This window comes from Stegostoma tigrinum, chromosome 1, assembly GCF_030684315.1.
Source record: "Stegostoma tigrinum isolate sSteTig4 chromosome 1, sSteTig4.hap1, whole genome shotgun sequence".
Classification (NCBI taxonomy): Eukaryota; Metazoa; Chordata; class Chondrichthyes; order Orectolobiformes; family Stegostomatidae; genus Stegostoma; species Stegostoma tigrinum.
The window spans coordinates 52405336-52633668 of NC_081354.1; the positions used below are offsets into that span (position 1 = coordinate 52405336).

The 228333-nt window shown below is 40.7% G+C and overlaps 1 protein-coding gene across 12 annotated transcripts; it reads left to right on the forward strand.

The window, feature by feature from the left end:
- Nucleotides 1–804: 804 nt before the first annotated feature.
- arfip1 (ADP-ribosylation factor interacting protein 1 (arfaptin 1)) lies at nt 805–181658 on the forward strand. Of its 12 annotated transcripts, none has more exons than XM_048534872.2 (11): nt 820–925; nt 17721–17881; nt 36898–37007; nt 80234–80332; nt 125666–125774; nt 140313–140408; nt 144109–144224; nt 151499–151720; nt 164751–164908; nt 171872–172046; nt 180348–181658. In XM_048534872.2, the coding sequence occupies exons 3-11, from the start codon at nt 36900–36902 to the stop codon at nt 180501–180503; spliced, it is 1239 nt and encodes a 412-aa protein (XP_048390829.1). In that variant the 5' UTR covers nt 820–925; nt 17721–17881; nt 36898–36899; the 3' UTR covers nt 180504–181658. The 12 variants fall into 12 exon arrangements, with proteins under 12 accessions (XP_048390816.1, XP_048390861.1, XP_048390808.1 ...); XM_048534868.2 differs by having other exon boundaries at nt 843–929; XM_048534859.2 differs by lacking the exon at nt 17721–17881 and having other exon boundaries at nt 805–929.
- The last annotated feature ends 46675 nt before the right edge of the window (nt 181659–228333 follow it).

The window sequence follows — 228333 nt, forward strand, 5'->3', positions numbered from 1 at the left end:
AATTGTACACTTGACCACACAAGAAGAAAGAAAACGGGAAATCCCAGAAATACTTGTCATGTCAGGCAGCATCTATGAAATGAGAAACAAAACTGATACGTTAGAAGAGGTTATTGGGAGAGATGTGCAAATATTTAGTTAAGGAATACTCTTTGGGAGGACAGACAGTGACAGCATTGTTCTTTCTCAGTTGTATTAGTCAGGAATGTGTCAAACAAGGAACAACTAGAACGTACTAGAACAAAGATTTTCACACATACAGGTGGATTTCAATTGTAAGGGGATCTCACTCCACAACAAAGCTGCGCACAGACAACAAAGGTTCTGAGGAAGGGTCACCGGACCCAAAAAGTTAACTCTGATTTGCTTCTTCAGATGCTGCCAGACCTGCTGAGCTTTTCCAGCAACTTCTGTTTTTGTTGCAGAAATTATAAGAAACAAGGTTATTCAAATAAGTTTGTGAATAGAATTCCTTAGCTCAGGGCCGGGAAATTTAAAAGGCATGCGACCAAATCACAGCAATCAACATGGCCCATTTAGAGGTTAGAGCCTAATACTGTGCTCAGAGTATTAATATTGTGGGCTTCTACAGATGCAAGTTGATCCAAATGAGACGTGTGGGGGGCTGGGATGGTGCCACTGCCTTGTTTGTGTGGGATAGAGGTTGGGGCCAGTGCCTGTCCGGAGGGAAAAGCCTGCAGACAGACCCCTAACACCTGTAAATGAACTCTGTGCTCAGAGTGCACCTCCATGTTAAAGTGCACAAAGACAATGGTCCCAGGTACGTGTCAGTGTGGGTGACCCGGATGTTGGTGGGTGTGGGTGACCCGGATGTTGTTTTCTCTCCGGCTTCCAGGAGCAGTTTCAATGACCGCCAGGGACCGGTCGGTGACTTAAACGGCGAAAAAAAAGCTCAGGAGAAGCGGTAGGTAAGAACGGGGCAGAGACGTCGTCGTCGGCGGGTGGCGGCCCGGTTCCTCGCTTTCCGGGTGTTGGGCCGTCAGTGGTCAGCATTGACGGGCGTGGGGAAGGGGAAGTAGGGGTTGACAGGATGAGCCGACCCCCGGGGGCTCCTGGCCGGGGACGTCCCCCTTGTCCGGGGCCTGGACCGAGCTGCCAGGGAGCTGCTGCCGCCGCTGTCTCCGGTCCTCGGGCCCCTGCCTACGTGTCCAGGGTGCAGGAACTGTTGGCTGTCGGCCTGAGCACTGCCTCCGTGCAGGAAAACGTCCGCCTGAAAGGAGTTTAATGAGAATCGCGTTAATTGTCTTATGACTCCCTTTGGCTAACGTTTGAGTTCGGTGTTATTAGCTCCTGTGGTGCACTTCGGAACTTTCCCAAGTTTTATGTAATTGTAGCTTAGCCTGTTTTTTTTGTTGTGCTGAGAACCTGTGGCATTTGCATTGCAGATCTTTCTGAGAACTCGTGGCTGAGGCCGACAGGGAGGGCTAGAACTGTTCGGTTTTCAAAAGTGACGTTCAATCAAACTTTTTTTTATTGAGGTGGGAAAAGCCAAATTCAGTACTTGGTTAGTTGGCTTTCAAATTCTGGAGTCAGGGCTTGTCTGGATGCAACATATGTGAAAAATCGGAAAATGTGTGTTTAAAAAGAAGCTTAACAGAGCATTCCCCCCTGGGAGGATGATACTGGTAAATTAATGTAACACAAGCAAGTAATAGATGCGTTGATGGAGAAGCCCTCAAAAAACGAGACACTTAAAAAGTCTCGAATAGTAGAAGTGCAGATTGCTGGAGGAAAAGAGGAACTCTTAAACAGTCTTTGTCTGGAAACATAATGAAGAAAACCTATGTGATTAACTGCTGGTAAGTGCCCTTGACTTGAAGAAAATAAGCAATTGTGAAGAAAGTGGGTGCATTGGTTGTAATCTTCTAAAATTGTCTAGATCCTAGACTGGCCAAAGTAGATTGGAAAACTGCAAAGTTAATGCCTTGTCAAGAATGCAGGAAGATAGAAAACACATTTGTAGACCAGTTAACCCAACATCTGTCTTTGGGGAAAATGCTAAAGTTGATCAAGCAGCTATTAGCTGAACGTGGAAATAAATCATTGTACAATCAAGCACAGTCAGTGTGGTTTTGTGAAAGAGAAGCTATGTATGACATTTATTAGAATTTTTTGGATGTGAGTTTGCTTGCTGAGCTGGAAGGTTTGTTTTCAGACGTTTCATCACCATTCTAGGTAACATCATCAGCGAGCCTCTGGTGAAGCGCTGGTGTTATGTCCCGCTTTCTATTTATCTGTTTGGGTTTCCTTGGGTTGGTGATGTCATTTCCTGTTCTTTTTCTCAGATCATGGTAGATTGATTTGGAGCCATGTGTTTGTTGATGGAGTTCCGGTTGGAATGCCATGATTCTAGGAATTCTCGTGCGTGTCTCTGTTTGGCTTGTCCTAGGATGAATGTGTTGTCCCAATCAAAGTGGTGTCCTTCCTCATCTGTATGTTAGGATACTAGTGATAGTGGATCATGTCTTTTTGTGGCTAGTTGATGTTCATGTATCCTGGTGGCTAGCTTTCTGCCTGTTTGTCCAATGTAGTGTTTGTCGCAGTTCTTGCAAGGTATTTTGTAAATGACGTTTGTTTTGCTTGTTGCCTGTATGGGGTCTTTTAAGTTCATTAGCTGCTGTTTTAGTGTGTTGGTAGGTTTGTGGGCTATCGTGATGCCAAGAGGTCTAAGTAGTCTGGCAGTCATTTCCGAAATGTCTTTGATGTAGGGGACAGTGGTTATGGTTTCTGGGCACGTTTTGTCTGTTTGTTTGGGTTTGGAATTTTTTGAGCGAGGTAAGAGCAGAGTGGATACAGGAGACATTGGTGTATTTGGGTTTTCAAAAGGAATTTGATAAAGTGCCATAAAAAAATTACTTCACAAGAGGTTCATAGTGTTAGAGTGATCTATGATTAGAGGACGAACAGGAAATAAAGAGTGAGGATAAATAGGTAGATTTCAAGTTGGCAAACTAACCAGTGGTGTGCCGTTGGCATCAGTGCTGGGGTCTCAACTATTGCCTGAAGGAAACATTTTTTTCTGGCCAGATTTTCTGTTGATGTGGAGATGGGTACTGAAGCAAAATGTGACGGGGTTACAAACAGTGTAAAAGGATGTAGAAAGGAAAATAAAGTGTAAAAATTTGATAAATGCAGTATAATTCATAGAAATGTAAGGTTGTCCACTTTGGCAGGAAGAATAGAAAAGCAAAATATTATCTGAACAGAAAGATTTAACAGAATGCTGCAGTACAAAATGATCTGGGTTTTCTTGTGTCATACTTAAAACACAAAGCCAGCATGCAGGTATTGAAGGAAGTTATGGAAGAAAATGAAATGTTGCCTTTTATTGCAAAATATGTGGACTATTAAAGTAGTCAAGTCTTTCTACACAAGAAGACATTGGTGAGACCACACCTACAGTACTGTGCACAGATTTGATCATCTAAATTTTAGTAAGGTATATAATTGTGTTGGAAGCAGGTCAAAGGAAGGTTGATTAGACTGATTTCTGAGACAAAAGTAATGTCTTCTAAATAAACGTTGAATAGGTTCGGCCTGTCGTAATCACCGTTCAGAGAAATGAGAAACTTAGAAGCAAAGTTCTGAGGGTGCTTGACAGAGTAGATCCTAAGAGGGTGCCTCCTCAGGAGGGATGAGGAATCTAAAATTGGGGGCACAGTTAAAAGTACAAACATTACCATTTAATACAGATGAGAAATTTCTTAAGAGCTATTGATTTTTGGAGTTCTCTTCCACAGAGAAGTGGAGACTAGTTTGTTGTTAGCCTAGTCTTGCAAATATTTGGAGTTTTGATCTCCAAGGAGTTGAAAGTTTTGTGGATCAGGTAGGAACGTGGAGTTGAGGCCACAGTCAGATCGACCTTTGACTGATGGAATGGTGAAGCAGTTTTGATGGGCTGCATGGTCTGCACATTGTCCCAATAATGTAGAATTGGCTTGTGCTTTCAGTATCCCCATACATTTCTATTTATCAAGAATGCTCCACTATCTCCTGGAATTCTACAGGGAGAGAAGTGTTCAGAAATCTGATACTGCGTCAGCCAAGTTACTGAGGTTAGGATATGAAAATTATTCTATTTCCTGTTTAAAATATGCTAGTTAGGCTTTTCATAATTCATTTTCTGAATGTTGTTTGTTCCATTGAGAAATACAACATTCATCTTGCTCATGGAACAGTGCAAAAATGCTTTGAACCAAATGAAAGAAAAAAACATTGTATTAACTTAAGGAAATGTGTCTCCTGCAAAGCCAGCAATTATTGCCCGTCATAATTGCTGATGAGAAACTGCAGTTGGGGTTCATTTAAGTTTTCTGAGAATTTTTTTCATTTAGTGGAGGGGCTTTTCAGGCCTTTTTAGGAAGGAGTGAAGATTAAGTCATGTAATTTATAGTAATCAATTGGTTCAAAGTAATAGCAGCTGTGGGATATTTTGATAGATGATCAGGACTCCTTGCAGTGCTTCTACACTTTGGAGGTCACCATCTATAAGTTATTAGCTCCTGATCAAAGGGGTTGAGGTGTAAAACTTCTTGAAAAGAGTGATTTGTCCCATTATGGAATAAAACTGGTGTAATGTCAATATAAGTTTAATGGATGATTCATTGGTCAGTTCGAGTGGCCAGAAATGATATAAACTCACCCTAAGCTGATTTCAAGGCACACATTTTTAGCAAGTAACTGACTATGTACTGCAATGACTGATTCTGATCAATTATTACACTATACTTAGGAATCAGAAGAGTTGAGATTTCGGCTGATCTGTTGGATTTAAAGGTACCAGCACTTTTCTTCCGTGCTATCGGACGCATGGCTTTCAGTTTCAGATCTACTGTTAAGTAATTTTGCACATGAATTTAAATTAGCATTGTCCTTGCTGACAGACTTATTTTCTTTTAACAATAACTGATCTTTGGACATACACATCCTAGAAACAGTATCTTGTATCTACACACAGTTGAGTAGTTCTGATGGTGGAAATCTCGGCTTAACCTTCTTGTAACTTTTTAAGATTAAAAATCTGGAGACAGATGAGCATTTTATTAACTTATTTTCTGATGGGGCCTTCAAGCTCAAACTGCCTAGAATTTAGTGGTAAGTTATAATAATGGCAGTGATGTTGTGTTGATGTAGCAACTGTGCCAAAATTGCCATGGGTCACTGTCTTTATTTCCTTATTATCCATGATGCTTTATTGATGGTATATTTAGCATATTTGTATTGTGATTTTGAATTCAAACCAGCACAGTACAAAGAAATCCATTGTTTATTGATCACAAACTGGTTCAGACTCTGTCCATGTGAATTTAATCTTGACCGAACACTTCAATGCTCAGAGTTGACTTTTTGATTGTTTCACATCATCCCTTCGCTACTGTCAGTTCATGATCACTAAATGTCTTGTTTATTCTCTGTTATGCCTATTTTGGCTTAATATTCTTTGCATCTGGATGCAGTTTGATTGCTGCACTGGACCCGAACTTGTCACTAGTTTGATTATTGCTTGATTCTTTTCAGCCCTTCCTAATATTAATTCCCCATGACCAGCATTAACTTTCTCCTCAATTGTTATCTTGAAGCCTGTTCTTGGCTTTTTCACGCTTTCTCCATTTTTGCCTTTAGTAATCTTTTCTCCTGGCAATGTTCCACGTTTGAATTTCCGCTTTGCAAAGCCGTCAGCAACACATTGTCCCTGAGCATTTTCAAACAGGCTCATTATTTTCTGTTAATTGATCTTACATTCTACTTTGTGAGCAACAGAACAAAGGAGCTTTGTGATTCTTGTGAAAGCTGGAAGTGATTCTCAGTTTTCAAACTCCACCATCCTTGCAAAGCTATTTTGTTGTTCCTCGTCTGGTCGTGTGAAGAAGGTATTTGATTAAAATGAATTCATATAAACAACTGGTGTTAGATTACTGTTTATTTGCACGACAAAAATGTGGGAGTAAACCAAAATGCTGGAAGCGCTTGGTGGACCAGATAGCCAATATTTTGAGAAAGCAGGTGAATTAGTCTTCAGGTAAGATCCAATATTAAAATGGGAAGATATTGCATTAATGGCATTGAGAAAGTAAAGGACGATTGACGATTTGCATAGGTCAAATATGCATGACAGAAGAAATAGACCAATTTGTAAAGTGAAACAAAGAGTTACTGAAATGACAAGCCTATTTTTTTTAACATAAAATAGACGTTATAGAGCATGAGGTGTAAGAGCAGAATTAGGCTATTTGGCCCATCGAGTCTGTTCCACTATGGCTGATAAGTTTCTCAACTCCATTCTCCAGCTTTCTCGCAGTAACCCTTGATCCCCTTACTAACCAAGAACCTGTCTATGTCTTAAATATGCTCAATGACTTGGCCTCCGCGACTGTCTGCAACAGTGTGTTCCTTGGATTCACAATTCTCTGGCTGAAGAAGTTCCTCTGCATCTCAGTTCTCAATGGTCGTCCCTTCATTCTTGACTGTGCACTCGGTTCCTTGACTCTTGTACTAGTGGAAACCTCATTTCTAGTTCCGCTGTATCCAGGTCTCTCGGTATTCTGTAAGTTTGATTTTCCCTCCATCCTTTTAAACTTTGAAAACAGACTGAGAGTTCACAACTGCTCCTCAAATGGTAAGCCCTTTGTCCGCAGCACCATTCTTATAAACCTTCTCTGGACTCTCTCCAATGTTAGCACATCCTTTCAGAGAACATATAGAACATAGAACATTACAGCACAGTACAGGCCCTTCAGCCCTCGATGTTGTGCCGACCTGTCATACCGATCTGAAGCCCATCTAACCTACACTATTCCATGTACGTCCATATGCTTATCTAATGATGACTTAAATGTACCTAAAGTTGGTGAATCTACTACCGTTGCAGGCAAAGCGTTCCATTCCCTTACCACTCTGAGTAAAGAAACTATCTCTGATGTCTGTCTTATATCTTTCACCCCTCAATTTAAAGCTATGCCCCCTCATGCTCGCCGTCACCATCCTAGGAAAAAGGCTCTCCCTATCCACCCTATCTAACCCTCTGATTATTTTATATGTTTCAATTAAGTCACCTCTCAACCTTCTTCTCGCTAATGAAAACAGCCTCAAGTCCCTCAGCCATCCCTCCATACCAGGCAACATCCTAGTAAATCTCCTCTGCACCCTTTCCAAAGCTTCCACATCCTTCTTATAATGCGGTGACCAGAACTGTACGCAATACCCCAAATGCGGCCGCACCAGAGTTTTGTACAGCTGCAGCATGACCTCTTGGTTCCAGAACTCGATCCCTCTATTAATAAAAGTTAAAACACTGTATATCTCCTTAACATCCCTGTCAACCTGGGTGGCAACTTTCAAGGATCTGTGTACATGGACACCGAGATCTCTCTGCTCATCTACACTACTAAGAATCTTACCATTAGCCCAGTACTTTGCCTTCCGGTTACTCCTACCAAAGTGCATCACGTCACACTTGTCTGCATTAAACTCCATTTGCCACTTCTCAGCTCAGCTCTGCAGCTTATCTATGTCTCTCTTCAACCTACAGCATCCTTCATCACTATCCACAACTCCACCGACCTTAGTGTCGTCTGAAAATTTATTAACCCATCCTTCTACGCCCTCATCCAGGTCATTTATAAAAATGACAAACAGCAGTGGACCCAACACCGACCCTTGCGATACACCACTAGTAACTTAGATAAGGAGCCCAAAACTGCTCTCAGTATTTTGAATGTGATCTCTCCAGAGTCTTAAACAGCCTGAGCAATACATCTCTGCATTTTAGCCCTCTTGAAATGAATGCAAACATTGCATTTGCCTTCCTAATTGCCAAATGAACCTACATATGACCTTAAGAGAATCCTAAACGAGGACTTCCAAGTCTCTTTTTTGCCTCAGATTTCTAAAGAACATAGCAAATAGTCCATGTCTCTATTCTTCCTACCAAAGCGCATAACCTCACTTTCTCACATTGTATCCCATCTGCCACTTCTTTACTCACTCTCCTACCCTGTCCAAGTCTTCTGCAACCTCCCTGCATCTTCAATACTACCTGTCCCTCTACCTAACTTTGTGTCATCTGCAAACTTAGTAACACTGCTCAATAGCAGAAGTTTCTGCCAACTTTTCATGTCCCCGATCTTTGTCAAATTGCAGTGGGCTTCAGGATTTCGAGAGGAGAGACATAAGAAATGGGACTTGATGGTGACCACATGTCCCCTACAGTCTGCTCTGCCATTCAGTATGGTAGTGTTAAACTGCTTCAACACGACTTTCCTGCCTACTGCCCATATGCCTTGTTTTCCTGAGAGATCTTGCCCTGAAAAGTACTCAACAATGTAACATTCACAACTGTGCAGTCTAGATAATTAGAAAGATTCATGACTGAGTGAAGAGGCAACTCCTCATCTCAGCCCCAGATGGCTTAAGTAACCTCTTTATCTTAAGACTTTGCCCTTGTTCCAGATTCCCTAGCTAGAGGAAATGACCTCTGAGGCAACTGTTCAGCTTCCTAAGATTGCTAGCAACAAAAGTAAATTACTGTGGATGCTATGAATCTGAAACAAAAATCAAAAGTGCTGGAGAAATTCAGCAGGTCTGACAGCATCACTGGAGAGAGAGAAAGATTTACAAGTTCAAGTCTAATATGACCTCCTCAGGACCGAAGGGGGCCAGCAAAGTGCTGGGTTTACTGTAGGAAAAGGTGGAGAGGAGCAGGTGCAAGAGGGTGACAGAAATGAGAGATTATAGATATCACAACCAAAAGACAAAGTAAGGGTGTTGAGAAATGAGTTCCAGAGCAGTCGCTATTGGCAGAATATAGGTCAGCTATGCCAAAAGCGAAACTAAAATAAACTACACTGGTGGGAATAGAAAGCTGGAGGAAGCAAAATGGAAGGCATAGTTCATGTTCTAAGTTGTTCAACTCAGTATAGAGTTCAGAAGGCTGTAAAGAGCTTACATGCAAAACGAGGTGTTATTGTTCTAACTTGGGTAGCAGAGCTGAAACAGAAATGTGAGAAAGTGAGTAACATGATGTATTAAAATGACAAGTGGCCGGAAGCTCATGATCAGCTTGAGGTTCTGTCCACCACATGGGTGAAAAATCTCAGGTAAGATGAAAGGAAGACATGTTGGAAGGACCACTGCGCAAGATTTGCAACAGGTGTGGCAGAGACAGAAAAAACTGGACAATGCAATGGAGCCCTTGCAGGAATGGGATGTAAGCAAGTAGAATCGAGGTTTGCTTTTGGAGTCAATTAATTTGTAATGATAGCCTATTCCTGGAAATGGACACAAATCTTGAGAAAAGGAAGATTGAAAATGATAGGGGGAAATTGGATGCAGAATTGATGAGATTTCTTGCTTTGGATGACAGCAGAAAGCAACATTGATGACATCTATATACTGGAGAGAGAATTGTAGGATGGAACCTGAGTAGGATTGTAGCAAGAAATATTTCACAAACCTCAGTAAAGGACAGGCAAAGCCAGGTACAAGCATCATGGCCACACCAATTATAAGGAGGACGTGAGAAGTTAAAGGAGAAATTGTTAAGTGAGAGAGTAAGTTCAGCCAGGCAGAGGAGAGTAGTGATGAGTGAGGACTGTTTCTGCTTCTGTTCAAGGAGCAAGCAGAAACTCCTCAGACAGTCCTGTAGGGAGATTCATGTATAATGGATTTAATGTCCATCGTGATGGTAGAAACTGGGAAGTGGTTGCAATACCATTGGGTGTCAGAAGAGCGCCAGTGTAGGTGGGAACAGATTGGACAAGGGAAGAAAAGTACACTTGTGAACAGAAGAAGAAAGATCAGTCAGCAGGAAGATGATGCAACAGGTGAGTCTGCAGGGAAGCCCTGACTTTGGATTTTAGGAAGAAGGTAGAAATGGGCTTTATGGAGTTGGGGAAATGTAAGGGAGGAAGTTGTGGAGGGAGATCTTCAGAGGGACTGAGGTCAGTGACAGTCTTGACATCAGTGACTCAATCAGTAATGGTGTCATGGTCTGGGGGAGATAGGAAGATGTATCTAAGAGTTGGCACTCAAAGGTAGAGTTCAGTATGCTAGATGACAACAGCACCACTTGTGTCGACAGGTTTGATAATAAAGTCAAGGTTAGACCTGAATGAATGGAATGCAGCAAATTCAGAGTAAGGCAGGTTAGAGTGTGAGATGAGTAGAAAAATTCAGGCCAATGCTGTGTTGACAGTTCTTAATGGTAAGATTCAAAAGTAAATAAGAGACCAGACAAAGGGGTTCAAACGGAAGGAGCATCTTGGAGATGGGTGAAAGGGTCTGTTGAGGGGGAGAATTCTGCTTGAAGAGTACAGTTTTCTATCGAGGAAGGACAAAGAGACCTGAGCTCTTTGCTGAGCACAGATAATTTCTGGTCAGAATGGAAGATCAGAGGGGAGAATGAATACACGATGAGAGGCAGAATTAGAGGATGAGGTTGAACTCTAAGGAGACAGACTGGGAGGAATGATTTGGAGTGGCACTGGCACTTGTATCATTTTAAGAGATGCAAGCTTCAATATTATTGCCTAAAAGTATTTGTAACAGGGGTCCTCTTCTCATTTTGCATTCTTCAGTCTTAGCATTTGATGGATATTTTTGCACTGATCCCAGAAGTAAATGCACCATTCCTCTCCTCTTCTCCCCCTTGTGTTCAGCGCACCCATTCCTTTCCTAAGCATGGGCTCACACTGGCACTGTTATTAAACCCTCTTCGTTTTATTAGCTTCTTTTGTGCGTTTAACATGTGTCCCTTAACCTCCAGATATTTTATGTCCTAAGCACACTTTGAGTCAAGAAACAGTTTACATCAGTTTTGTTCAACCTCGTTGTCCACATTTTCTCATGATCATTTTAAATTTGGTGAATGAAATGCAGTGGAGATGAACATTTTGCTGACCATATTTTCACTCCACAAGTGCAACGCATACCTCTCTTGCACCATTTAATGACTTCCCCACTCTCACTTTTCCTTCGGTGGCTTTCAGCATAGCGTACACGAGCCTGAGAGGTTTTTTCTAATCGCCGTGTTGAGAGAAGTTAGGGACACTACCAATGCACTTCAAGAGCCCCAAACAATAGTGTTGGCTACTGGGCTGTCCGTTTCCTTTTTAGCTGACAGTATTTGTGATGTGGGGTTGGTGTGCTGCTAGTATTTTGAATCAGGAGAAACAAATTGCTCTTGGGTTGTGAGCCTCTGCATGCAGTCGGCACAGTCATATTGACCTGTTTTTTATTTGTTATTATTCAGATTTTGTTTATGGAACCTGTTGCAGTTTTTCTACTTTAATTTATATCTTTGTTACAGACCCACACCATTTCACTTATTTATGCCTTTTCTCTTTTGTAAGTTTCTCATTATGTTTTTTGATTATTTCATGAATATCACTTTACACATTTAACGATCTCATGTTTCCCACTTAAACACTTTGGTCATTCTCTCTCTTCATCTACCTGTGTCTCTGTTTTCAGCCATCTCGTATCTGTTCATTTTTTAATCGTTTAGTAATGGTATCTTATGGCTTTGATAGTCTATACTTGAGCCATCAACTTGTCCGTATCTGTGACTCTCCTGCTGAACGTTTTTGAGTTTGATTTTGTTTTGAATTTCCATCTGTAGTTTTCTCTCATTTTTATGATTGTGGAATAACCAATTCCGAGCATCGTGTTCTATGTTTGTCCCACTATAGGGAATGAATCTGTATATAGCCATATTTATTACACAAGCATAATTCTTGTGCAGTTCCCTCCTTCCTTTTTAGAATTTCCATTTGGGATATTGCTTTTGGATTTTATTTACCTTGTGGAGAAAACCTTATGTAAGTCTTCATTAGTTCTGCTTAGAATTTTGTTAGTACGGTTTAAGACAGTTTCCAGCCACTGGTGATTGAGAGTTCTGATCATTTAGGCTACATTTACATGAAAAGTTGAGAGTTGGTGCTAATAACTTTGGTTTTGTATTTGTCCTTAGCTTGCCTTTTGAATCTGTAGTCCAATGTATAGCTTGATATGAGCCCGGACTGCAGTGCAGCAAAGCTCCTTGGCTGTGGATTTTGCTATTGCTTTGCTTTATCAAATAGCATGTACTCTAAGATGTTAGACTTGGAGTACACAGCTGTCAGGATTCATTTGATTTCCTGTAATTTGCACAGCTACCTTGTCTGAATTTGAATATATAGTAAGTTGGGATGCTTCCCCCACACGTTATAAAAATGTAAGTATGGACACGGAACTCTGCTCATCCTCCTATCCAGTCTTGTGCAAGGCAATTCTACTCCAGGCAAACAGGAATTAGTCACTATCAGTGGTTTGGAGTCTGCTTTTGGGATAAAGGCAACTGAAGCATAACAGATGTCAGATTTATTATTGAAGTGTATTAAGTCTGATATCTTTAATGTACACGATACTATTGTGTTTAATGTACAAAGCCCAGTGTAATTTTGAAATACTTGCAAATGTTTTTGCAGTTACTTTCCATATATTTTTGTCATTTATTGTCTAGTGCCATTCCCAGATTTTGGTCTCCCATTGAGGAATAGTTTCAGATGTGATAGCTTCTGGTGAAGGATGTATTCCTTGGTGCAGGGATATTGTTCTTCCTGGAGACATGTGTTGAGTTATATGCTGTTAAAATGTATTTGGTGTATGTGACTACCACCTCCTTGATATTGATGCCAATGTAGTAAGTGCAACTAATGATGACTCATTCACTTTTTTTTTGCTCACCCGTTATTTTTGTGAGGAAGGTGGAGAGATGATTAGACAGATTTTTGGTAAGAGAATGCAAGCAACTGCGAAGAAAAATCAAGACAGAATTTTGGCAAACTCTTACATCTTCCTCAGTGCTACAAATTATATCTCTTATAGTGTGTTTCGTAGGTGTGTGAAAACAGGCCCAAGTTTCTGAATTGGGGGAGAAACTGATCCAGCTATGATTGCGATTTTAGAAAGTATTTTAGTCTTGCCTTAAATGCCCCCCCCCCTCCCCCGCCAACACTTCCTTGTGCTTTGGCGAGTGGACGTAGAGATTGTCGAAAGTAACCCGTGATTTCTCTGCACTGGAAAGAGAGGAATGTATTCCAATTCTGAAAAATAATTTTTCAGATCTTCCACATTTGTCACCTCCCTGAATAATTTCTATTTTTTGTCTGTCTGCAATTGGTCTATGAAAAGCAGGTAAAGTGTCCAAGGCGACTATTAAAGCCAACACTTTGCGCTCAGGCAATATGCATGATTTCAGTAGGAACAGAAAGTATAAACCTGACCTACTAATTACCAACCCACTGAAAATTTCTGTTCCACCTACATTGTTGCATCCTAACATCAGTGGTCTGATTAAAACTGCAACAATTCATTTTTCTGTTTTTCTTTCCACCAGATAATAGCCCTCAATATGCTTTGAGAATAAGGACAGATGAACAGCATGTCGCACTTGATTGGGCCTTGTAATTTTAGGTTAGAAACCACAGAATGCATAGGACTGTACTGTGAAATTACTAGGCTCAGGGAACGAATTAGTTGCACGGATTGCCAAGTGCAAGAGATTATGGTTAGTAGTGTAGGTACTGGCAATTAGGCAACACAAAGACACATTGAGAAGTTATAGCTTTATTCTTTAATGTAATAACACGATTGGATTTGTTGGAAGTTCCTAACTTCTGCCTTGGTAACTGGAAATCATATTATCTGAAATTTAGAGGTATCCAGTTTAATTGTGAAACCTGGAAGCAATTTTTCCACAAGATTGGAGTAGGAATCCAGAGGTGTCTTCCCCAGAAGGCCAAGTGTGATGTAAACTGAAAATTTCAAGATTGTGGCTGATGGATTATAGTTAGATATTTGAGTTAAGGGGCATGGAATGATGGTGGGAAAGAGAGATGAGCTACATACCAGCCGTGATCTAACTGAATTGATGTAAATAACATAGAGCTTCTGGTATGTTTAGGCTGCACGTGAGTACAAGTTCAGCCTATGTTCCTATTAGATAGTGTGAGAGAAGTTGAAGCTCAGATTTTTCAATTCAGCCAAAATATTCTTTTCTTTTTACTGTCATCGAAGAGATTTCCAAAACCGTAAACCCAAGAAGAAACAAGTGCAAGTACAAAAATGGAACATAGGAAAACCATTAAAGCAACAAGTGCAGTTGCTAATGGGAATCTATTTTTCAATCAGTGAGAAGCTTAGCCATAGCACAGCTGACTAAAATACTGCCAAATGTGTGAAAGAAAAATTTAGTACTTTTCACAGGGTATTGTTCCAGAGAATGAACAAATTCAGTTGATTTGATTGGGATATTAAAAGAACAGAAACTTAATCATTTCTTCACAACAGGTATATAAACTTTAACTCTTGTGCGATTATACAAAAGATTTGGAGGAAAGAAGCCTATAGAATGAACTAGTTGAATTTCCTTAACACCATCTCTGAAGACATGGTTTACAGTCATCTCAGATAACCGTGAATGGGAAACATTAGCTGCTGGATAATGCAGTCCCAGAACTGCTGTCAGAAAGATAGAAGTTAATTATTGAGCTAACCAAGTAAAGAGGCTGATCTTTTAAAAACAAAATACAAATTGAGCCAGACATTAGTCCTTGAATCTTTCATCTGATAAGAGGAACTATTGCTACTCTCAAGATTTTCTTGGGTGCTGCTTTTCACCTTGGGGCTACTTTTTATTCTCATTAAATGCTTTATTTGCTGATTGTCATGTAGTCACAAAACCTTTCATATTTGAGTTGACGCATAGGGCATTTGTACTCTGGGAAGCAAAATTAGAATAATTCATCAATCTCCTCAAATATCAGCTCTCCATTAAACCTAAAACCATGACTTTACAAGAAAAGCAGTAATTTCCTAGGCACTTTTTTTTTGTCTATTCATTTGTGGGATGTGGGTGTCACTGGCTGGCCAGAATTTCTTGCCCATCCCTAGTTGCCCTTGAGAAGGTGCTGGTGAGCTACCTTCTTGAACCGCTGCAGTCCTCCTGCTGTGGGTTGACCCACAATGTATTAGGGAGGGAATTCCAGGATTTTGACCCAGCAATTTTTGAACAGCAACATGCAAACAGGTGTAAGTTTAGCAACAGAAGTTTCTTCTGAAATTAATTGACACACACTTCTGCATAAAAACCCATCAGTTCTAAACAAGATTGTGAAGGGCACAGCTACTGTGTTTCCATTGCATCTGCACATTAGCTATTCAGTTCCAACCTCTCTATTACATCATGAATCTCAATCTTAGGCTTAAATGTAGCAATTGATTCAGCATTCATTACAATAGCATACAGTACATGTTTCCACATACAGCAGCTCCTGAATGTATGCAACCTTAAACTAGAGCTTCCAAGTATATTTGCAAGGCACTCATTAATCATTTTATTTGAAGTTATCTTCGTTCCCAGTTAGCTGCGTATTCCTTTGTTGACAGGCTGAAAACTAATTTGCTGTCTTTTGCATCCTCTCACTGTCCACCCCGACTCCTTCTGCCCTACTTTGCAATCTGCTTCTCCATCCACATCCCTGCCCCCCACTGCCCTACCTTTAGGCATGGAGAATGGAATAAATTACTTAGCATAATACTAGGTATTAGACCATAGTTTTCATTTAACCTAATTTATCTACATCATACAAAGCCAAATATGACAGTTTATTTCTAAAGGGATAAATTGAGAAGTTCTGTTAAGCTAGTATAGAACTTTGGTTAGACAATGGTTCAAATGGTTTCTGCAGTTCTAGTTGCCATATTGAGAGATACTGGAGAGTGTGCAGAAATAATTAACAAGGGTGATATTGGAAATGAGAAGTTGTGTCTGTTGGACAAAGATTGACAGGCTTTGTCTCATTTTCTCTTGAAAAGAGATTCTTGAGGGGCTAATCTAATGGAAATCTTTATTATGGAAGTATTCGATAGACGTAAAGGACCATTCCCATTTATGGGGAAGAGCAGAATTAGTGGCCATCGATATGAAACACTAAAGAACCAAAAGGAGAATTCAGAGGAAATTGCTGGGGAGTAACGAGAATATGGAGCTTGCTACCATAGGGTATAATTGAGGTGACTCATTTGGATGCATCTGAGGGGATATTAGATAAGCATATGAGGGAGAAAGGAATAAAGGTTCTGCTGATGTTGAATGAGAAAGCACGGGAGGAAGCTTGATGAAGTAGAAATCGACTGTCTGGGTCCTGTTGGCTGTTTCTGTGCTTTATCTACCGAGTAATTCACTGTCATATACATGGGCCAAATAAAGGGGAAGCATAATTAAATTCAATATTGAGGAGTAATAGTTTTCACGACAGTGATTTGTGAGAACAAGGGTCAAAGTGAGACACATAAATTAGATCATTAATATTGAGAAGGAAAAATTCTTAAAATATTGATAATATTGTACATTTGTAGATGGTTTATGTAAGGTTGAATTAGGCAGTGTAGTTATTATCAATCTTTTTCTTCCCTTTCCAGGCTCAGGCAGCTATTGATAAACTTAAACAGAAGCGATTATTTGAAATCAAAAATTAGCTTGTGTCCTCTTCAGTAGCTTGAATCATTGCAGTTATTCTTAACAGCAAACCACAGATTGGAGGTGTGCAATTTTCTAATATATGCTTTGACATGTTTTTGGAATGCAGAAGCAGCAAATTTGTTTTAAATGATTAAGGAAAGTAAATGCAGGAATCCCTCGCTAATGGGGAAAAATATCAATGGCTGCAGAATGGCCTGTGATGAGGATAAAGAAGTGGGTTGTTCATCAGAACATACATGAATCTTCATACGGGGGGGGGGGGGGGGGGGGGGCGGGGGGGGGGGGGGGGGCAACAGCTGGCCATTGTAGTCTGTCTCTCTCAGTGCCGATGCCTTGTGTATCACAATACAGACACTGACTACTTGCCTAGAGACATGCAGTCTCCTGGTTGAGGTAAAAATAACTAGACAGAACTCTATGCTAATTAGGAAGAAATACCTGGCAAACTACTCATTCGATACTTTACTCTACTCTATGGGGATTAAGCTAACGAGGAATGAATATACACTAGAAAAGCCATAACCTGTTCCCCATCTGCTGTCTCAGAAGAACAACTAACTGCTCAATATTGTTACCTGAGCAAATTCTAAATTGGACTAATTTATGACAATAAAATGTTTGCTTTTATAATTAATTATCTCAGAAATCCTAATGCATTTGCCATTGTTAATATTTGACTTATTGGAGAACTTGATTATCCAGCATAATTGACATTAAATGTATGCTAAATAGCTGAAACAGCAAAATTCTACAGACCTAAAAGTCAATCATTAAGTAGATACCACAAATTATTTTATCTGGTGATGAGTGCTGCTTGTTACAAAATGGCTTTTTGTAATTTTCTTGAATTTTTTCCAAAAGTTGCATAATTTCAGTATCATTAGATGTAGCATATGGTGTTTTTCTATATCCTTTGAATATAACAATTTAAAATTGCATTTTAATTTTATAATGTAACTTCAATTGGAATTAACAAGCTACAAACAATTATGCTGGGGAAACCTGTACTCTTTTGCTTGTAATAACATAAAATTAAAATTTAGCAAATGGCTCTCAATCTCAAAAGAAAACCCAGCCAAGATGGCGGCAGGGTAGGTTGCTCCATTCAGAGCTTCACTCTCCTCGCCAGTTCCTTTCTCTTTTTCTTCCTTTTTCTTCTTCTCTCTCCTTTCTGCAGTAATTTTATTCTCCACCTGCCCTTTTAACTATTGGCTACCTACCAAAGAAGTTGGGTCGTGACTTGGAACCGTGTACCGGGAGCCGAATGCGCAGGCAGTGTCCTGCAGCAACGGTGGATCAAGAGTGGCCTGGTTCAGCGGTGAGAGCCGGGCCGGTGAGGTGGGTTGGTTCAGCGGTGAGAGCCGGGCCGGTGAGGTGGGTTGGTTCAGCGGTGACAGCCGGGCCGGTGAGGTGGGTTGGTTCAGCGGTAAGGCGGTGGCCAGCGGTGGCAAGAGCGGGTCCACGAGGTGACAGCAATGAGCTGCAGCCTCCTGGCTGTCCAGCGATTTTGGAGCAGCACCTGTACCATTGTGGGATGGGACTTGGATCTCTGAGAGCTGGGCTTTTTTTTTAAACTTTTGGCTCTGTTAAATCTTTTAATTCTGTTTTTTGGAACCAAGTGGGCGCCAGTGAGTGGTGACATTGCGCACTTTTTGCTGTACTTGTGTATTCCTATACTTAGTGCGTGACAAATAAAAGAAACCTGAAAAAACTAATAACTCATAAAATGCTTATTTGTTTAATATAGTTGCAACTAAACTGCCTTTCAGATGAGTCTGCTTTTTGATTCATTATCAATGGGTCGTTTTTTTAAAAAAAGTCATAATCAATCTGTTTAGACAAATTATAACACTTCCATGGCAAGTAGGACTTGAACCTGGATCCTCTGACCCAGAGGTAGGGACAGTACCAGTAATTCATAAGGTCTCTTTATCAAATCTAGAATAATTATTTCAACTGGTAGGGCTTTAGGCACAAATTCACAGATTAAGATGAAAGCTTTCTGTTTACCCTAACACTTTGCAGGAGAGTATTCAAGCACAACTATTTCAGCCAGAAAAGAGACAACACTGAACATGTCAAAAGGAAGAACTTTAAAATTAAATAAACTAATGCAAATAAATAATGGCTTTTAAGGTGACCAAGTGTGGGGCTGGATGAACACAGCAGGCCAAGCAGCGTCTTAGGAGCACAAAAGCTGACGTTTCGGGCCTAGACCCTTCATCAGAAAAGGGGGGTGGAGAGATGGTTCTGAAATAGGGGGAGGTGGACTGAAGATAGATAGAGGAGAAGATCGGTGCAGAAGAGAGTATAGGTAGGGAGGGGATAGGTCAGTCTGGGGAGGACGGACAGGTCAAGTGGGCGGGATGAATTTCGAAGGTAGGAAATGGAGGTGCGGTTTGAGGTGGGTGGAGGGGATAGGTGAGAGGAAGAACAGGCGAGGCAGGAGGGACGAGCTGGGCTCGTTTTGGGATGCAGTGGGGGGAGGGGAGATTTTGAAGCTGGCGGTCCCCTCCTCCCACCTCAAGCCGCACCTACATTTCCTACCCACTAAACTCATCCCGCCCCCTTAACCTGTCCGTCCTCCCTGGACTGACCTATCCCCTCCCTACCTCCCCACCCATACTCTCCTCTGCATCTATCTTCAGTCTGCCTCCCCCTCTCTCTCCCTATTTATTTCAGAATCCTCTTCCCCCTCCCCCTTTTCTGATGAAGGGTCTCAGCCCGAAACGTCAGCTTTTGTGCTCCTGAGATGCTGCTTGGCCTGCTGTGTTCATCCAGCCCCACACTTTGTTATCTTGGATTCTCCAGCATCTGCAGTTCCCATTATCTCTGGCTTTTAAGGTCCTCTGGTAACACTGTTAGTCTCCCAACCTCTGTGCCAGAAGTTCAGTTATTCAGTCCACCCTGCCATGAACATATGTAATAACATGTTGGAATAGATTGTTTTTCCTTTTTTTTTTCAGAAAAACAGCCTTTTACTTTTTAACAGACATAAGCAATTGCCCATCTTAAGGATGGATATACATGGTAATGGGGAGTATACCATGTTTGCCTTGACTAAAGTTTCTTGACACGAGTCCTGAACTAATTTAGACATTGTTGGACTATATCATTCAATTTTTTTTGATTTTGATTCATTTCAATTATCGTCGGTTACTGTTAGTTGTATTTATATACAGTATTAGACTTTGCCAAATGCAGAAATTGCGCTTTGCTAATTTAAACATAAATAGCTGAACATGTGGTGCATTCCATCAACATCAAAGCTAGTAGCCTCCATTGTAAATAGCTTTGCATTATCTTCAAGCTTATTGCTAATTCTTGCACGTTTCCATCAAAGTTATTACTGAAGATATTTCAGCAGTTTTGTTGCAGGATGTAACATTTAGAAATGACAGAGAGGATGCTCAGGGATCTAGAGTAGATGCACTTATCCTGAATAAGTAACAGTGGATGTTCCTTTACTGATTCAGAATAAGGACAGGGATCCACTTTTACCAAGGCACAAATAGAGTACAAATGGCTACAAATTAAAGATAGTGCAATTGATTCTTGACCATCACTTGTAATCGCCTAGTGATGGGATGAAGTGAAAAAAGAAAGGTAGATAAATTAGTCAGTAATCATGGGGAGTCCAACTGCACTGATCTTGTTTAGACAAAAGAAATAGGTCAAGGTTTTCTCATCCAATGTATGAAAAAGCCGGATAAGGAATATTAGTCTGGATCTATCCACGGGGAATAATCAGAACAGTCAATATTGTGTATGTGGCAGCAGTCCCTAAAGTAGATTAATTACCTCATTAAGTGGTCAAAATGGGTGAAGGCATGTGCACATCACATCCTGTAAATATATCACCCACCTGTCAGTGTTTCAACACTAATTGCTGTCTGCTCGAGCACACTGAGTGTTAGGACACAGGTTGTAGGGAGTAGACAGGATAGTGCATTTAATCACATTGAATGCCAAAGGAGGTTAGAGGGGATTCAATGGCCTACTCCTCTTCCTGCTCCTAATTCTGAGTGATGTTCAGACTTCTCCCTTGCAGATGGTGGTTGAATAGAGCAGCAGTAGGCGAAGGTGACCATAAAAGAAGGGGAACTTTCAGGCAGTCAGGAGGCTGGAAGAACACCGCTAGCCAGGCAGCAACTACTCTTTTCCTCCAGATGCTGCCTGGCTTGCTGTGTTCTTCCAGCCTTCTGATTGTCTACCATGGATTCCCAGCATCTACAGTTTTTTAATCTCTAACCTTCAGGCAATAATGACCATGATAGAATACATTATGATTGTGGAAGAGATGAATATATGTATAACGCACAATAAATTAATAGATTGGAGGAAGGATGATTGAGGGATTGAGAATATAATTTAGTGAAAATAAAAGGGGACAACAATGTAATACAACATTGAGAAATATTTAAAACTGTTCAACCAAGTGCAGAGACAATTCATTCTTTGAACAGGAAAGAATAAACTGAACAATAGTGAGACTTGATGAATAAAGATCTCAGGGAACAATTGAGGATTGAGACAGTGGCAGGCATTAATAATATAAACATCAGAGGTGTGCATGATAAGAGAATACAAAGAGATTAGGCAAGATGTTACAAAAAAACTGGGGAAAAAGAGGAACAATAAAATTAAGTTAGCAAGGAATTTTGAAAATAATGAATAATTTTGTAGGCTGATTATTTTAAAACTGTAATGTGAACTGGGCCATTAAACAACAGGAGAACAGTCAGTTAACTGACAAATATTAAAGAATAAAACAAAATAATGATTTAATGAGTTAGTACATTTTAACATTGTATAATTACATTTAAAATATTAAAACTGAAGGGAATGTGTTGAATGAACTACTCGCCCTCAGAGGATAAACCCTCTGGATGGATTATATTAATTTCTTTATTGAAAGAATCTGAGGAGAGCATGAAGGCGTTACTAGCTGTTTATTTAATACATTAGGAAAAGGTGTAGTGCCAGGGGACTGTCAGATAGGAATTACACAAGCTATATTTAAAATAGGTGTCAAACAGGAACTTAGAGACTAGTCAACTTGTTATTGGTAGTGGGGAAAATAACGCTATCCCTATTTAAGAGAGAGAATTAAAGAACATCTAGAAAGAAAATAACCGGCAGCACAGACTTCTAAAGGGAAAATCTTGCTAGACTGTCCTGATTTTGTCGTGAGGAAAAAATCAGAGTTAAAGCTTTGGATCCGGTGACCCTTCCTCAGAACTCCTGACCCGAAACGTTAACTCTGATTTTTTTGTCTTCAGATGCTGCCTGACTTGAGCTTTTCCAGCAACTTGTAACGTATAAAGGCAGAGAATGTGGAGTCACAAAATGGATTGCCTTTAAGCAACAAGCAATGTGGAGAGTCCGATTTAAGGGTAATTTTTCAGAGTAGCAGAAGGTGGGACCTGGCGTTCCATAAGTATTGAGACAGTGATCACTGTTCACAATTTAAACTAATAATTTTGATTGTGGAATCAAATTAGGTTGTGGGGCCCGGGGTAATATTTAGGTAACTGTCAGGTGGACGCTGACAGTTTTCCTGTTGTTAGAACTGCATCATTTCTGTAATTCCATGTAACTTTGTGAGAAACCAAAAAGACCAGTCTGAAAGGTGTAGAAAAATCTGAGAAATTTCTGTCTGACCCTGTGGGTATTCAAAACTAGTTCAGGCAATCACTCTGGCCCTGAATTCCATGCAGTGCCCAACTGCTGTTAGAAATGATGTTTTATCCACACTGTTAATTTACCTTTTATAACCAAATTGTTTTGTACTGTGAATTTGTATATAGCCATCATCTAAATCCTTTCAAAACCGCTATCACCCATCATGTAGGAAACTAAAACTGAACACTAGTGGATTAAGATCTCCAACATGAGAGAGTCCAGCTATCATTCCTTGACATCCTAAGCCATTACTGTCACTGAATCCCACACCTTCGACATCTAGGAGACTATCATAAACCTAACTTAACAACAACCTTCAAACCCAGGTAGAAGGTAAATGTACGAGAGCATCAGTACCACCTGCGAATTCGTTCTCAAAGAATAACCCACGTAAGAATTAGTAACTGGTCCCAAACACTTCTCGCCTAAAATTGACCATATGAGCTGTCAGATAAAAAGTTGGGCATTGGTTCCTGTGGAACTATTTCCTGCAATTCTCAACTGAATAGGTAGATGGTTATCTAATGAACCCAGGACACACTATTTGACTTTTAGCCTCAGTTTTGAATGGTGTGTGAATGACAATATTAAAGTCTTTAGTTGTTGTGGTGACTTAAATCACAAGTCTCACATCATTTTAAAAGTAACATTTTTAATATAAATCATACATTTTGAATTTCTTCCCAAAGCATACTACTAATACTGTTCAAATCCATTATATTTGACTTGCTAGAAAGATCAATACAGCTTAACAATAAAATAACCCACCAGTGTTGTATTCAACAATGTGAACTGTGTTGCAGCAAACAGAAGGATACATTCTCAGTTTAACTAGGACAAATTTAAGTGCTGAAGTGAATTTACCATGTTATTTGTAAGGAGAGTGCTTGTTGCAGTGTTTAATAAGTTAAAAACCACGGCTTTTGGAGTGGTGTTTCTGTAAAGGCAACTGATTAAAGTTGTGATCGAGTTGCTTTTGTAATTTGTGTGCATATTTTAAATGCATCGTACTTTATGAAAAATGCTTTGTGAACTACAAGGGGGCTTAATCATTTTTCCAAATTAGGTTGAAAGATTGGTGACTGGAATGGATTCAACATTAATGTAATTTTGATACTATTAAAAAGTTGATGGCAGGATAAAACAAACAAGTTGTTGTACAGTTGTCAATTATAGAGTGATTAAAAATAGGTAAGAGGAGTTGGAGATGCACAAGGACAGGGAGCAAAAGAAGGATAGAAACAGGAAATGAGAAGTAAAACTCTGTTTTTCAGTGAAATCTTAAAACAAAATCTCCAAAAATATTAGAATCTGATATCAGTAGCAGTGGCCATTTTCATCCTTTTCCTTCCTTCCTTGGCCTACCCTTAGAACTTGTATCACCTCCCATCTCCCTTCCAAACTCATTTTGTCCATAGAAATCGTCCCCTGTTCTTACACCGGCTAACTGCCATTTCAAAATTCTGGAATGTAGATCATCGGGTCCCAGGCATTTGTCAGCTTTCAGTTGCGCTAATTTATCCACTTCTACTTTTCTATTGCAAGTAATGTCTTTCACTTGCTCATTTTGATTAGCCTCTTGGATCTCTACTCTTTCTGGGGAGAGTTCTTGTGTCTTCCATGAAGACAGACACACAATCATTTTTTAGCTTCTCTGCCATTTCCATAATTCCTATTATAAGTTCATCTGTCTCTGCTTTTGATAGCCCATGTTTGTCATTGTTAATTTTGCTTTGACAAGCCTAAAGAAGTTTTTATTAGTCTGTTTGTATGCTTCCTGCTTGTTTAGATTTCATATTCTGTTCTCCCTTTGTTGATTGCTTGGCTGTCCTTCTCTGTATTCTAAGTGCATTGAATCCTCAGGCCAAGTGATTTTTCATTTTTTTTAAAGCTTCAGCCTTTGCTTTTAATTTTTAATTTCCTTTGCTAGTCATGGTTGACTCTGTTTTTCTATTGATTTTCTGCACCTTAAAGGACTGTATGATTTTTGTCAACTGTCTTTTTTTTAAAAGATTAGTCCTTGTCTGCCCACCAGCATACTTTTTTTGAAAGTATGTTCCTAGTTTACCAGAGCCTACTTGTCCCTGGTCCTTCATAATTTCCTTTTTGTTTATATTGAACTACATAAATTTCAAACTTAATTGAAAATTACACTTTTATGATTGTTCTTCACTCAGGGTTCTTTTGCAAAAAGTTTATTAATTAGCTCTTTCTCATTGAACAGGATGAGATCCAAGAAACCCTCTTGCGTTCTTCAACATTTTGTATGAGAAAACTATCTCTGTTTCTCTGTAGTTTCAAGTTACTCATGACTACTTGCATTACCCAATGTACACATTTAATTCTTTGGTGCCCTATCGTTCCACTAATATTTGGGGTGGCTTATGAATGACTCTTACCAGTCTTTGTATGCCTAGTTGCGATTTCTTATCTCCACCCAACAGATTCTATATTTCAATTTTCCACTTTGAGATCCTCTCATTGATATACCAATCCCACTTCTCTTCCACAATTCCACCTTTTTCCTGTTTGCCTGTCCTTTTGATGATCAAGGACCTTAAATATTTGGTTGCCATTGGGTCAACCTGCAATTGTACCTCTGTAATGACAATTATTATCACACCTGTTTACTTCTATTTGTGAAATCCAATTTACCTCTCTTGTGACCCTGTGTGAAATGACTTTCAAAGCTGCTCGTGTTTTGCATCTCTTTGTCCAAGCTTTTGCTCACAGTGAAAATTCAGGAGAGAGTGGGAACAATTTTAACAAAATGGCTTTTAAATGCCCTGGCACTTCTGAACTATCAAGGTTTGCATTTCCACGGCATTAGACCTTGAACGGGAACCCAACGCCATGAAAAGGAAATTGCAAGGAAGAGACCACAACCCGGAGATCAGGGACTGGGGAAAGAGGGCACAACTTAGAGGTCAGGGAGAGAAATGCTGCAGCTTGGATGGCTGAGGAGTAGAGAGGGTCTCCATCAGGAAGATCAAGAAAGAGAATCACTGGCAAATAGGCAAATAAGTAGTATGTTACATTGTTCTTTCACTTTTAATATTTTAAAAGTTTCTTCATACACTGTTATAAGGAATTGGCAGTGTAAAATATTTCAACTTGGAGGATATAATTTTTTAGTTTTGCTTGTGCGAAAATGAGAATCCTACAAAACCTGACTGCAGTTTTGACATTGGTTCCCAGAGGGAGTTTCCATTGTTTCACTTAATTTGTGATTTTCATGAATGCAACTTTAATTTTAATTGAGGACTTGCAGACTATTATTTTCACATCAAAACATGCTTAAAATTAAATGTTACATCCATTCACACCCCTCTCCCATCATTCTGCTTCCTGTTGTGATAGCTTTTGGCCAAAGTTTTAGGTCAGTTCTTGGAAATATGAACTGTATTTTGTGGGGAAAAATAAAATTATTTTTCAATAGCTTCCTGTCACAGTCTTGCTAATAGTCCAAAACTAGGTCATTTGTTGTAATGACCATGTGCTTCCTCTTCTGCATCGGACATTCTTGAAATAGGCTGCAGGTTTCTATCACAACTATTTTGCGTCAGTGTTCTGTATTGTGAAAATCCACTTGTCATTGATTCTCCAACTTAATAAAATTTATCTTTCTTACCAGATTAAAATTTCTCATAATTTAAAAAGATCGGTTAAACCTCCTCTTGGCCGTCTATGATCCATTAATAATGGTCCATGTATTTCAAATCTCCAGTAATTGCAATTTTTCATCTCTTGTATCCTCTTGATGAATCTACTGTATGTACCTTCACTAATTTTCATGCTGTTTCTGAATGGTGTACCTGAAACCGAACACGCATTCTAATTCTGACCTAACCAGTACTGGTGCCAGTTTATATTGCATCCTCAGTGTAACAAGTGTCGCAAGGCATCTCACAGCGTAATAACTCAATTAGTCTCCGAGTCAGCCAAGGTTTAATAGGACAAAATTTTGATCAAAGAGATTTAATATTCTCTAAAATGGAGGAGAGGCAGTTTCGGTAGTGAATTTCAGGGCTTAGGGTCTGGGCAGCTGGGTACCGTCACTAATGGTGGAATGGCATCGTCGAGTGCAGAATTAGATGAAAATGAGTATTTGGAGAGTACTGTGGAGTTGGAGCAAATTACTGAGACGAGCCAGTGAATGTTTTCTTATAGTTTACAGAAATTTAAAGTTGAGGCTACCAGAAGCCAGTGTAGGTCAACCAGCAGGGGTAGGGAGTGCTCAGACAATTGCTTTTAGTTGTCCTATTATTTAATTGGAGGATATTTCTGCTTAACCAAATCCAATAATGTTGTGATAATGGGAACTGCAGATGCTGGAGAATCCAAGATAATGAAGTGAGGAGCTGGATGAACACCGCAGGCCAAGCAGCATCTCAGGAGCACCAAAGCTGACGTTTCGGGCCTAGACCCTTCATCAGAGAGGGTCTGATGAAGGGTCTATGCCCGAAACATCAGCTTTTGTGCTCGTGAGATGCTGCTTGTCCTGCTGTGTTCATCCAGCTCCACACTTTGTTGTCCAACAATGCTGTGTTTATATTTCTCATAATTTATTTACTCTCATATTCTTGGCCTTCTGCTGACACAACTTAGTGCTTTTGATTTTTATTATAATTTTATCTGTGGGCTGTTGCCCATGTGAGTTATGTATTTGCATTATAATGGCTCTGTGTACACCCTTCAGCTTCTTTCTGTACAGGTTACTGCCCTGTTGCTTGTTTCTCCTTCAAATCTATTGCTTTATTTGTCAAGACTAAATTATATCTGCTGCCTGTTCCATGAATTGGCCAGTCCTGATATGTTTTATTTTCTATTTCACCGTTTTCCAAACCATCTACTTTTATGTTGAAAACTTTTATTTTATTCTTGTGCTCTGTAATTTGAGTCCCAAATTGTCTCTATACAACAGGAGCAAAAGTGAATCCAGAACCTGCTCCTAGGGCTCGATTTTCTTGGAATCTAAGAAATATGAATTAGTACGAATAGTTTTGCTTTCCCAAGAGGCAATAAATCTCTGGTCCATGCCATGCCATTTCTTATATTGTGTGTCTGAAATCTTCTTGATGTTTTGTCTTTGTTGAATATCAATTGAAAATTTGCATCAGCTGCAATCCCTTTGTATGTAATTAAGTGTATCCTCAAATTAGTAACTCTGTAAATGTGTCAAATATAATCTTGTTTTTAAGATATACATGCTGACACGTCTTGACTACCTCACGTGTCTCTAAATCACGAACGTTGTCACAAATTGTGGATTCTAAAAGTTAGTCCACAGCAACTATTTAACCAGTTGACCACCATTTATCCAATTCATTTTCTTTTCCATTCTAAATTGAAATCTTAAAGTAAAAAGTTTCACATCTAAGAAGAATTGGAAAGTTATCATTTGAGCATGTGTAAATGTTCCCCATGGCTTCATGATATCATGATGTGGTGACTTAGCACTTTGTAAGTGCTGGTACTTTTTTTCAGAACCAACCTTTACTGTAGCAACCTCCTAGAAAATGTTTCAATTCTCACATAGTACAATTATTCTAATTTAGTTTGAAACATCCCTTTTCCAAATGAGTGAATAATCACTGTGCTCCCATCTACATAATATGAGACAACACTGGAGCAAATCTCTAATCTATTACCGTTTTTTGAGCTTGAATAACATGTACTACTTAGACATTTAAGTGACTCTCCTCTTTTGAACAAGGCTGAACTCACTTCACTAATTTTCCGTCTAATAGTGCAATTGGGAATGTGCCATACCGGAAATACACAAGCTTGCACAAGCTAGGTTCCCTTTGAAATGTGTACATGTACAATAGCATGATAATCTTTGAGACCATACAGTGCATTGTGCCTGTATCCTATAGGCCAGGAACATTTTTAGCAAATTTTTAGGGAGGTTACACAAAGTACATAAACTATAAAGTAGAGACAATGGGGGTTATTAATTACCTTAATATAGACTGGGATAGTATTAACTTAAACGGCAGACCACAACAATGTAGGAGGCTTTGGTGGATCTGGTCCTGGAGAACGAGTAGATCGAGTCAGTAGAGCAATGTTTGGGAACCCTCTTCTTATAAAGTATAGTTGACTATGGCAAACAAGTACGGTGGAGACACAATCCTAAAGGCAATTGGATAAACACTTTAAGGAAGTAGATTGCACAGCTGTGGGAGAAAAGGTGGAAGAGTGGGACTAACTGACGTGCACTTGTCATAGAATTCCTACAGTATGGATGCAGGTCATTTGGCCTCTTGAGTCCATACTGACCCTCTGAAGAGTATCCCACCCTGACCTAACCCCTACCCTATCCCTATAACCCTGCATTTCCCACAGCTAATACACCAAATGTACACATCCCTGGACACTTTAGTATTGCCAGTCTACCTAAACTGCACGTCTTTGGCCTGTGGGAGAAAACCGGAACACCCAGAAGAAACCCGCACAAACACAGGGAGAATGTGCAAACTTCACATAGACAGTTGCTTGAGGCTGAAATTGAGCCCAGATCCCTGGTGCCATGGGACAGCAGTGCTAACTACTGAGCCACTGTGCTGCCCTCTAAGCCACTGTGCCACACCTTACACAGAGTTGTAGTGAGAACAGTAGAATTCCAAAGAGGAAGTAATTTTAACGTTGAACAAAGCATGAGTAAAATAGTAATCCCAAAATGTTGGATACGTGGACAACAGTGAACTGATTTTTGTAGGTGAAGCCAAACTTTAAAACAAAGCACTTTGATTATACATCTAAAATTTTGAAAAAGTATAAATTGGATGGTTTTTCTACTCTGCCTGAAAGGGGCCATAGAAATTTGTGAAGTATCCTTCATCACGGGTGTAATCTATGGAATATTTTGATACTCATACAGTTGGTGCATACTGATGTACTACCTGCTTTTAAAGGGGAAATGAAAGAGATGTGGGTGATTCTTCAGTCTTGAAATTGATTCACAGTACAACTTACAAAGTACCAATTGGTGCGGATTCAGAGGTGAAGGCATTGCTTAAACCAAGTCCTCAAGTCTGATTGTGATAATCCTAAATGACGTTTTTAAGAATTCACTGTAAAGATACTGTTAATTAACCTCAAAGTTGTAGTCACCCTTCAGCATGCATAAGAATTTGACGAGAAAAAACTGAACTGGTGAAACATGTACACAAGATTCAGTGTTTGGTAGCACTGTTTTCAATGTATATCATTGGGATGGAGTGAGATTAAGGATGTGCAGAGATATACTAGTAGATTGATTTGGATGCAGCTCAAAATCCAATGTTGGAAAAGTAGGTAAATGAAAAGAATAGTATCAGATCAGAGATCGAATGAAGTATTGCACTTACAAAGTCAAAATTAGTGGCAAATATATTCCATGCATGCTTTTAAGATGACAAGGATTCCAGGAGTTCTGTGTAAATAGACACTGAACATTTCTGACCAGTTCAGAACAGCAGTTGCCTGGGGATACAGCTCATGAGCCAGGCCTTACAGGAACGAAGTTAAGTACTTCTGCTACAGGCTAAGTGTAGTAAAAAACTGAAACATATTTCTTCGGATGGCAAATGAGGCTACGTAAATTATTGCTCTTCAATCTGGATGACATATTTTTGCTTACCAAAAGGTTAAAGTAAATGAGGCAAAGGCAGATACCTGCTCACACTGAGTGATCTAAATGATCTACTACTATTCTTATTTTCCTGCAGTCAATATTTTGACTTTTTTACTGCAGTAAAATTGAATTGTGTTATAATAGCCTAAACTTCACTTGACTTTTAGCCCACTTCAATTTTAATTTCTTCACCCGTGGCCAGTTGTGTTCCATGTGACATTTAAAATTTGGTACTGGAAAAAAAGTGTGTAATTTTATGTGCTCATTTCATGTAAAATTATTGGACTCCTTTCCTCCCTTTGAATTGTTGTTGTGGTTATAAAAACATGTGAAACAAAGGAGAGGTAGGCCATTCGGAGCTTCAAGCCTGCCCAGCCACTAAATAAGGTCCTGGCTGAGCTGCCCCATGCCTCAGCGGCATTTTCGTACCAGCTTCCCATAGCCTTCTTTAAATACTTTAAATGATCTATCCTTCATTGGTGCTGAGATTTCCAGACGTTCAGAGAAGAAATTAAAACGTGTCTCCTTATTCTGCAATCATATACCCTAGTACGACGTTCCACCGCAAGAGGAAACATCATCTCAACATCTACCCTGTCATAGCCCCTCAGAATCTTGTATGGTTCAATAAGATCATCCCTTTTTCTTCTAAACTCTGATGAATCAAGGAAATTCTTAATAAGTCAAACTCCTCATCTCAGTAAATCTCTTGAGCTGTCTCCAATGCCAGTATATCCTTTCTCAAATACAGGAGCCAAAACTCTACTCAGTACTTCAAGAATGGCCTCATTGATGTCCATTACTGTTGGAATAAGAATTTCCTGTTGGCAAAGTGTGGCTCCCAGCAATAAAGGCCAAAATTTTATTTGTATTCTTAATCACTTGCTGCATGTGCAGACTCACTTTTTATGATTGATGCACAAGAACAGCCAGATTTGTCTATGATCCACTTATGGAGCATCTCTCTCCTTTGAATTAATAGTATTTCTTATGATTTATCCAAGCAAAATGGTAGCTCACACCCTTGTACATTAAACTCTATCTGTAAAGTTTTTGCACACTCATTCAACCTGTCTAGGTCAGTTTGCCAGTGGCATTCTCATGTTTCTTGCTTGTATGTTCAAGGCATGCTGTAAGTCTCTACTGATGACCTCCAAACTAGAATTGCCTCCTAGCCAACGTGTCACGAATCACAAGGAAATTAACAAGAAAGAACTTTAACTTATCTAGAAACTCATACATTGCCATAATGCCTGCAAGTGCTTCACAGCTAGCTCGCAAAACTGTGACGTTGTTATGGTGCAGAAGGAAGCAATTCTTTCAGCTTTTGCAATATAGGCACAGTTGTCCAAGAGGAAACGTCAGGGAGTGCACGTCCAGAGGGTCCATGAGAGCTCTTGTACATGAATTGCAGCAATTTGACATGCAGTAGAGAATTTTAGCCTTGACTACAAAGGAAGTTGAGTCCAAGAAAAAGCAGTCTGATTACAATTATATGGGACTTTAATGAGACCACACCTAGAGTATTGCCTACAGTTTCAGACTCCTGAGGAAGGATATACTTCGAGCAAGAGTGTAATAAAAGTTCATAAGGCTGATTCATGGGATCTAAACGGTGGCACGATGGCTCTCAGTGGCTAGCACTGTAGCCTCACAGTGCCAGGGACTCGGGTTCGATTCCAGCCTCGGGCATCTGTCTGTGTGGAGTTTGCACATTCTCCCTGTGTCTGCGTGGGTTTCCTCCGGGTGCTCCGGTTTCCTCCCACTGTCCAAAGATGTGCAGACTAGGTGGATTGGCCATGCTAAATTGCCCATAGTGCGCAGGGGTGTGTGGGTTATAGGGGGATGGGCCTGGGTGGGATGCTTCAAGGGGAGGTGTGGACTTGTTGGGCTGAAGGGCCTGTTTCCATACTGTAGGGAATCTATTCTAATCTAAACGTTTGCAATTCAATGCCTCAGAGAGCTGTTTTGCCCCAGTTTAATACCTTTTCTGTAACAAGGGATTTGGGAAGGTGAAGTAGAGATCAAAGATTAGTTATAGTCCTGCTGAATAGCAGACAGGCTCCCAAGGCAATTGGCCCACACCTCATATTTGTGATATTCTAAACAGCCAGTTTGTGTACAGGAAGACTCGACAAACATCAACAAGGATGAATGACAATTAGTATCTGAATTCGTGTGAATGCTTTCCTAAGTCAAGTGTCTCAAAGAACAGAAAACAGTATAGAACAGGAACAGGCCCTTCAGCCCATCAAGACCATACTGATTTGCCTCTGCACTGTCAGCAAGCAATTGCTTGTGCTTAAAACTAAACGTGAAATGGTGGAAATTCTTACCTGCTAGTTTCTGAACATTAATGGAATTAACTGAACTGCAGAACTATCTTTTAATGTATTCAATATTGGAATATAAACATTCATTCATTGAATATATATATGGCTTCTTGTCAAAAGAATATTTTCTTTGCATTGCAAAGTTCAGCTTATTATGGACTGATTATACAGATTCTTAAAACTACCACTTTTAAGATGGTCTGCATTGCGGTTGGTTTTCCAACAGTACTAGTTTGACATGTGCCAGTATAAATGATTGGTAAACTTATAATTGAATCCCACAATTAGGTGGAGGTGTGTTTCAGTAGCTTGAACTTTGTAACAAACTACTTACAATGGTTGCAAAATGACCAAAGTAAGAACTAACAATAGTAACCAACCCTTTTTCAAATAAAAGAAATGTGATAAGATGAAAGGAGCTTCACAATATCCTGTTTAAAATCGTATGGTTATATATGTGTTTTCAGGATCTCTGAACTAAAAGTGGTAAACCGCACCATCTTGTGGCCGTTTGGAAAAGTACATTTTGGAATATTAATTTGCACTAACTCCATACTTGCTTTTAGATGTTGATTTGCTATGTGTTTTGTACATCAAAACAATTACATTAACTTTCCTTTGATTCTTTAGTTCTTTCATTTCATGCACAACTTAAATCATTCTTTTGTAGTTTCTCCCTGCACCTGATGTAAATGAAGGAACTGGTGCAAATCTAGAACTGGAGGAATGTGAGTACAGTGCAAGAAACTGATGTAAAATATAGTTGATGCCTGCTGAGCAAAAAGGAATAACTTCAATAACAGCTGCTGAAATAGAGAGTTATAAAAGAAAAACCAAGTTAGTAATTGAGTAAAAGAGCGGTAACATTTTTGATTGTTAATCAGAGAAAACAACATCAATTTGTATATAAATATATTCAGAATTATATTATGTGGTGAAGGTTATCCAAGTATCTCTGCTTCATTATATTTTAAGTATATCTGTTAATAAAAGTCAAGCAAAAGACTATTGCTTTTCAAAATTCTAACTTTCTGTTGTGATGAATTTTGCGAAACACTTTTTTTATGCCAACATTTCTAATGTGGAAAGACTATGAAAAATATGTTGACTCCTTGTTTTTAATGAGGGAGTGTGGTTGAAAGTAATTTTCAATAGCTGGCTGTGCACTGAGTTGTGGGTAGTATTTGTCAACCAAGAAACTAGGTGTAGGCTCTGAGTCTGCTCTATCATTCATAGATTCGTCGCCATTCCTATTTCCCAATGTCTTATTTTCGCTTTCTCCCTTTTTCCCTGATTTCTTTAAAATTGAGAAATTTATATCTCTCTCTTAAATATATTCAGTGACTTAGCTTTCACAGCCTTCTGTGGCAGAGAATTCCACAAATTCACTCCAGTTGAACGAATCTGTCTTCATTGAACCGCCCTGCCCCACCCCCAGAATCATCCGCATGAACCTTTGATGCATTCTTCCATGGCTACGGAGAGACCAAAACTACATGTAATAGCTTAGGGGGCTCATCAAGACCCTGTACAATTGCAGTGAGATATTCCCATTTTTGAACTCAATCCTGTTACAATGAACGCTAACGTATCATTTGTCTTCCTAATTGCTTGCTGCATCTGCCAGTCTAATTGACTGGTGACTAAAGGCACGCTAGATCCCTTTGCACACTTCCCAACATAACCATGTTTAAATAATACTCCTCTGCTTTTCTCACTGAAGTGTACAGCATCACGTTTAGCCAAGTTGTACTGAATCTGCCATGTCTTTGCCCACTCATTTGTCGAAATCACCTTGAAACCTTGCATTTCCTCACAACTTTCACTCCCACTGAATTTTGTCTTTACTGATCTTAAAAATATTGCATGTGGTTCTCTCATCTAGGCCATTTGTATATATTGTGAATAGCTGGGTCTTGAGCACTGATCCTTGCAGTACCCCACCACACTCACTGCCTTCCACTTGAAAGAAAACCATTTTTCCCTACTCTGTTTCCTGTCTGGCAACCAACTCTCGACCTGTTTTAATATATAACCCCTAGCCAATGTGCTTTAACTTTGCCCACTAACCTCTAATGAGGGACAGTTTCTCTCTATCTACTGCATTGAGACGCCTCATGATTTTGAACACACAAGCCTCTCCTCAATCTTTGCTCAAGGGAAAACAGCTCCAATTTCCCCAGTCTGTCCAAGCAACTGAAATTCCTTATCCTTAGAAATGTTCTCGTGAATCTTTTCTGAAGCTTTTCTATTGCGTTGGAGAAGGGGGAGGAACCTTAACGAGTTTTCTGTCAGCAGGAAGTATGACCAGCCCGATTGAAACCTAGATAAGCACAAAATATTTTTACAATGTACTTAAATTTGAGTTCGCATTTACTTGATTTTTATATATTGATGTATAATATGTGAACTTTGATAGTTGTGCACTAAAGGTTTCCATGCTTTATTGCTCATTTTTGGTTAGTGTTTGCAGGCATGGTAATTTTCAAACATTAAAATGGGTCACATTAGAAAGTAGTTTGGGAGACCCTGTTTTGGAAAGATTCTGCTGCTAAAGTGGATGATGAAGGTGGTACTGACACTGTTAAAATTTATGGTGATGTTGAGAGAAATGGTGACAGAGTGGAGGCACTTCAAGAACAATTTCAGGACAGCAAACAGTATTTTGAAGCTTCCCTACATTTAAAAAACTTTTAATATACCAGTAGCTGCTTGATCATTTCTTTCAGAAATTAATTTTGTAAAATACTAATTAAGCCAAAAACGCATTTTGATTTTGTACTGTGTATAAAATGCGCTCACCAATGCAGGTGTGTGTTTTCCCTAAGAACGGTATTGGTTTCTGAAAAATTGCAGTACTTCTGTTATATTTGTGGAGTGTGTGTGTTGCAAGCTGACTGGCGTTGCTGTGAGTGTTATCCCCAATTTCCCTTGAGAATGGAATACTGGGCTGTCACCTTGTGCTGCTGTAATCCATCTTGTATACCTATATTGCCATTTCAAAGGGAGTTCCAAGACATTTTAGCCAGTGACAGTGAAGAAATGTTAATTTAGTTCCAAAACAGGATGATGTGTACTTAGTGGGGAACTTGCAGGCCACAAGGTGTTCCTATTTATGGACCACTTTTGTCTAGGTTGTGAGTTTGCTGGTTTGAAAGCTATTATCAGTGGAGTTTTGGAGTGTACCTCCAGAGCACCTTGTAGATGGTGCATGTAGGTGCCTCTGTGTAATAGTATTGAAGGAAACAAATATTTCAGTCACTTGATGGCATTCAAGCAGTTCTTGGGTTTCGATTGGATTCCGTTCCTGAATCCATTCACAAGTCAACTTGTACAGAAGTTGGAGCACAATGCAGGACAAAGCCATTTATAAGTACAGGGTATGTATTGTTCACATATCACATATTTAAAACTAGACCCCTGTAAGGGATTGCTTTTGTAAGTTGGACGTTGGTAAATCAGAGACCCTCAATTAAGTGGGTCACAATGTTCTAAACGTCTTGTGTATTTTTAGAGCAGCACTCTTCCAGGCAAATAGGCAGTATTCCATCACACAGAGATAACACTGTGGAGCTTCAGAGAAGGGTCCCGACTGAAACATCAACTTCCCTGCTCCTCTGCTCCCTGGCTTGCTGTGTTCCTCGAGCTCCACGCTGTGTTATCCCAGTATTCCATCATACACCTGACATCAACCTTCTAGATGGTGAACAAGCTTTGGGCTGTAAAATTCCCAGCCCAAATATGGCTTGTAGAGTTAGCTTTCTAGACTGTGGTCACTCCAGGGATTTTGATTTGGGATTTGGTGATGGTAACGTTATTGAATGGCAAGGGGCAATGATTAACTATTGTCCAGTTGTAGATGGTCAATTCTCTGATGTAAATTTAACAATGTATGGCACAGACAATGTCCTCCTTATACAAAACAAAAACAGAAAGTTGGGACCAAATTGGAATGTGGAATCTGAAATACAGATAATCCGCCATGATCTTACTGTGTGGCAGAGCCAGCTCAGATAACTGACTGTTTCTGCTTCTACATGTGTGAGTAAAGTGCTAGAAATTCTTGGGTCTGGAATTGATGAAAGTTCATTGATCTGAAATGATAAAGCATCTTCGATCTCAGCAGATGCTGTCAGACCTGTTGTGCATTTCAGTCAATTCCTGTTTCCTTTTCAGAATTCCAGTATCCTCAGTATTTTACCTATGTGTTAATGTATTCCTTGTAACTGTGCTGTGAATATGTTGTCACTCGCTTTTCTTACGGCAGCTGGTGAAACAATTGTTCATTTAAAAATAATGTGTTGTTTCCACTGAACAGACAGAGGATTGGCCACTGCTGATTCAGTCACTACTTCCAGCTAATGGTTGGCTGTAAACAGTAGAATTTTGGGATGGGAAGGGGAGGGAGGCAGAATGAGTTGTCATGTTTGAAAAATTGAAAAGTAAATTTGAGCTTCAAAAATCATAAATTAAAAAACTCAGTCAACCAGGCTTTAGATATTAACCTAAAAATATACTTGATCTATATACATTTTGTGGGTGGTGTCATAAGTTGTCTAGACAAGCTCTTGCTGCAAGCATTAGTTAAGACGTTTTCCTTTCAACTTGTATTTAATGGTTTTCGATTTTAAATGTAGGTTGTTGGGTATGTTCCTTTTGTTGATGTTGTTTAAAAGTATATCATGCATTTGGCCAATGCTTTTTTTTGTTTTCAGGAATGTCTGAAAGCGCCACGTCTGCTGCTGGTGGGGCTCCGGGTCTGGCTGTAGCTTCCCATGCAACTGCAGCTGAAATGCATGCGCAAGATTCTGAGTCCGGCTCTGAGGTTATTATCAAATTATATATTTTATAACATCAGCCAACCATTATCTGATGAAAAAGATGTTTAAGAGCATTACAGTAGTGATGGAACTGACATCGGTCAGTATCCAAGAGCTTAATCAGCAGACAGGGTGATACTTTTAATCAAATATATTCTGAATTAACACATGCTTTGTTTTGTACAAGGCAAAGTGGGGTGGGGAAGCGATTGAAATAGTTCTGAAATGTTGTCATTGGCTGCTGTATGCCTACATCATCACAATGTGCCAACACAAATGAGATTAAATAACAAAGGAGTCTATTGGGGAGGTCATTTGAGTGATGTATGTTGGCAGAACGCTGTTACTTATTTAAAAGGGCATGAGGACATTTTACATGCCTTTGACTATGCAGTAAAACCCAAGTTTAACACCTTATTTAAAAGACAAACGTTTCTGATTTCTCTTCAAAGTTGCTGGCACCTTAATAACAATCACTGATTTACATCTCTGTTCTTGAACACGCTTCAGTGACCCTTGCTCGTACTGTGTGGTTCAGTTTTGATGTTGGGTGAGGGCAGTTTTGATCTCTGCTGCGTTTCCTTCCATGATAAATAACCTGCCATGCTGCAGGTCAAGAATTACACAAGTAGCCACGTGTACAAGTTACATAGGGAGGAATGCAAAGAAACTTTTTTTGAGATTCTATGACATATTCCGTGAGTAGAAAATTGTTAAATGCCCTATTTGAAATTAATCTTATTTTCTTCTAAATCATCCGTGTTTCTGATAGTCCGAACTATATTGTTGCAGTTCTGTGTAAGACTGGAAGAGAGAATAATAGCTCTGTACTAAAATGAAAATTAGTACCATGCTGTGGCTAATTTGTATCTGAAAAGGGGAGAGTATTGAACTAAAATTTAACAAAGGCTAGAATCCCAGATATCCCTCTGGTTAGAGATTCGTTAAAGAGTGGGAAAGAGTCAGAGATTTACAGGGAAGCGTATTGTCTAAAAGAAGATTTTGTATTTTTTGTCAAAATGTATTCACCAATATACATGTATGATGTCTCTTATTGACCTGTTGAGTTAGTGGAAGTTGGTATATTTATGATTCCAGTGGTAACTATTTTAGCTTGACTTCCAAAAAGACTTGTGGCGTCACACTTCCATGGTAATGTTCTTTTCCTATTTAACTGCATGGTTTCAGTGATGATGTGTTCCTCACACACACCAGTGGTTTATCTTGTGGTGTACGTTTACGCAGGTGACGAGCAACAATTTATAGTTTTAGAGTATTTGCCAGTAAGTGTGCATAATGATTTCTAGCTGAGATTATGTGGTTGAGAAAAGCCTACATTTGTCACAGTTGTAATTTTAGGTAGCATTGCCCAAACTGTGTGTCACCAAAAGTGACGTGCAATTAAGCACATGGAAGTGAGAGATTACAGCAGCTGTAGAGTTGCGGAAGATCTATACTATTTCTTCACTTTTCACCTTAATTTTTATCCAGCAGATCATCTTCAAACTGAAGACTTTTTTTTTACTTTATTCATTCACAGATTGAGGGCATCACTAGTTAGGTAGCATTTAGCATTTATCGCCCATCCCTAATTGAGAGTCAACCACATTGCTGCGGGTCTGGAGTCACATCTTGGCCAGACCAGGTAAGGATGGCAGTTTCCTTCCCTAAAGGACTTTAGTGAACCAATTGCATTTTTCCAACAATCGACGATGGATTCACTGTCATCCTTAGATTCTGACTTCCAGATAATTTATTGAATTCAAATTCTATCATCTGCCGTGGTGGGATTCGAACCTGGGTCCACTATCTGGGTCTCTGGATTAATAGTCCACTGATAATACCACTAGGCCATTGCCTCCCCACAACATCATTATTTTCATACTTCAGATCCTTGAACAATTTACTGTCCTGAAACTGATAAGTCTGATTCCAGAGTGATGTAAAGACAAACTTGTCACAGACCAAAGGGTCCAAAATAGATTTGTTTGGACCGCTTCAGTTCACTAACTAGTGGATTCAAGTAAATCTAGCCTAACTTAGAACAAGGAAAATAAGGTATGTGCAAAAGGTCACAATTCCAGAAATATTGACATTCTGAAGGACCAGAGGCAAACTTGACATGTTTCTGGTGTCCTTTCTTTTGAAGCTTATTTCATAGTTTAACATGAAACTTATAAATTCTTGATTCAAGAGTGTCTTCAGAGGTTTTTTCATAGTAATTACCTATATTCTATGACATCATTATTACTTCATTCTTGCCAAGTAAGCTTCTAATGATAAATCCCGAATCTATTTGCCATTTTAACGGATTTTCCTAACTGCAGTACTTGACTATAGTAAAGTAATCAATAAAGTCAGAGCGTGTGGAGTTGGGAGCATGGTTAGCAGAACAGATAGCTAGCTAGCTGCAAGTCAAATTGGAAGGTGAAGGAAAATAGCAGCTGTTCCAAATGGAAATAGAAGGTGGTTCCACTGGGAATTGCTGTTCACAATTTGCATTAAGAATTTATCTTTGGAATCTATGCAACTTCTAAATTTATGGACGTAACCAAGTTGAGTTGGGGCGATATCGTCAGTACTGAGGAGAATGGCAGCAAATTAAATAAATAAACTTAGAACATGGAGATAGAATTAGCAAATGGATTTCAGTACAACAGTATGAGGTACTTGCATTTTTGAGAAAATACAAATCTAAATGGAATTAGGTGTACAGAGATCCAGGAGTACATGTACCAGCAAGTCATTCCTGCATCCCCTTGAGAATTAGAATTATATCCTTTACATCGTTCCTTATTGACCTAGCAATATATGTCACTTCACATATCCCTGCATTAAATTTAATCTGCCACTGGCCATCTGCTACCTTTTAAAGTCTAATATTTCACACTTCTTCCAAGTTGTGTCACATATAGGTCATAAGACAAGTTAGTAACTCTCCTTACGAAGGAAAACACTGGCATTACATGCAGGCATCAGAAACCTTGGCTGCATTTAATTTGATAAGTCCGCAGCACCAGATCAGGTGTGTCTGAGGTAACAGAAGGGTTTGATCAAAGTACTGTGGTTGATGTGGAAATCATACATCATAAGTTAGTTAGCAAAGGGACTGTAGTTGCGTGGATATGAAGTTGGCTGAATGACAGATCTGAGAGTGGAGGTGAATGTTTGTACTTGAGGAAGGTTTTCAGTGGGTTTCTGGCATAGTGGTATTAAAACCACAGTTTTCCTTGATCTGCTAATATTCTAGAATTGGAAGTGCAGGGCACAATTTCAGAACTTGCAGGCAATATTTTCAAGATTGATTTCAGAGATGAGGGACATCAGTGGATACCTTGGAGAAGTTGTTGCCTGTTTTCCTTGGAGATTGAAAGGGGTCAAAATTGTAAGGAGTCTAGAGACAGTAGTTAGTTCAATAAATCTGTTTGTTCATGTTATATTACACCTCTGGGCAGGTAGGATATGAGCCTGGACTTCCTGGCCCAGAGATAGGGACACTACCACTTCTGCCACATAACCAGGGAGAAATCCTTCTCATCATTAGAAGGGCTGGGAACCAGAGGACATACATCTTAAATAATTGTTAAAAGGCCTAAATGTGATAGAAGGGAAATCATCAATAGAGTGAATTGTCAGCATCTGGAATGTACTACCCTGAGGCAGTGGATGGAAGCAGATTCACTTGACCCCTCTCTGAAGGGAGAAAATGTCTAGGGCTCTGGAGAAAGGTAGAGGAGTGGGCCAAACTGAATTGCTGTTGCAGAAAGCTGTCATTGGCAGTGTAGTCTGAGTGGCTGCCTCCTAATCTGTAACTGTTCTCTGATTCCCTGAGAATATATGCTGAGTTTGTATCAGTCTTTCGACTACTCTGTAGAGGTCTGGATACCACATCATTAAAATGTAGATGTTGGGACGTAAAGAATGATAAGCTTGAAACTAGAAATGGGAGTTTATAGCAATCAGGAGAGGTTAAAGAGGCTGGACCACTTCCTCCTGAAAACTGAGCTGATCAAGATCTACAAAATTGAGATTTTTACAGTTTATACAAAGACACAGTGTTTCTCTCAGAAGAAAAATGGCTTCCTTGGAGAGTAATGGGAATGTGGAACTTTATTCCACAGGGAGTAGTTAACGCAAATAATACAGATGCTTTCAGGAGAGGCTATAGATATGCATGTGATGGCGAGAAGATTAGAGAGTTATTCACAATATATGTTAATGATTTAGATGAGGCTAATTGTAATATCTCAGCATTTGCAGATGACATAAAGCTGGGTGGAAGGGAGAGCTGTGAGGAAGGCAAAGATGTTGCATTGTGATTTGGACAGGATGAGTGGATGAAGGCAGGGCAGATACAGTATAATGTGGATAAATGTGAGGTTATCCGTTTGAGTAGCAAAAATAGGCAGGCAGATTGCCTTCTCAATTTACAATTAAAATAGTAATGGTCAATGAAACCCAGGTGCCCTTGTGCATCAGTCACTGAAGGTAAGCATGTAGGCGCAACAGGCAATAAAGAAGGCAAACCATATGAGGCCCTTCATAGCAAGAAGATTTCAGTACTGGAGCAAAGATGCCTTGCTACAATTATACAGGGCAATGGTGAGCCCACACCTGCAATATTGAGTGCAGTTTTGATCTCCTTGACTGAGGAAGGATATTCTTGCTATTGAGGGAGTGCAGCAAAAGTTTTCCAAATTGATTCCTGGGATGGCATGACTGATGATGAGGGAATGTGTCAGTTAGGATTGAATTTAGTGGAGCTCCAAAGAATTGGGTAATTTCATATAAACTAATAAAATTCTTAACAGGACTAGACGAGTTAGGTGCAGGGAGGATGTTCTTGGTGATGGGTGAGTCCAGAACCAGGCGATCATAGTTTAAGGAGAAGAGATAAACCTTTTAGGTCTAAGAAGAGACATTTCTTCACCCAGACAGTCGTGACCCTGTGGAATTTATGACCACAGAAAGTGATTGAGGCTAAAACATTGTGTTTTCAAGGAAATAGATGTAACTCTTGTGCCTACAGGGATCAAGAGAAATGGGGGGAAGGTGGGATTCGGGTATTGAACTCGATGATCAGCAATGATTGTATTGAATGATATAGTAGATTCAAGGGGATGAAATGGCGTACTCATGCTCCTATCTTCTATGTTTCTGTGTTACACTGATAGTTAGGTGAGAAAATTGGATGGAGGCTTGAGTGGCACCTGGGTGTAGATATGTGCATGTTAAGTCAATAGTCTGTCTTCATGATTTACGTCTTATGGAATCTATGTAACCTAGCACTTTCAGGAAGTTATATTTTCATATTGATTACTTATCTATCAGTTGATTTGATTTATTGTTGTTACGTGTATCTAAGTACAGTGAAAATTTTTGTTTTGCAAGCAGTACAGACAGATCAGAGCCAACTAGGACATACAGATCATAGGGTGCTTGGACGGAGCGAGCTATACAAAGTTATGACAACTGCAGAAGGTGCACAAAAGCAAGGTCAACGTTTGATTTGAAATTAGAGACCTCCATTCAGCAGTCAAGTAACAGCAGGGATGAAGCTGTTCATGAACCTGTTGGTGTGTGTTCAAGCTTCTGTATCTTCTGCCTGATGGAAAAGGTTGAAAGAGAATATTATCAGGGTGGGAGGGCTCTTTGATGATGGTGGCAGGCTTTCCGCAGCAACAAGAAGTGAAGATGGAATCCATGGATGAGAGATCGGCTTCTGTGTTGGCCTGAGCTATGCTCTCAGCTTTCTGTAGTTTCTTAGGGTTCTGGGCAGACTTGTTGCCATACCAAGTCATTGTGCACCCAGATACAATGCTTTCTATGGTGTAACTGTAAAAATTAGTGAGGGTCCTTATGGACATGCTGAACTTGCTAAGCCTTCTGAGGAAGAAAAGGCATTGTGCCACATTGACTGTTGCATCTACATGGGAGTTCCAAAACAGATTGTTGGTTATCATCACTCTAAGAAACTTTACGCTTTCAGCCCTCTACACATCACGTCCTTTGATGTAGACAGGATTGTGTCCTCGTCCTTTCTTCCTAAAGTCAATGATCACTTCTTTTGCTTTGCTGACATTGAGAGAAAGATTGTTATCATTGCAGCATGACGCCAAGCACTCTATCTCCTTCCTGTATTTTGACTGATTGTTTGATATCCAGCTTACAATGCTGGCGTCATCAGCAAAATTCTAGATGGTGTATGTACGAAACCCTGCTACACGGGGTGCACAGGGATTTCAGTAGGGGGCTGAGAATGCATCTGTGGGGCGCCAGTGCTGAGGAGTATCTGGAGGACGTGCAGTTATCTATCTTCACTTATTGCGGTCTATGGGTCAGGAATCTGATGATCCTGTTGCAGAGTGCGTAGCCAAGACCTAGATCTTGGTGTTTTGAGATTAGTCAGGTAGGGATTGTAGCATTGAAGGCAGAGCTGTAGTCAATGAGTTAGCGCTTGATGTAAGTGTCCTTGTTATCCAGATGTTGCAGGGTTGAATGTAGGGTTAGGGAAACGGTGTCTGCTGTGGACCTGTTTCACGAATAGGCAAATTTTAAGGGCTGGAGGTAGGCTGGGATGCCAGAATTCATGTGGGCCATGACTAACCACTTGAAACACTTCATGATTATGGAGGTGAGAGCGCTGGGTTGTAGTTGTTGAGGTGCATTGCATGTGTTTTCTTTGGACTGAGGTGATGGTGGTCGTCTTGAAGCAGGTGCGAACTTCAGATCGCAGCAACATGGTGTTGCTCACATTAATGTCACATCAAGCATTATGCTGTTTTAGGGGATATTGTACGATGCAACATACAATGTGTTATTGTGAAGATTAATTTTATTGCTTTTAAAATTAACTGTCAAGTCTTCACCATCTCATGCTACTGTACACTTCGAATGTGTGATGTATCAAATTGCTCACATACGATGTTGTAGAGTGTTACTTTCTTAAAAAAAACCCTCTAATTTGTATTTGCAATAATCAATGCTATCTATTTCCACTGCCTCCCAAGGCAGCCTTTTACATAATCGAGAGAGTATTTTTAAAAAAAGTTAAAACTAGTGTATCAACTATCCCACTAAATGCTTCTTTTCAGATCCTGCAATGAAATCCATCAGGACACAGGCACTTGTCAGTCCCCAGCTCTAACAATTTACTCACTGCCATTTCTCTGGTGATAGTGGTTTTCCTGAACAATTCCCTACCTTCCATTTCCTGATTTATCATTGCTCTTTTTGGTGAAGACCTGATGCAACATACTTGTTCAAATCATGTACCATTTCCTTATTTTTCCATTGCTAATTTACTTGCCTGACTTTCTGCAAGATCAATGCTCACATTAATGCTTATTATTTAAATGTTTGTGGAAAGACTTCTATCTGTTTTTATATTTCTGGCTGGTGGATGTGAGTTTGCTCGCTGAGCTGGAATGTTAGTTTTCAGACGTTTCGTCACCATTCTAGGTAACATCATCAGTGAGCCTCCGATGAAGCGCTGGTGTTATGTCCCGCTTTCTATTTATCTCATTAGGTTAACCTAAACAGATAAATAGAAAGCAGGACATAACACCAGCGCTTCATCGGAGGCTCACTGATGATGTTACCTAGAATGGTGACGAAACGTCTGAAAACTAACATTCCAGCTCAGCGAGCAAACTCACATCCAGAAACTCAACCTGAGCTACAAATCTTCTCAAAACTTGCTATTTCTGGCTGGCTTTCACTCCTTGTTCGTTTTTTTTTCGACATTCTGTCCAATCTTCTGGCTGGCATCTGTCTTTGCACAATTATATGCTTTTTCTTTAAGCCTGATAGTGTCTTTAAAGTTTCTGCTTAACCACGGATTGTGGGCCCATCCTTGGAATCTTTCTTAAAGAAGATATATTCCAATGAGTATATTCTTAATATCTCCTTAAATGCCTGCCACTGCATCTCTCTTGGTCTTTCCTTTTATTAATTTGCCCATTCACTTTGGCCAGTTAGAGTCCTAGAGATACAAAACATGGAAACAGACCCTTCAGTCCAACTTCTCCATACCAACCTGATATCCTTTAGAAATCTAATCTCATTTGCCAGCATTTGGCCCATGTCCCTCTAAACCGTTCCTATTCATATACCAGATGCCTTTTAAATGTTATAATTGAACCAGCCTCTACCACTTCCTCTGGAAGCTCATCCCATTCATGCACCGTCCTCTGCACGAAAAAGATGCCCCTTAGATCCCTTTTAAATCTTTCTAAATTAAACTTTGTCTATCACTCTTCAGCCTATGGGCCCATCTCATCCAGATCCCGTTGTACTCTGAGGTAACTACCTTTGCTGTTCACTGCACCTCCAATTTAACTTACTAACCATACCTTCTACGTTCACATCCAAACCATCTATATAAATGACAACAAGCAGTGGACTCAGCGCCAACCTTTGTGGCACACTTTTGGCCACGGGCCTCCAGTCTGAAAAGCAACCCTCCACCACCACTTCCTGTCTTCTACCTTTGAGCCAGTTCTTTATCCAAATAGTTAGTTCTCCCTGCATTCTATGTGATCTAATCTTGCAAATCAGTCTAATGCCTTATCAAAAGCCTTTCTGAAGTCCATATAGATCATATCCACCACTCTGATCTCATCAATCCACTTCATCACTACTTCAAAAAAAACTCAACCAAGTTAGTGAGATTTGCCACACACAAAGCTATGTTGACTCTCCCTAATCAGTCTTTGCCTTTCCAAATACACGCCAGAAATGTGCCTATTATAGAGGTCAATCTCACCAGTCTATAGTTCCCTGGCTTTTCTTTACCAACTTTCTTAAATAGTGGCACAGCATTAAGCAACCTCCAGTCTTCCAACACCTCACTTACATCTATCGATGATACAGATATCTCAGCAAGGGGCCCAGCAGTCAATTCCCTAGCTTTCCACAGAGTTCTAGTCCACCTGTTTACAATATACATTAATGATATAGGTGAAGGCATTAAAAGTAATATTAGCAAATTTGCCGATGACACAAAGCCGGGTGGCTGTGTGAAATATGAGGAGTATGTTATGAGAATACGGGGTGACTTGGACAGGCTAGATGAATGGACAGATGCATGGCAGATGTAGTTTAATGTGCTTAAATGTGAGGTTATCCACTTTGGCAGGAACAAGAAGGCAGATTACTATCTCATTGGAGTCAGGTTAGGTAAAGGGGCAGTACAACGAGATCTAGGTGTTCTTGGACATCAGTCAGTGAAAGCAAGCATGCAGGTACAGCAGGCAGTGAAGAAAGCTAACGGCATGCTGGCCTTTATTACAAGAGGAATTGAGTATAGGAGCAAAGAGGTCCTTCTGCAGCTATACAAGGCCCTGGTGAGACCGCACCTGGAGTATTGTGTGCAGTTTTCATCTCCATATTTGAGGAAGGACATTCTTGCTATTGAGGGAGTGCAGTATAGGTTCACGAGGTCAATTCCCAGAATGGCGGGACTATCATATGTTGAAAGATTGGAGCGACTGGGCATGTATACACTTGACTTTAGAAGTGAGAGGGGATCTGATTGAGACGTATAAGATTATTAAGGGATTGGACACTCTGGAGGCAGGAAGCATGTTTCCACTGATGGGTGAGTCCAGAACCAGAGGACATAGTTTAAAAATAAGGGGTAGGCCATTTAGAACAGAGTTGAGGGGAAACCTTCCTTACCCAGTGAGTGGTGGATATTTGGAATTCTCTGCCCCAGAAGGCAGTGGAGGCCAAGTCTCTGGATACTTTCAAGAATGAGATGGATAGAGCTCTTACAGATAGTGGAATCAAGGGCTATGGGGATAAGGCAGGAACAGGATACTGATTGTGGATGATCAGCCATGATCATAATGAATGGTGGTGCTGGCTCAAAGGGCTGAATGGCCTACTCCTGCACCTATTGTTTATTGTCTGATCAAGTTCCAGGGACTTATCACCCTTTGAGTTTTAAGATATTCAGCACCACCTTCTCTGTAACTTGGACATTTTTCAAGATATCACTATTTATTTCCCTGTATTCTCTAGCTTCCATATCCTTCTCTGCAGTAAACACTGATGTAAAATAGTTTAGTATTGTTTAGTACCTTCCCCATCTCCTGCAGTTCCATACATAGACGGCCTTGATGATCTCTCCTTTGTTACTACTTTACCTTAATGTATTTGTAGAATTCCTTTGGATTCTCCTTAACCCTGTTTTCTAAAGCTGTTTCATGTCCCCTTTTTGCCCTCCTGATTTCTCTCAAGTATACTCCTTCTGCCTTTATATCTTCCAATGGATTCGCTCGATCCCTGCTGTGTATACCTGACGTATGCTTTCTTTGTATTCTTCACCAAAACTTCAATTTCTCTAGTCATCCCGCCTTGCCTTTCATCCTAACAAGAACATACTGTCTCTGATTCTCGTGATCTCATTTTTGAATGCTTCCCCTTTTCCAGCTGTTCCTTGACCTGCAAACATCCACTTCAATCAGCTTTTCAAAGTTCTTGTCTAATACCATCAAAATTGGCTGCTTTTCAGTTTAGAACTTGAATTTTTAGATCCGATCTGTCCTTTTCCAACACTATTTTGAAAATAAAAGAATTATGGTCACTGGCCCAAAAGTGCTCCCACAGTGACACCTCAGTCATCTGCCCTACCTTACTTCCCAAGACTAGGTCAAGTTTTGCACCTTCTCCAGTAGGTACATTCACATAATAAATCAGAAAATTTTCTTGTATAGACTTAGCAAATTACTCTGCATTCAAGCCCTTAACATTGTGACTGTCCCAGTCTATGTTTGGAAAAGTAAAATCTCCTACCATAACTACACTATAATTCTCACAGCTGAGACCTCCTCACAAATTTGTTTTTCAATTTCCTGCTGACTGCTAGGAACTCTACAATACAATCCCAACCAGGTGATCATCCCTTTCTTATTTCTCAGTTCCACCCAAGTAACTTGCCAGGAATATCCTCCCTAAGTACAACTCTAATGTTATCCTTAATCAAAAACATCACTCCTTCTCCTCTCTTGCTTGCCTTTCTGTCCTTTTAGCATGTAAACTCTGGATCATTAAGCTGCCAGTCTTGTCCATTCCTGAGCCACGTCTGTCTAATTGCTATGATGTCCCAATCCACTGTCCCCAACTATGCCCTGAGTTCATCTATCTTACCTATTAGACTTTTGCATTGAAATAAATGCAGTGTAATTTTTCGGCCCTACCTCATTCCTTGCTCTGTTCCTGCCTTCCCTGATGTGTTTGACTTGTACCTTATCCCAACAGTATCTGTTTCGTTGTGCCACCGCCACTGCCACTGTCAACCCCCTACTAACTTTATATACTCCCAAAGTGCTCTAGCAAATCTTCCCGCCAGTATATTGGTCCCCTTCCAATTCAGGTGCAATCCGTCCTTCTTGTACAGGTCACTTCTATGCCGAAAGAGATTCCAATGATGCAAAAATGTGAATCCTTCTCCCCTGCACCAGCTCATCAGCCATGCATCCATCTGCTTTTTCTTCCTATTTCTACCCTCACTAGCTTGCGGCATTGGGAGTCCAGATATTACTACCCTCAAAGAACTTATATTTAAATTCCTGCTTAACTTCCTACATTCTCTCCTCAGACTCTCATCGTTGTCTCTTCTGTTGTTAGTTCTAATGTGTACAATAATCTCCTACTCGTCCTTCAGTTATTCCCAGTTTTAGTTCTTTTATGCACTTCGTGTTCAGCCCGACTTTACTCCATTGTAAGCTATGAGTTTGTCATAAGCTGCTTCATTATTTTAACCTCAATATGTTAAGGCCTTGTTAAGGCATTTTTGGATGCATTTCCTTTTCCCCCTTGTGGCAAAGTGTCTATTTTGTACTTGAATAATTTTGTCTTTAAAGATCTCCCATTTTTTACCCTGAATTTTGCCTATTTCTTGATTCATTTCCTCCTGGACCTTCTCAGCTTTCTAAAGTTAGCCCCCCTCCTGCTGCATAATTTTAAGATTGATCATTTATGGTTTAATTTAATTCATGTTTCAGTTGAATTTCAAAGCTGGCAATAGTCATTACAGCAACTGTTGAGAGAAGTTATTATATGCTTCTGGTTGTAAATAGATTTTTTTACATTGCTCATATTATTGCTGCTGTTATGATCCTTGTAAGAACCAACTTGTAAAATGATTTTGAACACAGTTGATAGCTGAGTAGGTGGCTCGACAAGAATTCACATTATAATACATTTACCTTAATAAATAGACTGGAAATGCGAAAATAAAAACACAAAAACGGGCCCCAACTCAATTTGACAGTCTGAAAACTGGACACTTAGAACTAGTGCATGGGACATTATAATTGATTTCTTTCAAAAAGGAACTTAACTGGGCAATACATTAGGTGATACACAGTGTTGCTGTAAAATGTGTATCTGCTTCACACATCAGTCTATCTCACATTCCTCATGAGCTTTGATCCCACCGACCCAGCTTCTCCTGAATTGCATATGATCCAAACTGCCCGACTAAGAATCCACCGGTATCCAAAATCCAGCACAACCTCAATCCCGGTCTTATTAGTTTTGAGATGTTCGAAGTTCTGGAAGTTTTGAATAAAAGCAAAAGTTTTTGAAAGGCTTAGCAACCTTGCAATAACAGTTGAAAGAGAAAGAAACGCTTGTGGACAAAATTAATGTTTTGATTCTATTTGACTCGTGTTCAGGAGCCAGGGTATCTTAGAAGCCTTTCCCCTCTAAAAGTCTGTCTCCCCCCCCCGTAGGTTCCCTGCAGTTTCTTCCCTAGCTTTAGACAATGTCCTGGGACCCACTTGATCTGGTCCTGGGAATTTATCTACCTTTTAACCATTTTAATATCTCCAGCACCACCTCTTCTGTAATGAGGACTGTCTTCAAAACATCATTATTTATTTTCCTAAGTTTCCTAGCTTCCATGTCTTTCTCCATTGTAAATACTGATGTGAAATGTTTGTTTAGAATTTCACCCATGTTTTGTGTTTCCACACATAGATGGCCTCATTGATCTTTAAGCGACCCTGTTCTCTCCCCAGTTACTCTTTTGTCCTTTAATATGCTTGTAGAATCTCTTTGGGACCTTCTTTACTCTAACGCCAAAGATATATCGTATCCCCTTTTTGGCCTCCTGATTTCCCTTTTAAGTGTACTCATACACTCCCATCATCTTCAAGGGAATTATTTGATCCTAGCTGTTAATACCTGACGTAAGCCTCCATTTTTTCGTATCCTCAATATTCAGTGATTCAGTGTACCCTACAACTATCAGCCTCGCCCTTGACACCAACAGGGACATGCTGGCCCTGAACACTCATGACCTCGCTTTTGAAAGCCTCCTACTTGCCAGACATCCTGTCATCTGTGAACAGCTTACTCCAATCACCTTATGAAAGTTCCTGCCACACACCAACAAAGTTAGTCATGCCCCAGTTTAGAACTTTAATTTATGGATCAGGCCAATCCTTTACCATAACTACTATAAAACTATAGAATTATGGTTACTGGTCCCAAAGTGCTCTCCCACTAACACTTCAGTGAGTTGTCCTGCCACATTTCCCAAGAGGAAGTCAAGTTTTACTCCTTCTGTTGTAGAAACATCCACTTATTAACTGAGAGTGTTTTCTTGAACACACTTAATAAATTCTGCCCCATCCAAGACCTTAACACCATAGCATTTTTATCTATGTTTGGACAACTAAAATTCTCTACTGTTAAAACTCTACTGTTATTAAAGCTATCTGTCATCTCCGTACGAATTTGCTTCTCAATTTCCCACTGACTAGTGACAGAGTTGATGAGAGGGTAGTGGGGGGGGGGGGGGGGCTTTCATACAATCTGAACAAAATGATCACCCCTTTCTTATTTCTTAGTTTCACCCATATAGATCCCTCAGGAATATCCCCTTTGAGTACAGCTGTGATGATTTTCCCAATCAAAATGCCACACACCCCTCCTCTATTGCCTCCCCTTCGTTCTTGCTATAGTGTCTGTATCCGAGAACATTGAGCTGCCAAATCTTTCCCTCATTCAGCCATGTTGCTGAAAAAGCTACGGCAATTCAGAGGAAGTTTACCAGGATGCTGCCTGGACTGGAGGGCTTATCTTATGAAGAGAGGTTGACTGAGCTCGGTCTCTTTTCATTGGAGAAAAGGAGGAGGAGAGGGGACCTAATTGAGGTATACAAGATAATGAGAGGCATAGATAGAGTCGATAGCCAGAGACTATTTCCCAGGGCAGAAATGGCTAGCACGAGGGGTCATAGTTTTAAGCTGGTTGGTGGAAAGTATAGAGGGGATGTCAGAGGCAGGTTCTTTACGCAGAGAGTTGTGAGAGCATGGAATGCGTTGCCAGCAGCAGTTGTGGAAGCAAGGTCATTGGGGTCATTTAAGAGACTGCTGGACATGCATATGGTCACAGAAATTTGAGGGTGCATCCATGAGGATCAATGGTCGGCACAACATTGTGGGCTGAAGGGCCTGTTCTGTGCTGTACTGTTCTATGTTCTATGTTCTATGTTCTAATACCCCAGTCCCACATTCTCGTCTATGCCCTGTGCTCATCTGCCTCTTGTCAGCCCTCTTGTGTCGAAATAATTCATTAGTTCTCCCTCATTCCCTACTGTGCTCTTGCCTGCCTTCTTTGTTTAACTTGCCATCTTTAATTTCTGTACCAGCCTCGACCTTCTGTATTGTCTCACTACTGCTTAGGGTCGCACCCCCACTGCAGACTAGTTTAAACTCTCATGAGTAGCTCTAGCAAAGTCGTCCTGGCAGGATATTGGTCCCCTTCCATTTAAGGTGCAACTTAAACGTTTGAGCATTAAATTTGAATGTTTGCACATTCAACAGGTAACTTTAATTCAGTTACTTCCTATAAAGGTTAGACATCTGCATCTTTGCTTCACACTGCACTCTTGAGCTTAGTTCTAGTTGTTTATAATATTGGATGAAATGTCTACTGTTCGTCAAACCCATTGATACTTCAGTATCTGATGGCAGTTAAAACTCCAATGTTTACAACTGTGGAAATGAACACATGGCAATCACGAACTAAAACCATGTGTGCAGATCTCAAATCTCATATGGAGGTGCAGTGTTAGACTGTGGTGGACAAAGTCAGAAGTTACATGACATCAGGCTACTGTCCAACAGGTTTATTTGAAATCGCAACCTTTCCGAGTACTGCTGTTGATGAAGGAGCAGGGCTCTGAAAGCTTGTGATGTCCAATAAACTTATTGAACTATAACCTAGTCTCAAATGTGTTGTTGCTTATAATGCTAATCTATGTATGCAACCTATAAAATGTAGCGGTGCACATGGCTAGACAGTTATCGAACATCGTAGGCTGCAGTTGCATATCAGAACCATGTGGAATCCTTGACACAGCCAACTCCATGGGAATTGGCCAAGAAGTTGAGACTTCCAATGGACAGTTCTCCTGCACCTGGAATCCTCCAAAAAAATATCATTAAAGTCAAAACATCAGAAGGCTTCCAAATTGATTAAGCTTAATAGTTACCCAGGGAAATGCAGAGGATTATAAACTCCAGGGTAACTATTAAAGTGAGCCCCTGATGGATTCAGGGCTTGACCACCAACCCCACATATTTTACCCAATAGTTCTACCCTTCAGAATGTTCACTGAGCCACCCCCATCCCTGCAACAGATCTGTCACTCCCCCACCCTCAGCAGTCATTATTTACCTGACACCCTGCTCATCTTCTATCAACCATGGCTACCTGACAGTCTATTGTGGGAAAGATGTTAAAATCGATTATTGAAAAGATTATACTTCGCAAAATTAAAGATGATTGGGAGGTTTCTGCATAATTTTATGAAAGGAAATCATGTTTAACCTATTTATTGGACAACTTTAAGGAGTACGTGCATCGGGGATGAAGAGGTTGAATTTGGGCGTAGAGATCTAGCAGCTGAAGTATAATGTGGGAAAATTTGATTTTGATCACTTTGGCAGGAAGAATAAAAAAATCAGTGTTATTCAAACAGAGAATAATTGCAGCATTCTGAAGTGCAGAACGATTTGGGTGTTAAGAGTACATGAGTTACATACAATTAGCATTCAGATACAGCACGTAATCAAGAAGCTGATGGGATACTATCCATTCTTATGAGAGGAATTGAACAGAAAGTGAGGAGGTTATGTTTCAGTTATATAGGGCAATGGTGAGACCATATCTCAGATACTGTGGGCAGTTTTTGTCTCCTTACTTAAGAACTATGTGAATGCATTGAAGATAATTTGCTAAATTAATACCTGCTATCTCATGAAGATACATTAGATAGGCTGGGCTTGTTATCATTGGAGCTCAGAAGTGTGAGGAGTGAAGTGCAGAACCTGAATGGTCATGACAAGGGTATTTTATTTTGTGGAAGAAACCAGAACCAGAGGGACCTAATTTAGGATTTGCCCATTCAGCAGTGATGAAAATTATATTTTTATTAGGTTGTGAGACTTTGGAACTCTGCGTCAGAAGACCGTGGAGGTGAAGTCACTGAATATATTATTTAAAACAGATATGCATAGATTCTTGTTAAACAAGTGAATCTCAGCTAATTTGGTGTAGATGGGAATATGGAATTTGAAACATAAGCGTATTACCATACCTTTATTGAATGGTGGAGCAGGCTTGAAAGTTTAAATGGTCTACCACTACCCCTATTTTGTACGCTGTATGTAGGATACACCTATAAATGCTGGTTCATCGTTCACTGCCAGGCTTGTTTACCTTTTAAACCAGGCAAATCAAGTCTAATTGGTCAGGGCATTACCATGAGAATTTAAGTATCGAATGGCTGTCACCTGTTTTGTTGAGTTGAACCGGGTGCTGTGTGTGTATATGCTGTTTCTGTCTGCCAATTGTGCATTAATATGCGTAGCTTCTAGTGCACACAAGTAGGTCACACTGTAAACCTGACTTAGTCCTAAATTGTTTGTTAGTGCAATTCATCACGCATTCAGGATTATCCAGTAAATGCTGTCCAATTGTGGAATCATATCTAATGTAGGACACTGTTGTGAGGGTCGCATGTGCATGCTGGCTGGGGACAGGCTCGTTGCAAACAATTGAAGGGACATGCTCTTTGATGCAGTCCATCAATCTTTGGGACCTTACATCCTGCATACCTGGCATCACATTGCTCCTGAAATTCATAAACCACATTAATCATTTATAAATTGGAGAATTTGTTTTGGCTGATGGTAGCATCCTGCTAATGGCAGATATCCCTTGTGATGCTGCTGTATAGTAACCATATGAAACAGCGAACTTCACCTGTTGCTCCTGCCAGCATAATCTTTCTCCAGCCGATTTATCAACTAGGAAATCAAAAGAAAAGTACCTGTTTAACTGCTCCATTGGTCAAAATCCATATGTCCACACTTCCAAGTCTTCTTGCCAAAACTTCTGTATTCTCCCCTCCTGCAGTATAAATGTTGTTTCCCCCTTAAGTCAGTATTCTTGTGAATTGCCCTGATGAGTGCAAACTATAAGCTTTGACAAAAGTTGTTTTTTCTTTCACAAAGCTGATTTTTCTTTTAGTATTTCTGAAAGCTAAGTAATTATTATTCATGAAGCTGTTTGATAACCGGTTTAAGCATTAACTGAGTGACTTGAGGAGACTGAGAATATTTATCACTGCATTTTTTCAACCTAGTTTTTAATTGGCAATTATCAGTGTAATTTTACTTCACATTGGTCCATATTGCCCATCTTTTAATATTTGGGGAATATCTGATTTTGGGCCATATGCCACCTTACAGATTTCAATGTAAAACTCCTCATTATGGAGCAAAGCATAAAGATAAATAGTTGACGCCACACAGCAGCAGTCTAGCTTTCAATGACTGTTTTAATAGGGTGTGTTTGAAATTTTTATAAACACAGTGAGTGATGGGTTGTGGTTGAGAATCTGTTTTATTTGGACCACATGTCAGCAAAAAGACTTCAAAAGTAAAAATCCTTTATTATAAAGGAACTATGAAGATAAATACTTGACACCACATAGTCACATGCTATTAGAACAAAGGCAACAAGAAGGGTAGCGTGTTTAAAACATCAATAACACAGACATGAGAGTAATGAGTAGTTGTTCCAATGAGCTAACATTGCCATAAAAACACTTAAGTGAGCAGACCAGCCTTACATTTTTCATATAGATATGTACCATAGCACTTACCTGTCCATTCACTTGAAAGCTTGTTTATTAATAATTTTTAAAAAATTCTTGCACCCAAGTTACTAGGAATTGCAATTGTTTCAATTTTTGCAGTGGATTCAAGAGCTTTTTTTTTCAATGGCAGCATATATAAGTCTATTATTTTTTGCAAGTGGTTTATACAGCACATATATGATTCTAGTGACAGGTTTTCACTCCCTTTGCAATTCGGTGGAATCTCTGGATATCCTAATGCTGAGCACACCAGCTGTTTTTCGTTCCCAAAAGGCTCTGTCTGTTGGTACCAGATATGTCAAAACTTTGCTACTGGCTTGTGAAAGCAGCTTAGCCCCTATACAGTGCACATTTTCAGAACTTAACTGTGTTTCGTGGCCTGGTTCCAAAAACGTTCTGATAACCTTTCTTCCTGCACGTTTTTTGAAATGTTAATTTGGAGTAGTCGAAAGCCTGGAAGTCTCATTCATAAGTCATTGTGTTTGTGACCACATGGGAGTAAAAGACAAGTGAAGAATACTAATAATACCAGTACACTGAGTAAATTATAGATGTATCCAGTAATGTTTCGGGCAAGTCTTTGCAACAGTTGCACCTAGTGCAGAGCCATTTCTTTCTTCCAATTGTCTTTTAAACTGCTGCGTTTTTCTGTTCCATCATCCCTAATGTTAATATACTCTATAGTTCTATCCACTACCTTCCAAATTATTGCCTGCAATTCTTTTCACACCTTTTTTGTAAAAACAAACTCTGCATACCCAGTTTTTGAATGCTAGATGTTGTTCTACAGAACTTTGCCAAATCCAAAATTTCATTCCTGTAAAATGATTAGTTATCTTGCTTGGAAAAATCTCAGCCTTGCCTGTGAGAAGGAAATTACTAGGATAGACAGTATTTTCTCCTAGCTTGGGCTTTTAAACTTCAGAATCAGCCTTATTCTCTCCTGATTGAATTCTCAATACATCAGCACCCTTTTGTGCCCTCGTGGAGTCTAAAACTGATAGCAGTATTCCTGATGCAGTTTCATCAACTTCTCCAACATCTGTCTGCCTTGAGTTCTAAATCAAACCTTGAGTTATTTCATTCACTTTCTTGACAACCTCAGAACTGACCGATTGTTTTTAATTACTTGTTTAGACTGCTAGTAACTCCAGATACTTTTTCTGCCATTGTAGAACATAGAACATAGAACAGTACAGTCCAGAACAGGCCCTTCAGCCCACGATGTTGTCCCGACCATTGATCCTCATGTATGCACCCTCAAATTTCTGTGACCATATGCATGTCCAGCAGTCTCTTAAATGTCTCCAATGACCTTGCTTCCACAACTGCTGCGGGCAACGCATTCCATGTTCCCACAACTCCCTGTGTAAAGAACCCGCCTCTGACATCCCCTCTATACTTGGCTCCAAACAGCTTAAAACTATGACCCCTCGTGTTAGCCATTTCTGCCCTGGGAAATAGTCTCTGGCTATCAACTCTATCTATGCCTCTCATTATCTTGTATACCTCAGCGAGTTTTGAGAAGATTTGTAGCTCAGGTTGAGGTTCTGGATGTGAGTTTGCTCGCTGAGCTGGAAGGTTAGTTTTCAGACGTTTCGTCACCATTATAGGTAACATCATCAGTGAGCCTCCGACAAAGTGCTGGTGTTATGTCCCGCTTTATATTTATCTGGTTAGGTCTCCTTGGGTTGGCGATGTCATTTCCTGTTCTTTTTCTCAGGGGATACCTCAATTGTATACCTCAATTAGGTCCCCTCTCCTCCTCCTCTTCTCCAAAGTAAGACAATCCCTGGCCTATCAGTGGCTTACATGGAGGGAAACCACCTCCTCTCTGTGAATCTGATCAAATGCATATTACATTACTTAAAAGCTCAGACAATCAGACAGCGTTTTGTAAAATGGCATGATTCTAGGTCCCTTTTTTCCTGTTAAACTGTAAAATACTTTGTAGAAACCTTCAGGTTAGAAACTTTTCACAGAAACTATGTTAAACTGGGCAAATTCTCAGCCACGTGTTACTGTTGTACTGAAGAAAGGATACAGTTTCTCTGTGAATCCACATCCAGTGAAAGTGTGCAGGTAAATCTTTGTATCTGCGCTGTAAAATGAAACAGTCCCGGTCTCATAACTGAGATAAACACCAATTTTCATGGGAACCTCACCAGCTTGGATATCGATTGTATTTTCAGCGTTTGCCTGAAATTTATCCCCAGCCCTACCAATTCGCCCACAGACCATTCTCTGCTTTCACTTGGATTTCTTTCTTCCTCTCCACAGATAGTGTGGCTACTCCCACAGTCCAGTGCTGATTCCCCACCACCTCCACCTCCCAGTAGTGTGAGCCTGAAGTAAATTCCTCTGATTCCAGCACTGCTTCCAAGACTGTAAATCTCTCTTCATTGTTGTCGACACTCAATGCTGTCTGGGTCAATCTCACCTTCTTCCGATCTTTGGATACCTCAAGCTTTGGGTTTGCTGTTTCTGCATCCAGATTTAGAGAGACTGGAAATAGAAACATTAGCATTTATTCTGTACTTCATATACATGATCCTTCTTCCTAATTACTCTCATCTCCAAGCCAGAAGTTGTATTTTTCTCTCTGAGAATGGTGAGTGTGGGTGGAGGCAAATTCATAGAATGTCTTTAAGGGAGAGGTAGATAAATTCTTCATTCTCAAGGAGTTAAACGTCATCAGTAAGTGGGAATGTAGAGTTGAGGCCACAATGAGATCAACCATGGTCGAATTGAATGGCAGAGCAGGCCCAAGAGAACAGATGGCCTACTTCCAATTTATATATTTATGCATTAAACTGCATCTATCTACAACATAATGTGTCATTTTATTTGGAGTTTTGTGCATTAGTTAACGTTCTGTTCCATTATCCCCAGTGTTCATAGACCCAGTTTACGCAGCCTGTCATCCCAGGGATCAATCTAGTAAAGTATTGTTACATTGTCTCCAATACAGGCATGTTGTCCTTCAAATATAAAGACAGTATAATATTCTATATATGGTTTCACCAAGGCCATGTATTATTGTTGCAAAGCCTCCTCTTCATCTCTCATATTTCAGTACAAAATGCAAAGAGACAAACATGGCAGTTCTCTTCCTAATTGTTTGTTAAACCTGCATGCTAACTATCTGCATTCCGTATTCAACTGTCTTTGAACATGAATATGTCAAGTTTCTTGACATTTATTAAATATTTTTACCCTATAAACAGAGTGAATAATCCCACATTTCCCTATAACATAGTGCATCTGCCACCTTGTTGCTCGTTCACTTGTCTCCAGAGTCATAATATATCAAATTTCAGAGCACCAGAACACAAATCTGTGTGCAGTGGAGAGATAATGGGAACTGCAGATGCTGGAGAATCCAAGATAATAAAGTGTGAAGCTGGATGAACACAGCAGGCTAAGCAGCATCTTACGAGCACAAAAGCTGACGTTTCGGGCCTAGACCCTTCATCAGTGAGGGGGATGGGGAGTGGGTTCTGAAATAGAGAAGGGGAGGCGGACCGAAGATGGATAGAGGGGGATATAGGTGGAGAGGAGAGTAGAGGTGGGGAGGGAATAGGTCAGTCCGGGGAGGACGGACAGGTCAAGGAGCCGGGATGAGGTTAGTAGGTGGCAAATAGAGGTGTGGCTTGAGGTGGGAGGAGGGGATAGGTGAGAGGAGGAACAGGTTAGGGAGGCGGGGACGAGCTGGGCTGGTTTTGGGATGCAGTGGGGGAGGGGGAGATTTTGAAGCTTGTGAAGTCCACATTGATACCATTGGGCTGCAGAGTTCCCAAGCAGAATATGAGTTGCTGTTCCTGCAACCTTCGGGTGGCATCATTTTGGCACTGCAGGAGGCCCATGATGGACATGTCGTCTAAGGAATGGGAGGGCGAGTTAAAATGGTTCGTGGGCCCGAAACGTCAGCTTTTGTGTTCCTGAGATGCTACTTGGACTACTGTGTTCGTCCAGCTTCACACTTCGTTAACTGTGTGCAGTGGAGTTTTGCGAAATCCCATGAGCAAATCCCATGTAACTTGATTTGCTTCCAAATGTGCTCCTAATCAACAAAAAAAAAGTGATGAAGTAAATATGTGAAATTTTGTATTTATTTCTCAATTTGTTCGCAATTTTCAATGAGGAGCTAGCTCTGAAGAGACTTAATCTCTTTTATTTAGCCTCTTAACTTCAGATGAGTCTGCCATGATGCCAGTGCAGCCAAGGGTTTTTCTGTGTTTTAGTGCTGCAGAATAAAATCCCACAGCATCTTTTAAGCTTTAATAAAAACCAAAAGAGCTGTGGATGCTGTGAATCAGGAATGAAAGCAGAAGTTGCTGGAAAAGCTCAGCAGGTCTGGCAGCATCTATAAATAAAGAAAATCAAGAGTTAACGTTTTGGATCTGATGATCCTTCCTCAGAACATCACAGACCTGTTGAGCATTTCCATCAACTTTCATCATTTAAGCTTTCATGGATTTGGCAGGAGAAACAGGCAGAGGGGCATTCATCAGACTCCTCTAGGCCATCAGAGTGAAAATCTTCCTTATCTTCCATTGGTCCATTTTGTCCACTTTGGTGATCCACACTGCCAAAATGCTGAAGTAGTTGTGGTAGTCTCATGTTGCATTGATAGTGTCTTGACATTTGCAAAGCACTGTGCCTCCTTGGACTTTCTGGTCACAAGCAGTGACAGATTTTTAATAGCATCCATGTTGATGCAGACCATAACATGACAGATTCACTTTTCGCCATTTCATCATTCAACTTTAGGCATGATCTTGAAAAAGATGGGTCAAACTGTCTCGTTTCATCAATGTTAACAATGCCTTTTGGCGTGTATTCATTCAGTACATGGGCAAGGATGTCTGCAGTCATCACTGCAGGCTGGCCCATGATTTTGCAGTCTAATTTAGCCTAACTGTACCTTGATCACATGACAAGCAGCCAGAAGTAATCTGGAGTTCCCAGTCTGGAATTTTGACGAATCGTGTGCATCCTTTTGTTGAATTTCCTGTTAAGTCTGCAACAATAAGTGACAAGTTTACCACAGCCATAATCTTGGCTCATACAAGTCTGACTTGTGATTTCACTGCATATCTCTGTGTCCTCCTTACAGCTTATTTCTCATCCACCTTTCTTTGTCAACAAACTTCAAACCATTACAGCCTCTGTCTGTTTTTTAATAAAGAATTGTACTATTAATACACCAATGTATTGTAGAAGAAGGCCATTCAGCTGGTTATGTCTATTCTAGCTCTCTGCAAGAGCAGTTCATGAAATGCAACAGCCCTCACCTTTTCCCTTGTAGTCCTACAGATTTTCTTTTCCTTTTCGGATGATCCAATTCTTTTTGAATTTCATGATTGAATCTGGCTCAGCAAGTCTGTCTGGTTTTGCATCCCAAGCCTAAGACTCACTCTGAATTTTTAAAAGATGCTTTTTCCATGTCAGCATTGCTACATCTACGAAAAAGAAATCCATGTGCACTGATTGTTAATTCTTTCAACAATAGGAACAATTTCTCCCGATTAATTCCATCCAGATTGGAATATAGATTGTAAATCCCTGAAACTCTAGCACTGTTCTCAGTGAGGCTCCAGCTGCTTCTCAGAAGAGACCAGAATCGAATTTGTATCCTTAATCTATAAAGGTTCCCTAGTATAGGTTCTCAGTCTAGCTGAGATTTTGTGCAAACTTACAAGTTGGAATCCAGAGCTAAGTTTGTACAAGACTGGTTCTGCAATCGCTGAAATGTCCGGATCAGTATTGACCTCCATTATAATCAGGTGACCGTTTATCCAGAGATAATGGGAACTTCAGATGCTGGAGATTCCAAGATAATAAAATGTGAGGCTGGATGAACACAGCAGGCCAAGCAGCATCTCAGGAGCACAAAAGCTGACGTTTCGGGCCTAGACCCTTCATCAGAGAGGGGGATGGGGGGAGGGAACTGGAATAAATAGGGAGAGAGGGGGAGGCGGACCGAAGATGGAGAGTAAAGAAGATAGGTGGAGAGGGTGTAGGTGGGGAGGTAGGGAGGGGATAGGTCAGTCCAGGGAAGACGGACAGGTCAAGGAGGTGGGATGAGGTTAGTAGGTAGCTGGGGGTGCGGCTTGGGGTGGGAGGAAGGGATGGGTGAGAGGAAGAACCGGTTGGGGAGGCAGAGACAGGTTGGACTGGTTTTGGGATGCAGTGGGTGGGGGGGAAGAGCTGGGCTGGTTGTGTGGTGCAGTGGGGGGAGGGGATGCACTGGGCTGGTTTAGGGATGCAGTAGGGGAAGGGGAGATTTTGAAACTGGTGAAGTCCACGTTGATACCATATGGCTGCAGGGTTCCCAGGCGGAATATGAGTTGCTGTTCCTGCAACCTTCGGGTGGCATCATTGTGGCAGTGCAGGAGGCCCATGATGGACATGTCATCAAGAGAATGGGAGGGGGAGTGGAAATGGTTTGCGACTGGGAGGTGCAGTTCTTTGTTGCGAACTGAGCGGAGGTGTCCTGCAAAGCGGTCCCCAAGCCTCCGCTTGGTTTCCCCAATGTAGAGGAAGCCGCACCGGGTACAGTGGATGCAGTATACCACATTGGCAGATGTGCAGGTGAACCTCTGCTTAATGTGGAATGTCATCTTGGGGCCTGGGATGGGGGTGAGGGAGGAGGTGTGGGGACAAGTGTAGCATTTCCTGCGGTTGCAGGGGAAGGTGCCTGGTGTGGTGGGGTTGGAGGGCAGTGTGGAGCGAACAAGGGAGTCACGGAGAGAGTGGTCTCTCTGGAAAGCAGACAGGGGAGGGGATGGAAAAATGTCTTGGGTGGTGGGGTCGGATTGTAAATGGCGGAAGTGTCGGAGGATAATGTGTGAGAACGAGGGGGATCCTCTTTGGGCGGTTGTGGCGGGGGCGGGGTGTGAGGGATGTGTCGCGGGAGATGCGGTCAAGGGCGTTCTCAATCACCGTGGGGGGAAAGTTGCGGTCCTTGAAGAACTTGGACATCTGGGATGTGCGGGAGTGGAATGTCTTATCGTGGGAGCAGATGCGGCGGAGGCGGAGGAATTGGGAATAGGGGATGGAATTTTTGCAGGAGGGTGGGTGGGAGGAGGTGTATTCTAGGTAGCTGTGGGAGCCAGTGGGCTTGAAATGGACATCAGTTACAAGCTGGTTGCCTGAGATGGAGACTGAGAGGTCCAGGAAGGTGAGGGATGTGCTGGAGATGGCCCAGGTGAACTGAAGGTTGGGGTGGAAGGTGTTGGTGAAGTGGATGAACTGTTCGAGCTCCTCTGGGGAGCAAGAGGCAGCGCCGATACAGTCATCAATGTACCGGAGGAAGAGGTGGGGTTTGGGGCATGTGTAGGTGCGGAAGAGGAACTGTTCCACGTAACCTACAAAGAGGCAGGCATAGCTGGGGCCCATGCGGGTGCCCATGGCCACCCCCTTAGTCTGTAGGAAGTGGGAGGAGTCAAAAGAGAAGTTGTTGAGTGTGAGGACGAGTTCAGCTAGGCGGATGAGAGTGTCGGTGGAGGGGGCCTGGTCGGGCCTGCGGGACAGGAAGAAGCGGAGGGCCTTGAGGCCATCTCCATGCGGAATGCAGGTGTACAGGGACTGGACGTCCATGGTGAATATGAGGTGTTGGGGGCCAGGGAATTGGAAGTCCTGGAGGAGGTGGAGGGCGTGGGTGGTGTCACGGACATAGGTGGGGAGTTCCTGGACCAAAGGGGAGAAAATGGAGTCCAGATAGGTGGAGATGAGTTCGGTGGGGCAGGAGCAGGCTGAGACGATGGGTCGACCAGGGCAGGCAGGTTTGTGGATTTTGGGAAGGAGATAGAAACGGGCCGTGCGGGGTTGGGGAACAATGAGGTTGGAGGCTGTGGGTGGGAGGTCCCCTGAGGTGATGAGGTCATGAATGGTGTTGGAGATGATGGTTTGGTGCTCGGGTGTGGGGTCATGTTCGAGGAGGCGGTAGGAGGTGGTGTCGGAGAGTTGGCGTCTGGCCTCGGCGATGTAGAGGTCAGTGCGCCATACTACCACTGCGCCACCCTTGTCTGCGGGTTTGATGGTGAGGTTGGGGTTGGAGCGGAGGGAGCGGAGGGCTGCCTGTTCTGCGGGGGAGAGGTTGGAGTGGGTGAGAGGGGTGGAGAGGTTGAGGCGGTTGATGTCTCGACGGCAGTTGGAGATGAAGAGGTCGAGGGAGGGTAGGAGGCCTGGGGGTGGTGTCCAGGAGGAGGACTTGTGTTGGAAGCGGGTGAAGGGGTCAGTGGAAGGAGGGTTGAGTTCCCGGATATCGGTGACCGTTTATCCAGATGTATGTTTTTGGTTTTGATTTGGATGTTGCTAAGCAATTTAACTGTTTCAAACCCAATGTAGGTGGATTTTGCAGGGTGTGCACTCTCTTGGATACCAGTTTATGAATTCTCTTACTCGTCTAGTAAAACTCCTTTGCTGTCTCAGGTCCACGCACTAGCAGCAAGTACAATGGCTTGCTGGCCCAACACCTGAAAAAAAATGTAACCTTTTGGCCAAGGTTTGGGGTTTTTCTGTGGTGTAACCTAGAGTCCCTCTGCCGAATGAGCCACACTATATTTCCTGAGTGAGGCTGTACAATTGCCTAAATTCAAGTCGTGTTCCCCAAGCTCAGTTGGACTAGGGAAGGCATCCACTTCCTTTGGAATACACTGTAACGTGCCTTATTTTCCAATGATTATGTCAGTTATAGTGCTTGTTTGAAATCCGGTTGGGCTTCAGCAAGTAGATGTTGTTGCATGGCTGCGTCATTAATCCTATATACCAACCGGCCCCTCAGTATCTTATTAAGGTGTAAACCAAAGTCACCTGCCTCTGCCAGTCATCTCAGTCTAGTCAAAAATCCTGATGCACATTCCCATGGTTGATAGTATCTTGGAATTAGAGAAGGCATGGGTCTTAATATTCCTTACTAACTCCAATCAACTCTTGAAACATTTTAGTGTACAGTGCCTCAGGGAGACTTGGGCTTCTAATAATTTCCAAGATGGCGATGACAGGGTTGGCTGCACTTGACTCCTGAGCACAGGGTTTGACTGCTTATAGCTCTTGCGGTGGGTACTGTCACATCCACACAGCTTTAACATTGTCTCTCCAGCTCAGTAATCTTTCTGTTTTTGCTTTGGTTGCCCTGAGGCCTGTGTATATCTCTGCTCCCACTCCATCTCCGGTGGCAGCATTGGAAGACGAGCCAGGACCCCATCGGTCAACCAGGGCTGGGACCCATCAGTTGATGTCCAGTGTTGGAGGTGGTGCACGACCTGCGCCGCATGACCATCTCCAGCTCAGAGGCAAAGGATACGGAAGTGACTGCTGGCGGCAGCAAGAAAGGAGCACATTGTCAGGAGCAGGATGATTGAACTTTGGAAGCTGTTTCAGTTTTAGTAATATCAATTTAATATTAATTTAGTTCGTATTTTACCATTTATACAACTTATTCAATAACTCTAGACTATAATCTAAGATGGCGCTGGACTGTGGTGACATTATCCACTTTTTACCGCGTCTAGGTACAAGTGACAATATATCATATAAATCTAAATAAATCTAAAACTGAAAAAGCTATGGAATCACATGCTGTCAGGATATTTACTTGCTGCTTTTCATCTGTACCATATACCTGGAATAAGATAATATATTCTTTCCTCATACTTTGGCCAGCTCTGACTGTCAGAATGTCTGACACTCCTGTTTATATCTGTCAGCCAGGGGTCCCTGATCGGACCTGATTAACACCGGCAAACAGGAAATTCATTCTGTGGTCCACCTGGCTGACTTAATTACAATTACTACAAAAGTCATGTATTTATACTGGAAGGATACAAATCTAGGGCTGATATCAGGAGAGTTTTTTTCTTCAAAGGTGAATGAGAAATGCAGGCAATAGTCTTCTGGATAGAGCAATGCAGATAGAATCCTTTGAAAAGGAAAAATTGGAACCTGTAACCAGAGATCATTGTTGTTCAGGGTTATGCTGAATAGGCATTTGAAGATGAGATGAATGGCCTTCCTCATCTCCTAATAAGATGGACTGAATGGCCTTCCTCACTGTAATTATTTCTTGTAACGTTCATGGCTTTTCTTCATATAACGTTGGTTTTATTTTCTTAGGATAAATTGCTTTTGCAAACCAAGAAAAAGCCTCTTTGTAATGCTCCAATTTTCTTCCACTAATTTCTCGTTAAATATTTCTTCCCGTTTTATTGTCAATGCGATACTTCATGACCTGAAAGTTTGCTGCGGTGATATCTGATCGTCTTTGTTGCTGTTCTTCTTCATTGTAACCAGAAAACTAAAATTAAAAATGCAAATCCTAAATGTTTCTTGACTTCAACTTAGTTTAATTGCTTCCTCATCCGTTAGGTGTAAATGAAAGTGTAGCCCCCTCCCAGTGATTCTTTGCTGTTATTTAACTCAACATTTTGACATACTTCAATAAACTCTTTCATGCAGACAAATTATAACCTATAATAAATACAGATATGCTGTCGCCTGAATGTAGCACACTTGAGTTAGTAAACTAACTGTTCAAGACATTAGTGATGAAACCCAAAGTAGTAGAGGAAGAAACAGTAACATGATCTAAAACAACGTAAACAGTCATTGTTTCAATGGAAAATCCATGTGTTGTCAATGTTCAAATCTCTAGAGGAGTGTGTTACTGTCTATTTTCCAAAACCCACTAACATTATGCCAGATTTCAGAATGTGCGAATATTGGCAATTATAAATGTAATTTAGCAGCTTTATTCAGCAATCTGTTTGGGCAATGCTGCAGAAAGAGATACAATTTAATCTTCATTCTGATAGAACTTCCTGAAAAACTAATACAGTTCTTAACTGGAAATGTTTTATTTAAAACAATGGATTCTGATTCACCTCATATTAATGATATTGGTTTGTTGCAATTTTACTTGGTATTGTGTTAGTCAGGACAAGTAAAATCATTATTACAGAACAGTGTATCTAGCTCATTATACTGTATGGTAGCCTGAAATATATTTGTACCGGGGACTAATTCCTTTTACTATCCTCCTGGCCCACCCAGAGAGGCTGTAAGCAAATTTCCAGCTCCTTTGTTTAGGAGTGCAAAAATCTCCTTTAGTAAACAGTACCATTCACTTTGTTTCCTTCCTTCCTTACTGCTTTAAAAGTACATGCAAGTTTGTTCCCACTGATTTATCTTCTAGCCAGGTATAGTAACTCTGATAAAAGTGTTATTTGCTATTGATTCTAACTTGTCCATTCTATTTACTATTCCACTGATATCTCTATAAAACAACTTATTTAATTTATTGTCTTCCTTGTTTTGTCTACAATGATTTCTTGCTATTGATCCTCTGCAATTCCCTTTCCCTTGAGTCCCCAGTTTAAATGTTTGTCAATGGTTTTATTTGACCTCTCAGCTAAGATAAATATGCTCCTCAGTTCAGTTAAAGACCATTTTAAACCGTACAGCCTTCCCTTTTTTACTGAAGTTGAACCTTCCCTCCTACACCATCTTAAGCCACTTGCTTTTGTTTTATCTCCTGTTGGATGTGCATTCGCACATGTGGGCACATATCATGCATCACAGGAAATAATTGAGCATTTGGCTTTGTAAGTCGTTTATTTCTGTATTTTGTCTTTTGCTTGAAATTGTCTATTAGATTTTTATTCCATGCCTATTAATTTAATTTAGCTATTAGAACTTTCCTTTCTCATCATCGACCGTAGCCACATGCAGCATTAAGTCCTGTCTCGGAGACTTAAAAGCTAGGTGCTTTTTGCTGTACCTGGTTGTTGCAGTATATTTTATCAATTGTCCAAGTCTGATTAACTTAAATAACTCTGCTGACCTGAACAGTGAAAATCTTCTTTGCAATGGAATAAACAATCTTGTTTCTTTCATATATTATATGTTTACTACAGAATTATTGCAAACGTTTGCTTTTCGATTGACTTTCGGCGCACCTGGCCATCTTGATTTTTTTGATAGAACTGAGATCAAATTAAAAGCGGTTTGTTCTGGTTTAGTCACAGTGATAGTCATTACATAATTTATAAATATATGTATAAATATGAGAAAATATTTCTTTAATCTTGACTGACCAGTGAAACGTGAGGCCATACTCTACATTACTTCAGCTCTCCTGAATACAACTAATAATGTTGCTGCTATCAAGCACCTGTATGTGACAGATTTGGGTTAGTTAAGTTACTGATGTGCCGTAGGGATCATTGCTGGTGCTACAGCTATTTACTATCTATATTAATGATTGGTTGAAGTGACTGTATGCTACCTAAATTTGCCATGCCAAGTTAGCTAGGGTAGAAACTTGTCAAGAGGAAGTGGAGTGTTTAAAGATAGTTTAAATGAGTGTCAAAAAATTGGAAGATACCATATAATGTGGGAAAGTGTGAACCGGTCCAAGAAAAGTTGAAAAGCAGTGAAGGTGTATTGTTTAAATGGAGAGAGATTATAGGCTTAATGAGGCAGAGGGATGTGGAAAACGCAAAACATTAAAGCACAAGTACAGAATATTGCTCAGAAGACGAGAAGGGATGTTGACCTTTGTTGCAAAGGAATGGAATATAAAAATAAGGAAGTTTTACTGTGGCTGCACATCATCTTGCTAAGCTCACATTTAGAGTAGAATGTACAGTTTGGTTTCCTTTATTTGAAAAAATGTAACCCATGTGCTAGATGTAGTGCAGAGAAGGTTCATTCGATACATTCCTTGGTGAAGAGATTATTGTTTTGAATCTTATGAATCTTAGAACATAGAACATAGAACAGTACAGCACAGAACAGGCCCTTCAGCCCACAATGTTGTGCCGACATAACACAAGATTGAACAGTTGGGCCACAACCTTTTGGAATTTAGAAGAAAGAGGGATGAAATTATTGAAACATAAGATCCTGAGGGAACATGATAAAAGTTTATTCCATAAAGATGTTTCCTGTGCCTAAATTTTTATCCTGTTGTGACTGATTTTAATACAACTTCATTTTGATTTAATGAATTAATTAGAGGAAGGAACTATGTTTAAAATTAGTGCAAGCTCTAATTATTTATTTATTATTTTAAAAATTCATTTGTGGGATGTGGGCTTTGCTGGCTGGCCAGCATTTCTTGCTCATCCCTAGCTGCCGTTGAGAAGGTGGTGTTGAGCTGCCTTTCTGAACCGCTGTAGTCCGCCTGCTGTGGTTTGACCCACAGTGCTATTAGAGAGGAATTCCGGGTTTTTGACGCAGCCACAGTGAAGGAACAGCAATATATTTCAAAGTCAGGATGGTGAGTGAATTGGAGAGGAACTTGGAGGTGATGGAAGTGGTTGTGGGTTTCAAAGGTGCTGTCTGAGGATCTTTGGTGAATTTCTGCAGTGCATCTTGTAGATAGTAGTAGCAGCAGCGCGTACTGAGCATCGGTGGTGGAGGGACTGAATGTTTGTAGATCTGGGCCCAATCAAAGCGGGCTGATTTGTCCTGGATTTTGTCAAGTTTCTTGAGTGTTGTTGGGGTTGCACTCATCCAGGCAAGTGGGGAGTATTCCATCACATTCCTGACTTGTGCCTTATAGACGGTGGACAGGCTTTAAGGAGTCAGGTTACTCTCCGCAGTATTCCCAGCTTCTGGCCTGCTCTTGTAGTCACTCTGTTAATGTGGTGAGTCCAGTTGAGTTTCTGGTCAATGGTAACCCCCAGGATGTTGATAATGGGGGATTCGGTGATGGTAACACCATTGAAAGTCAAGGGGCGGTGGTTAGATTGTCTCTTATTGGTGATGGTCATAGCCTGGCATTTGAGTGGTGTGAACATTACTTGCCACTTGTCAGCCCAAGCCTGGATATTAACCAGATCTTGCTGCATTTGAACATTGGACATAGCCTGGCATTTATGTGGCATGAATGTCACTTGCCATATCTCTGGATATTGTACAGATCTTGTTGCACATGAACATGAACTGCTTCAGTGTCTAAGGAATGGTGCTGAACATTCTGCAATTATTGGTGAACATCCCCAATTCTGACCTTATGATGGAGGGAAGGTCATTGATGAAGCAGCTGAAAATGGTTGGGCCTAGGACTCCACCCTGAGGAGCTCCTGCAGAGATGTCTTGGAGCTGCGCTGAATGACCTCCCACAACCACAACCATCTTCCTACATGTCAGCTATGACTCTAACCACCGGAGCGTTTTCCTCGATACTCATTGATTCCAGTTTTCTTGGGGCTCCTTGATGCCACATTTGGTCAAATGCAGCCTTGATATTAAGCGCTGTCACTCTCACCTCACCTCTAGAATTCAGCCCTTTTGTCCATGTTTGAACCAAGGTTGTAATGAGATCAGGAGCTGAGTGGCCCTGCGGAACCCAAACTGGGTGTCGCTGAGCAGCTGCTGCTTCTTAGCACAGTCAATAACACCTTCCATCACTTGACTGATGATGGAGAGGAGACTGATGGGGCGATAATTGGCCAGGCTGGATTTGTCCTTCTTTTTGTGTACAGGACATACTTGGGAAATTTTCCACATTGTCGGGTAGATACCGGTGTTGTACCTGTACTGGAGCAGCTTGGCTGGGGGAGTGGCAAGTTCTGGAGCACAAGTCTTCAGTTCTATTGCCAGAATGTTATCAGATCCCAAAGCCTTTGCAGTATCTAGTGTCTTGAACTGTTTCTTGATATCATGTGGAGTGAATCGAACTGGCTGAAGACTGGTATCCGTAATGCTGGGGACCACTGGAGGAGGCCGAGATGGATCATCCACTCGGCACTTTTGGCTGAATATTGCTGCGAATACTTCAGCCTTATCTTTTGCACTAATGTGCTGAGCTCTTCCATCATTAAGGATGGGGATATTTGTGCAGCCTCCTCCTCACTGAGTTGTTTAATTATCCACCGCCACTCATGACTGGATGTGGCAGGACTGCAGAGCTTAGGTCTGATCCATCAGTTGTGGGATCACTGAGCTCTGTCTGTCACCTTGCTGCTTTCACTGTTAGGTGTGCTGATAGTCCTGTTTGTTGGCTTCACCAGGTTGATACCTCATCTTTAGGTATGCCTGGTTCTGCTACTGACATGCTCTCCTTCACTTACTCTTGAACCAGGGTTGATACCCTGGCTTGATGGTAATGGCTGAGTGGGAGATATACCAGGCCATGAGGTTACAGATTGTGCTGGAGTATAATTCTGCTGTTGATGGCCCACAGTGCCTCTTGGATTCCCAGTCTTGAGTTGCTAGATCTGTGCGAAGTCTGTCCCATTTAGCACTGTGATAGTGCCACACAACACGATGGAGGTTGTTCTCAATGTGAAGCAGGGACTTCAGCTCCACAAGGACTGTTACCGATACTGTCATGGACAGATGCAACTGCATCTGGCACATTAGTAAGGATGAAGTCAAGAGTGTTTTTCCTCCTTGTTGGTTCCTTCACCACTTGTTGCAGACCCAGTCTAGCAGCTATGTTCTGTAGGACCCGACCAGCTCAATCAGTAGTACTGCTGCCGAGCCACTTTTGGTGGTGGACGTTGAAATCCCCCACCCAGAGTATGTTTTGTGCCCTTGCAATTCTCAGAGCTTCCTCTAAGTGTTGTTCAACATTGAGGAGTACTGAGTCATCAGCTGAGGGAGGACGGTATGTGGTGATCAGTAGGAGGTTTCCTTACCCATATTTAACTTGACGACATAAGACTTCAAGGGGTCCGGAGTCAATGATGAGGACTCCTGGAGCAATTCCCTCCAGACTGTATTACACTGTGCTGCCCCCTTTGCTGGGTCTATCCTGCCGGTGAGACAGGACATATCCAGGGATGGTGATGGTGGTGTCTGGGACATTGTCTGTAAGGTATGATCCTATGAGTATGACTATGTCAGGCTGTTCCTTGACTAGTCTGTGAGACAGCTCTCCCAATGTTGGCACTAACCCCCAGATGTTAGTGAGAAGGACTTTGCATGGTAAACAGGGCTGTTTTCGCCGTTGTTTTCCGGTGCATAAGCCAATGCTAGGTGATCCGTCCAGTTCTATTTTGTCGAGTTTTTGTCGCGATTGATACATCTGAATGACTTGCTGGGCCATTTCAGAGGGCAATTGAGAGTCTGGGGTCACATGTAGGCTAGACCAGGTAAGGGTGGCAGATTTCCTCCACTGAAGGACAGTAATCAACTAGATGGGTTTTTCCGACAATCAATGATTTCATGGTGATCAGTAGATTCTTAATTTCAGACACTTTTTTTAAAATTCAAATCCCACCATCTGCTGTGGTGGGGTTTGAAACCGGGTCCCCAGCACTTCAGTTGGGTTTCTGGATTAATAATCTAGTGATAATACGACGAGGCCATCACCATCCCAACATGAAAGTAGAATTACTCTCAGCACAGCAAATTTAAACTCTGGCTTTCCTTTAGCCTTTTCCTCCATTTGAATTCCTTGCCAGTGATAATGGGAACTGCAGATGCTGGAGAACCCAAGATAATAAAATTCGAGGCTGGATGAACACAGCAGGCCAAGCAGCATCCCAGGAGCGCACAAGCTGATATTTTGGGCCTACACCCTTCATCAGAGAGGGGGATGGGGTGAGGGTTCTGGAATAAATAGGGAGAGAGGAAGAGGCAGACCGAAGATGGAGAGAAAATACTGCATCCACTGTACCCGGTGTGGCTACCTCTACATTGGGGAAACCAAGCGGAGGCTTAGGGACCGCTTTGCAGAACACCTCCGCTCGATTCGCAATAAACAACTGCACCTCCCAGTCGCAAACCATTTCCACTCCCCCTCCCATTCTTTAGATGACATGTCCATCATGGGCCTCCTGCAGTGCCACAATGATGTCACCCGAAGGTTGCAGGAACAGCAACTCATATTCCGCTTGGGAACCCTGCAGCCCAATGGTATCAATGTGGACTTCACCAGCTTCAAAATCTCCCCTTCCCCCACCGCATCCCAAAACCAGCCCAGTTCGTCCCCTCCCCCCACTGCACCACACAACCAGCCCAGGTCTTCCCCTCCACCCACTACATCCCAAAACCAATCCAACCTGTCTCTACCTCCCTAACCTGTTCTTCGTCTCACCCGTCCCTTCCTCCCACCCCAAGCCGCACCTCCATCTCCTACCTACTAACCTCATCACACCTCCTTGATCTGTCCGTCTTCCCTGGACTGACCTATCCCCTCCCTACCTCCCCACCTATACTCTCGTCTCCATCTATCTTCTTTTCTCTCCATCTTTGGTCCGCCTCCCCCTCTCTCCCTATTTATTCCAGAACCCTCACCCCATCCCCCTCTCTGATGAAGGGTCTAGGCCCGAAACATCAGCTTTTGTGCTCCTGGGATGCTGCTTGGCTTGCTGTGCTCATCCAGCCTCACATTTTATTATCTTGAATTCCTTGCCATGTTTGTTTTCTTTTGTTACACATGAATAGGAAGGGTTTAGAGAGATACGGGTCAAATGCTGGAAAATGGGGCTAGATTAATTTAGGGTATCTAGTCGGCGTAGACGAGTTGGACCGAAGAGTCTGTTTCCATGCTGTACATCCCTATGACAGTTGACAATTCAGCAGAGTCCCAGGTAATGTATACTCCTAACTTGGTTCCTGCATTTATTGGATTTTGTTACTATGCACATTTCCTGTTTGCCCAATTCCAAACTGAAGTGGAGTGTTACAATATTGAGTAAATCTAGTTCATTGATTTGAAGAAAAATGTTCCAAGAATTCTGAAACTTAAAAGTGTATCTTGCCGCATTGATCCTGAGAATAGTTTGGGAGAAGTTCGAGATTGCAAATGTGATGCTAGGAATGGTGCAAAGCATGTGTGATCTTTTATATTTCGTTTCAGTTTGTGACTCTGCTGTTCAGGGATGTACTGATGCAAGGCCAGGAATTAAATATAATGATGGAGCTCATTTTGGACTTGGAGGCACTCAAATGAAATTCCAGGTTACTGGTTTAGAGTGTCAACATGAGTTGGACCAAATAGAAAATGTTTCTCCTTGAGTTACACTTTAAAAGCTGAGTTACTCTATTGATTTTTCTTGAGCAATACACAACATGAAGTTTAGTAGTGGTTTTGTTTTAATCAAATGCCGGTGTGCCATATTGATCATGAGTAATATCACAGGATCATAACATTGAACTGTTAATGACTAATTTCTCAGGTCATGTGTAGACAGTTAAAATCAGATGAATGGTGATCTGTTCATGCAAATGCTTTATAGCTGTTTCTGCTTCGTGCTGTTTCTCATAGATATCCGACTTCCCATTTCTCCTGTGATAGATAAGCCAGTGCTTCAAATTATTGGGTTTTTGTTCTACAGATTTTTTTTTTCAAAGAAAATATTAAGCTGACAGTAAAAGAAGGGTCCTGACCCAAAACATCAACTTTCCTGCTCCTCTGACGCTGCCAGGACTGCTGTGTGCCACCAGCTCCACACTGTTATCTCTGTGCTTTAGTTCTGTTTTGATAAATAAGTTGAATTTTGAAACCACCTGTTTGTGTTGTTAGATTAATTATGACAGTGAGACGGAGGGGATTGGTACAGGGAATGGTTATTCAGGAGTTAAACTAGGTACTTAAAATTGTATGGAGACTTTTAGATGCTTCCATGTGTAGGGGAATTGATTAGTGGAATCCTCAATTTCCCAGGCAGTCCCTTTGAAGTCTGCTATGATGGTGATTCCATAGGGTCCCAATGCGCGACTCCCATCTACACATGAGTAATGGAAAATCGTGGACTCTCTGCCTGGTTCCAGTTGAGTTTCTGGTGAATGAGATTGACCTGTGAGTGAATGTGTTCTTTCACGTTGATCAGTTTCTTTAGGAGGCAAACGTCATTCAATCGGGTAAAATTATTTCATCAACTAGACTAACACCTTCTGCCCTAACCTCAAGTTCACCTGGACCATCTCTGATGTCTCTTTCTCCTTCCTGGAAGTCTCTGCGTCCATCTGTAGTCATCTCATCAAAACTGATATCCATTTCAAACCCACCAACTCCCACAGCTACCTAGCCTACACCTCCTCTCACCCACCTTCCTGCAAGAATGCCAAACCCTATTCCCAATTCCTCTGCCTCCACCATGTCTGCACCTAAAATGAGGCATTCCACTCCCGAAGATCCCAGATGACCTCTTACTTCAAGGACCTCAACCTCCTCTGCTTCAGTGGTCGAAAATGCTCTTGACCTGAATCTCTTGCGTTTCCCACATCTCTGCCCTCACGTCCCCTCCTCGCAACAAAACAAAGACAGAATCCCCCTTATCTTCACGCATCACCTCATTAACCTCCAGATTTAACGCATCATTCGCCACCACTTCCACCACCTGCAATCTGACCCCACAACCAAGGATATATTTCCCTCCGCACCCCTATCTGCCTTCCATTGGGACCGCTCTCTCTGCGACTCTGTCATCCGATCCATGATCCCCAGCACCGTTGACACCCCCCCACTCTCTTCATCTCCATCCAAGGACCCAAAAGAACTTTCCACATCAACCGATGTTCACCTGCATGTCAGCTAATGTGGTCAACTGCATCGGCTGCTCCTGATGTGGCGTGAGACTAGGCGGAGGCCTGGAGACCACCTCGTGGAGCACCTGCACTCTGCGACAGGCAACAACACCTTCGGGTCGTGAACCATTTCAACATCTGTCTCTCTGTCTGTCTCTCTGTCTGTCTCTCTGTCTGTCTCTCTGTCTGTCTCTCTGTCTGTCTCTCTGTCTGTCTCTCTGTCTGTCTCTCTGTCTGTCTCTCTGTCTGTCTCTCTGTCTCTCTCTCTGTCTCTCTCTCTGTCTCTCTCTCTGTCTCTCTCTCTGTCTCTCTCTCTGTCTCTCTCTCTGTCTCTCTCTCTGTCTGTCTCTCTGTCTGTCTCTCTGTCTCTCTCTCTGTCTCTCTCTCTCTCTCCTCCTCCCCCCCCCCCCCCTGTTGATGATGTGTCCATCCTGGGCCCCCTCCAGTATCACAATGACACCATCCGTAACTGGAGGAGCAGCACCTCATATTCCGCCTTGGGAGCCTACAATCTGGTGGCCTAAATGAGGACTTTACCACCTTCAAAATCTCCCACCCCCAGCCGCCTCTTGTGACCAACCCTCCCTCTCATTCCCGCCTCCTTGACCTGACACAGTCTGTTCATTTTTTCCACCAATCAGCTTCTCCCACCTCATTGACCAATCCCCACTACTTCCTACCTACACCCATCTATCACAATCCCAACTACCTTTCCCAACCCAACCCCTTCTCTCTATTTATTCTGGCTCCCTTCCCCCTATCCAATTTGTAAAAAAAGGTCCCAACCGAAAGCGTCAGCTTTCCTGCTCCTGTGATGCTGCCTGGCCTGCTGTGTTCTTCCAGCTCCACTCTATTATCTATAAAATTAATCGAGGTTTTGATTTATATGGGAATAATGCTGAGATTTGTCGTCACAGTTTAGAAATGTCATAGGATTTTTAAATGTATACACATTTTGGTTAAATGCTAAGTATCAATTATCTTTGATAGAAAAAGAATAGAATGACAAACAGCCTACATTGATCATGTCTATTACTGTAGTGTACTTGCGTAAACATCTTCGATGTGGATATTTTTTCTCTTTTGAAGGAAAATCATATATCTGAAATGTTAAATCTTGTTTCTTTTTGCATAGATGTGCCGAGCATTTCTGACTATTTCTGTTGTTTGTGGGTTTCCAATGTCTGCAATATCGTACTTTGTGTTTTACTTTTCATATAATCAAGTTCATGACCAGAACAATTCTGGCTAATTATTAGCCCTCGGACAGTAGGAGGACAAAGAAGGGCCTAAGAAGTGTCAGAGTAACATTCTCTGCAGTTGGTTAAATTAATCTGTTCGTTCCCGTTTCAGGGATAGCATCGACAGTTTGCAAACGTAATGCATTAGCTAAGGCTCAGTTGGCCGCACTCTTGCTTCTTAGTCTGAAAGTTCAGAGTTCATCTTCCATTCTGTGATATGGGCATATGGGTCTAGATTGACACTCCAGATGCCATTTTTTCAATAAGATTGGTACCATTTACCCTGTCACAGGTCAACATGAAAGGTCCCATGGCTCTAGTTTGAGGGAAAGCATCGGAGTTAAGCCCATGTCCTGGCCAAAATATAATCATGTACAAAACAGATTTTCTGGTTTTTGCCATAGTGCTGTGTGTGGAAATTTGCTGTTCACTAATTGGTTACTTTTCCAGGTTGCAACATTGACTACAGTTCAAAGTTACTTTATTGGTCAAAAAATGCTTTGGGATGTCTAGTAAAGATTAGATGCAGTTCTGCCTTCCTTTACAAACTGAAGAATGTGGAGCTTACTTGTGACATAAATAAAGCCTAAAACAAGTGATTTAGCTGTACAGATAAGAAACTTTAAAGTTTCATTTCACACTGTCCTGGCAGCTTTTCAATTAAGAGACTGTAATCGGCCTAGCCCCTTCCTGACCTTGAATGTGAAGTTAGTATCGTTTAAGACTTATTGTTTTGGTTGCCTTCCAGTGATCTGTTGACGGATATAAACACATGGGGCATGAAAACATAACTGCTGGAAACACTGAGTATGTCAGTCAGCCTTTCAGGGGATTCTGGCAAAGAATTGTCTTCTGTCATCTCTCTCGGTGACCTTGCCCCCACCCCCATTCTCTCTCACCCTCTCTATCTCACCAAAATACATACCTACATCTTAAACAGAGTAAGGATAGGGCATTAGGACGTTTTGGGACCCTACTCACATGCATGACCTGTGAAGTGCGTGTTGTACGAATTCATTTATAGGTGGGGAATATTTCTTTTGTGCAGTGGCACACAGGATTTTCTCCTGGCATTATGCACGTTTTCTACTATGCGTCCTTATACTATATAATGTGTAATGTGCTAATGTGTACCAGTTGTGTTGGAAAACAGATTGCTGGCTCAAGTTGCTTCACTAAACACCCATGTCTTTTTCTGTGTTTTTATATATGGATTTTCCAAACCATGTTAAGTAGAGGTTGGGGGAAAGGATGTTTGTTCTCTTTGATAGTTGTCAGCAGTAACTCCAGTTTCAAGTTGTGTCAGGGTCAAAAGTTTCTCCCATGTGTTTTCATGCGACTGAACAGTCTAATTCTGGGGTCAACCATTCTTTGGGCACATGAAGCAGAAGTCCCATGTCATAGTGAGATCCAGAGTCAGGATTTGCTTCCTTTCCTTTCCTTCTCTGCTGGCATTCTGCCTTACCATTAAGACAAAATGACTTAACGCGTGATGCAGCTTGATCATTGAGTTATGACCATTTGACTGGTGGGAAGCTTTTCTCAGCCATTAACGTTAATCCTGTCATACTCCAAGGAGAACTTAAGAGAATCTTTGAAGCTTTTTCTTATCCCCACTGGAATTTTGACCATTCAAAATTTGTAAAAATAGATGTGGCAGGGGAGGTGCTTTTTATCATTGGACATTGTGCCCATTAATGTCGCAGGATGTTTGGTATAATTCTATGGAGCTGGCTACAGGAGGGACTGTAGCATTTGTTCAACTGTTATGCTGTTGAAGTGCAGTGCTATAGAGGAGATAATGGTGTAGTAGCCGAGTAACTGAACTAAGACTCAATCCCAAAGTAATGTTCTGGAGACATGGGTCGAATCCCATCATGGCAGAACATCTGGAATTAAAAGTTGGTCTAATGATAACTAAGTAACTATTGCCAATTGTTATTAAAAACCCATCAGATTAACTCCTTCACTTTAGGAAAGGTAATTTGTCTGTCTGTACCTGGTCTGGCCTACATCTCCTCAGATCCTCTTCATCTGTGCTTTCCGTATGTTCAACAATGGATTGACAAAGCTCTTGGATAGCGTATTCAAACATTCACAACTCTTGAAGTGAAGACATTTTTCCTCCTCCTCTGCCCTAATTGAACGACTCAATATCATGAGCCTGCTTGACCACATGATCTTACTCCAGTGCATCTTTTTGTTTGTCTGGTTTGCTGGGGCTGCATTCCATTCTAATTCCATTCTCATCTAGCTAATTGCAGCCAGAGAATTACAGACAGTGAGTACTTATTTCACTCAATTACCTCTGACCCTAAGGATTCTATCCTTGGCCCCCTTCACTTTCTCACATACATGCTGCCTGCCAGTGATATCTAAAACCAGACTTATATTTTTTATTTACTGTTCTCTTCCACACCATCACTTACCTCAACTTTTCACTGTCTCTAAATTATCAATCAGTTTGTCTGCTATTTTTTGATAATTTTGAATTGATTATAAACAAGCTGTTGTGTTGGGCTTTGTAAGAGACTCCTCTCCCTAGTCATTAACAGCATCCTGCTTCCTGACAAATGTTGACAATTGAATCAGGCTTTTCACAAAATTGGTGTTATGCTTTGAGCTTTCAATTACACATCCAGGCATTTGTTAAGGCTGACTGCTTTGGGAGGTGGAAACATTGTGTAACTTCAACTTTACTTCAGCTCATCTCAAGTTATTGTTATTGTTGGATTTGATAATTTGAAAATGTGCCTTAACAGTTTCTCACATTCTACCCTTTCTAAGCTTGACATCATCCAAAATTCTGCTGCATGTACTCATCTTGCACTTATTTCTCATTTGCCCACCTTGCTTATGTTTGCTAACCTGTAATTTCAGATTCTCTTCTTTGTTTTCAAAAGTGGTCTCATCCCTCTCCTATTTCTGCAATGCTTTCTCGGCCCACAGCCTTCAGCTCACAGATATGTACACATCTTTACTTCAGGACTCTTGAACACACCAAATTTAATTGTTCCATCAAAGGTGATTAGGCAACTCCTAAGTGTCCGAGCTGTGGAATTACATCCCTAAGCCTCTGTTGCTCTCTGTTTTCTCAATGCAAATTTGTGTCTTATAATTACTGCAACTAGATTTTCAAAAGTGAAAACTTAAAACACATAGAAAAGCTATCAAAGAGCAGTGCTGATTGCCAGTGGTGTCACAAAATGTCAGGAGTCTAGGGGAGCAGCAGTTGAACATGGGAGGTCATGTGATGACATCTTCCATAAAATGTTTAACCAGATTTAGCAACCCTATTCTGTATTTGTTTTTAAAACAATCATTATCAGCAATGGAGCTGTCAGTACCAAAAAATTGGAAGTATGCTGCCAGCAATCTAATATCGTGTGAAAGGTGCTTATAAGAAGAACAACAAAATTTTATGCAGACAAATGTTGCCTATATTGGACAATAGGGCAAGAGGTGAAAACCAGGAAAGTTTTAGGAAGTTGAGAGGACACAAGGGCATTTAAAGAAAACCTTGGAAAGTCTTGGCAAAACCAGGCCATCTGGTCACCCAAACATTGCTTTGTTGTATTTTTAGACTTTTTTTCTGATTACAAAGGTACTGTATAAATGCATTTGTGTAAGCAGTCCACAAGTTGATGAATAAAATGTTTGGTTGAACAATACAGAAGGATTCAACTCTCTATATTGATGACCTAAACTGCATTCGTGAATCTTAAGTGTTTAAGTTGGAACCAAGTTGTAGTGGAGTATGACTGGAAATCTGGCTTAGGTTACCGTTGAGAATCCAGTGAACGATCATCAATTATAACAATCCATTTTGGTTAACATCTTGTTGTTACTGCATAATTGTAATATTTAGAACTACCCAAGCCATTTGCTTAAAATTAAACATTGCCCATGATTCTGTTGAATGCTGTATTTAATAAGAAATGTAAAATGATTAATATTAATTCAGAGCATAAAATTATTTTATTTTATCCAATATTAAGTTAGTTCAAAATAAATGATTCGATCCTGTAGGAATAAAGAGCTAATATTGATGAGTAGACAGTGGTGGTTAAAATGAAAATTGTAATAGAATATGGATTCAGTTTTTGAAAAGATTGCAAATCTTCACCACCTGTACAGTTTGGAATGTATCCTGCATTTCGTGGTTTCCCAATGCTGCTTACGACCTGCTTGGTTGAAAAGCATGCTTTCAATTTTGAGTTAACCTTTTAGAGCATTAAAGCAATTTGATGTGAACTTTATATAACTGTAACAGAAAAATTCCTAATCCAGTTGCTTTTGCTTTTTAAAGGAATCTGAAATGGCAGAACCGCCTGCTAGAGATTCTGCAGCTGAAATTCCTGTCACCAGTAATGGAGATGCAAGTGATTCTCAAGGAGAACATAAGTGGGTATGGATAAAACATTTGTTTTGTACTTATTGTTTCAACATTAGTTTTATTCCAACCCAGTCAATACTAGTGTTAGGTCCTGTTCTGGCAGAAACAGTTTCATGTACTGTATGATTGTTCAGTCTGTCAGACTGTTTTTGACTCTTGCATTATAATAGGTAACCAACCCTGGCTCAGAAACTTGTGGAAGTGAGAGTATCTTGTCTGTATCTCTTAATTGAAAGACAATTAGACTTGTGCCTCGTCCTAATTTTGTCACAAAATTTCCACCAGTAATCCTAACACAAAGTTTTGAAAATGTGTTCAGGTCTGAAGAATAGTCGTGTTGGACTTGAAAAGTTAGCTGTTTGTTTGTCTCTCCGCAGATGCTGCCAGTTTTGCTGAGGTTCTCCAGCATATTGTTTTTATTTCAACAATGTATGCTTGACAGAACGTAACTGTGCAGTCATTTCAAGATGGATGGAGGGAAGCTGATTATATTTCAGACCTTAAATCATGTAAAATCTTTGTTCATTCCAATCAAGTATACTGCAAGACAATATGTTGTATTGGAAGCATTTAATATTTGAACACTGTTTGGACAAAGCCTGTGAAGCAATCAGGAGGTCAGTGGCCCAAACAGAACATGATAGAGCAAGTTACTGCGAAGTGCTGTTTGTTGGCACAGTTAACCACACCTTCCATCACAATATTGATGATTGAAAGTGGTCAGATGGGACCATAATTTTCCGGGTTGGATTTATCCTGCTTTTTTGTGGCAGGGCATACCTGGACAATTTTACCAGATTGCTGTGTAGATACCACCATCGTACCTATTGTAACAGTTTGGCTAAGGACACAGCTAATTTGGAACATAAGTTTCTACTCGTCCCAAAATACTGTCAGGACACATTGCTTTTTCAGTGTTCAATATCTTCAGTTGTTTCTTGATACCACGTTCTGATACCGTGTTGTGCTGACAGCTGTGATGTTGGGTGTCTCAGAAAGAGGATGAGTATATCATCCATTTGGCATGGTGGCTCAGTGGTTAGCACTGCTGCCTCGCAGCACCAGCAACCTGGGTTCGATGGTTCGTAACTGGGAGGTTTGTTGTGAACCGAGCGGAGGTGTTCTGCAAAGCGGTCCCCAAGCCTCCGCTTGGTTTCCCCAATGTAGAGGCAGCCACACTGGGTACAGTAAATACTGTATACCACATTGTCAGATGTGCAGGTGAACATCTGCTTGATATGGATATCCTCCGACACTTCTGCCATTTACAATCCGATCCCACCACCCGAGACATTTTTCCATCCCCACCCTTACCTACCTTCCACAGAGACCACTCTCTCCAGGACTCTCTTGTCCACTTCACACTTCCCTCCAACCCCACCACACCCGGCACCTTCCCCTGCAACCGCAGGAAGTGCTACACTTGCCCCCACACCTCCTCCCTCACCCCTATCCCAGGCCCCAAGATGACTTTCCATATCAAGCAGATGTTCACCTGCACACCTCCACTCGGTTCGCAGTAAACAAATGCACCTCTCAGCTGTGAACCATTTCAACTCCCCCCTCCCATTCGTTAGACGACATGTCCATCCTGGGCCTCCTGCAGTGCCACAATGATGCCACCCAAGGGCTGCAGGAACAGCAACCCATATTCCGCTTGGGAGCCCTGCAGCCCAGTGGTATCAATGTGGACTTCACAAGCTTCAAGATCTCCCCTTTTCCCCCGCCACTGCGTCCCAAAATGAGCCCAGCTCATCCCCTCATCCCGCCTCCTTGACCTGTCCGTCCTCCCTGGACTGACCTATCCCCTCCCTACCTTCCCACCTATACTCTCCTCTCCACCTATCTTCTCCTCTATCCATCTTCGGTCTGCCTTCCCCCCGCCGCCCTACTTATTTCAGAACGCTCTCCCCATCCCCCTCTCTGAAGGGCCTCGGCCCAATATGTGAGCTTTTGTGCTCCTAAGATGCTGCTTGGCCTGCTGTGTTTATCCAGCTTCACACTTTGTTATCTATCTATTGCTCCAATGTGTGTTTTTGAAAAAGGACAGGGAGTGGGATGAGCCAGATTGTTTGTTTTGTTTTTTTCAGAGAGCCTTTTTGGGCTTGACAGACTAAATAGTCTCCTCTGTTTGCTATAAACATTGTATGTTTCAGTCAAAGAGTTTGCAGATCATGATGCAGACATAAATGTTAATTACCAACACTCTGCAATTCAGGCCAATGGACAGTAGAGGCATGCTCAGTTGTGCCTACTTTGCAACATGTGATAGATGAGCTCCGAATCAAAGAGGGTAGAAATAAAGGGAAAACTGGAAGCTGAAGATTTGAATGAGGCTCAGGCCAATCAGTCATTGCCTAGTAGATGTGGAGAATTAAACTGTTAACTTTTGACCGTGAGATTGAGACAGCAACAGTAAATCCTTCAGCTGCTATTACTGTACTGTAAAACTAAAAATTGTGAAATAGATTTCTGCTCTTTCATGTTACATGTGCTTCCTATTTCTGGATAAATAAAAGATGTTATCACTTGATTCCTCTTCATCAAGTCATAGCAACATTAGTTGCCATGCTATTACCACAGTCTACCTGCAGATGAAATCTTTATGTCTTGTAATCTTCAGACATTTCCACTATAAGATGTGAAATGATCAATATTCTTTCATCCTCTACAGACCATAAACATCATTGTTCTCTGGAATTCTTTCCCTAAAACCCCACCCCTCCAAATTTATCTCTGATCTGTTTGCCACCCATCTCATCTGTGCTTCTTTAATTTAACATCCATTTTGTCTGATGACCTATCATTGAACTAGCTTTGCTAATTTTGAAAGTTGAAGGTGCTTTATAAGTTTAGGTTGGTACTGATTTCCAAAGGTGAAGAAAGGAGAAATTAATTACTTGATTCCCAGGTAGCGAATTTGATTATTAAAAACCAGGAATTGTTATACATTAATGTGAAATTAATATTGCTGGACATAGAATTTCACAGTTTAACCCAACCATCAAGGAGGTGTGTAGGTTTGTATAGATATTTTTCCAAGTAAAATGTTCATGACCGCATCTAATAGAACAATGAGGCTTTTTCTTCTGAGGGGAATGAGGAATTTAGATGTGTGTGTGGTTTGTGGATCACTTAATACGTTTGTCATCTAATAAAGTTGTTCCTACATACATGCCCTATAACAGAGACCCATACAACTACTAGAGGCCCATATAAGGGATTTCAGACTTCATGTTGATGGATGATTCAATAAGCATATTTATAAACTAATTCTAGTTTCCTAATCTTGTCTTCCTTGTACTGCCTGTAGCTGCAATCTACTGTGAATGTTAGAGAACAGTAAACCTCAGACAAGTAAAAGAGTGTAATTTAATAACTGTTTTTCTCATTGCTGATCTTGTCGCATGTTTTAATAATGGGAAAAGTTGATGCATTAAATTGTTACTCCTAAGAAGTTTAAAATAGAAGATACCCTCAGTGCGCACAATTGAAAACCTGGAACAGAATTGGATTATATCTTCAATAATGTCAGGTAACACCACAACCACAACCAGAACCATGAAACTCTGCATCTAGGGCTTGGTTTATCCAAGGTACTATCAGCTTGCAGGGCAATGCTGATCCAGTAAGGAACATAATATTGTGAAGGAAAAATAGAGGACTTAAAATGGAATTGTTAGCGCCAAATCAATGTAAAATTGATAGTTAGTTACACAGACGTAATTGAAAAATGATGAATTTATGACGTGCTACGCAATGTTTTTCCCTTCTTCACAGTGTCAATAACATGCTGACTAAAATTCAGACATCTTCAACTTTGATTAATCCTTTGAGAATTAATAATTGCGACATGTAATGTTACGTAATTCAGTTTTATTACAATTTCAAGCAAGGCATCTTTGTGGCTTTTGATACATGTGAAATCATGGTCTTACATAATTGATAGAAACTTGACTAGTGCAAACTCGTGTTAGCTGGTGTTAATTCAGCGATTTGTAGCCTTTGTCTTTAATATCCTACGTACTTAGTAACTTATTGATTACATATACGAATAATCAATAACTGGGAAGGCAGGCATATAGAAAGGAAATTACTTAAGGGGTTTCTTAAATGTTTTAAATTACTTGGGACATATGCTATAATCTGAGTTTATAATTCACTTCCAAGTGTGAATTTTTTTCTGAGATAAAATGTGAGAGACTGGAATTATAATTCCAGTGTTTACTTTTATTAGGATCTGTGCTGGGACAGGCTCCCCATTTGATAGAAAAACTAAAACTGGAAATAAGGCTTTACATAATGATTTGACAGGAAGAGCTGCTTGAAATTATGAAAAAGAGAATAAAGGGCAAACTCGAAGAAGGAATAAGGATAGTGCAAACGGCCAAAAATCAAACAAATTTATACAACATAGAGGTATGAATTCGAGGAAGAGAGAAAGAGGATAATGCAGAATAGAAAAACAGTATTGATTGTTGGTACAGCATTGTATGTATTATTCAAATCAAAATCTGGAAGGAATTGTCTGTAGAGGAAATCCAGGTAAAGTAGGGGTGACAACCAAAAATACACAGATCTGGTTCAGTAACTAAATGTTGCAGGATAGAGAAAGGAAGAAAAGTGATGAGGTAGAATGCCTGTCTTTGTTTTTTAAAGTATATATGACAAAAAATAATGTTCGTTGAATCCATACAGTGTGCAAACAGGCCCTTTGGTTCAACAACTCCACACTGACCCACAGAGCATTCAACCGAGACACATCCCCTTATAACCCACCTAATCTACACGTTCATGAACATTATGGGCAATTTAGCATGGCCAATCCACCTAGCCTGCATGTCTTTGGACTGTGGGAGGAAACTGGAGCACCTGGAGGAAACCCACACAGATACAGGGAGAATGTGCAGACTTAACACCGACAGTCACCTGAGGGTGGAATCAAACCTGGGTCCCTGGTACTGTGAGGCAACAGTGCTAACCACTAAATCACTGTACAGAATCCATATGGATTGAATTTTAAGATCAAAGATCTGTCATCCTAATAGAGGTATACCAAAGAACAGTCCTTCCCAAACTCTCTCCTATTATGACGTAACTTCAGAATTTAAAAAGTACCCTGACCACAGAGTGAGAGTGGATTAAAGGTGCCAGTGATTAGGAACTGTTATCAATTTGTACATGCAAAATGATCACCTGTAGACAGTACCAGAGGTGGAACTTTGACAAAATCATCAGGGCTTTATTTAAGAGATAATGGGAACTGCAGATGCTGGAGAATCCAAGATAATAAAGTGTGAGGCTGGATGAACACAGCAGGCCAAGCAGCATCTCAGGAGCACAAAAGCTGTAGTTTCGGGCCTAGACCCTTCATCAGAGAGGGGGATGGGGAGAGGGAACTGGAATAAATAGGGAGGGGGGGGGGGAGGAGGACTGAAGATGGAGAGAAGATAGGTGGAGAGAGTATAGGTGGGGAAATAGGGAGGGGATAGGTCAGTCCAGGGAAGACGGACAGGTCAAGGAGGTGGGATGAGGTTAGTAGGTGCGGCTTGGGGTGGGAGGAAGGGATGGGTGAGAGGAAGAACAGCTTAGGGAGGTAGAGACAGGTTGGACTGGTTTTGGGATGCAGTGGGTGGAGGGAAAGAGCTGGGCTGGTTGTGTGGTGCAGTGGGAGGAGGGGACGAACTGGGCTGGTTTAGGGATGTGGTGGGGGAAGGGGAGATTTTGAAGCTGGTGAAGTCCACATTGATACCATTAGGCTGCAGGGTTCCCAAGCGGAATATGAGATGCTGTTTTGGAACCTTCGGGTGGCATCATTGTGGCACTGCAGGAGGCCCATGATGGACATGTCATCTAAAGAATGGGAGGGGGAGTTGAAATGGTTTGCGACTGAGAGGTGCAGTTGTTTATTGCGAACCGAGCGGAGGTGTTCTGCAAAGCGGTCCCCAAGCCTCCGCCTGGTTTCCCCAATGTAGAGGAAGCCACACCGGGTGCAGTGGATGCAGTATACCACATTGGCAGATGTGCAGGTGAACCTCTGCTTAATGTGGAATGTCATCTTGGGGCCTGGGATAGGGGTGAGGGAGGAGGTGTGGGGGCAAGTGTAGCATTTCCTGCGGTTGCAGGGGAAGGTGCCGGGTGTGGTGGGGTTGAAGGGCAGTGTGAAGCGAATAAGGGAGTGACGGAGAAAGTGGTCTCTCCGGAAAGCAGACAGGGGTGGGGATGGAAAAATGTCTTGGGTGGTGGGGTCGGATGGTAGATGGCGGAAGTGTCGGAGGATGATGCGTTGTATCCGGAGGTTGGTGGGGTGGTGTGTGAGAACGAGGGGGATCCTCTTTGGGCGGTTGTGGCGGGGACGGGGTGTGAGGGATGTGTTGCGGAAATACGGGAGACGCGGTCAAGGGCAATTTCTATCACTGTGGGGGGAAAGTTGCGGCCCTTGAAGAACTTGGACATCTGGGATGTGCGGGAGTGGAATGTCTTATCGTGGGAGCAGATGCGGCGGAGGCGGAGGAATTGGGAATAGGGGATGGAATAGGGAATGTTATCAATGTGGACTTCACCAGCTTCAAAATCTCCCCTTCCCCCACCGCATCCCTAAACCAGCCCAGTTCGTCCCCTCACCCCACTGCACCACACAACCAGCCCAGCTCTTCCCCTCCACCCACTGCATCCCAAAACCAGTCCAACCTGTCTCTGCCTCCCTAACCTGATCTTCCTCTCACCCATCCCTTCCTCCCACCCCAAGCCGCACCCACTAACCTCATCCCACCTCCTTGACCTGTCCGTCTTCCCTGGACTGACCTATCCCCTCCTTACCTCCCCACCTATACTCTCTCCACCTATCTTCTTTTCTCTCCATCTTCGGTCCGCCTCCCCCTCTCTCCCTATTTATTCCAGAACCCTCACCCCATCCCCCTCTCTGATGAAGGGTCTAGGCCCGAAACGTCAGCTTTTGTGCTCCTGAGATGCTGCTTGGCCTCCAGGGCTTTATTTAAGATTGGTGGAGGTCCACTGGCTGAAGGCTAATTATTTGCTGCAAGTCTTTTCTGCTTTTTCAAGTGTGATTGAACTTATTTACATCTGGGTGAGAGAATAGATGGGGTTTTGGTCTAATATTTCATCTGAAATGCTGCACCTTTTTTGAACAGTATCCCTCATTGCACTTCATCAAAAAGATTTTGAAATATCACAAATACTGATGTTAGTATTCTGCAAGTACTGATGTAGTATTTTCTATTTTGTGTGTTTCCCTAGACTGTTTTGATTCATTTTTCAGTTAGCCTTTTAAAAGGCAAAAATGTAATCATATTTCTAGAAAAGTTGAAAATGTTTTAAATATGAAACGTTAAGTAGTTCAGTTGTTGAGGGTATTGCCCCCTTTATAACCGGGCTAACTCAGGGTTGTATAGAAGCACTTTACTGAAGATGCTGCAATTCTGATGTATGAACGGAAAAAGTAGCACTGACTTCAATTTTATAAACTCCTTAGGTTCCTGTAGAGTAGAAATCATACAAAGTGTTAAGGGATCAAACGAATAAAGTCAACATTTGAACACTGGCGTTCAGCTGATGGATAAGAAGTTAAAATGCGAAGTGGCAGGACGAATTAAGATTAGTGCTATGCTGCATAATGTGGAATTACCATGGCTTGAATCCAACTGTAACATTGCACACTCTTCCTAAAAGCAGATGAATAAAGGCATGAAATTTCACACATTAATTTATATACAATAAGTATAGACCCATTAACATGTGGTAACTTATCTGTACTCCTAGGGTCCCCATAAGCTGCAGAAGTTTAAGGAAAATAAATGTTCTGTTTTAACTTAAACTAAAATAATTGTTAAATTATGTTACATTAAATTTTCAAATGAGTGTGTAATATATCAGAAATGATATTTCATTTTGAGAAGAGATTTCCTTTGTGTGGCTCTTATGATTAAGTTCTGTGCAAAATCCTTGGATAAAACAAATAATAAAACTTCAAAAGTGTTGGATATGCTCAGTTTGTTCATTTCGGAGAGCATCAACCTAAAATATTAACTGCTTCTGTCACCACAAATGCTGCTTGACCTCTTTAGTATTTCTAATATTTTCTGTTTTTATTTCACATTTTGAGTATCCATAGCAATTTACTTTGATAAAAAAGTAAATGTACCTTATCTCTTCATCCCGCAATATAAACTGCAAAAAGCACTGTTGAAATCTTGCATTAAGTAAATTACTCCATATCACTAAAATTCTACATTCAAGTGTATTGATGGTTCCAGACTTTAGATTTAACAGCCTTCCCACAAACTCTGAGTTAGCTGTATTCCCAGGAGAGTTTCTGCTCCCCCACATGGCAAGCACTTTACGCCTTTCATCAGTTGTTTTGTTCCTGTACATTAAAATGCAAAGATTCTGGGTAAGGAGCAATTAGCACAGGTCTGTAAAGCATTTGTTCAAGAAATCAGGCTGCCTTGAATCTGGTCAGTTTGTTAACTTGAAAATGCAAATCCATTGCACTGTGGGAAAGATCACATCTTAGAGTTCTGAGAATAGCATGTGACTTCTTAAAAGATGGAGCCAGGGAAGCTGTCAAAATATCATGTATACAGATTGAGAAGTCAAAGTGAGGCAGAGGTAGACTTTCAGGTATGATGGCAACTTCACAATGAAAGCTGAGTTATGTTGTACAATGGACTTGTCTGTCTCTAAAGTTGAAACCATCTGATCAGCTCTATCCATCCCTCCCAATTGCCCACAGTACGAAACTTGCTCTAAAATTCATCAATGCAGTAGCCAGAGTGCTCTCCTTCCTCACTCTTTCCTTGTTCTGTTCATGCCTCTTGAGAGGGCTGTTATTGCACACAAGACCTAGCCACTGTTCCCTCTTCCATATTCTTACCATACTGCTAATCATCCAGTTTCACCCAGGTCTCTGTGTTAACTAATATTGTTCACAGTTCTGCCTCGAGACGCTGAGCCTCTCTCCGCCATGTTAGCTGTCATCACTTCTGTCCACAATGACCCATCCTTGATCCCATTTGCACTTGCAAACTACCACCCCATGTTCAGCCTATCATTCCTCTTCGTGCCTTAAACATATGTTGCCTCCCAACTTTGAGCCCCTCTTTCCTGAAACTCCGTCTGCGAATGCCTCCAATTAGGTTTCTGTCCCTGCTGCAGTATCAAAGCTGTTCTTACAATAGCCAGTTGACATCCGTTGTTCAGAGATAATAAGAACTGCCGATGCTGGATTCAGAAATAACACAGTGTGGAGCTGGAGGAACACAGGCCAGGCAGCATCAGAGGAGGAACAGGAAAACTGACGTTTCAGGTCAGGACCCTTCAGAAATTCAGTTATTGCTCAGCTGAGTGGGACTGCGTTGATCTACTTTTATCTACTTAAATCTGACTTGTAAACCTTTCTTGTAATGCCTTCTCTTCAAAGCCTAACTACTGTTACCTGTAGTGTCAACTGCAGATACGTTTTTGTGCTTCTTGATATTATCAACTGAAAGCAAAGTTAGCTAATGCATATACATTCTGGTGGTAGCCAGTTCTAACTGCCCACTTCTTTCTTTGGCTCCTCCACTGACAATAAATTATCATATTGCTTGTCTTACATGCAGAACTAAATGAGCTTAAATTTCTCCTAGCTAGATATTGGTAAAATCAAAACCGTTGTCTTCTACCTCTCTGTCTCCTTCCTTTTTAACTCATTTCTCAAATCTTTGGCCATTCCCACACATGACTTGATATCAAAACTTGTTTTGCTCCTCTGAAGCATTTGGGGTGTTGTTTTATCTCGAAAGTCTCTGAATGCTAAAGAGGAAGATTTAGCTAAGTACCCACAAATCAGTAAAATGTTTGATTTTTCATCAATGTAACAGAAAGGTGATGTGGAACTTTGAGGTGAGAGAGCGATGACATTGCAAGTGATTCTTTTCTTACCTTGTACAGGTTGCAAGGGAAATGCTGGAAGAGTCTTGTAAGATATTGGAGCACTTCTTTGGTTTTTTTGGATAGCATTGGTTTTGTCAAATGAAATATTTTAAATAAGACCAGAAATCAGGTTTTATGGTCCTAATAGTAAAGGAGGTCATTGAGTCATGGAGATGTAAACACAGAAACAGACCCTTTGATCTAACTCATCCATGCTGACCAGATATCCTAAATTAATATAGTCACATTTGGCCATATCGCTCTAAACCCTCCTAATCTCATATTCATCCAGATGCCTTTTTAATGTTGTATTTGAACCAGCCTCCCCCACTTCCTCTGGCAGGTAATTCCATACAAGCACCAACTCCTGCATGACTCTGTTTAAATCTTTCCGCTCTATGCCGTCTAGTTTTGGACTACTCAACCCTGGGGAAGAGACCTTGAGTATTTACCCTATCCATGCCACTCATGATTTTATAAACCTCTATAAGGTCACCCCTCAGCCTCTGCTCTTTGGAAAACAGACTCAGCCTATTCAGCCCCTCCTTATAGCTCAAACCCTCCAACCCTGTCAACATCCTTTATAAATCTTTTCTGAACCCTTTAACGTTTAACAACATCTTTCCTATAATTGAATGCAGTATTCCAAAAGTGGCCCTACTGTGTCCTACTCAAACTCTCAGGAGTTTTTCAAGGTAATGACAAGCAATGATATTGTGCTCTGTGAAATTAGTTTATACCTCCACAGCATTATTGACCTTAAATAAAATTTTATTTCAGCTCTCCTACATCTTGCTTCTACATTACTGAATTTTCTACCTTTTGAGTTAAGATTTTTTTGCCTATTTGGGCTGCAGCTTCAAGTCCCACTCCTAGGATTCGAGCACTACAATCTAGGTTAGCACTCCAATGCAATATAGAATTGGCACTGCATTATCGAAGAGTTTTATTCGTTTGGATGAGATATTTTAACAAGATCCTACCTACTCCCTCAGATGGACGTAAAAGATCCTGTGAGACTATTTTGAAGAAGAACAGATATGTTTTCCCATTAGTTCAGGTCAATATTTATGCCGTAAACCATATCACTAGATCAGATTATTTGTATCATAGTGTTTATGTGACTGTATATAGAAATTAACTACTAATCTCCTGTATTATCACAGTCACTATATTGTCAAAAAAGTCCAATGTTGTGGATCTGAAGTACTTTGGAATGCCTCGAGTCTCAAAAGACACTATGTAAACATAAACTTGAAAGGTTTGGAAGAGTACAAAGATGTAATAGTGTACTGTTAGGCTTCGAAGAAGAACTTTTCTTTGTATCCATTTTGTGCTGTGTAAGAGCCAGCAATCTTGGAATTGTAAGATTTGAGGAAGATGGCTCCAAGATGCTGCTACATTTGACTGTAGGGTTCAATACATTCAGTACTGCCAATAAATATGAACTGGACTTGTGACTGGATTTGCTATGTGTTGCTCAGAGCGGTTCATTTTTGAGTTGGAAGGAGACAGTCAGAGGAGGAGCTAGCCAGGAACAGTCTCCCAGCCTGCCTTGATCCTCCCTGATTTGCCGACAGATGTAAGAGGTCCTCAGCGTATGCCAGTTCCCTAGCCCTGCACTTATCCCCGAAACGTCTGGACAATCATGACACCTATGTCAGACTCCTGCTCATTGACTACAGCTCCGCCTTCAACACCTCTATCCCCTCCAGTCTGATCTCAAAACTCAGAGACCTTGGTCTTGCCTCCCCCCCACTCCAACTGGATCCTCAGCTTTTTGACCCATAGACTGCAATCAGTGAAGAGAGACAACTGCGCCTCCTCTACAATAACACTGGACACCAGGGACCCCCAACAATGCATCCTCAGCCCCCTACTGTACACTCTGTAAACTCCGACTGTGTAGCCAAATTCCAAATGAACACCAGTTACAAGTTTGCTGACAATACCATTGTGGTAGGATGGATATCAAACAACAACAGGTCAGAATACAGAAAGGCAATAGAGGGCTTGATGACTTGGTGCAATGAGAAGAATCTCTCCGTTAACGTTGGCAAAACTGAAGAATTCATAGTGAGTTTTGAGAAGATTTGTAGCTCAGGTTGAGGTTCTGGATGTGAGTTTGCTTGCTGAGCTGGAAGGTTAGTTTTCAGATGTTTCATCACCATTTTAGGTAACATCAGTGAGCCTCCGACGAAGCGCTGGTGTTGTGTCCCGCTTTCTATTTATCTGGTTAACCAGATAAATAGAAAGCGGGACATAACACCAGGGCTTCATCGGAGGCTCACTGATGTTACCTAAAATGGTGATGAAACATCTGAAAACTAACCTTCCAGCTCAGCAAGCAAACTCACATCCATAAAGAATTGATCATTGACTTCAGAAAGAAGGCAGAAGAACACTCCCCCATCTACATCAATGGAACTGAGGTAGATAGGGTGGAGAGTGTCAAGTTATAACCAACAACCTGTCCTGGTCTTCCTACATAGATGCAACAGTCAAGAAGGCACAACAATGCCTCTTCATCAGGCAGCTCAGGAAATTGGGTATGTCCACAAGGTCCCTCACTAACTCTTATAGATGCACCATTGAAAGCATACCGTCTGGCCTGGTATGACAGTTGCTCTGCCCAGGCACTAAGAAATTACAGAAGGTTATGTGCTCAGCCCAGACCATCGCAGAAGCCAACCTTCCATCTGTGGACCCCATTTACACAGCCCATTGCTGTGGAAAGGTTGCCAACATCATCAAAGACTCATCGCACCCTGGCAATGCTCTCCTATAACCTCTTATGTTGGGCAGCACATACAGCGGGTTCAAGAACAGCTTCTTCCATGCTGTATTAGACTGATGAATGGACTCTCCCAATTTCAAAATTGTGCTGATCTTGCTAATGTTGATCTTACCTAGTACCTGCCCTGCGCAATGTGACTTGTATGTCTCCATCTATTTTTTCACCCTATCATCTGTATGCCTTAGCTTACTATGATCTGCTTAGACTGCTCATAAACAAAGCTTTTCATCGTACTTAGGTACACATGACAATAAATCCAGCAAATCAAAAGGTACGCGAGTAGAGGTGTAGGCTACAGGCCATGACTTTTTCATTCTTCACTGTGGGACGTGGGAATCGCTGCTGGCCAGCACTTATTGCCCGCTCCTAATTGCGCTTGAGAAGATGGTGGTGAGCTGCCTTCTTGAGCCGCTCTGTCTGTATGCTGTAGATTGACCCATAATACCATTAGGGAGGGAATTGTGGAATTTTGACCAAGTAATAGTCACAGAGCAGTGATATATCTCCAAGTCAAGATGGTGAGTGGCTAGGAGGGGATCTTGCAGGTGTTCCATTGTATCTGCTGCTGTTGTCCTTCTCGATGAAAGTGATTGTGGATTTGGAATGTGCTGTCTAAGGTGCTTCAAATTTCTGCAAAGAATCTTATAGACGCTGCTGTTATGGAACATCGGTGGTGGAGGAGATTTTGTGGATTCTGGTGTCAATCAAATGGGCTGTTTTGGCTTGGATGTGTTAAGTTTCTTGAGTCATGTTGAAGATGGACCCATCTAGGCAAGTGGAGAGTATTCCATTACACTCCTGACTTATGCCTTGAAGAGAATGGGACATGCTCTGGGGACTCAGGAGGTGAATTATTCACTGCAGTATTCCTAGCTGACCTCCTACCCAGGTCAATATGCAATCGTTACACCATGAGTTTTTTATTCTCCACAATAACCTTTGGCATCTTCAGATGACTTCTGAAATCTAGGTATAGGATATCCACCAATGCCCTTTTATACATAGCATATGTTACTCACTTAAAGAACTCCAACAGATTGGTCAAATATGATTCTCCTTTCACAAATCCAAATTGACTGTGCCTCAATACCTTGAACTTATCCAAGTGCCTAGTTATAATTTCCTAACCAGCATCTAACATTTTCTCTTTGACAGACATTGATCTTACGTAGCCTGTAGTTTCCTGTTTTCTTCTACCACCTCCCTTTCTGTATCTGATTATTTAAAATCTCTGACGATCATGTGCCAAGCTTTTATTGTTTCTTCCTTTATGTTCCACCCTACTGTCTGGTTACAGTCTGTACACCACTCCCATTTATCATTTCTCATTTCTGCTCGAACTGTTGAGGAATGGAGGTTAAATAGACCTTGGGTCTAAGGTAGAAGTTTGGCACACCATCGTGTGCTGAAGGGCCTGTACTGTACCGTACTGTTCTATGTTCCGTGTTTCCAAATCTTCAATTAATGAACTTAGGTCATCCCTTTTAATTGTGCTAATACTGTCATTACAGCTACCTCTCCTCCTTTTCCTAGCTTTTTTAAAATCAAGATTCAGGCCCAAATTCATGTCATTCTGGAGCTGTGTCTCTATAATAGCTATAAGTTACTAGGCATTGCTTCTGGATTTCTATTTGCTCTTGATTCATCAGTTGAATTTTGTTTTAAATGCTTTTGTGTATTTGGATATGGAGTCTTTATATTTATCCTTTTATTCTGTTTGTAAATTCTATTCTTATCTGTTGGTTGACCATAAGATTTTCACTTTCTATCCTTTCCTATCACTGTGTTTATTATTTCCCTTATTCATACTTTTCTTTTTGACCTTGACTCTACTCTTTGATCTATCACACCTTCCCAAAATTGATCCTTTGTCCCCAGTTTCTAGTGTTACAGAGAAGGGGAGGTTAAATGAGAGAAACTCCCTGATATTCACTTTATAAGTAACAAGTAACAACATATTTATTTAACCTAACAGTGAACAAATTTACACAACTACTAACAACGGAACAATTCCCCTCTAACTCCTAATCATACTCTAACTGAACAAAATTCTATTTTTATGCTATTCCAGTAAACACAAGTCCCACTTATATAATGAAGTGTGGAACTGGAGAAACACAGCAGGCCAGGTAGCATCAGAGGAACAGGAAAGCTGATAATTTGGGTCGGGAGCCTTCTTCAGAACTCGCAAGGAAAAAGAAATTTAAACTTAGTCTGTGAAAGGTCACACTGAATCTGTTTCTAGAATTTCTGCCTTATCCACTGTCTGTCTAGTCATAAACAGCTTTCTTCTGCTGTTCTCAAGTCATAAGTGACTTTCTTCCACTGATCCTGCTGTCATGGATGTTTTCTCAGTGAAGACTCTTAGTTAGAAATGCCGTGGTACCTATTATGGATAAGATGGTAGTTTTTTGGAGAGCTCAGTGATTTCTTGTGAAAGCTAGGTGCTTATTTCTCAGATGGCAGTTTGCTCTCACACCAATTTTCAAAACTCTCTCCTTTATATACCTTGGATGCCATATCAATTTTCTTAAAATAACATTGGTCCGGGGTGTTGTCAAAACAGTCAGATTTAAATTCAATTGGCTTTTAATTGCCAAGTGCTTGATTTAAATTAATTGGCTGATACCAGTTAGTTGCCAAAACATCAAAACAAACCTAACTTCAGAACTGGCTTTACATCTTCAGCTACATTCAGACTTCTCTTTTTCTGTATAAATCTCTAAGCTTGGAAAAACACTTTATCTCTTAAAGGAGCCACACACTGTACACAACTTTGGAACACTAGTTGAAGATCCTTTCTCCTTTTTTAGTTAAATAGAATGCAAGAACACCAGTCCCATTCCACATCAAGCAGATGTTCACCTGCACATCTACCAATGTGGTGTACTGCATCCGCTGTACCCGTTGTGGGTTCCTCTGTATTGGGGAAACCAAGCAGAGGCTTGGGGACTGCTTTGCAGAACACCTACGCTCGGTTCGCAATAAACAACTGCACCTCCCAGTCGCGAACCATTTCACCTCCCCCTCCCATTCCTGGGATGACATGTCCACCCTGGGCCTCTGCAGTGCCACAACGATGCCACCCAAAGATTGCAGGAACAGCAACTCATATTCCACTTGGGAACCCTGCAGCCCAATGGTATCAATGTGGATTTCACAAGCTTCAAAATCTCCCCTCTCCCCACTGCATCCCAAAACAAGCCCAGCTCATCCCCACCTACCGAACCTGTTCTTCCTCTCACCTATCCCCTCCTCCCACCTCAAACCGCACCTCCATTTCCTACCTACTAACCTCATCCTGCCCCCTTGACCTGTCCGTGCTTCCGGGACTGACCTATCCCCTCCCTACCTCCCCACCTGCACTCACCTCTACAGTCTCCATCCCCACCCCTTTAACTTGTCTGTCTCCTGTCCACCCATCTTCTCCAATATCCATCTTCAATGCACCTCCCCCTCTCTCCCTATTTATTTGAGAACCCTCTCCCCATCCCCCTTTTCTGATGAAGGGTCTAGGCCTGAAACATCAGCGTTTGTGCTCCTAAGATGCTGCTTGGCCTGCTGTGTTCATTCATCTCTCCAATCTGATTCACCCTATTCCATTTTAAGTTTTGCATGACATTTCAGCAGTTATAACCTTTTGAGATTCCGTTTGTTAATCTGGTGTCCAGATCCTCATACTGATCGAGCAGAACCTCCTCTTTTGTCCTTCCTATGTCATTGGATCTACATTGGATCCTCCCCTTCCCACCACATGTTCCTTTTTATCCCTGAGTAAATGTACTGGGCCTTGGCACTTGGTAGACAGCACAGCCATCTGGACTCATGCACTTTGGCACAGAGAATGGCATTAATGCCTCTCACTATCAATTCCTACCATTACATTGCTTCTTAATTCTTTACACTTTTGAATAGTTTCTTGTACCATGGTCAGTTCACATATACACACTGCAGGTCTCAATATCATCCAGATAAGTCGAGAGAAGCTGAAACCAGTTTGAAAATCGTAAAAGCTGAGGCTCCTGTGCTTCTACCTTCTGGGTCCTTTTGCCTGCCTCACTCACAGTCATACTCTCCTGTTAGTGAATGCTGACTAAATCAGGTAACATAATCCTAAGAGTGACTACCCCCTGTTCTAAGAATGCAGGGAACTTTCCCTCTCCATGGTGCATCACTGTATCTGTGGATCAGCCTTCCGTTCCTGGACTGAGATGAAGCTGTTCTAACTTCTAATCCTTGTTTGTTTTGAATCAGCCTAACATCCAGTAACTCCCATCCACTCTAGCTATGACACAGCACCTGCTCTGCCATCCTTAATGTGTTTAAAGGATCTATTAAATATTTTATTCAATTTTCTATTTAGTTACATTTTACAGATTTTATTGACGTTACCATCAGTTTCTGTACTATATAGATATAGAATAAACTTTAGACACCAGTTCATATCAAATAACCAGCAGCTTCTCCTGCTAGGAGAGAGCCTTTCTCAGGTGAACTTCTGTGGCATTCCCCCCAAGTTTTGGTGCATCCCTGAGGATGTGTAGTCCTGGACCTTAGGTCCTGTCAGCCTGCAGCACTTGTTCATCGACAGCTGTTTGCAATGGAAGACTAGCAAGTTTCAGGCAAATCAAATTGCACCTTTTTGAGTGGATGGTTTTCCGCAACAGCTGATGTAGATTTTCGTCTGTAGCCCTGGAAACAGCCATTGGAACACTGAGTCCTATGGTGTGGAGCTGCTCAGGGTGAAGCTCACCAAAATTGCTGCATTTCTTTCCAGATGTGTTTGCAAAGATATATTGGAGAAAGAGTTGCCAGATGGTATCTTCCCTACCACAATCCTTTGAATGTGTTTGAAATGATAGAATTGAGAAGAGATCATTTGGGGAGGCAATAGCTTAATGATATTATTGCTGGATTGCTAATCCAGCGAGCAAGATAAAGTTCTGGTTTCAAATCCCACCACGGTAGACGGTGGAATTTGAATTACATTTTAAAAAATCTGGAATTAAGAATCCAGTGATGACCACGACTCCATTGCCGATTGTTGGAAAACCCATCTGGTTCACTAATATAGGAAACTGCCATCCTTACCTGGTCTGGCCTACATGTGACTCCAGACCCAAAGCAATGTGGTTGAATCTCAACTGCCCTCTTGGCAACAGGGACAGGCAATAAATGCTGCCCAGAAAAAGTGAAGCCTTCATCCTGTGAATGAATAAAGTTTTTAAAAAATGGTATATGAAATACATACCAAAAATAAATTGGCCAGGAGCCGGATAGCATCGTTAGATCCTAGTGTTCATAGATAAAGCAGAAAATTAACCATTAACTGTGGCATAGAGGGAGATATTTAGTAGAGGATCCTACGCATTTTGTTTTTGTTTTTGCTGATCGTTTTGTGACTGGTAAGAACATCTCTTACAAAAGGATTACTTCACTTTAAATAGAAGTTCTATGGGGTTTTGTCACTGCAATGTTACGGGAGTATTGCAGTGTGTTATCATTGTAATTGTGTAGGTCTTTTTAAAGAGAGTTTGTGGTTGAGGCAAGAACTGAAGGCTGTAATCTAATCAGGGTTTAGTTGATGTTAATGAATCAGTTGAACTTTGACCTTACAGTTTGACATTGTGTCAACTAGATTATGTTGTTCTTTGCCTTGCATCTGTTATTCAGCAGTAGTCATTCAATTGCAACTGTTCCACGAGTTCTTTATTCCTTAGATGCTATAAAGACGTTGCATTATAGTATAAACCAGGAAAGAAGCAGACTTTGCTGCAAGTGAAATTTGGTTGATTTTTGTATTGTCAGAACCATTTGCAGATTGTTTCGGGGATAGTAGGAACTGCAGATGCTGGAGAATCTGAGATAACAAGGCGTAGATCTGGATGAACACAGCAGGCTGAGCAGCATCAGAAGAGCAGGAAAGCTAACATTTCGGGCCTAGACCCTCCTTCAGAAAAAAATGTGAAAATTTTCTATGAAGGGGCTGGGCCCGACACGTCAGCTTTCCTGCTCCTCTGACGCTGCTTGGCCTGCTGTGTTCATCCAGCTCTATGCCTTGTTATCTCATATGCAGATTGTGTTTAATTTAGCAAAATTCCTTCAGACCAGTGGATTTAGTACTGTATGAATACAGACTGGTTAAAAGTTGACAAATTTATTCTAAAATGTTAAATTTGAAGTGACAAATATTAGTTGTATTAAGTATTTACTCCAATGAAAGCATAAATATTGAATTGGTAAAAGAGAATGTCACAGAAGTCCTTTGTATATGTTTATAATTTTCAGCTGTTCTAATTCCTGCAGTGCATGCACAGCTATCAGTACTTAAAATCATGATTGCAGTTATTTCACTCTATCCGGTTTCACTTGCGCTCCAAATTTATGGAATTATAAGCAGACAATTATTGCAGAGTCCTATGCTGTATAGGACTTTTGAAGTAAAGTCATCACAATGAAAAATTTTTGTATTTTTCTTCTTCATTGTACAAAATTGTTTCAAATAGATAAAAGCGAACTATTCTGAATGCTGGAGATCTGAAATAAAAACTATGGAGAAACTCAGCAAGTCTGTCAACATCTGTGAGGAGAAAATTGATTTAATATTTTGAGTTCAATATTACTTTCTTTTGGGACTGTTCAATTATATTGGACTGTAACTGATAACTCCGTTTCAGTCTTCATAATTGCTGTCAGACCTGCTGAGTTTTTCCAACACTTTTTTTAAAAATGGGAACATTTTTCTTGAACTGAACAACTGCTTAAAAAAGCAGAAAGAACTCTCATTTTATGTAGTGCCATTCACAACCTCTGTTGCACAATGTTGAAGTGTAGATGAGGATAGTGCAGTTGGTGTAGTTTATATAGATCTCAGCAAAGCCTTTGACAAGACTGATCAAGTAAAATCAAATTGGATCCAGGGTAACTTGTCAAGTTGGAGCCAAAATTGGCTTAGTGATGGGAGACAGGGTAGTGGCAGAGGCTGTTTGGGTATAAAGTTTTTGAGACTTGTGGCTTGGGTTGTGGATGAGGTTGTAGACTTGCTGGCTGAGCCAGTGTGTTTTGGGGAGGCCAGGGATGAGTGCTGGATCCCTTATTGTTTGTGATATATATAAATTAGGTAGATGAGTGTGGGTGGAGTGATTAATATGCTTGTGGATGAAATCATGGCTGGGTGGGTGGTTGACAGTGAGGAAGAAAGACCCAGGTTATGGAGGATATAAATCAATTGTTCGGATGAGAAGATGGAATTTAACCCTGATGAAAGAGTAATTGATGATTAGCAGGACACTAAGAAGCTCAGAGGGATCTTGGGACTTAATCTATAAACCCTGCAGGTGATGGGACAGGCTAATAATATGGTTAAACAACCTTAGAGGATGCTTGCCTTTATCAGGTATGGCATAGATTATAAGATCAAGAGGTTATTGTGGAGCTGTATAGGATTTTGGTCAGGCCACAGATGGAGTACTGTACACAGCTGTGATCTCTGCACAATAGAAGGAATGTAATTGCACTGGGCGAGGTGCAGAGGAGATTCATCAGGACATTGCCTGGGATGGAGGACTTTAGATATGAAGAGAGGCTGGTAAAGCTTGGATAACAAAGTGTGGAGCTGGATGAACACAGCAGGCCAAGCAGCGTCTCAGGAGCACAAAAGCTGATGTTTCGGGCCTCGACCCTTCATCAGAGATGGTCTCTCTGAACGTTCTAGGCCCGAAACGTCAGCTTTTGTGCTCCTGAGATGCTGCTTGGCCTGCTGTGTTCATCCAGCTCCACACTTTGTTATCCTGGATTCTCCAGCATCTGCAGTTCCCATCATCTCTGGTAAAGCTTGGGTTTGCTTCAGAGCAGAGAAAGTCATGGTGGGACCTGATGGAGGTGAAAAGATGAGGGGTATGCACAGGGTCAATAGAGAGTAGCTGTTCCCCTTAGTTGAAGGATCAACTACAAGGGTGCATTATCATAAAGTGACAGACAGCAGGTTCAGTGGGGATTTGAGGGAAAGGTTTTTTCACCGAGAGTTATGGGCGGTCCAAAATGCACTGCTTGGAAGTGTAGTTGATGCAAGTAACCTCACAAATTTAAAAGTACTTGGATGAGTACTTGAAATTTCATAACTTTCAAGGCTGTGGCATAGTGCTGGAAAGTGGAACCAGTGTAGACTTAGTATGGCTTTGTCACTATAGAGTTGGTGAGCCAAAGTGGCTGTCCTCTACTGCATGTACGCTTTTGTGTTCCATCAAACAGCTCTTTCCACTTCTTTAATTGTTTCTCTGCACAGCATTGTACAAAGTTACGTATGTCCACAAGATGAACTTTCTTCAATTTTTTCAGTCTATTTAAACTCTCTTAAATCCTTTCTTCTTTCAATCACTACCATTTTATGTAAAGGCTCATTAAGTAACCTACTATTCACCTGCACCAGCATAGAATATTGTGGGCGTATGTGGTTCTGTAACTGGATGTTGAACTGTATGAATGTATTTCATAGACTGCCTTCACGTGTTTTGCCACTTCCATTGCTCATCACTTGTGCTTCTCATGATATGAAACAAATTGTGTCCCTGCATGTTGAGTTATTAGATGCAAACTGAAGCCATGTTTATACTGGAATGGAATCTTGCCAGTAAAAAGCAGTATACTTCTCCCAGTGTTGGTCAGAACTATGTTTTTTCTCAAAGTCTTTAGTTTTTTTGAGTTTTTACAAGTGCATTGAGAATCCAGTTGCAGAGAAACAACCAATTGATTTTTCCATATTATTTTTTATTCCAGCTGATCCTTTTTGGTTTTCTGTTAATCAACAGAAATATCTGGGAGCAAAGACATCTTTTTTGAGCACTGGGATCTAAATCTCTTAGTGTGAGAATATCAATATCATGTACTGTTTTAAAATGAATATGTATACTTTTGAAATGTGATCTCTTCAAATGAATTTGTATATTGTATGTTGAACTGTGCAGGCACAAAAGCTACTCAATTAGTTCTACTGGGAGAAAGTAGAACACTAAAATAGGGTTATATGAGGATTTGCAGAGGTTTGCATTCTGCTCATTGTCCTATTATAAAGCTATTTAATTGTTCTCAACAATTCAATGCAAACAAAGGAATGTTTCTAAAGCAGTATTGTAAGAAATCGATCTTTTAAGTATTCATTGTTTCACCTTGGGAAGTTTGCTTGATTGAATTTAGGTTTGTTTTCTTGTCCAACTGCCCGTTTCAGGTCACAAGTACACTTGTTTATTGGGAAGCAACTACTTGTAAACAAATGAATTACCTAAAAACCTGCCCAGCTTCTTAATATTTAAACAATTACATAATTGACTATGCTGTATGTGCTGTAAAAATACTTGGATGGCACATGAGCACGAGCCTTCCTCCATCGGTGTGATTTGTATTTGTCAGTTATTTGTTTTCGGAGGATTATGAATCCCTGTCTCCCTCCATTTATTTTCCCCATTAGGTTATATATTGCACGTGTTTTCTTTCAGGCCTGTAGCTGATTAGTTGATTGTATATGCAGTGTTTAATGATTAGTGCCACTTAAAAGCAAGTGCTGTAAATCTATGCTGAGTGGTCAAAACAACAAAGTTTTATGCTTCCTGTAACTGATTAGTGGCATGGTGAGGAGAGAGAAAAACATTAAGTCTCAAGTTTGCATTTCAACATTGTTTATTTAGCTGGTTTTCAACTGCCCATTAAAATCTTGTTTATTTGTCTTTTTTTCCATTTTGTTTTGCATCAATGTGGAGAATCCAAGATAACAAAGTGTGAGATAATAAAATGTGAGGCTGGATGAACACAGCAGGCCAAGCAGCATCTCAGGAGCACAAAAGCTGACGTTTCGGGCCTGGACCCTTCATCAGAGAGGGGGATGGGGAGAGGGAACTGGAATAAATAGGGAGAGAGGGGGAGGCGGACCGAAGATGGAGAGAAAAGAAGATAGGTAGAGAGGAGAGTATAGGTGGGGAGTTAGGGAGGGGATAGGTCAGTCCAGGGAAGACGGACAGGTCAAGGAGGTGGGATGAGGTTAGTAGGTAGATGGGGGTGCGGCTTGGGGTGGGAGGAAGGGATGGGTGAGAGGAAGAACCGGTTAGGGAGGCAGAGACAGGTTGGACTGGTTTTGGGATGCAGTGGGTGGGGGGGAAGAGCTGGGCTGGTTGTGTGGTGCAGTGGGGGGAGGGGACGAACTGGGCTGGTTTAGGGATGTAGTAGGGGAAGGGGAGATTTTGAAACTGGTGAAGTCCACATTGATACCATTAGGCTGCAGGGTTCCCAGGCGGAATATGAGTTGCTGTTCCTGCAACCTTCGGTTGGCATCATTGTGGCAGTGCAGGAGGCCCATGATGGACATGTCATCTAGAGAATGGGAGGGGGAGTGGAAATGGTTTGCGACTGGGAGGTGCGGTTGTTTGTTGCGAACTGAGCGGAGGTGTTCTGCAAAGCGGTCTCCAAGCCTCCGCTTGGTTTCCCCAATGTAGAGGAAGCCGCACCAGGTACAGTGGATGCAGTATACCACATTGGCAGATGTGCAGGTGAACCTCTGCTTAATGTGGAATGTCATCTTGGGGCCTGGGATAGGGGTGAGGGAGGAGGTGTGGGGGCAAGTGTAGCATTTCCTGCGGTTGCAGGGGAAGGTGCCGGGTGTGGTGGGGTTGGAGGGCAGTGTGGAGCGAACAAGGGAGTCACGGAGAGAGTGGTCTCTCCGGAAAGCAGACAGGGGTGGGGATGGAAAAATGTCTTGGGTGGTGGGGTCGGATGGTAGATGGCGGAAGTGTCGGAGGATGATGCGTTGTATCCGGAGGTTGGTAGGGTGGTGTGTGAGAACGAGGGGGATCCTCTTTGGGCAGTTGTGGCGGGGGCGGGGTGTGAGGGATGTGTTGCGGGAAATACGGGAGACGCGGTCAAGGGCGTTCTCGATTACTGTGGGGGGAAAGTTGCGGTCCTTGAAGAACTTGGACATCTGGGATGTGCGGGAGTGGAATGTCTTATCATGGGAGCAGATGCGGCGGAGGCGGAGGAATTGGGAATAGGGAATGGAATTTTTGCAGGAGGGTGGGTGGGATGAGGTGTATTCCAGAAGTGTGAAGCTGGATGAACACAGCAGGCCAAGCAGCATCTCAGGAGCACAAAAGCTGACGTTTCGGGCCTAGACCCTTCATCAGAACTGTGTTCATCCAGCTTCACACTTTATCTTCAATCCACTTTTAGGCCTTTGTTACCCAAATTAGTCCAGTTCAAAAATGGATAGCCCATGTGAAACTTTCTCTATCCTGCTCCAACAATGATTCTAAGCCTCAGCTTTAAAAGATATAGACCTTATTCACTTGGGATAGCTTTAGACGCTGATTGGGATAGAAGCTGTTGTGTGCAGTGGTAGAGCCACTACCTCTGAGCAGAGAGGCCTGGGTTCACGTTGCGTCTGTTCCAGAGTGTGTGATAACATCCCTGAATGGCTTAATTGGAATAAAAAAGACACTGGGGAAACCAGATCAGATCAGTGGTGGACAGGAGCCTAAGTCATCTCAGCCCACCCACTAATCAATAACATAGTGTACCAGGAGGAGTGGCAAGGCCATTAGTTGCTGTGTAGTATATTTAGTTTTATTTATATCATTTGACATTTTTACTTACAGATTATTGTAATTAGTGACTTCCAGCACCAAGATGTTCAATTAAGCAGCTTGGAAATGGTTAGAGGCTTGCAACTGGTAATTATACCTTTTTATTGCATCAGTGACAATGGGGGATTTTCTGATGATTGCAGATAAAATGGCCCAACCAGATTTCTGTTTCTGATTAATTGAATAAACACACTTAAAACATATCATTACATTCCTGCAGTTCCAAAAATCACCTGGTAAATTAGTGCTTTATCATAATAAGTGGTTCTGAAATATTGCCTGTGAAAATAAGGATTGTATTTAAATGGCATCTCGTCAGGTTTGTCAGAAATGCAAATGAAATATGTTGGAATACAGTGTTGTATACAAGCAAATGCAACAATCATTTTCACACAGCAAGACCTCATAATAGCAGGTGGCACAACTGGTTAAATGTGTTTACTTGTATAATGTGTAAGAGTGACTACACATCAAAAGTACTTAATTCACTGTAAAAACTGAGCTGCTGCAGAGTTGTGTTAAGTGCTGTATAATGCAAGCTTTTTAAAAAAAATTTGGAGTGATTTTGTTCACAAGAATATCAGAAAAGTTCTCTGCTTCAAACAATGTCAAGAAGCTTTCAGTATCCACTTCAAACATCACACTACGTGCACTGACTTAGATTATTACTTGAAAGTCTCTGTCACCAGTTGTTTGTTTCTCATGCTACAATGCAGTCATTTCCCAATTTCTCACCATTCTAATTACTTTGCCCCAGTGAAAGTTTGTTTTATTCTTGTACAAAACTGACTGACTTTACTCTTCTGAGATACAAAGTGTGGGGCTAGATGAACGCAGCAGACCAAGCAGCGTCTTAGGAGCACTCCTGAGATGCTGCTTGGCCTGCTGTGTTCATCCAGCCCCACACTTTGTTATCTTGGATTCTCCAGCATCTGCAGTTCCCATTATCTCTGATTACTTTACTCTTCTACTGTACAAGCCTTTCCCCTTCACTTCTGTTCACAAATTGGATAATGGATCAAAGACTTTGTAATATATAATGGTTGAGAGATGTTGTTTGAATGCTGAGCTAATTGCCTATTTGTAGCATATGGGAAAATAACATGGAGGTCATTGACATCTTCGCTAGCTAATTGGTAAACACTGTTTTCAAAAAAAAAGAGATCTTGCTTTCAAGATGGAGACTTTTTTCATCAGAAAGTCCGTAGTTCATAGAATTCTCTTCTCCAGAAGACAGTGGAGTCCGGATTATTGAATTCATTCAAGGATGAGTTCATGAGATAGGCAAGGAAGTCAGGGTTATGTGGATCTGAAAGGAAACTGGAATTGACACCACAACCAATCTTTAATTACCCATTGTTTCACTTTGGGAAGTCTGGTTGGCTAAATTTAGATTTGTTTTCTTGTCTAACTGCCCTCTTCAGGTCACAAGCATACATTTTTTTTATTGGGAAGCAACAACTTGTAAACAAATGAATTCCCAGAAAACTTGCCCAACTTCTTAATACATAAATAACTACATTATTGACTATACTAGAGATTTTAGAAAGCATTTATACATGCAGAGTCATAGAGGTTTGGAACTCTCTTCCTCTTGTATTAACAATTGATGTTAATACAGTTTTTTTTATTAAGCAAGAATATCAAGGCATGTGGGCCCAATGCAAGCATATGGAGTTGGGCCACAGCCCCATCAGGATCTTACTGAATGGAGGAGCAGGCTCAGGGGGTTAAATGGCCCTCTCCCATTCCTATGTTCCTTGTGAGCAAAATGACTAACACAAGAAATAAGTTCTCCATTCTGATGAACTTTATTATACTATTTTCTTGATTTTCACACTGTGTGCCCTGGTATATGAATTTCAGAAAGCTAACATGCAGCTGCAGCAAGCAATTACAAAAGGAAATGGTGTTATAGCTATTGTTGCAAATGAATTTCAGTATGAGAGAAAATAAGTCAAACTAAATCATGCAGGGCATGGCTGAGGCCATAGCTAGAATACTGTGTGCAGTTATGGGTCCCTCAACCAAGAAATGACCTGTTTATCTTGGAGGGATTATAATTACAAGCCATGATCTCTAAAATGGGAACATTGTCCCATGAAAAGAGACTGAGTAAACTTGGTCCGTATTATGTGGACCTGAGAAGAATGAGAAATCATCTATTGAAATATGTTGAGAAAATGTTTCCCCAGCTGGGGAATCAAGAACCTAGAATCACAGTCTTAAAGTAAGGAGTTGACGATGTAGGTTTGAGATCAGGATGAATAAATAACTTCACTCAAATGTTTGTGAATTTTTGAGATTTTCTTCACCAAAAAAATTGTAGATGTGTAAATATAGTATATTCAAGAGAAAGAGGTCACTAACTTGCGAATACTGGGAGGCATGGAAACAGTGCTAGAAAGTGCAGTCAAAGTAGAAGATGGAGCATAATGTTGCTGAATGGTAGAGCAGACTCAAAAAAAACCAACTGTTCCCACTTCGGTCTTTATGTTCACCCCCATTACATCCCCAAGTAAGGTGACCCAGTGATGTCAGCTAATATGGAATACTTTGTACTGTTATGAGAATCAAGATGTAATCGATTGAATAAAGTAAATCCTGTCATAACTCACCTAAGAATTCCTAAGAAAGGCCTTGTCTCACCAGTTGTTTGCTCAGCACATGTATGAAATATTCACTGTTTTTGTTACCTCTTTAGAATATCATACAGGATAGGGTAAGACCTATTCCCCAAAATAATTCAGACTGCTTACAGGGAGTCAGTGGATGCCAATGAATTGAAATATCACACTTGACAGGTGACACTTGTAACAGCAACATGGAGACCATTGAATTGTATCTCCCTCAGAAGAGTATCAAATGGAACAATTGCAACTGTCTCACTCTCTCTCTTTTGTAACTTTTTTTTTTAATTCCTTCATGGGCAGAATGCATTACAGGCATGGCCAGAATTTGTTGTTTGTCCTGGTTCTCCTGGAGGTGGTGGTGGTGAGTCACATTTTTGAACCACTGTAGTCCTTGGGCTAGATATTGGAATAGATGTACCTACGCTGCTGTTAAAAAGGGAGTTCCAGAATCTTGATACCTGGACAATGAAGGAACAGCATTATAATTCCATGTAAGCTTGGATGTATGCGTACAGATGTTGGTGTCCCACCCCCAGGTTTCTGCTAACCTTGTCATTCTAGATGGTCGCGATTACAGTTTTGGAAAGTATTGTTGAAGAAGTCTCAGTAAGTTAAAGCATTTCATCTTGTAGATAGTGCATGCTGCTGCCACTGTGTGTTGATGGAGGGAATGATCATTTAGGTGCCAATCAAGCAGGCAGCTTTTACATGGATGGTAATGATCAAGGCAAGTGGAAGATATTCCTTCACACTCCTGACTTGTTTCTTTTAGAATTAGATTAGATTCCCTACAGTGTGGAAACAGGTCCTTTGGCCCAACAAGTCCACACCACCCCTTGGAGCATCCCACCCAGACTCATCCCCCTTAAACCATACATCCCAGAACACTATGGGCAACTTAGCATGGCCGATCCACCAAGCCTGCACATCTTTGGACTGTGGGAGGTAACCGGATTACCCGGAGGAAACCCACGAAGACACAGAGTATGTGCAAACTCTGCACAGACTGTTACCTGCGGCTGGAATTGAACCCAGGTCCCTGGCGCTGTGAGGCTGCAGTGCTAAGGCTTTGGAGGAGTCAGGAACTGTGCTCATCGCCCCAGTATTCCCAGCCTTGAATCTGCTTTTTGAGCCGTTGTATTAACGTGGCTAGTCCAGTTCAGTTTCTGGGATCATTCAGGATGTTGATAGTGGGAGATTCATTGACAGTAACCTCATTGAATGCCAAGGGAAATTTGCTTCCAGCATGATCTGACTCTTTATTTTCTGTATGTTAGCCTACAGAACCTACCTAAAGAGTTGCATTTGTATTGAGTCCAATGTACACCAATATGACATCTTAGGCTTTCATTTACACTAGGGTTGTAAGGCTGCCTATAATGTGGAGATGTCACTATTTGACTGAAGTGGACAAGGTCAAAAATTATCAACACCAAATTATAGTCCACAGGTTTATTTGAAAATGCACACTTTCGGAAATCAGGTCCTTCCTCGGGCATAGTGTGAGTGAATCTTCAATCAGTTAGGAGGGAGACAACTGATTAAAATGCAAAATCCATATTCCTTTTAAGTCATTGTCCTGAGATAATTAAAGATATAATCAACGTATACAAGAGGTGACATCTCAGGTCTGACAATGCATTTTAGGTGTGAGCTCTTGCTTAGAATCTGTCTGTCTTAAACTGGGATCAAGTTTTCTTTTGTTTTTGTGCAAAACAGAATGTATCTGCAACTACACAAATGTTTTGGTTGAAATAATTAATGTGCGTGTCTGTGTTTGAGAGAGAATGTGTGTGTGTGTGTGTGTGTGTGTGAGACTACATCGTGTGGTGGGGTCACCTGTAGTGTGACACGAACCCAAGATCATGATTGACTTAAACAGTATGAAACTTGACTATCAGCCTCTGCTCAGCGATTTTTCCATTGTTGTGTATCTCAAAGTCCACCTTGGAGATCGCTTACTCACAGATCAAAGGCTGAATATCATTGACCGAATGCCCCTGTCCGGTGATTGTTGCGCAGTGTTCATTCATCTGTTGTCATAGTGTCTGCATGTGTCTTTCCCATATACCATGCCTCAGGGCATCCTTGCCTGAATTGTATGAGATAGACAAACATTGGCCAATTCACATGAGTATCTGCCATGTACATGGTGGGCGCTGTTCCCACCTGTCACAGTAGTATCCATGTCGATGATCTGGCATGTCTTGCAGAAGTTGCCATGACAGAGTTGTGTGGTGTTGTGGTCAATGTTGCCCTGAGGGCTGGGTAGTTTGCTGCGAACTTGGGTTACTTAGATTATGATTACATCACATACATTGTTGATTAACTTACTAAATGATTGGATGGTGGCTACATTCTAAGAGACTAAATGCCACCTGATGGAGTGTTTTAAAAGTCATTCATGGAAAGTGGATGTCACTAGCTGGGCCAGCATTTATTGCCCATCCCTAGTTAACCATATGACATAAGAGGAGGAGCAAAAGTAGGTTATTTAGCCTATTGAGTCCGCTCTGCCATTCAGTGAGATCAGGGCTGATCTGATAATCAGCTTCACTTTTTTGCCTTTTCCCCATCACACTTGATTCTTTTACTGATGTAAAATCTGCCTGTATCAGCCTTGAATATACTTAATGCTGTAGCCTTAACAACCCTCTAAAGAACTTAATGAGTTCACTACTTTCTGAGAGGAGAAATTCCTCTTCATCTCTGTATTAAATGTGTGACCCTTATTCTGAGAATGTGCTCTCTGGTCCTACAAGGGGGAAACAGCCTGACCTTATCTACCCCAGGGAGGTGATGGTCTAGTGGTATTATCACTAGATTCTTAATCCAGAGACCTAGGTCATGGACTGGGCTCTGGGTTTGAATTCTATCATGGGAGGTGGTGGACTTTGAATTCAAATCTGGAATGAAGAGTCTAATGATGACCATGAAACCGTTGTTGAATGTTGGAAAAACCAATCTGGTTTACTAATGTTTACTAATTTAGGGAAGGAAACTGCCATCCTGACCTGGTTTGGCCTACATGTGACTCTCAAACAACCATCTGGGCAGTTACGGTTGAGCAATAAATGCTGGCCCAGCTGGCAACGTCCCATCCTATTAATGAATAAAAACAAACGTCCTCTAAGAATCTTAGATTGTTGTAGCGATGTACAACACGGAAGCAGACTCTTTGGTCCAACTCCTCCAGGCTGACCAGAAATCCTAAATTAATCTAGTCCCATTTGTCAATATTTACCCTTCCTATTGTATAACCATCCAGATATCTTTTAAATGTTGTGATTGTACCAGCCTCCACAACTTCCTCCACCCTCTCTGTGAGTAAGTTGCCCCTTGGATCCCTTTTGAAAAAGTTGCCCCTTAGAGCCCACTCATCTTAAACATATACTTTCCAGTTTTGGACTCCCCTATCCTAGGGAAGAGACCTTGACTATTTACCCTATCTATGCCCCTCATGATTTTATAAACCTTTATAAGGTCACCTTCAGCCTCTGACTCTCCAGAGAAAATAGCTCCAGCCTATATGGCCTCTCCCTATCGCTCAAACTCTCCAATCCTGGCAACATCCTTTTAAATCTTTTCTGAACCCTTTCAATTGAAACATCTTTCCAATAGCAGGGAGACTAGACCTCAACGCAGTATTCCAAAAGTGACCAAAATAATGTCCTGTACAGACTCAAAATGACCTCCCAACTCCTATACTCAATACACTGACCAATAAAGCAAGCATACCAAATGGCTTCTTCACTACCCTGCACACCTGTGACTCCACTTTCAAGGAACTATGAACCTGCACTGCAAGGTCCTTTTTTAGAACATAGAACATAGAACATAGAACAGTACAGCACAGAACAGGCCCTTCAGCCCACAATGTTGTGCCGACCATTGATCCTCATGGATGCACCCTCAAATTTCTGTGACCATATGCATGTCCAGCAGTCTCTTAAATGACCCCAATGACCTTGCTTCCACAACTGCTGCTGGCAACGCATTCCATGCTCTCACAACTCTCTGCGTAAAGAACCTGCCTCTGACATCCCCTCTATACTTTCCACCAACCAGCTTAAAACTATGACCCCTCATGCTAGCCATTTCTGCCCTGGGAAATAGTCTCTGGCTATCGACTCTATCTATGCCTCTCATTATCTTGTATACCTCAATTAGGTCCCCTCTCCTCCTCCTTTTCTCCAATGAAAAGAGACCGAGCTCAGTCAACCTCTCTTCATAAGATAAGCCCTCCAGTCCAGGCAGCATCCTGGTAAACCTCCTCTGAACCCTCTCCAAAGCATCCACATCTTTCCTATAATAGGGCGCCCAGAACTGGACGCAGTATTCCAAGTGCGGTCTAACCAAAGTTTTATAGAGCTGCAACAAGATCTCACGACTCTTAAACTCAATCCCCCTGTTAATGAAAGCCAAAACACCATATGCTTTCTTAACAACCCTGTCCACTTGGGTGGCCATTTTAAGGGATCTATGTATCTGCACACCAAGATCCCTCTGTTCCTCCACGCTGCCAAGAATCCTATCCTTAATCCTGTACTCAGCTTTCAAATTCGACCTTCCAAAATGCATCACCTCGCATTTATCCAGGTTGAACTCCATCTGCCACCTCTCAGCCCATCTCTGCATCCTGTCAATGTCCCGCTGCAGCCTACAACAGCCCTCTACACTGTCAACGACACCTCCGACCTTTGTGTCGTCTGCAAACTTGCTGACCCATCCTTCAATTCCCTCGTCCAAGTCATTAATAAAAATTACAAACAGTAGAGGCCCAAGGACAGAGCCCTGTGGAACCCCACTCACCACTGACTTCCAGGCAGAATATTTTCCTTCTACTACCACTCGCTGTCTTCTGTTGGCCAGCCAATTCTGTATCCAAGCAGCTAAGTTCCCCTGTATCCCATTCCTCCTGACCTTCTGAATGAGCCTTCCATGGGGAACCTTATCAAATGCCTTACTGAAGTCCATATACACCACATCCACAGCTTGACCCTCATCAACCTTACTAGTCACATCCTCAAAAAACTCGATAAGGTTTGTAAGGCATGACCTACCCCTCACAAAGCCGTGTTGACTGTATTTGATCAAGCCATGCTCTTCCAGATGGTCATAAATCTTATCCCTCATATGTTTGGTAACACTCCCCAGGACCTTACCATTAAGTGTATAAGTCCTGCTGTGATTTGCCCTACCAAATGTAGCATATATCAATAAAGTTGCCTCTCATTCTTGTAAATTCCAATGAGTACAAGCCCAATCTACTCACCTGTCCTCCTAAGACAGTCTCTCCATACCTGTTACAAAGACAAAGTTGCTGGAAAAGCCCAGCAGGTCTGGGAGCATCTGTGAAGGAAAAAGACGGAGTTAATGTTTCTGGTCTGGTGACCCTTCCTCAGAACTGATGGTGGCTGGGAAAGTGCCAGTTTACGTGCAGAAAATACCTCCATACCTGTTATCAGTTCAGTAAACCCACGTTGGACTGCATTCAATGCCAGTAAGTCTTTCCTTAGGGAAGGAGCCAAAACTGTTCATAGTATTCCAGCTGTTGTTTGATGCATGCCTCGTATAATTTTAGCAAAACATCTCTACTTTTCTATTCTGTTCCCTTTGAAATAAAGGCCAGCATTCCATTTGCCTTCCCTATTACCCACTGAACTTGGATGATAATATTTGTGTTTTATACAAGCGTACTCGCAAATCCCTGTCTTCTGCAGCTTTTGGCTGTCTTTCTCCAGTTAAATAATATTCAGATCTTCTATTCTTCCTGCTAAAATATATAATCTTTACATTTCCATACATTATATTTTTACTGAGAACTGAAGGTAAAGTTTCAAGAGATTTCTTAGAACTCATCACCAAAATGTACAGGGTGAATGAAATGGCCAGGAATATAACTGACCTTGTTATTAAAACACTTCTGCTTGTTTTCTAATTGTTCCATGCCCCTCTGCTCTTGATTCAATAACTAGGTTTACATGGCCTTATCATATTTTGTGAGGTTTGCCATGTATGACAAGAATAATATGGAGATCTCTTATTACAAATTGTAATGTGTTCACGTCTCATCGTGCAGTGTTAATTCTCTTGAACCTTCCTGATGTGTGTATAGTATAGTAGAGATGATCATTAACTGCCACTTATGTGGTATGAATGTTCCTTGCTACTTATCAGACCGGGTCCAAATGTTGTCCAGGCCATATTGATACAGACTACTTCAACATCCATAAGAGTTGTGAAACATACCAAATATAATGCACTAATCAACAATGAACATTCCCAGTTCTGAACCTTATACAGAAGGAAGATCATTGACACAGCTGAAAATATTTGTGCCTAGGCCATTGCATTGATGAACTCTGGACTTAATGCTTTGGGACAGAGATGATTGTTCACTTGATTCTCAGTGAATTCAGTTTTATCAGGTTTCCTGAATGACATCCTCAGTCAAATGCTGCCATGATATCATTTGTTCACCCTCTCTCTTCATTTCTGATTCCCTCTGATTTACAGGAATGGAGGTGCAGTCTGTATTGAGAGTGACCAAGATGAGTGAGAGTAATGATTTTATTGGTGTCAGGGACATCAAAACTGGAAGCGGGGTGTGTGTTTGAGCAAATCTACTGCAGAAATGTTATGGCAAACCAAAGGCTAGCCAGTTGGCAGTTTGAAAATTCTGTTCTAAGTGAATTAAGCTACAGTTTCCTTTTTTTCCCACCATGGGAGAATGCAGAAGGAAGTGAGTTTTAGGCATGGATGAGAAATTTCAGAAGTGTGTGACTTAAGAATGTTTTTGAAGTGGCCTTATTCAGTGGTTAATAATTTTGGCCAGATGGCGCATGTGAGATGGATCAAGGAGATAACTGTGAACATTGGGGGTTGGAGAGTTTATTATAGCAGAAGAGATTTAGGGGAGGATGAGAGGACTGTGAAGTAGCTAGGATATAATGAATTGAGCTGGAGGTTGAAATTACTGAAGTAACTTGGTGCAGAGACTGAAGGAGGAAAACATTGAAGGTAAGATTTTTGTTGTATTTGTGAAGCCATGGAATGGTAATTTTGAATAAGAGATGAGAGGAGTGGAACAAGGTGAGGTGCTTAAGAAAAAAGAAAATGTCAGATTAGTATGTCGTCATGTTAGTGAAATCTGGCGTTTGGCACTGCATTGCCCCTGTGTGAATCTTGGCGTGGCAACAGGTGGACTACTTAGCCAGGCAGGAAGATTTTATTAAAAAGAATAAATGTCAACAGCGGAGATAGTAGGAACTGCCGATGCTGGAGAATCTGAGATAACAAGGTGTAGAGCTGATGAACACGGCAGGCCAGGCAGCATCAGAGGAGCAGGAAAGCTGACGTTTCAGATCGAGACCCTTCTTCAGAAATGGGGGAGGGGAAGGGGATTCTCAAATAAATAAAGGGAAAGGGGGAGTCGGATGGAAGATAGATGGAGGGGAGACGGACAAGTCAAGGGGTCAGGGATGGAGCCAATAAAGGTGAATGTAGGTGGGAGTTAGGATGGGGTTTGGTCAGTCAAAGGAAGACTGACAGGTCAAGGAGGCAGTGATGAGGCTGGTAGGTTGGGGTTGTGGGTGGTGTAGGTCAGTGAGGTGAGAGGAGCAGATAGTTGGGAGAAAAGACGGACAGGTCAAGGAGGTGGGGTCAAGCTGGGCTGGTTTTGGCATGAGGTTGGGGGGGTAGAGAGATTTTGAAGCTTGTGAAGTCCACATTGAGACCATTGGGCTGCAGGGTTCCCAAGCGGAATATGAGCTGCTGTTCCTGCAACCTTCGGGTAGCATTGTTGTGGCACTAGAGGAGGCCCACAATGGACATGTCAACCAAGGAGCGGGAGAGGGAGTTGAAGTGGTTCACGACCGGGAGGTGCAGTCGTTTGTCATGAACCAAGCTTAGGTGTTACACAAAGTGGTTTCCAAGCCTCTGCTTTCTTAAGAAGGGTCCAGACCTGAAACGTCACCTCTCCTGCTCCTCTGATCCTGCTTGGCCTGCTGTGTTCATCCAACTATACACCTTGTTAAACAGCCTCCACCAACTTTCTGTTAAGGTCATGCAATCAATCAGTGTGTTCAAAGTATGCCAAAGGCTTTGTTCATAAATGAATTGCCATTCTGAGGGGAGATGTATAGAGAGGTGGTGAGACTTCATCTGGCAGAGTTCACAATGTTGAAAGTGGGAGGAGAAACTTTAACAGTAAGGAGATTGACAAGATAAGCCGTCAGTAGTGACAGAGATGGACTGAACTGTTTGCTGTTTGTAGTGAGCCAGCAGAAACTCTGTTGATGAGCACTTTGGAGGATACCAGGATATACACAGAAGCTGACGTTTTGGGCCTATACACAGAAGCTGGTGGCTCATGTAACAGGAAATTGAGCCTGAGGTGATGACAAAAAAGTTTGAGGAGTTTTGAATAATTAATGTCAGGAATTGACAGGACAGAAGAAGTGAAAGGAGATATTATAGAAACAAAAGGGTTTTGCAAGGTTAAAAGAGAAAAACAATAGGAAAAAAATGCAAAAACAGATTTGAAGTGCTGGACTTGGGACTGGAGCAACACCCAAAATGTGCAAGTAAATGGACTTGGAGAAAAAAATTAAACTGAAGACCAGTTTACATAAAAATGAAAGTAAAGGCGATCTCCTGGACTAGTTTCAATTACAATGGGGTACTACGTTTTAGATATTGGAAGTCATATTAATGATTTTCTGAAATAGACAGTGTCAGTATAAAGAGAAAATATTCTATGTGTGCTTTGTTTATTAAGTCTTCTCTGTCAGCAAATCTGGGAGAGGAGTTTTCAACCTTTACCTCAATTCATTATATTCTCTCCAAGAGAGCCATTTTGTGTTGGACGAGAAGTTTAAGGTACTTTGCTTTTGTTGTTCATATCCTGCTGCTCTTCACAAGGTCAGAGTAAACAAAGGCAGGTTTACAGTAAACAAAAGGAGGAGCTGTTATCTTGTGACTTAGTCATGCAATACCAGAAATCACCGTCTCACAACTAGGGTGGCATGGGGGCTCAGTGGTTAGTATTAGGGACCAGGGTTTGATTCCACCCTCAGGTGACTTTCTGTGTGCAGTTTACACATTCTACTCAGGCCTGCGTGGGTTCCCTCCAGGTACTCCAGTTTCCTCCCACAGTCGAAAGATGTGCAGATAGTAGGAACTGCCGATGCTGGAGAATCTGAGATAACGGGGTGTAGAGCTGGATGAACACAGCAGGCCAAGCAGCATCAGCGGAGCAGGAAAGCTGACGTTTTGGGTCTAGACCCTTCTTCAGAAAACTTTACCAAAGATGTGCAAGCTAGGTGGATTGACCATGCTAAATTGCCTGTAGTATTCAGGGATGTGTAAATTAGGTGGATTTTTTGAGATGGGTCTGGGTCCGGGTGAGATGCTGTGGGGGTCCGTGTGGACTTGTCAGGCCGAAGGGCCTGTTTCCACACTGTAGGGATTCTGTGAACTCCAGTTATCTGACCTGTGTTCATGCTGTGGATCATTGGTGTTTCTCTGATTTGGAGTTGTACTTATTCTCACACTTAGAAAGTTCTAGTTCTATGTACAATGTGAAATGAAATGTAAAAGTAGAAACCGAAGTGTTTCTTGAGGGTCAATCTACTTGGTTGGCAGTTGTTGACTCATATTGTCCCAACTGTAAAAAAACAATGCATGCGACCAGCTGAGGAGTGGTGAATCAGTTCCCCTCTTTTCAACTTTCTCAGTTAATGATAACAAAGACTTAAGTTCTTTTTCGCATGCGGTTATATATACCTCAGTTTGAAATGTAGTATCCAATTTCTACCATATCTGATAAAAACCAATCACAAGAGTTTCTCAAGTGAAATAGAGACCATTTTTAAAATTATAATCATCAGGGAGGTGGTACTGAGCAAATTGATGGAGCTCATGGGATAGTTGATTTTAATTTTTCAAAGTTCCCTAGATTCAAGAAGAGCCCAATAGCCAGGAAGATTGTGGGTGTAACTCTTTTGCTCAATCAGCCAGGGTTAACAAAACAGAAATTGCTGGTGAAGCTCAGCAGGTCTGGCAGCATCTGTGAGAATAGAGCAGAGTTAACATTTTGAGTCCGATGTCTTCAGAACTATTAGCCAGGAGAGAGGATTTATGCTGAAGAAGTAGTTGGGGGCAAGAGGTGAGTGGATAGATGGTGATGGACCCCTGAGAGAGAGATATGAAAGGGGTATGTAAAGAATGATATTAAGGATAGCAGCCCAGAACAGTCGAAAAGTTGGATAAGTGATCTAAGAGCTAAGAGTAGGAGAGAATGGGTGAGCGGTGATGAAAGCAACCATAGAGGGAGGCGATGGCCTGGTGGTATTATAGCTAGACTGTTACACCTGAAACTCAGCTAATGTTCCAGGATCCTGAGTTTGAATCGTACCACGGCAGATAATGGAATTTAAGTTCAATTTTAAAAATCTGGAATTAAGAATAGATTGATTGCCATGAAACCACTATTGAAAAAACCCATTTGGCTCACCAATGTCTTTCAGGGAAGCAAATCTGCCATTCTTACCTAATCAGGCCTATATGTGACTCCAGACTGACAGCAAGGCGGTTGACAGATACCCTCTGAACTGGTCGAACAATCCATTCAGTTGTCTCAATGAAGAAATAAAACTGGACCCAGCAGCTGACATTAACCTAGACCCTGGAAAAGACAATGGCAGAAACAGCCCTGTTTGATACTGCAGTGTCCTTCTTACTAACATATGGTAGCTAGTACCAAAATTAGGAGAGCTGTCTCACAGTCTAGTCAAGCAACAGTCTGACATTGTCTGTCAGATATGATTTCGTGAGAATGACTTTGTCCCAGACACCTGGGATTACTATCCCTGGGTATGTTCTGTCCCACCAGCAGGACAGATCTAGCAGAGGTGGCAGAACACTGGTATACAGCCAGGAGAGAGTTCCCTGAGAGTCCTCAACATTGACTCGGGTCAACATGAAGTCTCATGGCTTCAGATTAAACACAGGCAAGGAAACCTCCTGCTAGTTACCATGTACTGCCCTTCCTTAGCTGACGAATCAGTACTCCTCCATGTTGAACAACACTTGGAGGAAGCACTAAAGGTGGCAAGTGTGTGAAATATACTCTGAGCTTGGCAGCAACACTACTGGTTGGATCCTAAAGGACATTGCTGCAGACCCAATCTAGCAGCTGGTGGTGAGGCTGCCAACAAGAGGGAACAGTACACTTAACCTAATTTTTATCAGTGTAATAGCTGCAGGTACATCTGTCCATGTCAGTACCGGTAAGGGTGACTACCACAAAGTCCTTATGGAGATGAATTCCCGCCTTCACATTGAGAATACCCTCCATTGTGGTGTGTAGCATGTAGCACAATTACTGTGCTAAATGGGACAGACTTCAAACAGATCTCGCAGCTCAAAACTGGGCATCCATGAGGTGCTGTGGGCCAGCAGCAGAATTGTACTCCAGCACAATCTGCAAATTCATGGCCTGGCATACCACCCCTCAACTGTTACATTCAAGCCATGAGATCAACCCTGGCTCAATAGAAAATGCAGGAGGGCACGCCTGGAGAAGCCACCCGTTTTATCTGCAGCTCTCCTTGAAAAGTTGACTTCTCCTTTTCTCCAAACGCTGTATGGCTTGCTATGTTCTTCCAGCCTCCTTGATTGTCTACCGTGGATTCCAGCATCTGCAGTTTTTTTAGTCTTTCATCAATGACATTACCTCTTGAATAATGTCAGAAGTGGGGATGTTAGCTGATAATTGCACAATGTTTGTCATCATTCGCGACTCCTCAGTTACTAAAGCATCCACCCTGCCTAATACTCTTATAAATTTATAGATTTCTGAGATTCCCCCCCCCACCAGGTTTTAAAATTGGACAATACCGTTTGAAAATTAGTATTTCATATTTTATCACCATCAGACATTGTATATGATGTGAGGTGGAGAACACTGAGAACAGCGTAAGGAGAGAAGGCAGACATGAACAAAATTAAAATGATTGTAGATTAGAACCTGCTTGATGGCTTCACACTGCAGTCAGACTGTAAGGAGAACTTGATGTGAGACTGTACACGAGGCCTTATTGTGCCTTATTTGCCCCCCTTCCTTTCCACTTTTAATTTGAGAGCTTAAATCTACATTGAACATTATTCTTGTTCAGGCGTATTTCCTTACATTCTGTTTAAAACATATGACAAGATTTTATGTTAATTTATCTATTCAATCAGTTCAGGTTCATGTAAGTACAGAGTGCTTGTAATCCAATATTGTCTTGATGTGCACTGGTTCAGCCAAAGTGCAGTGTAATTTGGAGCTGAGTCAGATTCTCTGCACTTAATGTCGTTACTAGTGTATACTGAGCTTTAACATTAAAATTGGACAATGCAAATAATTACTTATTACAACAAAGGTTATATGCATGAAAAAAATCAATCACCCCCAAAGATCCAACTATTCAGAGTTTTTTCATGAATTCATATTAATACCGACTAAGATGAATAAAACTGATGGCATTATACACTTTTTTTCATTTGCAGGATATTCAGTATTGCATTGTGCTGGATTGTTTGTTGCGTGTTATTGTAGATATTACTTTCACTTCATTACAAGAATTGTAATGCGCACCTCCATAAAGAGAAACAGTTTAAATAGAACAGTTTGGTGCAACATGCCTAGTTCGTTGTGTGGCTGCTATGTTAACAGAAGAATCATGTTGTAAGACTTGTTGCAAATGATTTCTGAAGAAGGGTCTAGGCCCAAAACGCCAACCTTCCTGCTCCTCTGATGCTGCTTGGCCTGGTGTGTTCATCCAGCTCTACACCCCGTTATCTCTTGTCATTTGATGTTCTCTTTGAGTATCAGTATGTAAGCTTGGATTCCAAAATACCTTTAAAATTTGCTGTCGTTTGCACGGCTACGGACCCTACGAGAATGGTCAGATATCTACTGGAAATGCCGTCAATCTCCCAGTAGCCAAAGAAATCTGTCTGGGAGATGAGAATGGGCCTCTTTCCTTGTTTGTGTGTGTCCATCTTGCTCATGTATATGATAGGAGTGAGGGAGAAGGGCACGCCTGTTCTTTCCGTCTCAATTCAGTCGGTAAACAGGGGAGCGGTGGATGGGGAGGTTCTGATATCCTGAAAGACCGGGCCACTGGTCCCAGCGGAATGGTCAGGGAAGGATAGAAAGGGGTGGTCACCGGTGCCGGCCGTGACAAGGGAAGACGCGGAGGCCTTGACACTCGGCTCCCCTCTACGTCGCTTCCGTTGGCTTCTCTCGTGATGTCATTTCCGCCGGTTTTAGTCCACCCCGTGCTGGCTGTTTGAGGTGTTTTTGAAGTCAGCAGTACTCCATTAAGGACTTTTGTCAGATCATCAGGTAGAGTTAGTACTGCTAATGTTCCTGATCCTTGAGAGTTTAAAAAACGAGCACAGAATATAGACCAACGTTTGAGTCGAACGCTGTACGGTCAAAAATGCTGTCTTTCAGATGCAACAATAAATCCAGTCTGCCCTCTTAATCAGATGCTCAATTTCCCCCCTACACTTATTTGGGGATATCGGGGTGAGATTTCCATTAGCCTGGTTAAGAGTTATACCTTTAACAACTCCATCAATGCAGATAATCTTAATAATTAATTTAATTTTTGGCTGTGGCTGCTATGTGGGAAAAATTGCCTTAGTCGCTACGCATTAAAATAAACAATTGTCTTTGAAGTGCCCTGGGATGTCCTATGTTCATGAAAATCATAAAATAAATCACTTTGTTGTTACTTAGTTAGAAATTGACCTACGGATGTGACCAGATGTAATATCACACCATCTGTTAATTTTTTTTGAAACCTATTACATTTAGTAGAAATTATTCTCCCATTTCAAGAAGTGTATGCATTCACTTATTTTCTTGATTAGCATGGACTCTTATGGTATTCGCTATTTCAAGAATTCTTTTAAAATTCCAGTTACGATGTAGTTTCTTGCTCGCCAAATGCTAATAGGAGATAGAAGAAACCTCAAATTCCTCCATTGCCAGCACAGTCTGATGCAATTATTTTCAGTTTCACACTTTGGTTGTTAACTGCTTTAAATCTGTGGAAAGACAATGCAGAATGCACTTTGTCAACAATTTGCGCAATGTCAAAGCATGACTATATGAAGTTTGTTCTCCGTTTTGTTTGTTTTTTTAAAGTGTCTTGTTCACTTTTCTCTCAGTAGAAAGAGCCAGTTCTCTCCCATTCACACTTTAGTTTACATCCATTTTACATCTCTCTCTCTACGTCACCAAATTGACAACCTCTGTACTCTGCACTGTCCCTCTACACCATCTTTTCCCCTTCATGCGCACACACCCACTCGCTGCAACCTGCCTCTGTCAAATGTATTGAAAAGCAAAATATCCCAACTCTCTCAGTTGTGAAAAGAGTCATACTCTTGAAACATTAACTTTATCTCTCCACAGATCTTCTGCCATACCTCCAGAATTTCTTCAGCATTTTGGTCGTTTTGGATTTCCAGTAGCCCAAGTATTTTGCTTTTATTTACACGCAAACATCTGTGTTGCTAGCATTCTCAAATGCCCTGGTCCACAAATCATTTAAAAATAGAATGCAGTTGATTAGGAAAGCAATTGTAATGTGTCAGTTACTGCAAAGGGAATGGAGAATAAAAGCAGGGATGCTTTGCTAAATTGTATGGAGTATTCATGAAGGAGTACTGTACAGTTTTACTTAAGAAGGGATGTAAGTGCATTAGAGCAGTGCCTTCTAAATGATTTTCTGTTGTCACCTCATTTTGGTGCTTACTGTGACCCATTTTGCTACTCATCATGATGCCCAGGGCTGCATTGTAGAGAAAGACGAATTGTGGGTCTATGGGATTGTAAGGGGATGGTGGATCAAGGAACAGGAAGACTCCTGTGACACTGGGTGAGGTAGAACGTATCAGAGTGGATGATGTGGTATTCCAAGGGAGGGGTGAGACATCACAGCAGGGATAGGAGATGTGGTGAGAGATTTGAGACAGTGGAAGGAGAGGGTGTGGTTGAAGTGTTATAACACCTGACAGTGGAAGAAGATGTGTGTAGAACGAGGGGTTACCTGCAGTAGGGGATGGGAGTACTGTTAATTTGCAGTATTAGAATAAACTATTCCACAAGGTTTTGCAAGACGGTAATCAGGTCTCAAAAATCAGCCAGTTAGGCTATGCTACTAATGACCCCACAGGGGGCACAGCCAATAGTTTGGAAAGACTTGAAGTAGAACTGGTTGTGCAGTTTTAAAATTGGGGATCTCTCATTGAAGACCAAACTAAGGAGGAATTTTTCTGGCAGTTATGAATCTTTGGAACTGCCTTACCCAGACAATGATAGAGAGGGGATCATTGATCATAAGGGAATCCAAAATTATCAGTTGAGGCAGGAATGGGAATTTAAGGCCGTAATCAGATCAGCCATGATCTTGTTGAAAGGCAGAGCCAGCTACAGGAGCAAAATGGCCTACTGATTCTTCTAATTCATATGTTGATTAGGTTGTGATTAAATACTAATCGAGAGTTCTAACTGAATATTTATTTTCAACCCAAGGATACTGAGGGCAGATCCAGTTCACTAATGGAAAAACAAGGCATCATCTTTTCTGTTGACTGTTATGCAAATACAACTTTGGATCCCAATTAACTGAATAGGAGAATAAAGTTTGGCAGAACTGTTCAAGTTCTTGAAATAGAACTAAAGAGTTGGCACCCATACAGTGTCACAAGAATACAGAGTTGAAGGACCTGACATAGGTCAGAAGACTTGAAAGAAGTGGGAAAAACTGAGACTGGAGAATTTTGAACGCAGTGGATTTTCGTTTGAGGGTCACTCCAAGTTCCTGAACAAATCGGTGCATCCACTTGCTCAGTCTTGCTCACTTCACCATTGCCCCTGTTACTATTCCGTGTTCATCCACATCATTTTTTTGCTTGACTGTTATGTGATGTGGAATTGTCAGGAATGCTTGATATTTTAGTATAACAGAATCTGGCCCAAAACTGCGTTAGCCACAGTGCAGTTCTATATCCACATGCCATTTATTCATATACGATCAAAATACTAAAGATATTTGAATTCTGAAATACAGTCAGAAAATGCTGTAAATACTCAGAAGGGTGTGCAGCATCTGGAGACAGAGAAAGACAGAGTTAACATTTCACTCTGTGCCTGTTCACCACAAAAATTCAGACCAGAAACAATGAACTTTATTACTCAATTCATCCATAGTAGCTGTAGCGAACCCGGGACTGAAACAGAGAAACTTCATCCAGATCTTCCTAACATTAAGTAACCAGTTGAAAACAGTTCTAAAGAAGGGTCACTGGACCCAAAACATAACTTTTTACTTACAGATGCTGCCAGATCTCGTTAGTTTTTTGACCAATTTATGTTTTTGTTTCTGACTTCTGGCAACTGCAGTTCTTTTTTTAAATTGGAAACAGTATTTGAAAATTGATTTTGGTGACTTTATTGGTTAAATATTTCTAGATTTTAAAAATAATAATTGCATAACCCTTCAGTGCTTTCCTAACGTTGATTAGAAACTTGCCAAAATAACTGTCCAATATATTTGCTTTTAATTAATTTTTACATTCCATTGCAGAATCAAAGTACTCAATTTTGATAGCTACAGCATCAACTTGTATTTATGTGGCACCTTTAAAGTATTAAAACATTCTAAGGCTGTTCACCGGACTGATCATTTAAAAGTAAAACTTGACACCGTGACACCCGGTGCTAAAAAGCTTTCCAGAAAGTGTCAGTATAGAAATGGAAGAGCTCTAACCTACCTCTCAGCAGGAGGCCTGGGTTGAAGTCCTGCTTGCTCCAGATAATAACATCTCTAAACAGGTTGATTAGAGAATACCTATTATAGCTTGAGGTTATTGTGGTACAGTGGTGTCAGGAGGCTCGGGTTCAAGTCCCCACTACTTCAGAGGTGTGGTAATAACATCTTTGAAAAGGATGATTAAAAAGTATTTAGGAATGGATGATGATGCCAGTTATTTGAATGTGATAAATCAAGAATCTTGAATTTATGTCATGTTCTCAGAATGCTCCAGTGATTAATTTTGTGACGTGTTACTGTCATGTAGGCAAAATCAGAGAAGTGAATGGAAATTAAATCTGCATTGGGAATATTGGTGGTTGTACAGTTGTTGACTGGAGTACCTATAAGTTAGTCTGCTTATGTAAATAATGCAATAGATTACAAATAGAACTTTTATATCTACTTAAACAGCCCACTGTTAGCATTTCAGGCGAAAGACAGCATCTATGATGGTATGCACGTGATCAATACCACACTAAAATGTCAACTTTAGGTTATGTACTCAAGGTCCCGAAGTGAGACCTGAGCTCATGACCTTCTGCCAAAGAGGCCAGAGTGCTACCAGTGAACCGGACTAATGCTTAAATTAGAAGAGTACTTGAAATCATTGCCCCAGTATTGTACTATTCACATAGCGTATCTTCAGTTATAGACTCATAGGGAGCAGCAGCCTGATAGAAGTTTACTAAAATAATGAGAGGTATAGTTAGAGTTAATGGTAGTTGTCTTTTCCCTAGGGTAGGGGATTTCAAGACTAGGGGGACACATTTTTAAGATGAGAGAGAAATTTTTAAAAAACATGAGGCAAATTTTTTTACATAGAGGGTACTTTGCATGTGGAATGAACTTCCTGAGTAAGGGGTGGATGTTGGTACAGTTGCAACATTTGAAAGACATTTGGATAGCTACATAGATAGTAGGAACTGCAGATGCTGGAGAATCTGAGATAACAAGGTGTAAACCTGGATGAACACACAGGCCAAGCAGCATCAAAGGAGCAGGAAGGCTGATGTTTCGGGCCTAGACCCTCCTTCAGAAATGCTTAGATACCTGATTAGGAAAGGTTTGGAGGGATATGGGCCAGGAAGAGGCAGATGGGGCTAGTTTTGTTTGGGATTATGTTTGGCATAGAATGGTTGAACTGAAAGGTCTGTTTTCAGTTGACGCCAGGTAACGAGGAATTATCCATTGCGATAAATTTCCTCCATGATGATAAAATAAGCATATGTGAATGAACACCTAAATGCTTTTTAAATTCTTTAAAGTGATCATTTCAGAGAACTCTGGTGATCTCTGTGATGTCATAACTGTCCTTGTGACATTGCAGTAGAATACAACTGCATCATGTATCAGTGTGAATCGGCACTGTTACAAGAGGCATCTCATCTTCAAAACTCAGGACAGTACAAATGCCTAAATGTGCTCTCATCTGGGAACTGCGTTTAGATTATCCTTTCTTTTCTCATTTACCTCAGGACGTGAAGCACATGATGACTGGTGGTCCTACCCTGAAAGAAACCAGAATCATTTCCAGCAGCTATGGCAGCTCCTCTGAGGGAATAATTGAAGCTGAACCATACAGAGGTGATAGGCTTGGTTTTATTCATTTCATTTCTTTCTACAATGCAATTTACTTTTCCGTTATTTTTTAAAGTAAGATTTGATATTTTTCTTTGCCATTTGACATATTTATGGTTTGTGGTGAAATATTCTACCATTTTTGAGGAGTTCACAAGTAGCTTGTTTATATGTTAGAATATGAACCAGTGAGACCTTTATCATTCTGATGCTTAAAAATAAATGCTTAGCACACGCAGTTATCAATGTTAAGATGATTGAAATTCCATCTCTTCATTCTGTCTCACAAAACGTTGTGGATACTTAATTTTTTCTCTTTTCTTTTTCAATGCTTGCACTTCTGTGGCTTTCAAATGGCATAAAATGAAAGGCAGCCCTAATTTAGAATGAAAGATGTACTATCCAGATTTCTCACCACAATGGCCAGTCTGTTCTTTTCTGAGGTAGAATCATGTACAACACAAGAAGCCATACAGTCTGTCAGTCTTCTTGGAAAGAGGTGACTGATTATTTCTATTCCCCTCCTGTTTTTGCCTAACCTGCACCCTAACCCAAACTACACACCTTTACCAAAACTTCAAACCCTGCACTTTTTTCTCCTTCTACCTATCTAATTTCTTTTATTCTGTTTCCACCACCATATCAAACAGTGTTCCAGATTATAACAACTAGCTATGTAAAATAACCTTTACATTTTGCCTCTTTTTCCAAGCCCAAGTTTGTGTCCTCTTTTTACTGACATTTTGGGCACTGAAAATAGTTGCTCCTTATTTATGTTGTCAAAAAACTTCGAGTTTGATCTCTAACCAGTCTTCCCTTAACCTTCCCAGATTCTCCTCTTGCTCAGGTTAACTGAAATATTCAATTACCCCATTTCCCAATACTGGAGCAGAAATCTAAAGTTGCACAATCCTCTGAGGGTGGGGAAAAAAAATCTCCTCAGCTCTGTCCTCAGTGTGCCATTCTAATTTTAGAAAAATTCTCCATAGTTGTGGATGACCAACAAGAGGAATCATCCTTTCCACCATCACCTTGTCAAGACCATTCAGTATCTAGAGCATTTCAATCAAGTCAGTCTTCATTCTTTTAAACTCCAGTTAAAATTAGCCCAGTCTGCCCCAATTATCCTCATAAGCCAATCTGCTCACTTTTTGTATCAATCTAAAAAACCTCCTGTGAATCCCCTCTAGAAATCTGAAATACAAGAGAAAATGCTAGAGAAACTCGGCAAGTCCGATAGCATCTGTGGAGGGGAATGTATCAAATTCGATATGACATTTGTTCAGAACTCTTATGTTCAATTTCCCTTTTAATGAGGGATAGCATCCCATCAGCCTTCTTGATTGTGTACTGTATCTGCTTGCTAACATTTTGTGACTCGTGCACCAGAACATCAAGTCTCCCTGCATCTTTGAATTCTGCTGTTGTTTTCCATTTAGGTAATACTCTGCTTTTTACATTCTCCTTGTCAAAGTGAACAGCTCCACATTTTTTCCTAATTTTACTTCATCTGCCAGATTTTTGCCCATTCACTCAACTCTTCTATATTTGTCTGCAACATTTTCATCTGCATCACAACATACTTTCATACCTATTGTCATCTGTGAATTTACCTGCCGTGCTTATGTTCATCTTAATTAGGTAATTGAAGTAAAATGTAAAATGTTGAGGTCCCAGCACAGATCCCACTGCTCGTCATATTCTACCAACAGACAAAGACACTTCTTTCATACTGTCTGTTTTCTGACAATCTTGTGTCTTTGATAGTTGGTTACCCTACTTTTATTTTCTGCAATAACCTTTGATGAGAAACCTTATGAAATGCCTTCTGGAAATCCAAGTATAGTATGCCCACAGGCTGTCCTTATCAACACCACAATATCCAAAGCGAATAAGTTAAAGAAACCTGCTTTCCATTTGATCAAAACATACTGAGTCTTCTGATTTACCTTGAATTTTTCAAAGCACACAGCTATAACCTCCTTTTGATCGATTCGTACACCGTCCCCACAACAAACCTCAAGTTGACGACTATAATTTCCTGTTTTCCGTCTCCCTTCTTGAATAGAGGGAATACTTACTACTTTTCACCCCAATGGAGCATTTCCTGAATAAGGCAGAATTAACACTAACACATCTACTCATTAGCAACCTCTTTAAGACCATAAAATGAAAAATAAATGAACCCCAAGCTTGTCAGCTCGCAGCCCCAACATGTTTTTTTGGTGTGCCTTTCTTTGCGATTGTAATTTTTACTAAACTCCTCTCCTTCCACTTTTAGATTTATAACTATTGCTGGAATGTCTTTTGTATCCTCGATAGTGAAGACAGAAACCAAATATCATTCATTGCATCTGCCAATTCCTTATCAATCTACTGTTGACTCCCCGTTCTCGCCCTCGAGAGAACCAGCATCTACTTATATTTTTCCTTTTTAAATAACTGTAGAAATTCTTACTATCTATTTTACATTCCTAGCTGGCTTCCTCTTTATGTTCTGGCTGCTTCCTCCTGATTAGCTGCTGCTTCATTTTTTATTATTCTTTATATGCTGATTAATCTAGGTACTCGCTCATCTTTGCGCAGTTGTGTTTTTCTTTAAATACTAATTTATTTAGTTACCCATGAGAGGTGGGTCCTCCGTTAGAATTTTTCTTTATATTGGGAATATACATATTCTCTGTGTTCTGAAATATTGTTTAAATGTCTGCCTCTGTTTTTCTATTGATTTCTTGCTTAGCTTAAAAAGCCAGTTCACTTCAGCTTACTCGGCTTTCCTATGCACATAATTGCCCTTACTGGAGCTTAAAATGTTAGTCTTACATCCAACCTTTTCCCTTTAAAACTTGAAGAATAACTCAATCATATGGCTGCTGCTATCTTGGGGAGACTTAACTCTGAGGTCATTAATTAATCCTGTCAGATTGCACAATACCAAATCAAATGTAACCTGTTCTCTGGGACAGTTTCAAAACATGCTGATCTCAGAAACTATCTCAAGCATTCTATGAACTCTTCATCCAGTCGACTACTGACAATCGTTTTTATTCTATTTATTGGAAAATATATGTACCCATGATTATTTTATCATAAGTGCCCAATGTTTCTTTGTCTAGCATTCTGTTTATTGTTGAGGGCCCACTCTTGCTAACTACTACTTTCCTCTACAATTCTTCAACTCCTTCCAAACAGATCCTACATTCTGCTCTTCTAAACCAAGATCAACCGTAACCATTAGGCGAGTGCCATCTTGCTTAACATTACTACCACATATCCTTTACCCAGATTCCTATTTCATTTATGTCATATGCTTTTCATCTTGAAGCTATGTTTCTGTTGTAACTACCAGATCATAATTTACTTTGTATTCTGTTGTTTTTCTAACATCTGGTCTTGATTGCTGATGTATTTCTTGGTTTTTATCACTGACCCTCTTTGCCCCTACTATTTGCTATAAAATCCTCTCTGCTTCCCTAGTTATGAGATTAGCAAGAACATTGATTCCACCACTGATCAGCTATGGACTGTCCCAACAGTGCAGCCCCCACTTTTCCCAGTACTGGTGCCAGTGACCCATGGACTGAAATTCACTTCTCCCTCATCAGCATTTCAGCCACATAATTATCTCTCTAATTTTATGTACCCTACACCAACTTGGACACAACTCAAGGACTAATCCAAAGAAACCTTTGAGATTCTATATTTCAGTTTGGTGCCTAGCTTTGCATACTCCCTCGGCAAAACTTCTTTCCTACTTCTCCCTATGTTACTGGTACCTGTATGGAGCACAACTATTGTATCCTCCTCCCACTGCAAGTTCCTTTGCAGCACTGAGCAGTAGTCTCAAACACAACCAAAGAGCCTTAGAATCTTGCTGCAGAAAATGCTGTCAATCCGCCACACTATGCTATCACCTACTACATTCCTTGTTGCTCCCATCACTTGAGTGGCTTCCGCTGTCATGGTGCTGTGGTCAGTTTGCTCATCCACCTTGCAGTTCTCATCGTCATCCATTAATTTTATTTACTTAATTACATTATTCACTTGCTTATATTGCCGTTTATATGTTTTATTGGTATACTGTGTGGTGGTAAAGTTATATTAATACTTAAGTTTGGAAGAGACCTTAACAACTGACCAGGGACTCACCAGCTTATTTCTGTGTTGTAAAAAAAAACCAGAAATTCTTATCAGCTCCAATGCATCTAGCTTCCTCTCTGACTGCCTGCCTCATCGCTTAGGGTCATCACCTCACCTGCTCCTCTCTTATGTACTCTGGTTCTTGTCTCCAACGCATGATGTAAAAACAGTCTAAGGATGCAGAGCTTAAAGTGGCTTAGGTAGTTATGAATGAGTCTTTCATGTGGATGTCACTGTGACTACCCTTTGCCTCACAAATGACAACACCTTCCAGTTGCGAACCATTTCACCTCCCCCTCCCACTCCCTGGTTGCAGTGTCCATCCTCGGCCACCTTCAGTGTCAGAATGACGCCACCCACAAACTGGAGGAGCAGCATCTCATATTCCACCTCGGGAGCCTACAGCCCGATGGCCTAAACATAGAATTCACCAGTTTTGAAATCTCCCCACCCCCGCCCTCATCCCATGACCAACCCTCCCTCTTATCCCTGCCTCCTTGCCCTGACACAACCGCCCATCTTCCCTCCCACCTATCTGCTACTCACTGACCAATCCCCACTCCTGCCTACATGCACTCACCCATCAGCATCCCATCTACCTTACCCAGCCCCACCCCTCCTCTCTATCTATTTCAGAGCTCCCTTCCCCCTCCCCCATTTCTGAAGATGGGTTCCAACCTGAAACCTCAAGTTGCCTGCTCCCCTGATGCCACCTGGCCTGCTGTGCTCCTCCAGCTCCACACAGTGTTATCTCTGACTCCAGCATCTGCAGTTCTTACTAATCTTTAAAAGCAATGAATCGTTTTTATTTACCCCTCCCCTATTTTGATTTCTACTTTCACCATTTTTCTCTGGAAGACAGAAGTAGTTGGGTACTTGATCCAGGATCTACAGCAAAGCTACTTTTGACTTGGACACTCACAAGAGCATAAACAGTATGTTCCCCTTCACTTTCCCCACCCTTCCCCATCTTTTCCATTTTTCCATGATACAAATTGTGATCAGAAATATAAAGATAAGGCTACATTTATTCAATATTTGATTTTGTTCATCGCTCAATATTTTAGGTGACTGATTTATGTTCATAGAATAAACTTAAATGATAATGCCACTTTGAAACAATGAAAGGAGGCTTTTTTAAATGGCTGACTGCTACTCTTTCATAGCACACAGTAGTCTTCAAAATTTTGTGTTGCATGGTGCTAAGGTCAGTCTGCAATTGACTTTATTGTACTGGATGTCTTGATGTGACAGACATCAAAATTGTAAAATTGTTCATCTTTCTGTTAATATACAAGAACAAATATTACATTGCAATGGTAAATATTGTGCATCCTAGCAACATTATTTGGTTGGCATTGAGATTGTAGCAGATTGTAGCTAAATAGAGATTAGACTAGGTAAACAGAAAAAAAATGTAATCAAAGCACAGGATGTCAGTTTCTTTTGGGATGAAAATCATTTTGTACAATATCAAATAGCCATCACATTTTTTTCAGTCTTCCTCAGTGAATTGATAAGCTTTTGTCTTTTCAGGGAGACTAAAAAATTTAAATTTGAAAAGCATAAGAGTTTTAATAATTGGGTGTTCTGAAACCTTTTATTTTCCACTCTTTCATAACCAGCTGCACATCTTAAGCAGATGCCAATAATTTCTTTAAGTCTGGCTTTCTTAATGAAAGGTTCTTCAACAGAAGGGTGGGTTCACTGAACGCGTTGGAAACCTCTGTTGTGGTACAGAAGGTATTCATTCTTGAGCATCTACTGTTTCTTTTTTTCAATGTATTTTTCCAATCATTGGTTATAATGTGAACTTTATGTATTCTTATGGCAAAAAGGACTTGTAGAAAACTGTACTTTTAAAATTTTAATGTATAAACTAATTTAATGGACATCTGTGACCGTGTGGCTAACCAACATAACATAAATGGAAATAATATTTAAATCAAGCAACTTAACAATAGCATCAATATTTTTAGCAGAAATTACTGTACCTATAAATGAATTTTAATACTTAAATGATAAATAATAAATGGATTTACTGCCTGAGTATCCACTGTTAACATGTATTCACAAACATTCCTCATTGAACGTATTGGAATTGAAACTTAAGGTTGAATGGCATCTTTCAGCTCTATTGCTGTATTCTAAGTCATATTTTGCAGATATTTCAGTAAGACAGCTTTGCATACTTGGGTCATTATTGAATTTGCATAACTTAATACATATTAATGTGGAAGTCTTTGAGTGAGGTGTGAGTTGGAGATCTAGTTCCATCATGCTCTAGGATTTCTCTTAATGCTGCATTATGTTTGGGTTGGGTTTTAATTGGCACTGAAATTAACTATTTTATGCACTGGGAGTTGTTGTCTTTTATTGCAAATAATTTCGTTTTCACTATGTGCTTTAAAAAGAAAAAAAAGTGCTGGATAGAAAGCCCCATATGTCAAAGTGCACAGCATAGTGTGAGTGGACTTCAGGATTAATAGTAAAATATAAGGTGCGCATTAATAATTCATTTCAGATGCTGTGTTTCAAGTTGAGAATTTCTCACAGGATAAGTTGGTTTAGGCAATACCACGGGAGAGTTCTGGAGTGAAGTACTTGTGCATCACTTGGCAGCTGAATGAGAAAGATCATTGAAGGTCTGGGGTCAGAATGTCCCTACTTTGTTGTACTATTCTCATAGAGCTATTTGCATGTGTTAATAGCTGTTGACAATGGGAATCCTTAAGACTTTAGATTTACATTTCCTACTGGATAGAGTTTAATTGCAGACTTTCTGCTCACATTTGTTACATTTCACTGCAATTATCTGGCAAAAGTTAAACTTAAGCAGAATGATTTATTGAAACTGCATTAGGTACCACACTAAATATGAAACTACTGAATTTATTCTTCTTACATTGAAATCTGTAAGACGGAATACACTTTCCAATGAAAATAGATTAGATTTTAAATAGACTCAAGAGACCATGCTGTGAAAGTTGATCTTTAAACATGCAGAGTTGTTGAAAGATCAACACAGTGACTGTGGGAATCATAGTTTAAAAGTTCAGTTTGAGAGAACTGATGGAAAGTTTTCTTGCTAGTTTATATAGTCTCTTTGCTAGGGCACTCCTGATTGATACATGGTAAACATCAGGGCTGTCGTAGGTAAATTCCAAGGCTGCTCAATTAAATGACTTGATTGATTTACCTGACCTTTGCATGTGCTCAAAGTACACCAGCATCTGAAATGTTAATATATCTGTCTTTCACTTGGTGGGTTTCAAATTTTAAAATAATATACTTGATTTGTGGCATTTTCTAGGGATGACTTACAAGTCTGAAACACTGCATAAAAACATGGAAATGTCTTATCGTGGCTTGATTTGAGATTTTTTTTAAAAAAGGGCTACAGTTAGCATTTCAATTCTGATTTTCGCCTCCAAATATATTTTGTAAGTAGTAGCAGAGCTGAGTCACACCATTTCAAGAACGGCCCAGCAAACTATATCTTTTTTAACATTGTTCAGGTTCTTTATAGATGAAACCAAGTTGTATTTGCTGACTGTACTTTAATACTTCCCATCTAAATATTTATCCAGAAGTTCTATTTCATATTTATAGCATCTTTGCATTTAGCCACCTCAGCAAGTTCAACTATCTTGTACTAGTTTCATGAAGTATTTGGTAAAGCTCTGGAAGATATTGCCAACTTGTACGTAACTTAGAGATTTCTCACACCACTGCCCACAACCAAGCACAACATGAGAAACCTGTATGTTTATTTAATTGAAATGCCATCACAAATGGAAGAATGCATCACATTCTGGCAATCTCTCTTAACATTCCTCACTATTTTAAATGTGATTTTATATTCTTACTGTGTCTTCAAACCAGTAGCAATTCCGTAGGTATGTCATAATGTGCCAAGTCTTTTTGAAGTAAATTTCAGTCAACTTTGAGTAAACTCTACAGTTGAGTTTTATATATGAATAATTTGTCAGGATCTACAGAAGTCTGAATTGCTTACAGCCAAATCCTTCAGTTAACACTGCAAGGCATCATTGTAAGCCCATGTAATCTGTCTAGCAAATTTAAGTATGAATGTTTAGGTGAAGCAGCATGATTAGAGGACCTGTAATCTTAAAGCTTTGCAGCTATGGAAAAAGGAATTGTATGGTCCCTTGACATTTTTCCATCATGCAGTTCAAACATGCCTGTTCTGTATCCAAGTGCTTGTCACTAATGTAAATTGACATTAAACTGAATTCATTTATACTACTGTTCTGCATATTTTTGTTGCTTTTTACTTTTCACTTGGTTTGTACAATCAAACAAGTGAGGCAAGCTTTGGGTAAAACCACTTTTCACACTTCTGTATTTGGAGAACAAATAAGCCGAGTGTTGTTCGTACCTTTCAATCTCCCAAGTTACTTCATAGACAGCTAAGTACATGACCATCGGACTTATAGGCGTTTGTAGCATTACTAACGTAAGCAGCAGTTAAACTGTTTTTGTGGTGTAAATTTCAGGATAAGTTGTTGCCCAGATATTGTTCAAAAGTGGTATGGAAACTCGAGTCCACCTGAATAAAAGGTTAGGGGAACCTCAGTTTTTACTTATCTGAAAGATATTTGTGTCACTGCAGCATTCTCTCACTCTTCAAGCACATGGAATTCTTTGATTTATGTATTGAAGAATGTGAAGATGAATATACAACTTTCTAATTCTAAACCATGTTAGTGTGGTACTACTGAATCAAGCTACCATTTGAAAATGAATTTTGAAGTGTAGATTCTTGTCAGGTGGTTTTCCACAAAGTATTGAGAAGCTTATGCAGTTCTACCCTCTGTGGATGGGTTTTTGTGCCCTGATCTTGATTAGGTTCCTATCATCTCCAAGTACCTGTTTTGAGCTGACTGAAAGAGGACATCACTGAACATGGTGTGACTAGCAGCCTGGGGAAAGGAGAAATTTCTGTGCTCTTGTTACTGAGGTCCTGTACTTCCTCTGTGTATTTCTGTGGACATAGTGGATACCTGGCATCTCTCAACTGAGCATGCAAAACATTGGATTGCAGTCAGGAGGGAGTGCCCCTGAAGTCCTCAACATTATCTTCTGACCCGATCAAGTCTTATGATATCAGGTTAAACATGGACAAGGAAACAGTCTGCTGATTACCCCTCCCAGCTTGGCTTAGATGATGAATCAGTACACCTCCAGCAACTGAACAAACCTTGATTTGCACTGAACAAGGGCAACAGAAATGTAAATGTGCCGCAGTTTGCAAGATCCCCTCCCAGTAACACACCAAACTGTCTTGGAATTATAACACTGTTCTTTCAGTATTACTGGGTGGAAAATCCTCCGGCTCCCAACCTAACACAATTGTAGATTTACTTAGTACCACACAGATTTCAGAAGTTTAACGTATGATTGCTAAATTTTCTGATGACAAAAATGTGGAGTAAGTTGTGAAGAGGACATAGGAGTCTGTAAAATAACATAGATAGTTAGAATGGGTGGGCAAAAAATTCAAAAATGAAGTATAGTGTGGGAGCATTTGAGCTTTTCCACTTAGATGAAGAATAGAAAATCAGTATATTTAAATGGAGAAGGATCACAGAACTTTTTAGAACAGAGGGATTTGGGTGATTGGTACATGATTCTCAAAATGTTAGCATGTAAGTACATCAGGTTATTAGGAAGGCAGATTGAAAGTAGCCAATTATTGCAAGGATAATGTATATTAAAATGGAGAAATTTTGCTACACTTGTACGGGGTTTTGATGAGACTAGATCTAGGGTGCTGTGAAGTTTTGACTTTGTAATTTATTGAGGGACATAAATGCAATGGAGGCAGTTCTAAGAAGGTTCATTCAATTGACTCCTGGGACATGGAGGTAATCTTATGAAGAAAGGTTAAGCAAGCTGGACCTGTATCTTTTGGAGTTGAGAAGACTGACAGATTATTTTACTAAAACCTTATGTATTTTACTAAAACCGTATATCAAAATAATATCCTGAACTCTAATGAAGAGTCATCTAGATGAAAAATATTACCTTGCTCTCTCTTCATGCTGCCTGACCTGCTGTGATTTCCACACGTTTCCAGTAAAGATCCTGGGAGGGCTTGACATGATAGTTGGTGAAATGATGTTTCCTTGTGAGCGAGATTAGAATGAGGAGAAACGGTTTAAAAATACAAACTCTCCCATTCAATACAGAGTAGATTACAGTTTTTTTCTCTGACGTTTTATTAATTCATGGAATTCTCCTCCCTCAGAACCGAGGCGTGTCTTTAAATATTTATAAGGCTGAGTTACATACTTTATTCTTCAACCCCCTTGTTAATCAAAGCATAAGCAGGAAAATTTGAACTAATTTCAGACTAGCCGTGATCATATCAATTGACAGAGCAAACTGATGGGGTGAACATGCTATTCCTGCTCCTAGTTCATAAGCATACATTTATGTGACCTGAACTCAAAATTGAAACTGACCGCCTAGGACAGCACTGAAGGAATACTACTAGAAGTGCTAACTTCTGGATGAAGCATTACGCCAAGCTCCAGTCTGCTTTTTAAGATGGTTTTGAAAGATACCATAGTATTATTTTGAAGATGTGTTATCCCTCAGCCAATATTTGTCCCTCAATCAAAAATGGAAAAATAAATCATTTCTTAAAATGGCTTTACACTTAGTGCGGAAACTGGCTGCCATGTTTGCAACATTGCAAAAATACTTAATTGGCTGTAAAGCACGTTGCATTGATCCAGAGTCATAGGTGATGCTATAAAAAACCTAGTTCTTATTTAATGGAGTTCTGTGCCAAGGATCCAAGTTTCTTTGTTTATTTCTTTCTAGTTTTGATGCTTTGTTTAATTTCTTAAAGTTGATAAAGGTGATTTCCGTAATACTATGTGTTTTAAGGCGTTGCTTATCCTACTAATATGAAATTTGATATGTTGGACTTAAATCCCAGAATTTCTACCAAAATAGTAACTGTTGGCACAAAAATTGTAGCTATCATAGTTCTCAGAAACCATTTCATAGGTGTAGTCACTAATTACAGCTTTGAAAAAATTACTGAAGGTACATTGTACAGGTCTTTGTGGTTTCTGGCTTACCCTTCATCTAATACGTATGCATGCACCTAAATCTGTATGGAAAATTAATTATTTGTCAGCACAGAACATTGCATTTCTTAGGTAGATATCTTTAAATTGTATTTGACCTTCAAGTGATAATTGTGTTCTGTCTATATGTGAATGCCTTACACCTGTATTGTGACATTGCATAAGGAATTGATGATTTTAAGTACCAGATGGAGTGCAGAAGTAATCCTTTGCTTCTCCCATTCCTCTTCTAATCACAACAAAGTTTGAATTTAAAAAGTGAGGTTATATGGTCAATTCTATTTAGACGTTAAACTCATACAGATTGGTGTCAGAAACAAGTCAGGCAAGCCCCTTAAGCAACAGTTAAGTTGCTAATTTATTGCAAGCAAAACCTATTCAGCTAAAATTTGTATCCCAGGTTGCTTTGGGAGGCGGGGTAGGAAATTGCAGACATTTTGTCTCAAACCTTTAATTCCTGTCTGGCCACAGGGCAAGAGGGCTGGAGCGCGGCTAATGTGGTTTCACATTTAAAGAAGAGGGTGGACAGGATAAACTGGAGAATTATATTTCCACTGACTCTCACATCATTGAGAGGGAAACTGTTGGAAAAAGTTCTGAAGGAAAGAATCAATCTCTACTTGGAGTTCTAAGGTTTGATCAGGGATAGTCAGCATAGCTTTTTCTATGAGGTTATGCCTGAAAAAATTAATTGAAGTTTTCAAGTTGATGACCAAGTGAATATTTGAAGAAGTTTAAATGAATTTCAGAGCCTTTGATAAGGTCTCACTTGGTAGACTGATGAAGAAGGTAAAAACACTTGCGATTCAGGTTAACTTGACAAAATGCATCCAAAACTAGCTTTGTGGAAAAGAGACAGCTAGATGGTGATAGAAGACTGTTTTGTGTAACTAAAGGCTGTTGTCCAGTGGTGTACCACAGAAAGCAGTGCTGGGTCCATTATTGTTAGTGATCTATAATAAGTACTTTGTAGATGACACATAGATTGGTTGGGAGGTTAATAGTGAGGAAAAGGGCTTGAGTTACAGGAAAATGTGGACAGGTTGGGCAAAAAGACAGATCTGTGACAGGAGGAATTTAACCCTGAAAAGTGTTAGGTGATGCACTTTGGAAGAACTAATTAGATAAGGAAATACTTAATGAATGGCAGGACATTCGGAAGCTCAGAGGAACAGAAGGATCTTGGGATGGTTGTCCACAAAGTACTTTGTAGATGACACATAGATTGGTTGGGAGGTTAATAGTGAGGAAAAGGGCTTGAGTTACAGGAAAATGTGGACAGGTTGGGCAAAAAGACAGATCTGTGACAGGAGGAATTTAACCCTGAAAAGTGTTAGGTGATGCACTTTGGAAGAACTAATTAGATAAGGAAATACTTAATGAATGGCAGGACATTCGGAAGCTCAGAGGAACAGAAGGATCTTGGGATGGTTGTCCACAACCCCTGAAGGCAACAGTTTAATAGGTGGTTAAGAAGGCAGACAGGACACTTATCTTTATCATGGCATACATAATAAGAGCAAGGAGGTCATGTTCAAACTGTACAAAACTTTGGTTTGGCCACAATTGGGTTACTGTGTGTTGTTCTGGTTACCACACTTTAGAAAGGATGCGATTAGGCTGGGGTGGGGTGGGTGCAGAGGAGATTCATCGGGGTGTTGCTGAGTTGGGGTATTTTAAGTAGGAAGAGAAGCTGGATTGGTTCAGGTTGTTTTCTTTAAAGCAAAGAAGGCTAAGGGAGGATGTGATTGAGGTGTTTAAACTTACGAGTGACTTGGACAGAGTAGATAGAAAGCAGATGTTCCCCTTAGTTAAAGGGTCAATAACAAGGGAACATAATTTTAAGGTGAAGGCAAGTGGTTGAAAAGGGATTGAAGGAAATTTCTTCTCATCCAGAGGGTGGTGGAAATTTGGAATGCATGCCGTGGGAGGGTGGTACAGGCAGAACACATCTTCTAAAAAGTTCACGGATGAGCATTCAACATTGCGGGCTAAGTGCTGGAAAGTGGGATTAATGTGGATAGGTCAATGAACACTGGGACCAAAGTGCTTCTGTCATGTTTAACTGACTCAACAGGCAAGAATGAAAAGATTATTGACAAAAAAATTTAAACTGTCCTTTGAGTCTGCTCCAGCATTCAGTGTGATCATGGCTGATCTGTGGCCTAACTCCATATGCCTGGTTTGGGCCCATATCCGTTGATACCTTTGCTTAATAAAATTTTGACTATCTTAAATTTAAGTGTAACATCTGTGAATTCCTTCATGCAACTAGCATGCTCAGAACCTCCAAGTCTGGGCGGAGGACAAAAAACCCAAATGCTGCACTGTGTTATGTTAAAGATATTTTGGCCAAGTAAGAGTTAAATTCATAAAAATAAATATTCACAATGCCCCAAATTCTAGTCTGTAGTCAGTCACTTCCACACAAGTTGGTAACATTGAGATTTCTTCCTAGATCAGTATGGCTCGCTGATATTTTTATCTGGAGACAGTGGTGATAGATCACAGACTCTCCTTCAGTAACTGTCCAGTTACAGCCAATGGAGCCTTCTCCATTTAGGAACCCTCCACTTGTGGTAATGTGATATTCCAGTTGTTTTTGCTTCCCAACTTTGAGAAGAGAAAAGCAGAGTGAAAGGACAAAAGCTATTGCTGCCGATAAATTATTGCCTTGACTCTCTGGGTCCAAATACAGTGTATTTTTCTCAAGCTCAAACTGAATTATGTGACCTCTTTGAAAAATTTCTAGACTTGGCATCTCCATCAAAGCACTTTTCCTTGTAACTTTATTGCTGATGCAGCCAGTGTCTTCTGTTTTTCAAAATGTTCTTTCCATAAAAGTTTGAGAGATATTTTATTAATATATTTGTCCAGGCAATGATATTATAATGTAACGTATTGGATAATACGTTTTCATTGTAATCTCTATATAGTCTATAAATGTTTCAGACTAGCAAAAAATACTTGACGGTGTTATGATAATCAGATTTACTGTTCTGACATTGCTATCAAATAGATTATTAGGTATAAATGTAAGATTAGTTGCTGTTTGCTATTGAATTTCTTATTGCATGTATGTTATAGATGCATGTTTATTCTTCCCACTTTTAACCAAGATGGTAGTTCAGATTGTTGGATGGTATTTAAAAATGTCGTTGGTGGTGTTGGTTATTGTATTTTTTTGCAGCTTTCCCTGAAAAAAGTCACATTGAGTTTGAAATGTTCCATTCTTTGGTAACTTTGATTTTTCTTACTTAATCTTTCCAATTTTTAGGTTCCTCTTTCTCTCCAAAGAGTCCAGTTATGTTTCCCAGCAATGCAGCTGCTACCAGATTGGCTGAACATGCATCTGATGTTTCTAGTCATGCAGGTATTCACTGTTCTGTCTGGAGAAAGGATTCTTTCCTCAGCCGGCAATACACTAACGCACCATGGCATTCCTTTCTAAATTGTTGGATTGCTCTCTTATGATCTGCATGATGCTTGCAGGTGTCTTTTGAGTCTTGCCATTAATGGACAAATGATTCCACACTACAGTGATTTTGCTTTTTTCTGTTCTTTATTCAGGCTTTCATCTTAACAATCATGGATTCTTCAAATTTGTCAGCAGCTAACATATGAGGTGCTTTTGCTGAACTAATGCTTAGTAGTCATCTAGTTTTCTCATGGGGAGCATTTTAATGTTATTTCATAGGTCACATGAAATGAAAGCTGAAACCGTACATTGAAACTGGCTGCTGGGCCTGAGTAACAACAATGAAGATGTGTACTTTGATCACTGACACATACCTAACAATTACAGTTTCGCTCTGTAGTGATAAATCCTGTCTGACTGTGAAATGCTTTTTAGTGTGTATATAAATGAGCTATGAAATGTCTCACTGATTTTTATCCAGTGAACAACCAAGTAGGAAATTATTAGAATCAGTTTCAAAATTGAGCGGCATCAACTGATTTCAACCACAGGTTACATAATGCTTCAACATCCTTGGATATTGATAGGAAAATCAGTTGGAATTTCTAGTCTTAATCACTGCAAAATCCTGTCGGAATATGGACATGTGATGCCTGTTTTAGGTCAGCTCAATTTGGCTTTAGTGTCACTTGTGTTGGTAGCCAACTCATCCAACAACAGTTGCTGTCTTGACTAATAACTACTGGGACAAAATGCTGGAGGGTAACGAGCTCTCTAAGAAGCAAACTCCAGTCAGGAGTCCATGGCTTTAGAGAAGAATTATTTCATCTGAACATCATTGTTTCAAGTGTAAAATACAAAGTTCACTGTTAATTCCAAATATTAATATCTCATTTGAATTGAAATTTCAACCTGATTTGTTTCTGGATGATTTCAGTTCTCCCCCTGTCTGGGAAATTTCTTCATGATCTGAATGGGTCTTTAATTCCCTTCTGTCTCTCAGAAATTCTTTGTTTTTATTTTTATTTTCAAATTTGGTCATATCTCTTAGGAGATCTTCTCCTTAACTTCCTGCAGTCATTATTGAGTGGTGTCCTTTTGTTTCTGACTTGCTTTGCATTTCCATGGTTTCTTAAGTTTGTTTTGAGGGTGCAATGTTTTATATATATATGAAACTGTTGAGAAGATTTGGGATTTTGGTGCCATTTTATTGGCCTAACAAGTCCTTAGTTTACTCCCATGTCCGCCAATTTATAAAAGCTTTAGTATTATTTAAAAATGTATGTTTTCATTTTCCTTTCCCCTGTCTTTATGAGAAGGGAAATTAGCATTGTCTTGCTCTTTTGTTTTTCACATCTCTCAGTATGGACCTATATGTTTATTTTCCATTTGTCACTGGAAACACGTGGCTGGGAACGCATGGCAGTCGATAGAAGCATTCTACCTAAGGACAAATATAACTCATAGCTTAGCTGATTGATTTCATCCTTCTTCTCCACTTACCAAGATGGAATGGCATATTTTTATGTCGCACCACACCTAATTACAAGTCTGAACAATAGTGAGCAATACCATCTAAGTTGTCCTTCATGCCTTGAATGGAAGGCCCGGTAAGCACAAGACTATTAGTGTTCACAGAATACTCTGCTGAGATCTGTTCTAAGAGGGCCTCCTTTAAAGAAAGGACTGAAATATCTTAGCTTTAAGTGTAGTTCTTAAAATAATGGGAGTGCTGAGGCGTGGACTGTGGATCAAGGTTTTGTTTTCTCTATACCATTGATCTCACGCTGTACTTAGTGACTATAAGAGGTGCTGGATTGGAGATGCAACACTTTCCGGTAGCAATGGAGAGAAAATGGACAGCACTGTTGACATGCTGTGGTTATGCATTCCCTACTGGCTGGTTTAGCATAGCAGGTTGCTTGCCCTTCTTGTTGCACTTAGTGTGTACCGTAGTACAGATCAGGGGATATAGGTTATAATTTTCATCCTGCTTCTCAACTCACTGTTTTCCAGCCATTAAAATGAATGGACAAATAATAGGCTGGGAAGTGCAAAGGTTGGCAACCCAACAAAACCGTCAGAGAGATTATAATGAAACTAGTTTAATTTACATTAGGGAAAGTGTTATCAGACATATTTAAACTTGCATGAACATAACTGACACATGCAATTAACGTAGCTTGTAGCTTGATGCCATCTGCTACAGTATGCGCATTTACAGAATGATAATGTCACTTCTCCATGATCAAGGAAGCAAGTGTACTAAGCCATAGCAAAAATGATTCTTCATTTTATTATTTCTAAAAATATGTAGGGAGCAAAGGTTCTACACAGTGTTCTATTTTAATTCCCACACCATTTGTGTTTTAAGCCCACTCAAAGCTGCTTAAACAAATATTAGTTCTTGCCTTTGTAATGTTCTGTTTCACCTGTTTGGTCAGTAATGTCAAGCTCACATTAAAATCTTGGAATGAGTTATGACGGAGACATATTATCAGGCTGTAGTGCAGATATAGTCAAGTATGCCTTTATGTAATTTGTTGACTTTGTCCATATTTCTGTTGTCATTGCCTTATTTCTATTGTGTACCAGAATAGAATATTAAAAGATAGTTTCACAACATTACTTGTTCTATCCCTGGTTTGTTCCTCTGCTTTCCCGTTCCTTGGTGTTGGTCTGTCTCAGATAATGTCCCCGTCATATGCAATTAAATTTAATAGGCTGAAGTGCTGTAGTGGAATCACAAGCCAAACTTGATGTTATCCTCGAAAGATGTCTACTCATTAACATTTCTAGCGGACTTGCTGAGTTTTCCTTCTTGTTAAGGGCTATATTTTTCATTTTAAAAACTATAGTTTTGAGACTAAATGTCAGTTTGGAACCTCTCGCCGATTCCCTGGCTCTTAATAAGTACTGAGTAACGATTGAACCTGGTGTTATCTTGAGTTATTTGGCTCTGCACTTGGATGAGCCATTGAATAAATTTAAATTAACAATAGTAATTTTCTGTTATTGCAGAATATGACTTTTTATAACATCATCAGAGCATACATTGTTACTGGTTGTAATATGTGGGTAAAGTACCTGGTAAAAAATAAACATGTTATAAATCTGTTTATGAGCCATTTAAATGTGTCCATGGTGATGACTTGGGATTTGCCCTGGAGTAAGTATTCTGAGAATACTCTCAAATAAAGAATGATGATGGCCTAGATAATAAAATGTGAGGCTGGATGAACACAGATGGCCTTCTCATTTATTCAATTGTTTCTACGTCCCATTGTCTATTGTCTATCCCTTCCACAAAAAGAAACACTGTAAGTTTTAAAATGTACCTGTTAATGATTGGGTGCTGGGCTAGCTTCTAGTATTGCAAGCTGTTCATTATAAGTCAAACACCAGTTTGCATACTGAAGTACATATATCCTTACATAAGTTTCTGAACAGGAGATTTAAGCTGACATCTACACATGAGGCTGGATTGGAATAGTTGTTCTATCTGCATGTTTCCTGGGTCTGTATTTTTTCTTTGTCATCTTAATTTCTTCCAATCTTTGATTCTGTTGTTTGCATTTTATTTGTGTGTTCTTCCTTACGCTTTTTCTGGAAAATATAACTTAAATATTAACTCTATATGTTCTTTTATTTAAAGCAGGAAGCCTGAAGAACACTCAGAGTGGCCCTGTTGTCATTACAGATGATATATCTAAGAATATTGCTCTTGAAAAACTTGAACAAGTGAAAAAATGGAGCATAAGCACATACAAGGTACGTGCTGTGGACCTGTTTTCCATTTATTTCAGCTGCAATATTGCATACAGTCATTCAACAAATGGGTAGCAGATAGCACCAGGGTATTGCAAGGACAAAGTGTTGCCTGTGTGATTTACATAACTGGGTCTTAATACTGTACTACGTAGAAATGAGCCTTGTCGCATACACTTCTGAATAATGTCAATTTTTAAGGAATTATGGTAAGAACAGCAATGAGTTCTTTCTTCGATATACTATTCATATAATGTTTACACAAAACTATGGACGGTAACCGTGAGTTGTCTTTTCCGATTCCTTTAACTCCAACTTCAGCTCCCTTCCCACCTCAACTTTTTTGGATTCTTGCCTCTTCTCACAGGCCAGCCACTTTAAGTTAACCAGTGATCTGCTCCAAACTCCTCTTTGTTATTTTTGAGCCAACAAATCTCTGTGAAATGACAACTCTGCTATTAACTAAAATGAAGTTGTGACGTGCTGACACTAATTGTATGATAATCTTTCTTGCTATGCTTTGTAGTAAGTTCAATATATTTCATCCCTAAAGCCCAGCAGTGTTGTTACATGTATCCTGAATTGTGTAACTATATTTATTGTGCTATGAAACTGTGGAATTTAAAACTTTCAGTGATGCACATGGAGATGTGTAATGCAATATTAAACAGAATCCTTTGTTTTATGTGACATTCTTCGTCATTTCTGTTTCCTGACGACCCTACATGAGGCTAAAATATTTGCATTTCTTGTTACTAATAGGACAGTTAAATGAAAAGTGGCAGTTATAAACACTTCCAAAAAGACATTATTCCCAAATACTTGTCCTAACAAATTGCATTACATGAAATATTACTCAGATTTGCTAACCCACAAAAAGCTTGGGAACTATTTTAAAATGTTAAGATGGTGGTGCATATGTGCGACATGATGCGCTGTTAGAGGAAGTGCTAGAGGCACATACGATTACAACATCGATGATTTGGGCTAAAGCTCCCCTTTCCCTGCTTTTTGACTCTATCTTAGGTCATCTACTACCAAAACCTCTTCCTTCATCACTGTTATACTGAACTACTTCAGCGCATTTCTAGCTACTCTCCCACATTCTTTCCTCTTTAAATTCGAGATCATATAAACCTCCACTATCATGTTTTAACTCAAGTAAGTTCCAAAGCCCGACCAACTATATCCTTCACAGGCAGGGAAACTAAAACTGAATGCATACTCTAGGTATGGCGTCACAAAGGCCCTCTATGACTGCACTAAGACATCCCCACTTCTGAACTTAAATCCTTTTGCAGTGAAGGCCAACAAACCATTTGCCTTCCTAATTGTGGCACTTGCCTACTTTCATTCCTTTGCACATCCAATATTTAAATAAAACTCTACATTTCTGTTTTTCATTCCAAAATATATCACTTTATTTCCAACCACATTGTATTGAATTTGTTATATGTTTGTCCACTCATCAACTTGTCTTAACCACCTTGAAGTCTCCTTGTATCCTCCTCACAAAACACAATCCCACCCGATTTTTGCGTTGTCAGCAAACTTTGAAATATTGAGCTTGATTCCCTCATCCAGGTCATATATTTTATATGCACCTACACACATATGTCTATCTGTTGCCCAAGCACCAATCCTTGCAGTATTGCACTAGTGACTGCCTGCCACCTGGGGAGTTTTTTTTTCAATGTTCTCTTTCCTGTCTATCAATTAGCTCTCCATTTATACCAATATTTTGCACTTTAATTTTGTCCACTAATCTCTTAGGTGGAACCTTTATCAAAATCTAAATACACCACTTCCAGTTGCACTCCGTTAACTTTGTTACCAGTTACATCTTGATGATTTTTCAAATCGTTATGATTCAATAGGGTAGTATGTTGGAAATCAAGTCCCAATATATCTAGGTTCATCGCAGAAGTTGAAGACTTCATATGAAGATTCCCCACTTTACCCAATTTTCAGACACAGACTGATAGAAAGCACAGCCCACGTTTCAGTACTTAACAAGAATTACTACTTATTATACAAGTATTTACACTGTAGCTGCACTTAGTGTTACAAATTATTAGCATAGCACATTACTAATTAAAGATCTAATCCCCTTATAAACTCTCCCTTATATACACACACACACACACACACACACACACACACACACACACACACACACACACACACACACTTGAGGGTAGGGGAGAGAAAATGAATAGAAAGCTAGTGGAGATCCGATCACTTCTATCTGTTCAAAGACCCTGGCCGTTCATTTGCGTGAAAACCAAACTCTCATTTTTTGGCAAGCAAAAAGCCCTTGACATTGGCCTACGGACTAGTGACTAGTTATCAATCAACTATTTGTTGCCAACCAAAACTGAAACTGCACACAACATCCTTGGTTTCAGTTTGTCTACAATCTGAACTTCAGTTACTACTTATTCAACCAGCTGTTTACACAATGCCTGCTTTGATTGTCAGGTTATTTGCTTTTCAAAACATGCAGCAATTCTTGCAAAATGCTGGTTTTAACGTAGTTCTTTCTTACTTCAGTCCACAGTTTTTAAAAAGCACAAAAATAAAAAGACACAATCTTTTCACAATCCTGTTTCATTGTCAGGCCTTTTATAAAAGATACAAACATTTTCCTCACTACTGATGTTAGGCCAACTGGCCTACAATTTTTTTTCTCTCACTTCTTTCTCAAAGAGATCACAACCCCCTCCCACCCTATCTGTAGAAAATTCTTCAGTCTCTAGAATTTCCAGAGCTACTTCCTTTAATACTCTGAAATATAGATTATCAAACTTTGATGATTTCCTTTGATTCCACCCTCTCACTAGACTCTTGGTTCTGTAACATTTCTGGGAGGTTATTTGTGCCCATTTTTGTGAAGACGGAACCAAACTGTGTTCAATTTTTCTGCCATGGCTTTCATCTTCATTATAATTTGGCCAGTTTCTGACTAAAAGAGACTTGCATTTGTCTTTACCAGTCTTTTTCTCCCCATATTTATACTAAATTTTATGGCTAATATAATGTTCCTTGTAATTCTGTTCTTGTGCTATTTTACGCCTCTTGATCAAACTAATTGTCCTCTTTTGGTGATTTCCAAAATGCTCCCAGTCTTCAGGCTCACTGCTTTTTCTGGCAATATTAATGTCTCTGCTTTGGATCTCATACAATGCCTAACTTATTTTATAAACCACAATTCAGCCACCTTTCCTGTTTTATTTAAGTGCCAGACAGGAATGAATAATTGTTGATACTTCCCTTGTCTTTCCATTGCCTCCAGGTTTTAAAATCTAATATTGAACCAGGAAAAGCTAGAAATACTCTGATGAAATTAATGAACTAGAAATGTCAACTTTGTTTCTCCTTCTTCAGATTCTGCCAGACTTATTTTTTCCCCCCACTATTTTCAGTTATTATGTCAAGTTTCTAGCATGTGCAATATTTCCCTTTTGGTTTTAAATTTCACCCTTTATATCACACATCGCTGCTTCTAATTTTCTTGATCTGTTTTCAGTATTGTTGATCACCTGAATCTTGGAATTGATACTTCGATTTATCAAAGTAAAGATCATGCGTCTTTTGTAGATGTACTGCTGGATCTAAAAATTGCATTTATTGTTAATGAGTATAAACAAGAGAGCTCCCCATGTCTGTTGAAGCCCATACAATGACACCAGTGTGAGAAGACGGAGAAATCAGTTTGACAAAATAATAGCCTGAGTAACAATTATCTTTGGATAACAACCCTGATAGCAGCATTTTCTGGTTATTGAACGCTAAAAAGCACATAAATGTTCTTCTTCTGTTTTGCATTATACTGAACATTTGAACTGAAATTTTGTATGGATGTAAGTGTAAGGGAGAATGGGAATCTGATCGTAAGTTTTATAAATGGGTGTCACAATTGTACATTGATGAAACTTGAACAAGTAGGATTTAACATTTTGCAAGATATGGTAACTGACTTTGCAAGATCCTTATCATTCCTGCTTCAAAGATTATCTATAATTAATGTCATGATTGAAATTTGTGTTCTCACCTGTCTACTGCCTTAACTAATGCTTTAATCAGCGGCAACTGAACAGAATGTTTACAGAAATTAGCTTAAATCAGCAAAATATATCCAGCAAGGTAGGTTTTATAACTTTGCAGAAAAGTTTGAAAAATACAGCACTAAACTAAGAAACCAACTTGATGAGTCACAGCATTCCAAGCACGAAGGACCCAGGGTGTCACTAAAGCAAAACTGATGCGGTTGAGTGGGTTGAAACCATGAGCACAGTTGCAGATCCTGTATTTCAGTCACATTCTTAATAGTGACAGATTGTGGAGGTGATCAAGATGGGATTCTTGCTCTTGCTGTAAATTTTCAGGAGTCATGCACAACACCACATTTAGGTGCAACATTAAGTGGCAGTATGTTGTTTCTAATAATACTACGGGAAAATTCTAATGCTCGGCAGTGTTGGTTATCTTCAAAATGCACAAGGCAGTTGGTCTATAAAAATGAAAGATGGGTGTGTCACTTTTTAAAAAAGAGAATTACCTTCCCTCCATTCCTTTTATTAAATTTAGTTATTTTCTGCCTGCTCCCTCTGCCTTATTCTGGTGTGTCAGTAATCATTGCAGCCAGTTAAGATGTGTGAGCTTCGAACTGTTTTTTTGTATTCAATTCTTTGGCTATTGGGATTCTTTTGAGTAGTTGCATTTGCTCATGTGCTATGCTTTTGAGAGGCAGTAGGACTATTTCAGTTGTTCAAGTCTTTTCCCAGTAGTATGCATTTTTCAAGCAATCTTAAGCTCTGATACATTCACCATCTCTGTCCATTACTCTTGTGTGCTGTATAATTAGTGAACAGGCAGAGTTTATGATGTATGAAATTTAAATATGAAGCCTTAATTCTCAGCCTTCATTCTGCATAGATGAAATTTGCCCTTTTGTAATGCTTTAATTTCTGAATATGGATCTTGCCTGTATAGACTTCCACAAACAAATAGAAATTGCACAAAACGCTCTGAAGGTCAGGCACCATGCCTGGAGAAAGACATGTGAATGTCTGTGATCTGTGACCTTTTCTAAAACTGGCAAATTTATAGATTAGGCATATTTTAAGGAAGTACTGAGGCAGTGAGAATGAACTGGGGATAGGTGGGTGTAGATTGAAAGGCAGTATCGAAAGGGCAGGTATTTGATGGGGTTGGAAACAGGAGTGATGTAAACAATAAAATCGACAATGGTGCAAGATGTAAGGATCACCATGTAATAAGTAAATAAAGAGAAGACAGGCTTGTGGAATGCTGAAAGGTGGTACATGATAAAAGCAAAATCATTATCAGCACCAGTTGACCAAGGAAATGAGGGCAGCTGATGTTGTTGGGTTGCTCATGCGTTGCCATTTCAACCCCCCCAGAATGATGACTGCAATTACACAACGGTCCCGTCCCCTTTCAGCATTCTTAGGGGACATGTCAAATGGCCCGTTCTTTTGTCACTCATTGCCCACCCTTGAGCATCTTCATACTAGATCACCAGATGCAGTATCTACCCTTTCACATCCTCCCTTCTGACTGGCTAGGTATCTTAACATAATTTCCAAGCGTAACTAGTATTTAAAAAAAAAACAAAGGCTTGCATTGATATAACACTTATTGATGCTTACAGGGCATCCCATAGCCAATGAAGTAATTTGGAAGTGTAGTCATTGTCTTAATGTAGAAAACATTGCTTTAAATACATACAGCTTACTTCTACAAACAGTAGTCTCTTTTTAGATACAACTGTAGCTCCACTACTCCTCTTCAGAATTACTCCATGGAATTTTTTACAATGACCTGAGAGGACAGGTGGAACCTCAATTTAACTTCCAATCATCAGGATTTACTTGTCCTAATTTTCAATTTGTATCTCCAATTTGCTTTCCACAATGCAGTCTCCACTATCCCAGCAAAACCAAACAGAGGGTTGGTAATCGCTTTCTGACCACCGCTGTTCGGTACAACCCTGAGCTGCTGGTCATTTGCCAAATGAAATATCCTCTTCATTAATCTGACCACAGCCTCCACTGTTCTAATGAAATTCAGCAGAAGCTGTAGGGACAGTACTCTATCTTTTGGGCATTTCACAGCCTTCTGGGCTCAACGTCTGTTTTAGTAATGTGAGATTATCGTCATCATCTGTATTTTTTATGGATTGCAAATAGTGATAATGAGTGATAAGTAGTGATAAAAGCAAAATATTGCAGATGCTGAAAATCTGAAACAGAAAGAACGCTGAAGAATTCAGCAGTTTTGGTAGAGAAATAGAGTAAATGATTTGAGTCTGGTATGACTCCTTAGTCTACAGTCCTGACATTCACAGTGCTAATGAAGTCACACTGTGTTTATCTTCCCTTTTGATGCCTTACATTGTCACTCTTCCATGATTGAATTTCTCCTGCTTCGCACTCTCAGCACAGATCTTCATTGTGGTTCTTCCCTCACGTCCTCTACTCCCTGCCTTTCCTTTATTTCTGCTTGCTTAAAGCTTATTATGTCTATTTTTCAGCTCTTTTCAGATTTGAAATGTTAACTCTGTTTGTCTCCACGAATGCTGCCAGATCTGAGTATTTTGAACTGTCTCTTTTTGTTTGAGTTCAGTGCCAATGGTACCTTTCTCCTTATTGACTTTGACAGATTTCACAGCTGAATGCGCAACCATGGAGCAAAAACATGCAGATTACTGACTAGTCCGCTTTCCCCCCTCCAAATTATTTTTGTGTTCCTTGCTTTCAGTATAGAGATTGGGAGCTGAAGAGATAGCTTTGATGTTCTTTCTCCAGGTCATTTTTCTGCCTCTTGGAGGAGTTCAATCTTCCTATCATTTGTTTTGGACACCTTGACTACCCCCTCAGTGTTCTTCCAAAAGAGGACTTGTACTGAAGTTACGTGACAGGAGTTAGTCTCGATACTTTGATTCTCTACGCTGCGTAATCAGTGCATGGGAATTGAAAACCTTTATCTGTATGCTGTGGTGCTGCAGAATGGCATTTTTATCCAAAGGAATTTTCTTGTGACGTACTGTGTTAGGAGTGTAATAAATTATATCCTGTTTTAGATGAATTTATTGAAGAACTAATAACTAGTGGACATTAAACCTACAGTGTAAGTAAACAATAGCTTCGTACAAGGTAATATTAAGTCAATATTATGTTCTAAACTAAGCACATTTGTCTTTTTGCCAATATCTTTTCCTATAATAAGTGGCTTTGTAATTTTTGTTGCAGTGTACACGACAGGTCCTTTCTGAAAAGTTAGGTCGTGGCTCAAAGACTGTGGATTTGGAACTGGAATCACAGATTGAAATACTGAGGGAGACCAAGAAAAAGTATGAAAATCTCTTACGACTAGCTCGACAAATGGCAACACAGTTCTACCAAGTAGTACAGACACAACGACAACTTGGAGATGCTTTTGGAGAACTTAGTGTGAAGTCACCAGAACTCCATGTAAGTGATTTATTTAGTTCCTGTTTTTTTTAAATTTATAACATTTTACTGACTTGTCAAGTGATTGTTTGATTGTAGACTCTATTAAGGCTCTTCTGAGCTACTCTTTGGACTGATAATGTGTGTGGCTTTCATGCAGATGTTCAATGTGACAATTTTTTTTAAACCAAATAACAAGTTGCCACAAGAAATGGGAGTTACAGTACCTCAGGGAGTGCAAATCTCTTTTATTTAATGTGCAGCATGTCCTAGACTTTGTATTCCAATTTGTCCATTTCTTTGTGCTGTTGTGTTTGAAAAAAAATCTCTACAGTTAACCAGTTCAAAACATGCTATGGCTCTACTTGAGCTGCAATCCTTCTGCATTTCATGAACGTCTTATAGGTTCAGACCAGTGTTCCCTCTGAGCTGCATTGCTGTGTGGTCTCACAGCAGTCAAGGGCCCGTGTAAAGGCTGTGCACATGGTTGTCCTTTTCACTTACTGTATTTGCATGGCTGTGCAAAATATTTAAGGCATATACATGCACTTGAAACAAGATGCCAGAGAGCTGCAAGAAAATGAGTAGAGGCTATGTTGGATAGGGCACTATGGGCTGAAGTTTTCCATTTGAAATTTAGTAAAAACAAATTGGAAATGGCACGAAACTTGGACATAGATTTTTGTTTTAACTCATACCTTGAACTTAATTTCCATCCCCTATTCCTGCCAGGGAAACCACCTCTGAGTAGATGTAGATGGGAGTGGCGGAAGCTGTGAATTCCCAGGCAGGATGAAATTTACACCAGCATGATGACTGAGGCAAGAGAGAACATAGTGGCGATGGCAATAATTTTCAATTCTTCCCTGGCCACGGGAGAGAAGCCAGAAGACTGGAGGACGGCCAGTGTGGTTCCATTATTCAAGAAGGGAGCAGGAGATAAACAAGAAAACTAGCTTCAGTGCTGTATATCTCTTTGACTATGACTCCATAGGTCAGCCAGTCTAACCTCAGTTTTAGGAAAATTATTGTATGTGGTTTTGAAGAACCAAATTGATCTGTATTTGGGGAGTGAGGAATTGAATAAGAACAGTCACTTTTACCAAGGGGAGTTCATGTCTGATCCATGTGAGTGAATTTTTCAGAGGTAGTCAAATGTGTAGATGAGGGCAGTGAATTTGATGTAGTCTACTTGGATTTCATCAAGGCTTTGATAAGGTCCCACCTAGGAGAATGATAGCAAGATAAGTGCTCATGTAATTCAAGGAAATCTGGCAGATTGAATGTAGAATTGGCTGAGTGGCAGGAGCAGAGGGTGGTGGTTATTTTTGTGACTGGAAGTCTGTGTCCACTGGGGTTCTCAAAAGGTCAGAGTTGGAGTCTTTGTTGTTTGTAGTTACACGTAAGTGATTTTGACTTGAATGTAGGAGGGTTGATCGCTCGTTTGCGGATAATGTGAAAATTGGTGGGGTGGTAAATAGTGAAGAGGAAAGCATTAGGAGGATACAGATGGGCTGGTCAGTGGCAAATGGAATTTAATCTGAATAAGTGTGAGGTGATGCACTTGGGCAGCACAAGCAAGGCAAGGGATCAGGTAACAAGGCCAGTAAATAAAGTGATTAAAAAACATATGGAATACTTGGCTTTATTAGCCACGACAGAGTTTAATAGAAAGAGGTTATACTAGAACTGTATGAAACATTGATTAGGCCCATAAGCCTGGAGGCAAAAACCCTGATAACAGTGAAATATTTTGATGCACTCACGATGCCAAGGCATACAAAGCTATGGGCCAAGGGCTGACCAATGGTATTAGAATAGTTGGGTGGTTGCCTTTGACCAGTTTAAACTTAATAAACTGAAGGGCCTTTTACTGTGCTGTAGACATACATGACACCTGCACCTATCATCAATAGTTTCCGTTCAGTAGGAATTTCCAAGTGCAGTCATGGAGGGAAAAGGTGTAGTAGAAGTTAGCAATTCTTCAGTCATGTACTGACTTTGGGGAATTGTGCCACAACATGCTGAGAGGAAAAAAAAATTGATTATAACCAGATTGGAGCCAGCTACATTGTATTTATGACTTCCAGCATCTGTCGCTCAGGTTCACATACGTAAACTAGCCCATTATACACCAGAAACACATTATTGCCTACTATCAGGGGTCACTAAGATAAAAGACCTGAAACCATATTGGTGCTGAAATATGTTATTGTACTTTCGATGTTGTGACTGTCACTTATTTGGCATGGTTTCTATGAATTTCTGTATCCTTAACAATAGGAAAACTTAGTGTACATACATTGGGCCAGATTTCTTTCATAGCACAGAACTGTTGGGGCAGGATAAACCATACCTCCTTGTGTTAAATTTAAAGGTCCTGACATCCATTTTGATATCTGCTGTCAAAGGCTATGTACGTGAGTAAGTCTGATATTACTGCTTGAGGGTTGGGTGCCTGATAGGTAGGGGGATTACATTGCAAGATAAGTAGGATGCTAGCTGGTTAGGGCCAGAGTGCCAAATGGGTTGGCTGTAGGATGCCAACTAAGTTGGGTGCCAATTGGGTAGGGCGCCAGGTGCGGAGATGGGTGTTCAAAGTTAGGAGTTTCTGGGTCAGGTACGGTGGGTGGAGTTTTCAGGAGTTGGGTCACATCTTTGGGGGTGGCATGGTGGAATTGTCATCAAGGCCAGGGTGTTAGCTGAGTACGGGGTGTGAAAGATGGCAGAGATCAGGTCGCGGTCTGGTGGTATAAAGAGTCTCGAGGCTTCAGAGCGAGGTAAGTATGAGTACAGTTTGATTGTTACTCAGAAGTCAGACTTCGTATTCAGTACCCTAACTTTTCCTGCATATTCCCTGGACAATTTCCTGGACAATTCTTTTGGTTTCTGCTATGATGAAAATTCCATGGGCTCCCCACAAGCAGCACCAATCCGTGCCTGCGTAATGACTGTCTTGGTCAATGGAAAATCTACCCTATTGTGTTTGCTGCTGCCTTGAAGAAAGAAGAGATATCTGAGGTCGAAAGAAGCAGCACAGGAAATGTTATGAATACTCAGCAAATCAGGCAGCATGTACAGAGAGGAAACATAAAAGTCATGCATTGATCTGAAACATTAGCTGCATTTCCCTTTCCTTAGCTGCGCTGACAACATATGAATATTTCCAGCACTCTTTTTGTTCAGATTTTCACTGCCTCATAGTATTGTATCATGGATAAACATCTTGAACCTTGCGTATCTTGCATATGATTCAGGCCAGTACTTTAGTTTATTATCATGGCTGGCGACGTGTAACTTATGGTAAGCCTGATAATTTTGTTTAACTAATTAGATTGATGCACATTAATCACTGACCTCATGGTCTTGGACAACTATGTTCAGTTACTCCACTCTTATTTATTGAGAAGAATGTTAAGAGAAGGATCTTCTGGTGCAGCATTAGCGGCTCTACATCTGGATGGGAAGGTTCAGGTTTAAGACCCACCTCCCTGGTGGTGTATCATAGCATGTCTGAACAAGTTGATTAAAATAACGATTTACTGAAAAAGCATAGAATTCTGTTCTCTTATTGGGGCATGGAGTGGAGATTCATTTCCTAGTGGTTTAGTTGCCTGATCTTGGATTGCCTGTCAAATTTGTAAAGGTGTTTCTGCATTACATTATGGACTCAAGGTGTTAAAAGTAAACTATCGGGGCCCATAGATCCTCGACCCACTAGACTAATCCTCACCATCTGGTCCTTTCTTGTCTTCCTTCTCAGGAGCCAGAATATTGTGCTTGAGATAAGTTTAAAAAAGGGAACACAACAGGCTAATAGTTTCACTGAAACCTTTACTGAACTATTATTTTACCCCCATCTTTAGACTGAACAGTCCAGATAGATATTGCAACCAAAGACTCAATTTGCTTTGACTAAAATAGTCCAACGCTGAACAATCAATGACCAACCCCAATTTTCTCTCTTCCTATCAACTTTAGCTTACAGGCATCCATGCACCACTCTCCCTGACACCATGTTTGGAATCACTGTCTTCAGCCCCCTTTATAAAACTTTTAATCACAAACCCCCCAGGCACCTCCCCAATTATTCCACCATCTCCAAACCCGCTTTCCTCTCTATGATATAGAATATGTTGTTGCCATTTAGCATTATATAGATATCTCTCACAATTCTCTGTTCAAAATCTCCACTGTACTTTGTTGTTATATCCAAGGTGCTTTAACTTTCTTCTATCTGTTCTCATTTCTTGATATTGTCATGAACAAATCATTTTATTGTCACATAAACCTAGGAAGATACAGTGGAAAGTGTTTTGTCACCACAATCTGGTGCGCCATTTTGAGTTAGTGAAAGAATGAGAAGAAATAACTTAAGTAGAGTTCATCTTCTGCTCACCTTGGGTCTCCAGCACAGCTCCAGGTCTTCTGTAAGGTATTCCAGGCCTCACAGAGTCCTCATCTATTCTATACTGTTCTTTCATAGCTTCCCAAATACCCAGCATGGCATTCTCATGCTTCAACTCTTCCTTCTCCAAATTTAACCAGTGCTACATTTCCATTGGTTTCTTCTTCTTCTGTCCCACTCTTAATTTGTTCCTAATTTCTCGCATACTGTCTCTTAACAACAAAAAGAATGAGGAACATGATAAATTATTGTTCCTTTTACAGCCATGATATCCACACTTTACCATTACAATCAGGCTGTTACCACGAATGTGCTTAATGCATTCTGCACTCACTTTGAAGAGAAGGGCAGTGAAACAATATCACCTGTTCCCTCAGTCACTGTCGCAGACGTTAGATCGACCTTCTTAAGAGCGAACACACAAAAAGTGACCAGCTCGATGGAAACTGCAGCTGTGGACCAAGATCCTGTGTGGACCAGCTGATGGGAGTATTTGTAGACATATTCAGCCTCTTAGTACAATCTGAAGTCCCCACCTGCTTCAAGAAGACCACCATCATTGCAGTGCCAAAGAAAAATACTGCAGCGTGCCTTGATGACTACTGCCTGGTGGCTCTGACATCCATAATTATGAAGTGGTTAAAGAGGCTGGTCATGGCTCACATCAACTCTATCCTACCAGATTGCCTTGATCTCTTAAAATTTATCTACTGGTGTAACAGGCCCATATGAAACACCATCTCCCTGACTTTACACTCATTGCTAGAACATCTGGACAACAAAGATACCTGCATCAGGCTCCCTACCTATTGACTACAGTTCCATCTTCAACACCATAATTCCAAACAAGTTCATCTCTAAACTCCAGGACCTAGTACTCTGCTCCCCCCATCCATAACTGGATTCTCGACTTCCTGACCAGCAGACCATAGTCAGTAAGGATAGGTGACAACACCACCTCCACAATAATCCTCAACACCATTTCCCTGCAAGGCTGTATAATCAGCCCCTACTATATTCCTTACACACCCACAACTGTGTAGCCAAATTCTGCGCCAACTCCATGTACAAAATGTTTGCTGACAACGCTACCTTTGTAGGTCAGATCTTAAATGATAAGATGAGGGGCAGCACAGTGGCTCAGTGGTTGGCATTGCACCCTCACAACGCCAGGGACCTGGGTTCAATTCCACCCTCGGGGGACTGTCTGTGTGGAATTTGCACATTCTCCCCATGTCTGTATGGGTTTCGTCCATGTGCTCCGGTTTCCTCCCACGGTCCAAAGATGTGCAGGTTAGATGGATTGACCATGCTAAATTGCCCGTAGTGTTCAGGGGTGTGTAGGTTAGGTGGGTTATAGGGGATGGATCTGGTCGGGATGCTCTGAGGGTCGGTGTGGACTTGTTTGGCTGAAGGGCCTGTTTCCACACAGTAGGGATTATACGATTGAATACGGGAAGGACATAGTGTGCTTAATGACATGGTGTAAAGACAACAATCTCTCCACCAACATAAGCAAACTGAAGGTACCAGTCATTGATTTCAGGAATTAAGTGAAGGGCACACCCCTGCATCAATGGTGATGGAAGTGGAGATTGTCAAGAGCATCAAGTTCCTGTGAGTAAAGATCAGCAAAAATCTGTCCTGGTCCACTCACGTTAACACTATGACTAAGAAAGCATAACAATGCCTCTAGTTCCACAGGAAGCTAAGGAAATTCTGCATGTCCATAAAGACACCTAAAAAAAGTTTTTAAAAGATGCCAAGAGAAAGTACCTTATCTGGATGCATCACAGCCTGATATAGCAACTGCCTCTGTCAAGACCGAAAGGAACTGCAGAGTTGTGAACACATCCTAGTCCATCACGCAAACCAACCTCCCATCAATTGGCTTCATCTGTGCGTACCGCTGCATCAGGAAAGCAACGTAATCAAAGTTATACTCTCTTCCATCAGGCAGAAGATATAAAAGTTTGTATACATCTATGAACAGATTCAAAAACAGCTTCTTCCCAGCTGTTCTCAGATGTTTGAATAGATCTCTTTAATATTAATGTTGATCTCTCAGCTGTCGAGAAGATGCAGAGAAACATTATATCCTGCATTCTATTCTATTACCCTGATGGATTTGTATAGTACAATTTACCTGTAAAGCACATAAGACAACATTTTTCACTGTACCTTGGTACACACGACAGTAATAAATCAAATGAAATGCCAAACTGAAGCTTCTACATGCAATTTAAGTATCAGAAATATTACAGTTTTGTCAACGTTAAGCAATGCTGCAACCAAGGAACTACCTTTGTAACTCCTCATCCAGTAATGAATGGTCGTGGTCAATTAAACAGCCAACCAAAGATTTGGTTCTGCAAACATTACCATTGTCCATGATGGTGAAGCCCAGCACATCAATGCAAAATGAAGCCTGAAGTATTTGTAACTATCTTCAGCCAGAAGTTCTGAGTGCATTATCCAACTCTGCCTCTAATAGTCCCAAACATCACAGTTGCTGGTCTTCAGCCAATTCAGTTCGTCCTGCGTGATATCAGGAAACACTTGAAGGAAGTAGTTCCACCAAACACCAGTAAGCCCTGCCAACATTCAGCTGTGGTACTGAGACTTGTGATCCCAAACTTCCCAGGCCTTTGACAAGCTGTTCAGCACAACTACAACACCAGCATCTACTTAACCCTGTGAAAATTACCCAGGTATAACACTTTCACAGATCCTATCCAGGCTATTACCATTCCCATCAGGCTACCCTCAGTAATCAGTGAAGTGATGAAATGTGTCATCGACTTTGCTGTTAAGCAGCACTTAGTGTTTTTTAATGTAACGATTAAAAGTTTTTAGAAGAAAATGTGCCAGTAAGGGTCTCCTTTTCAGCAGACACCTGAATTTTAAATTCACTTGGAACGGAATCAAAGAGTCAATTGTCGAATTTAAATAAAAACAGCCATGGCCTCCCAGTAACATTGTGCTTTATTGTCTTTAGCAATGGATAGCCAGATAATTCTTCATTTTGAAACTTAGTTAATTCCATAAACTATTTTTTTAAAATTGGACTCCTGAAGTGCTTTGCAGCCAGGTAAAAATGTTTTGAAGTATGCTGTTGTAATGTGGCATGACAGCGTCAATAGTGGGACTAGTTCAGTTTAGGAAACCTGGTTGGCATGGACTAGTTGAGTCAAAAGGCCTGTTTCCATGTAGTATAACTACAAGTAACAGCACAGCTCTTGTGTATTATTACAGCATTCAGATGAATATCTTAATTTAGCCATTGCAGCATAGCTGTTATTGTGTTACCTAGTTGCCTGGAGACACTAAAGACTGCAGATGCTAGAAGCTGGAGTCAATAAATGTGCAGTTGGAAAAGCACAACAAGTCAGACAGCATCCAAGGAACAGGTTATCTTCAAGGAACAAGGAAGTCAAATTTTCAGACCAAAACCTTTGTCAAGACTGGGGAGGAGGTCGGTAACCCAGAAATAAATAGAGGGAGGGTCAGTAGGATGGAGATAGGTTGATGCAGGTGTAGGGGATTATTATGATTGGTTAGTGGGAAGAGTGGAGTATACAGGTGAGTAGGAAGATGTACATGCAGGGAGTGAGATTGAAGCTGGCGAAGTCAATATTCAGCCATTGGGTTTTAAGCTCACAAGACAAAATATCGGCTTCTTCCTCTCCCACAGGCCCAACCAGTCCCCCTCCACCGACCCATTCATTCGCTTGGCGGAACTGGTCCTCCCCTTAACAGTTTTTCCTTCGATTCCTCCCACTTCCTACAAATGAAAGGGCCTTCCACCTGCAAGGGCCTGAGATACGACTGCCTCCTTGTACAACTGACTTCCACAATTACCTCAACCCACCACCTCTTACCCACCCTCCTCTAAAAGTGCTATCCCATATTCATAATTCCTCCACCTCTGCCACACCTGCTCCCAAAATGAGGCGTTCTACTCTAGGACTTTCCAGATGTCGTCCTACTTTAGGAACTGTAGTTTCCCATCCTCTGTTATTAAGGATGCCCTCATCCACATCTCCCCCATGGGCCACATTTCTGCCCTCCCACACTCTTCTTCTCAGTAACAATAAGGACATAGTCCCCTTAGTCGTCACATACCACCCCACCAACCTCCAAATACAACATTTCTGCCACTTACGATCAGACCCCACCACCAAAATAATATTCCCCTCCCCAGCCCTGTCCGCTTTTCACTCCGCGACTCCCCCATCATCTCCATACTCCCCACCAACCCCTCCAACACACCCGGTACCTTTCCCTGCAACCATAAGAGTTGCAACATTTGGGTTTCTGCCTGAAACCTTGACGTCGCTGCTCCTCGGAAGCCATCTGACCTGTTGTACTTTTCCAGTTTTACATTGATACCCAATGAGCAGTACGGTAAATAATCAGTTCATGGTTTAAACCAGAGCTTCCTCCAAGCTCTACATATTGTAGTCATCCTCAACAACAGCAAAATACTGCAAATCTGAAATAAACACAAAATGTTGGAGAAAATCAGTAAGTCTTACAGCATTTGTGAAATAAGTTCCAGAGAAAATTCTTTGGACTCTCTTAGCCATTATTTAGAAAGCCCAACAAGGGAAGAGCAGTTTGGAAATGAGCCTAGTCAAATGGAAGGCATATCAGTAGAGGAGCATTTTGAAGATAGATACCATAATGCAGTTAGATTTAGGATAATTATGGAAAAAGGATAAGGATGAGCCAAAGTGGAATGGGGTAATTATGTATAGACAAAACTGTCATAGCAGTGGTAGGCATTCAAGGAGGAAATAGTCACACAGCATGGAAACAGCCTACGACCTAACTCGTCCATGCTGACCAAGTTTTCCAAACTAAACTAGTCCCACTTCCCTGCGTTTGGTCCTTATCACTCTAAACCCTTCCTATTCGTGTACCTATCCAAATGTCTCTTAAAAGTTGTAACTGCCCCTGCATCTACCAATTCCTCTGACTGCTCATTCCACATACGATTCATCCTCTGTGAAAAAGTTGCCCCTCAGATCCCTTTTAAATCTTTCTCCTTTCTCCTTTCACCTTTAAAAATATGCCCCCTAGTTTTGAACTCACCCACCCTAGGAAAAGACCTTTGCTATTCACCTAATCAGTGCTCCTCATGATTTTACAAACATCTAAAATATATAACATAATAACAAGAGTCTTAGACCAAAAAATTCCCGTTAAGACAAGGGATGGCCAAGACTGAAGAACCCCAGATGTCAAGGGACATAAAGACTAGGATTAAGGGAAAAATATAAGTTTATGGTAAATACCAAGTGCTCAGTATGGCAGAGTCTCGAAGTGTATAAAAAGTGCAGGGGTATTGCTAAAATAGTATTGGTAAATAAAATAAAGGAAAACCCAAATGGCTTTTGAAATATATAGAGAGCAAGGAAATAACTAGCGAAGAGTAGGCACATTAGGGACTAGAGATGTAACCTGTATGTTTACCTCAAAAACATGAACACAGTCCTCAATGAAAACTTTGTGTCAGCCTTCACAATGGAGAAGGAAGACGCAGGTATAGACATCAGGATAAAGGACTTTGAAATATTAGAAGAAACTAACACAGAGATTGGGTGTCTTTTCCCTAGGATGGAGGATTGAGGAGAGATGTTTAAAAAAGACGAGGTCAATTTTTTTTACACAGGGTGGTCTGTGTGTGGAAAGAACTTGTTGTGTAAGTGGTAGATGTGGACACAGTTATAACATTTAAAAGACAGTTGGATAAGTACAAGAATAGGAAAGCTTTGGAGGTATATGGGTCAGGAGAGGACAGATGGGACTAGTTTAGTTTGCGATTTACATTTGGCATTGATTGGTTGGACCGAAGGGTCTGTTTCTGTGCTATATGAATCTATGGCTGTAAGTACTAACAGGTTTAGCAGCCTTAGAAGTGTAAGACTACAGGCCCAGTCAAGATATATACATTGACTAAGGAGATATTAGGCATTAATTTTCAGATTTTTCTCTGGCTACAAGTGAGGTCTCAGAGGACTGGAAGACAGCTAACATTGTTCCATTATTTTTTAAAAAATGGGACTGAGATGGACCTGGAAATTACAGGCCAATCAGTCTAACTTCAGTGGTGTTACTACGAAGAATTGAGGGACAATGTATATCTGCTCATGGAGCAACACAGATAAATGCTACACTTGCCCCCACACCACCTCCCTCACCCCTATCCCAGGCCCCAAGATGACTTTCCATATTAAGCAGAGGTTCACCTGCACATCTGCCAATGTGGTATACTCTATCCATTGTACCCGGTGTGGCTCCCTCTACATTGGGGAAACCAAGCGGAGGCTTGGGGACCGCTTTGCAGAACACCTCCGCTTGGTTCACAATAAACAACTGTACCTCCCAGTCGCAAACCATTTCCACTCCCCCTCCCATTCTTGAGATGACATGTCCATCATGGGCCTCCTGCAGTGTCACAATGATGCCACCCGAAGGTTGCAGGAACAGCAACTCATATTCCGCTTGGGAACCCTGCAGCCCAATGGTATCAATGTGGACTTCACCAGCTTCAAAATATCCCCCTCCCCCACTGCATCCCAAAACCAGCCCAGTTCGTCCCCTCCCCCCACTGCACCACACAACCAGCCCAGCTCTTCTCCTCCTCCCACTGCATCCCAAAACCAGTCCAGCCTGTCTCTGCCTCCCTAACCTGTTCTTCCTCTCACCCATCCCTTCCTCCCACTCCAAGCCGCACCTCCATCTCCTACCTACTAACCTCATCCCACCTCCTTGACCTGTCCGTCTTCCCTGGACCGACCTATCCCCTCCCTACCTCCCCACCTATACTCTCGTCTCCACCTATCTTCTTTTCTCTCCATCTTCGGTCCGCCTCCCGCTCTCTCCCTATTTATTCCAGAACCCTCACCCCATCCCCCTCTCTGATGAAGGGTCTAGGCCCGAAACGTCAGCTTTTGTGCTCCTGAGATGCTGCTGGGCCGGCTGTGTTCATCCAGCCTCACATTTTATTATCTTAATCAAGCATAGATTTTGTTCCTTAATCAAGCATGGATTTTTTAAGGGATGGTTGTGTTTGACAAATTTGTTGAGATGTTCAGAGGAGATGACCAGAAATGTTGATTAAGGTAATGTATTTAATGTGGTCTAAATAGATTTCAGTATGGCTTTTGCTAAGGTCCCCCATGGTAAACGAGTCAAGAAAGTCCGAATTTATGGGATCCAACACAAGGTGGTAAGTTGCTTGCAAAATTGGCTGAGATACTGGAAGCAGAACGTAGTGGTAGAGGGATGTTTCTGTGAATGGAGGTCCATTTCTAGTGGGGCTCCACAGGTCTCTGTGCTGGGGGCCTTGCTGTCTGTGGTGTGTGTTACTGAGTTGCACTTAACTGTAAGGCGTATAATTAAGTAATTCGCAGATGACGTGGAATTTGGTAGGATGGTAAATATTGAGGACGTTAGTTAGTTGTAAAAAGTGGGACAGTATCAGGGAGGTGGAGCAATAGCAAATGAGATTCAACCCAAAAAATTGTGAAGTAATGCAGTTGAGGTGGGCTAACAAGGCAAAGAATTACACTATGAATCATAGGACCCTGGAAAGTACTGCAGGTAGAGACGCCTAGGTGTGCATAACCACAGATGCCTTAAGGTAGCACATTTGATGCACTTGGTACATGAGATTGCCTTGACTTCATTAATTCCTGACATAGAATTCAAGAGCAGAGAGGATGTGCTGGAACTGTATAAACTGACGAGGCTACTAGAGTACTGTTTGCAGTTCTAGTCACCATATTATAGGAAAGATGAGATTACACTAGAGATGGTACTGAGGAGATTTACTAGAGTGCTACCTGGGCTGGAGGATCTGAGCTATGGGGTAAGATTGAGTAGGCTGGGATTGTTTTCCTTTGAGCAATGGAGGTTGAGAGGGGACCTGACAGAGGTGCATAAGATTGAGGCACCCAGATAGGGTGCATAGGAAGACATTTTTTTCCATAGGCAAAGGAGTCAGTAACCTAGGAGAATTGATTTAAGATAATATGGAAAGGCTAAGAGGGGATTTGAATAAAAAGCTTTCACTTCAGCATTGTAGGAATCTGAAACTTTCTGCCTGAAAGGATAGTTGAGGTAAAACTTATCATCACGTTTAAGCAGCACTAAATATTCACTTGCATTCCTGTAGCCTCTGGGCTATGAAGAGCAGGAAAATAGGTTAGGTTTGTCTTGTCAGATCTTTCTTGATCAGTTGGGCCAAACGCTGCCTTCTGTCCAGTAAACACCTGAATCTATGAGACTCAAAATATTTACTCTTTTTCTGTCTCCAGAAATGTTGCCAGACTTGTTGAATTTCTCCAACACTTTGTTTTTATTTCTGTAGTCATCTGGTTTCTCTCTGAACAGAACTTTGTCTCCACCCATACCTTTACACAAAAGCCATATGCTTCAGTGGTATCAATAAGAGAAATGTTCAAAAGTGTAACTACTGTAATCTATATCTTGTATTCTTTTGCGTGTTCAGCTAAAATTTTAATATGACAAAGCTCTGATTTATATTTATTGATGTACATTGTTTAGGTATTTAATGAAGCCTTCTGTTGGTCTCTTTGTATACATGCAAATTTCATTCTGTTTATATTTCAGGAAGAGTTTGGATATAATGCTGAAACCCAGAAGTTGCTGTGTAAAAATGGGGAGACGCTTCTTGGAGCAATTAACTTTTTCATTGCCAGTGTAAATACTTTGGTGAACAAAACAATTGAAGACACATTAATCGCAGTAAAACATTATGAAAATGCCAGGTATATCATTTGTAGTGGTGCAATTTTGATAGAATATTAATTGACAGTTTTATAGCTGCTGTTTCCAAAAAAATATAGTAGTTTTACTTAGTTTATGTGGGTATTGTTGAAAATCAGAAAAATATATATTCACGTGCTGCCATGGCACATGTAAAACTTGATTTCACAGATTGTGTATTTTGCTACCAACTTTAAAAAGCAAACTTTTCTTGGTATTCATACACGAGCATATATTAATTAGGAAGATTTTGGACCCTGTATAAAGTGGATTTAAATCATATTATAAAAGATGTCATTGGATATTGCGGGAGGCTAGGGAAGAAATTGCAGAGGCCCTTGCAGAGATTTTTGCTTCATCTTTAGCCACTGGTTAAGTTTCGGAAGACTAGAGGGTGGCTAATGTTGTTCCATTGTTTAAGAAAAGTAGCAAAGACAAGACAGGGAACTACAGGTCAATGAGCCTGACATTAGTGATGAGCAAGTTATTGGAGAGGATACTGAGGGACAGGATCAACCAACATTTGGATAGTCAAGGTATGATTAGGGATGGTCAGTACGGATTTGTGCATAGGAAGTCACGTCTGACAAATTTTTAGAGTTTTTCAAAGAGGAAACCAACAGGATAGATGAGGGTAGGACAATGGATGTTGTCTGTATGAACTTTAGTAAGGTCTTCGACAAGATCCTGCTCAGCAGGCAAGTCATGAAGGTTAGGTCGCGTGGTATCTAGGGAGAGCTAGCTACTTGGATTCCGAACTAGCTTGATAGGAAGCAGAGGATGATGTTTGAAAGTTGTTTCTCAGACTGGAAGCCTGTGACAAGTGGTGTGCCATTGGGGGACCTTTGTTATTTGGTATTAAATGATCTGGATGTGAATGTACAAGACATGATTAGTAAGCTTGCAGATGGTACAAAATTATGGGGTAGAGTTGATAGCGAAGAAAGATATCGAAAATTACAGAGGGATCTTGATCAGATGGAGTAGTGGGCTGAGGATTGGCAAATGCAATTCAATACGAATAAGAGTGAGGTGTTGCACTTAGGAATGTCAAATCAAGGTAGGACTTGTACAGTAAATGGTAAGGTCCTGAGGAGTATTGTGGAACGGAGAGACCGAGGAGTACAAGTACATAGTTCATTGAAAGCAGCGTCACAGGTAAACAGGGTGGTGAAGAAGGCATTTAGCATGCTGGCCTTCATTGGCCAAGGCATTGAGTGTAGGAGTTGAGATGTTATGTTACAGTTGTATAAGTTGTTGGTGAGGCCGCACTTAAGAGTATTGTGTGCAATTTTGGTCACCCTGTTATAGGAAAGACATAGTTAAACTGGAAAGTGTGCAAACAAGATTTACAAGGATGTTGCCAGGGCTAGTAGGCCTGAGTCACAGGGAGAGGTTGACCGGGCTAGGGCTTTATTCCTTGGAATGTAGGAGAATGAGGGGTGACCTTTTATTGAGGTGTATAAAATCATGAGGGGCATGGATAGGATGAATGCATGTAGTTTTTTTCCCAGGGATGGAAAATTGGAAGCTAGACATGTTCCCATGTTATGAACGTATGTATTTCCTCAATGCGTGTATAATTTTAAATCTTCAATTTCTGTTCACTCCAGTGGCCCTCTGCTTCCTACCATCAAGCTAGTTCAGAATCCAAGTAGCTTGCTGTCCCTAGATCCCGCGTAACCTTCATGACTAGCCTGCTGTGCAGGACCTGGTCAAAGGCCTTACTAAAACCCATACAAACAACATAGATTTTAGGGGAGAGGGAGAAGATTTAAGAAGGATCTGAGGGGAAACCTCTTCATGCAGAGAGTGTTGTATATATGGAATAGACTGTTTTCAGGAAGTGGCTAAGGTAGAAACATTTGGATAGGTATATGGATGGGAAGGGTTTAGAGGGATATGGAGCAAATGCAGGCAATTGGAACCAGCTGAGTGGGCTCCATGGTCAGCATGGATCAGTTAGGACTGAAGGGCCTGCTTCCATGCTTTATTACTCCAATATTCTGAGTGTTTTCCAATAAGCTGATCCTCTGGAATAAGATTGCCGTTCTGTTTCTCAATGCACTAGAGCTTGGAGATTTAATTAATTTGTTGAGCTTAATAGAACATAGAACATTACAGCACAGTACAGGCCCTTCGGCCCTCGATGTTGTGCCGACCTGTCATACCGATCTCAAGCCCATCTAACCTACACTGTTTTACGTACGTCCACATGCTTGTCCAATGACGACTTAAATGTTCCTAAAGTTGGTGAATCTACTACCATTGCAGGCAAAGCGTTCCATTCCCTTACTACTCTCTGAGTAAAAAAAACTACCTCTGACATCTGTCCTATGTCTTTCACCCCTCAATTTAAAGCTATGCCCCCTCGTGCTCGCCGTCACCATCCTAGGAAGAAGGCTCTCCCTATCTAACCCTCTGAGTATTTTATATGTTTCAATTAAGTCACCTCTCAACCACCTTCTCTCTAGTGAAAACAGCCTCAAGTCCCTCAGCTTTTCCTCGTAAGACCTTCCCTCCATACCAGGCAACATCCTAGTAAATCTCCTCTGCACCCTTGCCAAAGCTTCCACATCCTTCTTATAATGCGGTGACCAGAACTGTACACAATACTCCAAGTGCGGCCGCACCAGAGTTTTGTACAGCTTCACCATAACCTCTTGGTTCTGGAACTCGATCTCTCTATGTTCTTTTCCTGACCCATGTTATGCCATATACATTGGCCACGCACTGCATAGCTGATGCTTGATGATGCCCATGTGTAGAATTATTTGTGGTGAAGTCTGCAAATCTGAAAAATAAGCTCAGTAATCAGCACCAGTTTTTTTTTTAAACCAAGTACACACACAATGCCAGCAAATACTAGCTTTAGAAACATTTCAATATGAAAGCACTTCCTTACTTCTTGATGTTCATTGTCAATGCATGTGCAATGACCTGTATGACTTTGTTTAAGACTGAACTGGAAATGCAGTGTCATAACACAAGATGTGTATTTCAGTCTCCAACAAAAAGGATGATATAGGTCAAGCAGTATTTTGTACAAGACACTGTTAATGTTGACTGAGTACATGTATGATTGTCACTTTTGTTTAAGTTATCTGTGGTAGCTTTGAATTAGTCATGTTGTCTCAAGAATCCATGACCATTAAGTCATGTGTTCTAAAAATTGTTTAACTTTCCCATGTTATGAGTGTATGTATTTCCTCAATGCATGTATAATTTTAAATCTTCAGTTTCCAGTCACTCCAGAAAAGTTGTTACTTTTAAATTTTCTCCCGCTTTGCTATTTTCAACCCAACTACCCCAATGAATGGGCTGACTCTTCTGTATATGGCTGAATTGGCACAGCGAGCTCCCTAGTACCTCGCCTATTGTTCAAAATTTGCATGTGGGCCTTCAAAGTGATTATCATTAGGGTCCTATGTAAGGTTTATCGTATGTTTGATCCTGTTCTGATCTTTTCTCAATTCTCCTTGGGTTCTTCTGACACCCTCCCTCTCATCATTGATCATCAAGCCATGTCACCTTTCCCTTCCCCATTCTCAAGTATTCCACTCATCCACTATAATCCATCATTACTCCTGCCTTCATTCACTTACGCAAATATTCAGGCATGAATCTCATTATAGAAAGTTAATTTTGTGCCTCACTGATTATTCTCTAACAACCCCATGATAGTAACTATTATAATCTCTTTTTAGAAATAGGAATCAGCTGCCTAGCATCAGTTCTCATTTGTCTTCATTGCCTAGTATGTCTCCTGGAGTTAATGTTATAAGTTTCTTTCCAGCACAGTCAACCTGCACTCTCAAACATTCTCAAGGTTGAATCAGCACATTTCCCTCCAGAATGTCTGTTCATTTGTGACAAAAGACCTTATTCGCTTAAAGTGTGGCTTAATGACATCGTGGAATTGACTGACACCTTGCAGCTCATTGACTAATCTTCCCTCTCATCATTGCTGTAACTGTGTCAGTGATAGTGTGGTTCTTCGTACTAAGTGAGACAGTCACCTATTTTATGATTACTCCTCCATATCACTACTTCCCCATTCAAATATTTCACCTGTTCTCACCCCTCCATTTAAAAAAAAGCTACTGCCTGCTTCCCACCCCTCTCAGCTCCACAGCATTTGTCCAAGATATTTTCCTTGTCCTCTGCACTCTAATTTTTCAACCACTCTGAATTGCGTCTTTTGCTGTCCTTCCTGTATCTTGCCCTGCAAACAAATGTTCTTATCCTTGATCACAACTATCTCTTATTCTTCCTATCTCCCATAGCCTCTGTGTTATGGTCTGAATTTCTGCTTTGACGACTTCTTTGTATTTCTTAATCCATCTTATTTTCAGTCCCAATTCATTCTAAATTTACTGTGAGAAAACCTCATTCCTTAAATCACTTGGACATTCTTCTTCAATATCTGAGCATATGCAGAAACTTTCTGGCAAAGGTTTCACTTCCCACCTTACACTGTTGCTTTGAAAGTCCCCATGATTCCATAATCATGATATTCTCCTTCCTTATCTGCTTGCCCCTTAGAGGCATCATCTCAACACAAGACCCATGTGTAACTCATGTAATTTCTCTATATCTCTTGACTCCTCCAATTCCTGTACATAATCACAGCATTCACCCCCCCCCCACATGCCCCCACCATCTCCCCCCCCCCACCCACTGTTGCATAAGTGCTGCCCCCTCCACACTTCGTGTCGGCTCTGATGAATCATCTAGACTCAAAATATTAACTCACTCTCTTATCATGAATGCTGCCTGACCTGCTGCGATTTCCACCTTTTTTGCTTTCAATTCTGTTTGTTGTCATGCTGTTTGTCTGATATTTGTCTCTGGTAAACTATAATTCTCCTTAGGCTAACAGAAAATAGGCTTTGACCTCACAAATTTTGCGTAATTGCCACAAATTTATCCCATACCCTGACTAGTATAAACCAGATGTTTCGCCACTTTAGCATTTTATTTGACCAAGCTGATCTTCCAACCTGAATTATCTCCATTAAAATAAAGCAAAAAACTGCTGATGGTGGACATCTGAAACCAAAAAAAAGACAAAAATCGCTGGAGAAACGCTGCGTATCTTGCAGCATCTGTGGAGAAAAAACACTTAGTTTCGAGTCCAGTTATCCAACAGAACTGGTAGCAGTTTGGAAGAGGCAGTATTTATGCTAATGGTGGGTCTTTTTATCCACCACTTCTTTCAACTTCTGGCAAATCACATTATCTGTTCTTTGTTACTGAATGCCGTAAATTTAAAATGCTTATTCTTTCTTTAAATATCTCAAAGGTTTTTGACCGCCTTCGGCCTGACACCAGCCCTAACCTGAACCTTTTTCCTTGTTCAGTTTAGGACTGTAAATCTCTTTCCACCCCCATGTTGCACATTTTGGTTTTTCTCTTATTTTTACATTCAGTCAGCAATGCATTTGTTATAAGTATATTTTTGTTTCTTTGTTTGTTTCTATACCCTATCATCTTTTTAATGTTTCTTTTAGCACTGTGCATTAAGCCTTCTGTTTTTCAACTTGCCTTTCTTCCCTTCTGTCCGAGGCCTTTCATTGTCGTTGCCCCATCCACACCCCAAAACCTACTAAATCTCTACTTTTTCCTAGTTCTATGTTCATCAACCTGAAAAATGAACACTTTCTGTCCCCACAAATATTACCTGACCTGTTGAGTATTTCCAGAATTTTCTGTTTTTATTTCTTTCTCGGATTCTGACCTCCTTTGCGTTCCATTTCCTCCCCAACTCTCTGTGCCTCAAGCTAAGCCCCACATTCTCTCTTGTCCCTCCTCTGTTCCTCCCTTCAAGAATCTGTCAAACGTTTGACCGTGTTTTTGAGCATTCTAGTTTTACTGTTTGTGGGAAGGCACTTTCCTGAAGCCTCTGTTACACTAGGATTTTTCTTACGTCACAGTATTTTGTAAACACACTTTAGCAGCTGAGCCAAAGACAACACCAGCATAGTTTTTAATGGGGTTCACTGAATTGGGATAAGAGACGGCGTTTCTGGCTAATCTTTTCTTCTCTTCCTCCCAGCCCCCTTAAATTCCCAAGCGCTAACATGCTTCTCCTTGAAGTCCGGCTGCAGTCTACTAATTCAGCATTCAGTCTGAAATTTCTCTTCTCTATAAAGGTCACTTACTCACTGAACAAACATGCGAAACCATTTAGGGAGTCTCATTTTCAACAGTAATCCACAAATAAATAACTTGTTAACCCTTGCAATTTTTTTGTATGATTTGTTGATTGTGAAGCTGACTTGGAGATCTACAATGCTGCAGTGAAATCTAGGGTTTCAAATGTCTTTGCAAAGTTATCTGAACTCAGTGACTATGTTACATCATTGCTTTGAAGTGTGAGACCTGGCAGCTATTGTAAACAAGCACAGCATGTCCTCTCTTTTTTTGTAAGAATTGAAATTATAATTAAACACACACTGCTTTGTGAGCAGCAGTCTTTCTCTGGGGGCAATGGTAACACCTTTTATGATGTAAGTATCAGCGCTGGAACAATATGAGAAATTGAACTAAGTCAGACTGAAGTATGAACAGATTGTACAATGCATGCTATCCAGCTTCATACAGCATAGAAAGATGTTGCATGACATGTATCACTTCTGTAATTATTGAGTTATCTTGGACAATATTTTGATAAGGTCATGTAGGAAGTTCACTCATTAATGCCAGAGCATAATTAAAAAATAAGCTGCTGCCATCTCTGAAGTGATGTAACCTTTTGTATATTTGAGATGTGTTTTTGATCCTTCTAGCATACAATTCTGCATATCCTGTGATCATACGGAATATATTGCAAAATGTACCTTCACGTATTGTCTCTGATATTCTGAGAAAAAGATTCCTTTTCAGTCACTGCTTTAATTCAGTGTCATTAATTTGAAATGGTAATTTATACGATTTATGTTGTTCTGTGATTTGTGCTGCAGGATAGAGTATGATGCATACCGAACCGATTTAGAGGAACTGAACCTTGGCCCTCGCGATGCAGTTACAATTCCAAAAATTGAGCAGTCTCAGCAACAGTTCCAGATTCACAAGGAAAAATTTGACAAGCTTCGAGGAAGTGTATCAGTCAAACTGAAGTTTCTAGATGAAAACAAGGTATTGTGAAAAAAGCCTAGTTAATCTTAAGTGTTACTGCACATGATTGAATGACGTTATGTAGTAATGTGGCCTTAAAGGAAAGGTTTAGCTAAACCAGCACACACAAATATAATTCAGATCCCATTGTTCTTGTATTATACTTTCATCATGCCTTATCTGTCTAGTCAAATAACAAATCCAAAGCAATTTGGGAACCAGAAATAGCACTGGATAGACCACAGGAGTTTCAGCACTGCTAGGAGGTGCAAAACTAAGGTCCTATAGTGCTGCTACAGTTGGGAGGGTCAGTTGCAGTGTGACAAGGTTAAACAATACACTGCAGAAGTAGGCATTGAGTCTGTTGTGCTATTCAATAAAATCATTGCAGATTTGATTATGCTTAACTCTACTTTCCTCCAACTTCCCTGTAACTCTTGATAGCCTTATTGATTAAAAATCTACCTCAGCCTTGCATGTGCTTGATGACCCAGCATCAACAGCCCTCCGCAGTAAAGAATTCCATAGATTCACTACCATCTAAGAGAGAAAACATCTCTGTCTTAAATGGGCAACACCTTCCCACACCTATCCTGTCAAGCCCCATAAGAATCCTGATCTACAGTATGGTCTCCCCCGTTAGCACTAACCACAGCCTGCTGGTTCATAGCTGAATCAAGAATAGTGCAAAGAGCTAGAAACCCTGCAGAGTCAAACTTGACTTTATATAGAATCTGAAACTCAAAGATGTAGTGTGCTAGGATTATTTGGAGAGCTGTCCATTCAAGGTTTACGAAAAGACTCGGTTTAGTAACTGTTGCCAGTTTACCTTCTTCCATTTGTCAACAAGATGACTGATTACTCAATTAAAATGTTGGACATTCATTAATACCATTGGCCAGGATGTGACTAACAAGGATTTCAAAGGAAAAAGCTACCATGCTATACTCAGGATTGCTAGAAGATGACAAGAATGGTGTTGCACTTGTTGTAAATGAAGCACTGCAACACACTTTTTTGTACTGGAAGCACATCTACACCAGACTGTAACACATAAGATTCCAGCCAAATCACTTTAAGATTACACTTGTTCAGTGCTTTGGGAACAAACTTAAAGTGATACTGAAGATAGAGGTAGACTCAGCTTATACTGGGCTGTAATGTAACATTGAACACTACTGAATGATTTCTGATTGTAATGTCAGACTCAAATGCCAGAGTTAGATCTTCAATTATAATTGTAGTGTTTGAAATGTACATTTCTGTCTCTTGACCTGGTTGGTTGCAGTCTGTTTTGTATTTTTCTTTTAACATTGGCTGTCTTCCTGTCCTTTTCTAATGAACATATGCACACACGCACATTAGAAAAAAGAGGACCAGCAAACAACTGTTGTTATCCCTTTAGTTATAAAGAAAATAAAGCCAGTCTGAGGATTGTAGGTAGCTTAATGCTGATAATAGGAAGGATTGGGGAGTTTTTATTCAAAGGTACAATTGATAAACAATTATGGAGACTGAAATATGGAATAGCATGAATTTTAAAAGGGGAAGTCATGCTTGTGGAACCTTGTTGAATTCTAAGAATGCTATAAAAAACATAAATGAGGATAATATTATAGATGTAATGTAAGTAGCCTTCATGCCACACAAATACCCGGCAATCACTGTCTCCAATAAGAAATATTCCAACCATCCTCCCTTCGCATTCAGTGGTGTTACCATCACTGAATCCCCTACTATTAACAAGTTAGCATTGACCAGAAACTGAATTGCACTTGCCACATAAATGCAGTGGCTACAAGAGCAGGTCAGGTTGGGAATACTGCAGAGAATAACTCACATCCTGACTCCCTAAAACCTGTCCATTTTCAACAAGGCATAAGTCAGGAATCAGATGGCATACTTCCCACTTTTGTAGATGAGTGCAGATTCAACAACACTCAGGAAACTTAACACCATCCAAGACAAAGCAGCCTGTTTCATCGGCACCATATCCACAAACATCTGCTCCATCCACCACCAATATCTACAAGAATCCCTTCAGAAATTCAACAAAGATCCTTAGACAGCACCTTCCAAATGCACAAGCGCTTCCATCTAGAAGGTCAAGGGTAAAATATACATGGGAACACGACCATCCCACAAGCTCCCTTCCAAGCCACATGCCATCCTAACTTGGAAATATATCCTTGTTCCTTCATGTTGCTAGGTCAGAATTCTGAATTCCCTCCCAAACAGTATTGTGGGTCTACCCACAGCATGTGGACTGCCATGGTTCAAGAAGGCAGCTCACCACCACCTTCTCAAGGGCAACTGGGGCAGGCAATAAGTGTTGGCCCACCAGTGACACCCATGTTTCATGAATGAATACAAACCAAAAGATTTTTGATGAAGTGCCCAGTTGCAAACTCATGACTAAGGTCAGAGTATGTAAGCTTTCCTGGAACAAGTAGCGCAGTGAATGGTAAGCTAGCTACAAAACAGAAAACAGCATAATGGTTAAAAGTAGCCACTCATACTACCAAAAGTTGGGAAGAAGTGTTCTGAAGGATCAGGGCTGGGACTACTGTTTTTTAACACTCTTATAAATGACTTGGACTCTGGAATTTCAAAAGTAGAGTTTCAAAATTTGCTGACAACAATTGTTTAGGGTGTCATTAATACTGAGGAAGAATGCAATTCAACTCAATAAGACATTGATAACCTGAAAAATGAATGTGCAGTTGATAAATTAATTCAGTATAAACTATTATAAATAGCGTGAGATTATGTATTTTGAATATTCAGAGTCTAACTGGGTAGTAAATCTTAGAACAGAAATACATAAGTCATTAAAAATAGTAACAAGTTAACATGGCTATAAAAATGGCAAATGAAGAACTAGGGTTCATTTCTAGGGAGATAACATTGAAAAGCAGTGATTATGTTAAACTTGTATTAAAACTCAAGTTTTAATTTGTATTAAATGGCAGCCTCCTTTGATTTTAAGCTGAGAGAATGTGCTTATTAGGAAAAGCTAAATGGACTGAGGGTTGACCCATAGAGACCTTTATAATTATGAGAGGGCACAATAGTGTGGATGTGATAGAAATTTTTTTCCCAAAAATGTACTTTATTCATAAATGTTGGAAAAATACATTACAGAACATTTTTTCTGGAATATTGTGGAATTTATCATAAAGTTCACTTATCCCCTTACAGCACATTTCTCTCAATGTAATTAATAGTTTTAATATTCCAAAATACATCCCATGTTAAGTACACAGCCCAAATGGCAAAACATTACCAATTGGAAATGACAAAGTCTCATTCAGGATTCTTGTGTATTTGCTATATACTTGATTCACATTCTTTGTAAAGCACCCAAGGGATTCTACTGTTTCCAACCCCTCTGTGCTATGGCTTATATTTATGATCCCTGGTTGGAAAATCTAACGTTATTACTAATAGGCCTAATAGGGAATTCAGCAGAAACCTTACCGAAGTGTGGCTGGTATGTGGAACTCATTACTATATGGAGAAGTTGAGAATAACTAGCCTAGTTACATTTGCAACTAAATGAGGAGAAAAGAATAGCATTATGTGCTGACAGGGCTTGCTGGAGAGAGATAAGAAGAGGTAAGAGTGGAGCATACATCAATTAAGTCGGAAAGCTTGTTCCTGTCCTCCAGATTCACTGTAACTCTATGGATAGAATCTATTGGGGCCTGAATGATGTGGACTACAGTGAGAAATATGGCAGATTTGCATAAGAAGCCTGGCGAGGCACATCTTGGTGTCAGGAACAATTTGCATACTTCACATTCTAGGCGTTCAGGCACAATTCTTGCTAGGCAGCTGTAAGTTGTGTATTAAGGGGGTTTATTATTTGTAAATGACATTATTAGTTTCATATCTCGCTCCATTAATTGTGCAGCATTCTATCGCACCACTGACCACAAGAAAGCTAAATGCTAAGAATTCTCAATTTGGAAGTCAAAGAGGGACGTGGTGACATAAGGTTGCTACGTGCTTCAAAGGGTTTCTATGTTGAACGTCAGGCACCAGCATCGCAGAACGTGCTGCTTGGGCACTGACCACGCGTGCCCCATTTTCACAGACACTGGCTAGCTTCTAAGGACTGTCACTGCTGTTCTCCGATCCACTTACAGTACATTCTTCTTGATCCATAGGCCACAATGGCAGTTATAATTGCATTGCACCAACAAAGACACCTTGTATTCAGTGAATGCTCCCAACTCTCATGGATTAAACCAGACTGCATTTCCAAACTGTTTTACTTATTCTCTTAACACTTGCTCTCTTCGAACCTTCCTGGATGCTTACCCATCCATGCCATGCCTTTTCCTTCAGCCAGAGATACCAGGCCAATAGTACTGGTGTATTGCTGTGCTATTTACTGGAACTACAAGGCTTAGTCATGTCAAGGAAGATGGCAATAGAGTGTGAAGCTGGATGAACACAGCAGGCCAAGCAGCATCTCAGGAGCACAAAAGCTGACGTTTCGGGCCTAGACCCTTGATCAGAGAGGGGGGTGAGGTGAGGGTTCTGGAATAAATAGGGAGAGAGGGGGATGCGGACCGAAGATGGAGAGAAAAGAAGATAGGTGGAGAGGAGAGTATAGGTGGGGAGGTAGGGAGGGGATAGGTCAGTCCAGGGAAGACGGACAGGTCAAGGAGTTGGGATGAGGTTAGTAGGTAGGAAATGGAGGTGTGGCTTGGGGTGGGAGGAAGGGATGGGTGAGAGGAAGAACAGGTTAGGGAGGCAGAGACAGGCTGGGCTGGTTTTGGGATGCAGTGGGGGGAGGGGACGAACTGGGCTGGTTTTGCGATGTGGTGGGGGAAGGGGAGATTTTGAAGCCGGTGAAGTCCACATTGATACCATTGGGCTGCAGGGTTCCCAAGCGGAATATGAGTTGCTGTTCCTGCAACCTTCGGGTGGCATCATTGTGGCACTGCAGGAGGCCCATGATGGACATGTCATCTCAAGAATGGGAGGGGGAGTTGAAATGGTTCGCGACTGGGAGGTGCAGTTGTTTATCGCGAACCGAGCAGAGGTGTTCTGCAAAGCGGTCCCCAAGCCTCCGCTTGTTTTCCCCAATGTGGAGGAAGCCACACCGGGTACAATGGATACAGTATACCACATTGTCAGATGTGCAGGTGAACCTCTGCTTAATATGGAAAGTCATCTTGGGGCCTGGGATTGGAGTGAGGGAGGAGGTGTGGGGCCAAGTGTAGCACTTCCTGCGGTTGCAAGGGAAGGTGCCGGGTGTGGTGGGGTTGGAGCGAACAAGGGAGTCACGGAGAGAGTGGTCTGTCCGGAAAGCAGACAAGGCTGGGGATGGAAAAATGTCTTGGGTGTTGGGGTCGGATTGTAGATGGCGGAAGTGTCGGAGTCTGACCCCACCACCCAAGACATTTTTTCCATCCCCACCCTTGTCTGCTTTCCGGACAGACCACTCTGTCTGTGACTCCCTTGTTCACTCCAAACTGCCCTCCAACCCCACCACACCCGGCACCTTCCCCTGCAACCGCAGGAAGTGCTACACTTGCTCCCACACCACCTCCCTCACTCCTATCCCAGGCCCCAAGATGACTTTCCATATTAAGCAGAGGTTCACCTGCACATCTGCCAATGTGGTATACTGTATCCATTGTACCCGGTGTGGCCTCCTCTACATTGGGGAAACCAACTCCCTCTCCCATTCTTTAGATGACATGTCCATCATGGGCATCCTGCAGTGCCACAGTGATGCCACCCGAAGGTTGCAGGAACAGCAACTCATATTCCACTTGGGAACTCTGCAGCCCAATGGTATCAATGTGGACTTCACCAACTTCAAAAATCTCCCCTTGCCCCACCACATCCCAAAACCAGCCCAGTTCGTCCCTCCCCCCACTGCATTCCACAACCAGCCCAGCCTGTCTCTGCCCCTCTAACCTGTTCTTCCTCTCACCCATCCCTTCCTCCCACCCCAAGGCACACCTCCATTTCCTACCTACTAACCTCATCCAAACTCCTTGACCTGTCTGTCTTCTCTGGACTGACCTATCCCCTCCCGACCTGCCCACCTATATTCTCCTCTCCACCTATCTTCTTTTCTCTCCATCTTCGGTCCGCCTCCCCCTCTCTCCCTATTTATTCCAGAACCCTCACCCCATCCCCCTCTCTGATGAAGGGTCTAGGCCCGAAACGTCAGCTTTTGTGCTCCTGAGATGCTGCTTGGCCTGCTGTGTTCATCCAGCTTCACACTTTATTATCTTGGATTCTCCAGCATCTGCAGTTCCCATTATCTCTCTCATTGAAGATGGCCTTCAGCTGAGAGGGTGTTGACCCAGGTGACAACCTTGAACCAGGCTAGCATGGTCTGGTGCCGTGCCCCCATTGATGGCCTTGTGAGATATTGATATACAGCTACTCCTCCACCATTACTTCTGAGGCTTCTAGACCCATGCCTTCAAACTGAGGCGCCAATTTTCCCTTCCTTGACATGCCCGGAGCAGTTGTCAGGTACTGTGCAGGGCAGCTTTAGATTCTTGGTGCTTGTGTGTCTGTGCAGTGGCCTTTGAAAATGGCATCAACATCAGGAAAGCCAGCACATTCCTGGAGGTAGCAGCAGTGCCATTGTTATGTGTATGGTGAGTGGTAGAATGGGCTAGAATTGGACAAGAGGGGTTCCATAAGTTGGAGTAAAATATTTTATAAATCTACAATCTAACAGACTGTTCTGCTTATTTTAGTTTTAATGCCAAGCAAGCCAGTTCAATCTGTAATCAAGGTACATTTGCGGGACAAGCAAATTTGATGTTCGTGCTTCCTCGTCCCAATCTATATTGCACTACTTTACAGGAAGTTAACAAGAATGGAAACAAATACCTTTCTAAAAGGAATGTGTATTTACATAGTGCCTTCTTAATGGAGACATACAAGTTGATCAGAGGATTAGATAGGGTGGACAGTGAGAGTCTTTTTCCTCAGATGGTGATGGCTCGCACGAGGGGACATAGCTTTAAATTGAGGAGTGATAGATATAGGCAGATGTCAGAGGTATGTTCTTTACTCAGAGAGTAGTAAGGGCGTGGAATGCCCTGCCTGCAACAGTAGTAGACTTGCCAACTTTGAGGGCATTTAAATGGTCATTGGATAAATTTTTATGGTTGATAATGGAATAGTGTAGGTTAGATTGACTTCAGATTGGTTTCACAGGTCGGTGCAACATCCAGGGCCAAATGGCCTGTACTGCGTTGTTGTGTTCTATGTTCACATATTTGGAACATCTGAAAGCACTTTACAAGGGAAGAGAAAACAAGTATGTTGTTGGCTCCTAATGGACTGCTTAGTGCAATCAGGAACAAGCCCTAAGACTAGCCCATACGCCATCTGCCATATTTGAGATGTATTCTAGAGAGAAGACAAAAGGGTCTATTTTCGTAAGAAAGCATTGACCATGATTCAGTCGGTAGTCTTCGAGTCAGACAGTTGTGGGTATAAATCATTCTGTAGAGATTTAAGTACTAAATCAAAGCTCACAAAATCTAGTGCAATAAGTCCAGAAGTGCTGGCTCAATGAGGCTTTCTTGGGTTGATACAAAAGATTCCAAAGCTCGTTTTGAAGGAGAACTTAAATTGACTTGGTCCCCTGGCCAACATTCATTCCTCAACCAACATCACAAAGTCAAATTATCTGGCCATTATTACTAATTAATATCATGAATATTTGTTGGACCTTGTTGTGCACAAATTTGTTGCTATATTTCCTACCTTACAACAGTGACTCCATTTCAAAGGGAAAGCCTTCAGCACATCCAGAAGTCATGAGTGGCACTATATCAATGCATCTTATTCATCCTTTCCTTCAACTTGAATTGTTTTTAATGTAGGGTTAGCAAGGTTTAGAGCTGGATAAACACAGCAGGCCAAGCCGCATCAGAAGAGCAGAAAGGCTGACGTTTCAGGCCTAGACCCTTCTTCAGAAAATACGTTTCATTTTCTGTAACGGAATAAACTTCATAAAACTGATGTCCAAAGAAAACGGCCCAGTCACATTTGCAACATAAGTCAATTCACATTCTGAAAAATTTATCCAATGTGAATCCATAAAATTTTGTTTCTCATTCTTATATAGTTGTGAATAAAATTTGCAGTGATTTTTGTTGATTAGTGTTTGCCACAGTCTACTTCTTAATCATTCTACAGTAAGTCTGTATATTGGATTTTTATTGCCTTAAAGAGCAGGAGAAAATGTTAGTGCTTTCTGTTTACAAAATCTTGGACTTTTTTTTAACGAAAATTTGAATAGTGATGATTCTGTTCTCTCCACAGATTAAAGTCATGCACAACCAGCTCCTTCTCTTTCACAATGCTGTATCTGCCTACTTTGCTGGCAACCAGCAACAACTTGAACAAGTGCTGAAACAGTTCCACATCAAGTTGAAGGCTCCCGGTTCTGACGGTCCTTCCTGGCTGGAGGAACAGTGATATCTCAAAGCCTGAAGAAATAATTGATGTGGTTATGAAATCAATTTAATTTTTTTCCTATTATGAGACAGGGAGACTAAGTAAAATTGTGGTCAACGATATATTTGTTTCTCACTTTTGTTGCTATATGTTAATCCGAAGATTAGATTGAATATGGTCATTTTATGTAACTGAATAAACTTTATAAGACCAAGACCTAAGAAAATTATTCCTTTTTGTACAGGGGTTAGAGGGGAATAGTTAGTATATATCTACATTCAGGTTTGCACTGAACAGTAACTAGATTTGTTTGGTGTCTTCTGGTCTCTACGGTGTAATTGTTTGAAAACATGATTGACAATTTTTATACAAGTTCTTTCACAAAAGGGCACCTGAGTTCACAAAGCAAGTGAACTGTTAAGCAAAACGTAATGACTTTGCAAAGCAATAGGCTAGATCGCTCCTAAATGAAGCATCTGTGCTGATGGAAATGGCTGCTTTAGCACTCCAAATTACAGCCAATACTGTACTTCCAATAGACTGTTTATTCATTTGTTAATTGTGTCAAATAAGAATCCTTGAGATTGGGTCAGGGAGGAGGAAATGGAACTTTATTATAAAGGCATTAAGTGATAATATATTAATATTTACAAACATCTGGTGATGTTAATATATGTTCACTAGGTGCCATAAACTTTCAAGATTTGCTTGTTTTTGATTTGGCTTCATTGCTGTTGTCTTAAAGGTATAACTCTAATAACTAAGCCACGTACCCGCCTTATCTCTACAATCGTGTGCCTTTAGCAATGCATTTTCCACTCATTAGTGTTACTGAGATTCTTGAAATATTTTATGATTCACGACTATCTCCTTGCCATCTCCGAGGCAGCATGGAAAAGAGATAGAAAAGGGAGAAAAACAAGATTGGGTTAATTATTTCCTCCTTATGCTTCTGTTGTGGGATTCCAATAACTATATTTGGGCTTAGTCTTATGACCATGCTTACTTTTCTTGCTAATAGCGTACTGTCATTCACTGAATGTTTTTTGTAAACACATTGTAAACAGTCTTTGAAATTAATGCTTCTATGTGTAAATCTTTTGGATTGTCATTCTGTTTAAACTTTGTGGCAATGCCTTCTGCATTCTGTATATTGAATATTTAACATTAAATTAACCTCATATTTTAATGTAAAACATTTGCATTATTTAATTTTTTTCTTTTATGGTTGTTGGTCATTCTTTGCTATTGAAGTTAATTTCCAGATTGTGCCTCTATTATAAAAACACTACAAATTAAAAGGTGTTTGCTGCAAGCTAAGTTTCTGAATGTTGTGTTTTAAAAGTATGTGTGGAACATTTTTAAATCCAGTGAGTACATGCACCTAAGTTGGGATTGAGTCTGCAGCTTTTTCATGTGGTTGCATATTCATGAGCCCTCCCAGAATGTCCTTGCTTTGAGTTCATGGTGATCTTATGTGAAATAAGTGTCAGACTGTGGTCCGTTAGGTATCAGAATCTCTGCTAAAAGATGATGACATGGTTACAGTTCTGGTACGTGTAACCTAGATACTCTGTGTCTTGAACACTATTCATCCTATTATTGTGGACATTCTGTGAACGAGTACTTGCCCATGAAAGACCATTTATTGATTCCAGAAGAATTTCCTTTATAGAGAGTCTGATGTAACAGCTTACATAGGAAAATAGTCCTGGGAAAATATCCCTCCTTATGTAGTTAAAACAGAAAGCCTTCCCAATTCTTTTCATTTTGATAGCATGCGCTACAACCTGTTTCCTAAACAGTAACATGAAGTGCAAATGTCATCTTGTTGCTGGCTGACTGTGGAGCACTGCTTAATTTTTTTAAAATGCTGTTTTGCTATATTCTGTAGCCTGTGCAAACTATTTGTTTGTGCTTCAAACCAGGCCACATTGAGAGTTGACTAACCAGCGAAGAGGTGATAGTTTTTCACTATTAGCAGTATTAGTGGAAGCGATGGCAACCATCTGGGACTTCAGTCGGCCCCAGGCCAATCATCGTACAGGAGTAAGGCAAGTCAAGGATTGCTGGGGCCAATCAGGCATGCGATGATCGATTGGGCCCCCTGCTCGAAGAAGCCCCCAGTTGAATGAGGCTTCAAGCCAAGTTTGCAGCCTTACCAGAAAGTAAAATACAACCTGCCACTGGGTAAATAGTGGGTTAAGGCCATTAAATAGCCATTATTTGGCAACTTACGAGACCCATAGCTCTCAGCACAGGTAAGTCACACCAGCCTGCCACTGGCAAAATGCCAGCAGAGGTGGAATGCAAACAAAACCTGCCCTTCTACATCCGATATTCTGTAGTGTTTGTAAGATTTAAATATTTGAAATGTGATTTTAATTAATTTTGTGATAATATGGCAGATAGTGGTGTAGAGAAAGGCAAATGATATTTGAAATTGAGAAAAGAGATTTTGAAATGGTTTGGTAATGAAAAGCATTGTTTAATTACAGTAGATTTTCAGTTGCTAATATTTTCTTGTTCTGAAACAGTTTCGTTGAATATGGTAGTTGTATGAAATTAACATACTCCATTTTGCTTGGTTGCAGAATTTTTTTTGTATTTTCATTGATGCTTGCAAAGAAGAAAAAAAGTTTCAGTAAGGACCTCCAGCGATAGTGGATATGTTGGTTGTAATTTTCCAAAAATCCTTGGATTCTGAACAAGTACCAAAGAATTGGAAACTGCCAATGTAACACCCCTATTCCAAAGGGAGTGAGGCAAAATGTGGGTAACTGTAGGTCAGTTAGCCTGACATCTGTTGTTGGAAACACGATGGAATCTATAATCAAGAAATAATAGTACATTTGGAAAATCATCATCTAATCAAGCAGAGTCAGCATGGTTTCATGAAAGGGAAATCATGTTTGACTAATTTAGACTACCGGAAGGGTTTCAACAAGGTACCTCATAAAAGGACAAGCCATAGGAGCCCATGGTGTTGACAGTAAAATATTAGCATAGATACAGAATTGTCTCATGGGCAGGAAACAGCAACTGGGGATAGATTTTCATACTCTGACTCTTCTTCATGTTGGTAAACTATGAACACAATTCTGCAACAATCAGTGCTGGCACCACAATTGTTGACAAATTATATTAATGAATTCGGAAAAGAAAGCAATTGTAATATAACCAGGCTTGCAGGCCATGCAAAAATTGGTGAAAAGGCAAGTTGCAAGGGGATTACAAACCTAGAAATCTACTGGGTGCATGTAGATAATTCCTTGAAAGTGGCATCACAAGTAGGCAGGATGATGATGAGTGTTTGGCATGCTTTCCTTCATCAGTCAACAGCATTTAGTCTAGGAGTTGGCATATCATATTACAGCTATACAAGACATTGATAAGGCCATATGTGGAGTACTGTGTACAATTCTCTTCGTCCTACTATCGGAAGGATGTTATTAAACTGGAAAGGTTGCAAGAAAGATTTACAAGGATGTTACCAAGACTGGAAAGGTAGAGTTTTAAGGATAGGCTGGGCCTTCTTTCACAGAGTGTAGGAAGCCAAGGAGTGACCTTGTAGAGGTTTTATAAAGTCATGAGGGGCATAGATAGCCAAGGTCTTTTCCCCAGTGTAGGGTACTCCAAAACTAGTGAACATAGTTTTAAGGTGGGAGAGGAAATATTTTCACACAGAGGGTGGTGTAAGTAATAGAAAGAGCTGCCAGAGGAAGTGGTAGAGGCAAATGCAGTTACAACATTTAAAGACATTTGGACAGTTACATGGATAGGAAAGGTTCAGATGGATATGGGCGAAACAAAGGTAAATGGGATTAGTTCAGTTTAGGAAACCTAATTAGCATGGACGAGTTGGGCCAAAGGGTCTGTTTCCCTACTCAATGATTCTAAACGGTTCACAAGCAATATTGATAGGTTAAGAAAGTTGCAAATGGACTATAATGTGGGAAAATGTGAAGTTCATTTGGAAGGGAAAACAAAGCTATTTAAACTGAGAAAACAGCAAAAAGCTGCAACACACAGGGACCGTGGGCGACCTGTACACAAAACACAAAGCTAGTATACACATGGATGCAGCAAGTAATCAGGAAGGCTAATGGAATGTTGGTCCTTATTTCTGAAAGGAGTTGAAGTATAACAGTGGGGAAGCCCTATTGCAACTGAACTCTACTGATGAGACTACATCTGGAGTACTATGCACAGTTTTGGTGCCCTTATTTAAGAAAAGATATTATCTCATTGGAGGCGGTTTAGAGAAAGTTCACTAGATGATCCCGGGTAAGGAAGGATTGTCTTATAAGCAAACACTAAACAGTTTGCGATTCTAACCACTGGATTATAGAAGAATCTCATTGAAACATATGAATTTCTTAAGGTGATAAAAAGGGTAAAGGCTGACAGAATGTTCCCCTCACAGCGGAGAGTAGGACCAGAGGCTATAGTCTCACAATAAAGGAGTGTCAACTTAAGACTGTGATGAGGAGGAATTACATTTCCCAGAGGATCGTGTGTGTTTAGAACTCATTACCGTAGAGGTGTGGGAGCAGAGTCCTTGTCTATATGCGAGGCAAAAAAAATTCGAGGAACTTGAGGAAAACGGACATGAGGAATGTCGGATCAACCATGATCATATTAAATGGTACAGTAGGCTCAAAGGGCCAAACAGCCTACTCCTGTTCCTATTTTTTTTGATTGATCGAGCAAAAAAACTTGCTTGCTTCTACTCATCATTCAATAAAGTTAGATTTTTGGCTCATAGTCTTAACCATGCCTCATAGCAAACATGGAAGGAGGATTCAGATCTAGTACATAAACTAATTACAGCAAGCTTGAAAGATGTTGGGAACTGCAGATGCTGGAGAATCCAAGATAACAAAGTGTGGGGCTGGATGAGCACAGCAGGCCAAGCAGCATCTCAGAAGTATAAACTGACGTTTCGGGCCTGGACGCTTCTTCAGAACTTTTATGATGAAGGGTCCAGGCCCCAAGTGTCAGCTTTTGTGCTCCTAAGATGCTGCTTGGCCTGCTGTGTCCATCCAGCCCCACACTTTGTTATCTACAGCAAGCTTGAACTTAGGTTTTACAGAAGTTCACTTTCATTTCAAAATTATGCTTATCTCTAAAGCACCAAAACATAAAAGGAAATGGACTGAAGTAAGTGTGAGAATTCAAATATTTGGAAAGCATTATATCTGCAAATGGAAGGTACAACAAAGAAATAAATACAATGAATGGAATAGGAAAGACTGTATTTAGCAAGCAAAAACATTAACCAAAAAGCTGAGTAAACAACTTTGCAACTTATGACAAGTTTGATTCAGAGTTGTTTTGTATGGATGTGAGACACATGCCTTAATCAAAGAAGAGATGAATTTGCTAAACGGCTTTAAAATGTGGGTTTGGAGGAGAATGGAAAGGACCAGTTTAAAAGGTAACACCTGATAACATGCTGAGGTGAGTGAAGAAAGAAAGAAATTTGCTGAACATTATTAAGACAGACTTTACAGAACACATTTCATTTGGAAATGCGCTAATAACATTATGGACGGTAGGTTTTAAAGAAACAGAATAAAAGAATATCAATGCTGGGTAGATTGAGAATTGAAGGAAGGTCTTCAGAATGTACAGACTGGCACAGGATAGAGAAATATGGAGAAGGCCAAGTCTGTAATTTGTGTACCAATTGAGTAAACTTTTTTAGTATCATGCTACGTTAAATAGGGCAGTTCCCATTGCAGGAGATCTTTCTCATTTCCTTTGCATACACAGAAGTATAATTAATAAACTTTCTTCTCTCAAACTCATTAAATGGAAAATAATGCACAAGATTCAGCAGTATTTAGTAATTTGGTTATAACCCTGCCACCAGATTGGACTGGTATGTGCCTGAAACTGCCCTGGTTAATTAATCACCTCCAGAGGTGACACTTGCATCGAATATGCTTGATGTACATAATTGTTAATTCTTATTTGAAGGGAAAACACAAAAGTACTGTATAGCCAAATGTATTTTGGAATTCAGGAAAAAGAGCTGTGGCATCAAGAACTAGGCATGTTAGATAGGATTGTTATCATTGCAAAATATGTAATTTGAGTGTATGGATATTCAAGTTCTCTCATTGATACAGCCGTGAAAGTGATGCAAATTGAATCCACCACACTGTTAGCACTGCCAGTCCCTGTTTGTTTATTGCATATTTTGCCTGTATCTCTTGGATTATATTTCAGTATAAGAGTAATGCCAGAATTTCATATGTAACCTTATGAATGATTAGATTTTGGGAGAGTCATACAAGTGTGATCTTATTCTATTCCAAAACTTCAGATTTGGGTTTCCACTAATATCTTTACACAGAATTGCAAACAGTTGCTGTCTTTTATTCAATCTGCATGCAATGAAATTTTGCAGTACATTTGGGATCATACTAGAATATCCCAGATAATTACTTCACATACAAAATAATTGTCATTTGGGATTTTTAAAAAGATGTGGGAGTGAGATTATCCAATAGGATTCGAAATGCAATAAATTTATGGAAAGTTCCATTTTGTATATGTCATGCATTTAAATATTTTACTTAGTGAGATATAAAACAATATTACCTGGACATAGAGTAGTTATTAAACCAAAGTTAAATTAGCCAAGATGATGACAGTATCATGTGCAAAGAGGCGATCTGGATGTTAAATAGAAATATGTATAAAGGACTAGGAAGTGAACTTTTAATTGTGATGATGAAGTGAGAATATTAGCATGTGGACCAACTGTCAAATCATGACTTTAAAGAAGGTTTGGATTAGAAAATTACAAAAGAATACAAATTAAAAGTGGGTGAGGCAACGTGTTTTAATGTTACTTGAGGAAGGTCAGAGAAGATAGCAAAGGTTCTGCCACAATTTTTTAATCTTTAAATATAAAAATTGGCTGTGCCAGCATTTATTACTTGCCTCTAATTACAATGGAAAAATAGTTTATGAACTGGTATTTTGAACTATTGCAGTCATTTGAGTGTAGGTACACCCACAGGAATATTAGGAAGGAGTTTTGGAATCCTAACCCAGTGACTGTGAGGAACAGTGATATAGTTTCAAGTAAGGATATTGTATGGCTTGGAGGGGAACTTGTACGTATTTCATGTATCTGCTGCCTTCCCAGGTTTGGAAGATGCTATCAGAAGAGCCTCAGAAACATATGGCCATTTCAACACTCTTGGGTATTTGTCAGAATGGGTGCTGTTGATTTGACTCAACAATTTGATGCAGAATCAGTGTGTGTTAGTTACAAGCTGACATGATGCACTCCAACATTCCTTACTGATGGATCCAGAGGCACTGGTTTCAGACCCATTATGTAACTCTCTGTCCATCTCATTTCCCAGGGAGACATTTAGATTCAAACTGATAAATTCTTGGTAAGGAGTTGAAAAGTTATTGGTATGGATGGGGATGTAGAATTTGAGGATATAATCAGATTAGTCATGATCTTATTGAATGGTGGAGCAGACTCAAGGGTCCACGTGACCTACTGCTTTTAATTTGTGTTTATGTATGTACATATGCACTGTTGTGAAAACTTGCAAGCTTTGTTAAGTCTTAATTTTGGTGGAACAGTCTAAGACTGAATGATGCTGAGGTACTTCCACAACAACGCTCACATATCAGGGACCCTTAGGTTGTGCTGCATTGGAAATTGGCATATCAGCCATCAAATACTGAATTATGGAGTGGTCTGCAGGGTCAGCCACCACTTTATATGCAGGAGGTGATTCAAGACTCCACACAAACACCCAAAGTAGTTGATGGATCCTTTACATTGTCTGCATTTTTTTTTGTCACTCCAAACTTAAATATAACCAATTTTTGGTCTTCTTATCCAAATCATTTGTATAAATTGTAGAAAGTTGAGAGTTTAGCACTAATCTCTTTGGCACACTACTCATTGCAACTTCCCAACCAGAAAATGAACCATTTATACCTACTCTCTTTCTTGTTATCTAGCCAGTCATCGATCTATGCCAATGTTGCCCCCTATGCCAAGCTTTTCTGCCATAAACATTAATATGGCACCATACCCATTACCTTGTAGTAATCTAAGTGCAGTTCATTCACCAATTCCTGTTTCTACAGCACCAGTTACTTTTTCAAGGAACTCCAATAAATTGATTAAACCTAATTTCCCTCCCACAGACTCAGAATCTGCCTGATTAGCATTTTTTTTTCTTAATGACCTACTATAAAGTCTATAATGGCTTCTAACCAGTCACCTCAGCAGAATTTGATTCCAGTCAGTGCAGCTTCTAAGTCAGGAAATTTTGGATAGCAGTTGTTTGAATTTAAAAACTTTAGACCATCAGAATTGTTTGGTTCCTGCCTGCCGACCCATAATGGAATTGTAAAACCTGTCTACTCAGTCCAAGGGAAAGAAACTGGGATAAGTATGTTAAAGATTTGGAAAGCTGACGTAGAAGCAAGAATTTGTATCAGTGTTCAGAAAAGGGTTGAAATTTTGTTTTGATGTATGTACTAAGATATTTCTGACTGTCTTTTATAGTTTTGTTCCTTTGTGTGATAAACTTACATTCTGTTGTTAAACTAAATATGTACATTCACATGAATGTGTTCCACTGACTTAACCAACTGCAAAACTAAACATTTGACTTGCGTCAAATTTCACTGTGGGATCTAAGCCATCCAGCATATTATTCAGCTGGGACCATAACACTTGCTATAAATGACATACATCATATGGAGGGTCCTGTTCTGTGAAAACAAAAAGAACATGCTCGAAGCTAGTGTCTTGGGGAGCCTATTGTTTTCCATTTGCTGAGGCTTTGCCCTGAGGAAACAATTGGGGTCAACTTGCCAACCAATCAACATTCTTTCCTACTGTCATGTAAATTATGATCATTTGAAACTTGGCACTCTTCTGTTCTGCTGTTGAGTGCATGGTGGAAAGTTTTGACAACATCTCGCTTTTCAGCAATATTTAAACTTTAACCATTTACTCAACTGTCAAAATATCTACATTTAACAGATGTGATGGACTTCACATGCTAATGTGGGACATGTGAGGAAACATTTGATATAAAATTCCAATTATCTTAAATGAAGGAGGTTCAAATTCTGTTTCTGGGTGTGTCTGATAAAATGGGACTACACTCAAAACCTGTACTTTTTTATAAAGGGTATAATCGGGAGCATCTGTCTTTAATGACACCTGCCTCATTCTTTTAGAATTCCCCCGAAGTCTCTGGTACTCTAGTAATAGTTAAGAACCTGTAACATTTTTGAACCTGTTGATCTTTGTTCAACCTGCCTTTGCCTGCCTTATATGACAAGCTGTAAGTGTAGCTGGCAAATCTACAGAGCATCATACACAAATGTATTGCAGATCATTACCAATTATTCTCTTTCTTCCCTTCAAAGAGTAGATTGCAAAAAGACTGTAATTTACACACCAGTTAAGTTGCACAAATAGCATAAGCTCAAAGCGATTTCAACTTCGCATTGATGTAAGCTGTGCAACTTCACAGTAAGGTTAGCCAGATCAAATTCTGCTGTAAAGACAAATGGCCTTGAAAATTTGGGGGTTGAATTTCAACATCACATTAATTTAGGTAAATTTGAGGTGCTGCATTTTGCAAAGGCAAATCAGAGCAGGACTTATACACTTAACGGTAAGATCCTCGGGAGTGTTGCTGAACAAAGAGACCTTGGAGTGTGGGTTCAAGGTTCCTTGAAGTTGGAGTTCCAGATAGACAGGATAGTGAAGAAGGTGTTTGGTATGGTTGCCTTTATTGGTCAGTGCCTTGAGTATAGGAGTTGGGAGGTCATATCTTGGCTGTAAGGGATGTTGATTGATTAGGCCACTTTTGGAGTACTGCATGCAATTCTGGTCTTCCTGCTAATAGGAAGGATGTTATGAAACTGACATTGCTAGGTTTGGAGGATTTGAGTTATAGTTTGAGGCTGAGTAGTCTGGGGCTATTTTCCTTGGAGCATTGGAGGCTGAGGGGTGACCTTATGGACGTTTGTAAAATCATGAGGGATGCAGATAGGGTCAATAAACAAGGTACTTTCCCTGGGGGTGGGGGAGTCCAAAACTAGAGAGCATAAGTTTGAGTAGAGATGGGAAAGATGTAAAACAGACCTAAGGGGCAACTGTTGCATGCATTGGGTGGTGTGTGTGTGTGCGTGCGCGCGCGCGCGCGTCAGTTTCTGTGCTGTATATCTCTATGACTCTATCTTTTTCTCGGAATTGGTAAATGTAACTATAATGCAAGAGCCACAGAAACTTCAGAGAAACAATGACTGCTCTAAAATGCTCCCACAGCCTTTCTGCTGAAGCTACAGCAGATAATAAGGAGATATCACTTGGTCTCACATTGTGCTGGTTATGCATTGACTGAAAATTAAAACAAAAATGATGCAAAGCAAACTTTACAAGTTCCTATTTGGTCTAACTGGGTCCTCGAGATTGACCTGAAGATCGCGTGGACACAGTACATCGAATGCAATGGTTCAAGAAAGCAATTCACCACTATCTTCTTCCAGGGCAACTTGTGATGGTCAATAAATACTGATCTAGTCAGCAACACCCAGGTCCTATGAATAAATAAAAATAAAACTGAGGTCTTTGTATATCCCTGTGTCTTCTTGTCCAAAGAGCTCTACCAAACCAGATGTTATTACTGAGTACTGCGCAGTTATCAGATCAGTGCACAGTTATCTAATGCTTTTGGTACAGTTACCATAATGAAGAACAATAGGAATGATCATTATCATTATATTTCTGTAGAGTAAATCAGTTGTGCCTGCTTTTGAAAACCTTAAGGAAAACAGCAAATATTCTGGTATCCATTAGATGTCCAGTCTCTTGTTTTCTTGTAATTTAGTTCACCTATCTACCTGTCTGTTTTGCTTTTCAATTTGCCTTTTTAGAAAATTGATAGTAATATTGGACAGGTATCTTTCTCTTTTGGGAAGAAGTAATATTTGTGAAGTATTTCAGAGCAAATATACAATGTATTAATGTAAAACAAAATTAATTATGGTTTCCAACTCCTGTGCAGATGACAGCAAAATTGGTGGTGTAGTGTAGAGTGAAGACGATTATCTAAGATTACATAAGGATCTTGAAAAATTGGGTCATTGTTTGAGGAGTGGAGGATGGAGTTTAATTTGGATAAATGCGAGGTATTGCATTTTGGTAAAACAAACAAGGGCAGGTCTTGTACAATTATGAGTAGGGGAGGTGATGGCCCAGTTGTATTATTGCTGGACTGTTAATCTAGAGACTGAGATAATGTTCTAGGGACATGGGTTCAAATCCCTCCACAGCAGATGGTGGAATTTGATTTTAAAAATATCTGGAATTAAGAGTCAAATGATGACCGTGAATCCATTGTCAATTGTTGGCAAAACCGATCTGGTTCACTACTGTCCATTAGGGAAGGAAACTTGACATTCTTACCTGGCCTGGCCTATATGTGACTCCAGACCTCAAGCAATGTGATTGATTTTTAACTGCCTTCTGGGCAATTAGGGATGAGCAATAAATACTGCCTGGCCAGCGATGCCCTCATCCTGTAAATGAATAAAGGGGAAAAAAGGATCCTGGCTAGTGTTGTGGAACAGAGAAACATAGGGGCTCAGGTACATAAATCTTTGAAGTTTGTGTCACATTTAGACAGTGTGGTTAAGAAGGCATTTAGCATGCTTGTCTCCATCGCTCAGACTTTTGAGTTAGGTGTTGGGACATCATATTGAGGTTATACAGGACGTTGATGAGACCTCTTCTGGAGTACTGTTTCAGTTCTGGTTGCCCAGTTACAGGAAGGATATTACTAAGCTGGAGATGATTCATAAAAGATTTACCAGGATGTTTCTGGGAATAGCAGGTTCGAGTTATAAGGAGAGGCTGAATAGGCTGGGACTTTTTTCCACTGGAGTGTAGGAAATTGAGGGATGATCTTATAGAGGCTTCTAAAATCATCGGGGGTATAGGTAAGGTAAATGACAGGTGTCTTTTCCCTACAGTAGGGGATTTCAAGACTGGGGACATATTTTTAAGGTGAGTGGAGGAAGCTTTACAAAAGACATGGGCACTCTTTTTACACAGAAAGTAGTTCATGTATGGAATGAACTGCCAGAGGAAGTAGTGGATGTGGGTACAGTTACAACATTTAAAAGACATTTGGATAGGTACATGAATAAGAAATGTTCAGAGGGATATGGGCCAAGTGCAGTCAGATGGGACTGGCCTAGTTTAGGATTATGGTCAGCATGGACTAGTTAGACCGAAGGGCCTGTTTACATGCTGTATGACTCTATGGCTCCAACCTTCTTACCAAATCATGAGAGTCTAACTATGTTCTCCAGGCTGTTCTTAGAGCAGATTAGTTTAGGAGGAGACTTGATAGAGTTTTGATAAATTGTTTCCTGTGGCGGGAGAGTCAATAACTAGAACACACAATTAAAGTAATTGTCAAAACAACTAGAAGCAACATGAAGAAAATATATTTCACATTGTGAGTTATAATGATTTGAAAGCAAATTTGACAATCAGTTCAAAATAAGGAGCTGGATATATACCTGAAGAGGAAATACTTGCAGGGCCATGAGGAAAGAGTGTGGCAATGGAGACTTATAGGACAGCTCTTTCAAAAAGCTGTACAGGCACCTGCTTCTGTGATGTGCCATAATGATTATATGATCAAGCTATTCTCTAACAGAGGAGTCTGGAATGAATAACAAATTATCCTAATTAATGATTTTGTTTCTGTCCTGAACTTCTAAAATTCCAAATCATCATGTGATACTCCCTCCAAAAATATGAGCCTAATATGCCTCCATGCTTGGCAGCAATGTGTAAATGTTGTAATCTTAAACTCTTAAGATCAATGCTAGCAAATTTTCTCTTTGTTTTTTATTCTCCACCTCTCACAGACACACACACTAGAGAAAAGCCAGAGAATGCTATGCTTCACTATCTCAAAATTTATAATAAATGCGAAAGATCTTCATCAAAGGTTTTGGATTGATAATTTTAATAAAAACCTAATGGTATGAAACAGCCTTTATCACACCTTCACATAGTGTTGTCATTCATTCTGTGTGAAAACAACACCCAATTTCTGAAGAATGGTTCTGACCTGAAATGTCAACTTGCCTGCTCGTCTGGTCTGCTGTGTTCTTCCAGCTTCATGCTGTGTTAATCCAATTTTCAAACTGTAAAGATTTCACGGATGACATAGGATGGTTGACAAGTGCAGGGATTCCACTCCATTGGTGTAAGTACAATGGAGCTCAATCCCTGCTTAACATCCTCCCTTCAACAGTTCAACATCTATCCCAAATTCTGGGGAAGGGCTAACATGTTCAGCCGGGCCAGGCTATTGGTGTCTACCAGGGTTCAACACCAGTACCATAGCCAAGCTAATTCAGCCTTGTAGAGTGAAGCAGAGACCTCTGTAATGAAGAATGATCTGAAAAAGCTTTTAGAATCTTTTATTTAAAATTTAGTTTGCATTGAAACAGATGAGAGAGAGTAGTTGATCCTCAACAGAATTAAAAGCCCTACACGAGTAAATGTTTGGACCACTAGAAAGCCTTAAAAGGACTTAGGCATCTTTTAAGGCTTGTGAGGATGTTAGGAGAGAAATTTCTCAAAAACACTTAGAAACTCCTAGACATATCCCTTTGACCCAACAGAGGTGGATGGAACATCTACCTATGTCTTCTCCAATAATATAGCTGGATTCAACCTTTTCTCTACTGCTTTTAAGACACAAGAAGGGTGGAAGTGTTTTCCTCAACATAATCCTAAAGAGCTATGATTAAACTATTATTGATATCCACCAGGACTTCGAAGTATTAACATGAATCAATGACACGGACAAGTGCGGCCAAATACCTCTACAATTTCAAAATTAAACAATGGACTTGAAACAATATTAAAATCCAGGAATGTGCTTTAGTTCAGTGCTTCAACATTTTGCAAGTCTTTGCAAAGTCAGCCTGCAATTTCACATGGGAACAAAATCCCACTTGTTCCTTTCTTGTTTCTCCAAAAACTTTCAATACATGCGTCATGTCAACTACTATTATAAACAAAATTCCTCAACACTTTTTAAAACTCTGAGTAATTAAAAACCTTAACTGTGTTCTGGAAGGTATGAATACCTCAAAGATTTTTATATACTAGCCTCAATAGGGAAGTGTCAAGCCTAGTACTTCTGCAAATTTAACTTTGACAGCATTAAAACAAACCTATTTAGCTCCTGATAAATACTCTACACTCTTCCATTGTCTCCATTATCTCTCTGGCTGTTTGCTCAGATCAAAACCAATGGCGCGGAGCCTTGGTGTCCAATTCAACCCTAAACGGCATTTCAAACTCTGTATCCTGTCCATTAATGCTTTCATTACTTTCAGGCATGGGGTTACAAAGTCTTTCCTAGCTTTACGAACTTCACCCTACATAAATTTCAACTCACCCAAAACACCAGATCCAGTTTCACACTAAGTCCTATTTGTCTGTTAACTCTGTCCTCAACAAACTTGAAGTGTTTCCTGTTTCTCAATATATTTAAGTTAAACTCCTTTCCTTTGCTATACACCGTCCACCACAGTTTGTCCTGTTCTACATATGCAAACTTCTAAAGTCATAAATGTCTATTGATGTCTGAGTCTTCAGATTCTGACCTACTATGCATCCACTTCTCTGATTATACAATAATTGGCTCAAACTTCAGTTATGCTGGTCCTACTCTCTAAAACTTTTTCTGCTTGTAACTTTCCAATATACTTATTCCCTCATATCTTCCAAAAGCCCTCTAAAAAAATAATGCATTGACTTTTTCTCTTTCAATCATCTTCCCTAACTCTTATTCTCCTATCAAAAACAGAAATTGCTGGAGAATGTTTCAGAAGGTGTTTCAGAAGGGTCTTCTGAAGAAGTCATCAGATTCAAAATGTTTACTCTGTTTTCTTTTCACTGATGCTGCAGACCTGCTGAATTTCTCCAGCAGTTTATGTTTTAGTTTCAGATCTCCAGCATGTGGTTCCTTGTTTTACCTTTTGTTATTATACTTCATTTTTAATGTCTATTAGAGCACTGACGCTAAGGGCCTTGGCTAGCTCCAAATTGCTGACTCAGTAGCTCCTGTCAAATAGCTCTCTCAGATCATTGCTACTGCCCCACCTGACCTGCAGTGATTGTAAAAATTAGACTGAATCATTACACATGCCTATCATCTTACTTTAGGGAGACAAAAAGTATGGAGTATATTTTCTTCTAATGAACTGGTTTTTTAAAGGCCTTTCACAAAACTGACTTTCCCAAACTTCACATAAACAGTTGTCTTTTGAAACAGATGCCAATTCTCTATAATATCCTCTCTCGTGACCATGAGAAGATGCTCAATTCATTTAAGCAAATGAACCTTTAACCAGATGTGACGTCAGCATTTAGCTGATAGCAAAATGATTTATTATCACTTTGTGTTTTTGTTTAAAAGTAACTTACCAAATGAAGCTTCTTCTTGCTGCTAACTATTCCCTCTATTTGTCTTCTGGTGACGCTTGTTCGAAAACTGTCTATGTATATAGATGTTAGAAAAATATTGGGCTCTTCCATGCATCGTCCATGCATCAATTGTGAATCCCCTGTGCTATTCAGTTCACAGGCTCGTACAGAATAATAGTCACTTGTCTGAGATACCAGTTGGCTAACTTACCTGTGAAAATGTACTCTGGAATGAGCCGCACCTTGAGGTGTAAGTGGATGATGGGAAATAAAAGAAGATAAACTTTCCGAGAAAAAAGAGCTAAGTCCTTTTTAATTTAATGTTATAGGAGTTGGCTGCAAAGAGGGAAAAGAACTATTTAAAATATATGCAGAAATACATATATACATGGTATAAAGACATGTATAAGCAGAAAACAATGCAATACGCACTGTAGACTTTATCACCACAATGCTACTGTCAGTGCTGCACAAAGTAAGATGTTTAATTGATCAAAATATACCAATAAGCCACAAGTTTTGGAAACTATGTCTGGTTATGCAGCTGCTTGAATACATCACATGATGTTTGCACTGAATATAATGAATACATGCAGCAATTCTACGTGCCTTATTGTGATCAAAACTGTTTTCCTCCAAACACAAGCCTAGACTCCTGTAGACATTGGGGTATTGCGTTTTTAATTATTTTATACAACAATTTTGTCTCTGAATAGTTAATTATCTGTGGTGTGGTATGAGCTTGCTCCTACCATCTGGAAGCTGGACCTTTTCAGTAATTTATCTTTGCAGAATGGTGTGATCCGAGGGTTAATTTGTTATCTTTTATCAGTGAATCCCCTATTGAATTTGTGCCAAAGCACCGCACTTACTTTGGGATGGCAGTTATCTCACGACCAGTTGTTTAATCCCACAAAGCCTCCTCTAAGATTTTGAGATAAAATAACTGATTGCTTACACTTAAGTAAAGTTACAGGTCCTGACTCTCCTCAGGAATATCCTTGTGGCTGGCAGCTGGCAGAGCAGAGGAAGGTACAGAAAATCACGCAAGACCCAAGGATCTTGCGTCTCTGCCCAGAACAGTTGGCACAGAGCTTTTCCTGTACAGCATGGCAAAGATGAATTCCAGTTGCCTCTGTAGAAGCCTCATAACATAGAGTCATACAGCGTGGAAACAGACCCTTCTAAAGTAGACTGGGCTGACTTCCTCCCAGCCTCCCATCACATGCAGCATTCCCATTGAATTCTTTTCTTCTGAGCAGGCCTCTAAGGTCTATGTGTGGCAATGACTTCTAGAAGCAGAATTCAATGCTGTGAACAATGTCAGCACAGCAATCACCATGCCTGGGCTAATGCCTCATTTCAGAGGCGACATTGCTCATGTGGCCCGTGCAAATGAAATACCTGAATGAATGAAATGAAGTGTAGTACAACAAGGTGACCAAGTCTGGGCATTTGTGGGACTCCCAGATAAAATTTGGCAATAATGAGGCATACCTCTTGGAAAAGAAATCCACTGAATCTGGCAGGATGAGCTTGCTCTTTCCCACCAGAAACAATCAGCCTGAGTGGAATACTTTCCTCCTATTGATTCTCGCCAGCATCACCTAAGTTGCTTCCACACCAAAGTGAACAGCGCAGGCAGGTATTTTAAATTGGCTGAACTCAGATACTCCAGCGAGCTGTTGAGCAAAGGTCTGCTGAGAGCTATACCTGAGAGCTTAGGTTTTTAAAATGAAGTTTAGCATGTTACAAAAATATATGGATGTATACAATAGAGAGGATAGCAAAGGATGGACTAGCTTCTATAAAAACATTGAATGTAATGCAAATTCCATGTATTTAGCCTTTTCAATGTTCAATGTTAATGGTTTGATAATACAGGACAGAACATTATTGAAAATAGACACATTTTGTCAAAGTTTTCATCTTGTCCTCGTCAAGACCATTTGCAAGAATACCAATATAAAGGGAAAACAACATTTGTACTATATGAGAGGACCTTGCTGATTAGTTGGTTAAGTGGACTCTAATTGTCAGAGACATTGCCATGGAGAGTATACCAGTTTACCTTCTGAAAGGCAGGGCCCAGTGTATTAATTTATGTAGTTTCCAGTATGTGCAAGTGCACCAACTGAGAATCAGGATAAGTCTTCACAGATTTACAATTATTTCGTAAATGTTATCCAATCATGAAGTCGCATCAAATACTGGACACTATGTTTTGAGTATTACAAACTGGTTCAGTACAGTTAATAGTTTGCTTTTTGCAAACAGCTGAAAGGAAATTCAGTTTAAAACAATCCACCAATATTTGATATGTAAGGTTACATACATAGCATCATACTGGAACTCATATACCACCATACTCATGTGAGTGATAAGCAGAACATTATTTTGGCTAATGTTACCACTGCATAGCTGTTTATATTTATTCATATTTATCGCTCAAAACATTGAGCTAGTTTCCGCTTCTGTGTTAGACTGGGCACTTTTTACAACAAAAAAATGATGGCCTTATGTCCAGTTAGGAGTTTGCATAATATGCAAAACGAAATGATCTGATCAGGGTCACCATTAGACAAACAAAGTGTCAAAATTTAGATACAATTCCACAACTGTTCAACATTTGCTCAAAGTGTGTGAAAAATTATGTTGATAGCCAGGCAGATTGCCAGACAGGTTCACCATGTGGTGGACTTGCGTGTGCTGGAAATTACAGATATTAATACACAGGAACCCTTTTCTTAGCAGACAAAAAGAACATGTACACAGTTACCTGTTTCAACTCAATAAAATAGATGACATTCTCTGGCTCATTTCTCAGGGCAATCCCTTGACCAATGAGAATCAACCTGTCTGATTTAAATTTAAAGTAAGCTTGGCAGTTACTGTCAGTTATCATCTAAATGGTGCATTCTCCATAGCAACACTTCTACCAGTCAAAGTCTATTTTGCCAAACAATCTGTACTCTGTACACTGCAAATATTGTTTGGCCTTTTCGTTGTTATTCTTGCAAATTGTCCTGATGAGTACAAGATAAAAAGTTTCAATGAAGTGTGTCCTTTTAATATTATTATAAAGGCTATGTAGAATTTTCTCCATTTGAGAGGAAGTTAAAGGTGAACCTGCTTTCTGATTTATCACCAGAAAGTGTAGGAAAATTATACAGTTTCAAAAAGTTGCTTTTAAGGCAGTCATTAATTTGAAGTAATATATCATGCAAACACAATTAAATTTCAATCTATAATGTTATATAAAGAATACAAATATGGTTATATTAGGCAGTTCATTTATTCAGCAAGAAAACTACATTTGTAATGCAAAGTTTCATTCAGTTTGGACCTTTCCAATCATTCATAATTAATAGACAGTGAAGTGGATGGTTGTATAGAAACTACAGTTGTTTTAACATAGCAAACAGAAATTAAAATCAGCTAAGTCTCTCAGCAAGGGTCAAGGAAAAAGAAAGCATATTTTCCTTCCTTTTTCAATCTGAATGTAGTAGGCAGTACATCATTGAATTTAGGATTGGCATAGCTTTAATCTGTATTCAGCTGTGTTATACCTAGCCCAAAAATGTTTGATAATAAGTGTTTCCAATCTCTAACACATTAATTTTCCACTTTCGTTATTGGCTGTCCTATGACGTTACTGGAAGAGTTATGTTATGCTGATACTGCATTTGACCTTTATAACCCACATACTGAGGAGACTTTCTTCCATCAGTTCTGTGTGGAGTCTGCACATTTTACCTGTGTCTGCCTGGGTTTTCTCCGGGTGCTCCAGTTTCCTCCCACAGTCCATTAGATGTGCAGGTTAGGTGGTCTGGCCATAGGAAATGCAGGGTTACTGGGATAGGATGGGAGTCTTGGAACTGGGTGGGATGCTCTTTGGAATGTCGGTGTGAACTTGATGGGCCAAATGGCCTGTTTCCACACTGTAGGGATTCTATGATAATTAACATCATAAAGAAAGACTTATTTAGTTAATTAGCTGAATGTTTTTGTGAGGTTTTGCAGGGTGAAAATTGGCTGTGGAGATTACTACAATTATATTTTCAGAACGTAACATGGGACATCCCAAGGAGGGAAAGAGGCTCTGTAGGGGCATATTCCTTCCAAAGTATAGCACATAGCATTACCTACATCTCAGCAACCCAGAATTTTCATTCAGCATCAGGCCATTGATATGACTTCCACACTCTCGTTAGTTGCTTTTCACTCCTTTGCCATCTGGTTTTCTTGCTCCTTCCCTTCCTCTTCTAAACTTTAGCTGGCCACATTCTCATTCTGTGTATTTGAGACAGAAACTGGTCAGCATTCAGTGTGTTGGTGGTGGCAAAATAAACTGCAGACACTGAAGCTAATTAGATGCTCCAAGAAATGTCACTGTTAAGATCAAGTAGCTTAATATAAACAAGGTACAGTTCTAAGGTGGGACATTGTTGGGTAGAGGTCAGATAGAATATTAAAGAGATTATCCTATGTTGTTTTTGATCCACCTGTGTTTAACACTTAACTGGGTGCTTGAACTGAAATTAATTTCAGGCTCATTCCATCACAAAAAAAAAGAAGCAAAAACATTCTCCAGCTTCACACTGTGTTATCTCAGATTCTCCAGCATCGCTAGTTCCTACTAGCTCAAAAACATACCTTGTGGTTTTAGTATAAGATAGATTTTAAAATCTTACATTTCTCATGGGTTTCTTTGTATGCAGGTTAAGGTAGGTAAGATTTCTTAGTCATGAGGAATAGATACGGGATCTTAATATTTTAAACTACCAGAAGTTAATTAATAAAAAAGAACTAAACAGTCCGAAGAAAACAAACAGTCTCCTCACTCACAAAAAGCAGCATCTGTAAAATCAGTAACCAGTGAGTGGCACAAGTAAGTTCTGAAAAGAACACAATGATATCTCTCAGACATTTAAATGGATTAGATAAACTGTCAGCTAAACCAATAGTAAATATATTCTTTCCATGATTAAAAGATAATAGACCGCTTACCAGGAAAGGTGATCTGTTATTAGAAACTCAGTAAGATAAAAGATTTACCTTCTTACCTCAATTCCAGATCACTTCCCCAAACACAGATGTATACTTGCTTCCTGCTGAATGTCTGAATAGGAGAGGAGAAAGAAATCAGACCTCCTCCCCATGGATCTTATACTTGTGATTCCTGAGCATTTGTCTGAGAACTTCCAGGAGATTCTAAACTGCCAGCAGTTTTTATATAAACAAAACTGCCTGGGTTTAACAACTTGCTCTTTGATGCTTTGAAGGAAACTCCACACCCTATTCAACCTGTATTCAGTACATAGAGCCTTCTTCAATATAGAATGGAAATTTGTTGTCACGGTACTTTTACAGGAAAAGTACAATGAAAAGTTTTAAAAGTCTCCCCATTGCAGTGCACACATCAGTGACAGAAGTCATACATAATAATACAAATAAAGTAAATTTAAGACAAAACTCATCACGGTTCAGTTAAAGGCTCCTGAGCTCAGGGAAAGACGATTTATGAATAATGGAATATGCTGAAGATGCAGCAGGACGAGGCTGCATTTCTCCTCCTTCAGGCTCCTGGGCCTAGCCTTGGACCTGGAGCCTCAGCCTAGGCTGTGAGTCTAGGCCGGGGGAATCAGCCCAGGACCTGGTCCTCACTTGCTGGAAGAACCCAGGCTAGGGTGGAGGCGTGTCCAGCTCATCCTGGGGTTGCCACCGCTGCTGCCGCACTGGAGGCTTAAAAGAAAAGAAAACGAAGGAAACTATCAAAATTAAAAAGAAGGAAAAGGAGAGAAAGAAAACCAACAGGATCGGACAAGCTCCAGGCTCAGCCCGCCTACTTGCTGCTCTTTTGATAACGGTATCATCATTATTCTGTATAAATACTTTTAGAACATCACCAAAAGAAACATCAAACAATCCTGGACAATAAAATCTGAGTGACTGAGTTCCACTTACCTAGATTACTTCACTTGTTTATTTTGTTTGAAATTCATGAAGTTTGGAAACAACTGTTCTCTCTTTTATTCTGTTATATTGGAAACACTGGCTGGAGCAAAATTACTGTTTATTTTCAGCAGCCTTGCATTAATTCTTGTGGTGATGTTTGGATAGTAAACTCCATGATGTTGATCTGGCGATAATGAAGGAAACGTTAGTCAGGATCGTGTATGAGTGGAAAGGAAATTGAAGGTGAATGCATTCACACAACATTGTTGCTGTTGACCTTAACAAAGCCTCCACGCACCTCAGTTCCCCCAGTGATCCTTGATGCCATATTCAGTTAAGGAGTGCTTTGATGTGCAGGACAGCTTTTCTCATCCTTCCTCAGGGATTCAGCTCTTGCGTCTGGAGGCCTAAAGCTGAAAGGTTCAAGCAGAACCAATCTAGAGCATAGAATCATAGAAAAATTACAGGATAGAAGGAGGCCAATCATTCCACCTTGTCCCTGCCAACAGCAATTCACCTAGGCTCCCTGCCTTGGCAATCCCCCAAGAGTAATACAAATGTTTCCACCTCAGAGTGATCCAATTCTGTTTCAACAGCCACAATCAGTGAACAACTAATTCGTGATTTTTTTTTCGATAGGTTAATGGGATGAGAGTGTCACTGGCTAGGCAGCATTTATTGCCCGTCCCTAATTGCCCAGAGGGCAGTTAAGATTCAGCCACATTGCTGTGGGTCTGGAGTCACATGTAGGGCAGACTGGATAAGCATGGTAGTTTCTTTCTCTGAAGGACATGAGTGAACGAGGTGGGTTTTTCCGACAATCAACAATGGATTTATGGTCACCATTAGATTCTTAATTCCAGATATCTTATTGAATTTGGGGCGGCACTGTGGCTCAGTGATTAGCTTTGCAGCCTCACAAGTACCAGGAACCCGGATTCAATTCCACCCTTAGGCAACCGTCTGTGTGGGATAACAAGGTGTGGAGCTGGATGAATACGGCAGGCCAGACAGCATCAGAGGAGCAGGAAAGCTGGCGTTTGAGGTCTGGGCCCTTCTTCAGAAAGAACTGCACCAGCAATTCCTACTATCACTATCTGTGTGGAGTTTGCACATTCTCCCTGGTGTCTGCATGGGTTTCCTCCAGGTGCTCCGGTTTCCTCCCACAGTCCAGGGATGAGCAGGCTAGGTGGATTGTCCATGCTAAATTGCCCATAGTGTTCCGGTATGTGTGGATTAGGTGGGTTATCTGGGGATGTGTCTGGGTGGGATGTACTGTGGGTCAGTGTTGACTTGTTGGACCAAAGGGCCTGTTTCCACACTGTAGGGATTCTATGATTCTATGAATTCAAATTCCACCATCTGCCATGGCAGGATTTGAAGCCATGACCCCAGATAATGTTCTGGATTAACAGTCCAGTGAAAATGCCACTAGGCCATCACCTGCCCCATAAATAAACAGTAATCTATTTCAGCAATAGATAGGTAATGAGGTGGAAGATTGGATGTCTGTGAATGAGATTCCAATCAAGTGGGCTGTTTCAGGACTCAGCATTGACTTTGACAATTCTAGAACATGTGTATCCTACTTTCTTGTGTTGCTCCATCACCCAATCCAATTCACAACTTATGTCCCCAAGCAGAAAACATTCTCTGCCTTGGCTCCAATGGACCTTCCTGCAAGGGCCAAATCTCCTGGTTTGTAGACTATCAGATTCTGGATATGCGACAAAAGATGTGCAGACCTCCATGAGAATTGCCTGGGATGGTTATATTTTCAATGGGCAACTCCTGTACTGTCCAAGATTCTCTGCAAAAGTTCCAGGCCCTGAGTTTAAGCAGACATGTGCGAGTGCTTGGTAGTATTTACAGTATCCTGACAGTCATCCAGGAAGTGTTGGACAGATTAAAACCTTAGCTAATACCTGGGTAACTATACGATGTAACCCTTCCAATCGTCCATTTGACCCAACACTACCTTCCCCACTCCCCACCCACCTCTGCCCCACTGCCTAACCAGATACAACTGCCCTGACTACCCAACTACTCCCCACTGCCTGTTTACCCTTCCTACCCACTATGATTATACCTTGACCATCTGACTAACTCCAACACAGGTTGATTACCCCACTGACCACCCGCTACCCCATGCCAGAACCGACCTGTACCCTGACCAGTCGCCAAACCCCAAATCTGATCCATTTATCCTGTTGAAAGAATTTTCAAGGATAATGGCAACATTCTTATCATTGCTGCAGCTCAGTAGATTCAGGCCAAAGAGGAATAATGATTCACCAGTTGGAATGGGGATGTGGGTGATTCTTAGCAGGAGGCATCCTTCATCTTCAATAAGCAGGTAGTAAAAAGAGTGTATACACAGGGTGCGAACAGAAAAACTCTACAGTTACATGAGAGTGGAGTCAATTTCTGCATTACCTGCTGACGGTCACCTCCTTCCCCATTCCAACGGCTGAATTATAATTCCTCTTAGAAAATGACACTGGCCTGAATCCCATCAAATATTTGTGTTCCGGCCTACAGCAGTGCTCCAGCAAGGCTCAATGCAAGTTAGAGAAACAACACATCATCTTCCATTTAGGTACCTTACAGCTTTCTTTTATTCACTTGTGGGACACGGACATCACTGGCTGGCCAGCACTTCATTGCCCATCCCTACTTGCCATGGGATTTAAGGCAGAAATTCAGGGAGCTAGGATGGAAGCTTAGAGCTAGGACGAACAGATTTGTCTCTGGTTTGTTGCCCGTGCCACGTGCTAGTGAGGCAAGCAATAGGGAGAGAGAGGAGTTGCACTCGTGGCTACAGGGATGGTGCAGGAGGGATTTGGATTCTTGGATAATTGGGGCTCTTTCTGGGGTAGGTGGGACCTCTACAAGCAGGATGGTCTTCACCTGAACCAGAGGGGTACCAATATCCTGGGGGCAAAATTCGCTAAGGTTATTCGGGTGGGTTTAAACTAATTCAGCAGGGGGATGGGAACCAAAATTATAGTTCCAGTATAGAAAAGGTTGAGAGTAGGGAGGTCCGAAATAAAGTTTCAGGGACGCAAGATGGCACCGGCAAGCAAGAAGTAGGTTTGAAGTGTGTCTACTTCAATGCCAGGAGCATCCGGAATAAGATGGGTGAACTAGCAGCATGGGTTGGTACCTGGGACTTCGATGACGTGGCCATTTCAGAGACATGGACACAGCAGGGACAGGAATGGTTGTGATAATGGGAACTGCAGATGCTGGAGAATCCAAGATAACAAAGTGTGGAGCTGAATGAACACAGCAGGCAAAGCAGCATCTCAGGAGCACAAAAGCTGACGTTTCGGGCCTAGACCCTTCCCGAAAAGTCGGCTTTTGTGCTCCTGAGATGCTGCTTGGCCTGCTGTGTTCATCCAGCTCCACACTTTGTTTACAGGTTGTTGCAGGTTCCGGGATTTAGATGTTTCAGTAAGAACAGAGAAGATGGTAAAAGGGGCGGAGGTGTGGCATTGTTGGTCAAGGACAGTATTACAGTTGCAGAAAGGATGTTTGGGGACTTGTCAAATGAGGTAGTATGGGCTGAGGTTAGAAACAGGAAAGGAGAGGTCACCCTGTTGGGAGTTTTCTATAGGCCTCCGAATAGTTCCAGAGATGTAGAGGAAAGGATAGCAAAGATTATTCTTGATAGGAGTGAGAGAGACAGGGTAGTTGTCATGGGGGACTTCAACTTTCCAAATATTGACTGGGAGCACTATAGTTCGATTACTATAGATGGGTCGGTTTTTGTACAGTGTGTGCAGGAGGGCTTCCTGACATAGTATGTAGACAGGCCAACAAGGGGCAAAGCCACATTAGATTTGGTACTGGGTAATGAACCCGGCCAGGTGTTAGATTTGGAAGTAGGTGAGCACTTTGGTGATAGCGATCACAATTCTGTTATGTTTACTTTAATGATGGAAAGGGATAGGTGTATACCACTGGGCAAAAGTTATAGCTGGGGGAAAGGCAATTACAATGAGATTAGGCAAGATTTAGGGAGCATAGGATAGGGAAGGAAACTGCAGGGGATGGGCACATTAGAAATGTGGAGCTTATTCAAGGAAAAGCTCCTGTGTGTCCTAGATAAGTACGTACCTGTCAGGCAGGGAGGAAGCTGGAGAGTGTGGGAGCCGTGGTTTACGAAGGAAGTAGAATCTCTGGACAAGAGGAAGAAGAAGGCTTGTGTTAGGATGAGATGTGAAGGCTCAATTAGGGCGCTTGAGGGTTACAAGGTAGACAGGAAAGACCTAAAGAGAGAGCTCAGAAGAGCCAGGAGGAGACATGAGAAGTTGTTGGCAGATAGGATCGGGGTAAACCCTAAGGCTTTCTATAGGTATTTAAGGAATAAAAGAATGACAAGAGTAAGATTAGGGCCAATCAAGGATAGTAGTGGGAAGTTGTGTGTGGAGTCAGAGGAGATAGGGGAAGCACTAAATGAATATTTTTCAACAGTATTCACTCTAGAAAACGACAATGTTGTCGAGGAGAATACTGAGATACGGGCTACTAGACTAGGTGGGATTGAGGTTCACAAGGAAGAGGTATTAGAAATCCTACAGAGTGTGAAGATAGATAAGTCCCCTGGGCCGGATGGGATTTATCCTAGGATCCTCTGGGAAGACAGGGAGGAGATTGCTGAGTCTTTGGCATTGATCTTTAACTCGTCATTGTCTACAGGAATAGTGCCAGAAGACTGGAGGATAGCAAATGTGGTTCCCCTGTTCAAGAAGGGGAGTAGAGACAACCTTGGTAATTATAGACCAGTGAGCCTTACCTCAGTTGTTGGTAAAGTGTTGGAAAAGGTTATAAGGGATAGGATTTATAATCATCCAGAAAAGAATAATTTGATTAGGGATAGTCAGCACGGTTTTGTGAAGGGAAGGTCGTGCCTCACAAACCTTATTGAGTTCTTTAAGAAGGTAACCAAACAGGTAGATGAGAGTAAACCAGTTGATGTGGTGCATATGGATTTCAGCAAGGCGTCCAATAAGGTTCCCCACAATAGGCTATTGTACAAAATGCGGAGGAATGGAATTGTGGGAGATAATAGCAGTTTGGATCGTAAATTGGCTTGCTGAAAGAAGACAGAGCGTGGTGGTTGATGGGAAATGACCACAGTTACTAGTGGTGTACCGCAAGGGTCGGTGTTGGGTCCACTGCTGTTTGTCATTTTTATAAATGACCTGGATGAGGGCGTAGAAGGATGGGTTAGTAAATTTGCAGACGACACTAAGGTCGGTGGAGTTGGGGATAGTGACGAAGGAAGTATTGGGCTAATGGTAAGATTCTTGGTAGTGTAGATGAGCAGAGAGATCTCGGTGTCCATGTATACAGATCCTTGAAAGTTGCCACCCGGGTTGACAGGGCTGTTAAGAAGGCATACAGTGTTTTAGCTTTTATTAATAGAGGGATTGAGTTCTGGAACCAAGAGGTTATGCTGCAGCTGTACAAAACTCTGGTGCGGCCGCACTTGGAGTATTGTGTACAGTTCTGGTCACCGCATTATAAGAAGGATGTGGAAGCTTTGGAAAGGGTGCAGAGGAGATTTACTAGGATGTTGCCTGGCATGGAGGGAAGGTCTTACGAGGAAAGGCTGAGGGACTTGAGGCTGTTTTTGTTAGAGAGAAGAAGGTTGAGAGGTGACTTAATTGAGACATATAAGATAATCAGAGGGTTAGATAGGGTGGATAGGGAGAGACTTTTTACTAGGATGGTGACGGCGAGCACGAGGGGGCATAGCTGTAAATTGAGAGGTGTAAGATATAGGACAGATGTCAGAGGTAGGTTCTTTACTCAGAGAGTAGTAAGGGTATGGAACGCTTTGCCTGCAACGGTAGTAGATTCTCCAACTTTAAGTACATTTAAGTCGTCATTGGACAAGCATATGGATGTACATGGAATAGTGTAGGTAGATGGGCTTCAGATTGGTATGACGGATTGGCACAACATCGAGGGCTGAATGGCCTGTACTGTGCTGTAATGTTCTATGTGAAGGTGGCAGTGAGTAGGCTTCTTGAACTGCAGTGTCTCCAATGTGATTGACCCTCAATGCTTTTAGGAGAGAATTCCAGGATTGTGACCCAGTGACAGTGAAGGAACGGTGATATATTTCCAAGTCAGGATGGTGAGTAGCTTGGAGGGGAACGTGAAGGTGGTGGTGTTCCTGTGTATCTGCTGCCCTTGGTCTTCTAGATGAAAATGGTAGTGAGTTTGGGAGGCGCTATCTAAGAATCTTGGTGAATTTCTGCAGTGCATCTTGTTGATCGTACACACTGCTGTTACTGAGCGTCAGTGGTGGAAGAATGGCTGTTTGTGAATGTGGTTCCAATCAAGTGGGCTGTTTCAGGACTCAACATTGACTTTGATAATTCTAGAACGTGAATACCCTCTTCCATGTTTGTTACCTTCCCCCACCTGAGTTCCTACCTGCATTGCCAAACTATTTTCACCACCTACACTTCTTGTTGGCACACTCAGCATTAATCTCTCTGGGTTTATCACCAGCAATCGCTTTGTTTGCCTATATTTTTATCTTTGTCTGTTTGGGCACTGTCCCTATGTACTATATTCACGTCAAAAACCCTTATTGTGATATTAGAATCTTGGATCTCTCCATCAACTGGGGGAGAAAAGTCAAGTATATAAGATTTCAGGCTGTCTTTGGCTTATATTACATAGATTATAGAATGCAGTAACAGGATATTCAGCCCAGCTCGCTATGCTCTGTTCATATTCTGCCTACCACAGTGCAGCCTTTCTAGCATATTTTCCCATTTATTTTTCTCCCACACTCTTGTCTTGTTTCTTTTTGAAAGCATTCAAGGTATTTACTATTTTGTATGATAACGTTCTGAACACTGATTAATTTCTATGAAAATGTTCAATTAAATGGTTTAGGTTTTTCACCATCTCCTTTACAATTTCTTTTGGAATATTGGACATGGGCAAAGTCAGAAAGTTATTCATGTGCAGTGCCCACCGCTCCCCCCCAGCATTATTTGTACGTTGGCTGCACTGTTCATGTGAAAAAGGACAAAGTAGGGGAAAAAAGCTTCCAGTACTTTTCCTACTATCTGCACTGTTTAAACACTTGGCTCAAGGGGTGGCTGCGCAGTCCAGACATCCAGACTTCAGCAGCAGGCAATCAGAGGGATAGAAATCTGGGAGAAGCCCAGGATCTGTGTGCACAATGAAGAAACAGTGCTTGTAGGTCCAAGAAAGCTGTTTTTTTTTACAAAAAAAAACCTATTTTGCAGGCATTATGGAGACCATCACATCTAAATGGAACTCTCACTTCAGCAAGACTACTCAGTGGAAATGAAAAGTAAACCAGGGAGCCTGCCTCCAGAATGGCTATTAATCAAATCCCAAAAAATAAACTACAATCTTGATGGTAGCTGTAAGTCTCATATCCATGAAAATGAAAGTCTCTTTAGGTCCAAAGGATCCTGGGCTGCTCTTTCATTAAAGAGAGAAGGCTGGAGGTGCGTTTAACCTGAGGGTCACCACTTCCTGGGTGAGGGGCGAGATTGAGAAGGTGAGACCTTCTCTGGTGACCTCACGTACTAAGGGAATTGAACATCCCCAGTTGCCAGCCATTCAATGCACACAAACCAGCCATCCAGCCAACTAAACAAACATACACCCCATTCAATGTAGCACAAAACCTAGGGCCATGCCTGCTAATTTGTATCTAAAAATATCTTTGTGATATTATGTATAAACTTCCTTCAGAGTAATTTCGAGGAAGTACTGTTTAATATGATTATAAATTTGAGTTTCTCTTGCTTCAACTGTACAGAACATTGGTGAGACATTACCTGAAGTATTATGTGCAGCTTTGGCCTCTTTGGCTAAGGAAGAACATATTGCCATAGAGCCATCGCAGCAAAGGCTCACTGGGCTCATTCTTATGATAGCAGTATCAGAAGCGATTGAGGAGACTGGACTTGTATTGTCTGGAATTTAGGAGAATGAGAAACAATTTCATTGATACTTACAAAATTCTTAAAGGGATAGGCAGGGTAGATGCAGAAAAGCTGTTTCTCTTGACTTTGGGCCTAGATCCAAAATAAAAAGCAGGTAATCTAGGCCTGAGATAAGGAGGACTTTTTTCACTGAGACAATGGTGGACTTAGGGAATTCTGAAGCCTAAAGGCTGGTGGCAGTTTAGGCATTGAGTAATTCAAGTGACAGAATAATATATTTCTTATTACTGATGACGTTAAGGGATATGAGGAATATGACATTGAGGTAGTTGATCCAGATTGATAGAAGGGGCTCAAGGGGCTGAATGGGCTACCCCCGCTCCTGTAATCCTATGGCTGCCATAAGTTTGGCTGGCACCAGTTTAACAAAGAACCTTTTAACATGCATAACTAGGGTTTTTCCTGAACCTTTGCTCAGGTTATGTTGATAGAGCAGGTGAATGAATACCTTAGGAAATTCACTCTTTTGTAAAATATAATTAATCTATGGGTTCCTTTATGGTTAAAACATGCAATTCTTGCAAATTCTTAAAATGAAGTGTATGGTTCAGTAAGAGCGTTGCTTGTAGATGTGAGCATTGGCTTTATTTGATTTACAGTTTGGAAAAACATGTAGATATGGTTGAGTCAGAGATAATTGGAAGTGCAGATGCTGGAGAATCCAAGATAACTAAGTGTGGGGCTGGATGAACACAGCAGGCCAAGCAGCATCTTAGGAGCACAAGAGCTGACGTTTTGGGCCTAGACCCTTCATCAGAAAAAGCTGCCTAATGGTGTCCCTGCCATCTGGAAAAGACATATCCAGGCAAACCCACCTAGCAAACCAAAGCACTATACATTATGGCATTTCACGTGATGTTAGTTCCTATCTTTGCCAGTTTTTCAGGCAGTGAGTTCCAGAAAACCACTATCTAGATGACAAAATTTCACCTCAACTCTCCTTCAATCTTTCTGCCAATTACTTTAAATCAACTATGTCTGGTTAGTGACCTCCCTGCTCAGGGAAATGAGTCCTTCATATCCACCTAGGACCCTCATATGTTTCTACACCTGAATTAAATCTCCTCTTGATCCTCTCTGAACTAAAAAAAACCCAGTTCATCCAACCTTTTCTCATTTAAGAAATTCACCATTCCTGGAAATTTCATTGCAAATCATGTCTACCTCTTGCAAGTGTTTTCTGTAAAGTGGAAGCCAGAACAATGATGTTTTCCAGCTGCAGACTATTTAGGGCTTTATACAGTTTTAACTTAGCTTCCCTGTGGTTATATTCTGTGCCTGAATTAATAAACTAAAGTGTCTCATATGCATTAACAACCTTATCTACATTTCCTTTCCGATCCAAGAATGTGCACTCCAAAGTTCCTTTGTTCATCTAAATAAAAATCTGAAAGAACTGAAAATGCTGGAAATCAGAAACAAACATAGGTTTTGAGAAGAAGGGTCACTGGACCTGAAACATTCACTCTGATTTCTCTCCACAGATGCTGCTAGACCTGCTGAGTTTTTTCCAGCAATTTCTCTTTTTATTTCTCTGTTCATCTACATTGCTCAGTACTCTACCACTTATTGTGTATTGCCTTGTCTTATTTGTGCTCTACAAATAATTATAATTGTGAGATTCCTTGTTTAAAAAGTTTAATCTTTATTACAGATGCACTTTAACTCACTAATTATTTTTAGTTTATCTTCACTTAATTAACAAGATTGAGAGAGTGAAACCAAGTAATTGTAGACCCATTAGTTTGATATAGGCTGTGGCAAAGTTACAAGGATCTACTTATTACTAGAAATAGTGATCAAGCGCTTGGTCACTTCACACTTCTTTGGAATGAATTCCATTTGTAAGGTCATGTAAACGTTTGGTGAAAAGCTATCAGATGTGTATCTCCTCCAATTTGTGTTGGAAGATATGATAGTGAATGAGCTGCTGAGTGCTATAGGTCCTTTTACGGTTCGAGTGTGAACCCTGCCAGATGTGAGATGCAACGTCAGTGTACTGCAAGTAGTGCCACATTGGTAGCTGATATGAAGTGGCAGACATTGATTGTGCATGAGGCATTTGATGCAGATGCCTGGCACCCAACCTCCTGGGTGACCATCTTCTGCATTGGCAGCCTTATAAAGCTAACAACCACTCATAAAGCATTGAGAGGACAGTGGTACAAACCCTGGCAGAAGGTAGCAGATCATTCATCTTCTTGTGGCACTGCAGTTCGGTTCTCTTGAACTATCCACAGGTGCTGACCTCTACTGCCATCTCTGTCCGGGCTGCGTTCTTCAGTGAGGATGCCCTCTTGTTACCATACATGAGGAAAAGAACTTGCCTTTTCTCCTGGGCAGCCTTCAGATGACCTTCTAGGGTGGCATCACTAAAGTCTGACTCCACTTTCCATCTGGTCTCTGACATCTCCATGGTGATGAGCAGAATGATGTTCCTGGGTTATAGAAAGTGAGCTATTGTCCAAGTGCCTCCTAAAATAGACATTGGAGGCTGGAAGGCCCTGGTGGGCTTCTGATCTTACTGCTTGTAAAAGTTGGCATTTTACCTGCACAAGCATTTGTGATGAGCTGACAAGGACATGACTGTGCAGCAAAAGCTGATCCACTGCTGAACGGAAGTCTCTCCCAACTTTAAGCCCACACTTAAGAGTCCAAAAGAAGAAAATTCCATCCAATAGCTCTGTCTTTACAGACACTGTCAGACCTGAGGAATAAATGCAGCATCTTCTGTTTTTATTTCAGATTTGCAGCAACCATAGTACCTTGTTTTTGCACTAAAATCTAGTGGATGTGTACAAAAAGAAATTAAACTAGCATTAAAAATTCATCACAAGGTGTAGGAGTTATGATACAATTGAATGTGGCTATGGTCAGACCACTTCTCAGTACAGCTTTCAGTCTAAGCATCGTGCTTTGAAAGGGACATATTGGCCCGGGAGAAGGTGGAAGACAGCTTCACCTGAATGACACCAGGCAGAAATGGTGAAACTACATGGAGATGTTCTATTGACCAGGTTTGTATTTCTTTGAGCATAGAAGATTGAGTGGTGTAGTAATTGAGATGTTAAAGATAATACAAAGATTTGTTACGGTTTATAAAGAAAACAATTTACTTCTTTGGACGCACATGGAAGGAGAATGACATAAATGTTAAGGTCAGGCCTTTCAGGGTTCATTATGGGAAGCATTTCCTCCCACAAATGCCTGTGAAAAATGGAATGTTCTCCCCCAAAACGCTATTGAAGTTAAACCAGCTCAGAATTTCAAAACTGAGATTAAAATCTTTCATTAGACAAGGATGTTTAGAGATATAGAACAAGGCCATAGGTGAATAAGTGAAGTCAAGATACCGAGCAGAATCAATTCATAGGGCTGAATGGCCTACTCCTGTCCCTATGTTCTCCAAGGCCTCCTACAACTCCTAAGGAAGAACTAGGCCTGAGAGCCAATCAGGTTAAAAGCATAACTCAAACAAGTGTGGTAGACTAAACTTTCCTAAATTGAAATGAATTTGCCTTTAATTAAAAACATACAGGAGTTTACAATTGTGCTATAAGTAGTATCTTGTTGCCTTGTGCGCGGTTAGGTGGATGAAATGGTGGCCTTTAAATCTTACAGATTTTCCAAAATTTTTGCCATATGTTCAGCTGGAAATCAGCACAGACCTAAAAACAGACAACATCAGAAGTCACTTGTATGCGTTTACAATGCTTTTTCAGAGCTTCTACTAACTTCCCGTCAGGGGACACCCCAAAGGGGATTTCCAGGCAGTGTTTGTTGTAAAAATCAGAGAAAAGCAAGCAAGAACAACAAGCCTTCTTTTATATTGGATGTTAGATGTTACAGTGCCACGTCTGGAGCAAGGCAACAGGTGTTGCCATTATATTGCTGTACTAGAGCAAAGAAGGTGTATAGGCATATTTTTGAATTTGTTTGGCTTTGCTAATCATGAGTAAAACAGTTGCAACTGTTCTGATGATGCCAACTTCAACAAGGGGGCCTCCAAAATGCCCACCTTCTTCCTCAACTGAGGATTACCCACAATTGTGATTGACAGGGCCCTCAATCCTGTTTGACTCATCTCCTGCACCGTAGCCCTCATCCCTTCTGTTCTCTCACTCAACAGCAATAGAATCCTCTGGTCCTCACTCACCATCCCAGCGGCACCTACATCCAAAGGATCATTAGCCACCATTTCTGCCACTTCCAGAACGATGCCACCATCACACATACATTCCTCCCACCTCCTTCGCCAGCCTTCCACATGGGCTGTTCCCTCCGGCACACCTTGGTCTATTCCCCCGCCAATCCCAAAATACCCCAACACCCCTACAGCACTTTGCAGAAAATGCTGAAAACACTCCTCAGGTCTGACAGCGTCAGTAGTGACAGAGGTACAAATGCAATTCAATCACAGAAGGTGCAACACCTGCCCATTTACTTACTCCCTCCTCACCATCCGATGCTTCAGGCACACCTTCCAGGTGATGGAGTGATTTACCTGCTCTTGCCTCAATCTAATCTCCTCTACATTGGCGAAACAAAGCACAGGCTGGCGGGGTGCTTTGCAGACCACCTACATGCTGTTGGCAAAGACAATCCTGAGCTTCCCGTTCCCTGCCACTTCAAAGCACCACCGTGGTAGTGAGCAGTGTAAGTTTGGTGTGTTATGTATTGTTTTGTCTCCAAGGCTTTTGTGCTTTCCAAGGTAAAATTTATTTACATTTTTCTTTGTCTGAATATAATTTTGTCTGTTCATTATTTCTGTTATTAGATCTACATATCAGATATTTTGTAATTTGGTGTTGACTCTTACGTCTCTTTAGCTAAGTGCAAGTTAATTTTCTTGCTGTATTGTACCAAATTCACCTAATTAATTGACATTTGTGTCTTTCCCATGAGAATCACATTCTCTTTCCACCCTGTGTCACCACACACCATTCACAGAGAAACTCACTGCTCATCAGGGTGTCCTCCACAAACACAGCAAGAAGGGTCCAGACCCGAAGTGTCAGCTTTCCTGCTCCTCTGATGCTGCTTGGCCTGCTGTGTTCATCCAGCTCTACACCTTGTTATCCCTTAGGATGTGACAGCTTTTAAATCCTGCTGTGTACCTGCTGTCCTGTGGTAAGTGGCAGGAGAGATGGTAAAGAAAGGAAAGCTGCCCCACATTTCTTGGACACGGACCTAGAATTATTTTGGATGGGAGTCCTCACTCTAGGGAATTGGCAGAGGAGCTCATGCCACCAGACCACACTAGCCTGGCCAAGCATCACCATGGATCAATGCCATCTCCAGGGCAAGAAGAACCAGCCAACAGTGCAACAAGGTCAATGAGCTTCTCTGCCACCTGGGTGAGTGTAATATGCTGTTGTCCTCTACTTGTGTGCAACTACACATGCTCTCAGTGATGCTTATCATCCAGCACCCCATCCGTTACATGCCATGCCTTCGCTCACTCATTCTCATTACCCCGATCTTCCCACATCTCTAATTCTGTTAGTTACCTCCTCGCTCCCTCAGAATACCTCTACACCTTCCTCCCACATGCACCAACCCTAACAGCTGTGCCACCCACTTGTATCTTACCCATTCTCCCTTTTCATGTCATTACAGAAGAAGAGACCCCATAGAGGGGTGCAATGACATCGGAAAGGTGCAAGGGTACCAGATATCTGCTCCCTCATCTGCTCTAACAAAAAGATACTTTTCCTGGAAAAAGACTGGGATCACTCCTGTGGAATGTGTAAACATCTATGCCTTGACACCCAAATAGGTGACACTTGTAATTCCACTGCACCTGTGACATTAACGAAGCACTGAACACCACATTAACCAGCGGCTGCAATGCTTTCTGCCTCTTACATCTTGAGAAATGAACCTATTCTTCCAGGACCAGCTTGTCTCCAGCACAGGGGAGTTTCTCCACCTCTCCAGATCATTGTGGAGAAGCACTGGAGGGACCATCATCTGCACTGCCTCCTGGACTCAAAGCATGGATAACGATATCTCACTGGACTCCATGAGATTGGCCACTATGTTCACATACCTACAGCTCACACATGGGTGAGGGGGACACTAGCAAATGGAGGACTGCCAGAGAGCTGACATACTGAGCAGCTGGCAGGGGCTTTGTGTAGACGCACAGGGAGCAGGAGGTATGGCAGACAGGCATTCAGGACTCACTGGTCCTTGTTGCTGAGAAGCTCAGACAATGCTATCCACTCATTACCTGTCATTACTCAGAAGTTGCAGAAGTACAGGCAGTCCATTGATTCACTGTAAGTTTCCTCCAGACTCTGCAGCAGTGAACCAAGTCTTGCAACTGTCCATCTGCCTCCGTGGACAGGTTAGCATCTGTTATGGAGAGACAGGGCCAGCCCCTTCAGGAGCTGCTGGAGAGTCAGCATCACCTGTCCTCTATCATCCGACACATCGGTCCTCAGGACCAAAGCTCAGGTGAGAGGGGGAAGTGAAACCTTGAGTCCAGTCCAGGAGCTCACCCCTCGCAAGAAGAGAGGGTAATGTCACGAGATACCCAGCTGAAGAGGTGGCGCACACACAGGCCACTCAACATGTTCCATTTAGGAGATTCTAGAGGTGGTTGGGACCTCCAACTCCATGTTGCCTGAACCCCTCCCACCGAGAAAATGTTCCACCTGATGTTTATCAAGTTTCCTCCGACAAGTAAACGTCCAGCATATCCGACTGACATGGACCCAAATGTCCCAGGGCTACCTGACCAAAATTCCAGGGCCTACAGGCTCCACTGTAGAATGGGCTCCCTCCAGCCCAGCTGTGGAGCAGGGAGGGAGAGGGGGGAGAAACGGACTAATATCATGTGTAGGTGATGACTTTGAAACTGGCACATAATTTAAAGTAACTTATTTTTAACCATATCACATTATGTTCACAGATTTTTTTTGGAAATTTAGTTTATTTCACAATGAATGATAAATGCAAATAGTTGTACCATTTCATAAATGCTTACATTTCACCATTCATGCAGTTGTTTGTGCTTCTGTTGTGGCTGTAGATGTATCACTCCTTAGCCATTAACTAGGCTGTGGTTGGGAGTCAGCAATGATCACCAAATATGTCACTTGGGAGGAACAAAGTGGGAACACAGTATTGGCTCACTCCAACACCTCAGCATCCTCCCTCATCAATGTCTATGTACCAAAGGTGGCTATGTACACAGGACTGTATATCTCAGGGAGTTCTTCAGCAGTAACAATGACTTGCAGGTGTAGCGGGGTCGGTCAGGGCACAGTGAACAGTTGGAAATGCAGCCCCTTCCTCACAAGTCAGCTCATTCATCCCAATCATTACAAGTCCCTTGGCAGCCATCTCCTCACCATTGTACTCTGTCTGCATGTTTCATAATTGGCATGACAATGGGTCGTCCTCTGGCAGTGGCTTTCAGACTCAGGATGAACACACCACAAAAACACCTAACATTAGACTCTACTTTCTAGATGCCCATTCAATATATCCACTGGCTTCACATTTTCCCAGGTCTACACTCAGGCCATGTATATGAAATTAACACCTACCTGTTCCCTTGCCAACCTTCCTCCTTGATCTCTGTGAATGGAGGGAATGGCATGAATGTAGCCCATTCTCTCGAGTGAATCAACCTGCCAGCAATGACCCTCACCTTCTCAGACCCCAGGCTAGTGGACACACATGTCCCCACCTCCCTCCACCCCATAACTGACAAGAGCACAAAGGCATGGATCCACTGTACAATGCCACATCAACTGAATATCTGACCATGACTGAAGCTTGGGACTGGCATGGGAGGTTGCCCTTGACCAAATGTGCCAGACCTCCTGTCCGCCCCCACTGAGGTCTACACTGTAATACCTGCAGACATGTTGCACTTCTTGGTGCAGATGCCCTCTACCTAATATGAATTGAGGTCACATGCTTCAGGTGCTAGACATGGCACGCTGACACATGACAAGATGTATGCACCCATGACTGAGTACAACAGCACAGCAGGACCACCTGCCTGATTTAAGTGAAATATTTATGGATATAATTGAGAAATACCAAGGGGAAGAAAATGACAGTGGGAATTGTATATAGATATCCAAACTGTAGTTGTAATGTTGGGGAGGGCATTAAAGAGGAAATTAAAAATACCAGAAATAATAGTACAGTGTAATTATACATGACTTTAATCAGCATATTGATTGGGCAAATCAAATCAACCACCATAGAGGAGGAATTCCTGAAGTGTGTGCAAGTTGGTTTTCTTGATCAATACATTGAGAAACCAACCAGACAACAGGATTTCCTAAACTGAGTATTGTGTAATTGGAAAAAAAGTAGTGCAAGCCCCCTTGGGGAAGAGTGATCATAATATATTATAATTCTTTGCTAAGGTGGAGAGTAACATAGCTGACTCTGAAACTAAGGCCTTGAATCTAAATAAAGGAAATTACAATAGCATGAGGTGTAAGCTAGCCATGGAAACATTATTTAAAGAGATGATGATAGATGGGCAATTGCAAAATTTAAAGAGTGCATGGAAGAACGGCAACAGTTGTTTATTCCTGTCTAGCACAAAATTAAAATGGAAAGGTAGCCTGACCATGGCTAACAAGAGAAATTATGGATAGTATTAGGTCCAACGAAGGAGCATACAAATTGGCAAAAAAAAAGCAGGCCTCAGAATTGGGCGCAGATGAGATTTCAGCAAACATGGAATAAGGGGTGGATTAAGAGGGGAAAAATAGAATATGAGAGTAAGCTTGAGGGGAATATACAAACTGATTTTAAAAGCTTCTATCAGGTTGTGAAGATAAAAAGATTAGAGGAGACAAATGTGCGTCACTTATAGTCAGAAACAAGCGAAAGTATAATAGAGGACAAGGAGATGGCAGACTTATTAAATACATATTTTGATTCTGTCTTCAGAAAAGTAGACACAGACAAAGTCCTAAAAATGTTAGGGAACAGAGGATTTAGTGAGAGGATGAATTGAAGGAAATAAGTATTAGTATGGAAGGGATGTTGGGGTAATCGATGGGATTAAATGCCAATAAATCCCCAGGGCAAGAAAATTTATATTTCAGAGTACATTAAAAAATGGCCCTGAAATTAGTGGGTGAATTGGTGATCATTTTTTAAGATTTAAAGACCTGGACAGTTCCAATGAATTGGAAGGTAGCTACTGCAAACCTGCTATTTTTAAAAGGAGGTAGAAAGAAAGGAGGGAGTTATAGACTGGTTAAGCTTGACTTCATTGGTCATGGGTGAAACACTCAAGTCCATTAGCAGAGCACTCAGAAAATAATGACAGGATTGGACAGAACCAGCATGGATTTCTGAAAAGAAATCATGCTTCACAAATCTATTGTAATTTTTCAAGGATGTAACTTGTACAGATGCTAAGTTGAGTCAGTAGATGTGGTTTAATTGGACATATAAAGGCTTTTGATAAGGTCTCACCTAAGAGATTAATTAGCATGTAAAATTAAAGTACAAGGGATTAGGTGTAGTGTACTGCCATGAATAGAGAACTGGTTGGTAGACAGGAAACAAAGATAGAAATAAGCAGGTCTGTTTCTGAATGGCAGGCAGTGATTACTGAGGTACTGCAGGGAACAGAGCTTGGAGCCCAGCTATTCACTACATATATTAATGATTTGAAAGAGGGTGCTAGATGTAATATCTCCAAATTTGCAGATGACACATGGCTGAGTGGGAGGGTGAACTGTGAGGAGGATACAGAGATACTTTAATGTGGTTTGGACAAATTAAGTGAGTGGGCAAATGCATGGGAGATGCAGTATGATGTGGATAAATGTGAGGTTATCTACTTTGGTAGCAAAAACAGGAAGGCAGGTTATTATTTGAATTGTGATAGATTGGGTAATAGGAAGGTGTAACACAATCTAGGTGTCCTTGTACACCAGTTGCTGAAAATAAGCATGCAGTACAGCAGGCAGTGAAAAGGCAAATGGTGTATTGGCCTTCTTTGCAACAGGACTTGAATAGAGGAGCAGGGTGTCTTGTTGCAATTATACAGGGCTTTGTTGAGACGACATCTGGAATATTGCGTGGAGTTTTGATCTCCTTGTCTGAGGAAAGTTGTTCTGGCTATGGAGAGAGTGCAACAAAGGTAGACCAGGCTGATTCCTGGGATAGCAGGAATGACGTACGAAGAGTTACTGAATCAGTTAGAATTGTATTTACTGGACTTTAGAAGAATGAGGGTGATTTTCATAGAAGCCTATAAAATTCTAACAGACAATTGCAGGGTAATTGTAGGAAGTATAGAGACATTCAGCATGGAAACAGACCCTTCGGTCCAACCAGTCCATGCAGGACATAATCCCAAAGTAAATTAGTCCCACCTGCTGCTCCTGGCCCAGATCCCTCCAAATTTTCCCTATTCATGTACTTATCCAAATGTCTTTTAAATATTATAACTGTACCTGCATCCACCACTTCCTCAGGAAATTCATATGTTCCTGATGACTGGGGAGTCTAGAACCTAGGGTCACAGTCTATGGATAGAGGGTAGACTGTTTAGGATTGAGATTAGGAGAAATTGCCTCACCCAGAGAGTGGTGATTTCTCTGTCACAGAAAGTAGGTGAAGTCAAAACATTAGATGTTTTCAAGAAGGAATTAGATATAGTTCTTAGGGCTAAAGTGTTCAAAGGGTATGAGGAGAAAGCAGGAACAGGGTACTGAGTTGGACGATCAGCCATGATCATATTGAATAGCAGAGCATACTCGAAGGGCTAAATGGCTACCCCTGCTCCTATTTTCTATATTTCTATAAGTTGAAGCTGCCAAGAACCCACTCATGTTCCCATGTCGAGTTTTGCTGATTAGTTGGTATGGTGAGCTTGGTAAGATCACAACACATACTGTTAATAAGCTGTTTAACCAGCAATAATGATCATCAATTGGGAACTTTCCACAGTCTAGTAAGGATCTCATCACACTGCTTGAGAAAAGCAAATAAAATGCAGCAAGATTATTTTGTCATCAAAATGGGCTTTGCTGAACTACTCACCTGACTATCCTGTTCATCTCGTAATTGCCCATGTGAGAACATGATAAGATTCCATACTGGTTTCTGGGTGCTTAAGGTGTATGCATATATGCATGATCATACATGTATATGATCATCTTTTGTAGTATATTGGATGGGAATTTAAATGAGGAAAATCTCCTTTAAAAATTAAGAACATAAATAAGACTTTATTTTTTAAAGAGGATACATTTATTGCAATCTAATCTTTTTTCATAATATAGCCCTGTTTCCACATGTATTTTGTTAATGTGTTCTTATTACAAACAATAATAACATATATTCCATGCAATTAGTTTTGCATTATTCTCCATTTGCCTCTCCACAGCTGTCTGGAATTTGATATATTCAATTTATATCTAAATATTACTCAGTTATATAACTTAAGTTAAAAAATGCAGAATGTTTTTAAACAATCACATTTCGACAACTACAAACGCAAGAGTGAGAAATCAATCTCTTTAACTTAATAATAATTTATTTAACTATTGTTTTGGCTTCTTTGCGCTGTCTTATTAATAGCAGGCCCAAAAATGCAATACTGTTCTCAGCATACAAGGCATTGTGAAATCCACAGTATTTCAGATCATCCAAGATCAAATCTTAGATTATTACCATTTTCATTGCTTATTACTGAGCTACATATTCAACTGGCCATTCTTCATGTGTGAACTCAGAAGATGAGTATAGCAGTCTATTTAATCAATGGGGCTTCATACCTCAGTTCCATCCTGTCTTCTACCTAACATTCAGACATATAAACTATCAAGTAAGAATTATGTGACAGTGGTCAGTATTAGGACTCCTTGGTTGCCTTCTCACCTATGCGGTGCCCACAAGCAATCTTGCAAATGCAAATCTAAATCAATGCAAACTGGGCATTGAGGCTAAGGTCCAGTTGTACTAGAATTCCTGTGGGGCCAGGTCATTATTTACCTTAAGAATTTATTGCATAAACCAATTCTTAGAAGGATTATGAAAGTAAGCTTCTCATTCCAGTTGGAGTAATATCTCACAAACATTAGTGAAATATCTTGATGCATTTGAACAATGTGACTATTGACATCACTGTGCCAGTAAGTGAGATTGAGTTAGGGCAGGATTTAGCCAAAAACTAATGATGTGCTCAGCAAGTAGCACCTATTTAAAGAATCTATAACGCACATCAGCAAACAGAACTCATGACTGAAACAATAGCAGGATTCTCTCAATAAAATCAGGATTACTTTTCCAGCAAAATTGATTGATGAATACAAAGTTTTCAATAAAAAAGTTAATGTGTGTCAGTTACTGACGGCAACGTGGTCTTCAAGATTGACTGAATGGGTGAATTATCAAATCATCTCCAATTCAATGGGCCTTTTGGTGTCATTATATTCATACTACTTTAAATTTAACAACATAATATAAAATATTAGTAGCCACTTTAAGATCATTCACCATCTCCCTGGTAGTCTGGGTAAAAAAGAAATTGATTTTATGAGGAAATTATACTCATCAATCAAGTCAACATTTCCCCCACTACATGATGCAACGTGATTGTGCAGTGAGTCTGCTGTCTTGAAAAATCCTTTTGTTACTTTGTGATTCTTGCAATTTAAGCCACATTGACATCACTTTACTGCACATCAAGTTGTGATTTTCAAATTGCTGCTACAGAATATAACATGTAGCTAAATATATACCACAAATATCTTTCATTTAATGTGGCATTTAAAAAAAATCCATCTCTGAAATTATGCAGATTTTTAAAATTATATTTATGGAAATGTAGAAGTTGATTCCTGGTTCTTATCTGACTCTAGTCCCAATTCTAAAACATTCAGATAAAGTATAATAAACAAATATTGCTTTAATTATGACAAAACTGAAACTGATTGATTAAATGATACAGATCACATCAGAACAGACTGGACCATCACACACCAGGAAACCAATATCTTATTTCCTGGACTAGAATGGATGGACCCATTACAAAGAAAGGAATAAATATTTATTCCAGACTGAACTGTCACTCCTCTCACACACCAGATTACAAAGATGTAAAATTATGTGAGAATCATAATCATATAACAAAGGTCCATCTCAACAAATAAACAAAACTATTCAAACATATCAAAGATCATAAGGACTACTTGAATTTTTGAACATATTGTCTTTATAAATTAGATATCTAACAATCAGGATATTGAATGAAGCACTAAAAATAGTCAGAGACTTTTCAAATTTTGAGGTCATGGACATAGTTCCTATTTAAAAATGTTATTTGATGCTCAATGAGTTAATGTATGACTCATAGTGGTAGTATTAAGCAGGGACGTCCCTGGTTTGTAATGAGTTAGTTTGTCTCATTTGGAAAGGGAGTGGTGTATAAGATAATTGATTTTAGCACATCTTGACCACGGAAAGAACAATTAGCCATGGTTACTGTTTCAGATAGTTATCTAGTGATCCCAATTGAACATCTTTGTGTAATTGTTCGTTGGGGACAGGGCCTTGACAACGGTAGACCTAGCTTCTTACCAATAACCTAGCCAAAATAAGCTATCTAGATCCAGATAACTAATTAATTCTGGGACCTTCCTGTATGCTGCTTATGAAATGTAATGCATTCACAGACTGTGCCATTGCCAGAAAGAGCTGTGAAGCATGGAGGATGTCATTTTCAATAATCTTCTGCATACAGCATATTCTTTACTCCTCAAATCATTTGGAGTGACAGCCTGTCACTGAGTTAAGCATTACTGGGAAACAAAGCAATGTGTTAGATTATACTTGCCATCTGCTCAGTATAGCCATGTACATAGAGTAGCCAAATATTACAGAAGGTGGCTGTTTGACTCATTGAGACTATGACCATCTTTCGGGGAATGATCCCAAATGCTGGCATTTCCCTCCATCAGATAATTAACCAATTCCTTCTTGACGGCACTATTGAGTCTATGTCTGCTCTGTAAGACAATACATTCCAAATTCAAACAGATACAGCTGAATCTTAATGCCAGGGCTGGGGATTGACACAGTGAATTATTCAAACTCTTTTTACATTCTTGCAGAAAATGAAACGTTTTGCCAAATATTTGAGCTCAAAGATCTTTAAGCTGTGCAGGCATTCTTGAATATTGATTTTAACATATAAAACATGCTTAAGCTTCTTCTAGTCTCTATTGTCAGTCTTGCACTCATTGGAAATTGGTCCAAGGTCATAAAAATGTTAACAATATTTCTGAAAAAGGTTTCCTCCTGCAAAATCTCTAACATGTGGGATGTCCAATGGAATACATATACATATTCACCATTAACAACTTATTTATAAAGCAACATTAACACTAAAACCTATTACTACTATTAGTACTAAAACTTTAGAAAGTGCTTCTCAAGAACACAATAAAAGCAAAATGTGACACTAAGTCACGATAGAAGATTTTAGGCTAGGTGACCAAAAGCATGCTTAAAGAGGTAGATTTTAAGGAGTATCTTAAAGGAAGAAACCAAGGGAAAGGTTTCAAGAGGTATATAAGAAGTATTTCAGAGTTTAAAGCCTAGGTAACCAAAGGTAAGGCAAGCAGTGGTGCAGTGATTAAAATTAGAATGCTCAAGAAGTCAGAATTGGAGACCAGCATGGATCTCTCTCCTCTTCTGGAACTGGGGAGATTAAAGAGGCAAGAAAGGAAGGATGATTTTGAAAACAAGGTTGAGAAGTTTGCAATTAAGAAATTGTTTGACCAGGAGCCAATGTAAGTAGTGAGCATTTCTTCCTCAAATACTCGTCAACAGGGTTTTGGGCAAATTCAAGCTTAAAGAGGCTATTGTGCAGAAGACCACGCAGAGACGCATTGAAATAGTGCAGAAGTGTGTGAAGGGGGTCAATGACCTTCTCTGTTGTACTGGGGTAAGTGCCACCAACCTTACTCTGCTATCTCACATTCACTCTATCTCTGCTACTGCACCCACTTCCCACTAAGATTCATGCTCTGCCACTCTCACAGTTGCATATAACATCTAGACCTGACTCATCTTTGACCTTGTGTGTACTCTCGTGCTTGCTGACCTACTCAAGATACCGTTCCCCCACCTGCACCAACACCAACAGCTGTGCCACCCAACTTCACACCACTGAATCCTTCACTTTCTCTCACCCCAGGGGAGAATGGTGCATCATTCAAATGCACAAGTAGACTTAGGAGCAGCAGATAGCTTAGTCAGAGGCACTGGACAACCTGATATAAAGGCTAGAGGACAGCACTAGCTCAGTTTGCACCATAATGTGGGCATCAGGCTTTGTCATGAATCCATTTAGAGCTGCCACAGTGAGCTAGGGGGTGTCCTCAATATGCACAGACCTGCTCTCCTCTGATTATGCCATTGAGGGGCAAGGGACTTCGAGCTCACTCTTGGTGTCCCTTCCTTGTAATGAGACAGGATGGTGTCAGTAGGTACCCAGCCGGAGAAGGAAATACTTCGAGGCCTGCAAGAATTGTCCTCTCTGGACCCTTCACAAGTGGCTTGGCCCTCCATCTCTATCCATGTCCCTGTGGGAGTTCAACCCAAGGAGGACGCATTTGTGTCTGAGCAGGACACATTCAGCATATCAGGACCATCTAGATAGAAACACTACTGGGGTCAGCTATCCAAAGCTCCAGTGTAGCATGGGGTCCTTCCACTGCAGCTGTAGACCCTGAGACTGCACTGAGATGTAATGGCAGGGGAACAAAGAAGACTTTCTGAGGGCACACGGATGGTGACACATCAATGTGCATAATTTTACACATTTGTAAATGAATGTCCTCTTTTTATCATGAGCTGTGAGAGTCTCTGTCTCGCTGCAACTTTAACATCGAAGGTACAGAGTGTGCCTATCCTTGCAGCTTCATGGTGTTCAATGGTCCAAGAGAAGTGAGCAGCTCCTGCACTAAATCGTAGTCACTGCTCCTCTTACAATTTTATTCCATCTTTCCAGGCAGACAATCATTGTCACTTCATCACAGGAACGAGTGGAGTTCATTTGTTACCTTGCATGATAATCAGGACTGCAAGGAGTCTGTCCGCAAACATTACTCTCACAAAAGGAAGCACTTGTGCTGCCTATTCAAGGTCTGATTGCAACCATTTTCCTCTCCATTGAATACTTCCTATCTACAGGTTGATGGGAGACAACATTTGCTGCTCCTCAGACTATGAGTTTCAGGCTCTGTCCCTCCGAGTTGGTGAATCCACGCCCACCAACACTGCCTTTCTGATAGATCTCCCTGTCAACTCCATAGGCTTCACATGTCCCCACATCCCCACCCGATCTATCAGAATCAGCAACTGCCCACTTCATTCCTCCCTCATCTCGTGCCTCCCCTCCATTCCCATTTGCCCAGCCCTAGGAATATGAAGTGGACATGCCAGGTGTGCTGGAGCACTTTCCCTCTGGAGGTCAGGGTGCTACCTATGGTCCACGATACTCCTTCTCATGTGATCCTTCTCCCCCATCCATATTCAGTTGCCCCCCCTCCCGACTTCAATATTGTAATCATCTCATCCAAACGTGCTGCCATCAATCCCCACGATTAACCCTCACTTCCACAATGTTGGCCACCTGATAACCCTCTTGACTTTAAGTAGACAGACTCCTAGACTGACTGTGGCCCACCCCTTTCAGTGGCTCAGGCATATTGCTTCAAATGATGAGTGATCAGTTACCTGATTCCCATCTGTACAATTCCCTGATTGTATTCCTGCAACTTCTCAGACTGGTTGCATTGGGAGGGTTGACTCTAGGATGCTGGTGTCTGTGGACATGAGGTGCAGAAGGCTGTTGCCCATGGAGAATGGCCAAGGCATCGAGGCCAGGTATCCAAGGTGGACGTCCAGATGAGCATGTTGCAAGCAGGTTTTGCCAGGTGCCTGTTCTGACTTTCAAGTCAGGAATTCTTAGAATCTAGTTTCTATCCTGCAGGTGATAGAATGGGAGCTTGTAAATAATGAGGTGAGCTTAGGCAATAATGAGGATAATAATGTGATAATCCCTATTTATAGCGTTATCACTGCTCTCTAACAAGAATCTTGTCTTTAACTTGGTTGGAAAATACAACTTGTTGCTTCTGGCATTGAGAAAGGCCTCGCTTGACCCTTCATATGGTTCTTGCAAATTTCTCACCATTGCCCATATTGTTCAGGGAAGATCCCACGAGACTATTTACATGGAAATGAACCTGTAGATCAGATCTGTTTGAAGTAAAGCTTTGTCCACCTCGATGACTGCTCTTTTTGACAAAGGCACCTTTCCCTCCAAATAGATCTGCTCATCTGTCCAAGCTGTCCTGCTTGGTGCCTGCCCTCAGCATTGACACCCACTGTTGAAGGCTCTGTGAAATTACGGAGATGGACATAATCAGTTCTAGTGAGCTCCAGTTTATAGCTAGAAAGATATCAGACCACGTATAAGGACAGTTTAGAAGGATTTAGAAAATTTGTTCATTTTTCTTAATGTCATTGAAGAGACACTAGGATTATATTTTTTGAAAGATACCTGCTGGAAGCCACAAATCTGCAGCTAACTGCTTGCTATTACTGGAAGTCACATGTATGAGTGTATGGCCTAAAAATGTGTGCCTATTTTGAAGTTCAGATGGAGTATAGCCAGAGACCCCCCTATCCGCTCCTGCACCCAAGATCAAGCTTTTCCACCTTTCTGAGAAACCTTCTTCAGAATCCATGTGAAAACTGAAAAAGTGAAACAGCTATTCTCCTTGGAAGGCTTCACAAGGACATCCTCTTGATAGCTCCTGAACGAAATGTGTCTGAAGATCCCAGTGAAAATGTCTGTGTTTAGTGACCTGTATATGTGTTCAAGAATATCAGACTGTCAGTAATGTAGAGCATTTCATGCTAAGCGTATACTCAAAAGAAGTAACTACTATATTTAGCCAAAGTGTTTTTTTTTAAAGTTAGACACTGCAGAATAAGAATTTTCTGTCTTTTGTGTGTGTGCGCGTGTGTGTAGGTGTGCACGGTGGTTACTTAGAAGTATAAATATTTATACTTTCATGTTTCAAACTGTGGGTTTTTCACGTTTGTTGAATAAGTTTTGCTTTTCTAAAATAAATGAGTAGTTTTATTGTTAAATATAGAAACCTGCTTTAAGAACCTTTCTGTTCTGAACTACATAGACAAAGTGTATGACTAGCCGCTTCACTTACTGGGCAAGGCATTTAATTTGTTCTGAGCAGTGGAGTGGAGTAACAAAAGAAAGATAGTGCACTCCTCCAATTTCTGTTGTACAGAGATTTCA

Bases quoted from the DNA above. Each gene is read 5' to 3' on its own strand.
- arfip1 (XM_048534859.2), top strand. From the start codon at position 36,900: ATGTCTGAAAGCGCCACGTCTGCTGCTGGTGGGGCTCCGGGTCTGGCT. The intron at 37,008-80,233 runs GTTATTATCAAA...TGCTTTTTAAAG, and splicing joins ATTCTGAGTCCGGCTCTGAG to GAATCTGAAATGGCAGAACC. The intron at 80,333-125,665 runs GTATGGATAAAA...CATTTACCTCAG, and splicing joins CTCAAGGAGAACATAAGTGG to GACGTGAAGCACATGATGAC.